Raw genomic sequence first — 288,358 nt, 5'->3', positions numbered from 1 at the left:
AGGGAAGGCGTGCTTCCTGCGCACAGGCTCTTCTTCCTGAGTCTGAGGAAGCCATTTGACACCCTGTGGTGAGGTTGAGAGTGTTTCTGGGGAAATCAAAGAATCTGTACCACCCCCTCTGTCTCTCTCTGAGCTGGGGAACCTTCAGTGATGCAGGATGGCCAGCAGGTCCAGGTGACCTTGAGGGTCTGGGTTATGAGACGTGGCCAAAGTGAGAACGAGGGTAAGTGGTGGAGGCCACCAGCCCCAGGTAAAACTCAAGCCAGTGTGTGGGGCAGATCGTTCCTTCCCACAGTCAGACTCACAATTGGAAGCTCAATGGCCTGTTCAGTAAGAGAGGGCTGTAGTGACGAAAGGAACCATGAGAACAGGGGCACATGGACAACAGAGTGATTAGAAGGAATCTTGCCAACTCTGAGCCTGAATTGGTGTCATTTTCCAATAGACCATTGTGGGAGGGGTTAAGTTAAAATGACTGACACAGAGAAAAGTAAACATTGAAGCCTGCTATTTAAGAAAGTGAAGACATGAGCTTTTGGGAAAGGACAAACTAAATTTTATTTATATCTTTCCTTATAATCATAACGTAACTGTAGGAACCAAATTTTGAGGAGAATAAAGGAGAAAGATATCACCAAAGACCTTGGTGTTGAGGTAACAGGGTGCTGTGGTACAGAGCATGGACTCTGGGCCAGTCTTCCTGGGGTCAAATCCAAGCTGCAGATCTTTCTGTGCCTCAGTTTCCTCCTCTATTAAAATAATACTGTAATAGTCCCTACTTCTTTGAGTTGTTGCAATGAATTACATGAGTTATTTCTGGAAAGCTCCTAAAACGGTTCTTGGCACAGAGTAAACACTATTTATTAGTTTTTCCTTCTACTACTTTTAATTGAACTCAAACTTGATTAGTGTCTGTGTGTGTTTCCATCAAGGCTCTTGCGTCTTATGCCTAATATTTTACAGAATTCTATTCACATCAATTTTTTATCTTTGAGATACCTGTGCTTAAAATTCTCAGCTCAGGGGAACCAACAGTTAGTAGTCCAGGGTCTTTCTCAAGCACACCAGAATCGCTACTTCCTGCCTCTGCTTAGCGTTTTACTCAAGAGGCTGCAAGTGTTGGTAAAGTGGCCTGTGATTCAGGGTCAGTCTCAGGGGATGTGAATTCTGACCAGTCGATTTATTCCCTGTTGATTTATTCCCTGTGCCTTGGGGCTTCTTTTTGCTCAGCTCTAAAACAGGGCGTAACCAAATGCCATGTAGTTGGGAGGCTGAGGAATAAGATGTGGAAATCCCAGCGGAGAGCCTGGTGCTGGGGTTACATCTCTCTCCGAGAGAGAGAGACAGAGAGAGAGATGGACCCTGCCTCCTCCCTTGAAGGCAGTGACCACAGCAGCATGGCCAGCTCTCCACTGAGGCAGGCCTCTCTGTCTTTTCTCAGAGTGTGAAGAGTGCGAAGACATCATTGAATCTGTGTTGAAGAAGGAGCTGCATTCTAATGAGGGGAATCTGGCAGAGAAGTCAACCTTAGCTCAGAAGCTCAGGTAAGGAGGGCTCTGTGTGGGGCAGCTCGTGGGAAAGAGTAGGAATCTCTGAAGTGAGGCAAGGAGGAAATCTGGGCCAGGAGAAGGGCAGAGATTTTCATGGCAGGCACATGTGCACAAATATTTATAAAACAATTAGAGAACAATAACTGGTAACTTATGGACTCTAATTATTCAGAGCCTCATTCACTTTTTTAGAAAATAAAACTTATTGAGCTGAAATTCATATAACATGAAATTCACCAAATTCAAGTGAACAATTCAGTTGCATTTAGTACATTCTCGATGCTGTACAATCACTACCTCATTTCCCTTTAATCACCATCACCTCCTCAGTGACTATGGCTTGTTATCCTTTCATTCAAAAGAATGCTGTTTTCTTGACCCTGTCATTCTCATGTTCTTTCCAATTAACACCAGCTGTACCTGTCCACATTTCTGTGTCTGGCTTTGTGTCCATTCACTACATGAGGCACTATGTGTGTTTTCACATGGAAATGGACATGGCTGAAGTGAGGAATTGAAGGGATATCTTTTTGAAGCAGGTTTAGGAAGACACTTGGTTTTGTTTATAGAAGAAAACAATGAATGGGATGTCAAGGGGTCTTACAGGAGCACTCTCTGATAGAAAGGAAGCCTTTGTTTTACCTTCTTTCTCTTTGCCACAGGCAGGTCACCACACTTGTACCAGAATTCTGCTTCAAGGGCTCTTTGGGGAAATCTTCGGAGAAATATCTTTAAAAATCTTTAGAATCTATCAGTCATCCCTTCTCGCTCTTAAATTTTGTCTACTATCCCACCTTAGGGAATACAGTGTCCTAATTCAAGAGCAGGAACAACAGCTGACCCGGTTATGGCAGAGATTTACAGGAAGAGAGAGACATCTCCGTCCTACTCAGTCAGCACCTCAAGGACCTCCTCACCCACAATGACCTTGACAACTACCAGGGGCAGGGCTTCCGAGAGCGACTGGCTGAAGGACACAGGCTGGCAGAGAGCACTGTCTGCAAGCTCAGCCCCGGTAAGGTGGCCACAGGCCCTGATTGCCCTGAGCCCCTCCAAGGTCCCCAGCTCACAAGAGACTCCACACCTCCCCTCGTAGTGTTTTTACCAGCTGTCCTGGTTTCCACATCACACTTGGGGCCATGACAAGACAAGGACTGGCTGGGTGGGAACAGAGAGGAGAAACGCACAGGGTGGAGGTCATAGTGTTCCAAGTGTCTGCTTCCTCCCTGATGGACCACGGCCTTTGGGGCGGGAGGCAGCATCCACCCAGTGTTAGAGCACAGAAAGGAGGACATGACAGGAGGCAGCTTGTTAGACTGCAAAGAACCCTAGACTAAATGTGGAAGTTTCCAGGCTCCAGCCCGAGAGCTGTGGGCGAGCAATTGATTTTTATTCCTTGATATTTTCCTCCTCATCTGTAAATGGATCCAATAATCTGTTGATGGTAGCTATAATTTGTAATATTTACCAGTACACTTCAGGGAAAAAAAAGCCCCTCACTGTGTGGGGTTGGATAGGGTACTTGACTTAGTAGAACTCTGTGGTGGAAAAGTTGTTTAGACCAGAAATTTTCCATAGAGAGAATTTCACTCAATAACATACAGAAGCCAACTTGGAGGGCCTATGAAATCCCCAGTTGGAGGCACATGGGACAGGGTTGTTCTCCTCTCCTTATAGCAAGGAGGAGGTTCGATGTGAGAGTGAAGGGCCATAGAGCCCATGCCTATGGCAGGATTTATGGCAGTGTGGAGGATACAGTTGTAGAAGTCGAGATGGACGCTGGACAAGTATCCAGTGATATGGGGAACAAAAGACAATTTAAATTTTTGCACAATTTCAGGCAGCGCATGCCATGATGTTAATCTGCCAGATTAGAGACACACTGCCTGATGCATCAGAAATCCATGCTAGGGCAGTTCTTTAAAGACAATGCTTTAGAACTTCAGCACAGTACTAACTCATACACAGAACTTTATGTGCCTATGGCCATTGAAGCCACTGTGTTGGCTTCCCACAGTGAAGTGGGAAATAGCTGACTAGACATTGCTGAATTTATTTGCAGAAAATCATGAAGATGAGGAGGATGAATAAGCACAAGAAACAATCACCCCCAGGTAACTGTGAATCATCAGGAGCAGTAAAGGGTGGGTAAAATATGGAGAGGGTCTCCGAAAGAACAGTAAGTGAGGCAAGAGCATCAGAGATGCCAGATGCAAGGATAAGCACAACTGCTGATCATGTGGATTGAATTCTCTCACCAACAATGAAATGGCCCTGTTAACTTGGGTGTCTGTTGTCTCCATGGGGTTGTAAGTATGACCCCGTAGGTCATTTAAGCCTTAGGCCTTAGAATTTCCTGCACACACAGAAAATATCTATTCTCTCCTGTAACTGAAAACCAGGATGAGAGGCATATCTACTTCCTACACAGTTGTCTTAGGTCCTTGTTAGGAAGGTAACTAGCAAAGGAATTAGTAAAGTAGTAACTAGCAAAATCAAACACCAAGAAAAGAAGGTAAACAAAAAAAAATTCCTTGTCATGTGACAAGTATGAGAAAGAGGCGTGGAAGGCACAACATCTCTGTGAGTCTACAATACCTCAAGAGCTGTATGTTAAATTCAACATGACTAAGGTACATGGTACTAGCACTTGGTAGGGTCTCCATTTGTGTTTTGTGTCGTGACTGTACCGTAGTGAGATGATTAAATCTCATTCATCATCAGTGGTTACATGGCCAGTGCACTGAGCACCTGCTGCTCTGTCTCTCTCCCACCCCACGGGAGCCACACTCTTCTCCTCAGATGTGAGGATAGTTACTTCTCTTTAAGGGGACTTCCCCCTTGCTTCTGTAACCCCTCCAAGTGGTTCCCATCAAAACTAGCTAGGGCACCACGGTGTCTGATCCTCCTGGTTTAATCTTCTTTCATCTTTGTCCCACCTTGCACAGCATGGAGCTGCAGGAGGTTGAAAAGAAGGAAGTCCAACAGGACTCACAGGATCAACGTGTTTTGCCTTCTTCCATTTGCCAAGAAGTTTCTGACTGTGACCAGCCTTACAGTGATGGCAAATTGTCATTTGCTGAACAGGAAGTCAGCCCAGCTCCGGATGTAGCCTGTGAATGTTCCCATTCTAAAAGGGATGAAACTCCAAATGACCTCCCAGGTAGCCTCCAGATTCTTTGTTCCCCACAACCTGTCTAGACTAAGGAAGGTCATCTCTGAAGACAGGCCCTATAGACACATGTTGGTGTAAATAAGAGACAAGGGTGGATTATGAAACACAGACATCAGGTGGGTCAGGGAGGCTTCATCCCTTCCTAGACCCAGGCTACACCTCAATCATCTTGGCCTCAGTTGTCAGGCCATTGGCCCCGTCAGGTGTGACAAACTCACACCTACCTCAGCAGGACATCTATAGGAGGTGTCTGTCAGACCTCCTAGAGGGGATCAAATGTCTCTTGGAAACTGCAATGATCTAATTTTTCTTTTTTTAAAATGTTCCTGGAATTTTGTGCCTGTCCAAAGACATTGGCAGACTTGTCTATATATTAGGAGAAGTGGTTTCCCTGGTATCAGTGCTCTCAGCCCCAGTCTCTATCTTCTCTGTATTGACTTATCTTAGCTAAGCAGTCATCTGAAAACCAGGACATCAACACCTCTGTCATCACCTCGCTTGTATGTTTCCAGGAAGCAAGGCTGGGCTCTGGCAAACCTCAAATCATGAATAGCCTTTGTTTCTGTGTAGCACCAACAACTTTTTTTGATTTGAGGGTTCATATAATTCATCCATCAGTCTAGTTTCAAGTATAACTTCCTCTACACAATTTGCAACCACAATATCTGATGGGACAGCCCAATATTGCAGCAACACTTCTAGAAAATAGGTAGGCTAATTCCCCAGGTTCTCTGTACAAAATGTATTATCAACTATTTCCACAAACACAGAACACAGGATATTGGGAGAAAGTTCTGTTAGATCAGGGACAGAGTTTCCCCACGGGGTGTGGAAGCAGTCCTGTCTACTTCTCACAAGACTTAACCTTAGGTGTCCTGGAATATCCCTGCCAGAATATTTTGTCTTGCACTGAGAATATTAATGTCCTTGTGGTCTGAGTGCTCACTGAGTTGGTCACATGTGAAGTGTGATTTTCTTAGTGTGACCTCCTTCTCTGAATTTATTTACAGAAAATCAAAATGATCAGGAGGAAGAGGATGGACAACAGCCAATGTCCCCCAGGTAGCTGTGAAGATTTGTGGGCTGTGAATTTATAGGTTGACTTCTGGAGACCTCACATCCAGGGAAAAATAGAAAGTGCTGAAGATAACTATTTCAGCCAGTCAGCCAACAGTAAAATACCTCTTCTCACCATCTTGTCTATTTTCATTGAGATAGTCCTGTAGGTTTCCGTTTCTTAATCCCTCACAAGGTTAGTAACCTAGAGTCAGTTGACCCAGGTGAACTCACAAACTCAGGGGTTCCTGCAATCAGCTGTGCTCTCCTGTGTGGTTAAAACCAGGGGGAGATGCATATCTGCTTTGTGCCTGTTTGGCATCAGCATGTTCCCAACATTTGAATATATGTTTCAAAATATTGAGAAAATGTTTCTTGAAAGCAGAGTATCTGAGAGTCTACGACATCTCAAGGGCCATATTTACTTGGACACTGCATATAAAATCCAACGCAATGTATGCAAAAGGGCTGAAGCCACTGTTTGAGTCCTCTGTGTGTGCTGGGAGTCATGGCTGTAGCACACAGGGAGAGTATAGCCTCCTCCATCATTAGTTGGTTATGTGGCCAGTACACAGAGCATCTGCTGCTCTCTCTCTCTCCCACTCTCCTTCTCTCTTTGTTAAACCATGGCAGCCACACTTTGCTCCTCATATAGGAGGATAGGTTTTCCTTTCAAGGCGATGCCACTTTGCTTCTGTGACCACTTTCTTCACCTGCCATCAAAACCAGTGAGGATGCCATGGTGTCTGATCCTCTTAGTTTAATCTTCTGTCACCCTCTTCCTTCTGGCACAGCATGGAGCTTCAGAAATTTCAAAAGAAAGAAATCCTGCAGGACTCACAGGATGAATGTGCTTTGCCCTCTTCAATCTGCCAAGAAGAGTCTGACTGTGACCAGCCTTACAGTGAGGGCAAACTGACATTTGATGAGCAGGAAGTTGGCTCTGCTCTGGATGTAGGCAGTGAACGCTACCATTCTAGCGGTGATGAAATTCCAACTCATCTCCCAGGTAGCCTCCATAGTCTTTGTTCCCCACAACCTGTCTAGACTATGAGATTTAATCCCCATAGGCAGATCCTATATTTAATACTGGTTTGAAAGTCTCTAGGATTGAGTTTGAAATAAGACAGTCCATGAATCAGTGAAATTTGCTCAAATCCTAGTCTAGACCACACCTCTCATGTTTGTCCCACTGGCCAATCACTGGACCCAAGGTGGTCCTGTCAGACACATGTATGTACCTCTACAGCTTCAGCATAGAAGGTGACTTTCAGACCTCCTAATTTTGAATAAATCTCTTATCTCGCATGCAATGCTCTAATTTTTTTCCTGAGCAATGTCCCTTGAGTTTCTATGCCTGACTAAGGCTGTTGGCAGCCTTAGCTATATCTTTGGAGATTTCACTACCCTGAATCAGTTCTCTTGACCCGGAGTCTATCTCCTTTGATTTGTCTTATCTTATCTCATCTCAGGAGTCAACTGAGTAGCAGAACATAAGCACCACTGTCACACTTCCTATGTCTCCCTGAACAAGGCAGGGCCCTGGAACTTCCCTACCCCATGAATGGCCACTCTTTCTCTATAGCGTTCAAGATTCTTTTGATTGGATAGTGTATAGATTCCACTCATCAGTCTAATCTCAGTGTATAATTCCTCTAAACCATGAACAGCATTTTAGATAGACAAAGCATGACTATACAGCAAACTTCTAGGAAGCAGCTAGGTAGTTCCCTAGGATCTCTGAATAAAAGGATATGTTGAAGTATTTGCACAGACGCAGGACATAGGGTACTATGAGGATGACCTATCATGTCAGGGAGATTTGTCCAATGGCTCAAGAGAGCCAACCGGTCACTTCTTACAAGGCCCTACCTAATACTTCCTGGAATAGTTCTCTCACAATAGCCTGTTATTACACTGCATATATTTATGTCCCTGTGCTAGGACTGGACACTGGATTGGGCATTTGTGAAGGAGAGTCTGCTTAATGTAACCATCCTTCTCTGAATTTATTTGCAGAAAACCAAAATGATCATGAGGAGGTGAAAGGACAAGGGCCAATTGCCCCCAGGTACTTCTGAATAATTGTGGGCTGTTCATTCAATGGTCATATCTGCAGACCTCAGGTCCAGGGAAAAGCAGAAAGTGCTGAACATAACTATATCATCCATTCTGCCAACCATTAATTACCCTTTTTCATAATGTTTTCTGTTTCACCGTGGTACTTGTGTTGTTCCCATTTATGACTAACTTCTCAAGTTTAGTAACCCACAGTCAGTTGAACTAATAAGTCACAGGGATTTTCTGCACTCACGTGTTCTCTCCTGTGTGGTTTACAGAGTGAGATGTGTTAGCATGTTGCATGTATGTCATAGCAAGTAATGTAAGTGGACAAAAATATTATTATATCATGCCACAATATATAGAGAGAGGCCTTGCTGGCATGAGATTTCTGGGATACTAGAGTGCCCCCAAAGCTGTATACACTTGGCCACTACATCTATAATTCAATGCAATTTAAATGAAAGAGTGAAAGCCACTGTTCCGTGACTCTGTATGTCATGAGTCATGACTGAACTGTACAGAAATAATTCAGTCTCTTTCCTCATCAGCTTGTTATTTGGCCAGTGTACTGAACACCTAGTGTCCTTTCTATATCCTACCCTTGTGACAAACACACCGTGTCCCACAAAAAAGGAGAGGAGAGTTTTTCCCTCTCTAATGGGTCAGCCTCTTTGCTTTCTTGAGTACTCCCTATGCCTTTCATCAAAACCAAATAAGACTCTATGATATCCGATCCCTCTTGGGTTAATCATTAGTCCTCCCTATGCCACCAGGCTCTGCAGGGAGCTGCCACAGGAGGTAGAGGATGACCTACCATGGGACCCACTGGATGAATATTACTTGAATTCTTCAGATCTTCCCAGCCTGTCCAACTCCTACTGTCCTTATAGGAGCGCCGTGACATTCTCATTTGAGGAATTGGCAGTCTATCCTGCTCTAGATAGAACTAGTGAGTACTCTATTGTCAATGTGATAATGCCAACTGTACTCTGAGGTAGACCCCATATATTTGTAATCCATACCTCTGGCTTTGCTGAGAGCTGTCATCCCTGTGTGCAAGCCCTATAGAGACATAGTGACGTGACTCAGCCTCTGGGATTGAGTTTTCAACACAGACAATAGGTGAGTCAGCAAGCTTTGCTTACTTCCTAGTCCCAGGACATGCCCATGTCACCTTGGCCCCACTTGCAGGTCACTGGACCCAAGGGAGGCATGACAACCTCAATTCACCTCTGCAGCACGAGCACAGAAGATGTCTGTCAGACCTCCTAATTTGGATGAAATGTCTCTTCTCACCTTCAGTGCTCTAAGTTTCACGCCTGAACCACGTCCCTTAAGATTCTATGCCTGCCAGGCAGTTGGCATCCTTGTCTACATATTCGTCAAAAATGTAATCCAGGCTTCACTATTCTTAGCCCCATTCTCTATCTCCTTTAGGTTGGCTTGTCTTCCTAAGCAGTCACCTGAAAACCAACCATAAACACCTCTACCATTACCTCGCTTGCATGTTTTCCTGAAGCAAAGCTGTGCCTTGGCCTTCCCACACCTCATGAATGGTCAAGGTTTCTGTGTGACAGCAAAGATTCATTTTCATTTGAGGGTTTGTAGATGCATTCCATCTGTCCAACCTCAGTGTATAAATTCCTCTAAACCATCAACAACCAGGGTATCTGATGAGAGAAGGCTGGATATTGCAGTAATTCTTTTAGAATGCAGGTAGGCTGGTTCCCAGAATCTGTAAGAGAATGATATGTTTAAGTGTTTGCACAGACTCAATACAGAGAATATTGTGATGCTGATCTCCCAGACAAGGTAAATTTTGCCCAATGGCTCAGGACAGAAAACCAAGCCAGTCATCAGAATACAATATCTGAGGCCTCCTGAAATATTCTTCTCACTAAACCTATTCTCACACTGAGGACATTTGTGTCCATGTGCTGGGGTTGGACCCTGGATTATTAATTTACAAAGGGGGATGTGCTCAATGCGACTAACCCTGTCTGGATTTATTTGTAGAAAAACATACTGTTCTTGATGAGGAGGAAGACCAAGTCTGCATATGTTCCAGGTAACTCTGAAGAATTGTGGGTCTTCATTCAATGGTGACATCTGGTGATCTCATATCTACGGAAATCAGAAAGGGCTGAATATACCTATTTCACGCACTCAGACATTGTTGAAGTGTCCCTTCAACAATGATGTCTGTTTTCACTGTGGTACATGTCCAGGCCCCTTTATTGATCCCTCTCCAATGTAGCAACCTGCAGTTGATGCAGGTGAACGAATCACTAACAAGATTTCTGTCCTTTCTATTACAACTGCATATGACACACATCTGCCTCTGCCGGTTTCGTGTTACCACGTTGGCAGGTATTTCATGGCAAAGAAAGTGACTAGAAAAAAAATTCCTATTATGTCTCAGTTTTTGGAGAACTAGGCCTTCAAAATACAGAGTTCCTAGAAGTCTACAATGTTGCCAGAGAACTGTGTCCACTTGGCTGCTACATGTATATTTCAACAAAATTTATGCAAAAGTATTGAAGCCACCTTTATGGTTTTCTGAGTGCACTGTGTGCCCTGACTGTTCTGTATGGGGGAGTTCAGTCTTCTTCCTCAGAAGCTCATTTTCTGGTCAGAGCTCTGAGCACCTCCTGCTCTCTCTCTCTCTCTCACTCTCGCTCTCTTTCTCTCTCTCTCTCTCTTTCTCTTTCTCTTGCTCTTGCTCTCTCTCTCTCACTCTCTCTCTCTCTTTCTCTCTCTCCTCTTCCCATGGCACCACACTCTGGCCCCAGATAGAGGAGGATTGTTTTATCTCCCTTGACGGGGACTTCCCACTTGTTTTCTGTGACCAGACCCTTATCCCTCCCATCCAAACCAGCCCTAGGACTCTGTGTTTACTAATCCCTCTTGTTTAATCATCAGTCCTCCCAACCCCATCAGGCTCCGCAAGGAGCTTACAGTGGTAGAAGAGAATGAGGTCCCACAGGACTTGCTGGATGAATGTTATTTGACTCATTCAATTGGCCAGGACCTGTCAGCCTCCTGTAGGCTGTACAGAAGGGCCTCATTATTAACTGATGAACAGGAAGTCTTCTCAGCTCTGGATGTACACAGTGAGTGCTCTCCTTATAAAGGGCATAGAGCTCCTAGTGGGTCCCAGGTGGCCTCTATGTTCCTTGTCTCCAAGAACTTATATAGGCTGAAAGATGCAAAGGCCCTGTAGACTCATCTTGGTGTGAATTGCACTCTTGGATTTAATTTTAAAAAGGCATCATGTGGCTCAGACAGCTTTCTTCTTATCCCAGGCTACCTTCCTGTCACCGGGTCCCTGTTACAAGTGTAGGCTGCTGGTATCAAGTCAGGCTAGAGAGAAGAAATGGATGGATAATGGCAACATCTCAGCCATCGCTATCTCACCTGGACAACAGGCCTGTGTCACAGGCCTCTTGTCACCAAGATAAGACTTCTCATACTCATGAAATGGTGTTGTTACTTGTATTTCCTGAGTAGTTTTTTACAAACTCTCTGGTTTTCCTCACAAGTTTGCAGTCTACTCCATATTTGCAACATCTGTTATGCTGGTTCCGAGCTCAAGGTTTTTCACCTGAGTGCCCACCCCCCCTCTGAAACATTTAGATACCAGATCCTGAGCTCCGAATCCTGCCTGTGCCCATGGTTTCAATGAAGCCAAAGCTCTGGCTCTGGTTTCCCATCCTCCACAAATGGCCCCGGTTTTCGCCCTCTGTGCAGCACCAGTGATTTCTTCCATGTGTGGGTTATAGTTTCAACCATGTGTCTAGTCGCATTGGTGTCATCTCATGTAAACTATCAACAGCCTGTGCACCTGTTGGGGGTGTTGTCCTAATTGATGAGCAAGGCACAGCGGTTGTTCTCTCCATAAATCCAGAAAAGTCGTCTCTGGTGAGTGAGAGCCCCTTGGGGCAGCAGTTTCATGGGGTGTGCAAATTAAAACCCAATTTTCACTTCTTCTCACTCAGGCTAGTCTTTGGACTTCTCTTGTGAGAGAAGCAGTTGGATTGTTAGGAGGCTTTACTCATCTAATCATCTTGTAGGAAGATCAAGAAATTCTATGATGTATCTTTGTATATATGACTATTTTATACTGAAATTGGCCATGAACAATTTTGTCCCTCAACCTTTTTTGGTCAATAAGTGCCTTTTCCTGCTGGGACCATCCTCTTTCCTGTTTCCCATTCGTCGCCAGGGTACAAAGAAACAGAGGCTTCCTCAGGATCCCAGCAATTCACAAAACAGAAATGAAACGCAGTTCTTTTGCGTCTGTTGTCTGCCATTCCTGTACCGAGTGAGCTCTGTGTATGCTATACCCCGTTCAGTCCTCACAGAGCACTCCCAAGTAGGTGTGCTTCTCAGTTAGCGCCAAGGGTGCTGAGGCTCAGCAAGGTCACTTCACTTGCCAAGGACACCTGGTCAGTGCACAGTCGGGCCTTGGGCCCCTCATCGGCCTGACTCCCTGGCTCAAGCTCTGTACTGCTTTCTATACTTAGAGTGTCATGGACTCAGCAGGTGTGGTGCTCACTCTTTCCTCTTTGCTTTGTTCTAAATTATTTGGAACCATTTTAAACGTAAACAGAAAAGTCATATGACTGGTCTAAAGAATTCCTATGGCCCCTCGCACAGATCCACCAACTCTAACCTCTCAGGGAACTTTGTTGTGTGAGCAGAGCCTCGGCTCATCCTGCCCTTCCAGGTGGAGCCACAGCTTCACGAGGCTCTCTCTGCATGGAAAATCAGTCAGGGGCTGGGGTTCTGTGTCTCCACCACCCCTGCCCCCAGGGGTTTCCTGCTGTCACTCAGGGTTGTCCTTGTAAACCTGTACAGCTTTGTCTCAGATACACCGACGGCCAGGACTAGGTTCCCATGAGGAGAATGAGAAATGCTCAGACACACGTCTCAGAAGTGAGATGTGAGTGATATGGCCCGGCCTTCCTAGGCCATCATTCAAAATAGGCCAGGGTAAGCCAAATTTCCCCACACAGATGGGCTGACATGAATGAGTGGAACGTCTAAAATAATGAAACCATCCTGTGCGTGGGTTTGCAGACCATGATGTGTGAACAGTGTGTATGGGACCAGCCAGCGGGGCCACAGAGAGTCTGCTCCACCCCATCATGTCTGTGCAGGGAAAAACCCTGTAGAAACAGTACAAATACAACCTAAGTCATAACTTGATCTTTTATTGAGGGATTTCCCCACCTGCCAGACTAATAACATGGGATGGCACTTCAGAAGTTTGATAAAATGTTTTCCCTTTTCTCCTGCAAATGCAAAGAGTATTCAAAGCATAGATTTAATAAAGCCCAGTAGTTGGGAAAAAAGGGATATAACAACACAATGAAATTAAGCAGTGATAATTAAAAACTTGATTCAAAGACCTTGATTCAAAATAACATTTGAGAATGGGGAGACTGGGTTTTGACAATTCTTTTGTCAACCAGATTTGTTAATTTAAGGGGTTACACTTTAGCCCAATGTGAATTATCATAAAATCTTATTAAATGTCCCAAACCATGATGATCAATGAATAATAAACTGTGCCTCAAGGAAATATGGAACACAGCAGCATGAGAGAAGAGCTTGTGGAAAAGACCTGGAAGCTAGAAGGGCACCTGGTGCAGGGCTGGGGTCAGGGAGGGGCAGCCTGACTCTGGAGGATCTGTATAACGGGGCTGTGGGGAGTGATGGTGGAGAAGCAAGAGGGGCCAGAGGACAGAAGTCCTGGAAAGGAAGGTGAGGAGTGGAGAGTGTGTGAAGTGAGGGGGGACAGAAAGTTCTCATAGCAGAGTAGGCATGTTTTGAAATAGGATTTGGGGTAATAAGGTGGGTGGGACATTTGATAGTGCGGAGAGGACAGAAGTAGAGACAGCAGTAAGAAGGGAGTTGGATAAATCAATGATAAGAGTCAGATATAGTATGCGACTTGCAAGACTAAATGGTGACAGAAACATGAAAGATATTTTTAAGAAACAGTTAAACAAACCTTGGTGAGAATGAGGATGTGTAGAGGGGAGGAGAGAGGGGAGCCCACAGCAGTGTGGAGCAGGCCCTGAGGGCCACGACCCTGCCTGAGCCCGACCTGGACTGGCATGAGGCATCTGAAGTCTTTGGTTAGCCCACTTGCGCATGAGATGTTTTCATCTCACAGTAGAAATATAAACATGTTTGATTAGGGAGTACTGCCCAGACCCCAGACTGCTGTGTAGTATAAGGATTGTGCACTGCATTTCCTCCCTAAAGAACCACAAAGTGTGGTTCTGTAGCACTTCTGGCCCCTAAGTTTCCAATAATAGACTTGGACCTCTACTAGATTATCTACAGTTGCTAGTCACTCCCCACCCCTACACTGTCCCAAGTGGGGATAGAATATATATGTGTGGGTGGGTGGAGGGGCAGTCAAATGTTACAGACAACAGGAAGGTCACAGTAAAATCATGAATAACAGTGGCTGTGGTTTTATTTTCAGAGCTGGGTTTGGAAGCATACATTGGAATGAAGAACCCTCCCAAGTTGGAGGGTGATGCTGTTGAGGGCTCAGCTACCAGCACTGACCACACTAATGCCCTAAGTGCCCTGAAGCAGAGGATTCTCAGAAGAAAACTACGGCTAGGCAAGTGGAGACTAGCATGCAGATTCCCTTGCCTTCAAGCTTAGGGTCCAGAGGTAATCACATCTGTGTCTCTTAGGTGCACATATTCCTTATTGCTCTCTGTCTAAGATTAGAGCTCAGTCTCCCACTCATTTTTCTCTTCCTCATTTGTTCACTTCAACAGCTGATGCTACTTCTGTCTGGTCTTACCTCTGTTTTCCATGAGGGGCTGCCAGCCTGCTGGGCCCTTCCATCTCCATCTCCTGTTTGCACTCTGGACTCTGTTATGTTCCTGCTGCTGCTGTCCTGATAATCCCTCTCACCTTTCCTTGTAGGCAAGAGGAAGCCTGGCCCCACGGTACTCCTCATCACAAGAGGATCATTTAAGCCACTGAACACATGGCACTTTGCCTGAAATCACACACTTGCTTGGCTTCTCTGCCTTCCCTTCCCAGCTTCCCCAACACCGCTGCCTCTTTCTACTGGGCGCATTGTCCTAATGATTCAGTTGCACATGGATCCTCCTCCTGGGTCTTTTAGGGAACCTGACCTAGGACAACCCTTAACCCTGGATTTCTCAATGTGAATACTCAATGTGAATATCACTGAGGAGACAGAGCCCAGATTACAAAAACTAAATGAGAACCTGGGTCACAGGTGGGAGTGCTGGACTGGCCTGGAGTCAGGATTTTCCTTAGCCCCAGATGTGCAGGCCTGTGCTCATCTGCATGGGGCTTCCAGGGACTCAGTGTCCCCACCTCTGGGACTCATTGGAGCTGGCCCTATGTGGAGGACAGTAGAAGGCACCCTGAAGGGACATTGGCCGAAAGTAGATGCAGAGGCCAGGTTTCCAAAATGCAAAGAGCATGAGGTGCTTTGGCACCTCTCCCCCTTTCACTCCATTACCACTTCTACATGTTCAGTGAAGAATCTGGAGAAATGAACTGAGTTGAATCTGAGGTCAGAGCATCTAGGAGAGCACTGTAGCAAAACAACTTTCAGCCAGCTTTGTGAAGACCCAGGGAGATACGCAAGAATACAAGACAAGTCCAACTGAGAAGGACAGTGATTTCTCTGAGATTGTCAGAAGGAAGACCACAATCTTTAGGGCCAGTGGGAAAGAAGCTCACGGTGGAAGAGACAAGGAGAAGCAAAAAGAGTGGTGTGAAATAGAGGAGGTCTAGTGAGTAGTTCTAATCATGCTCTCATTAAATAAACACGGAGTGAGCTCTGAACTGACAGGAATGCCTTGACCTGATGCCTGGAAATTCTGATGTAAATGTTCTGGGGTGGGGTTTGGGTATCAGTATTTTTAAAAAGCTCCGCCAAGATGCATCTAAAAATTAGAAGGACTATGAATCTATAGTAGGATCTCAGTCACCAGTGTAGAGGTGTCCCATGTGTGTGGTTACTTCATAGAAAAGCTGAATATCAGCCATGGAATGAATTAGCATTCCTCTCTCAACGGAACTGTTTGTACAGCCTGAAGAAAACAGAAGAGAAAAAAAGATAGATGGATGGGTTAGACGTGTGCTCTCTCTATTTGGATCAAAGTTTCTCACAATTTTTATGGGAAAAGATACAGTGAAGACACAAATATTATATAGAAACCCAGTGTACAAAAAATAATGCCTCCTCTTATTAAAAGTAATGGAAGTGAGTTCTTTCTCTTCTACTTTAAAATGAAAACTGCAGTTCACTATTTACTAAATAGATTTCACAGTGCACTAGTTGGTTCAGACTGCAGATTGAAAAATTTTTTATCAAATTTTGTCCTTTGCAATATCCCAGTAAAGGATCTTAGGTCTCATTCTCCTATGTTTGTCCTTTTTCATGCCCTTCTTTACCCTAGCGTACAATATGAAGAGAGATCATTTCCTTAGGGGGATATTTGGGGAAAAAGTGACGAGAATCTGGTGTGACTAAAACTAATGGTTTCCCACTTTCACTTCAGAGTTTGGGGGTCACCTATTGAAACTATTCCTGGAAATGCCCTGAGGTGTGTCCTGGCCTGAAATCGCCTTCAGAGAATGTTGGTGTCCATGGGATGAAAATAAGTGGGGTCATGGTTACACTCCCTGCTCTCTTTTTGCTAATTCCATTTTGAGTTTCTTCTTTTGTGGGTCTTTCTTCAGCCCCTTTGGAGCAGGATTTCTCTATAAAGCATTATTCCTCTCCAGCCAGGGTGACCCAACAGCCTCTACTGCCTGATGACACCTCCAGATGGGAGCCTCTCCTCTTCCTTCCCCCAAATGTACACAAGTGGCCTGGGTTCTAGTTCCAGGGTTGTCAATAACTAAATCCTGTGAGTTAGTCCTTAGCCCCTTGGCACCACAACTCCTCATCTGTAAAAGGGGGAACTGGATTGGATATATTCTGAGGTCCCTGTAGCTCTCACATTCTAGGACTCTTCCCATAGCCTACCCCACCTCCTCAGAGAACTGGGACATAGTGTTAAAGAGGGTGTGTTTCTCTGCCAAGGGTCCTCTCCTTCGGAGAGCAGTGTGTTTCAGAATGTGTAAATGGATGCTAAGGACATCCCTCCCAGGGAGGTGTGAGAAAGCCATCACTTTGCTCCAGATGAAGGGGATTCAGGAGTGAAATGGCTGCTGAGGAAATGGTGGTGGGGATCTGGCTATGTCTCTGTTGCAACTTTGAGCTGGGCTATCACGAGGCTCCTGGTGGGTAGAAGACAGAGGTCCCTAGATCCTGCACCACAGACTGGATGGAAGTTTAGGGAGGTTTTCTTCTAACTTGTGGATCTCACTTTCCCCTTCAGCCAGCCTGAGGCTCCCCGCTTCAGCTCCTCCTCTCAATAGGAGCTCAGCTTGCTCCGGGCCTGTCACCACAGAGCCATCCCTCCAGGCTCAGCTATCAGCAGGACCTGAGAAACTCTCACATTGGATTTTTTTTTCTCTCTCTCTTAAACACCAAGTACTTCTTGAACTAAGAGAAAATGTTGCTGATTTGAAAGAAACCACCTCATAAAAAATAGCTTTTCCACTTGATGAAAAAATCTAAAACAGCAAATCAAGGTAAAGCCCAAACAGAACACTGGAGGATCCTTTGCAGAGAATCAACATCACACCACAAACCACTCTCCACAACTTTTACTCCAAAAGCCTAGTTTGATGGGAGAAATCCCAGCCCTTCTGCCTCCAACTGTGATAAATCACTAAGGAGACCAATGCCTAGATCCACACAATCTTGAGAGACCTTAACCCTTGCTCCTCTCAGTTCCCATCCTATATATCACCACAATCAGGAGCAACTAGATAAAGACAACATGTCAAACCAGACATTCTTTGTCACCAGCAGGACTGTGCCAGGAGTAGACAGCACTAACTCTGCAGTGTTCTTGTTGAGAACGTTTAGCGTGAATTTAATCATGACGTCTTTATCAGACAACTGCAGAATTTAGACCATTGAACAAGACAACTGGCCTCTCTTTCTTCGAACGGTCAGTGTCATCACAAATAAGACAACAAAAAGCAGAAGAGATAGTTTGGGTTCCAAAGGACTAAAACGATTATGTTACTATATTTCTTTAGTCCTTTTGAACCAAAAACATCTCCTACCTTTTTGTGGTTGTCTGTGGTGGTGGTGACGTTGCCTTGTTTGCAGAGGGACAGGTCAGTCTTCTGGCTCAACGGTCTACATTTTGAAGTTGTCTGATCATTTCCTCATGATTAAATTCAGGCTTGTCCTTTTGCCAAGAATACTATACAGTTAATGCTGTGTACTTCCTAGAGCAGCCCACCTGGAGACCTAGACTGTCCAATTTACCCAACACCATTACTGTGAGAAGAGCACTGGTCACTTTGTTATGGAGATGCCTTCAAGATCGGTGCATGTAAAAACACATTTTTTTCTTTCTATACTTAGTAATTTGGTGATTGGACTTTGAGAGTGTATGAATATCCTGTAATGATTTTCTTTTACCATCCATTCATGATCCCTGTTGTGTATTAATTATCATATTCATGTCTGAACATTGGGAATTTTCTAATTTTATCATTCCAATATACTTGTAGTTGCTGGAATGGTGCTGTGGAAAGGAACATTCCCTCCCCCTACCATATCGTTAAAATTTCTGTGTTGACTATCACTGGGGACTTGTGAATTTTTTACACTCAATGCTATAATCCATTATACTCATGATTGGCTTGGGGGAATATGGATACAAATTAACATATATATTCTTGTTTCTCCTGTTCATATTTATGTGCTAAAAATTCTCATGTAAATAAAATTTCCTCAGTCATCTCTTATTGGGTGGAGTTCATCCTTAAATGACTCCTCATGATGGAATCAGGACTCCCTGAGTGTTGCAAATTTAATACTCTTATTCTGCTGCCTTGATACATGGATGGCTTGGCTGAATGTAAAGTACTTGCCCACAATGACTTTTACTGAGTTTTGAAAAAATATTGTCTTGCTTGTATGTTCTGTTGAGACGTAGAATGTAAATTGATTTTCTCCCCATTGTAGGTGAATTGACGTTTTGTGGGGGTGGGGGCAGGTCTGGAGCTTCCAAGGAATTTGTGTTTCTTTTCCTTTAAAATCTATTAGTTATAGGAGGATAGGTCTTAGAGTTGACCATTCCACTTCTCTTCCTCCCTGATCCTTTCCAATTATCTTTTATTCATTTGTTCTGTTTGATGCCTTCATTTCTGTATCAGTGTCTCTTATAATTTTAGACAAATATGTTTCCCTTATGAATGCCCTTGTCATTTACCCTCTTTTTCAGAGAATTTTCTTTTTCTTCAATTTTTCCCTAGGTTCTGCCAATTCTAACTTCTCATTTCCTGTTTCTTGTCCACTTCTCTTTTGAGTTGCATATTTCTTATGTGAAGTTTTGTTTTTTTGCGTGTCTACAAATGCTTTGTTAGGAACATTTAATTTGGAGAAGAATGCCATTTTACAGTTTTCCTATGTTTCCTGATTGATTTTGAGGGGATACCGTTTCATGAGCTGAAATCTTTGACTCTGTTTCTGCCTTTTTCTTCTGTCATCTTGGAAGACACGTCTGCTATGTGATTTTCACATTAACACGCCCAGGTTTACCTGAATAAGAAACACAAGTTCTATGTAGGAATGGATGAGTGCTTTGAGAGGCTCAGTCGGTTTCTTAGGTCTGTATCTCTCTCGTTGGTGCAATTCCTCTAATAGATGTAAGGTTTGGGGATAGGCACAGGGATTCTATTTTCTTCCAACAGGATCTTTAACTTCTACCAGTTGCTTCATTCTTTTCTTCACCACAAGCCTCCAAAGACACTACCTTCATCCAACTCTCCCCCTGTCCCCTGCAATTTTGCCACCCCAAGATTGTCATCTCTGGTCCTCTTCACTCTGGAACCCCTTCCTTTCAGTTCCCCAGCAGCCAGAGCTGCGGTCGCCAACCTCTCAGGCCTGCTCTGAGTTTATCGTATTTTCTATTGTGGAGAATTTTGCTGTGTTCCCTCCTGAGCGGGCCCTCCCTGCTGTCCTCTCCTCTACGTGCATGGTCTTTCCTGATCCCTCTACTGCTGTGTGGCTCCCAGACCTGGCTCAACAGAAACCAATGGGAGTCCAGAGTGTTCTCTGGCTCCTGGTGTTTTGGGGACAGGGTTACGAGTCTTGCTTTGACTCTTGTGAGATAATAGATAATATGATCAGCCCCTGATTCCTGGTGCAGAGCTCCTGATACCCTTGTAGTTTCCTAAGTGATAAGAACAGTAGGAGCATCCATCTCTTGTTCTAATAGTTGTTCTTTGACTCAGGGCTCATAAGACCCTTGTGAATTCTTAAGTGATAAGAGCAATAGGAGCAGCTTTTGCTCTATTGAGGTGACTCTGGTTGGGGCCCTAATGGTTCCCCCCGATGGGGGCTGGTCACCAGATAGACCAAGCCATGATTAGAAGCTTGGATTTTTAGCCCCACGCCCTACCCTCCAGAGAGGGCAGAGGGGCTGGAAATGGACTTAATAATTGATGATGGCTACATGAAGAAGCTTCTATAAAATCCCAGTAGTAGGGGGTTCAAAGAGCTTCCACGTTGATGTACACATCCACACTGGGAAGGTGACGCACCTCAACTCCACAAAGACAGAAGCTCCTGCACTAGGGACCCTTCCAGACCTCACCCTATGTATGTCTTCATTGGGCCATTCACTGATTAATTGAACCTATGGAGGGAGCATTTCGAAACTTCCGATTGGTAGCCAAGTTGGAGAGAAGGTTTGGGTAACCTGGGACCTAGTATTTGCAAATGGCATCTGAAGCGGACGGGAACATTCTTGTGGGAATGAGCCCTTAACCTGTGGGATCTGACACTACCTCCAGGTAGATAGTTTCAGAATTGAGTTAAATTGTAGGACACATAGCTAGTGTCGTGGAGAACTGCTGGTGTGGGGCAAAACCCCACATATTTGGTGACCAGAAATGTCAGAAGTGAAGTATTTTCTATGAGGAATCAAGGAGACACACAGGAAAGAAAAATACAGCAGGAAAGAACTGGGTTTTTGCTTTTACAACACTCTAGGTTAATTCCCAGCCCTTTGAAATATATGTTGAATAATTCAGCTGCCATTTTCCTAGGTGGACCTATATGCTCTATCATTCTTTTTCAATGCAGAATTTCAATAGTACACAAAAACAGAATTATATAACAGAACATCCTCATCTTCATAGAGCAGCTTCAACAATTGTCAGCTTAAGGCTGAACTTGTTTTAACACAATCCCATGTATTTAATTTTTCCTATATTATTAAAGCAAATCCCAGACATCACATTTCTTCTGTAATTATAACCATATGTTTCCAGAAATGATAACACTTCTTGAAAGTATTATCATAATAACAGAACAATTATTTATTAAGTTAAAAGCTTTAATATTATGAAATAGACAGTGTTCAAATTTCCCATTGTTGTTTTCTATTTGGTTTCTTTGAATTGGGATCCAAATAAAAACCACAAACTATGATCAGTCAGATATATCTTTAAGTCTCTTGATATAGAGGTTCTTCCTCAGTTTCTTTCTCTCTCTCTCTCCAGCTCTCTTTCTCTCACTCTTGTTCTCTTCTCTTTTGTCAATTATTTGTGATGAAACTGATTTGTCTGTTCTGCAGCATTCCCACAGCCTGATTTGGCTGATTTTGTAGCCAGGTATACTGTAACACCTTCCTCTGTCCTCCATACTTGCTCTCAGCGGGTGGTAGAATCTAGAGCAGTGCCGGCTAATGGAAAGAAAATGCAAGCCACATATGCAACTTAAAAAATTTAGTAACCACATTGGAAACTAAAATGTATAAGCACACAACAATACAAAATACTAATCTTATGCATTGCTACTGTTAAGGGAAATACAATTCTACCAAAGTTATACGGTTGTGTTTAACAGACAAATATTTTACATTTCTTCAGTTTTTAAGTTTACATTTAAATGAGTTATAAATTAAATAAAATTAAAATCCACTTCCTCCGTACCACTAGCCACATTCCAAATATTCCATAGCCACATGTTTTTAGTGGCTACTGTATTGGACCTGGTAGATGTAGAGACTGATCAGATTCATGTTTGATGTGTTGGCAAGACTTCCTCAAAAGTGGTGTGTGCTCTTCCCTCGGGAGGCACATCATGTCCTGTTTCTCTTCTAATGATGTTAACAACAGCTTTATGTTCAAGGTTTAGATCCACTAATTGATTATGTGGAGCAAAATGGTAATATTCTATCATCATGTATTATTACCTGGAACATTCGTATGAAGAGAAACTTCCCCTAAATACTATTGAGTTACTGAGTGGTATAGTCTGTAAAGAAAACTGCAGCTCAATGAGCTGGTCCCCTAGCATCCTCTGTGGTCACCAATTAGTCTCTTTTTCTTTTTCTCTTTGTTTCCTGTGTGAATATGAACTCAAGGATTCCAAAACATTGTAGTATTTCAATCCATTGCAATATGGTCCTTACTGATGCTCCAATTATCCTCCCTTTCAGCATTGAAGGTGAGTTCACATTGGCTTCTTGATCCTTTCGATAGGATGCTAACAATCTCTGAGACCTTTCCTGATATCAGTATGACAAAGTGTTTCTGTCTCATCTTGAATATTTACTGCCCCTGACCTGGACTCAGCCATTTCTCTAACAATCTCTGGTTTATTTTTGTGCAAAATTATATTCCCAGATCAAAATGTGTCACCTAGGGGTACTCATTGCTATGGCTTTATTTCCCATGGACAGAGCTAGGAAATGCTTTTCCATAGTCATACATATTCATGTATACACATATATTCACAAACACTGCCAATTCAAATTCAGAAGTATAGGGTTTGCGTTGAACATCTATGTTTCATCTGAATCTCCTTTCTCTAACAGCAAGCATTTTTGTCTTTACAAACATGAGGAGTAATAGAATTAGAATGTCCCACGATGTCTCATTTGCTTTTCCGCACATTATATGAACAAAATAATAAAGATAATAGCAACAATACCACTAACAACACGATTGAGGAAATTGGTTTTTTAATTTGTTATTGTCTTGGTATATAGATAAATTATCGTATTTTAAAGTCTCTGGAATAGTTCTTACGTAGGGTTATTCAACAAAAGGGACACAGAGTTAGGTTTATTTGTTACATTGTGTTTTCAATTTCTAGAGGAGAAATGTTTAAAAATTTCATTTAGTTTTATAATTATGTAAAAATGAATACGGTATCGACTCAAATATAAGCAAACAAGAAGAAAGTGAGACAAAAGGATGGTTGATTGGACAGTAGATCAGGGAATGTGTTATCCTGAGGCCAGCACACTCTCAGGTCAAGCAGGGTCGGGTCAATGTTCCAGAGCCAGGAGGAAGGAAAGAAACTTAACCACAAGAGTTAGATTAACAACCATTTTGTTCTAATTGGTCAGTGGATTCAAGTAGTTCAGCTAATCATGTATGAGGCAAAGCATGGGAATGGGGGAGGTCTTTTTCTGGCCTTCTCATAAATAAATAGAGAAAGTGTCCATGAGTCTTGTCTATATCATATGGGAAAGGGTAGGTAGTGCTTTATAGTCAGCCATTTTCCAGGAGAAAAGCGGGGTGGTATTTCTTAACCTGCCCAATTTTCCAGGAATCACAAGTGTCAGGTAAAATTTGACATTATCAGAGCCCAATGCCCAGAGCCAGTGCCCAGTGCCCATAGTAAATATTCAATACACACGAGCTCTTGTCAGTCCATCACATAGCATTTTCATTATCTCCCTTGTTCTTTTCAATTACTACATACTCCTTTATGGTGTGGACAGACTATCATGTATTGAAATATTTCCTAGCTGATGGACATGAAATTGGTTTCAATGTTTATGGTTACAAATAATGCTGGAGGGGACACCCTTACACATATATCCCTGCTCATTTGTATATTTCTGTAGGATAGATTCCTGGTAATGGATTTGCCTGCTCAAAGTACTTGTGCATTTCTAATTTTGCTAACTCATTCCTCAGTGCCCTGCCAAGAAGTGGTGCTAAGTCACAGTCTCACCATTTATGAGAATATTCTTTTCTCGAACCTCTTGCCAACACGCATGGCACCAGAACTTGCCATTTATTTTTGCTAACAATTAACCCCTGATTAGGAGATTTGCCCAAAGGGTTACCATTTAATTGGAATCGGGACAATTTTCATAACTAACTGGCATGCTGGAAAGCTGAATCCAGGATTTTTCCTCTGTTCTATTTCTGTCTTCTCTGTTCTCTCAGATAAGACGGCAGCCAATAGCAGGGCAAACTCATCACTCTTGCTGGGGATGCTACTGCTTGTTGGCTTCATATGTTCTGGATTTTGTGAGCAGGGGGTTGATTCACAGGAGAGACCTCAGATTTGGTTAACCTGACCTCACAGAGAACCCAGTGAATTGAGAACCACCCACCCTGTGAAGTGAGGCCCCCAGGACTGGGCACAAGAAAAATAAAAATTCGAAAGCAAGGCCTTCAAGTTGAAAGTTTTGTTAGCTTGGGACTCTCAACAAAGGATCTTTCCTTATTTTTCATGACAACAAGAGGAGGCATTGCGTTGTTTAGACACTCATTTATTTGGGGATATTTAATAACACTAGTGGTTTCTGTTGTTATGGAAAAATTTTGTATGTGCCAGTAAATGGTACATGCTTTAAAATCTTGTCAGGTGAGCTCCAGAGTACAAAGAGATGGAATAAATTTGACATAGGAAATAGAAATAGATGATGGGGCCGGCCCCGTGGCTTGGCGGTTAAGTGCGTGCGCTCCGCTGCTGGCGGCCCGGGTTCGGATCCCGGGTGCGCGCCGACGCGCCGCTTCTCCAGCCATGCTGGGGCCAGGTCCCACATACAGCAGCTAGAAGGATGTGCAGCTATGACATACAACTATCTACTGGGGCTTTGGGGGGAAAATAAATAAACAAAATCTTTAAAAAAAAAAAAAAAAAAGAAATAGATGATGAGAAGAAAAAAATCCAGGTCTCTTTGGAAGATGGCAGCATAGGAGGATCCTGAGGTCGCCTCCTCCCACAGACACAACAAACCTACAACTACCTGTGCAACAATTCCCTCTGAGAGAGATCTGGAAACTGGATGAAAAGAACCTCCACAACAAGGGTCAAGAAGAGAGAGGTGGAAGAGGCAGAGATACAGTGCTACTGAGGAAAAAGGCACACCCTAGCCGCAGTGCTCCATGGTCAGGAGCAACCTCAAAGGTACATAGCTTTTCCAGGAGGAGCAGGGGAATTGAGCTCCACATTAGGCACACCAGCCCTGAGACCCAGCACAGGAGAGATGAAGTCCCAAAACCTGGCTTGAAAATCAATAGAGAATATGCCTAGAAAACTACAGAACTTCACAGAATGGAAAACTTGCTCTTAAAGGCACATACACAGACTCACTCGATCCAGAAACCAGCACAAAAACACCAGATAGAAAAGTGCATAATCCATTGGTAAAAGAGACTCACTTACCAATCTTGGAGCATATCCTGGAGACGCAGTAAGTGGGCTTGGGCTCCCCCATACCCCAGGGACTAAAACACTGGTGGAAGCCATTTTTTTTTACCTAGTTCAGCCATGCTGACAGAGACACTGGCAGGAATCCTCCATCTAGCTTGCTAGCGCAGGGGCCTGTCCTGCCCAATAGCCCACCTGAGGAAATTGTGCACTGTCTGGCCACATAGCCTGCTTGCACGAGAGGTCTGCCCCACCTAACAGCCAGCTAGCAACAGCCACGCAACCAGGCCAAAAACCCACTGTACCAGGGACCAACCCAGCCTAACGGCACACCTGCAGCTATAGAGGCCCTGCCACAAGAGAAGAGCACACACAGTCTCTGTAGAGGACACCCACGGAGCTGAGATGGGAGCATGCTGATGGGCCCCGAAAGACATATCCTACATAAGACCACATTTCAAAGAATGGAGACATAGCTGATCTACTTAATACATAGATATAAGCACAGAGAAGTAAGCAAAATGAGACAAAAGAATATGTTCCAAATAAAAGAACAGGACAAATCCACAGAAATAGAACTCAACAAAACAGAGATAAACAACCTACCTGATAAAGAGTACAAACTCATGGTCATAAGGATCCTCACTGAATTTGGGAGAAGGATAGATGAACACAGTGAGAACTTCAATAAAGAACTGGAAAATAGAAAGAAGACCCAGTTAGAGCTGAAGAATACAATAATTGAAATGAAAAATTCACTAGAGGGGATCAACAGCAGAGGAGATGATGTAGAATAACGGATCAGCAGTCTGGATGACAGAACAGAGGAAATCACCAAAGATGAACAGAAAAAACAGTTTAAGGGACCTCTGGGACAATATCAAATGTACTGACATTGGCATTATAGGTGTCCCAGAAGGAGAAGAGAGAGACAAAGGGGCAGAGAACTTCTTTGAAGAAATAACAGCTGAAAACTTCCCTAATCTGAGGAAGGAAACAGATATCCAGGTACAGAAAGTACAGAGAGTACCAAACAAGATGAATGCCAAGTGGCCCACATCAAGACACATTATAATTAAAACGTCAAGAATTAAAGAGAGATTCTTAAAAGCTGCAAGAGAAAAGCAACAAGTTATGCACAAGGGAAGCCCCATAAGCCTATCAGCTGACTTTTCAGCAGAAACCTCACAGGCTAGAAGAGAGTGGCACAATATATTCAAAGTATATAATATACTTTGAAAGGAAAGGAAAAGAAAGGAAAAAACCAAGACCCAGCAAGTTTATCATTCCGAATGGAAGGAGAGACAAAGAGTTTTCCATACAAGCAAAATCTAAAGGAGTTCATCACCACTAAACTGGCCTTACAAGAAATGTTAAAGGGACTTCTTTAACTGGAAGAGAAAAGGCCACAAATAGAAATAAGAAAATTATCAAGAAAAGTATCACTGGAAGGAGTGACATCAGCATCATGGCGGAGCGAGCTTCCCCCATTGAACTCTCCTCCTCTAAGACACAAAAAAAAGGACATTCATATTCCAACAGAAGATATTCACACAACACCAGGGATGTCTGAGGCACCAGGAAGCCGTACACCCGAGGACTGAGGTGCTGGAATCCCCAGAGTAAGTGGAAGGAGATAAGAGGAGCTCCCTTCCTTCTCCAAGTACTGCGACCCAGAGACTGAGACTACACGGCTCTCGGCGGTGGGGCGGGGGGCGGGGGTGGTGGTGAGGAGGGTGGTACGTGGCGTGAAAACCAATGCTCTCTAAGACCCTGCACAGCCCGTGGGGATCCCCCTACAGAGGGAGCAGAACTGCTGTGAGGGTACTTTCAACAAGCTAACCCCTCAGGAGAGCAGAGAGCGACAGCGAGGTGAGAAACCTCTGAGATCAGGGAGGCGAAAGCAAGCACCCCTCCCCCACCCAGCCTGCCTGACCAGCGCTTCAGCACAGCAGGAATTCAGCTCAGCCCCACCCCCAGAGGCAGCGGCCCCCAGGTGCCCAGGCCCCACCAGCAGCAGGGCGAGCCTGTGCCCCTGCACCAGAGGCAGTGGAAGCTCAGGCCCCACCACAGACCCAGCTGCTCTGGCTGGACCAAACCACAGCCTCAGCTGCCCCAGCTCCACCACACCATGGCCCCAGCTCCTTTGGCTCGATTGTGCCCTGGCCCCAGCTACATCAGCTCAACCATGCCCTACCCCCAGATCCTTTGGCTTGACTGGCTCATCCCACCCCCCCAGCTCCAGCTGCTTCAGCTTGGCCAGTGATCAGACTCCAGCTGACTTGGCGCCAGCAACTTTGCCCGCCACTTCCAGCTTCTTTGGCTCAGAGGTGCCCCAGCTCCTGCTTCTTCAGCCCAGCTGCACTTCAGGTGCAGCTACTTCAACCCACCTGCACCAGAGCTCCAGCTGCTTTGGCCTAGCTGTGCTCCAGTCCCAGCTGTTGCCATGCTCCAGCTCCAGCTGTTCCCATGCTTCACCCCCAGCAGCCTCTGCTCAGTCACGCTTCAGATCAGCAGAGCTTCAGCTCAGCCACACCTCAGCTCAGCCAGGGGCCACCTAGAGTGCCTGCAGATTGAGATGGGCGAAAATACACAGCCCTTGACTCCCATCCAGGGGCGGCAAGAGAGAACTGCAACCATATATTTTCACTATGAGGAAAAGTAAGCCAACACTGACTCGCGCTATGCAAAAATATATTAAATCTCCAGACCAAAAGGAAAATGACATGCAGCCAGAGGTCAAGCTGGAAAGCACAGAAATGTATAACCTTAATGACAGGGAATTCAAAATAGCCATCATAAAAAAGCTGAATGAAATACAAGAAAACAGAGATAGACAATTCAATGAAATCAGGAGTTTCTTCACAAAAGAGATTGAAATTATGAAGCAAAACCAATCAGAAATCTTAGAGATGAAAAACACAATAGAAGAGATAAAGACAAATCTGGAAGCCTTAAGCATCAGGGCTGAAAATATGGAGGAAAGAATTAGCAATATTGAGGACAGCAATGCAGAAATGCTCCAGATGGAGGAGGAAAAAGAACTAAGACTAAAAAGAAATGAAGAAACTCTCCGAGAAATATCCAACTAAATTAGGAAATCCAACATAAGGATTATAGGTATTCCAGAAGGAGAAGAGAGGGGAAAAGGAGCAGAGAACTTGTTCAAAGAAATAATAGCTGAGGGCCGGCCCTGTGGCTTAGTGGTTAAGTGCACGCGCTCCACTACTGGCAGCCCGAGTTCGGATCTCAGGCGCACACCGACGCACCGCTTTTCTGGCCATGCTGAGGCTGCGTCCCACATACAGCAACTAGAAGGATGTGCAACTACGACATACAACTATCTACTGGGGCTTTGGGTAAAAAAAGGAGGAGGATTGGCAGTAGATGTTAGCTCAGAGCCAATCTTCCTCAGCAACAAGAGGAGAATTAGCATGGATGTTAGCTCAGGGCTGATCTTCCTCACAAAAAAAAAAAAGAAAGAAAGAAATAATAGCTGAGAAATTCCCAAACCTGGGGAAGGAGCTGGAAATACCAGTGAATGAAATAAATAGATTTCCTAAATATATCAACAAGAAAAGACCCTCTCCAAGGCATATAGTAGTAAAGCTGGCAAAAGTCAATGATAAAGAAAAAATATTAACGGCAGCTAGACAAAAAACAATAACATACAAAGGATTTCCTATCAGGCTCTCAGCCGATTTTTCAACAGAAACTTTACAGGCTAGGAGAGAGTGCAACGATATATTCAAAATTCTAAGGACAAAAACTTTCAGCCCACACTACTCTATCCAGGGGCCTGCCCGGTGGTGCAGCGGTTAAGTGCGCACACTCTGCTTCGGTGGCCCGGGGTTTGCAGGTTCGGATCCTGGGCGTGCACCAACACACTGCTTGTCAAGCCATGCTGTGGCAGCGTCCCATATAAAGTAGAGAAAGATGGGCACGTATGTTAGCCGAGGGCCAATCTTCCTCAGCAAAAAAAAGAGGAGGATTGGCATCAGATATTAGCTCAGGGCTAGTCCTCCTCACAAAAAAAAAAAAATACTCTATCCCATGAAAATATCCTTCAGATGTGATGGAGAAATAATAACTATCCCAGATAAACAAAAGCTAAGGGAGTTCATTGCCACAAGACCCCCACTACAAAATGTGCTCAAGAAGGCCCTTATCTCTGAGAAAAAAAAAGAGAAAGGGGATTCAAAGTTTTGAACAAGGAGGAAAAGAGATTGACAAAACCAGAAAAATTGCAGTCCTCTATCAAAATATATTAGCAAACACTTAATTATAAAACCAAAGATCAAAGGAAGAAAACACCAAAAATAAATATAACCTCATCATGTTAAACACAAACTCACAACACAAGAAGGAATAAGATGTGACAACAATAACTTAGAAGGAGAAGAGAAAAGGGATCAATCAACTTAGTGTAAGGGAATAAGAGGCCATCAAAAAATGGACAATCACATCCACGAGATTTTTTATACAAACCTCATGGTAACCACTAACCAAATAATCAGAACAGAATCACACACGACAAAGAAAGAGAAAACTAAGAGAACCCCCATACAGAACTACCAAACTACATTGGTAGTCTGAAACACATGGGACGAGAAACAAAAGAAATGCAAAAGAACAGGAAAAAGAGTGATAAAACAGCAACAATAAGCCCCCATATATCAATAATTACCCTAAATGTAAATAGACTGAACTCTCCAGTCAAAAGACACAGAGTAGTGGGATGGATTAAAAAACAAGACCCAACAATATGCTGCCTCCAGGAAACACATCTCAGCTCTAAAGACAAACACAGGCTCAGAATGAAAGAATGGGAGACAATACTCCAACCTCATGGCAAACAAAAGAAAGCAGGTGTTGGCCATACTCATATACTTATAGACAAAGTTATCTATAAGTTGTCTGTAAGACTTATGGCCAACACATAAGTCTATAAGTATACATACTTATAGACAAAGTTGACTTCAAGATAAAACAGCTAATGAGAGACAAAGAGGAGCAATATATAATGATAAAAGGGACACTCCACCAAGAACACATATCACTTTTAAATATATATGCACCCAATACAGGAGCACCAAGGTACATAAAGCAACTATTAACAAACCTAAAAGGACATATTAACAACAACACAATAATAGTAGGGGATCTTAACACCCCACTTTCATCAATGGACAGATCATCCAGACAGAAAATAAATAAGGAAATAATGGACTTAAACAAAAAACTTGATGAGATGGACATAACAGATATATATAGAGCAGTCCATCCAAACACAGCAGATTACACATTCTTCTCAAGCACACATGGAACATTTTCAAGAATAGACCATATGTTGGGAAACAAGGCACGCTTATATAAATTTAAGAAGATTGAAATCATAACAAGCATCTTTTCTGACCATAACACCATGAAACTAGAAATCAACGACAAGAAAAAAATGGGGAAAGTGACAAAGCTGTGGAGTCTCAACAACATGCTACTAAACAACCAACAGATCATTTATGAAATTAAAGGAGAAATCAAATCATATCTGGAGACAAACGAAAATGAAAATACACTGTACCAACTCATATGAGAGGGACTCATATACTCATATACTCGTGAGAGGGAAACTCATAGCAATACAGGCCCACCTTAACAAACAAGAAAAAGCCCAAATAAGCAACCTCAAACTACACCTAACAATTAGAAAAAGAAGAACAAACAAAGCCCAAAGTCAGCAGAAGGAGGGAAATAATAAAAATCAGAGCAGAAATAAATGAACTTGAAATAAAAAAAACAGTAGAAAGGATCAGTGAAACAAAGAGCTGGTTCTTTGAGAAGATATACAAAATTGACAAACCCTTAGCCAGACTCACCAAGAAAAAAAGAGAAGGCTCCAACAAATAAAATTAGAAATGAAAAAGGAGAAATTACAACCGATACCACAGAAATACAAAGGATTATAAGAGAATACTATGAAAAACTATATTCCAACAAATTGGACAATCTAGAAGAAATGGATAAATTCCTAGACTCACACAACCTCCCAAAACTGAATCAATAAGAAATAGAGAATCTGAATAGACCAATCACAAGTAAAGAGATTGAAACAGTAATCAAAAACCTCCCAAAAAATAAAAGTCCAGGACCAGATGGCTTTTCTGGAGAATTTTACCAAACATTCAAAGAAGATTTAATACCTATCCTTCTCAAACTATTCCAAAAAATAGAGGAAGATGGAACACTTTCCAACACATTCTACGAGGCCAACATCACCCTGATACCAAAGCCAGGCAAAGACAATACTAAGAAGGAAAACTACAGACCAATATCCCTGATGAACATAGATGCAAAAATTCTCAACAAAATATTGGCAAACGGAATACAACAATACATTAAAAAGATCATACACCATGATCAAGTGGGATTTATTCCAGGGGCACAGGGATGGTTCAACATCCACAAATCAATCAATATGATACACCACATTAACAAAACAAGGAATAAAATCCACATGATCATCTCAATGGATGCTGAGAAGGTTTTTGACAAGATCCAACATCCATTTATGATAAAAACTCTCAACAAAATGGGCAAAGAAGGAAAGTACCTTAACATAATAAAGGCCATATATGACAAACCCACAGCCAACATCATACTCAATCGGGAAAAACGGAAAGCCCTCCCTCTGAAAACAGGGACAAGACAAGGGTGCCCACTCTCTCCAGTCTTACTCAACACAGTACTGGAGGTTCTGGCCAGAGCAATTAGGCAAGAAAAAGGAATAAAAGGAATCCAAATAGGCAATGAAGAAGGGAAACTCTTGCTATTTACAGATAACATGATCTTATATATAGAAAACCCTAAAGAATCCATTGGAGAACTATTAGAAATAATGAACAACTACAGAAGAGTTGCAGGGTACAAAATCAACTTACAAAAATCAGTTGCATTTCTATATGCCAACAACGAACTAACAGAAAGAGAACTCAAGAAGACAACCCCATTTACAATCGCAACAAAAAGAATAAAATATCTAGGAATAAATTTAACCAAGGAGGGCCGGCCCCATGGCTTAGTGGTTAAGTGCGCGCACTCCGCTGCTGACGGCCCGAGTTCAGATCCCGGGCGCGCACCGACGCACTGCTTCTCCAGCCGTGCTGAGGCCGCGTCCCACATACAGCAACTAGAAGGACGTGCAGCTATGACATACAACTATCTACTGGGGCTTTGGGGGAATAAAAAATAAATAAAATTTAAAAAAAATTTAACCAAGGAAGTGAAAGACCTATACAATGAAAACTATAAGACATTACTGAGCGAAATCAATGATGACATAAAGAAATGGAAAAATATTCCATGCACTTGGATTGGAAGAATAAACATAGTTAAAATGTCCATACTACCTAAAGCAATCTACAGATTCAATGCAATCCCAATAGAATCCCAAGGACATTCTTCACAGAAGTAGAAGAAAGAATACTAAAATTCATATGGGGCAACAAAAGACCCTGAACAGCTAAAGCAGTCCTGAGAAAAAAGAACAAAACTGGCGGCATCACAATCTCTGACTTCAAAACATACTACAAAGTGATAGTAATTAAAACAGCATGGTACTGGTACAAAAACAGACACACAGATCAATGGAACAGAACTGAAAGTCCAGAAACAAAACCTCACATCTAGGGGCAGCTAATCTTTGACAAAGGAGCTAAGAACATACAATGGAGAAAGGAAAGTCTCTTCAATAAATGGTGCTGGGAAAACTGGACAGCCACTTGCAAAAGAATGAAAGTAGACCATCTTCTTTCGCCATACACAAAAATTAACTCAAAATGGATCAAAGACCTGAAGGTGAGACCTGAAACTATAAAACTCCTGGAGGAAAATATAGGTAGCACACTACTTGTCATTGGCTATAAAGGGATCTTTTCGAATTCCATGTCTACTCAGACAAGAGAAACAAAAGAAAAAATAAACAAGTGGGACTTCATCAGATTAAAGAGCTTCTACAAGGCAAATGAAACCAGGATCAAAATGAATAGGGAACCCACCAGCTGGGAAAAAATATTTGCAAACCATATATCCAACAAGGGATTACTCTCCATAATATATAAAGAACTCATGCAACTGAACACAAAAAACAAACAACCCGATGAAAAAATGGGCAGAGGTAATGAACAGAGACTACTCCAAAGAAGATATACAGATGGCCAATAGGCACATGAAAAGATGCTTAATATCATTAATCATCAGGGAAATGTAAATTGAAACCACACTAAGATACCATCTTACACTGTTAGAATGGCTATAATCACCAAGACAAAAAACAACAAATGCTGGAGAGGCTGTGGAGAAATGGGAACCCTAATTCACTGCTAGTGGGAATGCAAACTAGTGCAGCCTCTATGGAAAACAATATAGAGATCCCTCAAAAACTTAAAAATAGAAATACCTTATGATCCAGCTATCCCACTACTGGGTATCTACCCAACGAACCTGAAATCAACAATCCAACGAGGCTTATGCATCCCTATGTTCATCACAGCATTATTCACTAAAGCCAAAACATGGAAGCAACCCAAATGTCCCTTGACTGATGATTGGATAAAGAAGATGTGGTACATATATACCATGGAATACTACTCAGCCATAAAAAAGACAAAATCATCCCATTTGCAACAACATGGATGGACCTGGAGGGTATTATGTTAAGCAAAACAAGCCAGAAAGAGAAAGACAAACAGTGCATGATTTCACTCATATGTGAAAGATAAACCAACACACGGAGACATAGAACTGTTTGGTGGTTACTAGAGGCTGGGGGGTGGGGGGTGGGCACAAGGAGTAGAGGGATGCATTTATATGGTGACTGACAAACAATAATATACAACAAAAATTTCACAATAAAAAAAAGAAGAAGAAATATATCACTGGTAAAGGCAAATATATAGTAAAGGTAGTGAATCAACCACCTATAAAGCTAGCATGAAGGTCAAAAGACAAAAGTGCTAAATTATCTATATCTACAATAAGAGTGTAAGGGATACACAAAATCAAAAGGGGTAAATAAGATGCCAAAAACATAAAATGTGGGTGGAGTGAGTAAAACGGTAAGGTTTTAGTAAGAGGCCAAACTGAAGAGACCATCAAACTAATATAGATTGCTCTACACACAGGATATTTATATTAACCTCATGGCAACCACAAAACAAAAACCTATGATAAATACACAAAAAGTAAAGAGAAAGGAACCCAAACATAACACTAAACCAAGTCATCAAATCACGAGGGAAGAGTGCACGTGAAGGAGAAAGGAACAGAGAAGAACTACAAAAACATCCAGAAAGACAGTAACAAATGGCAAGAATACATACTTATCGATAGCTACTTTCAATGTCAACAGACTAAATGCTCCAATCAAAAGACATAAGGTGGCTGAATGGACAAAAACAAGACCCATAGAAATGCTGCATACAAGAGACACACTTCAGACCTAAAGAAACTCACAAACTGAAAGTGAAATGATAGAAAAAGATATTCCAGGCAAATGGAAATGAAAAGAAAGCTAGGGTAGCAACACTTATATCAAAATATTAGCAAATGAAATACAACAATACATTAAAAGGATCATATGGGCCGGCCCCGTGGCTTAGCGATTAAGTGCATGCGCTCCGCTACTGGCGGCCTGGGTTCAGATCCCGGGCGCCCGACACACCGCTTCTCCGGCCATGCTGGGGCCGCGTCCCACATACAGCAACTAGAAGGATGTGCAGCTATGACATACAACTATCCACTGGGGCTTTGGGGGAAAAATAAATAAATAAATAAAATTATTAAAAAAAAATCTTTAAAAAAAATAAAATAAAATAAAAAAATAAATAAAATAAAAGGATCATATATCACAATCAGGTGGGATTTATCCCAGGGACACAAGGATGGTTCAACATCCACAAATCAATCAATGTGGTACACCACATTAACAAATTGTGCTCTTATGCAATTCCCTGACCTTTCTTAAAATAGTCACTGTTGGCCAAAGTCAGCCCGGGATACTCAGTGTACAATGTGACTGGCGGATCACAGATGAAACATTCAGTGGCCTTTACGGCCAAATATGTTGCTAAAGTGTATTCCAAAATCATGTATTGTTATTTTGCATGTGCCCATCTGCAACTCCTAAACCCAAAGCCATATCTTCCTGCTACCTTCTGGTCATTGTCATCAACTTCAGTCACCTTTAGCCTGTAAATTGAAGGTCTCTGTATCATGACATGATCTTAGAGGCAGAGACATACACACAGCTTGTTTAAGTACATGAAGAGACTCCTGTTTTCTCTATGGACCAATGGAGTTGAGCAGCACTCTTTGTTCTCAGTAAGTCAGCCCAGATTTTTTCTAGAGAACAGGTATTTTTTCTATTCATGGTAACATTTTTATACAGAATATAGACTATCTTAATTTAGTCCTATTGAGAAAATTCTTCCTATTGGACAAGTAACTCAGGAATAAATCATCACTCTGAAAACTAGCTTTTTCCCACTGAGCACCTTCTGGCTAGGACTTCAGAGGTTTGTAATAAGCTTGGTACACAACTGCTCAATCTGTGGCATATGGTTATTTTTAAAAGCACTTCACATAAATTATTGCAAGAGGACTTTAGGCAAGTCATTTAACTTTTATTAGGTTTCAATTACGTCAGATTAAGAAGCATTTGGACAACTCTTTTTTTGTGTTTCATTTTCATTTGTCTCCATGTATTTTTGGATGTCTCCTTTGATTTCTTCAATGATCCAACAGTTAATCAGTAGCACGTTGTTTAGTCTCCACACATTTGTGACTTTTTCAGCTTTTTTCTTGTACTTGATTTCCAGCTTCATATCACTGTGGTCAGAAAAGATGCCTGATATGATTTCAAGTTCTCAAATTTATTGAGACTTGCTTTTATTGTTGTTTTTTCCTTCCAAAGAGTGTACTTTTGAGCTATCTCACACAGAAATATCATCCCTCAGTTTGTATGGGGGATGTGATGGAGGTGGGACCCCAACTTTGAAAAGTAATCTGCCCAGACCTTCCTTCACTTAGTCATGAATGCTCAGTGGAACACTTGGAGGTTGTGGCCATTGTCAACCTTGTGAAACCACCACCCTAGCCAATATATCTTTTCTGCTCTTGTCATGGCCTATATTTTCCCGTATACATCAGAGAAACACGACCACAGGTCAGTGGTAGGTGCCAACCCAGGCAGATCCAGCCACAGTGTTCCATAGAAACTGCCCTTGCATCCACTCCTGTTGAATATATTGGTAGTCTGAATGCAGATAAAATTAATATCATCAGATTTACTACATGTATTCAAGGAGATATATGTGAAGTTTTTAAATGCCTTTGATAAGTAGGAAAGAGATCCTATGAAATTGTAATGAAATTCATAAGTTACATATACAGAGTTTAATTTTTACATAAAATAAAAGTCAAAACAAACTACACATATCAACAGAGGATGAAGTAGGGAGATAGGAATGTCAATAGTGATTTCAAGTCATATGAAACCCAATATGTTACCTGGAGGGAAACTGACTCAACATTATAATGGGACACATATGTTAAGAATAATACTAATAGGCAGTTGGGATAAACAGCCTTTGCTAAATTAACTAGTCATAAGCTAAGTAGAGTATTATTCTCAGACTGACTCACAGTCTCAAAAGGTATGAAAGATGGGTAGAGACTCAAAGAAGGCTGTGTAAAATTATACATTTTCTTTTTGGAAAACACTAAGGACAAGTCAAATTGAAACAGATTGAAGAATGACCTCAATAGCGTCCTCACCAAAAGAAAGCTGCTGAGAGATATTGCTGCCTTGATGTTTTTCTTGGCACATGCGAGACTGAACAAGGAGAAATTCTCAGATTTGAGAAAGAGTGTTTGGAAGGATCAGCAGAGGGAAGCCAACAACTGAAAGGGGCTGCTGAGAAGGACGGTCTCCTTCAGTGGGGACCTTCAGACAAGAGCTAACAGCCTTGGAGCTCTGGCATAGGGAGCATTGTTCTTTGTGGCAGCAACTCTAAGGTGATGTGGGGCCTGATGAAGCTTCCTGACTTACAAGGTGTGTCTCAGGGGAATTTATTTCAGCCAGAAGATAAGAATCACAGCCTCCTCACTTCGAGCATAATTTAAAAAACATCTTTGTTTTCAATAGATTGATTCATTGTTTGTTTGTTTTCTCACACACTTGGGGACCCTCCACTTCCTCCTCATGGCTGTATCTCTCCTTGTCTCCCACCCACAGTCGCTCCGGGGCCCATATAGCTGAGGAGGCAGTTATCTGGATGCCATGCAATAGTCCCAACTCTTCACTTACCAGCTGTCTTGTGCTGCCATGTTCGGATGGGACCTCTTTAGTGACCTGACCTCTTTAAACCATTATCTCACTTCAGCTCATCCATATGGATTTGGAGAAAATTGGGTCATTGATAAGTAGCCTAGTGCATCTCCTCCTCATCTCTTCCCATAGAAGAGGCAATAACCGTGGTCTTCAAGAACACATGGTTCCTCTGAGCCCCGAGAACTTCCAGCATTACAGGAAAGGAGATAAATCAAAGCTGGACTGAAAGAGCTAAAGGTTCAGATGGAGGAATCTATTCTGGGCTCTCCAGGTAGGACCCCTTCTCTGGCGGAGGGAAAGTTCTTGCCAAAGGACAAAGGACTTGCACTACAACTTGCTGAGTTCTTCTCTCATGTTTGGTTTGCTGTATAGGTCTTTACTTTCAGGTAAAATACATGACAAATGCACGTGAAGTACACAATTCACATTATGACTTTCGTGGGCCCTAGGTACTTTTGCCTTCATGGACCCCTTCATCCATAAAATATTCAAAAGTATATCTCACCACCTTGTTGGTGCAAAGAAAGTGTTTTATTATTACATGTTAAAACATTTTATTTGACCTAAAAGAAAAGTACTTTTCTTCTGATTTTACAATAAATTAAAACGTTTTCATTTGCCTACTGTGCAGATTCCTATGGCCCCCTGTATGCCATCATTAGATGGAGGAGGAAGGGGAGCAGGATGGAGAGGCAGGATATGGGAGGAGTAGGAAGGGCAGAGGAGGAGGAGGAGGAAGAGGAGGAGGAGGAACGTGGAGAGCTGAACACCAAGGTAGTTCTATTCCCTGGCCCCAGAATGGCAGCCCCTCTCTCTGGAACTCCCCTTTACCTGATCCTGCACACACACACTCTACCCTGGTCTCTCATCCTCCAGCTTCCTTTTTTCCCCACAAGAATAGCCTCTCATTCCTCCTCCCATGCCCTGATTCTGGGCATCCTTTCCTTTACCTCTGGGTCTCCCCAAGCTTAGGCCCAAGTCCTTTACCTGGAGCAGGAATGTCCCCTCCCAACCCTTGCCTCCCAAGGCCTTCATTTGCCAAACCCTTGTCTTGTAGTTCTGGAGAGTCCAAAGCTTAAAAGCTCCCAAGACAGAAAGAAGTGCAGGCCAAGTCTCCTAACCGAGTCATGGGGTCCCTCTGCTGAATTGAATCCAGCCATCCCAGGTCATTCTAGTTGAATTTGTGAAGATGTCAAACTCGAATGGAGTGGGGAGGATGTACCCAGAAAACACACTGATTAGTACTTTAACATGTAACCTTGAATCTATAGATCCAATACATCACAAGTATTCAGTTGGTTTTACTCTGTTTATATGAATTATATAATCCGCATTCTTTGCTTTATAGACTTTTTTTTTACTTCAGAAAGGCTTGGATAGGCATAATACAGGACCCCAAATTTTACTCCTTGTTGTGTAATCCACTGTGCCCAGGACATCTGCACAAGAAGGCTCATAGCCTCATTGTGTGAAAGAACCACAAACCAGAAACAACCCAAATGTCCATCATCAATAGAATGGATAACTAAATTGTGGTATATTTCATTAGCAGCAGAAATGGAGGAATCACTGATGACTACTAAACCTATAATTTTTAGTGAAGAAAGCCCGGCATAAGAGAATATATACTGTATGATTACAGGTTAAAACCCAGACCCGTGAGGAGTGCATAATAAACAAAAGTATAAAGTATGTAAACAAAGAATGGCACATCATAAAAATAAGACTGTGGTTACTGCTAAGGGCCGGGAGGGAGATGTGATCAGGAAGGGGCATGTTGGAAGCTTCTGGAAGCTACAAATGTTCTAGGTATAGATCTAGGTGGGGGTTATGTTAATTTATATAAATTCATTAAGCTGTACATTTATGTTTTATGTACCCTTCTGCAGATTGCGTTTCACAATTAAAGAAAAAATATCATTCTATCAATGTCTACCATATCAGGAAGCCAAACTGTGCTAAATTAGCAGCTGAGTTATCTCAATCCACACAGCACTATGAGGTGTGGGGCACTATTACATCCATATGACCCACAGGGAAAGCATAGGAGGTGGTCCCTGGTCCCAACGAGATGAGTGGTGGCACTGGGACTGGAGGAGGCCCCGTGTGACAGAGAGGGTGCTGGCAAACACAGCTCAGACCTATTGTCCCTGGGCCAACAGCAGTTTCTCTGAGGAGCTTGGAATCCAGTGCATTCTAGAGCCGTGGATTGAGGTAGCAAGCTTTTCTTCTGGGGAGAGAGCAAGAATTGTCCTAACTCGTGGGCCTTCCACAGTAGGAAGTATGTGTGATAACCATGACAGAGAAGTGGACTTCTCAGTTACTCCCAGGTATTTTGTAGGCTCATAGGGCAGAGCTCCTCGAAGGCTGGGTTGCCAGAGCATTCCAAGTATCTCAGAGGCCTGTAGACAGGAAATGACCAAATGCAGAGGTGAGGGGACAGTGACCTCCAACAGAGGTCCACAACCTGGAAGAGAAGAGGCAGAACCTACTACAGAAGATGGCCTGAGGTTCCCAGCACCTACTTTCTCATATGTCCCCAAATACTCATCCTCAATGTAAACAAGTGGGAAAAGATACAAACACATTCACTCACAGAGCAACAACAAAAGGAAAACCAATAGTTGACAGCAACAGTAGCAAAGTAACAGACAGTAAGGACACTGGACCTGGCCAAGGTTCTTTCTCCTCTAGAGTCTGCGGCGGGCTTTATGAAATAAGCAGGAGAGAACCTCACTGCCCACAGCACTAGATCAGCGGAGGAGCTAGAATGGTGAATTTGGAAGGAAGGAAAGATGAAGAGACCCAAAAACTGGAAAGCAGAGCCAGTAGCCAGGATTAAGCCAGCTCTCATGAAATCCTGAACAGGATCAAGCCCAGACACCAAGACTCACTGTCACATACTACACAGTAAATTCTGCATAGTTATGAAAATAGCAGGGATAAGAAAATAAGAAGTACACTGAGCAAACTTACCCTGAAGGAAGTATGTCCATTTGGGGGGTACTGCAGCACCACACAGGAACAACTGTTCCCTGCAGCCCTGGCTTGGCCTTAGATTCCTTACACTGTTCACACACCATCTCCAGGATCTTCCACTCCCCCACCTCTTACCACAGACCCCACCCCCTCTACCCAGAACTTGCGCTCAAATTCGGGCAACAGTCCTGGACTCAGTCCCTGTGGCTCCAGAGGTCATACAGGGTGTGAGCAACAGATGCCTGAACAGCAGCCCCTGCAGCTGACTCATCCACCTAAGGCACGCCCCTTGCCTGACCTTCTTTGAGACCCTCGCTCCGCCCTCTGCTCTCACGTTTCCCCTCCCACCCCGCCCTCCAGGCAAAGGCAAATGGCGGGACAGCAGTTGGAGGGGGAAGTGACGTCATCACCCTCCAGGTTGAGGCGGCCTGTGGACTTATAGGCCTTGTCCCTGTCGATGGTCCTTCATCCAGAGACCAACTTAGAAAAAGAGCTCTTGAAAATGAAAACGTAAGGTAGGAATAAGAACAACAACAAAAAAGCGTTTCCAAGATCGTCGTAAAGACATATTCTAGAAATCAGAGCAAACATTTTAAGGGAATAAATGGAGAAGAAAGATAAACTCAAAAGGCATCACAGGTAAGTCCAGACACAAGGAACAAGATTTCCAGGAAAAAAAGAGCTGTTATGAGTCTGATGCTCACCAGGAAGAAGGAGTTCTCCGGGAGCAGCGTCCCGCAGTTGAGCGGGAAGAGGAAGGGAGGGAAGGGCCCTGCTCTCTTGAGGGAGGAGACCCTGCAGAGACTGCCAAGTCCTCCGGGCATTTGACCAAGGCGGCCAAGACCCAAAACCGGGTAGAACAGCCTTTGCTACTCGATCCAGTGAATGCACTCCCAAACACCATTCGTTTAAGTTGGTTCCGATAATGACATCTTTATTTTGACTCATCTCTTAAAGAAATACAGCATTTCCTTTTGAATGTGGACACGTGGGAATCCTGTAACTTTGTCGCCAACAGAAATTTCAGATTCTTAACGATATCACATCATGGTAGCTGTAGATATCTCCATAGGATTCTTGGTTTCCGTGTCCTCTGGAGGTGGCGGAGTTAGACAAGGCAGAAAAGCCTAGTGTGCAGCAGCCTGGGGCTAGAGATGCCAGGCATAGAGGACCAGTGGTGCCTTTCCTTGGGTAATAGGTGAGCTCATTCATCTGTTAACTGAGGGGTTGGTGGTTCAAGCCCAGCTAGGGATACTGGGTTTTGACTGATCCCAGGTCCTTTCTTCTCTGTTTGTGCTGCACCTCCTCTCTTCACCTGCTTCCCTCTTAACCTTATCCTCAATCTCTCTGCTTTAAATCAGACATGGCAAACTCCTGCCTGAACTCGTAAGCTTCATGTTCGTTACTAAAGAAGTCTGGCAGAAAGAATCATTTTTCTTTTTTTTCTAAGAATAAAAACAAGTGCTGGAGTTCCAGAGCCTAAGTATCTCACAGACAGTAAAACCTTTCTTCCTGAGGCTAGGTTTTTATGCTGCTCATTCCTGGAAAGCTGGTATCAATTCCTTTAAACCAAATCACCAGGAACACAACTTGTCTTAAACAAGTTGGGTTTTTTATTCCTTGTAGCCAAAAAGACACACCCCATGGTCTAAGTAAGAGGGTATTAGAAAGAACCGATGATAGGATTTGGGCTTTGGCTGGGTGATTTGGTGGGGATGGAAGGAAGCAGGGTTTGTTCTCTATTGACTATACCGTTAGTCAGCTTGGGCAATTATATGATGGGACTGAAAAAGTAACAGTCATTTCCTTCTGAAAAAAGGAGGGTGTTTGGGATTTTGTAGGTTGCACAGTGACGTTATTTTTGTCTGTGCCTGGACAAAATTATGAGGTAGCTTTGTTTCGTCTCCTTTTATCAAGGTCTCAGAGTAATCTTGTCTGAGTTGATTGTCTGTATCTGAGATTGTTTATTTCCAACATGAGAACAAAACAGTCAGGCTGTGAGTGCCAGATCAGTTCAGGGCATCAGAGACTGGTATTTTTCTTTCCCATTGGAAATCCCTAAAAGAAAGAACAAGGAAAGAGAGCACCCTGGTCTCACAAGCTGTAGGCACACCTTGACTGGTGACTTGACTAAGTGTTTTGATTTTTTGTGGCTAAATTCCTCATTTAAAAATGGATTAAATAGGAGTTCTTCCTACATGGGTTGCCCTAGGTTTTAAATGAGATGTGCAGGTAAAGCATTGAGCCCAGTGCCTGGCACAGAGTAAATACTCAATACACATTAGCTCTTACTAGTCTACCTCCATCTGCATTTTTATTATCTGCCTTGTTCTTTTAAACAACTGCAGACCCTTTTAGAACGGATGGACCATCTAAATAAATGTTCTCCAATTGATGGACATGAAATTGTTTCCAATGTTTATTTTTACAACAATGCTACAGGGGACATCTATATACCTATATCTGTATATCTCCATCTTTGCTTGTGAAAGTATTTCTCTAGTATCTCTTCCTGTAAAGGGAATTGCACGGTTTAGAAATATATTTGTACATATCTAATTCTGCTAATTCTTGCCTGATTGCCTTGCAAAGAAGCTTTACCAATTCATATTATAAATCATTTATGAGAATATTCTTTTCCTCACCCTCTTGCCAACACTGGGTATCATCTGTACCTACCATTTATTTTTGCCAACTATTAACCCCTTATGGAGAGATTTCCTCAAATGAGTTTACACTCCTTGTCCCAACTTAACTGACGTCCTGGGAAGCTGAAATCAATACAGTTTTTCTCTGTTCTCTCGTATTTGATGACTTCTCTGTTCTGTCCAATAATCTTGGCCAAGAGCTGTGCAAAGGTATCACTCTTACTTGTTGGATACTACTGCATGTTGGGTTCACAGATTGTCCTGGATTTTGAGGGTGAGGGGCTAGTTCTCAGAAGAGATTTGAGATTGGGTTCCCATGACTTGCATTGACAGAGAGCCCAGGCTGCAGTGAACGGGGAACTCACTCACCCTGAAGAGTGAGGTGTCCATGATTAGGTCAAGCAGAATACAAATTGGAAAATAAAGACATTGAAATTTAAGTCTTCATTAGAATAGGACTTTAAAAAATATATCTTTTCTTTTTTTTCAGTCAAAAGAGGAGGTGAGATTGCATTCAAAGGACTTTTTTGGGGAAACTTAATATAGTGGCTGTTCTATTGCTCTCCTTGAGTTGGTTCACCTATGCTGGGAACTGGTACCTGCTATAAAAACTTGTCTGGTGAGCTCAGCAGAAGAAAGAGCTAAAAAAATCTTCCATAGGAAATAGAGATAGACAATGGATTCATAGATAATGTCACGTAGAGTTAAGTATTGTGACCTCTTTATTCTTTTAGAGGTTTGGTTGGTAACATTAAAGAGATATTCCTCCAGTGCCTACAATGCCCTTCATAATGTTCTTCACATTAGAAGCACTTGAGAATAGTCATGTGAAGGTAAGTATAAGATTTTTACTCTGGTTCTTTGATTTTTTTTTCCTCTTACAGGGATTATCATACATTTTTCTGAAAACTAAGAAAAGGGGAGAGTAGAGTTAAGCATCTGAATTAGTCCCCTATTGTTGCATATTAAAAGATTACAAAGACAGTAGTTTAGTGACGTCAGCATCATGGCAGAGTGAACTTTCTCCCTGAGAGTCTCCCCCACTAAGATACAACAAAAAAGACATTCAAATACCAACAGAGGACATTCACACAACACAAAAGATGTCTGAGAGACCCACGTAGCCCTACATCTGCAGGTAGAGGTGCTGGTACCCCCAAAGGAAGTGGAAGGAGGTAAGGAGAACTCCTCTCCTTCCCCAACGATAGCAGCCCTGGGACCAGGACCACTTGGTTCTCTGAGAGAGAGGGGGGAGGGGCGGCCCTCCACAGGAAAACCGTTGCTCCCCAAGTTCTCTCACAACCTGTGGGAAATTCCCATACAGAGGGGACTGAACTTTTGCGGAGGTGCCTTCATCAAGCTAGCACCCCAGAAGAGCAGATAGCAAGAGAAGAATGAGAAGTCTCCAGGATTGGGTAGGTGAAAGAAGACCCCTCCTCCCCCCCAGAACACCAACACAGCCGGTCAGCCAGAGCATCTGTGGACCACAGTGGGCTCAGAATACACAGCTCCTAACCCCCAGTCAGTGGCGGCAGGTGGAAGGTGCAATGAGATATACTCAGAATGAGGAAAAATAAGCCCACGTGGAAGGTGCAATGAGATATATTCAGAATGAGGAAAAATAAGCCCATGCCCTCAAGCACTATGAAAAAGTATATTAAATCTCCAGACCAGAAGGAAAATGACAAGCACCCAGAAATCAATCTGGAAAGCCACAGAAATTTATAACCTAAATGACAGAGAATTCAAAATAGCTATCAAAAAAATCTCAATGAACTAAAAGAAAACACAGATAGACAATTCAATGAAATCAGGAACTTTTTCACAAAAGAGATTGAAACTATAAAGAAAAAACAATCAGAAATGTTGGAGATGAAAAACACAATGGAGGACATAAAGAAAAATCTGGAATATTTAAAGAACAGAGCTGACAATATGGAGGAAAGAATTAGTAATATTGAGGATAGGAATGCAGAAATGCTCCAGATGGAGGAAGAGAGAGAATTAAGACTAAAAAGAAATGAAGAAATTCTCTGAGAACTATCCAACTCAACTAGGAAATGCAACATAAGGATTATAGGTATTCCAGAGGGAAAAAGGAGCAGAGAGCTTGTTCAAAGAAATAATAGCTGAGAACTTCCCAAACCTGGGGAAGGAGCTGGAAATACAAGTGAGTGAAGTCAATAGATTTGCTAAATATATCAACATGAAAAGACCCTTTCCAAGGCATATAGTAGTAAAGCTGGCAAAATTCAATGATAAAGAAAAAATATTACAGGCAGCAAGAACAACAACAACAAAAAAACATATAAAGGAATTCCTATCAGGCTTTCAGCTGATTTCTCAGCAGAAACTTTACAGGCTAGGAGAGAGTGGAATGATATATTCAAAATTCTGAGAGACAAAAACTTGCACCCAAGAATAGTCTATCCAGTGAAAATATCCTTCAGATATGATGGGGAAATAATAACTATCCCAGATAAACGAAAGCTAAGGGAGTCCACTGCCACAAGATCCCCACTACAAGAAATGCTCAAGAAGGCCCTCATGCCTGAAAAAAAGAGAAAGGGGATACAAAGCTTTAAGCAAGGAGAAAAATAGGTACACAAAAATCAGAAAAGTTGCATCTCTCTATCAGAATACATTAGCAAACAATTATAACACCAAAGGTTAAGGGAAGAAAACACCAAAAATAAATATAACCTCATCACTTTAAACACAAACTCACAACACAAGGTGGAATAAGTTGTGACAATTATAACTTAGAAGGGGAAGAGGAAAGGGATGGAATTGACTTAGTCTAAGCAAATAAGAGGCCATGAGAAAGTGGACTATCTCATCTATGAGATTTTTTATACAAACCTCATGGTAACCACTAAACAAATAATCAAAACAGAGATACATATCATAAATAAAAAGAAAACCATCATACAGAACTACCAAACTGAATGGGTAGTCCAAAACACATGGGACAAGAAACAAAGGAAATGCAAAAGAACCAGAAAATGAGCAATAAAATAGCAACATTAAGCCTTCATATATCAATAATCACTCTAAATGTAAATGGATTGAATTCTCCAATCAAAAGACACAGAGTGGCAGGATGGATGAAAAAACAAGATCCAACAATTTGCTGCCTCTAGGAAACACATCTCAGCTCTACAGACAAACACAGGCTCATCCTGAAAGGATGGAAGACAATACTCCAAGCTAATGGCAAACAAAAGAAAGCAGGTGTTGCCATACTTATATCAGACAAAGTAGACTTCAAGATAAAACAGGTAATGAGAGACAAAGAGGGGCAATATATAATGACAAAAGGGACACTCCACCAAGAAGACATAACAGTTATAAATGTATATGCACCCAACACAGGAGCACCAAAGTACATAAAGCAACTATTAACAAACCTAAAAGGAGATATTAACAACAACACAATAGTAGTAGGAGATCTTAATACTCCACTTACATCAATGGATAGATCATCCAGACAGAAACTCAATAAGGAAATAGTGGACTTAATGAAAAACCAGACAAGATGGATTTAATAGATATATATAGAGCACTCCATCCAAACGCAGCAGATTCCACACTCTTCTCAAGTGCGCATGGAATGTTCTCAAGGATAGACCATATGTTGGGAAAGAAGGCAAACCTCTATAAATTTAAGATTGAAATTATAACAAGCATCTTTTCTGACCATAATGCTATGAAAGTAGAAATCAACTACAAGAAAAAAACTGAGAAAGTGACAAAGATGTGGAGACTAAGTGACATGCTACTAAACAACCAATGGATCACTGAAGAAATTAAAGGAGAAATCAAAAAATATATGGAGACAAATGAAAATGAAAATACACCATACCAACTCATATGGGATGCAGCAAAAGCGGTCATGTGAGGAAACTCATAGCAATACAGGCCCACCTTAACAAACAAGAAAAAGCCCAAATAAGTAACCTTAAACTACACATAACAGAATTAGAAAAAGATGAACAAACAAAGCCCAAAGTCAGCAGAAGGAGGGAAATAATAAAAATTAGAGCAGAAATAAATGAAATTGAAACAAACAAACAACAGTAGAAAGGATCAATGAAACAAAAAGCTGGTTCTTTGAGAAGACAAACAAAATTGACAAACCCTTAGCCAGACTCACCAAGAAAAATGAGAGAAGGCTCAAATAAATAAAATTAGAAATGAAAGAGGAGAAATTACAACAGATACCACAGAAATACAAAGAAGTATAAGAGAATACTATGAAAAACTATATGCCAACAAAGTGGACAATCTAGAAGAAATGGATAAATTCTTAGACTCACACAACCTCCCAAAACTGAATCAAGAAGAAACAGAGAATCTAAATAGACCAATCACAAGTAAAGAGATTGAAACAGTAATCAAAAACCTCCCCAAAAATAAAAGTCCAGGACCAGGTGGCTTTTCTGGAGAATTTTACCAAACATTCAAAGAAGATTTAATACCTATCCTTCTCAAACTATTCCAAAAAATAGAGGAAGATGGAACACTTCCCAACACATTCTACGAGGCCAACATCACCCTGATACCAAAGTCAGACAAGGACAATAAAAAGAAGGAAAATTATAGGCCCATATCGCTGATGAACATAGATGCAAAAATCCTCAACAAAATATTGGCAAATGGAATACAGCAATACATTAAAAAGATCATACACCATGATCAAGTGGAATTTATACCAGGGGAACAGGGATGGTTCAACATCCGCAAATCAATCAATGTGATACACCACATTAACAGAACGAGGAACAAAAACCACACGATCATCTCAATAGATGCAGAGAAAGCATTTGACAAGATCCAACATCAATTTATGATAAAAACTCTCAACAAAATGGGCAAAGAAGGAAAGTACCTTAACATAATAAAGGCCATATATGACAAACCCACAGCCAACATTATACTCAACAGGGAAAAACTGAAAGCCATTCCTCTGAGAACAGGAACAAGATAAAGGTGCCCACTCTCACCACTCTTATTCAACATAGTACTGGAGGTTTCGGCCAGAGCAATTAGGCAAGAAAAAGGAATAAAAGGAATCCAAATAGGCAATGAAGAAGTGCAACTGTCACTGTTTTCAGATGACATGATCTTATATATAGAAAACCCTAAAGAATACATTGGAAAACTGTTAGAAGTAATCAACAACTACAGCAAAGTTGCAGGATACAAAATCAACTTACAAAAATCAGTTGCATTTCTATGTGCCAACAACGAACTAACAGAAAGAGAACTCAAGAAGAGAATCACGTTTACAATCGCAACAAAAAGAATAAAATATCTAGGAATAAATTTACCCAAGGAGGTGAAACATCTATACAACTATAGGACTATAATGACTATAAGACTTTATTGAAAGAAATTGATGATGACATAAAGAAATGGAAAGATATCCCATGAACATGGATTGGAAGAATAAACATAGTTAAAAGGTCCATACTACCTAAAGCAATCTACAGATTCAATGCAATCCCAATCAGAATCCTAAGGACATTCTTCACAAAAATAGAACAAAGAATCCTAAAATTCATATGGGGCAACAAAAGACCCCAAATAGCTAAAGCAATCCTGAGAAGAAAGAACAAAGCTTGAGGCATCACAATCCCTGACTTCAAAATATACTACAAGCTATAATAATTAAAACAGCGTGATACTGGTACAAAAACTGACACAGATAAATGGAACAGAACTGAAATCCCAAATATAAAGCCACACATCTGCCAACAGCTAATCTTCAACAAAGGAGCTAAGAACATACGATGGAGAAAGGAAAGTCTCTCCAATAAATGGTGCTGGGAAAACTGGACAGTCACATGCAAAAGAATGAAAGTAGACTATGTTCGCCATACACAAAAATTAACTCAAAATGGATCAAAGACTTGAAAGTAAGACCTAAAACTATAAAACTCCTGGGAGAAAACATAGGCAGTACACTCTTTGACATCGATCATACAGGGATATTTTCGAATTCCATATCTACTCAGACAAGGGAAACAAAAGAAAAAATAAACAAGTGGGACTTCATCAGTTTAAAGAGCTTCTACAAGGCAAATGAAACCAGGATCAAAATGAAAAGATAATCCACCATCTGGGATAAAATATTTGCAAATCATATATCCAACAAGGGGTTAATCTCCATAATACATATAGAACTCACACCACTGAACAACAAAAAAACAAAAAACTCGATCAAAAAATGGGCAGAGGATACGAGCAGACATTTTTCCAAGGAAGATATACAGATGGCCAATAGGCACATGAAAAGATGTTCAACATTACTAATCATAAAGGAAATGCAAATCGAAACCACACTAAGATATCATCTTACACCCGTTAGAATGGCTATAATCACCAAGACAAAAAATAACATATGTCGGAGAGGTTGTGGAGAAACAGGAACCCTAATTCACTGCTGGTGGGAATGCAAACTTGTGCAGCCTCTATGGAAAATAGTATGGAGATTCCTCAAAAAATTAAAAATAGAAATATCTTATGATCCAGCTATCCCACTACTGGGTATTTATCCAAAGATCCTGAAATCAACAATCCAAAGAAGCATATGCTCCTCTATGTTCACTGAAGCATTATTCACTATAGCCAAGAAGTGGAAGCAACTCAAGTGTCCCTTGACTGATGATTGGATAAAGAACATGTGGTATACATATACAATGGACTAATAAAAGACAAAAGCGTCCCATATGCAACAACATGGATGGACCTGGAGGGTATTATGTTAAGCGAAATAAGCCAGACAAAGACAAACACCACATGATTTCACTCATATGTGGAAGATAAACTAACACACGGACAGAGAGAATAGTTTGGTGGTTACCAGGGGGAAGGGGGTGGGAGGGGGCATAAGGGGTGAAGGGACACATTTATATGGTGACTGACAAACAAAAACGTACAAGTAAAATTTCACAATGTTATAAACTATGATGACATCAATAAAAAAAAAAGGTACAAACTTCCAGTTATAAGATAAAAGGTACTGGGGATGTAATGTACAACATGATGACTATAGTTAACACTGCTTTATGGTATATTTGAAAGTTGCTAAGAGAGTAGATCCTAAAAGTTCTCATCACAAGGAAAAAAATATTTTTTTACTCTTTTTTTGTATCTATGACATGGATGTTAAGTAAATAACTGTGGTAATCATTTTGCAATATATGTAAGTCAAGTCATTATGCTGCACACCTTGAACTTACACGGTGCTGTATGCAAATTATATCTCAATAAAACTGAAAGAAAAAAATTTTTTTAAAAAGTGGCCAGGCAATACCATGTCAGCAAACTAAAGCCTATATATCCTGTGATACACTGGGACTATAGTAGCACAACTATAGGAATAGGATCCATAGTTCAGGCAAAAAGAAAGAGGAAAACGTTCCTCCTTACTCTTGCCCAGAGCTAGGAGGAGCCAACAGGTTTTTTAAAAAAGCCGTCTTTAGTATCCTCACTCCATCCATTTTGCATCACTTTTTAACTCTCCACAGTAGTACCTCACTTAGGCCTGTGAACTTCCTTTCTTTTACACAATACTGATTACTAGGCTTTTTTCAGGGAGGGAGGGTAGAAATAGGAAAGGAGACACTGGAAAATAAATACATTTTGAATGTTTTTCCTGAAGAAACTTTAAAGGGCAGGGGAGATAGAATGGGATATTTCTTTGAAGACTAACTGCTATGGAAGAAAAAAATGAAAAATTCTGCTTATAAATATTTTTTTCTCTTAGAATGACTAAAATGTTTTTTTTCTTTTTTTTTTTTTTGCAGTAACATTGGTTTATTGCAGTAACATTGGTTTATAACATTGTAAAAATTTCAGGTGTACATCACTGTACTTCTATTTCTGCATAGATTACATCATGTTCACCACCAAAATACTAATTACAACCCATCACCACACACATGTACCGAATTATCCCTTTCACCCTCCTCTCTCCCCCCTTCCCCTCTGGTAACCACCAATCCAATCTCTGTCCCTATGTGTTTGTTTATTGTTGTTATTATCTACTACTTAATGAAGGAAATCATGCGGTATTTGACCTTCTCCCTCTGACTTATTTCACTTTGCATTATACCCTCAGTGTCCATCCATGTTGTCACAAATGGCTGGATTTCATCGTTTCTTAAGGCTGAGTAGTATTCCATTGTATATATATACCACAGCTTCTTTATCCATTTGTCCCTTGATGGGCACTTAGGTTGCTTCCAAGTCTTGGCTATTGTGAATAACGCTGCAATGAACACATGGGTGCATGTACCTGTACAAATTGGTGTTTTCAAGTTCTTTGGATAAATACCCAGCAGTGGGATGGCTGGATCATATGGTAGTTCTATCCTTGATTTTTTGAGGAATCTCCATACTGTTTTCCATAGTGGCTGCACCAGTTTGCACTCCCACCAGCAGTGTATGAGAGTTCCCTTCTCTCCACATCCTCTCCAACACATGTTGTTTCCTGAGAATGACTAAAATGTTTTAGATAAAGTACCTGCCTTTACTGCCCTAAAACAATTCCTTAAAGGAAAGCAACTGGAAGATTTATATGTGAAACTATGCTAATTTCAAAAACTAAGGACAAACAGAACAGCATAATCTAAAAGAAAATGTGTTTCTCACTCCAGAGCCAGTGCCGTTCCCAGCAAACCTACTTCCATCCTGTCATGATTTTTGGAGCAAAACAAGTTACACACAGTTCATAAAGCCAATTTCAGTGTTATAAACAGGTACTCAATCTTTACCATCAATTTAACTAACATCTCCTCCAAAATATATAAACACATACAAATATTGTGCCAAACACAAAGGACAAATAGAAATAAAAGGCTTAAAAGATAAATTTCTTGGGGCCAGCCCGGTGCTGTAGTGGTTAAGTTCAAGTGTTCTCTATTGGTGGCCCGGGGTTTGCAGGTACAGATCCCAGGTGCAGGCCTTTGCACCACTCATCAAGCCATGCTGTGGTGGCGTCCCACATACAAAATAGAGGAAGATGGGCACAGATGTTAGCTCAGGGCTAATGTTCCTCAGCAAAAAGAGCAGGACTGGCAATGGATGTTAGCGCTCAGAGCCAGTCTTCCTCACACACACACAAAAAAACAGATAAATTTCTTTTTCCTTCCTGGTCTCAGAATTATGAAGTCATTGTCAGTCTTCCATCTTCAAATTCTATTTTAACCTGGTGTGACTTAGAACAGGAAAAAGTCTTACAAGAGACAAAAGGTAGTAATTGAGGTAGAAAAGACAAAGAAAACAAAATGTCATTTATCTCCACATGAATCTTATACTTTATTATTTTTTTACTGTAATAAAATAGACATAACATAAAATTTACTATCTTAAAGGTAAATCGTCTTACCAGAATTTCTTGTTTTGCTTTAATGGTTTTGATGACACATTCAAGGATCTTTCTGGCATACTGCTTATGTTTGTGGCTATATCTACTATGATTTCATCAAACTGATCTTCAAGTACTTTGAGATCAGAATCTATTTCAAGAAAAAATTATCAAAATTTCCTTAAAACACATTGTTTATATTCTTTTGTTTGTTTGTTTCTTTTTTGTTTGTTTTTTTGAGGAAGATTGGCCCTGAGCTAACATCAGTTGCCCATCTTCCTTGCCCTTTCCTTTTTTTCTCCCCAAAGCCCCAGCAGATAGCTGTACGTCATAGTTGTACATCCTTCTAGTTGCTCTATGTGGGACGCCGCTTCAGCATGGCTTGATGAGTGGTGCGTAGTTCTGTGCCCAGGATCTGAACTGGCAAACCCCGGGCCGCTGAAGCAGAGCACATGAACTTAACCACTACACCACCAGGCTGGCCCCACATTGTTTATATTCTATATGGAAATGTAATGTAGGTAAACTAAATTTAGATAACACAAAATAATTAAGGAAAACAAACATGGCAAGTTCATGGATGCCCCCACTTTGGTGATTGATTCATTTACTGATTGAACAATCAATTATTGAGCACCTATGGGAAGCCAGGCCTAAATCAGAGAAATACAAAGATGAATATAACATGATTGCTGCTTTCTAAGAGCTCCCAGTTCACTGGAAGAAACAGACAGATAATTGTAAAGCAACTTGATAAATGCAATAGAGGTTATGAACAAAATGCTGTCAGGACATGGAACAGTGGAACACTAACTCTGCCTGAGGCATTTAAGACTTGAAAGATAAAGTAACATTTGAGTTGGGCCTTGAAATGTAAGTGTAAATCCACTGGATAAAAAAAGGTAGGGAAAAGAATGCTAAAAGCATTTTAGGCAGAAGAAACAGTACTCGCAAGATCACAGAGTCTTTGGGAAAGAGAAAAATTTCTAAATGGCTGCAGGATAAAGTATAAGGAAAGAGGGATGATAAAATATAAAAGAATTAACTGTAAAGCGCATTTAATATCAGGGATGCTATAAAGTTTTGACTTTATTATGTGCTGAACCAAAGCTGTGACAGTAGCAGTAAGTGGAGTAGCTAGATCTGAAATAGGACTCAACTGGACAGATGGTAGGAAAAAGTGCAAGATATGGTGACTTGAGAGTTTCTTTGATTTAGCTAAAACTATTTAATCAGATACTTTCCTGTGTTTTAAAATAGTGATTCTCAAACTTAAGCAGAATGAATACTCTCCTGGGGAGCTTGTCAGAAGTGCAGAAACAGAGTCAGTAGGTCTCCAGGATGGGGCCCAGAAATTAAGCACCCCAGATAAGATGAACGCAGGTGACACACCAACCTTATTTTGAAAATCATTTTAAAGAGTAACAAATATTAAGTGGTTAACACTAAAGAGCTAGATCCTCAGCTTAACTGGTCTACATCATGTGTGTTCTGCTATGCCAAATCTATGCTGGAAATGGGTCAGCTCTATTTATTTTATTGGGTAGAAGCTCTATTAGGGAGAAGTCTGAAACATGATACATATTTTTGGAAACATTTTGAGAATTGCTGATATATATCAGCATATGTGTACATATCAGGTAAAGATTAATAAGGTATATCAGGTATGGTCTTTCATTCATGTAACAAATATTCATTAAGTCCAACTAAATTATTTCTTTTGAGAGTATTATGAAAGACACCGTCATCTGTTATTTTGAATACTCACTTAAACAAGCAGTGCTCCCTAAATTTTAATTTATCCATTAAAAAAGTTAAATCACTAACCTGAAAGGAACAATGTACTATTTCACAGTTAAAAAAAACGTCTTCCAGCTAAATCTTCTATGTAGGAAGGAAAATGGTTTCTTAGCGCCACCTAATGATAAAGCTACAAAACTGAAATGTAGAAACAATTTGAGCAGCGAAGAATGTCATTAATTTCACAAATATTTAGTGAGTGCCTACCATGTGCCAAGCTAAGTGTTGAAAATATAGTGATGAGAAAAACAAATATAATCCCTGCTCTCAAGGAGCTTACCTTTTCATTCTTAAAGGTGCCTTGTCAAGCCTCCTGAAATCAAGTCCTTTTAGAGTAGTTATAGGGGCAGGGAGGAAGTTGATTTCACTTGTATTTTTGTTCATTCATTCACTCATTTATAAATGATCTCAGTGAACAAAACAGACAAAAACTTCTGCCCTTGTAAAGCTTACTTATTGCTTCTACGTATTACATCAGATGCAAATCCTATTAATTCTATCTGCTTGACTCTGTCTTTTTCTCTCCTTTCCCACGGTCTCAGTATGTCTTCACCATCTTTTCCTGTACTATTGCAATTACCTCTCTAAGGTCTGCCTGCCTTGAATTTCTCCCTTCTCCAATCCATCCCCCACACAGCCAGCACTTAGCATTCTAAAACACAAACCTTTCCATGCAATTCTACTTTAAAAACCTTCACTGGTTCCCCATTGCCTACGGGATAAAGTGCCAATTCCTTAGCATATCCTACAAAGCTCTTTGTGATCTGGCCCCAACTTATCTTTCTGGCCACGTCTGCCATTAGTTTTCCCACTTCACTTCTGATATTTCCTAAACATATCACTGCTTTGTGCCTTTGCACATGCTGGGTTTTTTGCTTCAAAAACTACCTTCTTTCTGCCTAGCACACTCTCATTTATTAAGTGCATTTAACAACGTACTCTGTTATATCTTCTCCCACTTCCCAAAGTATATTGTGATTTCTTGTCCATTTTCTTCCATGAACGATGAGTTCCGAAATGGTAAGGACCATGTCTTTTCATCTATTTCCCCACATTTGGCATAGTGCCTGGCATTTATCAGGTGCCCATGAAAGAAGGTAATAGTTTAGTATTCTCAACTATTTCTCCTCACAGTTAAAAGGGAAAAAAGGGACACAGAATAGCCATACTCCACCCAAGTTGCCAACCTGTCAGAAAATACGTATCTTAGTCTCTAAATTGATGAATCATATTGCTGACAGCAGTGACCAAACAATAAGGCAATTCCTTGTGACTTCACGGAACAAGTCAGATAAAGACACAGTGAAAGGCTGTGGTGTTTGAAAATACTCCTGAGTGATTCTGATACACTCCCTCTCCCCTACTAATTGGCAATCAGTCTGATAATATTTGGGAAACCTGATGTTATCATTTTTACGGTTTTTTTTTTTTCCCCCTCAAAGCCCCAGTAGATAGTTGTATGTCATAGCTGCACATCCTTCTAGTTGCTATATGTGGGACGCAGCCTCAGCATGGCCGGAGAAGCAGTGCCTCGGTGCGCGCCCGGGATCCGAACCCGGGCCGCCAGCAGCGGAGCGCGCGCACTTAACCGCTAAGCCACGGGGCCAGCCCTACGGTTTTAATATATAAACCAGAAGGTGAATTTTGTGACTTTGAAGAGATAACTATAATAATCCCAGGATCAGACAGTGAAGTTTTCTGGGCAAAGTATTATCTTAATTTTGAGAAGAAAAAGTATAACCACAGAGGGTTACTTGACAGGCTTGGAATCAGCTCAAGTGTATACTTGGATAATCTGAACAGCTATCAGTGACATCAAGCTATGCTGATGTAGAGCATCCCTGACAGGACATTTGGGACAGGAATGTAGTGAGATAATTGGAGGTTTGCAACAACTTTTATTTGATCAGTGAACAAACGTCACTGAGAGCCTCCTCAGGGCTTGGCTCAGTGCTAGGAACCATAAATGCAGAGATGAATAAAATATTCCAACTTGCACAGAGCTGTCAGTCTAGTAACCAAGAAGTGATGAGAAGTGTAGTGGTAGGGGGTCATTGGAGGGAGTGGCCAGTGCTGCCTAGGGATGACCTCAGTGGTTGTCCTTGTCCCTCTTTAGGTTTTTTCCAAGAGCTGGATGACCTGCCCTGGCCCAACGACCCCAGACCTCAGCCAGAAATCAGCCTCGCAGGGTACAACCAATACCTGGGCTCCATGTTGGTCAAAGTAGTCAACAGAAATTTAATCTCACACAGTTCTGGAGCCTAGAAGTCTGAAATCAAGATGTTGGCAGGGCCATGCTCCTTCTAAAGGCTCTTAGGTAGAAGTTTTCTTTGCCTCTTCCTAGATTCTGGTGGCTCTACATGTAGGAACTAGAACTCTCATACACTGATGATGGGAATGTGAAACTGTATAACCACTTTAGAATGCAGCTTGACAATTTCTCAGAAAGTTAAACATATACCCATCATATGATACAGCCATTCCACCCAAATGCAAAGAAAGGATATGTCTATTAAAATCTGCTCAGAGAAGCTTTATTTTTAATACCCTAAAAAAACCTCAAATCCATCCAGAATTGAATGAATAAAAGGAATTTTAGTATATCCATAGCATGGAACACTGCTCAGCAATAAAAAGGAATGAATTATCGATACACACAACAATATGGATGAATCTCAAGTAATTATGCTTAGTGAAAAAAGACAAACCAAAATAATGTAAATACTATATAAGTCCATTTATATTAAGCCTTAGAAAATGCAAATTAATCTATTGTGACAGAAATCAAATTAGTGGTTGCCTGGAGTGGGAAAAGGTTGCAAAGGAGGGATTACAAGAGACACAAAGAAACTTTTGGAGGTAGTAAATCCACTATCTCTATTAGAATGTACATAAATATATGTCAAAATTAATTAAATTGTATTTTTTAATTACTCACAATCTATTGCATGTAAATTACACCTCAATATAGTAGTTAAAATAGTTTAAATGAAAATTACCTTTCATAACCTAAAATTCAGAAAATATTTATTTGATGTTTGCATATATTGCGAAATCATCACAATAACTCTAACATCTGTCACCATATGCAGTTACAAAATTATTTTTCTTCTGATAAGACCTTTTTCTTTTGAGGTAACATTTGTTTATAACATTATATAAATTTCAGATGTACACTATATTTTGGCTTCTGTATACACTACATCGTGTTCACCACCAAAAGTCTAGTTTCCATCTGTCACCGTAAAAATGTGTCCCTTTACCCCTTTTGCCCTCCCCTCATCCCCTTGCCCCTCTGGTATCCACCAATCTTTTCTCTGTATCTACATGTTTTGTTTGTTGCTGCTGTTTTTATCTTCCGCATATGAGTGAAATCATATATGTCTTTCTCATTTCGCTTAGCATAATACCCTCAAGGTCCATCCATGTTGTCACAAATGGCAAGATCTCATCTTTTTTATGGCTGAGTAGTATTCCATCATATATATATATACACATACCACATCTTCTTTATCCATTCATCTGTTGATGGGCACTTAGGCTGTTTCCAAATCTTGGATGCTGTAAATAATGCTGCAATGAACGTAGGGGTGCATATATCTTTTTGAATTAGTGTTTTTGTGTTCTTTGAATAAATACCCATAAGTAGAATAGCTGGATCATATGGTAGTTCTATTTTTAATTTTTTGAGGACTCTCCATACTGTTTTCCATAGTGGCTGTATCAATTTTAATTTTTAATTTTTTTTTATTTTTATTTATTTTTTCCCCCAAAGCCCCAGTAGATAGTTGTATGACATAGTTGCACATCCCTCCAGTTGCTGTATGCGGGACGCGGCCTCAGCATGGCCGGAGAAGCTGTGTGCAGGTGCTCGCCTGGGATCCGAACCCGGGCCGCCAACAGCGGAGTGCACGCACTTAACCGCTAAGCCACGGGGCCGGCCCCTGTATCAATTTTAATTTCCACCAGCAGTGTATGAGGGTTCCCTTTTCTCCACATCCTCTCCAACACTTACTATTTCTTCTCTTTTTTATGATAGCCACTCTGATGGGTGTGAGGTGATATCTCATTGTGGTTTTGATTTGCATTTCTCTAATAATTAGTGATGTTAAACATCTTTTTATGTTCCTGTTGGCCAGCTGTATATCTTCTTTGGAAAAATGTCTGTTCAGATCCTCTGCCCATTTCTTAATTGGGTTGTTAGCTTTTTGTTGTTGAGTTATATGAGTTCTTTATATATTTTGGATATTAAGCCCTTATTGGATACATGATTTGCAAATATCTTCTCCCAATTGGTAGGTTGTCTTTTCGTTTTGTTGATGGTTTCCTTTGCTTTGCAGAAGGTTTTTAGTTTGCTGTAGTCCCATTTGTTTATTTTTCTTTTGTTTCCCTTGCCTGAGGAGACATATCCAAATATATATTGGTAAGACTGATGTCAAAGTGTACCACCTAGAAGAAGTGTTTTCTTCTAGCAGTTATATGGTTTCAGGTCTTACATTCAAGTCTTTAATTCATGTTGAGTTAATTTTTGTGTATGGTGTAGGATAGTGGTCTACTTTCATTCTTTTGCATGTGGCTGTCCAGTTTTCCCAACACCATTTACTTACTTACTTACTTACTTACTTACTTACTTACTTACTTATTTATTTATTTATTTATTTATTTATTTATTTATTTATTTATTTATTTATTTATTTATTTATTTTGTGAGGAAGATCAGCCCTGAGCTAACATCCATGCTAATCCTCCTCTTTTTGCTGAGGGAGACCGGCTCTGAGCTAACATCTATTGCCAATCCTCCTCCCCTTTTTTTTTTCCCCAAAGCCCCAGTCGATAGTTGTATGCCATAGTTGCACATCCTTCTAGTTGCTGTATGTGGGACATGGCCTCAGCATGGCCGGAGAAGTGGTGCATCCGTGCACGCCCGGGATCTGAACCCAGGCCGCCAGTAGCGGAGCACGCGCACTTAACCGCTAAGCCACGGGGCCGGCCCAACACCATTTATTGAAGCAACTTTCCTTTCTCCATTGCATGTTCTTTGTCAAAAATTAGCTGTCCATAAATGTGTGCATTTATTTCTGGGCTCTCAATTCTATTCTATTAATCTGTGTGTCTGTTTTTTTGCCACTACCATGCTGTTTTGATTACTATATCTTTGTAGTATATTTTGAAATCAGGGAGTGATTTCAAACCTCCAGCTTTGTTCTTTTTTCTCAGGTTTGCTTTGGTTATTCAGAGTCTTTTGCTGTTCCATATAAATTTTAGGATTCTTTGTTCTATTTCTGTGAAAAATGTCATTGGGATTTTGATAGAGATTGCACTGAATCTGCAGATTGCTTTAGGTAATGTGGACATTTTAACTATGTCACTTCCTCCAATCCATTAGCATGGAGTATCTTTCCATTTCTTTGTATCTTCTTCAATTTCTTTCAGCAATGTCTTATAGTTTTCAGCATACAGGTCTTTCACCTCCTGGGTTAAATTTATTCCTAGGTATTTTATTCTTTTTGTTGCAATTGTAAATGGGATTGTATTCTTGATTTCCTTTTCTGCTAGTTCATTGTTAGTGCATGCAACTGATTAACGTATGTTGATTTTGTACCCTGCAACTTTACTGTATTTGTTTATTATTTCTAGTAGTTTTTTGGTGGATTGTTCTGGGTTTTCTACATATAAAACCATGTCATCTGCAAATAGTGACAATTTCACTTCTTCCTTTGCAATTATTTATTTTTCTTGCCTAATTGCTCTAGCTAGGACTTCCAATACTATGTCGAATAAGAGTGATGAGAGTGGGCATCCTTGTCTTGTTCCTGTTCTTAGAAAGGTAACTTTCAGTTTTTCACCATTGAGTATGATGTTAGCTGTGAGTTTGTCAGGAATGGCCTTTATTATGTTGACGTACTTTTCTTCTACAGCCATTTGATTCAGGTTTTTTTTTTATCATAAATGGATCTGAATCTTGTCAAATGCTTTCTCTGCATTTATTGAGATGATCATGTGGTTTTTATTCTTCATTTTGTTAATGTGGTGTATCATGTTGATTGATTTGTGTATGTTGAACCACCCTTGCATCCCTGGAATAAATCCCACTTGATCGTGGTTTATGATCCTTTTAATGTACTGTTGTATTTGGTTTGCTAATATTTTGTTGAGGATTTTTGCAGCTATGTTCATCAGTGATATTGGCCTGTAATTTTCCTTTTTTGTGTTGTCCTTGTCTGGTTTTGGTACCAGGGTAATTTTCGCCTCATAAAATGAGTTAGGAAGCATACCATCCTCTTTAATTTTGGGGAAGAGTTTGAGAAGGATAAGTATTAAATCTTCTTTAAATGTTTGGTAGAACTCACCAGAGAAGCCATCTGGTCTTGGACTTTTGGTTTTTTGGAGGTTTTGCCAGCGTTTCAATCTCCTTACTAGTGATCTGTCTATTCAGATTCTCTATTTCTTCTTCAGTTTAGAAGGTTGTATAATGCAAGAATTTATCCATTTCTTCTCGGTTATCCAATTTGTTGGCCTATAGCTTTTCATAGTATTCCCTTATAATCCTTTATATTTCTGTGGTATCTGTTGTAATTTCTCCTCTTTCATTTCTATTTATTTGAGCCTTCTCTCTCTTTTTCCTAGTGAATCTAGCTAAAGGTTTGTCAATTTTGTTTATCTTTTCAATGAACCAGCTCTTAGTTTCATTGATATTTTCTATTGTTTTTTTAGTCTCTATTTCATTTATTTCCACTCTGATTTTTATTATTTCCTTCCTTCTACTGACTTTCGGCTTTGTTGGGTCTTTTTCTAGTTCCTTTAAGTGTACTGTTAGATTGTTTGAGATTTTTTATTTCTTCAGGTAGGCCTGTATTGCTATAAACATCCTTCTTAGTACCACTTTTGTTGCATCCCATAGATTTTGGTATGTTGTGTTTTCATTTTCATTTGTCTCCAGGTATTTTTTGATATCTCCTTGGATTTCGTCATTCATCCAATAGTTGTTCAGTAGCACGTTGTTTAGTCTCCACATATTTGTGACTTTTCCAGCTTTCTTCTTGTTGTTGATTTCTAGTTTCATACCATTGTGGTCAGAAAAAATACTTGATATGATTCCAATCTTCTTAAATTTATTGAGATTTGTTTTGTTTCTCAACATATGGTCTATCTTTGAGAATGTTCCATGTGCTCTTGAGAAGAACATGTATTCTGCTACTTTTGGATGGAATGTTCTATATATATCTATTAAGTCCATCTGGTCTAATGTTTCATTTAAGGCCGATGTTTCCTTGTTGACTTTCTGACTGGACGATCTATCCATTGATGTAAGTAGGGTATTAAAGTCCCTTACTATTATTGTCTTGTTGTCAGTTTCTCCCTTTAGGTCTGTAATAATTGCTTTTTATATTTTGGTACTCTTATGTTAGGTGCATATATATTAATAAATGTTATGTCTTCTGGATGGATTGTCCCCTTTATCATTATATAATGTCTATCTTTGTCTCTTGTTACCTTTTTTGGCTTGAAGTCTGTTTTGTCTGATATAAGTATAGCTATGCCCACTTTCTTTTGATTGTCATTTGCTTAGAGTATCATCTTCCATCCCTTCACTTTGAGCCTATGTTTGTTTTTAGAGCTGAGATAGGTTTCCTGGAGGCAGCATATTGTTGAGTATTGTTTTCTAATCCACCCAGCCACTGTGTCTTTTGATTGGTGAATTCAATCCATTTACATTTAGGGTGATTTTTGATATATGAGAACTTAATATTGCCATTTTATCTTTTGTTTTCTGGTTGCTCTATATTTCCACTGTTTCTTTTTTCTTGTGTTTCTGTCTGCCATTTCAGTTTGGTGGTTTTCTGTGAAGTTTATCTCAGTTTCCTCTTTTTTTATGTTTCATGTCTCTGCTCTGAATTTTTGTTCTTTGGTTACCATAAAGCTTATATAAAAGGCTCATAGACAAAATAGCCCTTTTTCTGCTGATAACGTCTTATCTTCATTTACCTATGCAGGTTCCATCCTTTTCCTTTTCCCTTTCTCTGTTTTTGTTGTCACAAATTATCCCTTTTTGTATTGTGAGTTCATTACCAAATTGAAGTGGTTATAGTCATTTTTAATGCTTCCTTCCCTTTAACCTTTATGTTATAATTGTTTACTAATCTATTCTGGTATCAGAGGTGCAATTTTCTGATTCTGTGTATTTATCACCTTGCTCAAAGTTTTGTATACATTTGCATTTTCATTTCAGGTAGGAGAGCTCCTTTCAACATTTCTTGTAATGCAGGTCTAGTGGCGATGAACTCTCTCAGCCTTTGTTTGTCTGAAAAAGCCTTTATTTCTCCTTCATATCTGAAAAATAACTTTGCTAGATAGAGTATTCTTGGCTGACAGTTTTTATCTTTCCATATTTTGAATATAGCATTCCACTCTCTCCTGGCCTGTAGAGTTTCTGCTGAGAAATCTGGTGACAGCCTAATGGGGGTTCCCTTGTAGGTTGTTTTTTTTTCCCCCCTAGCTGCCTTTAATATTATTTCCTTGTCATTGACTTTTGGCAGTTTTATTATCATCTGTCTTGGAGATCTTTTTGTGTTGAGATAATTGGGTGTTCTATTAACTTCATGGATTTGTATATCCAGTTCTTTCCCCAGGTTTAGGAAGTTCTCAGCTATTTGTTCTTTAAATAAGCTCTCTGTTTCCTTCTCTCTCTCTTCTCCTTCTGAGATACCCATTATCCTTATGTTGCCCTTTCTAATGGAGTCAGATAATGCTTGTGGAATTTCCACATTTTTAAAAAATCTTAGTTCTCTCTCCTCTTCTACCTGCTTCATTTTTAGGTTTCTATCTTTGAGCTTGCTAATTCTCTCTTCCATATGGTCTGCTCTATTTTCAATGCTTTCTCATGCATTCTTCCACTCATTTATTAGTTTTTAAGCTCCAGAATTTCTGTTTGGTGCTTTTTTAGAGTTTCAATTTCTTTGGGAGAGTATTCCTTCTGTTCATTGATTTTATTCCTGAGCTCATTGAACTGCTTCTCTGAGTTTTCTTGTAGCTCACTGAGTTTCTTCATGACAGCTATTTCAAATTTTTTATCAGTTAGATCACAGTCTTCCATGACTTTATGCTTGGTTTCTGGAGAATCATTATTTTCTTTTTGTGATGCCTTGTTACTGTGGCTTTTCATGGTGCTAGCTGAGTTACTCCTCTGTGAGCACATCTGTCATAGCAAGCACTTTTCTTATTTAGGTATAGCTTTGTTTGTTTTGATTCAAACTTTTTAAGTGGTTGGAGATTAGAGGCCTTTCTTTTGTTTTTTAATAGGTAGCACTATAGTGCTAGTTTTTGGTTTCTCTTACCTGAGCTGCCTCTGGCTATATTTGAGGACCTGCACATTCCACCCTCCACTGCCTCTATTCAGGGTATTGCTGGTACTCTCATCATCACTGCCTGCATCTCTGGGGGGGTGGGGTCACTGATGCCTTGCTGTTGCCGGTGTTGCTGCAGTTGCTGATTTCACTGCCAGGAGTACAGGGATGGCTGATGCTTCCACTGCATCTGGAATCACCTGGGTCGCAAGCTCCACCACTGCGATGAGGGGAGGCAGAAGAAGTGAGTGGGGTGGGAGCTGGATTCGCAGGGTACCGCCTCTGCTATTGCCTGTTACTTTGTGGCCACAGTGGCCACTGCAGTTGGGATGTCAGAATCCTGTGTGCACCTCCACTGCTGCTACCAGCCTCTGAGCTGCAGCCAGGGGCCCAGGATCATGGGAATCTGCCTCCACTACTACTCCACTCCCCATGACTGCAGGTGCCACCATGACCGGCTGGCTGGAGTTGCACATGCATCTCCACTGCTGCCCACTGGGTTCTCTGGGGGTAGGGGGTGGGCGGCTGGGGGTCCAGGGTCCTGGGCAATGCCTCTGCTGTTCCTGTTTTCCTCCTTTATGTGGTTCCAATCCACCCACCTTCATATGTACGAATGCATGATCTCTCTAGCATCCTAGCCTTTGTTGGGTTATGGATATTTTACTTGCTGTAGATTGAAGAGAGACAAAGGGATCCTCTCATGCCACCATGATGATGACTAAATATTCTTTTTTGTGAGGAAGATCAGCCCTGAGCTAACATTCATGCTAATCCTCCTTTTTTTGCTGAGGAAGACTAGCTCTGAGCTAACATCTATTGCCAATCCTCCTCCTTTTTTCCCCCAAAGCCCCAGTAGATAGTTGTATGTCATAGTTGCACATCCTTCTAGTTGCTGTATGTGGGATGTGGCCTCAGCATGACTGGAGAAGCGGTGCATCAGTGCGCACCCGGGATCTGAACCCAGGCCGCCAGTAGCGGAGCGCACACACTTAACTGCTAAGCCACGGGGCCGGCCCTAAATATTCTTTTATATTTAAAAAATCAACGATATAATTCTTAATGTTAGCAGGATAAAGGAGAAACACCATATCATCATCTCAATATACGCAGAAAAAGCATTTGACAAAGACCTTTTCATGATGGAAAAAAAAGACACAAAACTCCCTACTAAGAAATAGAAGGTAACTTTCTTAAACTAACACAGGGCATATATGAAAAATCTACAGGTAATATAATACTCAGTGGTCAAATATTGAATGCTTTTCTATTAAGATAGGGAAAAAGACAAGGAAGTCTGCTTATGCTCCTTCAATTCAACATTATATTGGAAATCTTAACCAGTGAAATAAGACAATACAAAAAATAAATACAAACAGATTGGAAAAGAAGAATTTAAACCATTTTTATTCACAGAATATTTGATCATGTATTTTTAAAAGCTGAAGAAATCTACAAAAAAAAATCCACTAAAACTAATAAGTGAGTTTGGCAAGATTTGATTATAAGATCAATATAAAAAAAATCTAATGTATTTCCATATTGTAGCAATGAACATTTGGAAAGCAAAATAAAATACAATTTCATTTAAAATAGCATCTAAAAACTGATATGAAAGAACAAATTTAACAAAATGTGTCTAAGAACTCTGAAAGCCACAGAACATTATTTTCAGAAATTAAAGAACTAAATAAATGGAGAAATAAAACTTGTTGTGGATTGAAAGACTCAATATGGCTTAGATGCCAATTCTCCCCAAATTGATCAACAGATCTAATACAACCCCAATCAAAATTCCAGCAGAAATGGTAAACATTTACAAGCTGATTCTAAAATCTATATGGAAATGCAAATGATCTTGAATTATCAAAGCAATTTTAGAAAAGAATAATAAAGGTGGATGAACTACATTGCCCATATCCAGAATTACTATAAAAGTGGAAAAATCAAGATAGTGTGGTATTGATGAAAAAAATAGTATATAATCAATGGAACAGAGGGACAGTCCATAAATAGAACCATATCGATGTGGTCAATTGATTTTCAACAAAGCTGCCACGGCAATTCAAAGGATAAAGTTAATTATTTTCAGCAAATAGTGATAGAAAAACTACACATTCATATTAAAAAATAGCAACCCTTATCTTACATCATACACAAATATTACTAAAAATGGATCAAAGACATAAATGTAAAAGCTATAACTATAAAACTCCTCAAAAGAAAATATAGGAAAATAATTTTTGCAACCTTAAGTTAGGCAATGATTTCTTAGAGAAAATATCAAATATATTTATATATGTATATAATATATAATAATTAAATATATTTATAAATAATTATCATATATATTTATATACACATATACATATATATCCCAAAAGATGCTATTAAGAGAACATAAAAGGAAGCCACAGAATAGGAGAAATTATATTTATCTCCAACAAAGGACTTGTCTCTAGAATATATCACGAAGTCTCATAAGACAATGCAATAAGAGAATTGGTCAAAAGACTTGAAGAAATATTTCACAAAAGAAGATATATAAATGGCCAAAAAGCACATGAAAAGACGTTCTACTCAGTCATCAGGGAAATAAATTAATACTACAATGAGTCAATGATGCCTTTAAAGTCTGTGTTGACTTGGTCACTGAATGTAATAGCAACAAAATTTATGCAAAAATGTTGAAGCCACTTTTATGATTCTTCACTGTGTGCTGTAAGTCATGATTTCCATTCAACAACAGTTCATGCTCATAAGCTAGTTATATGGCCAAAGCACTGAGCACCTTGTACTCTCTCTCTCTCTCTGTCTCCTTTTCTCTATTTCCCCAAGGTAGCCACACTATGCTCCTGAAATAAGAGGACAGTTTTTCTCTCATTAATGGGTCTGCTCTTGCTGTGACTACATCTCTATGCCTCCCATCAAAACCAGCTAGGATGCTGTGGTGTCTGTCCTTCGTGTTGTGATCTTAGTACTCCCTACCCCACCAGGCTCAGCAGGAGCTGCCAGAGGTGGTAGAGAATGATGTCCCATGGGACTCACTGGATGAATATTGTTTGACTTCTTCAGTTCTTCCTGGCCTGTCCAACTCCTACTGTCCTTATAGGACTGCCACCATCTTATTTGAGGAAATGGAAGTCTGTTCTGCTCTGAATGTAGCCAGTGAGTACTCCGCTGTCAAGGTGATAAAACTCGAACTGGTCTCCCAGATAGACCCTGAGGTCTATTTGTACCCAAGGCAGACATGACAACCTCAACTTACCTCTGCAGCACGAGATCAGAAGGTGTCTGTCAGACGTCCTAATTTGGATGAAATGTCTCTTCTCACCTTCAGTGCTCTAAGTTTCACGCCTGAACCACGTCCCTTAAGATTCTATGCCTGCCAAAGGCAACTGGCACCCTTGTCTACATATTCGTCAAAGACGTAACCCAGGGTTCACTATTCTTAGCCCCATTCTCTATCTCCTTTAGGTTGGCTTGTCTTCCTAAGCAGTCACCTGAAAACCAACCATAAACACCTCTACCATTACCTTGCTTACATGTTTTTCTGAAGCAAAGCTGTGCCTTGGCCTTCCCACACCTCATGAATGGCCAAGGTTTCTGTGTAGCAGCAAAGATTCATTTTCATTTGAGGGTTTGTAGATGCATTCCATCTGTCTAGTCTCAGTGTATAAATTCCTCTAACATCAACAACCAGGGTATCTGATGAAAGAAGGCTGGATATTGCAGTAATTCTTTTAGAATGCAGGTAGGCTGGTTCCCTGGAGTCTGTAAGGAAAAGATACATTTATGTGTTTGCACAGACTCAAGACAGAGAATACTATAATGATGATCTTCTATAAGGTAAATTTTGCCCAATATCTCAGGACAGAAAACCAAGCCAGTCATCACAATACAATATATGAGGCCTCCTGAAGTATTCTTCTCACTAAACCTATTCTCATACTGAGGACATTTGTGTCCCTGTGCTGGTAAGGGATCTGGGATTCACCCTCTAACAGGATTAATTAGGATTTTCCAAACAAGGTTGGACTCCATCATTGTTTTACAAGATCTCAGGACTGGATACTTACCCATAGTAGCTGCCTTCTTAACGTAGCTATATCTAGATTTTGGGTTTGAGTCTCAGAAGCAGCACTGAAACCTATTAGTCCTTCCAGGGTAGTCTGACCTGGTGAACTAAGGTTCACCTTAGTTGAATAAGAGATTCAAGCATAAAGAGTAAGTCAGTTGTTCAAAACGGAATTTCTATCTTACAAAATAATTAGAGCCAATCTTCTATTTTCTATTCTATTCTAAAAAAACAAATGATCATAAATTGGTTTTGGACTAGGAACAGGAATTACGTAGCTAAAGGGCCATTTTCATTCATCATTATCTATCGCTAGGGCTGAAACTTCAGTTTCTACTAAGTAGGCTTCAGACCTCTAACATTAGAAGGTCCTTATAATGATGTAAAAATAAAAATTAAAAAAAAAAAAAAAAAAAGAAGGTCCCTCAGAGATAATTCTAGGCCAACCTCCTTTCATACTAGAGCTAGCTATTGACAATTTAAGGATTTCAACAAATGATTTTACGACGTACTCCCATAATATACAAAACAAAAAAAATTTATAAAATACCATCCAACTTGTGTTAAATAGTTTATGCAAGGTAAGGGGCAGAATAGAAATTTAAAACCATGTCTGTCTGACCTCAAATAATTAGCCTTTTCCCACAATAATAAACCACTTTCCTCATTTCACTACTGATATGCTTATAGGCAAATACCATCTTTGGAATCTAATCTTTGCATTATCTTATCTATCCTTTGTATTATCTTGCACAATCAGTGTTGTAAGGCTGTAGAAACAGAGTATACCCTCTCATACGCAATGTGGGGTAAACTTTCCCCCTTTGTTTATGTCTTTTCGGCCCTCAATATAGCACCCTCGCAAACTATTCCTTTCCCCCTAGCCCACACACCCTTCACTCGTACAGTTCAAATACTGTACTCCTAATTATTACTGAAAAATAAGGCCAGAGTTTTTTCACTATCACTTGCTTCTCTTGCCACTCTGGCCACAACAATTTACATGCCTCTCCCAAAAGCCTCATCTCACTACATCATTGGCTCAAAGTCCATTGTCATCTGCACGTATGCATGTGAATGAGGATCCTTGGGTATAGCTCCTCTCAATGTGGAGACCTATAAATAAGAAATTAAGTTATTTGTCTCCCCTCCTCTAGACACTCAATATATGAGAAAGGGATAGAAGAATTATAACAGAACTCCCATGCAAAAAAGGAGGGAGGGATGGAGGCATACAAGAGTCACTGGTCCATAGTAATAAAATTATGGTCAGGAACTATGCAAATGATTGCCTCTGCAATGTTCCAAAGCACCACGGTCATTGGTGGGCACTCATTACATGTGTTACATACTACTTACCAACTAAGACAGACATTAGACGGCCATTTTCCTAAGGGCACAGTATCAACTACCCTCATGATTTTAAAGATGAGCATCTACTTATATCACATCATCAAACCATATATCTGCAGAGGCTAGAGAGAGCTCCTAGGGAGAAGGGATATCGAATAATTAACTTCACAGTGTACTTAAGTTTTAGTCATTTTGCTCATAAATTAGTAAGGCCAGGCTACAGTTAAGGGAAATCACTTCTTCATTGAGATCATTTTTAAAATTACACTTTTCAAAAGCAACAGTTTCTTATTTTTCTATACCCCTTACATTACAGAAAAGCAATCAAGTTGGACTTAATCTAAAAGCTCCAACAGATGGAATCACTTTAGTAACATTTATTCAATGGCTAAGTCATACCTAATTTTCTTTAGGTCAACATTTCAATTATAGTCTTTAATTAAAAAAAAAAGTCAAATTACTAAAATTTCTACCACTTACATCCTGTTCCCTTGTAACACTTTAAATTGGCAGCACTTTACACTTCGATTTTATTTCTTTTAGTACCTAATTGAACATTCACAGTTTAACCAACCAAGTCAAAATATGGAAAAAGCAATTCTGAAGTTGTTCCGATCCATCTACTTCCAGTCTCTGGGGATCTACGGTCCAGATCAGTCATTCTCAACTGGGGGTGATTTTAACCCCCAGGGCACCTTTGGCAATGTCTGGAGACATTTTCAGGTGTCAGAACTAGGGGTTCTATTGGCATCTAGTGGGTATAGGCCAGAGATGCTGCTAACAATCGTCCTACAGTGCACAGGAAAACCCACGACAACAAAGAATTATCTGGCCCCAAATGTCAACAGTGCCACTTTTGAGAAACCCTAGTCTAGATGGAACTCCATCTATTATTTTCTGTATAGTTGCTACAATATAATAAAACACACTTGAAACACCAATCCCATCAGAATTTAATTACTTAACAGCTATTCATTCAATAAATATTTACTGAGTAACCACTATGTGGCAGGCACTGTGGAGAGAGAAGAAAGACAATCACTGTCCTTAGAAATTGTCCAGTGGAAACAACCAACTCACAAAACCCAAGCCCTTGCCAGAAAATTCAATGCTGTCTGTTATCTACTTCTATTAACAGCCTAGTTGAGGGGCCGACCCAGTGGCATAGTGGTTAAGTTCATGCACTCCTCTTTGGTGGTCCAGGGTTTGCAGGTTCGGATCCTGGGTGCGGACCTATGCACCGCTTGTCAAGCCATGCTGTGGCGGCGTCCCATATACAAAATAGAGGAAGATGAGCACAGATGTTAGCTCAGGGCTGATCTTTCTCAGCAAAAAGAGGAAGACTGGCAATGGATGTTAGCTCAGGACTGATCCTCCTCACACACACACACACAAAAACAACAACAAAAAGAGCCTAGTTGAGAGAAGTGATGGGTGAAGATTATTTGAAGGATACGCAGTCCATCTATGTATCCAGCTAGTAGAAGTCCTTGAATTCAGCTGGATGATATTTGGATCATGTTATCTTAAGCCCTTGAAGAAATGCCCTCACTAAGCTCCATGTTAAAGTTATGCTCTCTGCTTGCATTGAAGAACACTACAAAAGAGTCATGTGAAACTTTACTAACTTCCCACAGGAATCTTGTACATATCACTCAGTGCCACCTATGTGAAACTATGTGTAAATTTCTTTTAGAAATTAGAATTGGAATGTTTCTTCCACTCTGATGACAACTATACAACCATTTCTCTTTTCTCTGACTGCCAGATCACTTACAGAGCTAAATCTGAGGCTCAGCTTCATCAACTATGTAGGCCGTTATGGCCTGAACATTTGGGTACTTCCCTATCCCTTAACTCAGCTGGTCTTAACTGGTATTTTCATTTTCCATGTTCTGGATTCTCTAGTTATTTATACTTCACCATCATTTTATTACATCTGCTCTTGCCATAAGTTGTCTCAATTAACATAAAATGTGGTCAGTTATGAATAAAATTAAAAGTAAGAGTGACAAGAAAACAATTACAATAGTACTGCTAGACATATGCACTGACTGCTGTGACAGCTTGAACGAGACTCTTAATGAAGGCAGTGAGGGTCACAGAAAGCTTCCTGAAAGGGCCCATGACTGAGCTGCAAACTGGAAGATAGACTAGGTATTACTTAAACAAAGAAGATATAAGGGTGAGGAAATGTTCTAGGCAAGAAACAGAAACAGGTGCCAAAGCACAGAGGTGAGAGAGAGCCTAGTGCATTCAGAAAACTGCAAGTGGTTTGCTTTCGCCAGCAGAGAGGGTGTTTTGGGGAGTGGGGAGACATGACACTGAAGAGGTACTTTAGATGCCATACTAAGGACTTTGAACTCGGGCCTAAAAAAACCATGATTACAAATAAAAGAACAGTCAGCAATTTATTACAATAATCCAAAGAAGAAAAGATGACTCCCACAAATGATGACTCCATCAGGTTCCACACACATCAGGCATCTTTAATTAGTGAAACAATCCCTCAAACTGATTAGAAAAAAATCCAAATCCTATCCTTACCCCATTCCCATCCCCTTACCAACAACATTAACCTTTACAACATCACCTGGAAAAATGGGGTTATTCACCAATAGGTAAGAGAGGAATAAGTCAATGGCCTTTGGACAAAAACACAAGAGGATTCTTAGATTTCCTATTCTCCTTTGCATTTGATATTATCTGGACTTACAAGCAGCTCTAATAAGAAAAACTAAGGATCTCATAGCTATTCACCTCATTTAGGAAAGGCAGCAAGAATCTGTTATGATTTTATTTCTCCAATTGTTCCAATCACAGTTTCTAACACAGAAATAAAACTGTTCAGTGTTTCACTCCTAGCCTCATTTTGTTTCACAGAGATCTGCATTTCCAAGTTCTCGGGCTCCAACAGCAGTTCTGTTAGGAACAGACAGCCAGTATCATCCTGAGCACTGAGGTAGGCTTTCCATGGCTGAGCCCCCGCCCTGCTCATTGCGATGGTCTGGATGTTCACTACTTGCAGGGCCATCTGGAGGGTGTCAGGATGGACTGCTCCCTGCCAAGGGAGTACCTGCTGATGAGCAACTTTGAGGCGAAGCCAAGTTTTCTCAAAATATTCAGCAGTAAGCTGGCAATTGGGGACTAACATGAGGGCTCCAGAATCAGGGAGTTCTTGTACCATCTCCTTGTTCTCTTCAGGAATCAGGGGTCCTAAAAGAGTCAGGAAGCTTGTGTAAGAGATGTTCTTAATCTATAGGAACTACATTTTTCACCTAGATTTCCAAAAGTACATAATGTGACTTTTATCTTTGGATAAATGGCTTAAATAACCAATGATGAACTTCTTTCTTTCTCACCAAGACTTCCAACTCAGGCAACAGTCTGAGATTTAGCTAGGGTACTCTACTTTCTACCAGTCATTGCAAAAAATAAAGATTTTTCATGACAAGATATAAAGTAAAGACTTTTTTTACCTGATGTGGCAAAGGATGCTGTGTTAGGAAGCTCTGGGACACGACGCTCTGTCCGCTGGCATTTAGAGATGGTTGCCCAGCAGGCTTTGCCATATACTGGCACCAGTGTGTTGAAGTCTGAGGCCCAGCTATTCACAGGTCTTTCTGCCTGATCCTCCAAAAGTCCAAGAGAAGGGTCAGATTTAGGGCTACACAGGATCCGCTTAACTTCATCAATGCCAGCTAAGAGGAGGCGATAATAGAAGAGACCTCGGTCCCGTACTGCCATATCCTTTTCTTCCTCTGAGGTAAGACAACAAACTGAGTTAATTAAAAAAACAAAAGCAAAAACACTCTTTTTTTTATCCCTGTGCCAATCAAAATAGGAGAAAAAAATGAAGGAGAGTGGAAAACCTAGAAAACATTAACATTTTCTTCCTTTTTTTTTCTTTTTTTGTGAGGAAGATCAGTCCTGAGCTAACATCCGTGCTAATCCTCCTCTTTTTGCTGAGGAAGACCGGCTCTGAGCTAACATCTATTGCCAATCCTCCTCCTTTTTTTTTCCCCAAAGCCCCAGTAGATAGCTGTATGTCATAGCTGCACATCCTTCTAGTTGCTGTGTGTGGGATGCCGCCTCAGCACGGCCGGAGAAGCGATGTGTCGGTGCACGCCCAGGATCCGAACCCAGGCCGCCAGTAGCGGAGCAAGCGCACTTAACCGCTAAGCCACGGGGCTGGCCCCACGTTAACATTTTCTTGTTGGATCCCAGACATAACTCACCAAACAATGAAAGTTCTGAGAATTTTTACTATTGGTTATGGAAAGTGATATTTCCTTCTGAAGAACCTACCTATGCAGTAATATAACAAACGCCCCAGCATGTCCTGGCACTCAGCAGGTCGTGAGAGGAAAAGGCGGAGCAGTGCAGTGAGTAGTTCCATCTTAACAGCTGGAAATGTCTCTGACTTCACATTCTCTACAAAGTCTTCTAACACATAAGGAGCATTGGGAATTCTTTCCCCATGGACACCAAGTAGCCAGATAAGTGCCTGCTTCCCCTAGGAAATGAAGGAATAAGAACAGGTGCTCAACATTTGGCTGTCAAAAACATAGAAGACAGTAGACAGTTGTAGGTTTTGCTTTTCCCCTAGTGTCAGCAGAAAAGGTAAAATCTTTTATTTACTTCAACTTGGATTGTATCAGTCCCACCCACCACACTCTCTACAACAAATAGGAATGAAATTCTACCACACAAAAGGAGACTCAAGACTCTCATAGTATATGTTGATTAAGCAATAAGGCTTCCTCAGCTTTGGGGCCTCTGCCCCAATTTGGAGTTTAATGTTTCAGTGGAAGCTACTGAACGATTTCTCTAAATTACTTCATGAAGTGGTGATTAACCTAGAGTGTACATCAGAGTCATCTATGAAGCTTCTTAAATATATATATCTCTAGGTCTACCACTCCTGAATATTTAAGCCAATAGACCCGGGGTGAAGCCCAAATATTTGAAAATTCCACAAATGATTCTGATTTTCATATCAGCTGAAAACTCCATGGCCTAAATTTCTAACTCAAAACTGTTTGTTCAAGAAAACAATGGTATCAAAATGTTTGTAATAAAAACCATAGATAAATCCTAATGTTTTTATAATTTATATTCCATCTACACCCAAAAGAGAACCTGAGGTGGCAATTAATTCTAAGGATTTCTACTTCAGACACTATGTAGAAAGAATAATTAGATTCCATTTCACAGAGCAGAGTCCCAAGCATTCCCCCCTTGCCTAGAAGTAAAGGAGAATTACAGTCTACCTCACTATCTTGAATGTTCTCCTCACAGCCGGGCAGGGCCTGACACACAGCTTCCGTACACTGAGGACACAACCAAACCAGGTCTCGGAAAGTTTGCACCACTGCTACAACACAGCTCAGCACAAAAAAGCACAGGATTAGAGCCTCCACACAGGAAGGAATCTTAAGGAAAGTCATTTATTCAGACTAGATTGCCGGATGAATTTCTGTAAAATGGGTGTTGGAGGGGTGGTCAATGATTATCTGAGAAATGTCTGACATGGGCAATAATTTCTTAAAAGAATGTTGCTCTTAGCAGATTGTCATGAGGATAAATGAGCCAATGTATGCAAAAGCACTTGTAAAATGCAAAGCTGTATGCAAACGTGAGGGAGTGTTGTTGTTGAATGATACTCCAAAGACGGTATAAATAGAGCCACCAGAGCTGGGACTATGGTGAGGCAGGCAAGGTGCCGAGGGTGTAAAATGTAAGAAGACATGCAGGGTTAGCACTTGCATGAACCTGAGAGTGAGTGCCTCTAAACTTTTGCATCCTAGGCACCTTGCCCGCCTCACCCTAGTGGGCAGTGCTTCCAGGGCTGGGACTACCCTCCATTATCTATAGAACAGCCTTGTATACTCATGGCAACCTGAAGACTCTCTACCGTGTTAGATCTATAGATCCTATGCTTCTCTGATGGCAAGAGATGATGATGCAAAGAAAAGTTTAAGCCTCTTTGTTATTCAACAATATTTTCTGAGCAACTACTATAGGCCAGGAAATTGACAAAAAAAAAAACCTGGAAAGGCAGCCATTACCTGTGGTAATGTGCTCTTGTCGAAGCCCCAGCAACTCTGTTAGAATCTGCACACAATGATCTGTGTAGGTCCTGGCAATGCCACCTACAGAGGAAAGGAAAGCAGAGAAAAGTGTTCAGTCAAATCTAGCATCTCATTCTAAAATAATTTCCCACCAGCCAAAGATAAAGAGGACCAGAGATACCTAAAAAAATCACCCCTTGATTGATGACACAAGAATCTAAGTTTGCTATTAGGGGAACTTTGGTAACAATGAACTTCCCATTGAACAAGGTTGAAAACTTTCAGTAACAAAGGTATTTATGTGGCAGCAAGATATGAGGCACTGTTTGCTGCAGCACACCTGCACAGGAATATTCCTGCTGGGAACACTTGACAGCAGTCTCCTGACCGTAGCTTTTCTTTTTTTTGTGTGTGAGGAAGAGCAGCCCTGAGCTAACATCCATGCTAATCCTCCTCTTTTTTTTGCTGAGGAAGACCGGCTCTGAGCTAACATCTATTACCAATCCTCCTCCTTTTTTTTCCCCAAAGCCCCAGTAGATAGTTGTATGTCATAGCTGCACATTCTTCTAGTTGCTGTATGTGGGACATGGCCTCAGCACGGCCAGAGAAGCGGTGCGTCGGTGCACGCCCGGGATCCGAACCCGGGCTGCCAGTAGCGGAGCGCGCGCACTTAACCGCTAAGCCACGGGGCTGGCCCCTGACTGTAGCGTTTCTATTCTCCTGTTTGTTCCCTCTTCTCTACCCCTAAAAATAATCATCCTTTATTCTACACACGAAGGTTCCTTCTCCTCCACTTGAAGCTCTCCAAAACTTAGCTCCCCACCTGCTTTCATTTTGAGTCACTCTAGCCTTTTAAATTCCAGACAGAGTAGTATAAATAAGTCTGTAAGACTCAGGATTTATTCTGTGTTGGTCTGTACTCAGCACAATACATAGTCCACAGTAGAAACTCAATAAACAACTGGTGAACTGACACAGGACTTTTGACTCAGGAACAGTCAAAGGGTTCCAGGCCCAGTTCAGGAACTATATGACGTTTTGGCAATTTAATCACCTTTTTGTGTCTGAGTTTCTTCATCTTTAAAACAAAGTTAATAACACTTGTCCACTTTCCCTGACTGCCTCGTCTCACAAGACTGTGGTAAGACGATATACAGGAAAGCATTTTGGATAGTAGACAACAAAGGCAATATAAATTTTAAGTGTTTTAGTTTGAGTTACCTGTATTCTCTATCCTGGAAGATATGGCAACACAGTGTTGACAAAAAAACTTTTTTTGTCCCTCTCCCCCTTGTTTGTACTCACTGACCCAATTCTTTGGGGCATAGTACTTTGTCTCTGAAGCAAGATTCCTTCCCTTTTGCTCTCTATGGTTCCATAGCTTTCTAGCTGGTTGGTCTAGGCTCTCAAAAAGAAAAAGCAGCAGACACCTACCTATGGCAAAGATGGCAGCCTGTGCAAAGTCAGCAGACACATCAGTACAGTACCCTCGAAGCTCCTCTAGCACCTGCTGCACGTTCTCATCGTTCACCAGCTCACATAGCACCTCCACCTTCTGTAGCTTGATGTAGTGGGGCTCTGAGTAGGAGCAAAAAAACTTTTTGTAGTGGCTGCTAAAGTGACCTGGCAAACTACGCAAGATCTGGCGCACATGACAGAGGGCAGCAAAACAGAGCTCGCGGCTCTCTGAAGAACAGGCAGCCAGCAAAGGTCCCTTGACTTGCACAAGCACGTCAGTTTGTACATGGGGGAATTTTTTTGCCAAGATCAGAAAGAGTTTGGTGGCTCCCATCACCACGCCTGGGCTACTGCTCTTGAGAAAGCTGTCCAACAGATTGAGAATGTCAAACAGCTCCTCCTCACTGCGGGGTTGGTAGCGTAGCAGAAAGTTCAGTACTTCAGCCTGGCCCCACTGGTCCAGTTTTGACATTCTATCCAAAAAAGAAAATAAAAGTGCTATTTTAGCAACAAAATTAGGATCATCTCCATGCTACTGCCATGTCACCAGTCACCTGTTCATCATAACAAGGGGAGAATTCTTGAAAACAGGCTGTGCCATAATCAAATTATTCTTTTTATGTACTATTTAAAGTTTACACAGAATAGGCTTTAAGTTCCAAGATGAGTTTACAATACAAATGCACACTCATCTAAGGCAAAGACATGATCACTATACCCTAGATCCAGATTCTCTACATTTTAAGACAGCATAAATGGCTTAGTTTGGGGGACATAATGACTCAAGGAGGAGAGACCCTATCCCCACAGGACGTTCCTGCCATCTCTCTCTGTCACCAAAAGAAACTAAGACAAATAAAAGAAATCTTCTCAAAGAAATATGAGGAAGTTAACAGTTATGGTTAACTTTCTTTACTACTCTACAGAAGTTGTTCAAGACCTCTCCTTAATTCAACACATCAATAAGATCCCCCTAGGATGCAGATCTCATCATAATAGAAAGAGCAAAGAGGCATGCAAACCGATTTAAGAGATGGTGGGCGATGGGCTTATTGATGACAACACCTCCTTCCTGTTTCAGAATTTCCTCTAGAGACCTCAGGCAGTTCACAACCACAATTGGATCCTGGTCACGCAGCAAACTGTATAATTCATTTACCAGGGCACCATCTATAAAAGAGAACAAACATCTCAGGTAAAGAAGAAAAGCTTCAGAGTCACAGGAAAAAAGCCAGAGTAATAGCTCCAGGCAGACAAAGCTGAACTCTGCTACAAAAATAACAAAGGCAATAACAAAGTGCAAGCCAAAAAAACAGCCATCTCCAGGCTGTGTTCTAACTAGCTAATGCAAAGGATCTCACCTGGGCCCCAAAGAAAGGACTTCTCTAATCTCAGAAAATACCAAGCCCTGCATCCTACTTAAAGAGACATGTACAGAAAGAAGTAGGGCCACATTATTATTTTCTACCAAAGCTACATAATCTTTTACAAAGGCATACATATAATGGAGGCAAAAATAAATATTGATCATGATGGATTACACTGAAACTTACCCACTTCAGAGTCTCCATGAAGATTATGCATCTTGGCACAACCAAGGACTGCCACCCTCCTGACATATGAAGCCTTATCACGCAGACCATTGAGAACAGGCTGTTGGATATATTCCTGCACACCAGGCATCCTGAACAACACATCTTGGAGTCAGCCAAATCCTGAAATACTCGTTTTGACATAATTCAGCCTCTATTCACTTAATAGAGGGTTTAATAGATGTTTGAATGTGCATCTATCAGATCATAAAGAACTGGAGAATTAAAAAGCCATCCTTGACTTTTCATTTGGAATAATACTGCATGGGCAGCAAAAAACACATATATGTAATTGTTTAGAAATCTTTAACCAAAACCAAGAACTATTTCATGAAGAGTGAGGATGGAAAACTCCCTATAATGAACCATACAATACAGTTTTTTAAACCATAGCAATGGCTGAAAACCTGAGTTCAAGTTACAACAGTATTTTCCCCAATATTAAGGAGCTTAAATAAATTGTCATCATTAAAAACCTGCCCCATGACCTCCTGAAGTCATCAGCCACTGAGAAACAGGCAGGGAAGAGGGTGCTCACCTGAGGCTACACATGCTCCGTAGTGCCAGCCCTCGCACCATCGGATTGGGGTCCGAACAGTCTTTGCACAGTGTATTGATGGCCAGCAGAGCCAGATCTGGTTTCAGGGGGGCATACGTGCACATGTACAGGTAAACCAACTTCTTCTGAACAATATCTACAGTGGCACTGGCCTTCACCATTTCCATGAAAACACCAGACATGTCCAAGCCCTGAGTCATGTGCCTGAAACCAACACACATAGCAGGAAGATGTAAAATACATAATCCCCAACCTACAATGGAAGGCATTTTACTTACGCATGTCCTGGTTATCTAACTAGATCGAGATCTCTTAGAAGGAAGCAACCAGGACTGTCTTGTCTACTATATCACACAATACTTCACACCATGGGCCTGCAATAAACGTTCTTCTGTTCACTCAACAAACATTTATTGAATTCCTAGTACATTCCAGTGAAATTCAGTTCTTACATTCCAGGGATATACTCTGGGGACATACTCTTGAATAAAGCATGGTCTCAGATCTCTAGGAACTCAAGGAACCAGACAAGAACACCACTAATTACAGTACGATAGATAAGTGTCATAACAGAACTAACAGAGAAGGTGCAGTGGGGATCTAGGGGGCTATTACTGCCAGGAAGTCATAAAATGTTTCCACAGAGGAAGTAATACTTTAGCTGAATGAGCAGGCGCTCACCGGGCAAGTGTAGTAGACAGGTAATGATACATGCTATGAGGCACATAGATGTGAGCAAGAATGGTACATTCTTTTGAGAGTCTGCAGGTAGTTGAGTTAGCCAGGCGTTCCTTGGGTGCTATAAGAATTTTGGACTTTACTCCGTAGATCACTGTTTCTCAAACTGTGATCTCCTACAGGAATCAGATGGGATATTTGTTTAATATGCAGATTCCTGGGTTCCATCCCACCCCACTGAAATCAGAATTACTGGATCGGATGAAAGAATTACATATTTTTTAAAAGCACCCCAAGGGACTTTTGGGCATACTAAAGTTTGCGATCCACAGCTGTAGGCAAGAGTTATATGTTCAAATACATATGTTGGAAAACTCATTCTGACTGAAATGAGGCAAGGTGACCTATTAGTAAGCTACTCAATTTTTTGGTAATGAAATCAGAACAACAGGAGTGCTGATAAAAAATAAGTAAATAAGAGAATGGATATTTAGAACTCCGAATTCATACCACCTGACTTAACAAGTGAAGATCAAGAGTTATTGAGGTTGACTCCCACGCTTGGTCAGCTGGGTGTTGACATTCAACACAAATATAAGTGGAAGAGCAGGTTTGGGAGGGGGAAAGGATGTGGGTGTTATTTTGCATGTCTTCGAAGAACTATCCACCTAGAAATGCCAAGCAGGCGGTAGGATATGCGGGCCTGAAGATAAAAAAGCAGGTCTGTACCAGATACAGTATTATAGATCTGGGAGTCAGCAGTGTAAGTTCAAGATACGGAGGAAACCAACCGAGTAAACGAAGTAAAAGAAGTAATACAAGGGAGACTGAGATGGCACTCCAGAGAAGCAGGAAGACGGAACCATGCAACTGCCATGTATTAAGTTCATTTCCTCTCTCAGAGCGGCCAGGGGTAGAGAGCCTGACGGGGACTGCAGTGGGGGAGTTAGGGCGTTAGGTGATACCTAATCACTCGCTGGATGACATTCCGGTAGCGCAGCCTATCAGCTTGAACGTGAGGGTTACACAGAGCCTTCTTCAGCTCCTTCACCATGTCCTCGGAGCCGAGGTACGGCATCTTCCCGACGAGTCCCGGGGCGGTTCCCACAGATCCCTAGGTAATTCGCGGGCTCCTTCAAGCCCTGATGTGGGAACCTGGGTAAAGGAAACGTCAGTCGGTTAAGTGACTAAGGGCGTGATCTCGCCCAGCCGTGGCTTGCCCAGGGCCGGCGCCCAGGCCCCAGCACGCTCAGACTTCCACCCTCTCCGCTCTCCAGCCACCCCCGGCTTGGCTCTTAGGTTCCCTCCCGGGACCTGCAGGCTGGCTCGCTCCGCCCATAAATCTCTCCCGCTACCTCTAGGCCCTCGGCCGGATTTCCAGCCCGGCAGCCGACAGTCCGCAGACCCCTCCCTCTCCAGTTCCAGCCTTTCTTGCGCCTCCACGCGATTGTCGTCACAGATGGGCCCAATCACCCTTTCTGCGGAAGTCCCGCCTCCCCTTCGAGCGGAGCAGCTGCCACTCACCCTCTCCCGCGAGCGCCGAGCGCAGCCGGGACCCCGACCTCAGGGTGCCCTTCCCCCAACCTCTCACCTCCCGGCGCAGCCGCACGGCTCCCGCAGGGCTCCCTCTGATGGAGCTGCGGCAGACAGTCGGAGATCGGCTACTTGGGCCTGTCTCCGCCCAGCAGCGGGCACTTTGAGTGCCGGGCCTCGGCCCCGGCTCCCGCGGATGGAAGCGCGCTTTTCGATTCCACCCCCGGACTGCCGCGAGCACTGTCACTTCCTTCTTTTTGCCACTCTAGTAACTTACTCCTCTACTGGGCTGGCTTTCCCTTAGGGTGTCTGGCCCTGGTCTTGCCCCGGCATGACTCTCTTCAGGGCGCCGTTGTGGGAGCCTCACGCAGGCGGTCTGTTCTCATGAAGATCCCACTGGTGACTCTCCAACCTTGCCACCATGAACGGGGTCCTGATCCCCCATACGCCCATTGCCGTGGACTTTTGGAGCCTGCGACGGGCTGGTTCCGCACGGCTCTTCTTCTTGTCCCACATGCACTCGGACCACACCGTGGGTCTGACTAGCACCTGGGCCCGGCCCCTCTACTGCTCCCCAATCACCGCTTACCTCTTGCATCGTCACCTACAGGTATGGGGGACTACAGTCGGCCTCCGAGAACTAGTCCAGGCATGTGAGTGGGGACTTCCAATCTGTCACAGCCGTGCAGTCATAGAGTAGGGGCCACGAGGACTGATTTTTACAGTGCGGGAGTTGTTTGAAACCAGAAATAGATCTTTAGCCCAGAATAGGAGTGTGACTTCCATCTGGCGGACTTGGGATGTTTCAGCAATAAGTTGGGGAGATCTTTTAGTCCAGCCAAGAACTATTCCTGCCTTTTCACCTAAGGTAGGCCAATGTTTCCCAAACTTGCCTCATCATAAGAATCCACCTAGTGTGCTGGGTAAATATACAGATTCTCCAGCGCTTCCCCTCTTCCCCCATATGATTCGGTAGCTATAGCTGGTGCAGGTCCTGGAAATCTAGTTGAAATTTTTTTAACAGGTGCTACCAAGGGATTATGATGATCAGGGAAGTTGGAGAATCGCTGACTAGCCTGTTTTCTGAATCTTAATTTAAAATTGTTCAAAGGGTGGGGTGGAGAGTGGGAGGAGGAAGAGGGGATTGTTTGGGAATTCCCATTACAGCTTCTGCTCCAGGGCAACTCAGGATTTGGTCAGCTTTCCCTAACTCAGGAAAGGGATAGTTCCTGATCCAGGGAGGTATCAGGGATGGGAGTCTGTTCACCAGGTTGACTGTTTCCTCAGGTATCCAAGCATTGGATCCGAGCCCTGGAGGTTGGTGAGAGCCATGTCCTGCCTCTAGATGAAATTGGGCGAGAGACCATGACTGTAACCCTCATCGATGCCAATCACTGCCCTGGCTCTGTCATGTTTCTCTTTGAAGGCTACTTTGGAACCATCCTCTACACAGGTGGGCCTTCCGAAGTGTCCCTCTCACCCTCCCAGCCTAGACACTACTTTTCCTGAGCAGCCTTAACTCATAATAGAAGTCTGAGTTATTCCATATGAGCACAGTGACCCTTTCTCAACTGATTTCTCTTTAAGAGTCCAAACCTTGTAAAGAGTAATCCAAAAACAGGAACAGGATGGAGACATTTCCACACAGAATATTAGTTCAGGGCCAGACTCCATGATAGTTTTTCCACAGGCCAGTAAGCAAATGCCCCTCTGTTGTTGGAGGTGGGAGAGGCTTGTCTTCTATTCTTTTGTCTCTGACTCTGTACCCCCCTATATTCTTCTTCCAGGTGATTTTCGGTATACACCGTCCATGCTAAAGGAGCCAGCCCTGAGATTGGGTAAACAGATCCATACCTTATACCTAGACAACACCAATTGCAACCCAGCCCTGGTTCTTCCCTCCCAACAAGAAGCTGCCCGCCAGATTGTCAAGCTCATTCGAAAGCACCCACAACATAACATAAAGATTGGTGAGTGGTTTCCTTTCCTTTTTCTCTCACCGATAGCTAATGAATCTAGGTTCTTTGGGTGTTTCTCACATCTTTCAAGTCTTTGTGCAGATCTCCCCTTCTCCATGAAACCTACCCCGACCACCTTATTTAAAATCACTCTCTTCCCACCATCCCTACTCCCACATTCCCAACTCCTGATACCTATACCAATTCAACTTTTTCATTTTTTCATGGTACTCATCACCTTCCAACACACTCTATACATGTTTTAATATGCTGTTGCTTATTGCTTATTATCCATCCCCCACTTCCACTGCCACACACACACACAGAAACATAAACTCCTCGAAAGCATGGATAGAAGTGCGAAGAAGTCTTGCGTGTTTGTGGCACAGAGAAGCAGCAGCCACTATGGCAGGAGCACAGTGGGTGAGGAGGCTAGAAAGGCAGAAAGGGCTGAGGTACTCGTAAGCCATTTGAACTTGATCCTAAATGCAACCATAGCTCTTAGGATAAAGAGCTATTGAAGAGTTTTAAGTAGGAGAGGGACAGTATTGCACTCGTCATCTTACAGCGTATTCTATAATTTACCTATTTGTTGTATTTAGTTTTTATGTCTCCCCTGCTAGAATGTAAATTCCACAATGGCATGGCTCTTTGTTTTACTTATGGATATATCCCAGATGCCTAGATTATTGCCTGATGAGGCATTCAATAAATATTTGTTATATGAGTGAATGAAATTTATCAGTATATAGATATTCAAGTGAGTGTTGTGCTTAAAATTAGATACATTGAAAAACTAACTATATGCTTGTTCTAGTGATTCCACAATAGTACAAAACATTTTGGAGTCTCTTCTTTTGGAATTGCCTTTTGAGATAGTTTATGAAAACTAATTTTTGTTTTTGAAAATGTAATAGATTTAGTTCTAAATGACTTTTTGATTGTTTCCAAAATTATAATAAATCCACAAAAGGAAAAAGATTTGCCACCATGACGAATATTTTAAAAAAGATATGCCCCAATTCTGAAAGGAGTTTCAAAGTAGGGTTAAACAAAAGCATTGAAAAAAATTATATACTTTCTAGCGTGACTACCAAATTGATTGAGAAATATCCCCTACTCAGGATTGCTTGGCTGCTTATGAAGAAATACCAGTCCTAACTATTCTTGGAGTTTTCAGTGCAGAGTTTTCCCAGACAAGCACAGCTGGCTAGTTGTTGAAGGGCTTAATTTTGCAAATATATAATAAGCTTCTACTGTGTGCCAAGTATTCTGATAGGCAGTGGGAATAGAAAGATGAATAAAATATGAGGGCTTACAGACTAGTAGTAAAGGACCTAGAAGAAGTAAAAAAAAAAAGTGGGGGAAGTGGAGGGGGGAATAGGGAAAGGGAAAAGAAAATCAGCTACATTTGTGCCCAAAGAGTGAGGTTTTAAACCATGATAAGGAGTAAGGTGGATATGAAAAAACGGTAAGTTCTTTAAAGGACTTCACTATCTGGTTGTGGACTTGAAATACACCTTCAGAAAAGGCCCGAGAACAACTATTAAACAACATCTCCCATATCTGTTACCATAACCATTACTCAAATTTAGGCCCCCATTTCTTTCTGTATAAGTACTGTTTGGGCCTTTTAACTGGTGCATCTACTTTCAGCGTCTTCTCCTCCAGGCCGTTGAATGACACTGCTGCCGCATTTTTTTTTCCTAAAGCCCTGCTCTGATCATATTAATCCTATGATTAGAATTAGCCATGTTCCTGCTGCACACTCTTCAGTGGCTCCCCTTCACTTACAGAATTAAGTCCAGGCTCCGCAGCAGTACATACAAGGCCCTCTACTTGGTGGCCCTTGCTTACCTCTCTAGTGTCATTTCTGTCCAGTTTCTCCTTTATACTTTAGTAATGCCAAACTGACCCCTCTTAAGATGCTCTCTACCATCCCCTTCTCTTGCTACGTTAACTCGGAGTTATCCTTTAAGACTTACCTTAGTTGTTATTTTCAGGAAACTTTCCCTAACTCCATCAACTGGTGGATACTTTTCTGTGCCCTCATAATACTGTGTGCTTGTCTCTAACATGGCCCTTAACCACCTTGTTTCTGGGTCCCCATGCAGATTACACTCCTTGAGGACTGAGACTTTCTGTTTGTTTTCACAGGGCCTAACACTTGGTAGATGCTTTCCTTTGTTGAACTGAATGAATGAGTGGATTCTGCGTTAACCCGTCTGCACTCCATTCTCCATACATCTCAGCTCAAATGCCACCTCCTCCCTGATATAATTCCTGATTGCCCCATTAGTTTTGTGTATTTTTGTTAAACATTTGGTTCATTTATTAGGATTCCCCAATAGCTTCCTTCTTTTCCTTCTCTTACTTTCCCCAATCCCTTTAACGTGATTCAGGACTCTACAGCCTGGGAAAAGAGTCACTGCTGGAACATCTGGCTCTGGAGTTTCAGACCTGGGTGGTATTGAGTCCTCGGCGCCTGGAGTTGGTGCAGCTGCTGGGCCTGGCAGATGTGTTCACAGTGGAGGAGAAGGCTGGCCGCATCCATGCTGTGGACCACATGGAGATCTGCCATTCTGCCATGCTGCACTGGAACCAGACCCATCCTACCATCGCCATCCTTCCCACAAGCCGGAAAATCCGCAGCTCCCACCCTGATATCCACATCATCCCCTACTCTGACCATTCCTCCTACTCTGAGCTCCGTGCCTTTGTCGCAGCACTAAAGCCTTGCCAGGTGGTGCCCATTGTCAGTCGACAGCCCTATAAGGGCTACTTTCAGGATACCCTGAGCCCCAGGCTCTCTGTGCCCCTGATTCCAGACTCTGTGCAGCAATACATGAGTTCCTCCTCTAGAAAACCAAGCTTTCTCTGGCTGTTGTTAGAAAAGAGGCTAAAGAGGCCGAGAACCCAGGGTGTCGTGTTTGAATCCCTTGAGGAAAATGCTGATCAATCTCAAACTGACAGGGACTCAAAGAAGGCCAAGAAGGAGAACCTTTCCGGAGACCTTGAGAAGCAACCCTCCCTCCATCCTTTGCAGATCAAGAAGCAGCTGTTCCCAGACCTCTGCAGCAAAGCACGGGGTGGGGCCGTCTCCCTCTCTGAGTCCCAGAAGATGGTGACTGTACCGACTGCCCCCTTGGGTTTTTCAGTGCACTTAAGGTCTACTGATGAGGAATTTCTCTCTCCAGAAACTGGGGAGGAAATTGTTGTAGGGCCCCACTTGGTACCCAGGGGAGACAAGGATGGCTCAGCAGCCACAGGGAAGCAGAGCGCGTGGATGGGCCAGGATTCTCCCCTGTCTAACAGCAGCCAGGCTGCCCCTCTTCTGGCTCCTGAGTTCAGGGGCCTGGCACTAAAATACCTTCTGACTCCAATGAACTTGTTCCAGGCAAGGTTCTCTTCCAGGGGCTTTGACCAGCAAGTGGAAAAATACCATAAACCCTTGCTAAAGGACAGAGAGGAGAGTACAGAATGACAACCTTGCTTGATCCAACACTGCAGTTTTGAAGATACTGGCTAGTGGGGAGAGTTTGTTTTGGGCCTTACTTTTCTGTCTTCACAGGATCCTTACAGGCTCAACCTAGAAGCGACACTTCTCAACGTGTGTTCATTGGAATCCCAGTGCCTATGGAATCCTTAGTTTTATAGTTGACTGTGTTTAAGAAACACTTTTCATTATAACCCCTTCACAATAGACGTGAGCATATTAAAGGTTCTCAGAAGCCCTGCAGTAACTTAATCTGTTTAACTTTGTTTAACCCAGTATTTCCCTAACTTTTTTGAACATAGAATCCTCTTATGTAGCTGCAGAAAGAGAGAAAGAGTCTGAATCAAAAAGGACCAAGTTATTCCCATTGTTACTTTGAGTCTCATGTGCCATTCTCCCTGTCCCCTTTTCCCTCTTCCTAGGTAAAAGTCGCTAGGTCTGTTTTTTAAGTTAGGAACTGTGGTGCTGGAGGAAAGTGGTGATCCAGGCAGCACGTTCCAATCCTGAATGTCACTGACTTGCTGTGACCTCATTCAAGTGACTTCCTGTCTCTACCTCTGGGAGGGAACAGGAAGTGATGAAGAGCCTTGGAACAGAGGAGAAAAATTCCACGTCTGCCTCCATAAGAGTTGCAGTTAGTGTCACTGGGGACCTATCTGGAACAGAGCCAGCTGGGGGATTGGGCACCCCTCACCAGGGCAGTACCTGGAACCCAGGTGAACATTAGGCTTAGGGTATGACAGGCTTCCCAGCTGCCTGGTGGCCCTGACTGTTTGGCTGAAATAAAGTTACAAAAGATCAAATGTGCTGCCAGATATTCCTGATTGTTCACATAGCTGGGATATTTGCTGCTCCCCCCTCCCCGCCGTGTTGAATTGAGTAAGGAGCCAGACCATACAGCCTGTTTGTTTTAGTATCCAGGGCAGAGACCAAAGAGCCAGCTGGTCAAGGGGCGGGGGTGGTGTTCAGTTCTGCCCTGTCCTTCTGCTCACAGCCTGACAAAATGCCAAACCAATAAGCAGGACAGCAGATACCACAGGCTCAGAGAGAGGGCACAGGCACGTGGAGCTGGGCGCATGGATTAAAAACTGCTTCAGAATGGAGCCTCGAGCCTTTGCAATGAAGCCTCTGTTTCTTGTTCAGGAAAAAAAGTTTTCTACTTTTGGAGGAAGATAGGAAGAGTTTAGAAAGCAAAATAAGGCTGTGTTCTTGGGCAACCATACACAGCTCTGTTTTGTCAATGGCCTTCACTGTAAGCCTCCCATGAGCCCACTAGGAGCTGCAGCAGGTGAGGTATGTGGGGCAGCAGGGAACATGGCCATTGTCCTGGGCCCAAGTCCAGGGCACCCTGGGCAAACAGAGATAGCATGCTTAACTAGCAGAGCCTCAGTTCCTTGTCTGTAAAACAGGGACTGAGATCCTACCTCTCCTGACTGTCGTGGAGGTTAGATAATGGGTCAAGTTCCTAGCTCAGTGCTTAACACATGATGGGTAATTCAAATATTGGTTCTCTTAGCCTCTGGTTCTTTAAAAACAATTATTCTTTATATAAAATAAGAAACTGGAAATTATATAAAAATATAAAGAAGACAAAATCAATTATAATTCCTCCATGTAGATCAATTGTTTTCTTCTAGTTTTTTTCTGTGCATGTAAATATTAAATATGTAAATTTTTTCAAAATTGGGGTGATACTGTATATAATTTTATATTCTGCATTTTACTTTCTTAACAGTATCTTAATCATTTCTTTGTATCATTAAATAATATTCGAATGTCATTTTTAATAGTTGTATAATACCCTAAAATAGTATACCTTAATTAAAACATTTCTATATTATTCAACATTTTGTGTGCCGTTTTTTTTCACAATTCTACATATTACAATGAACATCCTTATGCATACATCATGGCATTTTGTTTATTTCCTTAGAGTAAATTACTGGAAGTGGGATTACAGTTTTAAGTTCTTGATGCAAATTGTGCAAATTGCCCTTCAGAAAGGTTTCCTTACCAACCTTTCTGAAGAAGAGGCTAGCATTCAAATACCTTGAAAACTCATTAAGTTCAAAGGATGTCATTAGAATGGTACATGTAAACACATGGAAAATCATCTTGTGTGTTAATATTTACTAAGCTGTGTGGGCAAGGCTTAGCCTGACTTCCTGTAGGAGCCTCTAGCTGCCTCACTTCTGTACTACCCAAGGTGTCTGGGAGAGATAAGGTAGTCTTCAGTACAAGGGCCTCCAGATTGGCGTTATCTTCTAGCAGCAAGGGAACCTGTCCTTTCTTGGCACATGCTGTGTCACACGTATTCCTTGAAGTAGGATCTATGTGAATTTAGATGGGGCAGCAGAAGCAAAGGGCTCTGTGGAATTTAGTTGTTGGTGGCATGTTTTGTGTTTTAATAATAGAAAAATTCTGTACTATTCTCCTAAAGTAAATTTGTCTGGCTTCTTGTAATAGAGATTAGCAGTTGCCTTATTTGTTTGATTTCTTAACACTCTCTCATATAAAAAGGCTGCATTAGCTATTCCACTGTTGGGTATTTATCCAAAGAACTTGAAAACACCAATTTGCAAAGGTACATGCACCCCTGTGTTCATTGCAGCCTTATTCACAATAGCCAAGACTTGGAAGCAACCTAAGTGCCCATCAAGGGACGAATGGATAAAGAAGCTGTGGTATATATACACAATGGAATACTACTCAGCCATAAGAAATGACGAAATCCAGCCATTTGTGACAACATGGATGGACATTGAGGGTATAATGCAAAGTGAAATAAGTCAGAGGGAGAAGGCCAAATACCGTATGATTTCCTTCATTAAGTAGTAGATAATAACAACAATAAACAAACACATAGGGACAGAGATTGGATTGGTGGTTACCAGAGGGGAAGGGGGGAGGGGGGAGGGTGAAAGGGATAATTCGGTACATGTGTGTGGTGATGGGTTGTAATTAGTATTTTGGTGGTGAACATGATGTAGTCCATGCAGAAATAGAAGTACAATGATGTACACCTGAAATTTTTGCAATGTTATAAACCAATATTACTGCAATAAAAAAAAAAAATAATAAAAAAAAAAATAAAAAGGCTGCATTGCATATATCTTTAAGTAGCCAATTTAACTTATTTTTAGAATCTAAGGATGATCCCATAGACCTAAGATCTTGCAATTAGGCTTGAAGATACTGGGAGAAAAGAAGTTCCCTAGAGATCAATTAGTTATTTGTTTCATGATCTGTGGGAAAACTTGTACTTTTCCACATGGAGACTGACAGTGACTTAAGTCCCCTTAGAGAAGAAAATCTGCCTGGCTGGCTTTGGGGGACCATCTCTCACTTCTGACCCACACTGCCCTTTGTGGTAGGAAATGGGAGATAATGGGAGTCTGCTTTGGACCTGGGTTCTCTATCTCAAGTCCATTCCCAGGGAGACAGTTCTCTGCATTCTTGGAATGGTTCTCAAGCAGGAGAAATTCCATTTGGAGGTCCGTGTGCACATATTTTTGATGCTACCATTAGTGAGTAGCTGTCAGTCTTAATCTTCCAACCCCTCACCCTTCCTAACTACCACCACAACAAGTTGTTTTGCCTTGGGTTCATGGTGCGTCCCTCTTTCTGCGTCCGTCTTTCTCTTCCCCACGACGCCCCATCCACATCGGTACAGAATGATTCTGCTTACCCTTATAATTATCTGAATCTACAACTGCCTGTGGGGGATTCTTAGAATGGTTAAGCTTGTCTTTATTTTGACCACAATGCTTTTATTTAACTATGCTCTTCCCTTGACTATGTCATTCCTGGGTAACTTTCTCTTCTTTGAACACATCCTAGACCAACCAGATCACAGAAAGCTCCCAGAATCTTGGGTTTGGTTCTTTTCCTGGACAGATAGCTTACTGAATCATCTTTCAATCATACAAAACTTCTGGCTAGCCTTGGGTTAGTCTTTCCCTTACCATAGTCACATATTTAAAACACTATTGCATTATGGCTAGTTTACCAATCCTGAATCCTCTCATCAATTTACAATAAGTTTAGGGAGAGGAGGATGAATATTTGTGCCCAGTGCGACAATCCTATTCTTTTTTTTTGCTGAAGAAGAGTCGCCCTGAGCTCACATCTGTTGCCAATCTTCCTCCTTTTTTGCTTGAGGAAGATTATCCCTGAGCTCACATCTGTTGCCAGTCTTCCTCCTTTTTGGCTTGAGGAAGATTAGCACTGTGCCCACATCTGTGCCAATCTTCCTCTACTTTATACGTGGGTCGCCACCACAGCATGGCTTGATGAGTTGTGTAGGTTTGCGCCTGGGATATGAACCTGTGAACCCCAGGCCGCCGAAGCAGAGCGGGCCAAACTTAACCACTAGGCCATGGGGCTGGCCTCCAACTACAAACAATCATATCTTAATGTGCTCATTGAAATGTTCCTTTGAGGAACCAAGAAAATTGGGTCAAGTTCACTTACACTACTAATCAGGCTATGTAGAAACAAAGCCTCAGCGTGGGACCAGACTCCTGGTGTGTAGGGAGTCAGGGATATAAAGTTTGGAGAAAACCTGCTAAAAGGTTCTGAGCACCCAATTCCTAAATTGGTTGGGGGGGTCCCCCGCCGACCAACAATTCTCTGACACCAGCTGGGTGTCCTATAATTCAACTTAGTTCTGACACTATCTACCTGGACATAGCATCAGATCCCACAGGCTAAGGGCTCAGTCCTACAGGACTGCCCTCCACCCTCCACTTCAGATGCCAATTGTAAGTCCAGGCTGTCACCTGTGCTTCTGACTGACCAGCTATAGATTGGAGGTTCCAACAACCCCCTCCTTGTATTCAAATAATTTGCTAGAGCAGCTCACAGAACTCAGAGAAACATTTTACTTACTAGATCACTAGTTTATTATAAAAGGATATAACTCAAATGAAAGAGATACATAAGGCAAAGTATGGGGAAAGGGCAAGGAGCTTCCACGCTCTCCCCACATCTCCACGTGTTCACTTCCTCCTTTGGAACTCTGTCTTCACTCTGGATGACTTCGACATCTGGCCTCTCAGTTTCCTTGACCTCCTCCATCTTCAAAGACCTTATTTCCCTCTACCTTACCACCCAGTCATTACCAGAAATTGTACTACATCTGAAATCTCAATTTTAAACCTTCTTTTTTCCCAGCTTACTTGCTCAAGTACCTCCACTGCCAATGTTTTACTATTCATAAGCCCTCTCCAAACTCCACTTCCCACCTTCATCTGACTGCATCCCATGATCCATCAATATAATATAACTCCCTTTTTTTCTCTCACTCAGACAAACTTGCCTTGAAAAACTCCAACTGTGGATAAATCATACTATCTATCCACTCTTTGCCTTCACTGGAACAGCTAGATGTTGTTGGAGAAATCACTCAACCAGGCTGACTTGTTTCATTTTAATTTCATGATCTCATACATCACATGGCCTTCCACACTGCTGAGCAATCCTATTAGGTTTCTCTAGTGGGCTTGGTTTCCTGTTCTCCCTTTCTCTTTGCTTTCCCCTCCCACCCACACTACCATCTGTCAATAAATCCTGTTGACTCCACCTTGAAACATATCCCGAATCTTATTTCTTTTCACCATGTTCACCTCTACCACCTTTGTCCAAGTAACCTTTGTCTCATGTCTGAGTTACTGCAATAGCCTCTTAAATGTGCTCCCTGCTTCCAACACTGCCCTTCTCCCCCACCAAATACACTGTCTAGTACCCACAGCAAGCGAGATATAAATGATACCTTGTTATTTCTCTGCTCAAATCCTCCAATGTCTTTCCAGCTCGCTCAGAATAAAAACCAAAGTTCTCATAGTGGTCTGCATGGCCCACATGATCTGCCACCTTCTCTCCTACTACTCCCCACCCTACACTTACTCTACTCCAGGCACGCGGACCTCCCTGCAGTTACTCCAGTGTGCCAGGTAAGTGCTCACCCCACTTGTTCCCTCTCCTTAGAATGTTTTCTACTCAGATACCTACATGGCTCCCTCACCTCCTTCAAGTTTTTGCTCAACAAGACTATTCTCGGTCATCTTATTTAAAATTGCAAACATTTGCCTGCCACACCCTCTCCCCCTTCTTTGCTTTTTCTCCATAGAGCACTTACCACTTTATAACACACTATATCATGTACTTATTGAGGTTAGTACGTGCTCACTGTACTAGAATGTGAACTCTAGGACTTTTTTTTTTATCTGTATTGTTCACTGTTGTATCCCTAGTGTCTAGAATACATGGCAGTTCTTAATAATAAACACTGATTGAATGAATAAATTAATCTGGAGGAATGGGTGGATTGCACACCCTTTAGGCAATCCTCCCTCAATAAATACTATTTTCCTCAAACAGGGAATAAAGCAGAGTTCTTAGCCCTCAAGGGGCAAACAACTATTGAAAGCTTAGCTTGGCAGACACTTTATAAATATTATCTCTAAATCTTGCAACTGTCCTATGAGAAAACTAGTGTCCATAAATTCATTCATTCGTTCCTTCAACAAATATTTATTGAATTCCTACTATGTGCCAGGCATGTGTTCTAGACTTTGGAGATATAAAATAGTGAGCAAGACAGAACATGTCCTGCACACATGAAACTTACACTCTAAAGGAGAGAGACTGGCAGTATACATAAATAAAAATCAGATTGTGATAAGTGCTAAGAAGAAAATAAAACTGGCTAATGGGAGTGAGGAGTAGTTCAGATACAGGTCAAGGAAGGTGTCTCTGTGGGAATGACACTTAAGTTGTGACCTGAGTGATGAAAAGGAGCTGGCCAGGTAAAGACCTGGGATAGCATCAGCGCAAAGACTGTGATAGGAATGAGCTTTGTGCCCAAGGAATGTCAAGAAAAGCAAGTGTCAGAGAGGGAAAAGAAGAGGAGATAGGCTCAGAGAGGGAGGCAGAAGTTGGATCAGAAGTGACTTATAGGTTAAAGTAAGAAGGTTGGGTTTTAGTCTAAGTGTAATGGGAAGCTACTGGAGTGCTTTAATGCAGGGAGTGATACGATCTGATATATATTTTTAAAAGCAACGGATGGAGAATGAGGCAAGAGTGAAAGCAGGAATACCAATTACGAAGTTTCTGCTGCAGTGAGATTGGTGAGCTGAACTGGGTTTTTGGAAGAAGGGGACTTTGCATTGTGTTTGGATACAAATCTATTAGCATTACCTCTTTAGCACCAGCAGCTAAAGGGAGAAAGACATAGCTTTTTCTCTACCAAAGCTTTCACAAAGGAGAAGTGTATATATAAACATATATATATACCCAAAGATATTATATAGATACACATATTGGGGGGGAATGAAGAAAGGAAGAAAAAATGCGTGAGTTTATTTACAATACAAGTAAATAACTTGAATATTTTATGAATTAACACTATTTTCTATAATAGACATGTTTTATAACTATGTACTGAAGAGAAAAAAACATGTTTTACTTGCTTTGGAGTCAACATGAGCCTTGGCGTTAGAGGTTACATTTCCTGAGAGACTAGGATTCATCAGTAAAAAAATTCATTTATCAAAGAATTCTTACTTTTTAAATTATTTAAATTATTATGAAGTTTTAACAATAAAATTTTATAGAGAATAACATTAGTCCTGATCTTTGAATATCTGCATCTATGAGGAGAGATCTGTAAGATATAATGGAGAACACAGCATAGTCAAATTCAGTCTGAATTGAGTCTTTTTGTTTAATTCACCAAGTTTTAATACAGTAGTCCCCCCTTATCCTCAGGGGCATATGTTCCAAGACCCCCAGTGGATGCCTGAAACCATGGATAGTACCGAACCCTATATATACTATGTTTTTTCCTATACATACATACCTATGATAAAGTTTAACTTATAAATTAGGCACATCAAGAGATTAACAATAACTAATAATAAAATAGAACAATTATAACAATATACTGTAGTAAAAGTTACCGTAGATCTTAGCAAACTCAGCATACGATTTTTTCTCTTTCCTTATTAAGTCGAGAACTTAATAAGGAAATATAGAGGAGGACCTTTTCACTTAAAGGAAGCACTTTACAGCTTCTCTTTGGCATGGCCAAATTGCCAGCATCACTACTTTTGTGCTTTGGGACCATTATTAAGTAAAATAAGAGTTACTTGAACTCAAGCACTGAGATACCATGAGAGTCGATCTGATAACCCAGTGAATGATGGACAGGCAGCATATACAGCATTGATATGCTGGACAAAGGGATGATTCACATCCCGGGTGGGATGGAGCAAGATGGCACAAGATTTCATCACGTTACTCAGAACGGCGGCAATTCAAAACTTAGGAGTTGTTTATTTCTGGATTTTTCCATATAATATTTTCAGACTACAGTTGACCATGGAAAGTGAAACTGTGGATAAGGGGGGACTACTGTATTCTACATCCTTACAGAAGATCACCTGAATGAACAAGGTAATTTTTGGCTCATGAGAGTACATCTTCTCTTTGCAAGGCTCCTAGTCAACATATACATAAATAAAACCTGCACTCTCTTAATCAAGAAAGGACTGAAAAATCCATATTTATTAGTATTCTATATTTCACTTCTCATAGACTTCTGATTCCACAGACAGTATCAGTGGGGATGAATAGTAGTGGATTCAGGATATTTTTTGGAAGTGACATTGAAGAAATTCTCTGATGGATGGAATGAGGGAGGTATGGAAAAGGTATTACCATCTCCATTTTAAGGATGAGGAAAGTGAGGCTCATGAGCATGCCCACTATCACAACCTAGTAACTAGAAGAATCAGGATTCCTACTAACACTAGGCTCCAAAGCCCATGTTTTTACTCTATACTGGACATCCTGGGAGCACTGAGGTTGGTCAGACAGAAGCCTATTTTCACATCAGAGAATCTACCCTCTAGGGTTTTGAGAGGGCACCTCCTTCTACCCCACCCCAATGGAGAGAAATTTAACTGAGGACATGTGGTTGGTACTAATAACTATTTTGCTGAATAAATTACTCAGGGTTTATTCACAGTGCTCAAAGCATCAGAATTCAGTTAACTATAGAAGAGAGTTTAAGAAATCTCAAAATAACAATCTTCATCTTTGGCTCGGAATTTAACTTAAGTTTTTTATTATTACTTTTGGAAGCTCACTTTTATAAAATTTGTAAGCTGTCAACAAGTGGTTAGCAAGTGGTTCTCTCCATTGGGGTGGGGTAGAAGGAGGTGCCCTCTCAAAACCCTAGAGGGTAGATTCTCTGATGTGAAAATAGGCTTCTGTCTGACCAACCTCAGTGCTCCCAGGATGTCCAGTATAGAGTAAAAACATGGGCTTTGGAGCCTAGTGTTAGTAGGAATTGTGTTACGCAAGGCACACTTCATTAGGGCCTTTTTGATTTCTGAGTTTGTAGGAAGTGCAAAATGACTTAGCACAAATATTCAATTATTAAATTTCGAGTTCCTGTCCTGATGTATTGCTCTCTTCCCTGTGGGTCTCTGTGTGCCTTCCCACAGCATTTGTTTTGGCTTTGGATTTTGCTTAGAATTGATGATAGGGAAAGACATATGAAAAGCAGGCGCTAAAAGCTTGTGTAACAGTTGGTCAAAGAAAAGGTGAGAAGCTACAGAATGGCGGAGGCATGATAATGAGAAACTATGATGATCCAGGCAAAGGGAGAGATCTGTTGGTTTTGATGAATAATGGGTTGGCATATGAAGAAAATGAGAGTAAGATGGTTATGTGTAGATAAGGGAGGAAATATAACTGATTATGGGGGGAGGAGGGTCTGAGGAGGAGTAAACATGGGTTGTACGAGTATTCGAGACATTTGCTCTTCCCCCAGAAGAGTCTCTGGGTTGACCCAAGAAAATTAGGAAAATTAGAGGTAAAGTCTCTTGCCCATTATCTCTAAATCCTGCAAACCTCCCATCCTCTCCTTTTTTTTAACTGAGGTGAAATTCACATAACATACAATTAGCCATTTTAAAAGTATACAATTCAGTGGCATTTAGTGCATTCACAAGGTTGTGCAGCCACCACCCCTCTAGTTTCACCTTCTTTCTTCTAATTACTTGTATTTGACTCTTCCTCTTCAATCCCACAGGCATGGCCTTCATCCAAACTCCTATTCCACCAAAGCCATCATTTCTGCTGGGACTCAGTCCCTAAAATGTCCTATTCTGATGCAAAAAGGAAACAAGACTAACAAAATTTAGACTTGAGAGCAGGCAAGTCAGATTTCTACTTGCAATCACACTATTCAGCCCCAGCAACCATCCCAGCTTTGGTGGGGAGATGCTGGGGAAGGAGGGAAGTGTGGAGGCAGGGAGGAGACAAAGCCTTCTCACAACATAGAGGAGGACCTTCCTGATGAAATGGAGAGTACTCACTCACCTGATTATCCTGGGCAGTTTCCTATGCAGGTAAGAGCTTCACTTCTCAGCTTTGTATACCACACTCATCGCTGCCCTGGTTTTAGCATCTAACCCCACAGTTCTCTGGCAGCCTACCACAGACCAATGACCTCTTCTTCTCAAGAGAGTACCTGTCACACCTAAGAGCTCATGTCCCCCTTGTATGATAATATAACGGCACATTTATTTTTCTATTCACATTTTGCATGAAAAATGTACTTAAGATAGTTACTAAACACAAATAGTATCTCACTTATGCCCTAGCAGAAGTAGTTTCATCTTCCTTAAGTCCCGGCTCAGTCAATGGCAATACTTCTAGAAGCTTCCACAGTGACCTCCAGACAGTTAACTGTTACATCCCTCAGCATTTGTAATACCACTTTGAGGAACAATCTCACAGACTTGTCATAATTGTTCCTAATTTGTCTTCTTAACTAGATTGTGAGGCCCTTGAGGGCACGGAATGTGCTTTAGTCATCTTTTTATTCTGTCTAACTCAGTGCCTGGGATTTATTATATAGTCAAAATAAATCTTGGAAGACACACAATTTTAAAAAGTCTTAATCTAACCCCCTTCGCGCATGCCAGATTTGCCCTTCATGAAACCAGTTAAGGGGCCAGAACAACTTTTCCTGGCTTATTCCTGTGAGAAGTGATAGAGCAGTCAAAATGATTCAGTTCATGATTTCCCAGATGTAGCTGAAGTGGACTACACAGACCCAAGAAGCTTCCTTGGATATTGAGAGCTGAATATGGGAACTGACCAGAACAGATTCTATCACCCAGTCGGACCAAACCACCCATACTATGAAAAATGTCAATCACCACTCATACTATGAAAAATCCCACGTAGGAACCACATTGCTTCTGCCCCCACTTTGTTGTTAGTGCCAACGAGTCGATTCCGAGTCCTAGCGACCCTGTGTACGGCAGAGCAGAACCCTCCCTGGTCTTTTTGCACCATCCTCTCTCCTTCCAGTGTTGTCTTAGACAATGCTCCACTGTTATTCATAGGGTTTTCAGGGCCATTTTTTTTCAGAAGTGGGTAGCCAGGTTCTTCTCCTAGCCTGTCTTAGTCTGGAAGCTCTGCTGAAACCTGTCCACCATGGGTGACCCTGCTGGTACTTAGCTTTCAGCATCACAGCAACATGCAGCTGCCGCAGTATGACAACTGACAGAAGGGTGGTGTGGTTCCCGACTGGGAAACGTACCCAGGCTGCAGCAGTGAGAGTGCTGAATCTTATCCACTAGACCACCAGGGCTGGCTTCTGCCCCGACTATGCCAGTAAAATTGCTTTTACCAAGATCAACAGCAACCTTCTAATTGCCAAATCCACTGGCCACTCTTCAATTTTTATTCTCCTTTACTTCTCAGAACATTTGGACACCAAAGATTAGCTGCTGCTTCTAGAAAATCTCCCCTAGTTCTCTCCTATATCAGTTAAGACTGATTTTGGCTGCAAATAACAGAAAACACTGTTCTTAAAACATAGAACATTTATTTGCTTAAAAGAAGTCCAGGGCCAGCTCCGTGGCATAGTGGTTAAGTTCAGTACACTCCGCTTCAGTGGGCCAGGTTCGTGGGCCTGGATACCAGGTAGGGACCTATACTACTTGTCAGCCATGCTGTGGTGGCAAACCACATACAAAATAGAGGAAGAATGGCATAGATGTTAGCTCAGGCCAAATCTTCCTCAGCAAAAAAAAAAAAGAAGTCCAGAAGTGGGAAGTTCCAGGTTCAATCAGAAGCTCAACTATGTCATCAAGGACCCATTCTTTCTATCTGTCTCCTCTGTTGTCCTCAGCATGTTGCTGTCTTCATCTTTGCTGTCGCATTTATGGTCACAAGATGGCCATGGTAGCTCTAGGCCTCGTCTTCATTCCTTTGTCTCAGCAAAAAGACAGAGGCAGGAGCAAAAGACTTTCTTCTCTTAATGTTCTGTCTTTTTTATGCAAGAGAAAAATTTCCCTGGGAGCCTCCCAGCAGATTTCCTTTCATACTTCATCGACCAGAACTGAGTCCTATACCTACTCCTAGACCAATCGTTGGCAAAGAGAAATGGAATTACCAGGATTGGTTTAGACCAACTGTGCTTTACCCCCTGATTTGGGGGGAGGAACTTGCCTTCCCTGAAATCAAAGGATCTTCATTCAATCTGAACAAAACTGGGAATCTATTAACAGGGAAGAAGTAATATAGGGAATGGCTTTTGGATAAGTGTGGCAGAGACTGGCTTATGTTTTACTAAATCATATCTCTTTTCCTCTTAGGAACACAGCTAGATTACATCATCTCCTAACCTCTCTGCAGTTAGCAGCATCCATGTTCCTGAGTTCCCACCAACATAATGTGTGCAGAAGAGATGTATGTGTTTGCTACCTCCAGGCCTGGCCTATAAAAACTTCCCACACCCATCATCCATATTTCTTCTTTCCTTTATTTCTGGCCAGATGCAAAGCATCCAGTGGAGAAATCCAAGGCTCTAAGGAATGGTGAAGCTGCAAGAATCTAGATGGAAGATGCCTGAATCCCTGAATGACCTCATTGAGCAGAGCAACCCTCTCATCCCTGGTACTTAGCTCTAGCACCTACAATAGTCTGACAATGTGGACAAGCAATAAAACTTAATTGTGTTAAGCCATTGAGATGTGGGGGTTGTTTGCCATAGCAGTTAGCTAATCCTTACTAGTCATTGAACAGGCAATGAACAATGTCTGCCACAGTCTCCTACCCAAGCTTTCTTTGCTAAAGATACCCTAAAGGAGTCTTGGAAAGAAAAATCCTAGGGACACCTCAGTCTTGCAACCTTGGGGGAAGGGACGAGAAGGGAAATTGTCCATTCGGGGTTGGCATTCACAGCCAAGGCCACAAGCATCCTATAAGAAATCATTGTGGGCCTGGTTCTCAGATCTTGTTTTCTAATATAATTCCTCATAAAAGGAACCAGGACTCCTCAGAGAAATGGCTATTCTAGGACTGGGGGAGGGAAACTACAAAATGAGTCTGAAACATCTTATTACGGGGACATGCCAAAAAAAAAAGAGGAACTTGAAAAGGCACCCACTGACTAAACCTGGAAAATTTCAGCACCCAAATAATTAAAGAAAGTAAGGAATTATAAACCACTGAAAAACATAGTAATCCATGAGTCTGTATCATTAATAACTAGATAACTAAATTAATTTATTAATTAATAAGAGATAAGGGAGGATTGGTACAGGCAAGAATCATCAATAGATGCTAAATCTAGGGGAACATGTCTAATGAGAAGCAGGATATTTGCATGGTCTAAGGTGTCTCCAAACAGATTGCTTATTACAAGGAAAAAAATAATAAAATATACTGTGGAGAAGTCAGACGCCTCAACAAGGTGTTCAAAATTATTATCACCCAGTGAGAGACACACACATCATCTGACTTTGGGTATGATATCCTGAGAAGGACACAACATCACTTTTGTAGTATTCTGGCTAGAAATGGATAACCTGAATCTAATAATGAATAAACATGAGACAAACATAAATGACAAACATCAAATGATGAACATTCTATTATTTAAAAAAAAAAAGGGCCTGTACAGTCATGCCCTCATTTAACAGGGATACATACTGAGAAATGCATCTTTAGGAGATTTCGTTGTTGTATGAACACCATAGAGGATACTTACACAAACCTAGATGGTATAGCCTACTACACACCTAGGCTATACGGTACTAATCTTACAGGACCACCGTCATATATGCCGTCTGTTGTTGACCAAAATGTTATGTTGTACATGACTGTATTTTTAAAAATAGCAAAGACAGTATTCTTAAAAATATCCAGAAAAGCTAAAGAACTGTTTCAGATTAAATGAGACTAAAGAGATATGACAATTAAGTGCAAAATATGATCCTAAACTGGATCTTGTACTGGAAGGGAAAAAAACGGTAAGAAGAACATTATTGGATTAATTGACAAAATTTGGAATATAGATGGTAGATCAAAGTATTATATCAATGTTAAGTTTCCTGGAATTGATAATTGTGTATATTGTGTATGTAACAGAAGGTACTTATTCTTAACACATTCAAATATTAAGGGATAAGGGTCATGATGTATGCAATTTACTTTCAAATGGCCAGAAAAAAATGTGTGTGTATGTATGTGTTATCTGTCTACCTATATGAGAATGCAAATATTAAAACAAAAGGGGCAAAATGTTAATAAGTGAATCTGAGTGAAGGGTATATGGGTGCCCTTTTTATTATTCTTGCAACTTTTCTATACATTTGAAATTATTTCCAAATAAAAAGTTTCTTGGAGTCTAGATTAAAAGAATCATTGAGGAGTCCTTCTTATAGGTTCAAAGGATTTTTCCATGTTCTGCGTCCTATCTTTTACTTCAAATCTTCACTCTCATGTGGTTTTCCCAGTTTTACAACTGTTGGCTTCTACCTGAATTCTCTTTTTCCTCCTGGCCCCTTGGATTCACTGCTTGTTTGGATGGTTTGCCTAGGTTTGTGACTCAGCCTCTCTCAAGACGCAGCCTTTGGTGAGCTTCTCCTCCTTGGCCTTAAGTACTGCAGCTCCTGAGCAAGTCACTTCTTGTCTGCAACAATGAATCCAGGCTCTAGGCCCTAGGGGGATGTCATACCCTATGCTTCCAACTAGCAACAGCTCCATCCCCCTCTCCAGCTGCTCTGACTTTGTCTGGGAGGAGATAGTTCACATATCTGCCTCCCTCTCTCCGTGTTCCCTGCTGGATCAAACCCTCATCATAGTTTCCTAGTTAGGCTCTCTTTCTCTAGTCTTCACCCACTCTAGCCAGCTATCCACCTCCCTGCTGCCACCAGATCTCTCTTTAAGCATAGATTCCCTCATAATACCTGTCGGATCAAACCTCTAATAGCTTTTCATTGCCTTTCAAAAATCTAACTCAATCTACTTTATGAATTCCATATCCTGCCACTTCTCTGCTGAACTGTAAGCTCTTTCAGGGGATGGACCATGCCTTTTCTTCTTTGTATCTTTAACTTCTAATATAGTGCCTGGCACACAGAAGATACTCAATAGATATTTGCTGAATGGACAAATGAACTCCAGCTACATTAAACTCTGAAACTTCTTTGACCATACCACGCTCAAATAGTGCCTTCTCTGAATGTGTTCCCTGACTCCGTCATTCAAATCTTATATATGTCCCCATGCTTTTTACTCCTCACTAGACTGTAAGCTCTCTGAGCGAAAAGACCAAGTCTTTTTCATCTTGCATCTCACCCAGTGTCTAGGAGAGTGCCTGGTGTAGAGCAGGCACACAAGTAGTTTGTTGGATGACAAATGAATGATATCAGAGAGAGGAAACTACTGGATTTTAAGAAGTCTTGTGGTGAGATAGACTGAGGAAATGACCTAAGAACAATGAAAACAGAGATCAACAAGTATAAATAAATAAGGTACAAATAAGTAAATTAAGTAGTCAGATGGTGATGCAGAACTGAACAATTACAGTAAAGTGGGGGTCAATCAGGAAAGGCTCCCTAAAGGTGAATTTTGAGATGTATTTGAAAAGAGGAAAGAAAGATAATTTGGACAAGTAGAAGCTTAGAAGCATGTCATGGAGTTAGGTTGAACTAAGGCATGGGAAGCGATGTGTGTGTTTCAAGTCTGCTTTTGGAGCAGGATCTGTTCTACCCCAGAACTCAAGTTCTGCCTTTTTCCTGGCTCCCCACACAGGCCTACTGACCCACTCTATATGTCTTGATGTTTCCCAGGTCACCCCGATGTAGGTCTCTGTGTTCGCTAAGTTTTTGTGAAAATAAACAAAACTACCCTGTGGGATTGAACACTTTTGCTAACCCTAGTCCTCTAGAGAAATAAACTTCCCTGTGCCCAATAAAATAGAACTGCTCCCAGTGTTGCTAAGCCAGGCGAGAAACCCAAAGGTAGTACAACCACTTTAGCACATCTTTACAAAAATTACCTTTTTGTGAGGAGATGGGGATCCAGAGGTCAAGGATGTATAATGAATGAGATCTGAGAAATACAGTTTGATATCAAAATCTTGTCTCAGCGACATCTGCCCCCCCTCCTCAAAGAGTACATGCAAAAACCTATGGTGCTGGACAGTCACTTTTAGGGCTCAGATCATTGCTGCCTCCAGCACTTGTGGGATAGAAAAAATAGATAGATTATACCACCTGTCTCCCTAAAAATGTCCCCCACTTTAGGAATTAGAACATTTTACACCGCAGGAGGTATATCTGAAGTCCTACAGAATCTCTTGACCTTGGGAGATGGCAACTGTCCTTTTATTAGGGTAATCTAGTTGTCACGCAGTGTCCACTTTTTTTTAGAATGTTATGTGCCCAATGCATTCCATTTCCTGAATATCCAGCCTTACTATCTCCTGGTGGAGTCAAGAAAATTATGGTAGCATTCGCTCACTGCATGTTTTGAGGGGTTGGGTTCAGAGCACAGCTATTCTTTCTCACCTCTTAATGCAAACACAGGTTTCCAAGGCAGCAATGGGTGAGCCACTAAGGGGCACTTATGTTCTTGGAGGCTTACAGATCCCATACACGGATGTCACTCTGCTAGAACGTCTCGACACGGCAACGAAACATTAAAGCCTAAACTGAGGTAATTCCTCAACCAGTAGGGGGGCTTCCCAGGTAGGCACTGCCTCCTCGCGCGCTGCCCAATCTCTGGGGGTGTCACACCAGACTGTGGTGATGTCACACTGGCTGGACCCCCTACCGCCACCAAGCACCTTTAAATCACCGCGGAGTCTGCCGCGCGGAGGGGTCGGGGAATCCCGCCCCCGCACTCGGTCCAGGCTGGCTCCCCACGGAGGGACCCCCATCCCCACCCCCACGCTCACCCCCACTCCCACTCCCACTCCCACTCCCACCAGTACTATGCGGTAGTTCTCATCCGTCCGCTCCTCGGCACTTCCGCCTCAGTAGGTGTCATGGCGCGGGGCGGGTGAAGAGTTCCCGCGAGGCGGGGCCGGCCGGATGGGGGCGGCCGCTCGGCGCTCAGCTCATCGAGTCTGGCGACAACGGCGGCTGCGGAGCGAGGGGCCCGGAGGTGGCCCCGGACGGCAGCGGGAGGCCGAGGCGGGAGCGCGCGGGGCTGAGGCGGCGGCGGCGGCAAGGGGCCGGGCGGCGGAGCGGGCGGGAGGCTGAGGGGGCTCCCCCCGCGGGACGGGCGCGGGGACGGCTCCGGGGGGCGGGGGCCGGGGCCCGGGCCGGCTCGTGCGGGGGGTATGATGACCCGGCGGCGGGGCCCCGGATCTCGTCTCCTCCGCCGCCTCCTCACGGCAGCCCCAGCTCGCGGCTGAGAACCAGACACACCGGCGGTGAGTGGGGACGGGCGGGAAGGGGTCTCGGCAGGGAGCGACCTCCTATCCGGTCCCCGAGGCGGGGCCGGACCGGCCCGGGCTCTCCCGGGGGCCCGGCCTGCGGGGGGCGCTTCCCTCAGCGGGCCCCCATCCGGACCCGGCGCCGCCTCCTGCGGCCCGGCCCCTCACGGCCGCCGAGGGGATTGCGTTCCCAGGAAAACCAGGGAGGCTCCGGGCTCGTTTTCGGGGCAACACCCCCTGTCTCCTGCCACTTCTCTCCTGGGCGTGTTGTTGTCCTCAAATGACAGGGGGCCGCCTTGCGTCTCCTCATCCGGCCGGTTTTTTTCCCGGCTGTCGTGGCAGGGTCTCAGTGTGTGGCTTGTGCGTGTGTATTTCACAGCTCTGCTTATCACCATGGTTTTGGGTGATCTGTGCTGTTTGGGACCAGGAAGCGGTGTCTGGAAAGGACGGAGGTGGTGGGGTGGGTGTGGGAGCTTTCCTATCCTCTCCGCGAACGCTCTGTAATCGTGGTTTGTAATTGGTAATGGTGGAGACTCCATGGGACCAGCCCACCTAATGTATATCTGTGCAAGGCACATCTAGAGGTCTGGCTTGGGGGGAAACTTTTGCTGTCTGTCGCCACTTTCCCAAAGCTTTCGTTAAAAAAAAAAGAAAAAAGGTGAGGAAACAACCAAAACTCTTGGGTAAGGCCTGCACTGTTCACGGACCTGTGAGAAAGAGGCCCTTTTTGTGCCTAGCAACCAAGACCTCGGAGCTCTGGTTTAACCTCCCGTTTGTTGTGGTGACAAACCGTGAGCATTGGCCTGTGTTTATGCTGGGCGCGCTTTCTTTCCTGTTTAGGTGGGGGAAGGGAGGAGGGGCTAGAGAAGGGGAAAAAACAACCCCAAGCTCCAATATGTCTTTCCTCCACTTAAACCACTGACTCAGTTGTAGAGAAACTCCTTTTGAGGCAGCCCTAGATGCTTTTTCTTAGTGACACTTTGGGAATTTTCAGTAATTGCATCAAACTGTTCATTTCAACCATAGACTCTTCTGCCCAGTCTATCCTTTATCTTGTTTCCTAGTAACTCGGATGAAAACAGCTGCGTGGCTTCCTGCTCCTGATGAAGTGGGGTTAAATTAAGTTGCTGATGCCCTCAGCAAAACCTACAATTTTGCTCTTGTTTGTGTAAAGCTATTTTTGATTCCTGGTCTGTAGTGTTGTTGTTTTTTTTAAAGATTATAGAGAATGCAAATTATTACCAGCTTTTTTTCATATATAGGTTTAAAGCCTTCTGTAAAACATTTAAAAAATCTAACAAGTCCTTTTACCTAATAGTTGTTATTCAGCTGGTGATTTTGGATCTTTACATGTAATTATCTCAGGGTTCTGTGTTATAATACTGGTATGATGAAGTCTATCATTGACTTTAAGATACTGTGCCTGGCTTGAAGGATATTTTGGTAAAGTACTTGTGGTTGGAACTGGAGGCAGCCAAGCCAGTAAAGCATCTGAGAGGTAAAATGGTGAATGAGATTTTGTAAACATACTGGCTCTGGTTGGTAAGTAGGACTTTTGCTGGTGATATGTTTATGAATACTTTATATATCTTTGGATGTTGTAGTTTTATGGTTTGTAGAGCAAATTGATTGGTAGATTGTAGAGCAAATTGATTTTTTTCCTAAAAGAAAAAGAAGATAATCTCAAAATTCTCTGGAAAATAGAATTCTTTCATTCTGTGGTTTTGTTTTCATCTGCACAGCTCAGTCAGTGGTTGTTGTTGGTAGAAATCAGTGAGCCTGCCTTGTAAACTTCTTACACTTAGAGCTTGTGCAACTTGTTGTTAGTTGTATATTGTAACTGGTCCTTTTGTAATTCGAAGTAATTTTGCAAACATGAACTTCCTGATCTACTCTTTTATTTTCATTTTCATAACTATATAAAGCAATCCGTACTTTTTTTAGGATTTTTTTTTTTTTTTTTGAGTTACAGTTATTAATTCCTCCAAGTTGCTTCCCTTAGATTTCAGGCCATTCTGAACACAAGCCATGAAAATCATTTTTCCTTCAGGTACCACTTCAGCAATTACTGATTTGCTCTTTGGTTCCTTTTTTGGTTTTTGTTTCTAATCTCTCAGCTCCCTAAATGCCTTATGTATTTTTGTAGAGCATAATTTGGCACTAAAAAAAAAATTTACATCCTGTTTTTATATTTTTTTCTTGCGTGTCATATCACTTGAGCAACATTGTAAGCTCTCTGAAGATAGGGAAACTTATGCCTATTTCTTTTGGGTTCTTTAAGGGCACCTGGTATAGTGCTGTCCCCAGAGAGCTTAACGGAAGAGAATCAGAAGACCTGAATTCTTTGCCAGCATCGCCACTGATTAGCTCTGTATAAAACTTGTTTGGCTTTCTTGGGTCTCCTTTTTCTCATCTTGGAATTAGGGAGTTTTAGAGAGTCTTTTAAGGTCCGTTTTAGCTATAACAATCCCTGTACTTTTTTGCCAGTGTCTTCTGCTCCAAGCAAATACATCTTCTTAATCTGAACAGTTTTTCATTTTTCCATTTCCCCTGGCATGCTGGGAAAAGTTATCTCACTCATCTGAAAGAACTTCTTCCACCTTCCATATGCCTAACTGTTGTTACCTTACTTAAGTCTTGTTTTCCTTAGTCCTTTGCTGGCTGATCTAAACAGAGGTCTCTCTCAGTGTTTATGTTTTATATTGATTTGTGTGTTGTTAATGTGACATTTTTTTTGTGCTAGAACTCCTCAGGGTATGGTTTTCTTTATTCTAAACTTTTTAGACCTCATAGACTGTCGTGTGCACATACTAAGATAGTACCTTTTTACCAAACACAAAAAGCACCTCCTTTTCTCTTGTTTTGTTGCTATGGATTTGTCATTCCAAATAAATCTGAGAGAGCTATTGAAATTTAGGGGAAAATATCCTGCTTGGAAGGAAAGCACCCCTCTGCCAGTTTACCAGAATATTACAAAATTGGTTTAAATGGCTAGAAATTACATAGAATTGTAGAGTTACTCCTTTGTCAGCTAACACCACCTATTCCACACCCTATTTTTGCATACTAGTTGGGGAACTGGCTTGTTTCACATAGTTCTTTATGAAGGAAGTGCTTACAGGAAAGGGGTAGGGAACTTTGATTCAAATGGTGTCATTAGAGTTTCAAGCTTATTTTTTCCTTCTGTATTACTATACTTTGAAAAGTAACGTATATATTCTCTTGTAGACAAGAGACTGTAATTTCTGTCTCATCATGTGAATATTTCTGTAATTTAGTCAGAATGACTTCTGAGATCTTCTTATGTTTATATATGGAGAAGTAATGTGATCTCTTTGTGGTCATTCATTCTAGCAAACATTTGATGCATACTATATGCCAGCCATTGTGATAGACGCTGGTGATACAAAAAAAAAAGACACCTACTCTGCTATTGAGAATTGCTCTCATGGAACTTGCAGCTTAGAAGAGAAGTCAACTTTTAAATAAATAATTACAAATAGTCATACTTAGAGTAAAATCCAGAGTGGCCCACAAGTCAGTATGTGATTTGGTCCTTGTCTGCCTCTTTGGGTCCTGCTTCTCTATTTTCTCCCTTGTTCCATTCCATCCATACTGGTCTGTTCTTCAAATAGGCCAAGAATGCGTCTTGACACTAACTGTTCTCTTTGACTGGAATGGCTCCTTCTTGTCAATTAGGTCTCTACTTAAATGCCACCACCTTACAAGGCCTTCCCTGACCACCATCTCTCCCCATCCCACCATCTTTATCATATCATTGTGTTAAGTTTTCATCATAGCTTTTATCACTAGCTGCTGTTTTCTTGGGATGTGTGTGTGTTTGTCTCCTCAGTAGAATGTAGACTCCAGGAGATAAGAGATCTTGTACATCTGGAACACCACTATTATCCCTAGTGTCTAGAACACTGCTAGGCCGATATGCTAGGTACTCAATGCATATTTGTTAAATGAATAAATGAAATAAGTAAGTACAAGTGTGGTAAGTGCTAAGAAGTAGTAGAGGATGCTGTGGGAGCCTTTACCAGGAAAACTAAGAAGTGGCCCGGGGAAGGCTTTCCTGAGTGTATTTGTTAGCATAAGGCTGACTAAACAATAATCTAGCTGAAGAAAAATAGTTTTTCTCTTATGTAACAGTCTGAAGTAAATGTTCCAGGTTGAAGTGAGCATTCCTGGTGGGCAGGCGGCTCTGCTGTACATGATCATTCTGGGACCCATGTTCTTTCCATTTTGTTGCTCTGCCATCCCTTGGGTGTTGTCTCATAGTGGGGAAGCTGGGTCTCCATGGGTTCCTGTTGGTGGAAAGGGAAAGGAACATGAAAGGCTTACCCACACATCACTTTCCACTGGAGAGAGGGACTGGTAAACATAGTCTAGCCGTGTGCCTGGGATGAAGGAGAGAGTAGATTTTGATCCAAACCAACAGCCGGTGCCACACTGAAAAAGTGAGCTTTAAGCAGAGATTAAAAAGATAAGTAGAAGTTAGTAAAAGAGAAGCCTAAGAGGGGAAAATGAAGTTCAGAGAGGGAACATTATGTGTGAAGGACCTACGGCAGGAGAAAACAAGGCCTACTCTAGGAACCCAGAGAAATTTAGTACTACTGGAAGAGCGAGGGAGGGAAAGAGTGGAGGAAACGAGGCTGCAAAAATAATCAGGGGCCAGGGCCCAGCCCCGTGGCCTAGCGGTTAGGTTCGGCACACTGCACTTCGGTGGCCTGGGTTCAGTTCCTGGGCACGGACCTACACCACTTGTCAGCGGCCATGCTGTGATGGCAACCCGCATACGAAAGAGAGGGCGATTGGCACAGATGTTAGCTCAGGGCGAATCTTCCTTAAGCTAAGTAAGTAAGTAAAAGTAAGTCAGTCATTAAGTAAGTAAAAGTAAATGAGTAAGTCAAAGTAAGTAAATAAGTAAAAGTAAGTAAGTAAGTAAGTAAATAAATAAATAAATCAATGTCCAGATCTTATGAGACCTGGCAATCCAACTTAGAGATTTTGGACTTTATCCTAAGGTTTTAAGTAGGGGACAGAGACGCATTTTTTAAAGCTTCAAGAATTGGGAGAAGGGAGCTTAAAAAGGGGGCTTTAGAGTGCGGGGGGAGACAAGTTAGGCTATTCAAGTAAGTAGTCCAGGATTGTGCAGTAGTTGGGGGGTGGAGAAAAATGGGTGGAGTAGAGAGTTATTTGGTATTCTGCTGAAAGAGTGTTCTTCCCAAACTTGTCTTGCTTTATTTTTAAAGAACATGTATTCTTGTTTACCTGCTTTAATGATATGAACACTCTTTATATATCAGTGTGCTGGACAATGTGTACATCTGTACATGTCAGCTAAGGACAAGTGCTAGAGGAAGAAATCAGTATACAGTACTGATTTTAGGTTATTTAGGTCACCAATTATTAAGTTGTATTAAAGAGGCAAAGATGACGCTAAGCAAAAGCAGTAGGAATTTATTATTGGTGTGTCAGGGAAAAGATGGAAGTTACTGAAGGCTAAGGGCAAAACATAGACAAGATTACCTTGATTGTCATATCCAACTTTTCCATTCATAGTTATAATATTTGAACTCTGTGTAATAAGATTGTCTACCTGTAGTGCCCATAGTGTGGGACACCCAGTAAATGTTGTTAAATAGATGTGACCCTGGCAGGGAGTTGGGAAGCTGTTAATTTGACTGTTTTGGAAAGCCATGGATTCTAGCAATACTCAGTCTTCTTTTTAGCAATAAGTACAAGTACCAGTAGCCTTTTGCCTATTAGTTCTAGTTTGGGATTAATGCAGTGGGCAAATTTATCATTATATTTAGATGGTTCAATCCTTGGAAAGTGGGGTTTGAAATGAAAAAACTAGTTTATTGCTGTAGTCAAGAAGTGTAACATTTTCAGGAAGTCAGAAATAGCTTTTAATTTATAAACTTTTTTTTTTTTTTTGTGAGGAAGATCAGCCCTGAGCTAACATCCATGCTAATCCTCCTCTCTTTGCTGAGGAAGACCGGCTCTGAGCTAACATCTATTGCCAATCCTCCTCCTTTTTTTTCCCCCAAAGCCCCAGTAGATAGTTGTACGTCATAGTTGCACATCCTTCCAGTTGCTGTATGTGGAATGCGGCCTCAGCATGGCCGGAGAAGCGGTGCATCGGTGTGCGCCCAGGATCCGAACCCGGGCCGCCAGTAGGGGAGCGCGCGCACTTAACCACTAAGCCACAGGGCCAGCCCAATAGCTTTTAATTTATTGGAAGCTATTCTCATGTGAATTGACAGTATTTGTGCAATTTGCTTACCAGAGTCTGATACATAGTAGGTTATTCACAGATATTAATTCTGTTCCACACTTTTGTTTGGGAGGTCTCAGCCTAGGAAGAAAATTGCCTCCCCATTTGCAAAGGCAAATTTTTTGGAACGTATTATCTTTATCTTGTGTCTAGAAATGGCTGTTTTTAGCTGAATTTCAGAGTGTTATTTAAGCATGTTGATTTTTCGAGGCAATTTTGATTCTGTATTTTCTTCTCACCCTGTGCTAGTTGAGTTTGGAATGAGTCTCAGCCACACTGTAAGAGTCCTGGTGGCATATATTGACTTCAGTACTGTATGTCCTTGCTGTGGGAAAGGCCAGTGAAATTCTGGGTGGTTCTTTCCCTATGGGTGGACTTAAGTTTGTCTTACTGAATAAGAATTATATTCATTTATATATTTAAAATTTCAGAAAAATTTCCTAGAACTTGTGCTTTTTGCAGGGCTCAATGTGAAGATTTGAAACCTGTTATTTTGTTTATTGGGTATGTCAGTAACATTACTCTGGTAAATGCAGTATTTTTAAAAAGTGTCTAGTTATGAATATACTTTTAAGTATTTGGTATTTCATGAATTCTTTTTAGTATTATTACTTTAAGCCCCCATATTCCTACACATAGCTACAACTGCAAATTTTGTATTCAAATTCTTTTATTAAATGCTTTTAGATATGTAAAATTTGTGCTCGTGTTTTTTGATAGATTGTTAAAATTAGTAGCTCAACAGATATATAATGGAAAACAAATTTCGAAAATTTACTTCCTTTCATTGTTTAAAAATGGGCTCAATTTTATGATGACAAATATTTTTGTGTGTATTTTAATAGGTAAATTTTCTAGAGGTACTACTTGGTTTCAGATTTTTCTTTTATTATACTTTGGTATTATGTCAGTGATATAGGCAGAACAAGATGATTTGTAAATTCGTAGCCTCGTTAAATTGCACGGACTTGAGCTTTTAATTTACACTTTTTTTCTCTTCAAGGTTCAAATAAATTATGGAAACTCCTGTTTAAAGTAAATCCAGACTGCATTTTAGAAATTGAAGGCTGAGGATTTGTTCTTCGTTCCAGCTGTCTAGTCCAGTGTATATGGTTTTTAGTTGCATTCAGGCACAAAGAAATTTACACGTTGCTTTTCTATGTTCTGTAACGTCCTTTGTCATGCTTCCTTCTTTTCTGGTTGTGTGTTTATTCTCTTATGACTAGTAAAATTATACTATGTGTATTGGAGTGGAGATTTCCCCCATATCTCAAGGACCACACAGATAAAAAGCAAAGGACAGAAAAAACAAACAAACAAATTAGCATTTGAAAATCCTGCAGTTTAATGTGAGCCGTAGGGAGTAGATATCAGGTTGGTAGGCAGAGGTCAAATCACCTAACAGATACTGAGTCTGCATATTGCTAGAGTCTGTGGTATGTTCTAGTGATACAACCTAAGAACAAGACAGATATGGTACTTGCCCTTATGGAACTTATACTGTAGCTGGGAATGTAACATTAAATAATTTCAAGTTATAAAGGAGGAACAGAGAGCTATGGGAGTGCATGGTGGGTAGGATGGGGTGGTGGTGGTGGTGGTGATCGTGGGGAGTGTGTGTGTGTTGTGTGTGTGTGAGGGAACAGTTTTCCCAGTAGAAAGTCTTCAACATGTTAGAGGGCTTTCCGAGAACTGAAAGAAGGGCAGTATGGCTGGAATGGAGGAATCAAGGTGAGGAGATTTTGGAAGACAGCAACCAGATTTTTGGAGAGCTTTTTAAGACAGGTTGAGGATTTTGGATTTTATCCCCAAAGCAATGGAAAACCCTGGAGGCAGGGGGAGGGGGAGGTGGTTAAAAAAGAAAGAACAGTCATCTGATTTGCATGGTTCAAAAACAAAGATCCCCTGAATGCATTCAAGATTAGTTTGGAGGCTACTGGCAGTTTGAACTAGAATGGTTCCAACCCTGGTAGAGAAGAATGGCTAAATTGAAGTATACTTAGGAGGTAGAATCCATAAGATTTCGTTATAGTTAGATACAGGGGAGTAAGGGAGAGGAATGAATCAGGATAATAATATTAAATGGGTTCCAGGCACTAAGCACTTTATGTATATTAAATCATTTAATTCTCAGAATAACTCCATGAGGTATAGGTATTGCTATCACCATTTTATAGATAAGGAAACTGAGACTCATTGCCTCCCTGATTTTTGGCTTGTGTCACTGTACAGTGGTGTCTCATAATTGAGGTAGAAGACTGGGGTAGGGTGGAGGCTCATAAGTTTGATTTTGGACATGTTGAATTTGAGATGTCTGTAAGATATCCAAGTTGCAGTGTGGAGTGGTTATTTGGAAATAAGGATTTGGAGTTCAAGAGAGAGAAGTCTGGGTTAGAGATAGAGATTTGAGAATCTTTTGCAGATGTCTAATCCTGAGAAGTAGTTATTGAAAAGGGGGAAAAATGTGGAGCCAAGAGAAGAGGGATTAGTATAGAGCTCCAAGGCATCTGAGGGTTGTATGGTTGAGAAAGGAAAAGATGTTTGAAATGGCTTGTATGCTGTGTCAAATGTTTGGACTTTATTCTGAAAGTATTAGCTTTGGGATTAGACCTTGGGTTTGTTGAGCTTGAGCTGTCTATGGGACATTCAGGGATGGAAAGCTGGGCTGTTTTTCCTAAGAAGAACATCCTGCAGTTCTTCAGGGTATCCTCTCTAGGCTTTGTGTCATCCTGATTACTTTCTTCTGGTCAGTTTATCAATGATTCTCTTATAATGTACTGGACGGAGCTAGATCCAGTTTTATGTCTGATCTGAGCAGAGTGGATAGCCTTCACTTTGTCTTCCACATTCTGGACACTATTTCTATGAATGTAGTTTAAGGTTAAATTAACTTTTGAGGGGAGGGGAACATTATTGCATAATGTTTCTCTTACCAACTGAAAGTGTTTTTCATATATACTCCTGCTAAACCTTGTATATCGTTGTGCTTTGTGCTAGTCATATTTTGGATCTAGGTGGGACTCTATATTTGTGTTAAATTTTATCTGCTAGATATTTCTTGTGGTTTCTACCCTATTGTGATCCTTTTGGACCTGTTGCTTAGCAGTATTGAGTATCCTGCCCAAATTTGGCTCATCTGTGAATTTTACAAGTATGCCATCTATGTCTAAGTTTAAATAATTGATTAAGAAGTTAATCAGGGCAGGAATGATGTCACAGCTTTGGAATGAGCTCTGGGGCCAAAGAGCCTGGGTTTGAATTCCAGTGCTGTCACTTAATAGCTGTGTTATTTTGGGCAAATTACTTTAACCACTCTGTACCTTAGTTTCCTCATCTGTAAAATGGAAATATTGATAGTATCTGTTTCAAAGGGTTGTGGTGAGAATTAAATGAGTAATGCATATAAACTGCTTAGTTTACTATTTGGCACATAGTAAGTGATCAGTCATCTAAACTATTATTATTATGGTTATTATTTTATAAACTATCGTAAATGTTTATACTCTTTTAACAATATGTCCTATTAGTGCTGAATCTCAAAGAGTGATTAAAGATGTGTAATAAGACCAAAAAGTTTATCCTTCTATAATAGGAAACATGTTTTGGAAAATGTATGAAATAAAACCCCAGCCAGATATATGTTTACTTGTAGTTTTTCTAAACCACAAGTTTTCTTATATACAAATTGAGGCGTTGTATGAAATTGAGGGTCTAATTCTTCCTCTCTCTCAATGTAGGTATGGCATCACAGCTGCAGGTGTTTTCCCCCCCATCAGTGTCGTCGAGTGCCTTCTGCAGTGCGAAGAAACTGAAAATAGAGCCCTCTAGCTGGGATGTTTCTGGACAGAGCAGCAACGACAAATATTATACCCACAGCAAAACCCTCCCAGCCACACAAGGGCAAGCCAACTCCTCTCACCAGGTAGCAAATTTCAATATCCCTGCTTACGACCAGGGCCTCCTCCTCCCAGCCCCTACAGTGGAGCATATTGTTGTAACAGCTGCTGATAGCTCAGCTAGTGCTGCTACATCAACCTTCCAAAGCAGCCAGACCCTGACTCACAGAAGCAACGTTTCTTTGCTTGAGCCATATCAAAAATGTGGATTGAAAAGGAAAAGTGAGGAAGTTGACAGCAACGGTAGTGTGCAAATCATAGAAGAACATCCCCCTCTCATGCTGCAAAACAGGACTGTGGTGGGTGCTGCTGCCACGACCACCACTGTGACCACAAAGAGTAGCAGTTCCAGCGGAGAAGGGGATTACCAGCTGGTCCAGCATGAGATCCTTTGCTCTATGACCAACAGCTATGAAGTCTTGGAATTCCTAGGCAGAGGAACATTTGGACAGGTGGCTAAGTGCTGGAAGCGGAGCACCAAGGAAATTGTGGCTATTAAAATCTTGAAGAACCACCCCTCCTATGCTAGACAAGGACAGATTGAAGTGAGCATCCTTTCCCGCCTAAGCAGTGAAAATGCTGATGAGTATAATTTTGTCCGTTCTTATGAATGCTTTCAGCATAAGAATCACACCTGCCTTGTGTTCGAGATGCTGGAGCAGAACTTATATGATTTTCTAAAGCAGAACAAGTTTAGCCCACTGCCACTCAAGTACATCAGACCAATCTTGCAGCAGGTAGCCACAGCCCTGATGAAGCTCAAGAGCCTTGGTCTGATTCACGCTGACCTTAAGCCTGAAAACATAATGCTGGTTGATCCAGTGCGCCAACCCTACCGAGTGAAGGTCATTGACTTTGGTTCTGCTAGTCACGTTTCCAAAGCTGTGTGCTCAACCTACTTACAGTCACGTTACTACAGGCAAGTGGCAAATGCTAAAAAGCATATCTTAAACTAGCTGTCTGTCTTTTTATTTAATATATTACGTAGGACTACATATAACAATGAATTTATTTACAGATTCCAAGATAAAAATAGGTTAATATGTTTAGAAAAATTAATTCAGTCTGATTCTGAAGATTATTCCTAGTTGAATTATACTAGCATCTGGTTCTTTCTTTAGTACCATTATACCTAATTTTCCCATTTTAAAGAGTCTTTAAATATATAAAGATGTTTACTTATTTGTAATGAATTTGGGCATATGCTGCTATGTTTTCCAGGTTCATATCTTGGCAGGTAAGATGCATTGGGAATAATTCCAGGTTTAACTCCAGCAACATTTTATTCTTTTACATTTTCTTTCTTGCATAATAGGGAGAATTGGATTAGATGATTGCCAAGGTTTCTTTCTGTTTTAACATTCTCCATAATACTTTGAACTTACTTGGTTATCCAAGAATGACCTTGACCTAAGTACCTTATACTTTAGTGATTTATATTTCCAGATTGATACTTCTAACAAAGCTACCTTTTTAATATATAATAATTATTGGAACAGTACTTAAATGCTTGTATTATTACAATTTTGTCTGTACTATAACCAAGGTGTATTGCTGATAGAAGAGGGGAAAGTCTTTTTAACTGAGCTTTTATTTCTCAGTGCCTCATTTATTTATCTATTTATCTAGTTATTAACTTTAACAAATCTGATATTCTAATGTTCACGCATTAAATATAAATTGTACATTCACCCAATCAAATAGTAAAACAATAAACAAAAAGATAACTCATAAAATTTATTTATCAGGAGATATGCCAAATGCCTATAATAAATTTTAAGGAAATAGAAATTCTGAACTAAGAATTTTATATTATGTTTGAAAATAATGTAAGGATATTTTAACCTGTATAAGGACTCAGAAGATATGCCATCTAAATGGTTTTTTTCTAATTGTGGTAAAATCTACCTAACGTGAAGTTTACCATTTTAACCATTTTTAAGTGTACCATTCATTGTTGTTAAGTACATTCACAATGTTGTGTAACCATCACCACTGTCTATTTCCAAAATTTTTTCATCACCCAAAAGAGAAACTCTGTAACCATTAGCAATAACTCTACCTCCCCCCACACCCCTGGTAACCTCTGTTTGACTTTCTGTCTCTATGAATTTGCCTACTCTAGATATTGCACATAAGTGGAATCATAGAATATTTGTCCATTTGTATCTGGCTTATTTCACTTAGCATGATGTTTTCAAGGTTAATCCATACTGTGGCATGTATCAGAATTTTGTTCCTTTTCATGACTGAATAATAATTCCATTGTGTGTATGTACCACATTATGTTTATCCATTCATTTGTTGATGGACATTTGGGTTGTTTCCACATTTTTGGCTATTATGAATAATGCTGTGATGAACATTGGCCTTCAAGTGTTTAAATCCCAGTTTTTAATTCTTTTGCATGTATAGCTAGAAGCAGAATTGCTGGGTCATATGATAATTCTATGTTTAAGTTTTTGAGGAACCACTGAACTGTTTTCCACAGTTGGTGCACTATTTAACATTCCTACCAGCAATGCATGAGGATTCCAGTTTCTCCACATCCTTGCCAACACTTGTTAGTTTTTGTTCTTTTGAATAATAGCCATCCTTATGTGTGTGAAGTGATCTCTCATTGTGGTTTTGATTCGCATTTCCCTAATGATTAGTAATGTTGAGCATTTTTTCATGTGTTTTTTTTGGCCATCTGTATATCTTCTTTGGAGAAATGTCTCTTTAAGTCCTTTGCCCATTTATGAATTGTGTTTGGTTTTTTTGTTGAGTAGTAGGAGTTCTTTATATATTCTAGGTATTAATCTCTTATCAGGTATATAATTTACAAATATTTTCTCCCATTTCATGGGATTGCCTTTTACCTCTGTTGATAGTGTTGTTTGCAGAAAAGTTTTAAATTTTGATGAAGTCTAATTTGTCTTTTTTATTTTGTTGCTTGTATTTTTTGATGTCATCCCTAAGAAATCATTGCCAAACCAGTGTCATAAAGCTTTTCCCCTGTGTTTTCTTCTAAGAGTTATAGTTTTAGCTCTTATATTTAGGTCTTTGAACCATTTTGCGTTAATTTTTGTATATGGTATAAGGAAAGGGTCTAGTTTTATTCTTTTGCGTGTGGATATTCAGTTTTCCCAGCACTGTTTGCTGAAAAGACTATCCTTTCTCCGTTGAATGGTCTTGACACTCTTGTCAAAATCCTTTGACCGTATATACGAAGGTTTGTAGCTGGGCTCTCTGTTCTATTCCATTGGTTTATATGTGTGCCTTTATGCCAGTACCATGCTGTTTTGATTGCTTGTAGCAAATTTTGAAATCAGAAAATGTGAGCCCTCCAGCTTTATTCTCTTTCAGGATTGTTTTGGCAATTTGGAATCTTTTGAGATTCCATATGAATTTTAGGATGGATTTTTCTATTTCTGCAAAAATACTTCGTTGATTTTTGATAGGGATTGCACTGAATCTATAAATCACTTTGGGTGTATTGACAACAACATTAAGTCTTCCGATCCCCCCTCATCTATTTTTATCTTTTCTTTTTATAGTTTTGTAAAACTATGATATTCTTACTTGAGTGAGATGGAGTAAAGAAATTCCTAGAGCCTTTGGTTTCTGGTTTCATGTTGCTCTAGGCAACTTGGCTAATTTTGAGAATCTCACCTCCATTTATTTATTCATGATTTGGAAGATTTAGATTCCAATTACTTTTGCTTCTAATAGTCTCCTTTGAGCAATCCCACCACACATACATAGATACAGCACATTCTACAGGCGCTCTGTAGAGTTCAGTTCTGCTTCTCATTTTGAGCACTGGGGAGGTAAAAGGGAGAGCACAGCTGAGGGATGAGGGCTGATCAGCTCTTGCTTTCTTGATCTTTTCTCTAGTCAATGCCTGAAGGTGTTCTTTAACTATTTGTCTACTCTGTCAAAGACAAAAGTACATTCTCTTGTGGAAACAGAAGCAATTTTAAGATTGAAAAAGACAGTGATAGAGATAAGAATTATTTTGTGAAATAATTTTTGATGGAATTTTCTCTTAAAAGGTAAATGAGATTTGAGGGATAAATAGTTCTGTTTGCTCAGCTTTTTCTAATATGTAATTTATTTGAATAATTTTCAGTGTTAGGTTGCTAGTCTTTGCCCCTTTCCTTATCCTTTTAATTTAATTTAAGCTGTCATCTGAGTAATTTAGTTCTGTTCTGTTTTTATAGAAAATATGATTTTCAAACTTTTAAATCCACTAGTAATTACTCTTCAACAAAGCGTCCTGTAAATTCATTGCATTTAGTTGTTGACTATAGGAGTAATTTTAAATGGAGCTAAGTTTAACCCTTAAAAATAGGAGTTCCTTCTGTGTATTACTGAGTAATTACTATGCATACTGAGGTTCAATATCCAGGGCTTGAGTATGTTTAGGATTTAACATGAGTGTTCTGTCATGTCACAGTAATACTTGATAATGAGCCCAAGGCAAATAGAATAGCAGCTCAGGCATTCCTTCTTTATCATTAGTTTTATCCATAGTGGTCCTCTTCATATTGCTTTGTTACCTTATTAGAGTCCATTAAGTCCTCACCCTCTTGTCTTTCAGAAAACCTCTGTAAAATCCTTTTGGCCAGTGAAGCATTCTGGCTCCGAAGGCTGCCTTCCTCTTACCCTTCTTTTTAGTGTACATTGCTTCATCTTGTTGATAATGTGCCGAAATATTATCAGTTGATGTAAATTTTTGCCACCATGCTGTCTCTGTTGGCCGTGGGCATGGCTAAATGACTCAGGCAGTGGAAATAATATACTTTATTTCCTGGCCCACTGTAAATGTAAGAGTAAACTAATTCCAAGAAAAGTTGCTGCCTTTGGAGCTTGAGTTTTAGGCACAAAGATTTGCCGTGCTTACAAGCTCAGTGCTTTTCCATTCTGAACAGACTAGCTGGCCTTTATCTAAAGGTGAGATCACTTTATTTGTATGGAAGGACAAGGTCTAGAGAAGCAAAGCATATTTTCACCTTATCCTAGACAAACAAACAATCCAGTTTCATCTGAAACTACAGTTTCACCTAAGGCACAGATGCAGGAAATTAGACTTTATTTAACCTCTCTCATCTGGTAAGTAAGTTTGATGCCTCTGAGATGAGCAGGAAGAAATAAGAGTGTTCATGAAAATTCGCAGAGAAAGATTTGTGCTGTTAAGTGATCTTAACCTCAGCTTGCTTTGGGTTCCAGTGAAATAAAGCTTTATGACTTTGGAGGCATTTTTCAATTTAAAGAAGTTTGAAGTCGGGAAATCGAAAGGCAGGGATTGCTATTTCTACCACCTGGTTATAGTAATTAAAGCCTGTCTAGTATTTGTTCTTTAAGGTAGGTTGTATCTTCGAAGAGGAGACCCACCATGTCCAAGTACAATTAATGCCCTTTTCCTACTGAAGTGAATACTGCCAGTTTTGGTTTTTTTCCTTCCTTCCTGTGCTTCAGTAGGTAATCTTTTTACTGCCCAGTTGTTAGAATGTCAGAGCTGGAAGGGGACTAGAAGAGTAATTATCTAACTCAGCCTTCTTATTATACAGATGAAGTAGAACCAGAATTTCAGTGTCTAGAGTTTATATTGAGGGATTGAGAAATAATGGAGGCCAAGGGGAAAGATGATAAAGTAATGAACATATTACCAAGAATTATAAACTGAATTCAGTTTAAAACATTCAGTCTTTAGAGATGAACCTGCTCTAAATGATTTCTTTCTGTTCAATAAGAGAAAATAACTTCAGTGTTTTCATTTCCTAGAGTTTGGATAAGTCTAAGATTTCTAGGCACTAAGAAGCCCTCAATAAACTGAGCAGACTTATTTTATTTTATTTTTACTGCTTTCATTTTTTTTTCTTTTGATACTCACCTTTTTGTGTGGTAGATGTGGTAGAGTTACTGTTTTGAGTGAGCTTTTGCTGGAAATCCTCAGCTGCTTTTGTAACTCCAGAAGCAGGATGAGACCAAATGGGAAAACTGATTCTAGCCAATCTTCAGGAGGTTTTTGTTTAATGGGGGATTTTGTTTAATGGGGATTGGGAGCTGGAATTAGTGTTTTTCTGAAACTTGAAGCTTTAGAAGCCTAACAATTATCTCATATTATTGCTGCCTTTTTAAAGAAGTAAGTTATTGGGTGGCCTGGCCCCTCCCTGTGACCTACCTTTTGGATTTTAAAATGTCTTCCTGGTATAGTGGGATTGGCAAAATCAATCTGCTGCTCTTCAATTGATGCTTAGGAATGTTCTAAGCCCAGTTTTTATTTTGGCACAAAGCCATTTGCATTCTCCCTGCCAGCTATTTTTGGCATTGACATGAACATGGAAATTAATGATTCTGCTCACAAAGTAAAAATTTTGTTGTTTTTCAATTTTGGAAAACCTTTTATGTTTTTGGGTACTCTTATCCTCCAGTTGTTAGTGCTGTCAAACTTGTGCTGTCCTAAAAACATGCCACAATGGTTGAGATTTAATTGAATCTGAAATTCCATCAGTATTATGTGGTTCTAGCAGCCTACAACAGGATTCTCACTTTTGAAGGTTGTTTCTTTGGCTGACAAAACCACAGTTCACATCAAGTAGTACAAAGACTGTTGATATTGGTGGTTCCACCCATAGCTGTCAAATAGTGTAAGTCTCAGCAGGCCTGGATCTTCTCCTATTTCTCTGCAAGGATCAGGAAAGCTTCTAGACTCTGTGAAGTCTAATTTGCCCTATTTTCTAAGGTCTATTTACTTAGGAAATTACTGAGGGAGGATATTCTTATTTAGGGAAATATCTTTATACCCTCCCTGCTCAGTCTCCTCCCTTACACACACACACACACACACAATAACAACAACAACAACAAGCACATATTACTTGAAAGAAAAGTTTGAGAAACCTAGGCACTCCATGAGGAGACCCAGCCTGTTAGATGTTTCCTAATAGAGAGATCTGCTTTTCCATTTATCTCCTGTTAAATGAGAGTTCTGGATCTAGAGTGTCCTTACAGGTTCAAATTCTATGACTTGTAAGAAGGAAAGGAAATTATTTGGAAAAGATGATAAAATGTTGAAGAGCTCAGACTTTGGATCCAGACTGCCTGGGCTCCATCTTTTAGTAATTGTGTGGCCTTGGGCAAGTTACTTAACTTCTCAGCGCTCAGTTTCTTGATCTGTAAAATGGAAATGATACCTTATTACATAGAATCTAAGATACCATTGATTATAAGAGGAAACATTATATATGTGCCAATAAGAAAGTAAAGGCACTGTCATTAAACTAAAATATACCATCATTTGCAAGAATCTTCTTAATTTCAGAGATGTTAAAATACGCATCTTAGAATTGAGGACTTAACGGTAATAATACCTACTTTCGTAGGATTGTTGTAAGGATTTAGTGACTCCACATTTATAAAGAACTTAAAACAGTGCCTGGCACATGGTAAGCACTATGTAAATGTTATCTATTATTATTATCGATATTAGTGTTATCTATTATTATCATCCTTTTTTTGAACTCATTTATCTCTTAATTTTAGTCACAGTTTGAAAAATGCCATGTATACTACCATGCCAAATAGATATACTTAACTTTTGCTTATTTAGAGATAGTATGATATGCTCAACTCCAGAGCCAGATTGACAGGATTCAAATTCTGGCTCTGTCAGTTGTTAACTACGTGATTTGGGGCAAATTACTTAATTTATTTGCCTTAGTTTCCTCCTCTGTAAATGGGGATAGTAATTTTGCCTTGGATGTATTCATATATATAAAGCTCTTAGTTTATTTTATTACCTTAGTCTTCTCTTTAAGGTTCTCTAGGGTTAGGTTTCTTACTTGGAATATTAATGGAAATGACTATTTCTGAAAGCACACAAAGAGTTTAAAGTTTTAAAATAATGATAATATAGTAATAATGTTGTTATATCTAACACTTATATAGTGCTTACCATGTGCCAGGCACTGGTTAAGATCTTTAATATTTAAACATTATTATTATTTATTTATTTAAACCTTACAACAATCCTTTACAGTAGGTACTCTTATCTCCACTTTATGAATGAGGAACCTGAGGCACAGAGAGATTAAGTAATTTCCTACAGCTGTTAAATAATAGAACTAGGATTTGAACCCTGATAGGCTGGCTCTAGAGTCTGTGCTGTCAGCCACTACATCTCTACAGAAGGCATTTCTGTCACAAAGAGGTATTTATTGATCAGGCCATTTAATTGATTTTTTCATAATTAAAAAGGTGCTAAGACTAAAAAGAATAAATCTGTGGTCCTTATTACTGATGTCAAAATTCAGAAAGCTTTCAAAACTAAAAATCTTTTTCTAAGTTTGGTATAAACTCATTTATTGGCAAGACCTGACTCGAACCAATGTAAGGCTATTTAAAATCTTTATTTAGCCAACTTGACCGCTCATATGTTTTGTTATAGAAATATTAGTGTGTTTGATTATGGGGTACTTCCATAAACTCCGTTGGGATTATTATACAATATGTAGTTTATGCACAGTAGTATCTTTCTGAAATTCAAAAAATTCTGAATTCCAAAACAATCTGTCCCCGAGAGTTTCAGATGATGGATTTTATACTGAAGATCATTTTCAATTTCATTAAATCAATGTACCTTTAGCTGATACTAAAACAAGATTTAGTTGACATAGTTAATTTCCCCAAATAATGTTTTTGTTTTTGTTTTTTATCTGCTGTGTTTTGTTTTTGCTAGAGCCCCTGAAATTATTCTTGGGTTACCATTTTGTGAAGCTATTGATATGTGGTCATTGGGCTGTGTGATAGCTGAGCTGTTCCTGGGATGGCCTCTTTATCCTGGTGCTTCAGAATATGATCAGGTAAGAGTGTTTATTTGGATGGAAATAGAAAGCAAGTAGTTACTAATGAAATAGATTCTAGGGAAAGAGAAGTACTAGTGAAGTCTTTAGATTGTAGGGAAAGAGTAGTCCAATTAGAAAGAATTTTTTTAAAGAATAGTATTTTCTCTACCTGCTTCTTAGTCTGAAGTTATGTTTGCAGTTCTACAATTAAAAAAGGATTTTATTTTATATTACTTTAGATTGGTACTTTTCCAGACCTCTAATGATTTATTAGAGACTTAACTTTGGTTAACTAATGTGTCTTGTGAGTTAAGATATGAAAGTAAAGATGCAGAATTTGAATTTTAGGAGTGAACTTTGGCTCATTCAGAGCTATTATTTCCTTTTATACATGACACACACTGAAATAAGTACTCTGTGTAGTGAAACAAGTTGGACCCGAGAAGCTGTGATGTATATTGAGTGTCTGTAAAATAGGATTTAGGAGGGAAATCATATGAGTTGAAAAGTATTGTAATAAATGATCTATATGTCAAAACAGAGGAGGTTTAGACATGCTATAATTTCTTAAGGAGCTGGTCTTGATGGAACAAGTTTTGCCGTGGAAGTAAATTGTGAATTCTCATTTCTTGTTCTTTAAAAAAATGGTTGTAAACACTATGCTGTAAGCTCTTTGAGGGCAGAGACTGTTTGATTCCACCAGTGCACCCTCAGTTCCTGACATTGTGACGTTTGTTTATTTATTTATTTAGAGAAGTAAATGGTTATCTGGAATTATTAAAAGGGAAAAAGAGCGAAACAATGTTTTTTCTATTCAACTTAGAATTTTGACTCCTCGATCCATTTTAGAGTGATATAACATTTACCGACTTCCAAAAATTTGCCTCTTTGGACATATTTTTGAAGAAAACATAAAAAATGAGTTGCTCATGTGATTAGTAACCAGTTACATTGAGCTTTGTGATTTTTTAGTCTTTCTTCTGCCTCATGAGAAACAAGCCAGCTTCCTTATTTTACAACAACAGCAGAGAAGTGTGAGGGAGCTTAAATGATGCAAAACTACAGTTGGTTGAATCAAGCCATTGATTTTTCTTTTCGGGTCTTAGACCCTTTTGAGAATCTGGTGAAGCTATGGATCTTCTCAGAAAAATATGTGCACAGTGTTTTGTGTACAAATTTAGGGGATTCGTGGACCCCTGATTAAGAAACTTTGCTCTGAGCAATTACAGCCTCCAAAATGCCATTCCTAGGCCAAGTGTTTTATGGCATCTTTTCAACCCTAGTAAACAGATTGGTATTGTAAATTGCTACGAAGTGGAACCAAATGAAATTAGATTTAGAAGCTAAGGTACAACTGGGGCTTTCCTTGTAAAGCAATAATCTGGTAGTTCTGAGAATTTTTGCCTGGTGCGTAGATGTAAAACTGTGGGTGGTAGGAAGAAGTCATTTTTCCCATGCTTAATAAATAGGATGCTGCTGTTGCAGAGCAGGATTGGGGATAGTTTATCTTGATGCATCTCTGGTTATACAAAAAGATTCCTATGGCAGGATCCCTGTTCTCACAGCTGAGTTTTTTTTTAAGCAACTTCATTGAGATATAATTTGTATACCATATAATTCAGCCATTTAAAGTGTACAACTCAGTGGTTTTTAGTATGTTCACAGGGTTGTAAACCATCATCATAATCGGTTTTAGAACATTTCCATCACTCTCAAATGAAACCCTGTATCTATTAGCAGTCAGTACCCATTGTCCCTTAACCCCCACCCTAGGCAGCCCCTAATCTACTTTCTGTCTCTGTAGATTTGCCTTTTCTAGCATATCATATTCATCACATACAATATGTGGTCTTTTGTGATGGGCTTCTTGTACTGAGCATAACATTTTTCATCCATGCTGTAGCATATATCAGAACTTCATTTCTTTTTTGGCTGAATAACGGTCCATTGTGTATGTATACATATATTTATATATATATACCACATTTTGTTTATCCATTCATCTGATGATTGACATTTGGGCTGTTACCCCTTTTGGCTATTGTGAATAATAGTGCTATGGACATCGGCATACAAGTGTTTAAGTCTCTGTTTTCAATTCTTTTGGGTATATGGCTAGAAGTAGAATTGCTGGGTCATGTGGTAATTCTATATTTAACTTTTTGAGGAACCAACAAATTGTTTTCCACGGTGGTTACACCATTTTACATTCCTACCAGCAATGCACAAGAGTTCCAATTTCTTCACATCCTTGTCAACACTGGATATTTTCTGTTATTGTTGTTTTTTTAATAATAGCGATCTTTATGGATATGAAGTGATATCTCACTGTGGTTTTGATTTGCATTTCTCTAATGATTAGTGATGTTGAGCATTGTTTCATGTGCTTATTGGACTTCTGTATGTCTTCTTTGGAGAAATCTATTCAAGTCCATTGCCCATTTTTGAATTAGGTTTTTTTTTTTTTTTTGTGAGGAAGATCAGCCCTGAGCTAACATCCATGCCAATCCTCCTCTTTTTTTTTTTGCTGAGGAAGATCGGCCCTGGGCTAACATCTGTGCCCATCTTCCTCCACTTTATATGGGACGCCGCCACAGCATGGGCTGACAAGTGGTGCATTGGTGCACGTCCAGGATCCGAACCCAGGCCGCCAGCAGCGGAGGGCGCACACTTAACTGCTACGCCATGGGGCCAGCCCCAAGAATTAGGTTTTTGTTGTTGTTGAGTTGTTGAAGTCCAGTTTGTCTGTTTCTTCTTTTGTTGCTTTTACTTTTGGTATCGTATCCAAGAAATCATTGCCAAATCCAATGTCACGAAGCTTTTCTCCTATGTTTTCCTCTAAGAGTTTTATAGTATTAGCTCTTACGTTTAGGTCTTTGAGCCAGTTTAAATTAATTTTTTGAAGATGCTGTAAGGAAAGGGTCCAATTTTATTCTTTTATGTGTGGATATTCAGTTTTCCCAACACCGTTTGCTAAAACACTGTTCTTTCCCCATTGAATTGTCTTGACATCCTTGTCAAATATCAGTTGATCATAAATATAATGATTTATCTCTGGAATGTCAATTCTGCTCCATTGATCTATATCCTATATCTATCATTATGCCAGTACCACACTGTTTTGAGTATTGTAACTTCATAGTAGTTTTGAAACCAGGAAATGTGAGTCGTCTTTGTTCTTTTTAAAGATTGTTTTGGCTATTCGAGTTCCCTTGAGATTCCAAGTGAATTTTAGGGTGGATTTTTCTATTTCTGTAAAAAAAAAATCATTGGTTTTTTTTAATAGGGATTGCATTGAATCTGTAGATCACTTTGGGAAGTATTCCCATCTTGACAATATTATCTTCTGATCCATAAACATGATTAGATTTATTTAGGTTTTCTTTAGCAGTGTTTTGTAATTTTCATAGTACAAGATTTACATTTCGTTTAATTTATTTCTAAGTAGTCTGTTCTTTTTGATGCTATAGTGAAGGGAATTATTTTCTTAATTTCATTTTCAGATTGTTCATTGCTAGTGTATAGAAATACGAGTTTTGTAATTGATCTTGTATTCTGTAACCTTGTTTTTCTAATAGTTTTCTTATAGAACTCTAGTTTTAATAGTTTTTTGATGTATTCCTTACAGTTTTCTAACTACAAGATCATGTCATCTACAAATAAAGATTGTTTTACATCTTCCTTTCCAATCTGGATTCCTTTTTTTTCCTTGCCTAATTGCTTTGCATTGAACCACTAGTACAATGTTGAATAGAAATAGCAAGATTGGACATCCTTATCTTGTTCCTGATTTTAGAGTGAAAGCATTCAGTCTTTCACTATTAAGTATGATATCAGCTGTGGATTTTTCATAAATGCTGCAGCTGAGATTTTATAGCAGACGTTTATGAGTCTTAAAGTCAAATGTGTGTAGCCTCTCTAGATATTAGCTAATGACTTCAAATTTGTTGGGGATATCTTAATTGTTTAAAGTAACAAATGACAGTAATACTTTTTCTTTGCATAAATGTGGGACTTTTGTTGCTTCATTTTAAGCTGTGTGAAAAGCAATATCTGGATGATAGCTTCCCATTCTTTCACAACGAAACTCTTTCATTCTATAATATTAAAATTTTTAAGTATTTTAATTTTATAAGTGCATCATTGTAGAAAAATTAGAAAAGATGCAATGAGCCAAGAGACAAAAATTTCAGCCTCCATTAGTTCCACCGCTCAGAGGTAACCTGTTATGTTGTGGTATATTTTGTATTTATTTATATGTATAATTTTTTAATTTTCATCATGTGCTTATTCATACCTACTTTGTGTCAGGTACTCTGGTCACTGGGGATACAGTGCTGAATAAAACATTGTCCTTGCCCTCATGGAGGTTATAGTTTGGTGATGGGAAACAGACATTAAGTAAATAATCATACAAATAATTATATAATGCAATTGAGATAAATTGTATGAGGGAAAAATTGTAGTTTGCTGGATGTTTGTGCATGCATGTATGTATCTCCTGACCATTATGTCCTAATGCCTCTTGATTATACTCATTTTTTTTCATTGCTACTAACCTAGTCCAGGCTGTCTTCATCACTTACCTAGGCTACTAGACAGTCTCCCTTTATCTACTCTGTCCTCCCTCCAGTCTTTTTCCAGAGTAATTTCTTGAAAACACAAATTTGATTATGCCACTCCCCTGCTATTTAGTGGTTTCCCATCACTTTTAGAATAAAGTGCTAAATCCTTATAGGGCCTCTGAGCCCCTGCAAGGGTTGTCCTTCCCCTTCCCTTCTCTCGAGTCTCTAGATTGATCTTAGACCATTTCTTTTTACTTTTCATGCTCTAGCCCCATTGGCATCATTTCAGCACTGGTTAAGAATATGCTTCCTTCCAATGCAGGCCCTTGCACATACTATCCTCAGAGTCTGGAATGCTTCTCCACCACCCATTCATTTCATTTAGTCAATGCCTACTCATTTATTAGCTAAAGTGTCACTTCCTCAAGGAGCTTTTCTTCATCAGTCCCCAGTTTAGGTCAGGTTCCTTTGTTATGTATGCATTTTTATAGAAGCCTATTTACTTTCTTCAGAATATCAACTCAGTTTGAACGAAGTGTCTGTCTCACTTGACTGCAACGTCTGTGAGAGCAGGAACCACGTCTATTTTTAAAGTTACCACTCCCTGGCTCAATTAGTACTTATTGGAAGAATGAATGAATATGTGCTATATATAGTTATGTTCCAAATATAACTTATGGATATAGAGGAGCATATATACTGTATTTCATAAAATCTAAGACACCATTTATTGAAAGATGTACCATTTTTCTGTACCTCTAAGAAAGAATGCTGCGAATTAAACCATGGTAGCTATCAATTGTAAGATACATCCTGATTTCAAAGATGTTAATGTAGGGGCTGGCCCCGTGGCGTAGCGGTTAAGTGCGCGCGCTCCACTGCTGGCGGCCCTGGTTCAGATCCTGGGCGCGCACCAATGCACCGCTTGTCATGCCATGCTGTGGCGGCGTCCCACATAAAGTGGAGGAAGATCGGCACGGATGTTAGCTCAGGGCCAGTCTTCCTCAACAAAAAGAGGAGGATTGGCATGGATGTTAGCTCAGGGCTGATCTTCCTCACAAAAAAAAAAAAAAAGATGTTAATGTGAAAAAATGTGCCTCTTAGAATCAGAGAAATGTAGTAATTTTTTTAAAAGTGGGATTATATTTCATTTGTAATCTGCTTTTCCTACTTAGTATATTGTGAAATATCTTTACATGTCAAATAATATACTTCTATCATTTTAAATTTCTGCAGAGTATTTCATTATACAGATTTTATCTTGGATTTTAAAAAACATTTCACCCTTTTTGTATGCAGAAGAAGTTCACATTTAAAATGTTCTTATTCACATTTAAAAAATTTTTTCTATTTTGCTAATATTGTATTTTGGTTTCCAGTTATGTAGCTCCCACAGATTCAGAGTAATATCCTGCTGTTGTCTAAAATTGTCTTGTGATAGCAGGCCAAATTTGGCCTGTCAGCCATAGTTTGCTGACCTCTGCTTTACACTCTTAAAAAATTGTTGAGGACCCCAGAGAGCTCTGTTTATATAGCTTATACCTATTAATATATACTGTATTAGAGATTAAAACTGAAGATTTTGGGGGGGAGAGATGGGAAGTAAGATTTATTTCATTATATATTTCTTTCTCTCTGATTTCCTCATAAGTATAGCCATTCATATATGTAGGGGGTGGTAAAAAAATTGCTCTCATTGGTGGGGAGAGAATCAAATTGCCTTTTCTATTGCTTTCCTGGGTGGGGAGAATTGCAGAGGCAAACAGAAGTGTGAACAGTAAAACTGGGAAATTTTTAAAACACAAGAGTATACAAGCACATCTTTCATTAGCCATCAGAGCAATGACATCATCACATATCACCCCTGGAAATCTCTACTGTACACCCATGAGAAGAGAATGGGCAAATAGCTTCTTAGTAATATTACGAAAATAGTGTTTACTTCATAGACTGCCTGAAAGGGTCTTGGAGACTCCCAGGGATCCCCATACCATACTTTGAGAACTGCTGGCCTAGTTCATAGTGGATATTCAATAAATGTTGAATGAATGAGTACCTGCTCTCTACTGATGTGGGGATAGAGAAGCTAAATTAAGTGCTTAATTTTATGGTTTGGGAGATAAGCACTGTAGCACTTTAGAGTAGGAGCAATTGACAGGAACTAGAGTAGCCAAGGAAGAAAAGTTTATGGAAATTTTTTCCTAATCTTTTAAATTTGATAATGTATCAACAAACAAAACAAAAAAACCTTGGTTATCCATGAAATAGTTTGTTAGAAACTGTTCTGCTCTGTCCTAGAAATCTCCTAAAGTTTTCTAAACTTTGTATCAGAGGTCTACAAAAAAAGCAAAAAAGGTTACACACAATATTTTCAAAACCAAGTTTTCCCTGTAAATAACAGATATAGCAAGAAGGAAGTTACTGAATAAATATTTGGGAATTACTTGTGAGTGGGTTAGCGTTTATATGTATTTATAGATAAACTTCATCTGTGTTGATCAAAGTTAATTTCTTTGCAGTACATTTTTATTGCAGGGCTAACAATGTTTTAGTGTAAAAGTTTTTAATAATTTCCCTTTTTACTTCAAATCAATGTTTTGGTGATTTTGACGTTTCAGATTCGTTATATTTCACAAACACAAGGCCTGCCAGCTGAATATCTTCTCAGTGCCGGGACAAAAACAACCAGGTTTTTCAACAGAGATCCTAATTTGGGGTACCCACTGTGGAGGCTTAAGGTCTGTCTCCCCTACTATACTACCCATTCCTCTACTGCTTACTCCTAACTTTGAATTCAAAGTTTAGTTATTAAATTCTTGAGGCGGAGGAGGGAAAAGTGGGGGATGTATGTTTACAGGAGGAAATACTTTGAAAAATTGTTTCAGTACCCATTTGGCCTTATCCTTAGTTAAAAACAAAATATTAAATACCAGTTCAGTTGGCTGTGGTTATTTGTATATTTGAATCTGAGAAGGAGGTGTAGAGAGTAGTGCTCACCATTAAGTGACAGGAAGAACTAGAGTAATTTAGTAATGACTGTTTTTTAGAGAATTCTCAAGAAATATGACAAAACATCATAATTTTCTAACTGCCCACGTTAAGGCCTTATATATTTTCTTGAAACAAATATCTGCTTTTTACCTCTTAGCCTACTCCTTTTACTTGAGAGATCTCTGAGTAATTTGGTTAACCTTGTACCTCTGCCTCTGAGCCTGTTGAATAATTAGCATTTGAAATATTTCACTTTCAAGTAGTTTTAAGAGAAAAATGGTAATGTCCCTTTTTACCTGACGTTCTTCGGGAACTGTGCTACATTGTTGCTTGCACGTTTACTTTATCACTATTGAAAGGGTAGCCAGATATTGAGGTCCCATCTCTCCACCGGAAGATTTTCTGGTTGTAAATTACTTTCATGTTTGCCATCTCTGGTTGGCAAGGTGATGACACTTCTTTCTTTGTATTCTGGCTTTAATTTAGAATAAAATGTGAAAATAATATACAAATGGAATTTTTTTCAAAATCTATACTTTATAGACACCTGAAGAACATGAATTGGAGACTGGAATCAAATCAAAAGAAGCCCGAAAGTACATTTTTAATTGTTTAGATGACATGGCTCAGGTGAGTATAGAAAGTTTCAGAAAGCCAGGCATTTATGTATTTCTTTAATCAGAGACACACTTACATTGATTATATTAAAGATAGATTCAATCTGTTATCTTCTAGTATATGTTTTCATTTTTTACAGAAAAAAGTGTGCTAATATTCTGCCATGTATTAAAAAGAATGTTTGAATCCTAACAAAGGATACTTTTAGAATTAAATATTTCTCCCTTGCTTTTGCTTAAATGGTCTTGCTTTAACAATATTTTGAAATATTGTTTATGAAGGTTTCTTTCTTGCCCATTTTCTCTACTAACTCATACTTACATAGGAGCTAACGTTTATTGAGTGCTTATTGTGTTCCAAACTCTGTTTAAATACTTTATACTTACTATGTCATCTAATCTTTTCAACAATAGAAACTTTTACATTTAAGTCATAATAGTCAGTTTTGCTTAACTTGTTTGATCCAAATTTTGAATGAAAAGAATTTATTCACCTTCATTCTACCAACAAACTCTACAAAATTGAAGATTTTAATTAGACAGCATAAGAAGAGCTTCCACTTGTGAAAATGATTATACTATAATAAAAAGAATTTCCTCAGGTTTTTTTCTTCAGCAATATATATATACATATATATATATGTATACATATATATAGTGCAGATGTTTAGTGTCAGCGTTAAAGGTTAAGTGATAAAGTATGATATTTCTGAATTTTCCTCGGAAGGTGAATATGTCCACAGACTTAGAGGGAACAGACATGTTGGCAGAGAAGGCAGATCGAAGAGAATACATTGATCTGTTAAAAAAAATGCTAACAATTGATGCGGATAAGAGAATTACTCCTCTGAAAACTCTTAACCATCAGTTTGTGACAATGACTCACCTCCTGGATTTTCCACATAGCAATCAGTGAGTATGGTATGGTCACGTCTGGGGCATTTTGCCATGATGTGGTTCTCTGTTAAGTTACCATCTTGTAGCTAAATGGAACTATCACGTGAGTCGCAGCTTTGGTACTTGCATATTTGGCTCACTGATGCTTTCCTTTCTCATTGAAAAATCATGAGATTAAAAATTAGATGTGTAATTTTCCTCTTTATGATTATAAAAACTCTTGATTCATTTTATCTGAAAGTACCCCGGGAAAAAAAAATTGATTCGTATTCATCTTAATTGCTACCTGTTTAAATCTCAGCATTCATTTCAGTGTATCTTTAATCTCTTATTTTTTTTAGCGTTAAGTCTTGTTTTCAGAACATGGAGATCTGCAAGCGGAGGGTTCACATGTATGATACAGTGAGTCAGATCAAGAGTCCCTTCACTACGCATGTTGCCCCAAATACAAGCACAAATCTAACCATGAGCTTCAGCAACCAGCTCAATACAGTGCACAATCAGGTATTCAGTAAATAATTTTGGAAACTCAAACCTAAGTGGGATAGAAACTAGTGAGAGGACAGGGTAAAGCAAAGAAACCAGTCTATGTTTTGGTGGTCTTGGTTGCTTCTTAAGAATTTTCTGTTTGGCAAAGTGATGGAAGACAAGGTAGACTGGTAACACCTATCAGTCATGTGCTGACAAAAATTAAATACGAATGCCTAATCCAAGCCCTCATAGTCTTAGCATAGTCAAATAAATGGAACCTGGCTATTGTACTAGTTACTGCTGTTAGCTGTGCTGGCTTTAGCCAAATGACTCTCCATCTGTTAGAAGGACTTTATATGTCTCGTTACATGTATTAAAGGGCATTTCCAATAATTTTTTTTCCATGCTGTACATTAGCTCCTCAGAACTTATTCATCTAATAGCTAGAAGTTTGTACCGTTAGACCACCTTCACCCATTCTCTAACTAACCCCCCCCCACCACCACTCTCCCCTAAGCAACCACCAATCTACTCTTTGTTTCTATGAGTTCCGTGGGTGTTTCCAATAATTAACTTTAAGAGTGGTTTTGCATTTGTTTGCTAAACAGTGATATTTATGTTTAGGTTTGTTTCCGAAGACATAAGTTTCCTGATTTCTTAGCTAGGTCTGCTTTTTAAGTGGAAGAACATAGATGATTTGGTAGAATTTCACATCCAGCAACTTTTTGCACTGAAAGAAGGGGCGGGGGTGTGTATAGCCTCAACCCACACAGGGCCATTTTTTATTCTTTGTTTTCTTATTCAACCTTATAATATGCTTTAAGTTTAGAGATTAAGAAAATTTCTTAAGCAGAGTTATTTCAAAGACAATTAACATTACACTTAAAAACTTTGTTCTGAGTTTTTCTGGATAGATTCTATGTGTATAAAAATATTATCTCCACTTTATACCAGTATACAGCTATAATCCTTTTGTTTTTAGGCCAGTGTTCTAGCTTCCAGTTCTACTGCAGCAGCTGCTACTCTTTCTCTGGCTAGTTCAGATGTCTCACTGCTGAACTACCAGTCGGCTTTGTACCCATCATCTGCAGCACCAGTTCCTGGAGTTGCCCAGCAGGGTGTTTCGTTGCAGCCTGGAACCACCCAGATATGTACTCAGACAGATCCATTCCAACAAACATTTATAGTATGTCCACCTGCTTTTCAAAGTAAGTGGGGAAACTCCTGTATCATATGGTATTATATCAGAATTACCTGCTTTAGGCAGATCCTTATTAGGTATCTCGTTGTTTAGTTTTGATTTTTGACAAGTTTAAACTCTATCTCTGATTATGAAGGTAACTAAGATTAACAGAGTGGATTTACCCTTTTTACATTGGTTATTTATCTAATTATGATACTACCAGACACATGGGAGTTCAATTAACATTTCCTTATTTGAACTGCCTGATATCAGTTTTCTTACCCATTGAGACCTTGTACCAATGTCACATATCTAGTATAAGCATGTCTTTCAATATGCAGAATCTTGAAAAAATTTGTTGTAAATAGAATTGCTATATATTAAATCTTATTTCCTATATCATTTCATTGTAAAATAAAACTAGTGTTCCAAATAAAAAGTAATTTTATTCTAAAATGTAAAAATCATATTTAAGAATGTAGAAACCTCTTAAGTTACATTCAGAAGTAAAGATCATTATTGAACTGAAAAATCCTACAAGCTGAGGTACTTGTGTGGGGAAGTGATTAAGGTTATCTGCTCCAGCTTATGAATCATATTGTTCCTACAAATTCCTATCAACAGAGGAACAGAGTAGCTGAAGAAGGAGGATCTGACCTGATGTGTTGCTGTACGATTTTAATTTTCACATTCCCATCGTTCCCCATTTTCTCATTGTTCTGTAATCCAGTCTGTCTAGTTCCTTTTTTTCTGAAACATGGGAAATTTGTACGTGTTTATTGATCTGGTGAGCCATTTAAAAGGTTAAATCATTTTAAGGATATTTTCTGGTGACACACTTGACTTTCCCAATAGAAAGTCAGTGTCAGTATTCTGAGAATAAACCAGGATTCAGGCTCCTCATAGCACTTTACATACAAGCAGGTACCATTTTTATCTTTTTACTTAGTTACTTATTGACTGTGACTCTTTTGTTTGTTTGGTTTCTGACAGACTCGGAGCAAGCAGAAGGAAAAGAGGGGCTAGGGGAGACTGAGAGATTACCGGGAGGACAGGAGAGCGATAGCGATGTAAACCAGGGAGAAACCACAGGGAGAGCGGAGGAGCAGATTCAAAACCTGTAAATGCAAATTTAGCCTAACTTACCAAATTATTTTCTGCATATACTTCATAATAGTAAATTCTGTACTTTGGTTTATCTTACGTTGAGTGATCTTCTACTGAACTTAGGAAATAGCCACCCCACTTCCCCTCACCTCTTCCAAAGTGAGTTACATTGGAACAGTTTTCATATGTGGGACTCTGAAATTTTGTGCTTCTTCTCAGGTGATATTTAGGAGATGAGGCAGAACTTTTTAGTTCCTTTAACAAAACAAAATGTAAACTGAAAAGATGGGGGGAAAGTGGTATACCCCTTTTGGTATAATTAGGTAAGTATAAGCTTTGGAAATTTTTTTTCCTATTTAGGAAGTCTAAATAACATGAGGAGCTAGGTAGAGCAAATTTTAAAATTTCCAAATGAATGGAAGTTTTTAAATTAAGGTGATGATGATGATGAAAGATGATATGTATTACTACATCCCAGATAATGTTCTCAGTGCTTGTACATGTATTCATTCATTCTCACAGACAACCCTAGGAAGTGGGTAATGTCATCATGCCCAATTTTTGGATGAGAAAATTGATCATGATTCCCTCATCTGCCCAGAGTCTTTATAACTCGTTAATGGTGGCACCACGATTTGAACCCAGTGGGGTTCATAGCTTATCTATTTTGAAGTATTATTCTGTACTACCTCTCAGTATTTAAACTTGAATAGCTATAAAGAGTTGTCACTTGATCTGCCAGCCATAGTCATATGCTGGTTTCTGCCCAACAGTCCTCTATCCCAGGTTGCCTACTTTTCTTTCACCATCTACTCTTCTACAAGATGCCTTTACTTAGAGGAAAACAGACCCTCATCAATTAGATTTACTCTTCTTTCTGTACTCCCATCGTTTTTTATTTAAAGGGCTATGTTCAACAAAAACGACAAAACAAATCTTTAATCCTTCTTAGTTTAGGGTTCAAGGAGAACCTTCCAAAAGTCTTGCTTTTTGTTAATTCTTTATTTCCACTTGGGGTTCCCTGAAAAAGCTAGTTTTAAACTAGCTTGACTGCTGTGGCTTAGCCTAAATTACTATAGCAATCTAATAGTTACTTAGAGTCACATTTGTGGGTCAGTACTATAAATGCCACTTTCTATACTATTCCAATTGAGCAAAATAGATATGCATTTTGCTTAGTGGAAACTATGATTCTGGAATTTTGTCCCCTTTTACTTCATCACCCTGGAACGCATAGATGAGCTTCTATGGTAAATATTTCTTCCTGAATTTTGCTTCCTCAGTTCCTACCAGTTTGTAGGAGGCTATTACAGTAACATTGTCTTATAGTTAGCTGTGTGTCCTGGGAATATAGAAAACAATTTTGATGTTGTTTAGCTTTCTTATTAGATAGCATTGCCTTAGGAAGAAAGGCTGGCAAATTTTTTTATCCAGATATCTGGATTTGTTACCTTTTATTTTTATATAAGTAGCATTTTTTTTTAAAACAGTTATTATTAGAGTGTTTTAATTCTTATTTTACTAGTCTCTTGTACTTGGTACATTTCTGCATTGTGTTTTCCTATATGACAACTTGTTACTAAATTACTTGCAAATTACTGAAATGGAAAATTGGAAGACTTAACTTGCTGAAAACAGCAGTATTAGAGTTTATGAGTTTTTCTCATTTGATACCTCCATAGTAATATTGAGGGAAATTAATGAGTGATAGCTTAGAAAGTGTCACTGAAGGAGTATTCTAATTAAAATTTTTGTATCTTCACTTAAAACTGCACGCATTAGTGAATTAGAGGCGAAATAGAAACTTAAATTCTCTACATTGAAAGTTTTGATAGGGTAGGTTTAAAAGAAAGCTTTGAAGGCTCTCTTCTCAATTCTTGGCAAAAGGGAGAACTATCTTGAGTCTCTCTTTTCCCCAGAATGGGATATTCCTATTTGTAGGAAACATTTATTCAGCATTTGTGCCCAGTGCATAATGAATAAAAAGATAAATGAGACATGGTCACTGTTTTAAAGGCAGCAAAACGTTCTTGATTTTCCTAGCTGTCCATTAGCTACAAAAGAGCCTTATTAGAAAGCTGTCAATGACCAGCAGATTTCTAAAATAAGTAGAAAAAAGTGTTTCTGTAAACCAAAATGTCTACTTTTTAAATATTTTTATCCTAGGCATAATTTATTCAGTTCATATACTGGTTAAAGATAAAATATGTACCTAGTTTGTGAACTAAGTTATATTGTTTTAGGAGTGGTATAAAATATCCCCTTAAAATATTCTTAAAAAAAGGGTAACTTACGTGATAAATTGTTGAGCTTTTCATAATTTTTTCTTATCTAATTAACTGAAAGTTGTAATTACATTTAAGTCTTTGCTTTTAATAAATTACATTGAAAAAACACTTAAGTTTTTTTCCCCTACTGGATTAAAAGGTGAATGTAACTTACTAAGTGAAGGTTTTCTGTTTGTTTCTGCCTATACTGTTAATGGGAGTGGGATGAGTGTTGTGTGTTAAGTTTTGTAGGATAAAAAAAAATTTTTGAGGGGTCAGCCTGGTGGTGTAGTGGTTAAGTTTGCACGCTCTGCTTTGGCCGCCTGGGGTTCACAGGTTTGAATCCCAGGTGCAGACCAGTGCACCACTCATCAAGACATGCTGTGGCGGCATCCCACGTACAAAATGGAGGATGATGGGCACGGATGTTAGCTCAGGGCCAATCTTCCTCACCAAAAAAAAAAAAAAAAACTGCCTGCTTCAGATAAAAGTATGGATATAAATTCTCATTGAAAAAAATTTTTTTTTGGCCGGCCCTGTGGCTTGGTGGTTAAGTGCGTGCGCTGCGATGCTGGTGGCCCGGGTTCGGATCCTGGGTGCGCATCGAGGCACCACTTCTCCGTTCATCCTGAGGCCGAGTCCCACATACAGCAACTAGAAGGATGTGCAGCTACGACACACAACTATCCCCTGGGGCTTTGGGGGGAAAAATAAAATAAATAAAATCTTAAAAAAAAAAAAAAAAATTTTTTTTTTAATTTTCTTAAGCCAGCTCTCCTTGTATCAAATATCTTTCTATTAATCTAACCTGAAGGGAACCAAGTCTCCCTTTTCTTAACTCCCTAGACTTCTATGAAATTCTTTGTTTTCAAAGTATCTAGAACTGAAATCTGAGTGATGGATTTTTGATCAGAAAAGCTAAAAACAAACAAAAAAACCCGAACAGACAATATTCCCAGACCTAACAAAGCAATTTAACTGTGATGTTGTTTTCTACAGCTGGACTACAAGCAACAACAAAGCATTCTGGATTCCCTGTGAGGATGGATAATGCTGTGCCAATTGTACCCCAGGCACCAGCTGCTCAGCCACTGCAGATACAGTCGGGTGTTCTTACACAGGTAAAAGCCAGAGCAACTTGGATACTCAATATTGCTGAAGCACTATTGAGAATCAGATATTTTGTCCTAGAAACTGGTATTTCCTTTGACTGTAAGATCTTTCTTGGTCATGATTCAGTGGACTTAAAATGAAACATCTATAATGGAACAATATACTCATTCCTAACACTCTTGCAGCTCTGCCAATGTCTTCCTTGGACTTGCAGGGATAAATATCCAGACTTTGAGAAATTGTCTTCTGAGTACATTTACTCTGATTTTATGGGATGAAGTTAATTTTTTATCTTGGTGCTCTTCAAGGTATAGTACACATCTAACAACATTTTGATTCTAAAAGTATCCCCTTTTGCTCACTCATTCAGAATTTCATCATGGTTGAGAGGCTGGATCATATCGGGATGCCTCTTCGAGTATTACATTCCTCCATTACTTGTGTTTAACTAGGCTGTAGAAAGCTTTAAAACTTTATATCGGCCATGGAACATGCAACCAAGATGGTCAGGAAAATCATGAAGTATTCATATAAGCAACAAATATTATATTTTCAATTCTATCAGTAAATGTTTGTGGCCCATGACACATAGGAAATTCTGAAACCCAAAACCCCTATTTTTTGAGTAGGAAGAGGAGAAATTCTTAATATATGCCTTTGTTAATTGAGTTTTATAGAACCGATCCTCTGAATCTGGCCCAAGAAAGATTCCTATACTTTTTTGCTTTAGGCCATTGACATTTGGCCTAGTGGGTCAATGCTGTGCAGAGTTGAAGGGGAAAGTTGTGTTTGGTTACATGCATTTTAGGTGATATGAAATTACTGCTTATTGTTGGTAATAATTGAGGGGAATGAACCCTTCTGAATCCAGATAACCTGCCTCTGTGTTTGTTTCACTCACCTGCCTAATCTACGTTTCAGGGAAGCTGTACACCACTAATGGTAGCAACTCTCCACCCTCAAGTAGCCACCATCACACCGCAGTATGCGGTGCCCTTTACTCTGAGCTGCGCAGCCGGCCGGCCGGCACTGGTTGAACAGACTGCCGCTGTACTGGTAATTCCCCTCACTTGATTGTGTTACTAACGGAGTTTCTTTGATTTCTTTCTTTTTTATTTTTTTCTGTTTGTTTTTGTTCTGTTTTCTTCTGGTTTTCTCATTTTTCAAAAAAAATTTTTAACTTAGTCTTTGCAGAGGGCATGGAAGCATGTGCCATTTTGTGGCTGTGTTCTTGCTACGTCTTTAATGTCTCATTGTTTTCCTCCCCAATTGCTGAAGCACTGTTTGATGTTCAGTGTGGCTCTGTGAGGAGCCAGATCCCTTGATTCTTCTTTGCCAGCGTAGTGTGATAAAAGCTCTTGGTGTAGCCTCAGAAGAGCTTCAACACTGTTATCTATCTGTTTTCTGCCCTGTCTTTTACCCTCTGATCCTTGAGATTGAAGGAAATGGCCTTTAGTTTGGCTGTGCTACAGGTACCCGGATGGCCAAAATTTGAACTCCTTGGCAAGTTAGCCTCCTTCTTTATTTGCTGTTTGAAGCTTCTAAAACTTTTGTATATGTAGAAATGTTAAAGATGTTCTTAATTTATTGCTTTATCAGTTGATATTAACTTTCCTTTTCTGAACACGTGAAGATAACTCTTTTTGCCACTCATGATCAGTGGCAGCTTATATCTTCCATTTAAAGATGTTCCCTTTAAAATTCTTTTAGATCATATTTCATTTGTTGGTTGAAATTAAAGGTGAACTCCTTTTTAGGGGTTTATGGAGAAATTACTTACTTTACAAATAGGTCTTTATTAAAAGTTGAAAATATTGCTGAAAAACTTTATGCAAATACAATATCTGTTACTAAAAGTCATGGGGAAAAGTTATTAAATACAGCAGCAAATATAGCAGGTATATGGGGCTTAGAGATAGGAAAAACAAATAGGACTTTGAGGTGTATTTCAGGATTTGTAACCTTCAGAGTGATTTTTGGATGTGTTTTGGCCTACTTGGAGGAGTTAGAATTGTTTATTGGACACCCACCATTTCATTATTTGAAATTTAAAATTAGGGAAGCATTTGAAAACCTGTTAATACTATTGAATCCTGATATTTCTACATCTTTCAAAGTAGCTTTAAATTTCTTTTGTTGTTTCTCGATGACTCATGTGAGTGAAAACACTTCCAGAAACATACTTTGGTTGTTGGAATTTGTTTGGTTTTCAATTTAAAAGCCTTGGTCACCTCCAGATTAATTACATCATAAGCATAAAACCTGAGTATAAGGGAGTCAGATATATTTCCAACTTGATTGATCCAAGCCACTGGTTTTAACTTGTTCACCTATACTTTTGAGGTTGGGAATGTTAGTTGACACTTCTCCTTTGCTGCTTCTCTTAAGTTTGCACTAGCCGTTTGCTAAGCTTTGCATATTTTTGTTCTTCCTCTGTCAAAACAGTTCGTCGCTTGGAACGCCAGATTTCTGCCTCACATTGGAATGTTATTTCTTGCTCTGTATTAAACTACATGCTTTGTCTTGTGCAGGTGTTGGCTTATGGAAAGACGCATGGTGTGACTTAACATACTTCTCTTATTTTTAGTTTAGTTTTGTTTTGTGTTAAATTCTGCTTATAGTAGCAGACATGTTTGCAGTTTCTCTGCTTTTAAGGCTTCTTGTTTGGAACCGGTAATTGTAACAAGTGGATCTGTTACTTGCAGAAATATTTTTAAAACAGTGTGTTGATGGCCTTGCAGTTTGAAATTCAAGAAACAGAACCATATGTACCCAAGCATTGTAGGTGTTTGTACTGTAGAATTCAAGTTTAACAAGGAAACTTTCAAATCTGTTCCCATTTTTTCAGAAAATGCCAGAATTTCTCTGAGAAGTACAGAAAACGTATTTGTTGCTGTCTGTTGCAAGTGACATGGCTTGTTAAAAACTAGAAATGATGTATTTTCTTGTAGTGATTAATTTTTATGTTGAAGTATGTTTCTATAAATGATACATAAAACAATATATTTTAGGTAACTATTAAAAACAAAATATGGTGCTCTCTGCATCTGTTTCCTAAATATTTTACTTATTGCCTTATTTTTAAATTCTTTCCTATGGCTATAAATGATGAAGTTAGCTTTCTCTTTCTGCCATAAGCTCTTTTGCCAAAAGATTTTGGCCTTTGGTCATCCACATCTGGCTCCATTTTCCAAGTAGTACCCTTTTAAAAAGGAGTAATTCTCCCCTTTGTTTTATAGATGGAATTGACCCGATGTCTTATCTGATTGGTACTCAAATTTTAAAGTTCCTATTTTTAATCTCAAGGGAGCTGTCTTAACTCCGTCTAGGGATATTTTTAGAATCTTTGCAAAAATGATACTCTAGCATTTAACCAGAGCTTACCTCTGAACTTTCAGACTCCTTTACTCTACAGTATAATAGAAACTCTTAACCACGGGGATCTTCTTTTCTTTAATACCCTGGTGGTCAGGTTATGGAGGTAGCCAAGAGAAAGCAGCGTGTTCTCTTTCTCTATTCATAAGACTTGTAGCCTTGAGCCCCTCTGACCTTTCTTTTTTAATCTCTGCAAGTTAACAATCTACAAGCAACTTCTTTTAAGATATGAATTTTTCTTTCATCTAAAAAAACAAAAGAAAAAACAAAGAATGAGTCAAGTCTGGATCTTTTTGTGTGTGTTTCCTTACAGCAGGCTTGGCCTGGAGGAACCCAACAAATTCTCCTGCCTTCCACTTGGCAACAGTTGCCTGGGGTAGCTCTACACAACTCTGTCCAGCCCACAGCAGTGATTCCAGAGGCCATGGGCGGTGGCCAGCAGCTCGCAGACTGGAGGCAAGTGTCCTGTGTTCCTCTCTGGAAGATTTGCAAGGGCAGATCCCTTGGAGTAGGAGCACTTGATAATTTATTGAGACTGAGAAAAAAATAAAGGAAAGGAGAGATTTATCTCTGTTTGAAATTCTTTAAGAAAACAACCCATATCAGGCTTGGAGATGGAGTTATAAGAAAACTTTGAATACAGGAAAACAATAGGTTCTAAGATAGGAATCATTTACTTCAGATTTAAAGAAAGTCTGTGCAATTGGAAACCATACAGTGAAAACCTAAGTCTTTGTAATCCAGGTGCCCAGCTTTAAAAATAAAACGCAGCTCTATTTGGTTGTTTTAATTGCTTGTAATACCTATTTGGTCCTGATTTCCTAGTGTTTTAGGCATTCACCCTTCTCTGTTTCTTCCTGTTGATACAGGAATGCCCACTCTCATGGCAACCAGTACAGCACTATCATGCAGCAGCCATCCTTGCTGACTAACCATGTGACATTGGCCACTGCTCAGCCCCTGAATGTTGGTGTTGCCCATGTTGTCAGACAACAACAATCCAGTTCCCTCCCTTCAAAGAAAAATAAGCAGTCTGCTCCAGTCTCTTCTAAGTAAGTCTTTGTTAGAGCTGATAGTTAAAACTGTGCCAGTTTGAGAGGTATGTTGCCCGGCACTTAGAGGGTTGTGGTATAGACACTTTTGGTATGAAGCAGCAAGTAGCTGCCAAATTGAGGAGGAGCTAACCTTTTCATCTGCACAATGCATACCAGGTATGTCCTGGTTATGCTAAACTAAACTTTTCTCCCTGCTGCCACTTTGAATCCAGGCCTTCTTTATGCTGACATTTTTATTTTTCTGCCCACTTGAGAGAGTAAAGGGCAGAGAAAAATAAAATTTATGTTGTATTTTGGTGTTCTTGTCACTGGAAACTCTGGCTAGAGTGGTTAGTTTATTATTTATTCTTTAATTACTTATTAGTTTATTATTTGTTATTTAGTTATTTTTATTGCAACTTTTATAGTTAAGTGTATTGGCTTAATGATTAGGTAAAAAGGAATCAAAAAGCAAATTGGAAAGAGTTTTGGGGAAAAGATGTATAGTTTTGGGGGCCAGGCACTGAATGGTCTTTCTTGTGACCTTTGCCTACAGGTCCTCTCTGGATGTTCTGCCTACTCAAGTCTATTCTCTGGTTGGGAGCAGTCCCCTCCGTACCACATCTTCTTATAATTCCCTAGTCCCTGTCCAAGATCAGCATCAGCCAATCATCATTCCAGATACTCCCAGCCCTCCTGTGAGTGTCATCACTATCCGCAGTGACACTGATGAGGAAGAGGACAACAAATATAAGCCCAGTAGGTAAGACAGGTGAATAGTTCCCTAGGTTGGTAGCTCCTACCCTTGGGCTTAGACTGCTGGCTTCAGGCAAGTGGCCCAGTTTTGGCTATGAACGGAACAACTGAAAGCAGGTATTTTGGAAACATGGCCTTGGATGAAGGATCCAGAACACTCAAGTTTTCTATAACTTGAACATTGTCAAGTTTTCTGTAATATTATACATGTTCTTCATTAGTCAAATCAGTCTTTCAGATACATTAGATAGAAGATGTATATTAAGTTGTCAAGCTACTCTGGCTTGGAATGCACATTATACTACAGACATGATCTCCTGCCTATGAGCAACTTTATATCTGAAAACAGATACCATAACAGAAGCATATAAGCAACAGTTAAGTGGAACGAGTCAGTAGATATGAGATTATTTGAAACTCATGTAATTTCTTAATCTGAAAAGGCCTCTTAACTTTAAGTAGGCCTACCTTCTTTTTCCTCCTCTACTATATGGTCTGAAAGCTTAAGAATTTTTTTTTTTTTTTTGTAAGGAAGATCAGCCCTGAGTTAACATCTGGCCAGTCCTGCTCTTTTTGCTGAGGAAGACTGGCCCTGGGCTAACATCCATACCCATCTTCCTCCACTTTATATGGGACGCTGCCACAGCATGGCTTGCCAAGTGGTGCATCAGTGTGCGCCCGGGATCGGAACCAGCGAACCCCAGGCCGCCGCAGCGGAGCACGTGCACTTAACTGCTTGCACCACCGGGCCGGCCCCTGAAAGCTTAAGAATTTAATACCAGATTCTTTTCTCTTATCCCAGCGCCTTAATCCAAGTCCTTAACTGGGCATTTAACTAAGAGAGAGTGGATATGTTTTAGAACTGTGATACATAGTTTTCTCTCAGTGTGAACATAGTCAATTTGGAAAGAGTTTTGGGGAAAAGATGTTCTGTGTTGTATTCTTCACTGGGCTTTTGGTATTAGGCATAGAGAAGAGTGAATACTCCTACTTTTACCTGAGGAGCTAGAAATCACACATGAAAGTAGTTTAGGAGACTTTACGTAGTCATATATAAATCAAATTTAAATAAACTTGAAACAGTAAATTTAGAATGAAGTACGTCAAAAGGGCTATTTACAATTACAAAATGGTATTTACAAATGGTAAGTAGGCTTGAAACTAAGTTTTGAAAGTGATAATTGAACTGATTTGGGGAAGAGAGAAAAGTAAACTTGCCAGTGAGGAAAAGTGGCCTAGTTGTGGCAAAAATTATGTAACCAGCAGGATTGCTTTGACTGGAACCAAGCCTGTTAAAAAATAGGGAAAAACTGAAGTTAATAAGGTGAGGATCAGTTTGTGAAGGAACTTTTCTTTGTTTTATTTACATCACAGTCAAGTTGGGTTTATTCCAGGAAGAAAAGGTTGGTTTAACATTAAAACTTAATTAGTATAAATCATCATACTAACACACAAAGGAGAAAAATTACACAATCATTTGATGAAATTTAACATCCATTTATGGCAAAAATTCTTGGTAAAGTACTAATAGAAAGATGTTTACTTAACCTGAATTAAAGCATCTACAAAAAACCTACAGCAAAATTTATACTTAATGGTGAAAAATATGAATGTTTTTTATTGATGTCATAATAGTTTATAACATTGTGAAATTTCAGTTGTCCATTATTATTTGTCAGTCACTATATAAATGTGCCCCTTTATGCCTTATGCCCACGCCCCATCCCTCTTCCCCTCTGGTAACCATTAATCTGTTCTCTTTGTCCATTTATTTGTTTATGTGAAGGAACTTTTTAAAAAGAAATGTATGATGAGAAGTTTGATTAGATATAATAAGGAATCATGTATAGTCTAGCAGGGTGATATGGAAAAAAAGTGGTGTTTGAAGAATACTATTAAAATAACTGTAAATAGGAATGGCTAAGAGGCAACATGGGGTAGTTGTTAGAGGTGTGTCTTCTGGAGTCATTCTGTCCTGGGTCTGAATCCTGTCTTCTTGTGTGACCTTGATCAAGTTTCTTAATCTCCCTATGCCTCATTTTCCTCATCTGCAAAATGGGGATCATAGTACCTACTTCATAGAAGTGTTGTGAGGATTCGATAAGATGTATGTACGGTGTAGGAATAGTACCTGATGCATAATAAGCACTCAGAAGTTTGCTGCTGCTATTATTATTGCAATCATCATCATCATCATCATCATCATTCTTATCGTGAGAGGACCAGAGACCATCAAAGAAACATTGCTAAAAGGGTGTTGAATTTTCGTGTATTTTCTTTTCCTCAGCTCTGGCCTGAAGGCACGGTCTAATGTCATCAGTTATGTTACTGTCAATGATTCTCCAGACTCTGACTCTTCCTTGAGCAGCCCATATTCCACTGATACCCTGAGTGCTCTCCGGGGCAATAGTGGACCCCTTCTGGAGGGACCCAGCAGAGTCGTGGGAGATGGCACTGGCACCCGCACCATCATTGTGCCTCCACTGAAAACTCAGCTTGGTGACTGCACTGTAGCAACCCAGGCCTCAGGTGAGTATCTTCATGGCTAGAGTTGAATCCTCCTTTGGTTTGTGTATCCTTAATATTTTGCTATAATCTACTTATGTCAATGGTAGAGACCAATGGCATAGATTTTCTTAAAAATTACTTAATTCAGAAATCAGTTCCTTGTGATGTGAAATTATTTTTGGCCATCAGTTTCTCTTTCTATGTTTATTTTGCTTAGATTAATATAAAAATGAATTTGTAGTCTCAGAAATATCCTCACTGTTGATGGGAGAAGGTGGACAAAACACATGTTGTATGGCAGGGAGAATTAGCAGGCGATTTTTTTTGCCACAGGCAATTCAAATTTGACAATCCAGAAGTGAACAAGAACTGGTAATATTAAAAATGACTGCAAAAGTTTTTTTGGAAAATAATATGTACTTGAGATCTTTTCCCACCCAATGTCATAGCAGTGATGCTTTTGTGGGTTTTATTATCAACCTAATTATCTCCATCTTTTTTGCTCTGTTCGTTGCTGGGCTTGGGCTCCCTGGTTCAGTTATTGGGTAAAGCTAGCTGCAGTAACAAGCCCCAAATTACCCTGGCTTGACATAATAGAAGTTGACTTCTTACTCACATGACTTCCCAGTGCAAATATTCCTGCTTGGTGGTCCTGCAGTGAGTTAAGGATCGGAGCCTTGGAACCCTCAACATCCAATCAGAAAGAGAAAGAAAGTTTGGAGGAGGCACACACCTTTCTTAATCTCTTTAGCCCTGGAAGTAGTGAAAATGAATCACATGGCCCCACCTAGAGGCAAGGGGGCCCAGGAAATGTAGTCCTTGTCTAGGCAGCTGTTTTCCAGTGGCAACTCCATGCATCAAAGGAGAGGAGCTGAAGTTTTGGTGTCAGTATAGCCATCTCTGCCATACTTGTCTAAATTAGTATTTTACTGTGAATTATGTTACTGCCAGATACATAAACACTGTTCTCATTTGAGGGTATTGTGTTCAGCTTAATGTGCTTCTCCTCCTCAGAAGTAGACAACTGTCCCATTGCAGACAAGGCAAAACTTCCTGATGCCAGCCTACTGAACAACATTAGGAGCTCTGTCCACTGTTGGATCCAAAGACGATAGGCTACTCCACAAATCACTAAATAGATGCTCCGGTTTTCCTAGTGGGAACACAGAAGGAAGCAAAATTTTGAAAATTGATATTGCTTATGTTCAAACGCCCCGCAGTTTCTTAGAATTTGAAGGCAGCGAGTGCCCAACAAGATACGATCTTGCCTTCTTTTAAACCCTTTTGACACTTAAGTGTCCTAAGAATTGCCAATATCTTACTCTGCTTCACACTGTCATTTTTTTAACTTGTTTAATCCCTTCCTATATAGAATTCCAGGATCCTTGGGGTTAGGAACCGTGCCTTACTCATGTTTATATTTCCGGTAGTACCTTGCACGTTACAGGAGATTAGATAACATTTGCTCAAGTGAACCTTTTGAAAATCCCTTATGGAGCTTTGTGGCAAGACAGAAAAGAAATGGATAATATAGTTTTTGTAACTGTAACTTCTGGTGTAAATGTAGTTGAGGAAATAAGATACACATAAAACCTTAATTCTTGGAAACCTCATACAAACATGGATTGATTAATATGATGCCATCTGAGGTTTAGCTCAGTGATACTGAGCAGATGTCTACTCATAACTAACGAAGGCCTGATCCTTTTTTAGGTCTTCTGAGCAGTAAGACCAAGCCAGTGGCTTCAGTGAGTGGGCAGTCATCTGGTTGTTGTATCACCCCCACAGGGTATCGAGCTCAACGCGGGGGGACCAGCGCAGCACAGCCACTCAACCTTAGCCAGGTAAGCGCTAGGGGCTGCTGCCTTCTGTTTGGGCCCTCCTATATTGTTACTTTCTGGAGAACCCTGCTTCTGGCTGGACTGCTGAATAAAGCCAAATGAAGCCCCTTTTGTGTCAAACAATTTGGTGTTCTGTGGCTTGTGTCATATCTGCACGTTCTGTGTCTCTTCATTCCCTCTATAGAATTGTTCAGTGTACATTCCAGGTTTTCCATCAGACCTCCCCAGTCTATCCTGGAAGATTAATGTCTGGAATTTAGAAAGAGTTTAGGATGCTTTAGTCCATGCCTGGTTCTGCACCATCGCATGCTTGGAGACCAGATTCTCTTCCTTTATCTCCTAGGTCATAAATAACCTGAGCCTCACACTGTTTACTTGAGGCAAGAGACAGTGAAAAGCTTTCTGGCCACTTAATCAACTGGTTCTAGTCCTACATGTTGCTTGAGTCTGGGATTTGGGGCTTCCCCCCCACCCCCATCTGATCCACTGATGGGATCGGGAAGATCACTATTCTGTTTGGGTTCACTCTTTCCTTGGCTAAAATTTTGATACTTGTATGTCTACCAGTAGTGAGAAAGTGTAAATATGAGGGTGTAACTCTGTGTGTGTGTGTGTGTGTGTTTGTGTTTGTGAGAGAGACAGAGAGAGAGAGAAGCACATTTGAGTGCCAATGTAAGTTCGAGTTAGTGCATGTGTTTTAGGCTCCACATTCCAAGAGGGATATGAAGAACTTAGAGGAGAACGAACGAAAACACTGGCAAGAAAGAAAGGTTAGGAAAAATTCAAATTCACTGATGCCAGAATAGGGTGAGTTGGGTCAGCAGTTACTGACTTGCAGGAATGGGTAACCCTATGAACTCTTGATTTCCCCCCTTTCCTCTGTCATACTTAAGAGCAAACTGCTGCTCTCTGGGCTGGGTTAGGGTCTATTCTGCCAAGAGGCAGAGGGATGGATGGCTGACTTCCGATAACATTGCCAGTCTGGGAGATTCTGTGCTGTGGCAGCCTAGAAGCAGTTCAAGTTAGAACCTCAACTCTCAACTTGGCCTTTGGTGCCCTGAAACAGAGTGATCTCAAGATTCCTCACTCCCTTCTTCCTCCTTCCAGAACCAGCAGTCATCATCAGCTCCAGCCTCGCAGGAGAGAAGCAGCAATCCTGCCCCCCGCAGGCAGCAGGCGTTTGTGGCCCCACTCTCCCAAGCCCCCTACGCCTTCCAGCATGGCAGCCCACTACACTCAACGGGGCACCCACACCTGGCCCCAGCCCCTGCTCACCTGCCAAGCCAGCCTCACCTGTATACGTACGCTGCCCCCACCTCTGCTGCTGCGTTGGGCTCCACCAGCTCCATTGCTCATCTCTTCTCCCCCCAGGGCTCCTCAAGGCATGCCACAGCCTATACCACCCACCCTAGCACTCTGGTGCACCAGGTGCCTGTCAGTGTTGGGCCCAGCCTTCTCACTTCTGCCAGCGTGGCCCCTGCTCAGTACCAACACCAGTTTGCCACCCAGTCCTACATTGGGTCTTCCCGAGGCTCAACAATTTACACTGGATACCCACTGAGTCCTACTAAGATCAGCCAGTATTCCTACTTGTAGTTGGTGAGCATGAGGGAGGAGGGGTGATGGCTGCCTGTTCCTGGCCCTGAGTTCTTAATAATGGGCTATGATAAGCTCCTCCCTTACCCTCTTCTTGAAACTCCTTAGCCAGCAACTTGTTCTGCAGGGGCCCACTGAAGCAGAGGGTTTTTCTCTGGGGAACCTGTCTCAGTGTTGACTGCATTGTTGTAGTCTCCCAAAGTCTGCCCTATTTTTTAATTCTTTATTTTTGTGACAGCGTTTTTGGTATTTGGAAGAGTTCAGATGCCCATCTTCTGCAGTTACCAAGGAAGAGAAATCATTCTGAAGTTACCCTTTGAAAAATATTTTCTCTCTGACTTGATTTCTATAAATGCTTTTAAAAACAAGTGAAGCCCCTCTCTATTTAAGTTTGTTTTATTGTAATTGCTGGTCAGAGGAAAAATGCTGATAGAAGGACTTGAAATCTGGTAACAAGTAAGAAAAGAAAAATTATTACTTTTTGCTTATTTAAAAAACAAGACTTAATTGCCTATTTTAAGAGCAGCTTACACAAGTCTGTATTTTGCTATCAGGCATTTCTCCTCAAAATTTTACATTTGTTTATGGGACATTTAAACTTACAGTGTTTTAGTTTTGTTTTCATGTCACATTATACTTAATGGGCAATTGTAATTTTTGCAAAACTGGTTACATACTACTCTGTGTTACTCTTGGGATTGTCTCAGTTGCTCCTGTATTTATCATAAAGTAGTGGTAAAAAGGCAGCTCACCGTTTGCTGGTAACTTCGTGTGAAAGAATCTGTACCTACCGTGATAGCACCAGGTGTTCTTTTAAATGAAGCACCGTGCATTCTTTTTAAATTATTTTTAAAAAGTCCTTCTTTCTCTGATTCAGCTTAAATTTTATTATTGGAAAAGCCATGAAGGTGGTTATTATTGTGTGGTGGTGGTGGTTTTATTATATGCAAAATGTGTTTGTATTATGCGATACTGGCATTGATAAGCTTTGCCTCAAGGTTGTTGGCATTGATGAGCTTTGCCTGAAGATTAGTATGAATTTTCAGTAATACACCTCTCTCTCTTTGCCTCATCTCTCCCTTCTGTTCTACGTGATTTATTTGGGGAGAAAGCTAAAGAATCTGAATCCAGATAAGAACGTTGTATATAGCTTTTATACTTTCAAGTAGCTTCCTTTGTATGCCAGCAGCAAATTGAATGCTCTCTTATTAAGACTTATACAATAAGTGCATGTAGGAATTGCAAAAAATATTTTAAAAATTTATTACTGAATTTAAAAATATTTTAGAAGTTTTGTAATGGTGGTGTTTTAATATTTTGCATAATTAAATATGTACATATTGATTAGAAAAATATAACAAGCAATTTTTCCTGCTAACCCAAAATGTTATTTGTAATCAAATGTGTAGTGATTACACTTGAATTGTGTATTTAGTGTGTATCTGATCCTCCAGTGTTACCCCGGAGATGGAATTGATGTCTCCATTGTATTTAAACCAAAATGAACTGATACTTGTTGGAATGTATGTGAACTAATTGCAATTATATTAGAGCATATTACTGTAGTGCTGAATGAGCAGGGGCATTGCCCGCAAGGAGAGGAGACCCTTGGAATTGTTTTGCACAGGTGTGTCTGGTGAGGAATTGTTCAGTGTGTGTCTCTTCCTTCCCTTTCTCCTCCTTCCCTTATTGTAGTGCCTTATATGATAATGTAGTGGTTAATAGAGTTTACAGTGAGCTTGCCTTAGGACGGACCAGCAAGCCCCCGTGGACCCTAAGCTGTTCACTGGGATTTATCAGAACAGGATTAGTAGCTGTATTGTGTAAATGCATTGTTCTCAGTTTTCCTGCCGACATTGCAAAATAAAAACAGCAGCTTTTCTCCTTTACCACCACTTCTATCCCTTTCCATTTTGGTGTCTCAGCTGAGTTCTCACAGAAGCATTTTCCCCATGTGGCTCTCTCACTGTGTGTTGCTACCTTGCTTCTGTGAGAATTCAGGAAGCAGGTGAGAGGAGTCAAGCCAATATTAAATATGCATTTTTTTTGTTTTTTTTAAGTATGTGCAATCACTTTTAGAATGAAATTTTTTTTCCTTTCCCATGTGGCAGTCCTTCCTGCAAATAGTTGACATTCCTAGTAAAATATTTGCTTGTTGAAAAAAACGTGTAACAGATGTGTTTATACCAAAGAGCCTGTTGTATTGCTTACCATGTCCCCATACTATGAGGAGGAGTTTTGTGATGCCAGTGGTGACAGTGAGCTAACTCACGGAAAGGTTTCTTAGCCAGTGAAGAATATTAAGAAGGAACCAAAGCCTGTTGAGTCATTGGGCTTTTGAGGTTTCTTTTTTAACAACTTGTATATTCTTGGGGCCCTTCAGTCTGTGAAATTGTCCGTGTACTCTCAGCTCCTGCATGGATCTGGGTCAAGTAGAGGGTACTGGGGATGGGGATGTTCCTGCCCATAAAAGATTTTGGAGAAGAAGGTTAACCCTAAGATATAGATGTATTCCATCTGAATTGAAAATTGTATATTTGAGAGATAAGTCTCAGACTGGTTTTTTGTAGAGATGGTGTCAGGGAGGTGCAGGATGGAGATGGGAGATTTCATGGAGCCTGGTCAGCAAGCTCTGTACCGGGTTGAACACCGAGGAGCTGTTAAGGTATTTGGAGTTTCTTCATTGTACGGAGTAAGGGCTTCCAAGATGGGGCAGATAGTCAGTACAGCCTGCCAGGAACATGTCAGTGTTTTCTCTGTATTCTTTTATCATTATATTGAGTTGTGTTTTCAGCACTATATTGGTCAAGATGCCCAAGCAGTTTTTGTAGTTTCTGTCACTAGTGTTATACAGTTTTCTGGTCGGCTTGTGTGATCTTTGTGTCTCCTTTTTTGCCAAGCACATTCTGATTTTCTTGCTCAAAGGCAGATCTAGTTTCTAACGGAAACATTTTTTGTTCCTTATCTTTTCTCTACAAGGGATAAGATTTGTTGTTTTTGTAAGAAATGAGATGCAGGAAAAAAACACAAAACACTCCACTCCTGGCTGCCCCCCCCCCGCACCCCCCCAATTAGTAGATACATTTAAGATAGGAGTTTTAACTTCACGGGGAAAAGACAATACCAAGAGCTTGTATTGTTACCTTAATCACCTTACTAGCAGTGTGTGGCTTTAAGAATGTTAGAGATTTACAGTCTTAGTCTGCAAACTGGCATTTCAGATTTACCAAGCTAAAAATCCACCTGTGTCTACTGAATGTGTATGTGCTCAGTGTGGCTTTAGATTCTGTTCCTGGGGCTTAATATTGCCAGCCCTGACAGGATGGGGGAAGCTCCGTGAATTTAGTGAACAGCTGGCCTGGATCATGGTGGCCTGACCTCAGACCAGCTTAAAGCTTTTTAAGTCCTCTCAGAACTTGCATTTCCAGCTTCTCCCCTTCAGGGTGAGAGAGAAAGTGGGGAAGGGTCAAGTCCAGCCACTCTCATCAGCTCATCAGAGCACTTGATCACTCCAGAGTTTTTAATAGCTCCCAGGAGATGAATCTGCTGTCAGTGCTCAGCTAAAATACCAGCCCCAGGAATAAGAACTCCATTTCAAACAGTTCTGGCCATCCATCGTCCTCCACTAGAGGGGCTAAGCTTGACTGCCTTTAGCCAGGCAAGCACAGTAATGTGTGTTTTATTCAGCATTATTATGCAAAAACCCACTGATTAGGATGGTTTGTTTTAGGATAGCAAATGAAATTGCCTCTCAGTGACAGGAATGACCCAAGCCTGCTTCCTATTTTGATTTTTTTTTTTAACTGATGGATGGTGCAGCATGTCTACATGGTTGTTTGTTGCTAAACTTTATATAATGTATGGTTTTGATTCAGCTTGAAAAATAATCTCACTACATGTAGCAGTACATTATATGTACATTATATGTAATGTTAGTATTTCTGCTTTGAATCCTTGATATTGCAATGGAATTCCAACTTTATTAAATGTATTTGATATGCTAGTTATTGTGTGCGATTTAAACTTCTTTTGCTTTCTCCCTTTTCTGGTTGTGCACTTCCTTTTACAACAAGCCTCTAGAAACAGTTTCTGAGAATTACTGAGCTATGTTTGTAATGCAGATGTACTTAGGGAGTATGTAAAATAATCATTTTAACAAAAGAAATAGATATTTAAAATTTAATACTAACTACGGGAAAAGGGTCCATTGTGTAAAACATAGTTTATCTTTGGATTCAATGTTTGTCTTTGGTTTTACAAAGTAGCTTGTATTTTCAGTATTTTCTACATAATATGGTAAAATGTAGAGCAATTGCAATGCATCAATAAAATGGGTAAATTTTCTGATTCATGTGGTTGTTTTTGACTTCTGTTTTAGGGATACAAAGGGGATCAACAAATGGCATCTTTGTAGTGTTTTAATACATTGCATCTGAACATCAGTAGAGTATTAGAGACAAACTCATTCTTCACACAAACCTCCACAACAGAAATGAATAGGGGTTGGTAGGGAGCACTTCCCAAGAATGGAGTGTCCAGGGCCCTAACTTAAGATCACCTGGATCTGGCCCTTTGAAAGAGGCAGAAACTTCTGACACCAGCTGATTAAAGTTTATTTTCACCATGTTCCACCAAACATCTAACGTAGCAGAATGAAAATAGTCACAAGAAGACGCCATTTTTCCCTCCTTTCAAGCTGCACTGTTAGAAGCCTAGTCCTTTTTAGAGAAGGAGCACTTCTGATCAGATTTCTCTTGATTCTAAAGTGAATGAAATTTCTCCTGCTAAAGAATTAGAGATTTCTCTAGATTAATCTCTGAATAAATTCGGTAATTGTTTGACTTCTTTTGACACGTGTTTCAGGCCAGAACTACCCTACATTGGCCGTTAATTCATTTTGGGCTCCTGCAGTCATAGTTGGGGTACAGAAATGAGAAATATTTAGAAACACCCTTTTGGACCATAACCAAGAGAAATGATCAGTAATTTGTTCTCTCCCATTAGTAGGGGAGTCAGAATACATTTATTGATTTAGACTGCAACATATATATTTTTTAGATTTTTTGCATAAACGAATGTAAAATTAGTGTGAACTTGGTGAACACACCCCAGTTTTTGGTAAGAGAGTATACCTAGAAGCTTTCAGACAGAGGGACGCCATATAGAAAGGCTCTGCTGTCAATCTCACTGCCAGGTAATCAAGAATTTACTAACTTCTCAATAACTTGTTTTTGTTTTTTTGTTTTTAATTGTTTTTATCTCAGTTATATTTTCTTCCTTAGGCTAAATCAGAGAGAAATTTGGATAGCCCCTTACGTAATTGGGTAGTCTATGGGGAAATCTGCATTCTAATGATGAAAACCCCTGAAAATTCAATCTGGCTTGCTTGGTGGAGAATTTTCCACATGAGGTGAATAAAGTCCAAGCCTTGGTTTCCCTATTAATCCTAAAGTGACACCAGGTGCTTAGCACAAGATGGCGCTAATGAGCTATAGAAGAAAGGCGTACAGACATGGCCACTGTCGCCTTTTTTTCCCACCTCTTCCCCTCAAACCTCATCTCCACCGCTTCTAGCTTCCACTGAACAAGGCAAAAACAAACAAACAAACAAACATGCTATTATTGCTGGAAAGGCGAAGGATTAATGAAGGATATTTGCTAAGAAGTCAGCACTGGAAGCATTCTAACACATGGGAATACAGTTTGCTGAGTTTTCTCTGGGGCCTCTGCCTCCTGCTGCTAGCTCGTTTTCCTGGGTGACTGCCCAGAAGGCCTCTGTCCTAGGGTTTCCATCTCCTTCCCTCTCCTGGGGAGGCTACAGCCTAGGCAGGAGGTGGTTAAGGCTTCTGGCTGCTCTGCAATAGGGCCATCTGTGTTTGATCAATCCAGGCGGAAAGGAGGGGGTGGGGGCTGTAAAGTGACTGAAAGCATTCCAGAGTAGTGAGAGAGACCCAGAGATCCAGAAAGAGAGGAGGCACCGCCCCCACCCCGCCTCCAAAGCTAACTCACGGGCTTGAGTGGAAGAGGCCGACTGCACACTACTGCACACTCGTTCTCCTCTGGCCCCACTCTCCCGCTGCCATGGGGCCCTGCACTCCTCTTCTCATCTTGTTCCTTTTGTCGTGGTCGGGACCCCTTCAAGGACAGCAGCACCACCTTGTGGAATACATGGAACGCCGACTAGCTGCCTTAGAGGTGAGCGACTCCTTTCTCTTCTAGCCCAGGCTGGAAGGATTCCACATGTGGATTCACCCAGTTTGTCGGGGATCTAGGGATGACGAGATAGAGCTATGTAAGAACCTACAGAAAACTCCATCTTGAATAAGAGGATCCTTAAAGTTGCAAGCCCTCCTCTTTCCCCACATACATAGAGCAATTCTAAAGCGAATAGACCTTGTGCTTTACCCCTGGGAGTAGATGGGAAAAGGGGACAGCGTGGAGATGAGAGCTAGGATTGTGGGGATGTAGCTCAGGACAAGATGATAATTCTGTTAAAGTTGGAAGTTCCCAGGGAATCTGCGACTTTCTGCCTTTTTAACGGTTTGAAGTCTGTAGCATCTTAATTCCCAAGAGGGGAATTGTATAATGGAGCACAGACCCTTTCCCTCTCTCATGGACTTAGACTGCCCTAGAGCTCAGATGACCAGTGGCACTGCTCACAGAGAACACAGGCTGGAGGACAGGAAGTCGGGGTAGGGACTTAGGTGAATCTGAGCTGGGCTCCTTGCACACTTAGCATCTCTGACCATCTGGTTTCCTTTCTGTGGGGGTTGAAGGGGATGTTGATGCCTGGCTGAGTTTGTGCTTTTTCCCATTCCTGACTCCCTGGTTGGGCCTCTCCCTGCCTGGGAGTTGTAACCCAGCAGCCCTCCCTCCCACTCCCCCATCCCTTCAGGAAAGGCTGGCCCAGTGCCAGGACCAGAGCAGTCGGCACGCTGCTGAGCTCCGGGACTTCAAGAACAAGATGCTGCCGCTGCTGGAGGTGGCTGAGAAGGAGCGGGAGGCACTCAGAACTGAGGCTGACACCATCTCGGGGAGAGTGGACCGTCTGGAGCGGGAGGTGGACTATCTGGAGACCCAGAACCCAGCTCTACCCTGTGTAGAGGTTGAGGAGAAGGTGAGCGGAGGCCCTGGGACCAAAGGCAAGGGCAGAAGAAATGAGAAGTATGATATGGTGACAGGTAAGCAGTCTGAGAGCAGACCCCTAACACTCTCAGAACTTGTAGTCTTCCTCAGTTTGTTCCGTTTTTCTCCTTGTCCCAGTCCACCTTGGTTCTATCTTCTGGAATCTATTTTAGGGGAATCTCTGTCAAGACAGTTCCATTAAGGAAAGATTCTGGGGACCCAGGCCTCTGTGGTACCCTTTCTCCCAATCCTTCATTAAGAGTGGAAGCATCCACTGGGCAAATGCCCACTATTCTCCAAATGGCCCACCCGGGAGGGTCCTGAGATGGGCTCTAACTCTTGCCTGTATTTCTTTGTCCTGTGCTTTTCTCCTTCCCCACCAGACTGTGGCTACACAATCTCTCAGGTGAGATCAATGAAGATCCTGAAGCGGTTTGGTGGCCCAGCTGGTCTATGGACCAAGGATCCAATGGGGCCAACAGAGAAGATCTACGTGTTAGATGGGACACAGAATGACACAGCCTTTGTCTTCCCAAGGCTGCGTGACTTCACCCTTGCCATGGCTGCCCGGAAAGCTTCCCGAGTCCGGGTGCCTTTCCCCTGGGTGGGCACGGGGCAGCTGGTATATGGTGGCTTTCTTTATTATGCCCGGAGGCCTCCTGGAGGACCTGGAGGGGGTAGTGAGTTGGAGAACACCTTGCAGCTCATCAAATTCCACCTGGCAAACCGAACGGTGGTGGACAGTTCAGTATTCCCAGCAGAGGGTTTGATCCCCCCGTACGGGCTGACAGCAGACACGTACATTGACCTGGCAGCTGATGAGGAGGGCCTTTGGGCTGTCTATGCCACCCGGGAGGATGACAGGCACTTGTGTCTGGCCAAGTTAGACCCTCAGACACTGGACACAGAGCAACAGTGGGACACACCATGTCCCAGAGAGAATGCTGAGGCTGCCTTTGTCATCTGTGGGACCCTATACGTTGTCTATAACACCCGCCCTGCCAGTCGGGCCCGCATCCAGTGCTCCTTTGATGCCAGTGGCACCCTGACCCCTGAAAAGGCAGCACTCCCTTATTTCCCCCGCCGATATGGTGCCCATGCCAGCCTCCGCTATAACCCCCGAGAGCGCCAGCTCTATGCCTGGGATGATGGCTACCAGATTGTCTATAAGCTGGACATGAGGAAGAAAGAGGAAGAAGTTTAAGGAGCTAGCCTTGGTTTTTGTATCTCTTCCACCTCCATACATTTATATGCTCACTAAATTTCCTGTTCCTCATCCAAATGTGAGCAAGTAGTGGTTCAAATCCTGTCTTTTTAGCCAGTGGAAGCCAAATTCTCATAACCCCTTCATTTCATATGGGACTCCAGATCTTGAGTAATCCTTTTCCAGCTAAAAGAAAGAAAACCCTGACTGTTCACTCCCTCTCTCCCGCCCCACGTCAACAAATTTCAGGCCAGTCAAAGAGGACCCAGACCCAGAGCTCTGACCCTCCTATGGGGGCAACCCCAGTGAACAGGCAACAGAATATTTCTTGCCTCAGTGTGAGTTGGAGAGAGAGAGGACTAGGAGAAAGAGACTTTCAACTCTGCCTCTCTCCCTTCTCCCTTCAGCGCCCTAAAGAATGGGACTTTCTCCACATCATTTTGTATTGCAACATTTTGCATTAAAAGGAAAATCCACTGCTCCTCGCCTGTGTTTGTTTGGAGTAGCCCTCAGATCAAATTTCTCCCCATGACCCTCCATTTTCTTCCTCTACCCCATCTCCACTCCTTAGGTCACATTAAGGGACTTGGATGGGCTCTCTTTGCTGAGGGAGAGGGGACTTCTTTAGTTACCGATTTTACTGTGAGGCGCCTGCTGAGGCGCCTGGTGAGGCGGCAGAATCCCGACACTTTAGGAGGCTGGGCGAAAGGCCTCCCTCCACACCCACCGTCATCTGCAGCAGCCCTCCCAGAACCACCAATGGCACTGTGCCTCTGGCTGCGAGACTGGGGCCCAGGGGCAGAGCTTCCAATTCCAATTCTCAGAGGTTTTGAACCAGAAAATGGATTTTAGTCGCATTGAAGTCTAGTGTGGAAACCAGAGCCCTGAAGACATGTGTTTTTAGTAAGAACTTTAAGTCTCACCTCTGAAGTGGACTCTGCCCCCAATCCCGAACCCCACTCTCATCTCCAGCATCGGATTGGCCCCCAAGGCCGGCTTGCACAATAGTGCTTGGTCTGAACCGCTTTGATTTTCCTGCTGCCACAGCGTCTGCGGTTTGGGTGAGGAGGAGGGGCAAAGACCATGTCCCAGATGTTAGTCTTACCAGTTTCCCAAGACATCCCTCTCTCCACCCTCCTCACCCCAGCCTACCCACCCAGTCCTGGAACCTGGCAGAAGTCTGTCCAATAGTCCTGGAAACTTAACCCTTTCCTGCCCAGTACTCTGGCCTCTGGTTTGGAATTACAGAAAGCAGTCTGGGGAAGGGAGAAGGGACAGGAAGACGAAAACCTGGGTTTTGGACTTCAGCCTCTAGGAATCTATGAGCTCTGTACCAGGCCCCACCCCAGCCTCATCTCCATGCTCAGCACTCCCAAACAGGGCTGTCTGATGGACTAGATCCACGGCTTTTATAGGGAAGTTGACCACAGGCAGCTCTGGAAGTCCTTCTGGTTATTTGCCCCAGTGGGGGACAGGAAAGGAACATGGTCTTCTCCCCAGAATACACCCCTCCTCCCCTCCCCAGGATAGGGTGGATCAGTCAGGGCCCTGTGATCCTCCTTTTGTCTTCTTTTCTTCTCTCCTCAGGCAGAGCGGCTCCTGACGTAGGTTGGTGAGGAAGGGGAAAAGAAAGGCAGTGAGGCACCTCACAAAGGCGCTATTGTAGGGAGCCTGAGGCGGGTGGGGGCTCTCTCCCATTCAATTCTCTGCTAATGTGGGGCTGGCAACAGTAATCACTGCCTGTCAGCCCACAGCAGGGTCTGCCCACGGAACATCTGGCTCCAGCGCACGGTGCACACGGAGGGGTGTGGAGGGGGGAGGGAGCTCTCAGTGGAGGCCTGGAGAGAGGGGTCCAGGCCACGAGGGGCAGCAGTGCAGCCTTGTGTGTGCCTGCGAGCACATGGGGGACGCTTATCTCCTTCCTAGTGTGATGCTGTCAGTGTCTGACCAAAAGCTACTAGAGGGTGGGCTCTGTCTACAGAGTTATCTTGATACAGCACCAGACATCAGGAATGGCTTTTTGACGATCCTGAGGAGAATAGCTCTGAGACTGTGTTGTGTAAATGACATCAGTGCCAAGAGCAGAGTATAAGAACCGGCTCCTTCTGCCTCACGCGTGTGTGCCTATCTCTGTAGCATCTTTCTTTGACTGATTCCTTAATGAGAAAGGGAAAAGCAGCCTTGTTTTGCTGGGCTTAAAATTTCTTTGGAAAAGTTCACTCAGACTTTTCTGAAAGGGAAGAAATCTCTGGGGCCTTGTCATTTATTACTTTTTGCTTTTTTCCTTTTTGGCTCCTGTACAATAGCTAGTGCTATTTTGGAACCGTTTTGAAAGGTGAGTGGAACTGTGTGGGCAGATCCAGTGAACTGTCCAAATTCATTAAACTAAGTTATCTGCTGCTCAAGGAGAGAGCCTCGGTAGCTGAATCCTACCATCCAAACCACGCCTCCCCACTCCTTCGCATACCCTCCACAACCCATCACTTGGCAGAAACAGGTAGGACCTCTGGTTTGCGTTGAACAAAAGACAGTGGAAAGCAGAGGCCCTAATGGGAAAGAGAGCTAAAAGCCCAGAAAGAAGTTCCACATCTGCCCCAACTCCTGGCCCTAAGACAGTAAACAGCTGGGATGGAGATGCAGAATAGCATCAAGAAGCGGGAGGGGTTCACCCAGACTCCGGTCCCCGGAGTTTGGTGCTCTACCTTCCAACCTTTCCTCTTTGTTCTCAATATCCTCTCCTCCCTGGAGCTGGTCTTTGTGTCTGCCCGCCAGAGAAACCAAAGCGCTCATCTTGTCATTTTCATCAAGAAACCCAGCCAATGTTGTCCGAGCCCTGGATGGTGGAGAGGGAGAGGGCAGAGTTGTAAGGAATGAAGTTGTTGATTCAGCTGTCATTGCTTCCTCTGGGACAGGGCTCTGAGCTAAAAAGAACCAGAGCCCTTACCCTTTTCTTCCTCTTCCAGTCTCAGATTTTCTGGATCCCTTCTCAATCCCTCTCCTTGTATAGGCGCCCCTTCCACTGCTTCCCATTTCTTTACCTGGTTTAAGTCAAAACATGCTCATTTGGAGAGCTGTTGAGACCGTCTTGGTATTTCTTCCAGCCTTCAGGATAGGTCTCTTTAGGACCTGCTATCCGGCCTCTCTGTAGCTGCCTTGGCAGAGTGGTCTCTGGTCCAGGAGGGCTTTTCTGTTCCGCCAGAGGGCAGGGGCTGCCCCTCTGCCCTTAGCCCTTGTCAGCAGCTGCAGCCTCTCCTGGTCCCTCTGCCCCAGCAGGCTGGAAGCTTCCTCCTTTACTACCCCAGCCACCAAGGCTGATAAGCTCTCCTCTGCCTGCTCTTTAACTTCTGCTCTCACAATGCAGAGCTTAAAAGATTAAATCTTTATTTATGGATTTAATAACTCCATAGAAGAATGATAAATGTGGAAGCCAATGTATTAAAGGGCAGAGTGAGAAAGTAGGAAAAAGACCTGTCAGCCCCCTCTCTCCAGAACATGGGTTCTGACAATATCTAGAGTTGTACACCTCTCCAGAATACTCTGGCGTGACCTCTGGGGGTCTGCCCAGCCCAAACTCCACCTTCTCTGAGAATGGACACCCTTACTCCCTGGCCATAGCTGTTTGGCCCAAGGGGAACAAATCAGATTCTCTCTCGTGGGGATTTAGAATTGCAGATCAAAGATGTCATATCTGAGAAAGTCTTTGGAAGCATCTTGTGCCCTAGTATTGGGAGGCAGCGAAAGCCAGACTTGCAGAGGGAAAGGGACGAGGCAGACACCAGACAGAAGCAGAGGCAGGAGTGAGAGGGCAGCTGATCCTGGCCAGTGTGCATGTCCTTTCTCTGACCATCCCTTCTGTGGTCACAATACATTTCTAGTTCTTGAGTTCTACAAAATACCTGAATCCTTAAAATAAATACTCCCTTTTCTTGTTTGTTTGCTTTTCTTTCTTTTTCTTTTTGCTCAAGTTAGTATGAGTGGATTTCTGTTTCCTACAACTCAAAGATGACGATTCATCTTCACCTTACCTCCCCACCAAAAAAATCACCCCATCCCCTGGACTGCTGGGCAGATAGCCTTGACCCTTTAGAATGTTCCTCCCTGCACATGACCCCAAGGACTCACTAGAATAATGAAAGAACCTGTGCAGGCCTGTCTTGAATCATTCTACCGTGGCTCACTCAAATCACACCTCCTCCATGACACCTTCTAGATGGCCTGGTCAGTTACCCTTTCCTGGTCTGTTCATTCATGGTGTGTTGTTTCTTTCTCCATCATAGCTTGTAGCACAGTGTTCTCTGAGGCAACCTGACATATTAGAAAGAGCACCAACTTTAGACTCTGGCAAGCTTCGAGTTAGAGCTTCTGGGATTGGAGTCTGGCTCTGCCACTTACTGCTATGATACCTTGAGCAAGTTACCTTGTCTGTAAAATAATAATAATATTTGCCCAATAGTATTGTTGCTGTGAGAATTAGAAACAATATATGCAAACTCTTGAGCGGTGCAGACAATAAGTATGTAGCTCTGAAACCCCACTTCCTTTGGGAGGCTTTTCTGACCATTTCCACTCCCACCCTACAGGATCAGGCGCCTTTCCCTCGGGCTCCAATTTACCCTGTGCACATCCCAGTTGGAGCCTGTATCACAGTGTGTTGTGTCTTGCTCATCTTTGTGCCCCAGGGCCTAACACAGAGCCTGGCTCATAGATGGGGCTTAGTAAGTACTTGTATTTGTGTTCCCCCATTAGACTGTGAACCTTGGAACTCTGGGCATATGTGTCTTCTAACTCAGCTCCTAACTCAGGAGTGGCATGTTGCCAGCAAGCAGTAAATGTTCTTGGTGTCATTTTTCAATTCAATTAGACAAAGACAAGCTACAGGTAAAAACTGAAAGCATTCTCCTTTCAACTGCAGAACGTGCTGGCCTTCCCACAGTGACGATTTCTAACTCCAGCATCTAAGGGGAAAGTCTCAAACTAGGCCAGCACATCTAAGCCCTGTGGCCACAGGGGAAGAAGGCAATAAAACCACAGGAGAGGTAGTGGGAAGACCTTTGTTGTTCAGCAGCTGGCTCACAGCATGTGTTCTGGAGTAGTTACACCTGCTCCCACCCCAGCCCTGCCACTTGCTAGCAAGTAACTTCACCCCTGTGAGCCTCAGTTTCTTCATCTATACAATGTGGGTGATAGTACCGATTTCACAGATTGTTGTGAGAATTAAATGAATAATCCCTGTAAAGCAGTAAGCCCAGGACCTGGCACACAGTAGATGCTTAATAAATATTATTATTGTTATTGTTATTAATACTACCATGATTGCAGAAGTCTTTTCAGGTAGCAAAATGCTCATGCATTTTATCTCCTTTGCTCTTTACAACAATTCCATGAGATAGACAAGTCTCAGGAACCTAAGGATTATAGAGATTAAAATGATTTGTCTAAAGCCACACAGCTAATGTTTCGGAGCCTTGTCTATGTCTTGGAGGCTGTGTGGAGGAGTGGAGAGAGCTGGAGCTCTGAACTCAGGCTGAGTTCAAATCTTTGCTCTGCCACTCTCTAGCCATGTAAACCTGGGCAAATCAGTTCTCTGAGATTCACTGAATATCACCTACCCTAGAGACTTGTTGTGAGGAATAGGTGAGCTAGTGTTTATAAAATATCTATCAGAGCATCCAGAACAATAACAGTTCTCAATCAGTGCTCATTCCCAGGGCTATGACTCATGCTGTCTTATATTGGACAGTATGCTAGTGGCCATCTCTGTTTGGTGTTATAAACCATCTGTCTTGATCCAGTGGCTCTTCAGCTGCCTTGCCTCTCCATTTGTACATTGTCTGTAGGAAGACATGGCACATTTCCCACCATAGATCTCTACATTGTCAGTAACAATGGGGTTGACAGGCATCCTGCGCCAGCCATCAGGGAAGAAAGCAGAGTGTGTGGTAGCATCCACCCTTTCTCTGTGCCTGAACCAACTCTACCAGCAGTGATGTGTGTGTTTGGTTTTCCGTTTGGGAGTTTGTCTCTTTCTTTTTTTTTTTTTTTTTTAAACGTAGTGGTCCCAAGCTGCCTTTTTCCTTCTACCGCATTTTCTCTCAAACATATTTTAGTTGTTCAGCATATGTCCCTAGTAGCCATCACTATTGACTTTTTAAATTGATCTTGCAACATGTTCATTTTGACAGATCCTTCAATGCCGTTTTGGTTGCACTTGTTCTCACAGATGTTTGTTACTGTCGAATTGCACGTGATTTTTGTTTTGTAGCTGCTGAATATTGTATTCCAGACCTGTACATCCATGCAGTTGTCAAATGCACGAGTTGTTCTCCATCTATTCTGATTGCCCTTTCCGAGGAAGGAAGATAGTGTGGGAAGAGCACAGGAGTGGGAGTAAGAAGACATTTCTATTTCATTGTGATTGGTCTGTGTGGCTGAGTGTCCTGGCTCTGCTCCTCATTAAGTCTGTGACCTTGAGCCAGATGCTAACCCTTCTGAGCCTCAGTTTGCTCATTTGCAAAACAGGGTTATGTTACCTGGATTACCATCTCATAGGATTGTCGAGAGTCAAGCTTTTAGCATCTCCAGGAAGGAGTCTTAGGAATCATTGAGTTTGGCTCCCTCGTTTTACAATTGAAGAGACTGAAGTGCAGAGAGCTGTTTGAGGGCAGGGACCATGTCTTATCCATCTTTCTATCCTTGGGATCCAGAGTTAGGAGCATACTGCACGTCCAACAAATATTTTGTAAATCAGTTGAGTGACCGGCTCACAGTGACATATCTATGATTTAACCTCTCTTGATGACTCAGTTATTATCAACATCAATTACTATACTGTGCTGCTATGCCATGATGCCTTCAGAACCAATTATGCTGTGTAGAATGTGGCTATTATGCCTTTCTGCTTAGTGTTTCTTCTCTCCCCTCTCTCACTGTCACCTGTCAATTCTCCCTGTAGCCATTGGGTCCACTCTGAGAACTCTCTGTCGCTCTTTTTTTTTTTTTTTTAAAGATTTTATTTATTTATTTTTTCCCCCCAAAGCCCCAGTAGACAGCTCTATGTCACAGCTGCACATCCTTCTAGTTGCTGTATGTGGGACGCGGCTTCAGCATGGCTGGAGAAGCTGTGCATCGGTGCGCGCCCAGGATCCGAACCCGGGCCGCCAGCAACGGAGCGCACGCACTTAACCGCTAAGCCACGGGGCTGGCCCTCTGTCGCTGTTTCTAATTGGCTGTCCACTCTAGGCTAGAACAGTACAAGAGTGAAAGGGCTTTGAAAGATTTAAAGTTAGCATACATGCCAGCTACATTTATTGGAGTCATAAAGAGCATGGCAGAGTATTCTACAGACCAGAAGCATAGCCTATTTTAAGATGGAAGAGGGCTTAAAATTGTCTGGTCTAGTCCCTCAAGTCATACAAGTATTTTCTAACTCACTGGACCCGTGTCTAGGGCCTTCTGCACGTGGTGTGATCAGTGTGCTCAGTGGCTTGTGAAGCAGGTGCATGTCTTATGTTGGCAGTGGCTGAAGATGCAGTAGGTTCTACCCTCTGGAATCTCTACCCAGTGACCTGGATTCTCAAGCATTTTTCCCTGCTGGCACAGGGGAAGTAAACACATATAGATGTGGATTTCTCTGATTCCAGATTATGACCTAGCAAATTCCCTTCTTGTCATCTCTCTGTCCTTCCCAGCCCTCATTAGTCCTGATTGAGGTGAGATATTTTTTACTGTTGGATGTTGCTTAGATATCTAGAGGAAGCTTTAAAGATGTAAACTAGAAACACTAGTTTAATAATTGAGTAGGTAAGGGGAGACATAGAAGAAATGTTAGTTGTATCTCTGGATTTTAAATTGAGGTGGGAGTAATCTCATGTAAACCTAACTTCAGTATTCATTTGAAAGCCTGTGAATTGCAGACAAATTATCAGCCATAAATTGGGATATATGTTCTGTGGGTTTTTAATGAGGGCAAGTGAGGCAGCTCAACACTCTTATTGATTCATGGTCTGGAATGTATCAGCCTGGCTCACCCTCTTGCTGAAGGCAGTGCAGTGGAAGGGCTCGGAGCAGACATCCAAGGTTCAAGTTGTACTTCAGCTCCTTTCTGCCTATGTGATCTCAGTTTCCTCATCTGTAAGATAGGAACAATAGTAATATCTCCCTCACAGGTGTGGTGTGATGACTAAATGAGATAATGTATGTGAAGATAATGTATGTAATGTATAAATCATAAAGCTACACAAATGCCAGCTGCTCGCATTTCTCATCTAATACTTAGCATAGACCGTCTCGTGTCCGTGCTGGGTTTCCAGCAGCTAACGAATGGGACAGGCTGAGGAGCCGGCCTGGCAAGAAGGAGCAAAGGGATGTTGTCCAAATGAAAAGACATAATTAGAGGAGTTGATTATTACAAACAAAAGGAAACTGTAGATATCTCAGACTCAAATAGGGGATATGAAGTCTGTCTTACCTGTCCCCCATTGTGGGATTAAACCTCTGTGACTGGTCATCAGCAGGCAGAAAATACAAAGCCAAAAATGGTGTTCAGACTGCAAAGTGAGAACGCATGACAGTGTAGAGAGCCTGATGCCTAGTTCATGGAGCAGGAAGAAAATCAGGGGTGAGACACAGGTCCGAATCAGGGAAGGCCACCGAGAGACACTGAAGTCTGAATGGAGCCCATGAGAGAGGCAGAATCTGTGGGAACACTTCAATGTCAAAGCCAACTGGGACAGACAATTGATTAATTAAAAATTTAATGAATATTGATGAAGTATTTACTATGTGCTTATTCACAACAGTGAATAAGACAGACATTGACTTGTCTTCACAGCTTGTGGACTGGTGGGATAAAGAAATGAATAAATAGGCAATTACATTACAATGTGGTAGAGGTTATGTGACAGGAGGCCCTTCTACCCCAGCCTTGCCCTGGGTGGGGGATAGAGCAACTTCGGGAGGCTCCTCAGCCTGAGGTGGAGGGACGCCCGTGAGGGCTCCTCTCCACATCACTGCCACCGTTGTCATGACCTCTATGACCTCTCAACTGGACCATTGCAGGAGAATCCCAATTGACCTCCTTGTCCAAGAGTCTATCCCAGCTCCAGCACTGTGTCATTTGTCTCACTGTCTGTCATCACTTGTTAATGGACCCATCTCCCCAGACTAGACTGTGAAGGGACAGTAACTTCCTCTTTACGGCTTCAGTGCTCTGGCTCAATGCATGTTTGAAGAAAATAGGGAGATGAAAAGGCAGGAAGGCACAAAGGGAAAAAGGAGGATGTTGACTGTCCAGGGGTTGTCCTCTCCTTCCAAGCATCTTCTCCATGAGCTTGATAGGCGAGTGCCCCAGACACTAGGTTTTTCACCTAGTAAGCTCTCCCCGAAGCAGCTGCTCCTTTCCTGAGTGTAGAAATACATCTGAAGGTCAGAAGCCAGAGAGCCAGAACCCAGGCAAGGTTTTTTTCTTTTGCACACAGTTTTCTTTGCAAGTCTCCTGGGAACAGGACCTTGTTGCCAGCCTTGCATCACCTGGGGCCTAGACTCACTAGATTCACCATGAATTCACCTTTGCCTTGGGCTGCAGCTTCTGCAGGGCACTCACCTCTGGGCCCTGCCACTGCACAGAAATAATAAACAGCAGCACTGTTTACTGAGCCCTTTGCACCCACTGGACCCAGTACTTACCCCTCGGAACAACTGGTCCCACTAACAAATATTTAATGAGAGCCAGGCTTTGCGCTGGGGGTTGAGTAGGACACAGTGATGACTCCTGTGCCTCAGGGGCTGACAACTCAATTGGGCTAGGGGAAAGAGGAGGTGGTTAAGGATGGGATGATAAAGCAGGCATGCATTTCCCTCTACTGCCTAAGACTACCTGAGTAGTTTAAGGTAAGTTCCTTAAGAGAAGGGCACTTCCTGAGAATTTCAAGGAGGAAGCGGTCATACTCCAATGAGAGATTTGAAGAGGCTCCATAAAGTGGTAGTATTTGAGGTGGGCCTTAGAGGAAGGACTGGACTGAAAGGGTGTTCCAGGAGGAAGGACTAGCACAAGCAAAGCTGTGGAAGTGGTTAGGCACATGCATAGCCAGGAAATAGCTACTAGGTTAGTTTTGTGAGAATATAAATTGCCTCTAAGGGTGTATAGGGAAATAACAGCCAAGTAAACCCAATCAGGGCCATATTGCTGAGGGAGATCTTTGGAGTAAAGGTAAATATGTGGAAGCTGTGTGAACAATCACATTTATTGAGTTAACAGTAAATGCACTGTCTCATTTAATCCTTACAACAACCCTACAGATTAGGACTGTTATCTCCATTTTACAGATGAGAAAACTGAGGTTTAAATACATAATTTGTCCAATGTTACATACCTAGTGATAGGGTTCAGGGCAGGCCACCCCAAGATGTGCCACTTTGGCATGTGTAGTATTTTGAGCTAAAAGCAATTGAGACCCTGTGGGCTCAAGAGAAACTTTTACCTCTCCCTTAGGGAATTTAAATTGAGGGGCTTGGCTATAATGAGACTTATTACCAGAAATAACTTTATGACCTATCTGTATGATAGGGCAAACGTCTAATTACTGAATATCTGCTCTTCTTATCTTCCTGTGAATTACCCTCCTCCCCTCTGAAGCCCCAGCCCCTGTCCCATTCCTTGGCTCAAGATGGCATAAATACCTCATTTTGCCTTTCTGTCTCTGAACCTCTCATGTATGTGGGGTCTCTGACTCTCTCATGTATGTGGGGTTCCTGTATGTATGAAATTAAATTTGATTTTCTCCTGTTAATCTGTCTTATGTCAATGGGTAGAGGAAGGGTAGAGGAAAATTTCTTCTTTCCCCATACCTAGAAAGTAGCAGAGCCAGAAATTATACCGAAGTCTGTCTGGCTCTTGTACCAAAGGTCAGGCTCTTGACCCCTTCACTGTAGTAACTGCATGGAAGTGGGTGAGCTTGTGGAAGGAGAAAGCATAAATGTAAAAAGAGGTTTGAGGTTCAAGGAAGCATGGATGTATATTCAGGGGCTGGGGGAATGATGAGGAGCCAGTGAAGGAGAGAGACTGAGGAGAACTAGGAAGAGTTCTCATCTCTAAATCCGAGAGAGGAGAGAAGTCCAAGAAGGAGGAGGCAGCCAGGAGTCTCAAACATGCAGAGAGGTCAGGAAGATGAGGGAAAGAGCTTTAGATGTCTGGAGGGCATCTGCAGTGGAGCACACAAGTCAGTGAGGGGAGGGGAGGCAGTGCAACAACAGCTACTCCACAGGAGAAACTTGATAAACAACAGGCAGATGGGGAGGGCAGGAGTCAGGGGAGAAAGAGAATCAGAGTTGGAAGATGATTTTTTTTAATGTATTGTTAATTATGAAATATTTTGAATGTACAGAAAAAATATAATTGGCAACCATGAATCACCACTCAGACTTAAAATGTTAATATTTATGATGCTTGCTATAGATCTTTCTCTCTTTCTTTTAAAAAAAGACATCTAAGCTTACAGATACAGCTAACCCCCTCCCCACTTTAACCTCTCCTCTCTCCCCCACCACGAGTAATCACCATGTTTAAGTTAGTATTCCCACGCGTTTAAAAAATATGTTTATTGAATATATCTGTACCAATGTGGTTTGTAGAATTATTTTGTATGTTTTTAAATTCCCATAAAAGTATCTTCTATAAATACATTTATGCAATTTTTAAAAATCTCAGCATTATTTTCGAGACTGCCCATGATGATAATAGAGCTCTGGTTCATTGTTTTTTACTACCATTGTACTAAGAAGCCAAATCCTTTCCCCCACTGCTGGTTGCTTCCATTCTCGCTGTTAGAAACAGTGCTGCAGGGACACCCTTGCTCATGTCTCTTGTGCCCATGTGGGACAGTCACTGGACAGACCCCTAGAAGTGGAAGAACTGGTGCATCATGAGTGTATACAGCCTCAGTTTTATTAGGCACGGCCACAAGACTTCCCAAAGTGAGTGCCTACTCTATTCCTCAGTCTCCTCAGTGTTATCACACGCAGTGATTGTTGCCAGCTTGATGGGTGTGAAGTGGTATCTCGTTATTATGTTAATTAGCCGATGAGAGAAGGAATTTTTAGGGCAAGGGAAACATTTTTTTTTTTCCCCAGAGGGTAATAGGTATAAGCCCGGGCAGAGGTTGAAGGTGTAACTGAGAAAGAGAACAGCGAGGGGATGAGCCCGCTTAGGATGAGGACAGAAGTGGAAGGAGGAGAAGGGACAAGGCTTCTCAGAGCTTGGAGCGAGGGGACGAAGACACGGAGTGAAAATGGATAGAGTTGTCATTAAAAAGTATCCCAGTCTTGGGGCCTGCCTGGTGGCGTAGTGGTTAAGTTCGCGCGGTCTGCTTTGGCAGCCCGGGGTCCGCAGGTTCGGATCCCGGGCACAGAACTACGCACCGCTTGTCAAGCCATGCTGTGGTGGCGTCCCATATAAAGCAGAGGAAGATGGGCACAGATGTTAGCCAAGGGCCAATCTTCCTCAGCAAAAAGAGGAGGATTGGCAACAGATGTTAGCTCAGGGCTAATCTTCCTCGCACACACAAAAAAGAATCCCAGTCTTGTTGGGAAAGTAATAGGCAAGTGGCCTGTTGAGGGTGAGGGGCTGGGAAGCAGTTCAGAGCCTGGGGAGAAAGAAGAGTGGAACAGCTGCAGGAAGGACTTTGGTATGAAGCCAGCAAGAGATGATGGAGAGATGGCTGAGAGGAAGAAAGGGTCAACGGAATCTGCAGGCGATCCACAGCAAGTCTCCTCACTTCCGGCATCGCCTCCTCCTCCTGGACAATATTTGTCAACTGGTAACAGCTCACAGCTGCTTACTTTTTTTGATCTCTTACTGTGTGTACTTGACAGGCATCTTCCCATTTCACAACCACCTCTAGTTGCACGATAGGTTTAAAGCAAAAAGACCTAAGAGTTTGGTTGATGTAAGGTTTATGTAAGTAAGCAACCTGTGGTCTGGCTGCCCCAAAAGATGATACTCCTTAGGCCAAATGAGTAGAAGCATACATAGCATTAGCATGAAGGGGGGGAAACAGTCCTGTGTTTCTCTGCTGTGGTCAGGCCAGAGAAGCAATGTTCTTTCTGTCCTAGGTGAAGAGGATAATTAGAACCACTACTATTTATTAGGCTCCTACTATGTGCTAGGCTCCTGTGAGACACTTTGCACTCATTCTTTTTTTTTTTTTTTTTTTTGTGAGATCAGCCCTGTGCTAACATCTGCCAATCCTCTTCTTTTTTTGCTGAGGAAGACTGGCCCTGGGCTCACATCCGTGCCCGTCTTCCTCCACTTTATATGGGACGCCGCCACAGCATGGCTTGCCAAGCAGTGCGTCGGTGCGTGCCCGGAATCTGAACCAGTGAACCCCGGGCCGCCACAGGGGAGCGTGCGCACTTAACCGCTTGCGCCCCCGGGCCGGCCCTTGCACTCATTCTTTTTAATCCCAACGACAATCCTGAAAAGTAGATGTTATAATCCCCACTTTATAAGCAATAAAATGGAGCCTCTAAGAGTCTGTCACAGGCCAAGGTCACTGGGAAATGGAGTAGATAACACCCAAAGAGGAGAAGAGCTATTGGAAATAACAGCACCATCTTCAATTATCAGGAAGGTCATCATGAGGAAAAGGGACAATACTTGTTTTATCTGTCCCCAAAGTGTAGAATGAGGCTCTCAATAGAGATAAGTTACCCAAAGAGAGGGAGTTCCACTCAACAGAACAGTCAGCCCTGCGCCAGAATGTTTTGCATTACCTTTGGTGATAGTGAGCTCCCTGTTCCTGGAGGTGTTCAAGCAAAGGCTGGATGAATGCTGAGTGTGGATTTACAAAGGATGCAAGAGTTAGAGGAGTGCAACTAGATGCCCCTCACAATATTTTCCAACATTCAAACTTTGTTCCAGGTTTCAGCAAGATAAAAAAGAGGAAATGTCAAGAGAGAAGTTCAAAGGCCTTGGAATGCCTGGCCAAGGGCCAAAGCTCCCCATGCTGCATTTTAGGAAATGAAAGGAGTTCTTCTGGCTGTTGGGGTGAGGAGTAGAACTGGGGCCCTGCCCCATCCCTCCCCTGACCTGGTCTCAGGTGAATTCTCCTGGAGAAGTTAGAGAAGAAGTTTAGTGTGTACCTTTCTGCCTAAGCAACTCTGCATCCATTTTTCACAAGCTCTGGCTCAGGCAGCTGTCTGGCTGTGGTTTGAATCTGATTTGTTTGCATTTCTGCAGTAGGCAGCCACTGTGACTGGTTGCAAAAGGAGAGATTTGCTTTGCACATAATTTAATCCACGGGTTAGTTAATGAGTTTGCTCCCCCCGCAAACAAGGGGAATCAACACGCATCCTCCAACTTTGCCTTCACTGGGTCATCAGCAGGGATGCTGCTCTGTGCACCTTGTTAGATTCATGTGATCACAACTCAGGGGTGATTTAATGTAACTCCTGATATTAAAAACCTCTGAGTGAGACAGGTGGAATGAATAATGCTCTGGAGTGAATTTGTTAATGAATTTCCTCTCCGCTCCCAAAAAGAAGAGACTGGGGGAAAAAAAGGGTCTTGGGCCATGAAAAGACCATGGTACTGTGCAAATCAGGGTTCTTAATGATTCTGGAGAGAAAATAATCAGAAATCGATTTTTTAAAAAAATCCCACATTCTGTTCTCAGTAGGGACTGTCATTAATTTCAGGGTAAAAGATGGCTTGGCCTCTTTCTGGTATCCTTAAAATAGAATAAATAAGCAATCACCTTAAAAAAAAAAAAAAGAGAGGTTATGATCCAGGGTTTGAGCAATCTTGGCTGGCTTCTGATTTGCATATATATGATAAAGTATGCCACTGTTCCAGAGGTTGATTGCTGGGAAGCTAGACTCATGAAGAATGAAAATCTGTTCAGCAACAGGTGAGGAAGCATAGGGACCTCCTGTCAACTCCTCTGGGCGTCATGCCCGTCTGCAAACCCTCACCTGCTGGGCCAGAGTGTGCTGCTCCAGGCCAATGACCAGGGCTGGCTTTCTGGGCATGTGGCCTGTGCAGTCCCTCAGGGCCCCACACTTAGAAGGACGCCCTACTTGGTTTAACGTTCTGCTGTTGCTGTCTTAAAATTCTTAATTTTTGACAAAGGGGCCCCCATTTTTGTTTTGCACTGGACCCTGCAAATGATGTAGCCAGCCCTGCCAAGGCATCTTTCATTGGTCAACGACCTGCCATGTGTTCATCTGCCCTTTCCAACTCTGCCTTTTCTCAGGGGGCAAAGTGATAAGAAGTTTACTCTACAAGTGTGTGTAATGGGTAAAAGTATGTGTCTGTCTTTTACAGAGAGAGACAATTTATTGCTTTTTATACCCTGATTAAAGAATAATACATGTTAATTGTGGAAAAATTGAAAAATACAAAGAAGAAAAAATCATGCATACACCTACCACACAACAATGTATCTTTCCAGTCCTTTTTTTGTACATATTTTTGTTTTCCTCTGTCTTTATATCATTGGAAATATGCTGAAATAATGTTTTGGAAAATGCTTTTAAAAAATTCCCAATATAGCATGAGCTTTTCCCCGTATTTATTTTTCAAGACTATGGTATTCTACTGTACAAAGATACCATCATTTACTCTTAATGTTGGGTCATTTATGTGTATTATAAATAACACTCCAAAGAGAACACTTATAATTTAAAACAAAACAGATTATTTTCTTGGGATAGATTCCTAGAAGTCAGGCTTAGTAAGACCGTTGGCACACATCACCAAATTGCCCTCTGGAAAACTGTTCCAATTTACAGTGGGGAAGGGAGGAAGGAGGTGGGCGGAAGGAGAGGCAAAAGAAAATGACAGAAGAAAAGGGAGTTATTCTGGGGTCCTTGGGCTCTGTGGGTCAACAGTCGGGTTTCTCTTTCTTTTAAGTTCTGATCGTGGTGCACTACACTGATTTAGAACAGAGCTCGTTTTTCCACTACTTCAAAACTCTCCTGGAGGTAGCTCATGCAGCCTTTTCTGCCTCCACCATCACAGGTGATCAGACAGCTGTGGGGAAGGGGAGCCCCGAGGAGCTGTTTCACATTCGGCTGCTGTGGGACAAGGGTACTGTAGGCCCCTGGGAAGTTGCCGCTGGGAACATTTTAGGTGCTAGGCTTGGCTTAATGTCTGTACTCTTTCCACAATCTCCTGTGGGGAGGAAAATAACATTCCAAGCTTCCAATGAGAAAAAGAGAGCTTCTGAGAGGCCGCTGCCCTCTGCTGATTCATTCCGAATGTAAACGATGTCTGTTTGCATTTGCAGAATGAGTCTGCCAGTTGCTGTCATGATCATTTAGACTTTTATTTAGGTTTTTGGGAGAGGGAAATGGTGAGTGGTTGGTCTGTTTACTACGGAGGGCTCGGCCTGTCTGACTATGTGGGAGAAGCTGCCATATGCTGTTGGTGGGGAGGGAGCTCTCAAGATCTCTTTGAAACGCAAGTTGGAAAATCTCTAGATGTTTCTACTCTGGGTCTGTGGCCAGGGTGACTCCCAGAAACTGGATTCTGCCAGGAGAGAGGAGAGGTGAGGAGTGTGTTCTGGGCTGCGTGGGGTTGAGAAGTGGCATCTAGAGGCCAGCTGTGCAGCAGACCTCAAAGGATCCTCAGCCCTGAATGATCTGGGGCAGGGAAGGAGGGAGGACAAGGGTCCATCTTTGTATTTATTTGCTATAGTTCTTTTCTGCTTGGATGACCCTCTCTTGCCTTGGTGATTTTCTCATCTGCTGGAGATATAAAATTTCTCAGTTACATCGTTTTCCCTGAATATTCTGCCTCTGCCCACAGTCCAACTCCCCTTGGTCTTATGCAAGGCGCTGCTGGCTCCAGGGCTCTGGGGGGAGGTTGCTCACACCCACAGGCTGGACCCACACTAGAGCAGAGTCGCCAGGGACAAACCACTGGCCGTTTGGCTCCTCCTCCCTGGTCCCACCCCCTGGGAAGAACAAAAGGCTTCCATCTCTGCTGAACACCACGAAGAATGCCCTCTGGAGGGAAACCGTACTGCCGGCCATGGAAGTGGCCACCCGCCTCCCCCTTTTTTGGTTCTGCTCCAAGTCAACTTAGTAAACAAAGGCTCCTTAGACCGGGGTCTGTAGACACAGTCTTGGCTTCTGCAAGTTCTCCAAGAATTGCTTGAATTTTTATTTCAATTTTATGATAAGCTTTACAAAAGTTTTTACACCATTTACAGAGAAAAAACTTACTTTAGGTCAGCGTTTTTGCATGTGTGTTCTCAGGGATCTTATGAAACTTTTTCTCCTTTAAAAGAGACTGAACTTTACACAAGTTCGAGAAATACTATACAGCACCTCTAATGATCACAGCCGCCTGGGTTGAGCCCTCAATCAGTGCAAACCCTGCGCAGTTGCTCATTTAACTCCTTCAATAGTGCTCTGAAGTAGGCATCAACCATCCCAATCCCCACTCTCCAAAAAGGGAGAAAAAAGCTTAGAGGTAAAATGCCTGGACAAGGCCACACAGGCCAGGAAGCCAAGATGCAAAAGCCAGTCTGATCCCAAAGCCCATACTCTTAATTTTATAAGAATCTTCCTGTGACAGGCATCATTCTAGGGGATGTGGGGATGAGGTGGAATGTGGTTACAAAAATTAACTCCAGTGCTACTGGTCGGTTAGTTTATAACCCAGGAGGGGCTATAACACATGTGCACACAGAACTAATGAAGGTTGGACTGTGATAACTGCTAAAAATAAAACACAAGGAAGTGCTAAGGAGCAGAGGCAAGATTAATTCTAGCTTAATGGGTTGGGTTTGAAGAGGGCAGGAAAGAGATTATTCATTTTTAAACTAAAATTTAATGGAGCTACTACTACGTGCAAGGAATTGTTCAATCACTGGAGATACTAAGATGAAAAAGACACTGTCTAGTCTTTAGAATGGTCTGCTAGGGCAGGCAGATGAATGAACAGACAACGAGAAAACAGAGGGAAAAGCATTACAGTAGAGACATGCACAAGATGCAGGGCCAGCGTGGACATTCTCCTCCCCCCTCCACGGTAGTTAGGGAAGTGCTTGAGCAGTCAGGAGAGAGGGAAGGGAAGGGGAGTGATGGTGCTCAGGGCAAGCTACCCCAGGAGGCACCACTCTGGTATGCGGATTATTTCGAGCTGAAGGCAATAAGGACTCAGAGAACTCAGAAAGAATATTTGAGTTTCCCCTCTCAAACTGCCTAAAGAATTTAAAACAAAAGATCTGTTTCAAGAAAGAGTTGTTATCATGATGGCTGTAAAGATAATGTAGGATAGAGGTTACAATAGGAAAGGCACCAAGCCTCTTTTATCAAAAACTCTGTCTCTCTCTGACCACATTATCTATAGATGACCCTGAAAAGAAGTGTCTTCCTGCCCTCTGAAGTCCCAGGCCACTACCCACTCCAACACACTCCTCACCTTTAGCTGCAATACTTAAGCAAGCAGCTTAGACAGAGGGACGAGTTGCTCATTTCTGAGTTTCTCCCATGTATACATGTTAATAAACTTGGTATTATTTTCTCCTGCTAACCTGTCTTGTTGATTATTTGGCCAGCCATAAGAACCTTAAGGAAAAGGGCAGAGGGAGATTCTCCCTCTTCCCCCAACAGTTTTGGCGTAGTCGGCAGGATCCACACTGCTGGCAAGTTGCCTTCTCTGGCTGGAAGACCTGCCTTCTCCCTGGACTACTGCAGATGATGAGATACGGGAACGCCTGACGAAAGCCGGCAAAAGGTAAGCCTTCTTACCATGTCAGCCTCCCGGAATCTCTATCTGCGGGGTCCGGCGGAAGGAAGTGGTGAGAATTTTTTCTCTTTCTAAATTTAGATTGGCAGGAGAAAATATTTGGGAAACTAGTTTCTTGTGCTTTTAGTGACTCTTGGTTTAAATTTGGTAGAGTACTCTTGGTTTTGATCTTGATCCCTTTTCCTCCCAGAGTAGTCTCTGTCTTGTTCTGTGTCCTGAGAAAACTTGGCTTTGTGACCAGTGAGAATATTCTCCTTGGTCTCCACCATACAGAAGGTGCATTTACCAGAGTGCACCTTGGTGGCCAGTCGAGTAGACTGGGGTTCCGAACTGTCTCTTTGTCCGGCTGTGCCAAGCTCTCAGGGGAGTTTGTCATAAAGGGCCCAGTCCATAAGGGCTTTTGTCATCTTAACCTTTGTTGCTTGTTAGTGCTGGAAAAATCCCATTCCAGTATCACCTGCCTGGTGTCACAGATTAGCGGGTCTGTGACTAAAGGCGTCCCACACTATTGTGGGAGACCAAGATACTGTTTTCACTACACCATCCTTACCGCCTGTGCAATGAAGGTCTTTACTTTCTCTGAATATCTTTGGGAGTGAATTCTGTGGATCATGGGGGCTAAATCATCTGTGCCCTCACCAGGGACACCTCTTGTGTCCACGGTAAAGATTTATTCTAAGTGTGGAAAGTTACCTCCGGGTCTTTCCTTAAAAAGGCTTATTGGATTGAGTCACTATTGGAATAAATATACAAATGAAGATCCTAGTCGTCAATGGCCAGACGACGGATCCTTTGAATTGGGAAAACTTCTAAATTGGGGGAAAAAAAATGTTTTGAGAGCTCTCACATAATTATTTATTTGGTACCTAAGAAGAGGCCAGAAAAAGGAAGGGAAAAATTTGACTAGCCTTAAGACCTTGACTCAGCTTACAATTGAATTGAGAACATGTAAAAGTGTAAGTGTTGATAAGGTTATAAAGGTTAGAATGTTTGAGCTAATTTTATATAAAGAGGTTACATCAACTTTGCCTGAGTATGCTTTAAAATGTCTGACTGGGAATGCTTCCCTTGTCCAAAATTAGAAGACCAAGACCTATTGATAAAAGTCTTGATAAAAACTATGTCTAGAGGTATAAGAGGTGATGAAATTTACATGAAATTTTGTAGAAAAAAACTGATGTTATTTCTATTACAGAACTGGTTAACAAAAATAATAACTTAAATGATGGCTAATTTTATCTGATGTCTTATGAAGTCTTATAGGCAATCTAAATAATTATTGGGAACAAGTAAATAGTTGTGAAAAAGATGAACGTTGGATGAACTTTAAACAATAATTATGTGTTATGGTGGTTACAGCTTCCAAACTCTTTTTGGTAACTTAAAACTTTAGAGTTTTGTTAAATTTTAGGATAAAAATTCTCTATCATCATTTCCAAATAACATAAGATATTAGACATTAATTGCTAAATGTACATTTGTCTACTTTTGGCTTTTCATTACAGGAAAACACCTTTTAGGTGTTTTGGGTCTATTGGTAAACATGTCTTGTGTTTTATTAAAAGATTGTACTATAAAGTAACATATTTCTAGAAATTATGAAGTGTTTATAAATTTTCCAAGCCACAAGATACTAATGTAAAAGAAAGTTGATAATTGCTTACTTAGTTTTTACTTGCAAATTAAGGTTTCTAAGCGTTAAAATTCCTAATTAGTATATGTGATTGAAGCTACTAAAAAATTAAGAAAAATATGTCTGTGTACAAGGAAAGTAAGATGTATAAAAAAGATACAAAGAATGAAAATATTTTGTTTGATTGATTAAGAAAGATAAATTTGTCCTCAAGTACTAGGAGGGAAAAGAAAGACATGGGACAAATTCTGAATGTAAAAAGAAAGTTATAGAAGGTTTGTGGAAGAGGAATTCTGGAAAAGGAGTTTTTGCATGGTCAAGTTGGCTAAGATTGAAATAAATTTAATTAAGTAAACGAGTTTTAATATCAGAAGTAAGCTCATACAAAATTGTAATTTGGTCTTATTTCTCTTAAAAGAATAATTTGCTTAAACTTAATAAAGAGGTTACAAAAGATTTTTCTTTACCTTTGAGTAAGTCTACCTAAAAGACAGAAAATCTATGTTTTGTTAAAATAATTTCCTGTGTTCAAAAGACTGAGGTCTCGCTATTAAGGCTTTTTGGACTGTTAATGCTCTGTTTGCTTTAACTTTTTATATTTTTGACAAGCTCCCCAAAATTCATATCTAAATAAAGTCTTTTTTTTACTTTTTTTCTTTGGGAATTTTCAAAGGGCCCTGAAACTTCTCAAAGAAATTTGCTCCCTTCCTATAAGGAGGAAGATACTAAACTTGTTAGGCTTATTCAGTATGTTAAACTACATGGGAAGCATTGTCAGACAAGTGATGATAAACTTTCTTAGGTGGTATTACGTGGGCAAATGTTATTGACATAGGTGTTTTAAAATTGTATAACATTACTGAAATTCTGATCTGTCCTGGTTATCAGTCATAATTCTGGTTATTATTATTTTAAAGTGTTGTATGTCACAAAATTAACCAAATTTCTTTGTCAATTGCCATTTTGAGGTCTTGTTGTTTACAGACTTATTTCTTGGCTCTAATGCTTTTGCAAAAAATGTTTCAACTTCAGAAAAATTCATGGAAAGGACTCAGACATTTACACTGAAACACAGGTTTCTGACAAACTTTCTGATCATAAAACTGAACTTGGTAAAAAAATTACAGAAATCCGATGGAGAAACTGAGGACTTCATGAAGCCGCTAACAAAAAGAGTGGGATCAAGAATGGATTACACAAGACTGAATGAACTGATAAGGATGATTATAATTTTTATGATTTTTCATTTGAAGTATTGCTGAATTTTTAATGTTTTGTTTTTTCAGATTTAAGGAAAACTTTTTCTCTTTTCTCCTGAGCTAGCTATGACTTACAGCAATTTGGTAAATGCTACTTTTGTAAGTAAAATTGAAATATTTATCTTTTTCTCTCTACCTGATCCCTCCAGGATTTGGAAACTCTTAGTAGGTGAGTATTGTTGTTTTCATGGCAATATACTTATTTGCATAAGTTCAATAAGAATCTGTTCTCCTTATAACAGGACACAATTGGAAACACTGGTTATATTACCAAGGTTGTGACTGGAACATCATATTTGCGATATAACCATACAGCTTTTGAGGAATGAAGATTGGACTTCATGAAATAAAGCCACGTGGAAATATTGGCCTGATACCTTATGTTCCAAGCAGCACTTACCAGGATAAGTAAAGAATGTCACTTATCTGGCAGGTACAAGGAACCTCAAAATATTTTGGGGGAACCTCGGAAGAGAGGAATTCACCCAAATCTGTAGGTATTACAGGCGAAGTCTGATGACAAAATCCTTGGCTTGGCTTTCCTGGCCTTGAGAGGCCTGTGAAGTTCAATGTGAGATTCCTTATAAAAAGTTCCAGCAAAGCAGATTTAAAAGAGCCTATGTGATCAATTGCTATTCTTGCTGTACTTATGTAAATAATTGGGCCAACTCTATTGGAACTAGACTTATTTTGCGAACTAGTTAGTTTTAATTTGGCTATCTTTGATAAAAATGAGGGTTATTTTACAAAGAAAAATTATATTTCAGGAAAAACTATAGTATACATTTGTGGATATTAGATCCTAGTTTTGTTAATTGTCTTTTGAGGTTTTTGTTTTATATCTGTTGACTGGACTGGATCCTGATTTCTTCTAGTCTCCTGAAATATCTGGCTACAGATGTCCAAACTAACGTTTTTGATTTTTTCCATCATTTTCATTTGAAATCACTGAAAACTGAACCTGCCCTTTTTCCTGAAGCCTTACAAACTGAAGCTGATGGACTTGATATAAACTTAAGAGATTACCCAATGACATCATCAGAGACATTTTAAACTGCAAAAGATGCTTTGACGCTGACATCTAAAAATCTTCTTAACTGGCTGTCCTCTGAACTCAGAAACTGCTTTACAACTTGCTCCAACCATGAACCTTGTTTTTCTTTTGTTTACATAGAAATGCTTCTATTAAATACTTGATTGTTTGCTTTCACAATATAGGCATAACCTTTAGAGCCCACCTGCATCACCACCTTCTAAAATGAACTTAATTGAACTGATCTATTATCAGGACTAAGAAATGTGTTCAGTGAGATGAAACAATCTACCAACTCAGCTTCTGGACTATGAAACTTCTTTAAGTTTCAAAAGGACTGTGAAACTTCTAGGGAAGTTTCAGAGGAGGGAACTGATGGTGCTCAGGGCAAGCTACCCCAGGAGGCACCACTCTGGTATGCGGATTATTTCGAGCTGAAGGCAATAAGGACTCAGAGAACTCAGGAAGAATATTTGAGTTTCCCCTCTCAAACTGCCTAAAGAATTTAAAACAAAAGATCTGTTTCAAGAAAGAGTTGTTATCATGATGGCTGTAAAGATAATGTAGGATAGAGGTTACAATAGGAAAGGCACCAAGCCTCTTTTATCAAAAACTCTGTCTCCCTCTGACCACATTATCTATAGATGACCCTGAAAAGAAGTGTCTTCCTGCCCTCTGAAGTCCCAGGCCACTACCCACCCCCAACACGCTCCTCGCCTTTAGCTGCAATACTTAAGCAAGCAGCTTAGACAGAGGGACGAGTTGCTCATTTCTGAGTTTCTCCCATGTATACATGTTAATAAACTTGGTATTATTTTCTCCTGCTAACCTGTCTTGTTGATTATTTGGCCAGCCATAAGAACCTTAAGGAAAAGGGCAGAGGGAGATTCTCCCTCTTCCCCTGACAGGAGAAACACTGCATGCAGAGGAAGCAGCTGGAAGAAAAAAGGGGTGACAGGCGGTGGCCCACACAGGGAATTAGAATTGGTTCCGCATTATTGAGAGCAGGGGGTGCTCCTTGGATAGCGGCTATAGAAAGATTAGAGAGGTGAGTCTAAGCCCAAATCACAAAGTGTTAAAGCCTCAGTAATGAAACTGACATTTTCTGGCAGCAATGGGGACATCGTTGAAGGGTTAAGAATGGGAGCGATGTGTCCTAGAAAGCTGACTCTGGCAGCACTGGCAGGTGGGGCAGACAGGGTGAAGACTGGAATCAGGGAGGCCAGAGAGGAGGCTACTGTAGTAATGCAGGTGGAAAAGGGGGAGGTCTCAGTTAAGGCTTTCCATTTGGTCAGAGTAAAGACCAAAGCCATTTCAATGACCTCCCAGGCCCCCACAGGCTGAGCCATTACCTCTGTGACCTCATCTCCCACTCAGTCTTTCCTGGCTCAGCCACATTGACCTAATGGCTGATCCCAGGACATGCCTGTCATACTGATCTCGGGGCCTTTGCACTTTCTCTTTCCTCTCTCTGGCATGGTCTTCCTCCAATGTTCACATGGTTCACTCCCTCATCTCCTTCAAGCCTTTGCTTAAAGTCCCCCTTTTAATGAAGACTTCCTAGTCACTTTATTTGAAATAGTCTCCCCATCCTCCACTCCCTGTCCCACTTCCATGTTTTCTATCCATCCACCACAGTGTATCTTTTACTTACCTGTTTATTTTCTGTCTCCTTCCAGTAGAATAGAAGTTCCTTGAGGGCAGGGATGTGTCTGTTTCACTCACCGTCATATTTGTAGTATTTGCTGCAGTGGCTGGCACGTAGTAGGTATCAATAAATATTTGCTAAATGAGTGAATTATTGAATTCACGGATGAAAGAAAAAAACTCATGAAGGCAGGGGTTGTAGCAGTGGGGTTGAGAAAAGGGAAGAGTTGGGAAGAAGTTTAGGAGGGATTGCCAACAGGACCAGGGGGTGCTGAATGTGGGGCATAAGGGAGAGAGGAACTGAGGGCGACTCTTAGGCATTGGCTCACCACTGGGTTGGTTGAGCCATTCAGGCAGCTAGGACAGTGGTTTTAACTATGTTTGGAGGATCCCTGGGGGTGAACCCCTGGGGGTTTCCTGGAACTACTTCAGAGACCATGGAAGGGAAGAAGGGGAGAGCACCAACCAGAGAAAATCTGTATTTTCCTATTTTGTTTTTGGTTTCCTTGTTTTGGTTTGGTTTAATTTTTAAATCACTGAGATCAGAAATTATAACAGATTACAGTTACTGAGTTCTTACTATGTTCTGCATATTAGACTAAGTAAGCATTTAAAACTGGATTATCTCATTTTTTCCTCATGACAACTCAATGAGGACGACACTCGTCTTACCATCCTCTTTCTACAGACCAGGAAACTGAGTCACAAAAGAGATTAAGTGACTTGCTTAAGGTCACACAGCTATTGAAGAGCAGTGTGATTCCTGAATCCACCGTCTAAAGAGAAAACAGACAGGTGTAGACTGATTGAGAACAAAATACCACCTTTACTACAGATTAAAGCTCTCACATCTAGAGCAAAATGGGGCTGTTAACGTCGTTCCCACCAGCGCACCTGCCCCCAACAGCCGGCCGGAAGAAACCGAGGCAAACACCCGGCGCCTAGGGAGGGGAAGTGGGGGCCGAGGGGCCGGCGCCGACCAATCAGGAATGGGGGGCGGGGTCAGGCAGGAGCGTCCGCTCAGGCGGGTCCCTCCCCACCTAAGGAAATGTCCGCGATGGGAAAAAGTGCTCCTCAGGGCCAGACGGCGGTGCGCCTCCGTGTGCGCTCCCGCGTGAGAGCACAGGCGCCAGGTGGAGAGAGTTGCCAAAAATGGTGAGCAGTGGCCTGAAACCAGTAAACACCAACTGCTGGGAGAGAAACATTACCCGTTTTTGAAGATCTAAAACAAAGGACCTAAACCCCGGTCAAGAAGAAGGAATCATCAAAAAGAAATTGGTCTGGTGGGGACTGTGGGGAGCCGGCGCCCCGTCTGAAGTGCAGCTGCTGCCCCATCTAGCCACTTCTTGCCACCAGGGAATGTGGGCTCAGGGTTGCCCCATTTTCCAATTTTTAAAAAAAGCTATAAATCTGTATTTTTGTGTAAAATCATTTGACTTTTAAATGTTGCCAAAACTCCCTAAAACACTGTGCAGTTCAAACCAATACCCTGAGAGGGCCACATCTGGCCTGCAGACCATGATTTGTGTCCTCTGACAAGGATTCTTAACCTCTTTGGATCTTGAGAATGAGATGAAACTATGGTCTTTTCCTCAGGGAAAAAAAAAAGATGCTCGAACAAACACAAGAAATTGTGGATGTCCTTTGTGGGTGTCTCTGTGCCCCTGGAGTCACCCTTATCTAAAGGCATACTATGCAGAGGCAAAAGTGACAAGGGCTTCTTGTGAATAGACCTGAGGTCTGGGAAGGTACAAGCTCGCCCAGTGGTACCTGGGTGAGGCCTGTCCTAAATCTGAATGAGACGATGGAGTTTCTTGGGGTCCATACGTCTACCTCTATGCGCCCTGCTAATCACACTTCGTACCCACCTTTCCTCCTCAGTCTTGGTTAATTCCCTCCATGTCAGTAAATATGGGTCAGGAAGGTTGGTCAGGGGAGCAAGGAAGGGGCTGGGAGGCCTGGACACTGGTCTGGAGGAGGTGGAATAGCAGGTATGGAGGGAGTGAGGGAGGCTTGATAGACAGGGAGCTTTTGAACTGGACTTTGAAGGGTCGATAGAACTTTAAAAGAGGGAACGAATAGTTGTCCTGCTCTTGGGTGAGGAGGAGGGGTGTGGCTGGAAAGCTGGAATGCCCTAAATGCCAAGGCTGTCTGCACCTAGGACAGGTATTACACACAGGAGGCTCTCCTTCCAGCCACGCACGTGTCCCAGCCAGGCTCCTGAACTTTCACAGGATTGACGGTGATGGTAGATGACAGCCCATCTCCAGCTCAGCCTATTAAAGAATGTGGATCTGCCCTTCATTGGTAGCAGGGAGGAGCCCAACTCCATGTACTTGTCAGATAGCATTAACGTCGAGCTCCCTGCGGCTCAACATTTACCAAATGCTTAGTTGCAAAAAATAGCATTAATGGAGGCAAAAGACATGCATTCCCACCATTCCTCTGGATTCCCTAAGTCTTATCCGTGGATAAGTCAGACCTTCAGATATCTTCAGAGTTGAGTGCCTGAACACATAATTTTGGCCTCTGATTGGCTAGCTTTATACAACAGGGCTTCTCTACAATGCCACTCGCCTAACTATGTACTTATTATAAGAATGTTAAGGACAAGGTTCGCTTTATTAGGCAAGTTTCTATTTTTTGAATACTTGTCTGGCAGCCCCCAATGACTTGTGCCTCCTGGTAATTCATGTCTTTGTGTAGTCACCTCCCACATTGAATAGCGCTGCCCTGGGTATCCAATAGGGTATACCTGAAATGACGGAGTGTGACTTCTGAAGCTAGATCATGAAAGATACTGCACCCTCCACCATGTTCTTTCTTATACTTCCCACTCTGGGGGAAGCTGGCTGCTTGTCATGAGAACACTCAAGCAGCCCAATGGAGAGGTCCATGTGGTGAGGACTGAGGCCTCCTGCTTCCAGCCAGCCATGTGAGTGACCATCTTGGAAGCTGATCCTCCAGCCCTAACTTTTGTAAGATTTTTTTTTTTGGTACTAACTTTCATATCTGTAAATAACAAGCTTATACTGCTACTTCCTGATTTTTCTGTTTTAGGCATTGTCTATTGATTTCCCGCTTTTTCATTTTTATGGTGAAAAAAACTTAGCAGATTAAAAACATAAACGTTATTATCTCGCCTGGTCACTTTCTTCTTCTCTTCTCAATATATTATAGCATAAATTTGATCAACATTTATATTGATATTCAATGATTACATTGTTATGACCACATAAATGCTATTCCTAGCAGAGCTCTTAGTTTTTCTTTCTTGCACTATTTTATTTTTTTATACTGGGGGCAATTACTATGTTGTCTTTATGCTTAATTTCTACGTATTTATCATTATTTCATGCTGAGCTTTCCCGTAATTGTCTAAGCTCTTCAATACTTTCAAACATATCAGGTATTCTATCAGTTTCCTCTGGTGGAGACAGCTGTTTGGACACAGCTCCTGGAATGTTCTGGTGCTCTCTAGGCCTGCTGCATGGCTAATACTCTAGGATTTTCCTTTACTATCATTCTGGAGGTTTCCTTTGCCCCTCTTGTATTTTGGATTCCCTTTCTCTTGTATCTCAATACATTTGTTTTTATTTAAAACCACAGTGAATTGCATACTTCATCATGTTTCCTTTTTACATTGGCTGCCAGGAAGCTCAGAACTCAATCTATGACCATGTAAAGTAACCTATACAGAAACATATGGAATATATTTTGGCATTTTCACCTTACCCTTGGATTTATCCTATTTCTTCTAACTTTGCTTTTCTTTCTTATTCATGATCTCATTTTTTAAAAATCTTGTTATATTCAATCTATCTTTGTTAACCACCTCAAATCCCTTTACCCAAGAGAGACAGAAGCTAGAGTGTCAAAGTATTGAACACAAAGCAAAACTCTTGAAGAGGAGCCAAGAATCAGGGGCCAGAAATGAAAGAACACCAAAAGCCAAAGGAGCAGGAGTAAGTTAAAAATGGAGAGGTGGATCCAGAGTTGGGAGGCGGGCGAAGTGAGAGCAGGTTTAAACAGGACAGTTTCCCTGTAAATTAGTGAGGACTCTGAGCTTGCTTTATGGTTCAGCAGAGGCACTGAGTTGGGATTATGAGGGATGTCCACGTCTCGCTATGTCCTGTTACAGGCTGGACTCCTTGTTCCCCTCCCCGCCTCTCCTGGCTCCTGGCTCCGGGCCCTCCCTCCTGCTTCTCAGGCACCTCGGTGTTCTTGCCGTTAATAGAGGAAGTTGGGGAGAGAGGAAATGAGGGAGGGATGAAGTGGAACAAACTTCACAGTAATCTCATTAACAGATACCATCTTATTTTACAGGGAGCGAAAGCTGTGTATGCAGTATTATTTTAGGAAAGCTGGAAAACTCATTGCATCCAGGGAAGAGGTGGCCCTTCTTCTGTCCATGTGAATCCGTTCAGCTGGGCCCTGCACTGCACCCTCCTCACCTTCGCCAGGATCCCCTTCCATCAATTTTCCCTTCTCTCCCATATCTTCCATCTATTCCTCTCTCCCAGATCCTTTCCTCTGTAGATACTCAAGTTCTCATCCTTTAAAAATTGCTTCCTTGATTCCCTCTAGTCAGTTCTGTCTCCCTCCTTCCCTTCCCAGCCAGATCTCCTGAGTTTCTGCACTTGCCACCTCTACTTTCTCTCTCTGTTTCTCAATCTACTCTGGGGTGGATCTACTCCCTGTTGTGACCAGTGGCCTTTTGGTTGCTGTAGTCATCTCCGTCTTGATGTTATTTGACCTGCTTGCATTATCTGCTGACCCCGTGCTTCCTCCTCCTTGAAACCTCCCTCCTCCTCGATTTCCATGACTCACTTCATCTCTTCCTCTCTGGTCTTTTCTTCTTGCCTTCCCTCTGCAGTTCCAACTTCTCCACCCATCCCTTAAATGAATGGTCCATTCTTTGACCTTTTCTCTTTTCACATCTAAGTTCTCCCTCATGTATCATCTCCTCCAGTGGCTTTACATTTCAGTGCTGCCAAAGATAGATATTTCCAACCCAGGGCCCTCTCCTGAGTTGTGTAAGTGTGTATACAACCACCTTCTGCACTCTAAACTCAATCTCTCCAAAACTGAATTCATCACCTTGCCCAAGCCTGTCCCTTCTCCTGGATTTGCTATTCTGGAGAATGGTATTGTCAATTACCTTGGTTTCTGACAAGAAACCTGGAACATCATCCTTGACCCCCTCTCACCTCTCCTCTACCCCTACATCCAGTCAGACAACAATCAATGTAATCCCAGATTCATCTCTTACTATCTCAAGACCTTGGTTTCTTCTCTCCATGCCGTGGCCATTGCCCCCCGTGCTCCTACAACCTCCTAAATGGTCTTCCACCCTCAAGCTTCCCTACTATAACCCAGTCTCCTCATTGTGTCCAGGGTGGTTATTAAAAATGCATATCTGGGTGTGATGTGCTCCTTTGTAAAGTCACATCGGCTTCCGTGCATTTAGGGAAAATCCAAACTCTTTATCTTGGTCTCGCAGGCCCTTCAGAGCAGGGTCCTGCCTGTGTCTCCACCCTCAGCTATCCAGTCTCCTGCCTTGACACCATCTGTGCTAGCCTGTCCTGAGCTACTTGCTCCTTTAAGTCTCAGTGCCACAGAACTCTCTGGTTTCCTGTACCTAAAGTCTCGCCCCCCACCCTCTTCACCAGATTGAAGCCGGCTTGTCTTTCCAGCACAGCTCAAGCACCCCTCTTCCAGCCTTCGCTGCCCCAGCCTCCTCCCTGGGCCCAGGCTGGGTGAGGTCCCTCTTCTCTGGGCCCCCTGTCTTCCCCTCTATCAGACGCTATCACTGCACACTGTAATCATTCGTTTCCTTGTCTGTAAACAAGGGGTGTGAGGGAGGGACCTATGGTTTTAAGCTCTGTAATCCTAGTACCTGGCACAGTGTGGCCTGTTGTAGATGTTTTACAAATCTTAATTGAATGAATGAACAAATGAAACACTACATCGCAGAAGAAGGTGTTGGCAATACTCCTCTCTTACTTCACAAAGCTGATGCTTAACAATAAAACACTTTTTTTCCTTGACTTTCAGGTGCACAGGGTTGGATTAATCTACTCCTCCAGTGATATCACACTATTGGTCCATGAAAAACCCCTGCCGTTCATTCATTCATTCATTCATTCATTTTATTTCCATTCCTTAGTCCTATTACTGTTCTAATTTGTTTAATGTTGAATCTTTGACAAACGTGTATGATTGTTTTGTGAGCGTGTATTGTTAATTCATGTGAATAGTATTGTGGTTAGATAGCTCATTATGTTTCTTGCATGTTCTATTCAGGTCCATGTTTTTAGATCCAACCATGTTGCTCTGTACATCTAGCCTATTGCTTTTAACTGCTTCATTGTTCTCTTAAAAATAAACATTTAAACAGGTTTTTTTGTTCTCATTATTTTTTGGTTTGTTTTTTAATTTATCCTCATATCAACAATGTGCGGAAGTCAGGATGTATATTAACATCTTCATTTTACTGAGAAGGAAGCTGAGACTCAGAGAGGTTAAGCAACCTGCCCAAGTCACACAGCATTTTTGTGGCAGAACCCAAGTGGAGTCCCTCTAACACCAAGTTCAGGGTATGCTCAAGGATCACACCCCTTGCTCAGCATGGCTGTGGCCATTGCCATATCTAAGGACATGGGAGATCTGAGCTTGCCCTGACGTCAGGGGCAGGAGGGTCCCAGGGCAAACCTGACTGGGTGTCTTCCTCCTGCCGGCATTCCTGCCTCCTCAAAGTCAGGTTAAAATGAGTGTCCGGACAGCCAGGAGTGGAGGTAGGAAGGAGGACACTATAAAGGCAACAGCTTTGGGGGCGTTGGCGTTCATGCGGGCCAGGGTTGTGGGGTGATCGCTAATTGTGAATAATGGGCACGTGCCTCTCCCTTCTTCAGTCCCTTCCCTGAGCCACTGTTGAGTCGCCTGCAGGGAGATGGCCCTTGTCCCCACAAAGCCGAGTCCTCCTAAATTTACCCCATCTGCTCACCATCATCACTGCCTCTGTCTCAGGTGCAGGTTTCTGCTCTGCAAGTTCTCTGCGACATCTGCACTTGTTTTTCTAAATAATGAAAATAATAAAGGACAGTAAGTGAACATCCCAGAAGAAGCCAGGTGAAGCCTCTGTAGATCCTACCATGAGGGAGAGTTTCCAGGGCTCAGGCCACTGCCTTTCACCCCTGTCCTCTCCCCACTACTGGAAAAATATGTAATTACAGTCACAATTAATATTTGTGATTAATCACAAACACACTGTTTAGAGAGTATCTATTACATCATTTAGTACTCACATCTCCAACATTTGTTGTAACTACTCTCCCCTTTTTAAAGTTGAGAAAATTGAGGCTCAGAGAGGGTAAATAACTTTCTGAAGGTCACACAGCACAAAAACTAGCACATTTGGGACTCAGATCTAGATCTTCTGATCACAGATGCTATGCCTTATCCTCTACACCCTATCAAGGGCAGATGAGTTTCTCTCTAGGAGAATTCCAAGTTGATGCTCGAGACGCAGCATGAAGATGATCCTATAAAAGGAAATGGCTCATATCTATCCAGCAAGTACCTTAACTAGAGCAACAGTATCATCCATCATTTAGCAACTATGCCCCGAGCCCCTGCTGGGTGTGCAACCAGCTCGATGTAAGTGAGAAACTTTCAGATCTCCTTCTGTCTTCAGAGCAACAAAGCCATCTCCCAGTGAATCACAGATGACGAATTAAATACACGCTCTCCTGGGCTCCCTGGTTAATTCTTTCTCAAACCAGGCAGGGGTCGGGGGCGAGGGTGGAGTTGTTGGACGATGGAAAGAAAGTGGAGGAAGAACAAAAGAGAGGAATAAAAGGAATGGAAGGGGAGAAAGGGAGAAAAAAAGAAGGAAGGAAGGGAGGGAGGGAGGGAAGGAGGAAATGAGGAAGAGAGGAAGGGAGGAAGGAAGCAAAGTTTACCCATTTTCTTCAAGGAAAACAGGTAAATTTTCTAAGTCTCCATTAAAGTTAGGTTTGCTAGAATTTTACCAAGTTCTCTCAGGTGTGTGATCCTATTGAACCTCATCAAGACCTTGTGTTTCAAGTAAAATATCACTACCCAACTTTACAAATGAGGAAGCTGAGATTCTTGGAGATTAGGGATCATTGAACCTTCGAGAGAGCCTAGAAGAACTGGAAAGACCTCGAGTTTCAATGCCCAACAGATCCACCTATGAATTATCGACATGGTCTTTGTCGAGTTACTTAGCATCTCCGAGCTTTAGTTTCCTCTTCTGGAAATATGAGGATGATAATAGCACCAATTCCTTAGGGTTATTCTGAGGATTAAATATGATATTTCATGGCATATAGAAAGAGTTCAATAGATCTTGTTTCTATTGTTTCTGTATTATTATCATTACTATCACTACTATTACTAAAGTAATATTTAAGATATTTAATAAAAGTAGTATTTAAAATAACATTGGCAGTACTATTACTTATAACAGTATTCATTCAACAGATATTAATTCCTCCTACATGCCCCCACTTCCCTAAGGTGTCATAGCTAGGAATGGTTTTAACTTTAGAACCAATACTCTTCTCCACTTTCTTGTTGCCCCCTCTTTATTTAGCACCTTAAAAATGCAACTAGATTATACTGTATAGCTCCAAGACACTAATATTCTTTCCTTTTCAAACAAGACATCCAGGTATGTTAAGATCAATTCTTCAGAATATCTAATTATCCTCTGCTGTATGGGGAAGGAGCCATGAGCCATCCATATTACAGCCTAGTATCCCAGGAAATGATGTTTCTTCTAATTATTTTTGTCTGAGTAGACAATAAATTCTGTACAAACAATAAACTAGGAAGCCTGAAAATAATGGGCAGAGTTTAATGTTGAAATTAATCTTAAAGCAAAGTTAATCAACACGTAATCAACTTTGAGCTACAAAGTGATTAGGTATAAATGAAAGCTATTTGTGTAAATGAAAACAGTCAGTAATATTTTGTGTAATCAAGCCAAGCACTTGCAGGGGCATCTAGTGGAGAGCAGCAGTCCTGAACGTGGGTGGGTAATACAGTTATAGCTCCCGGTGCCTCTAACTTGCCTGAGGAAAGGATTGGCCCCTGAGTCCCTGAGATGCTTACCACAATACTGGGCAGTTCTAAGTGTTCAATACGTGTTCGCTCCTCCTCTTCCATGTCTATTTCTTCTTCTTTACCTTCCCTCTTCTTCTTCTTTTTCTTTCTCCTGAGGAAGATTTGCCCTGAGCTCACATCCACTGCCAATCCTTCTCTTGTTGTATATGAGCTGCTGCCATAGCATGGCCACTGACAGGCAAGTAGTGCAGGTCCAAACCCCAGAACCGAGCCCAGGCTGCCACAGCAGAGCGTGCTGAACTTCCACTAGGCCACCAGGGCTGGCCCTCTTCTTCTTATTATTATTATTTCTTAGCCTTCACTAAATTGTCCCAGGACCACTACCTTAGTTCTCAGTGTCTGAGAGTGAGTAATTATGAGCTAGGGGTTCGGAGACCCCTGTTCAGACATTTGTAAGGAAAACAAATCTACTCTGGAAAAAATGATTCTAGGATTCCTTACAAAATTCTAATAACACACGATACTTTCTCAGATAAGAAAAGCAATAAATAAAGAGCCAGATTATAGTCTTTTTTTTTTTTTTTAATGAGGAAGATCAGCCCTGAGCTAACATCTGCCAATCCTCCTCTTTTTGCTGAGGAAACCGGCCCTGAGCTAACATCTGTGCCCATCTTCCTCCACTTTATATGGGACGCCACCACAGCATGGCTTGACAAGCGCTGCGTCAGCACGCGCCCGGGATCCGAACCGGCGAACCCCGGGCTGCAACAGCGGAGCACGCGCACTTAACCACTTGCGCCACAGGACTGGCCCCTATAGTCATTTTTAATATTCCAAGGTTGCTGGAGTTAAGGGAACAGAACAGCAACAGTGGTAAAATGAAGAGGTGGCCCTCTGTTCACACAGGGTAACAATGTGGTGTAGGTACTTCTGGGGACTGCTGCCTAGCCCTTAGTGACTCTGTGCCTGAGAATCCTCCCTGCCTCGCCCTGTCCACTCATTGGGATGATTTCCCAATATGTACGTGTTCATTTGGCTGGGATTGGAATGGATCAGGAGTGGGTACAGGACTCGAGCTGAGCCAGTCAGGCTCTCTCCTGGGAACATGGAGCTGCGATTCAGGGACAGTGAGTTCCTGTACGTGGCTTGAACTGAGAACATATAAACTTGAGATTTGAATGATGGCTATCAGGTAGAGAGAAGCAGGAAGAGCCACTCTGCAGAGAGAGAGAAGAATGAAGTAGAAGTACAGAGAGAAGCAGAGACGAGTGTCTATGTGATCCTAGAGTGGAAGAAAAACAGAAGATGGCTGATTTGGGGCCTGAGGGTTTTCTAGCTCCTGGTGTAGATCTCTCCTGAGACCCATGTCCTCTCCCTCATCCCGGGTTCTGTGAGATACTCTTGTATCCGTATAATCCATTTTTGTATTTGGTTTAAGCTAGCTCAAATGAGCTTTTGTTATTTGCAACCAAAAGAACCATAACCAAAACACATTGCCCAGGATTGCTTTCCCAACACCTTTTACCAAAGGAAGGGGAATTTGGATAGTTTTGTTGACAGGTAATATTACTCAAAATAGACACTGCTGCTTCCTTCTTAGAGGCTAATGCCAAGCTTACTCAAGTTTCTTTAAATCACTTTCCTCCTTCTCCTTTCTGATCTGGAGTAATTAGGCCAGAGGGGGAATGGGTGAATGTTGTGACAGTGGGACCAGGACAGGATACGAGCATCTGTATTGGGGACTTTATGTCCTGTGTGATGTTGTATTCTCGGAAAATCTGTAGCTGCCCAGGACTCATCGCTGAAAGCTCAGGGTGTCCTCTCATCTGACTCTGCTTCCTGCAGACTTTTCAAGCGTCTAAAGGAACCTGCTGCCACAGGTCTTACTGCTGGACCTGGATACCCCTCATGCCAGTGGATCGGGAGTTAAGAACAGCTTTTGGAGGGGCTTTAAAGTCAATGGGACAGCAAAGAATATCAAAGGGAATGGAGAAATCAATTTCCAAGAAATGCAAGTCCACTTCCGTTTAGGACAAATAGATGCAGTGTATCCGAGAACAGCACCAAGTACGGACTTAATTAAAAAAAAAAAAATCCTTAGTTTTCTTCTACGTCCCCTGCGGCAGAAAAACTCATTTTCCTAAGCAGTTTGAGTGGAAAATGATGCAGAATGACTGGCAAGGGGCTTCAAATGTGTTCTCTGTGTTGGAAGTAATTAAAAATCCAGAAAATATTTGCATGTGTGAGCTCAGTTAGGACAGCGATGTCCCAAGTTTGGGGAAGGTCAAGCTTACATGTGTATGGAGAATGAATCTGTCTCACTGAACAGAGACTTCCTCTAGAGGAAAGGCTGAGAACAAATTTCTCAGTGTCATCTCTGCAAAGTGTGTGATGGATTTCTGAATGTGAAATCCTTGGACCACCCAGAAAATTCTATATTCAAAAAGATCAGAAATTCTAGAAAGAAAGTTTCTCTGGTCATCTAACCAGAAAGCATTTGGTGAGCACCTTCTTGAGCCACAGCACGGAACTGGGAACAGAAAAAGACATGAGAGAGTCACCAAAAGCACAGCTCCCACTTTGAGAACCTTAATGGTTCCTCCATGCATTCAGGCAGCATTTATGGAGCACCTGTTACATGCCAGACACTATTCTAGGCACTGGAATAAAGCAGTGAACCAGAGTAGATGAGGCCCCTGCTCCCACGGAGTTTACATTCTAATGGAAAGAGAGGAAAAACAAGCAAGAAAGTAAGTTAATATGAAATAAATATATATGCTAATTTTCAGAGAACAAAAGAAATAAAACAGGATAATGCGGTGGAGTGGGGTTGGAGGAAGGGACTATTTTAAATATGGTGGTCAGTGAAGACCTGTGAGGCCTGAATAAGAAGGAGGCAACTAAGTGAAGCTCTGGGGGAGAGCGTGTTAGGTGAAGAAAACAGTACAAAGCCGGGGAATATTTGAGGACCACAAAACAAGCGGCACAGCTAGAGTGATAGTCCATCAGGCTACAGAGCGGGGTAAAGGCCAGATCGCCCCAGCATCGCAGAGCGTGGGAAGACTGGAGTTTATTCTAAGTGTCATGAGAAGCCTTTGGAGGGTTTTAAGCAGGAGAGTAATATGATCTGAATTGTTTTAAAATGTGAAAGCCCACCTGGCTGCTTTGTGGAAAATGGACTCCAGGATAGCAGGAGTGGAAGCTACTGGGAAGGAGACTAGTTGGGCTAGAGTAGTAAACTCAGAAGAGCGATGTTGGTGGCTAGGACCAGGCTGATGGCAGTGGGGACAGTGAGCTGTGATTGAATTCAATATACAGCCAGAGGGGAAGGGACTTGCTGGAGGTTCCTGTGTTCGGGATGGGTGGAGGAGTTGAGGATGACTCTTAGGATTTCGGCCTGAGCAAATGCACAGAGCCACCAAATAAGACTGGGGAGAAGGGAGAAGGAGCTGTTTTAGTGGGAAATTGGAGAAGAGGTTTGGAGGGGGAAATGATGAGTACTATTCTAGACATGTTAAATTAGAGGTGCTTTATCACACAGCTTGGTTGGACAAACACATCATAAACAGGCAGAACAACTCAAGTAGTATAGAAAGCTTGGTATCCACAAGAGGCCTCGAATTTATAAAATCCTCTTAACACTTAAGACCCTTACAATAAAGGGTCCTGTACCTCAAAGCTCCAACTCCACTATTCAGCTGGATCATTTTGGGCATGTACTTAACTCCTAAAACCTTATATATTATTGTAAAACTTGGATAAAATTAGTATCAACTTCAGAAGGTTGTAGTGAAGATTAAAAGAGATTCTGCACATAGAGTACTTAGCACAGTTCTTGGTACATGGTAAACATTCAATAAATACTAGCTATTGGTAACTGTATTTGTTTCCTAGGGCTGCCCTAACAAAGTACCACCAACTGGGTAGCTTAAAACAACAGAAATTTATTGTCTCACAGTTCTGGAGGGTAGAAGTTTGAAATCAAGATATCATCAGGGCTATGCTCCCTCTGAAACCCATAGGAGAGAATCCTTTCTTGCCTCTTCTAGCTTCCAGTGTTTGCTGGCAATCCTCGGCCTTCCTTGGCTTGTAGATGCATCTCTGCAATCTCCACCTCTGTTGTCACATGGCTGTCTTCTCCCTATGTGTCTCCGTATCTTCACATGGTGTTCCCTCTGTGTGTGTCTCTCGCCTTTTCTTATGAAGACACCAATCATTGGATTGGCTCACCCTTCTCCAATATGATCGTACCTTAACTAATTACATCTGCAAGGACCTTATTTCCAAGTAAGGTTACATTCTGAGGTACTAGAGGTTGGGGAGAGGGGCACAATTCAACCCATAATGGTAGTATAATAATGTCACTGATAAGTTATTTCCATATCTTGATAGAGGGTCCTGCCAAACAGAACCACTTACAACCAGTTCTTCCAACTCCTGTAATGGTCTTTGTCTCTAATGAAGAACTTGATTTTATATGGTTGGCATTTTAACAGAAAGAGAGTTGAGATGAGCTATTTATACCTAGAATCATGGAATTTTTATAGTTTGAAGAGATCAGGAATAACTTAGTCCAATGCCTTCATTTGTGATTGAGAAAACTGAAGCCTAGAAATGTGATATGATTTGGCAGAGGGCACATATCTGGACAGCAGTTAAGCCAAGTCTAGGAAGTTTGTCTTCTCACATCTAAGATGATATTTCCCCCACTATACTTATTTGGTCCTATAGTAAAATAGCAATTGAATTTCACTACCTTCTCCCCTTCCTAATCATGTCTCCTCTTCCAATCATCTCACCTACCTAAGGTCCAAACCTATCTCTAAGAGGAAACAGCATACAAGAAGATCCAGGAGTCAGGAGAGGGAAAAGACACCTCCTTGCTTCTTCAACTGGATTCAGAACATGTATTTTTCACTTCCTATTTGTCTCTGGAGAGGTTAGGCAGCAACTGAGAGGTTTTAATGTATAAAACTCTAAATAAATGTGATGGGTTGTTATGACTTCACCTATAGGTCCTGCAATCTGGGAATGATGTTATTTCAAGGCACTCATTCTTTAAAAAGAAATTCTAGTGTAACAAAACAAGTTGGAGTTAGAATTTCTACAGTTTCAGTAAATCAAAGGCTTCAATGTCATATCAGTTTGGATGTTTTCAGCTGCAAGTAACAAAATAGCTGAATGAAAGTGGCCCAAAACGAGGCAATTCATTTCAAGGTTGCTTAACTCAGAAGTTCAACAAGTTCAGGGGGCCTGAAGTGGCTTTTTAGGAATTCTGTGGTCACAAGAGGAATGCAGCAGCTCCAACGGTAATTGTGTTAATCATGCTTTTCTATTTTCTGTATTTCTGATGCTTTGACCTCTTGGACCCTTGTTGGTCCTAGAGAAACTGCACTTCTCAGGGCTACTATCTCTAATTCCTAGAGACAGTAAACTTCTCACCTGCAAGCATGCCTTTCATATGCAAACCAACCAATCCAGAGCCCATACCCTATACCCCATCCACCTGCTTTATCAGGCTCTCACAAGGCTCTTACACTCTGGGCCACCATCTACCTGCTCTAATCACCCTGGGGCCAGGTACCAGGCAACAAGGGACAGCCCCTGGGCCCCAGAACCCACTGAAATTATTCAAACTAGCCAATCCTAAACCTGCCTACACTACCTCACCTGTTCTGTTCTGCAGAAGCTGCAATAAAGGCTCTTGTCTACATTTTCCCCTGCTCCCTCTCCCTCCCTGATGACCCTGGTGCTTCCCCATGTGGCCCTCCTACCTGTGTGGTGTGGCGTGCTCCCTTCTCTTGGGAACTGTGAGTAACAAATTATCTTTTCAATGGTAATCATTTCCTGATCTGTGGGCCTCACTATACATGAAAAATAATAAAATCTACATTTTAAAAACAGTAACATCCTCACATGACAAGTCCAAAACATGAATGGGCTGGGGAAGGAACACCTTCCTTTAGCACAGGGGGAGGGGGAATATCAGAACTAAATCTGAGTTTTGATGACAAAGGTAATGGAGGGATCTTGGCTGTTGGGTAGGCAATCCACATCGTCTGTCACAACCCCTAAAGGAATACAAATGAGAGAAAAGATCAAAATTGGGTCGATCTAATCAACAAAGGCTTTCTAGAGTGCATGAGCTTCCAGTGAGATTTAGAAGTCCTAAGTGGACTTGGTGTGTGTGGTATGAGGAAGTGAGAAGGCAGTAGAAGCAAAAGAGAAACAGAAAGCAAATGAATTGTACCTTGCTGATGATGGTAAACAGATGGGCTTGATGTGAGTAGAGAGGTAGCCTTGGCCAAGGACACTTGTTTGAATATCCTGGTCCTTCTTGATTTTAAATCACTTGCCTTTGGAATGGAAGAAGATAGACATCTCATCAAATGAACCAACTGGCTTCAAGGAACACGAATCCATCCCCACTCAGGAGTCCTGGCTAATGATGCTACAAGACATCTGTGACAAGGAACAGTGGGTCATAAGATCTATTTCTGCCTCCTGCCTATGACTCAGGGGATGACTCAAGGTGAATCTCTACCCATCTCCAAGGCCCCGGCTCCCATCCATGAAGCACAGAAGACAACCTCAGTATTTCCTTCCCGGCAAGGTTGGCTGTCTCCAAAAGGGCCCTGCAAGGACCACCAGTCTGCCCTCTCTGCCCGCCCCCAACTCTCTGTTCTCCCTTTCTTGCTCTTTCTCCCCCTCCCACTTCCCCACTTTATTTTCCTTTTTCTCCTTTTCCAAATAGCACTGCTCCAAAGCAACCCAGGCATGTGTCCTGGGGATGGCTCTGCAGGCTGCCCCTGAGCTGCGGGAGCAGGCCTGCGATCGCTTCCTATTAGCAACTCTGTTTGCAGGATAAATAATGTGAACCTGAGTGCTGGCTCCTGTGGGCTGGGGCAGATTTCCATTTTGCAGAGGGTCAGCTTCCATTCCATTAGGAGGGGTTTGAATGTTAACGGGCGTTCCTCTCCAGGTGCCCTTCTCCGTTCTTTACAGAGCACCAGTCCAGGGGTGGACCTTTCACTGGAATCCTACAGAGAGACTATTACTCTTCTCTTTGTTTTCCTTACAAATTAGTTTCTAGATTTAATGGTCCTGGTTGCTGAGCAGACTTAGAAAATTGGGGCGGAGGGTGGGGTGGGGTTAGCTGGAGCACCCATTATGGGCCCTTGGTTATTGGCAACCTCCGGGTGTGTGGGGCTTGGGATTTAGGTGGAATTAACTCTCATTGGTTTCTTGGAGACTTGGGGGATAGGGGTGGGCCTTCTCCTCCCCTGGAAGGAATTATGTCTGTTGTTATTGCATATTTAAAAAATTTGTAGAGGTTGGGGCACTAGAAAAAACTGAGAACCAGGTTCTCAATGGGATGTGGGGGAGCGTTGTTCAACTGTGGGAAGATTTGGAGTTGGAGTCAGAACTGAGGATTGAGCACTACCTCAAGATTGTTACAGTAATGCCACAGAGCACAAAAGGAAAAAATCTGGGGATGCCCTGGTTCTAGGAATGTGGGCACAAGTGTATACAGAGGGGGTAGACCAGGGCAAAGTTGAGAACCACAATTCCAGGAGGATGGGGATAGGATGGGGTGGGTGCCCAAGGAGGTCACAGGGTCTGTGAGAAAATTGGTTGGAGCTGGTAACCTAAGTGATTCATCTTTGGGTTTAGGATGTGTTAGTCACCCCTGCAGTGAGCTGGGCCCAAGAAGTGACTTTCAGGCTAGAAACTGTGGCTGAGTGGGAGTTCCCACAGGGGACTATAGCTTCAAAATAGGAAGATGGAAGTGGACAGAGGGATGAGCAGAAAGAAAAACAGCTATTATTAAAAGAGAAATTTGGGGATCAGAGAAATTATACTGTGGAGATGGTGCCATTAGTTTTCTGATTCAGGCATAAACCTTTTCAGTTAACGGGGAGATGCTTTGTAATAAAAACCAGGCCAGGAAGTGGGCGAATGGTCTGTTAGCATAATAAGGCTGGGGTAATTACTTTCCAAAGAGTAGGGTCAAAGCTGTGTTAATGGGAAGAAGATGCACTCTTTCTGTATCCTAGATGGTGATCTTTGGAAGAAAATTAATTGTTGCTGTAGCAAGGGGTGTTCACTTTTAGGTCACTCAGGGAAAAACAGGCTGTGGCATTTGCTCATGGAGAGAAGTTGAAATGGAGTTGAAACACCCATTATCTGCTCGTCATCCCTCCCCCAACACACACAGATGCACATGCGTAGTTCTCAGTGGACCCCAGCAGAGCCCCTGGTAGAAGGACATCACACTGACATCAGCCTGAGGGAATGGTGGCCAAGAAGAGAATGGGCTGAGTCTGTCATCGTCCTGTGGGAGGGGAAGAATATCCCAACCAAGGAAAGGCTTAAAGGGAGGACAATAGGGGGAAGAAGTGGGACAAACAAGAGAGGGAATGAGGAACATTCCACCCAAGCCTTGCCTCTCCTTTTGTGCAAATAATAGTAGCTGTGATTTATTTGAGGACCTAGTCTGTTCTAAGCTCTTTTACATCCACTGTCTCATTTAACCCTCACAACAATTCTAAGAGAAGGCACTATTCTTATCTATCTGCATTTCATAGATGAGAAATCCAAGGATTAAAAAGCTCATGTGACTTGCCCCCAGGTCATTCCACTAGCGAGTGGTGGAACCAGGATCCATCTTGGGCAGTATGAATCTAGAACTCAGCTCTCAAACTTCCACTGTGCTGGTATAAGGAGACAGAAGCAAAATGGTCCGAACTCCACAGCTTGGAGTTTTTCCAGCTTTGGGTGTCTTTGGTAAAGAATTGCTTCAACTGCCATCAGAGATGTGCTGTACAGTCTGGAGAAGAGTGCCTAGGCTGTACTAGGAAAGGGAGAGTCCACACTCAGTGGTTATCTGACACGCTGGTCAACAGCTTTGATTGCCCAGGAAGAGAGGATGACCAGATGGCAGGTAATTCTCCTGCCACTTGGAGATGTGGAGGGACCTGTCACATGGATTACAAGGCAAGACCTAGTTGGTGTTGGCAGTGCCAGTCTCCCACATCACATGGCAGCTAATGAGACTCAGCTCTGACAGTGACCCAGGATGGCAAAGGTCATAGAAGAGCTGGGCTCACCTTAGTACCTGTAGGGAAGGAAGACAAATCCTCTACCCACTCTAGGTCCTTCTGGCTCGGCTACGAGTTAAATTGACATGAGACAGAATAACAGAAGAAAATAAAAAAAAGCTTTATAACATGTATACATGGGAGAGACCCAGGAAAACTGAGTAACTCATCCAGAATGGCTGAGGTTGTCATCTTTTTTTTTTTTTTGTGAGGAAGATCAGCCCTGAGCTAACATCCGATGCCAATCCTCCTCTTCTCCTTTTTTTTTTTTTTTTTTGCTGAGGAGGAGTGGCCCTGAGCTAACATCCATGCCCATCTTCCTCTACTTTATATGGGACGCCACCACAGCATGGCTCGACAAGCGGTGTGTCGGTGCGCGCCTGGGATCCAAACCTGCGAACTCCAGGCTGCTGAAGTGGAGCGTGTGCACTTGACCCCTTGTGCCACCAGCTGGGCCCCCCAAGGTTGTCATCTTAAATAGCATCTTCAGCTAAAGACAAAGGAGGATGTTGGGAGTAGTAGTTTGAGACTTGAAAGGGGAGGAAGGCAATTCACATGGAAATGAAAAAGTAAATGTTTGGTAAACAGAACTGTGATAAGAATGGGCTTAGCAAGGACCCAACCCAGAGTTATCTGTGGTGATGGCCTGTCCTGGGGACAGGGCTTCTATCTTAAATTTCTTTTCGGCAGTTAGTAGAAGGGAGGTCAAACTTTCTTTCAGAGTCTTTTGTTCTTCAAAATAATCAAGGCAGTGAGACATATTTTGAGATGGCCAATTCTGATCCCCCACATACCCATCTGTCTACTAAGCCAGCACTCTTCAGGCAGCTGCATGTGACAGAAATAGGCCAGAGCCAAGGCAGGTCTTCCAGAGAACAGAGCCACGGACGCCTGTAGCAAAGCAGTGAAGGGCCACTGTTCATTCATTCATTCAATCAGCAAATGTTCATTGAGCAAGTACTGTGAGCCAGGCACTGTGTTAGGTGGTAAAGATACAGGACCTGGTTTATGCCATCAACCCTTTGACAGTGCACATAGACAAACAAGCAAAATTCAATCGAGTGTGAAATGTGGGAGCAAGCCTGGTGTGCTAGCTTGGAGTGGGATGAGGTCAAGCATAAGCTCCTGGAAAAGGTGATATCCAAGCTGACACCTGAAAGTGAGTAAGAATGAGGCAGGCCTGGGGTGGGGGCGATGGCAGGTGAGGTGGACTTTCCAGGTGGAGCAAACAGCATGTGTAAAGTGGAGACACAGGTGGGACAGAACTTGGACAACCTAGTTCTTTCTGGTTGAAAAGTGTCAGAGAAGGTGAGCCAAAGCAATATCATGAATGGCCATGTAGACTTTGTCAAGGAGTGTGGACTTTATCCTGGGGTAATGTGGAGCCATTGAAGAGTCTCAAGAATGGAAGCAGTGAGATCAGATATGTACTTAGCAAGGTCACTCTGGCTAAGGTGTGGAGGGTAGCTTGGAGGGGGACCAGTAAGGGGGCTGTTGAAGTTTTCCAAGGAAGAGATGATGGTGCTATGACCCTCAGGTCTGTGTAGGACTCCACAGAATCAAGGGACATGTTATGGGCTGAATGTTTGTGTCTCCTCAAAGTTCATATGTTGAAGCCCCTAACTCCCACCATGATGGTATTTGGAGGTGGGGCCTTTGTGAGGTAATTAGGTCTAGATGAGGTCATGAGAGTAGGGCTCCCATGAAGGGATTAGTATCCTTATATGAAGAGACCAGAGCTCTCTGTCTCTCCATTATGTGAGGACATAGTGAAAAGGCGGCCATCTGTAAACCAGGAAGAGAGCTCTCATCAGGAACTGAATCAGCTGGCACCTTGATCTTGAACTTCTCAACCTTTAGAACTATGAGAAATAAATTTCCATTTTTTAAGCTACCCAGTCCATAGTATTTTGTTATAGCAGCCCAAGTTGACCAAGACAGGACAGGTGACTGTTTTTGGTTCAAGCAGCCTTGGCACAGGGAGGCAGGCAGGGCTATGAAGTATAAAACCTCATAGGGTTGCCTCTTCAGCAGAGTCTGATGGCAGGAAAATCCCCTTTGGAGGGGCTATGAGCTATGGGAGGGCAGGCGTCAGGTGAAAGGTTTTGGATCTTACAGCAGACAGTTTTTAGTGCATTGTATCACATCCTCTCGCCCCTCCTCTGATTTCGGTTACTGCAGTGGTGGACGTTCTGTGCACACTCAGGCTCACCACTCAGTGACAGATTCCACCTCAAGCTCACTCCACCTTCTGCCTCTGAGTATCTCTGAGACCACAGAAAGTGCTCCACTTGGGGAGGGATGAGTGGCTAATACACTCCAGGACAACCTCATGCTGTGGAGGGGCTGAAGCTGGGGGGTAAGTGTTCTAGTCTCCTGCCCTTCAGGTGGACAGTTCGGGAGTGACTCAATAAGTGTCTCAGAGGTCTTTGCAGAACTGAGCCCCATTGCCTTCAACAGTGGTGTCCCTACTGTAACCATACGTTGATTTATTCTCTTTGTCTCTCTCTTCCTGCTTCCTCACTCCTGCTTTCTGGACAATTTCATAACCTATCCACACGCAATTCTTAATCTTAGACTGCTCTCAGGGAACCCAAGTGAGATTTATTTTGAAGGCAACAGGGAGCCCTTGAAGCATATTTTTTCCTTTCTGGTAATAATCCTATAATGAACTCTAGGCACTCTGCTGAGCAGAGAGGATACAAGTACGATATGTCGCAGTCCTTGACCTTAAGGAGCACGTAACCTCCTCCCCCCCCGTAAACTTTTCGGTGTTTTTATTTCCGTGATCTCATTTGGCCCTCTCAGCAACCTTTCCAGGAAAGTAGTGCAAACATCATTATTCCCACCTCAAGAAAAAGCAAAAGGAGACATAGAAATGTTAAAGCAGTCTACAAGGTCACACAGCCAGCAAGTGGCCTTTTAAGCAATTAAATCTTTGGCTGGGTATATAAATTATTGCAGTTACTCTGAGAAAATAATGTTCAAAGCAACACATTTGCTATAATTTAATTATTCACTTGCTTTCATTATATTTTCTTTACGTTCTCTGTCTCTCCTCAACTTTCCAAGTATTGTACTGGCTTTTAATCAGTGCTATATAATTTCTTCTGTGAAACTAGGTCAATGTACAATGTGTTAACATAACTTTCCTTTTACAGTTTAAACAACATTTTAGTAAAATTGAAACTTAAAAGAAGAAAAACAACCCTTTGACTTCTATTGCATAATTTTAAGCCAATGGACAAGATTGTATTTGCATTTTAGAATGAGAGTCAGGGGGCAGTGTGGAGGACAGACTGGAAAGACACGAGTCTGTATTCCCTCCCTAGGGGGTTCCATCCCTTTCCATGGCTTTAAATAACATCTTTATGCTGATGACTCACATTTTTATCTCCAGCCCCAACCTCTCTTCCTAGCTCTAGATTGGCATCTCCAGCCCCCTAACTGACATTTCTACTTGGATTTCTCACAGGAGCTCAAACTTAACATGTCCAGAATAAACTCTTGATTTCCACTCTTCCCCCAAACTGTCTGTCTCCCAGTGTCTCCTGTCTTGGTTAGTGGCATCACCATAGCCCCAGGTCTTCAAGCTAGAAACCTGGAAGTCATTCCAGATCCCTTCTTTCTCACCTTTTGTATCCAGTCAATCAGCAACTCTGGCAATTTGTATATTTTCCAAATGTGTCTCAGATCCACTTACTTTTCCTCATCCTGGCCACCATTATCTCTTTTCTAGACTATGGTTGTAGCCTCTTAACCGTTCTCTCTCCTTCTACTCTTCTTCCTATTGAGACAGGGGTGGGGGGAAGGAGGAAATTTTCCTTCTCATTGGCTTCAGGTTTCCATGTGGAGGCACCTCCATTAGATGAACAGTCCTGGCCTCACTCAGTGATGTGAGTAATGAGTTTAGGAAATTGAATAGCATGCAGAGCTTAGTTTTATTTCAGAATGATCTGCCTGCCTTGGAGAGGCTGTATTAGTTTTCTAATGCTGTGTAACAAATTACCACAAACTTAGCAGCTTAAAACAATGCACTTGTATTATCTCACAGTTTCTGTGGGTCAGGAGTCCAGGCATGGTTTAGCTGGGTCCTCTGTGCAGGTTCTCACAAAGCTGCAATCAAAGTATCAGCCAGGTTGCATTTTCGTTTGGAGGCTCGACTAGGGAATAGTCTGCTTCTAAGTTCATTCGGGTTGTTGGCAGAATTCATTTAGTTTGAGTTGTATGACTGAAAGCCTGGCTTTTTGCTGATTGTCAGCTGGAGGCCACCCTTGGATCCTAGGGGAAGCCTGCAGTTCCTTGCCATATGGGCTTACTCAACATGGCTGCTTACTTCATCAAGCCAGCAAGGAGACTCTTTTGATCCAGGCTATCTGCTGTGATAGAGTCTTATATAAGGTAATGTAACCACAGAATGACATATTATCATCTTTGCCATATTCTGTTGGTTAGAAGCGAGTCACAGGTTCCACTTGCACTCAATGGGAAGGAGTTACCCAAAGCATGGACATCAGGAGGCAGGAAGTCATTGGGGGTCACCTTAGGGTTTGACTGCTGAGAGGCATGTGCTATGCTCTGCTTCTCTACCCAGAAGTTTACAGGAATGGCCCCCAAACGAGACCCACTGTCATAGAGAGCTGCCTGTTCCTGGAGAGCAAGGAGTTGGTAACTATAATTCTGGGATAGAGTATTAGAAATCTCATTGTTGCCACACATAAGCCACACTCTCCAATCCACCTTTTATCAGTAATGCAGATGCTATTTTGATTTCCTATTGTATGTATGACTCTAGAGTCTCTCACATAATTCAGAACCTGGCTGGAGAATAGATAAACGTTAAGTTTCTACCCCCTCAAACTCCAACATCCCCCACCTTTCTATTCTGCCCGGAGGAGATAGAGTGATCTCTTAAAAATATAATTACAGATATTAAGAGGATAACAAGGGAATGTTATGAATAACTTTATGTCAATAAATTCAACAATTTAGATTAAATGGACAAATTTCTTGGAAGGTACAAACTGTTAAAGCTCTTTCAAGAAGAAATAGACAGCCTTATATTTACTAAATAAATTGAATTTATAGTTAAAAATTTTTGTACAAAGAAAACTCCAGGCCCAAATGGTTTCACTGATGAATTATACCAAATATTTCAGAAAGAAATAATCCAATTCCATACAAACTCTTCCATAAAACTAAAGAGGTGGGAATACTTTCAAACTCATTCTTTGAGGCCAGTATTACCCTGATGCTAAAACCAGAAAAAGACATCATAAGAAAAAAAAACTACAGACCAATATCCCTCATCAACACATATATAGATTCCTAAAATTTTAGTAAATCTAATCCAACAATATGTAAAAATGATAATAAATCATGACCAAATATGTTTTATCCCAGGAGTGCAAGATTGGTTTACCATTAAAAAATCAGTCAATGTAATTGATTATATTAACAAACTGAAAAAGAAAATTATATGATCATCTCAATAGGTGTAGGTATACTCTCAAAAGCCAGGGATAGAATAAAACTTTCCCAACTTCATAATGGGCGTCTATGAAAAACCCAGAGCTAACATTATACCTAATGATGAAAACCAAATGCTTTCTCATTCAAGTCAGGATGCAGTAGACTTGGTAACACTATTAACTGACTTGACCTAATTACATTTGTAGAATATTGCACCCGCGTCCTCTCTCACCACTGCTATTCAACATTGTACTGGAAGTTCTGGCCAGTATAATCAAGTGAGAAAAAGAAATAAAAGATATACATATTGGACAGGAAGAAGTGAAAATGTCTTTATTCTCAGATGACATGACTGTCTATGTAGAAAATCCGATGGAACCTACAAAAAAGCTACTGGAACTAATAAAAGAGTTTAGCAAAGTTGTAGAATGCAAATATACAAAAATCAACTGTATTTCTATATACTAGAAATGAACAATTGGAAAATAAAATATATAAAAACAACACCACTTACAATAGCATCAAAAATATGAAATACTTAGAGATAAATCTGAGAAAAGATGTGAAAGACCTATACGCTGAAAACTGTAAAGCACTGTTGAGAGAAACTAAAGAAGACCTTGTTCGTGGATCAGAAAATTCAATATGGTTAAGATGTCAATTCTCCCCAGATTGATTCATAAATTCAATGCAATTCCAATAAAAATAAATTCCAGCAGGCCTTTTCTTTTTTTCAGAAAATAACAAATGGATCCTAAAATTCATTTGGAGATGCAAAGGATGTGGAATAGCTAAAACAACTTTGAAAAAGAAGAACAAAGTTAGAGATCTAATGCTACCTAATTTTGGCTTATTATAAATCTGCTGTAATCAAAACAATGTGATATTGATGTAAAAATAGACAAATAGATTAATGGAACAGAAAAGAGTCCAGAAATAGACCCATACATGTATGGAAAACAAATATTTGACAATTGTGCAAAGGCAATTCAGTGAAGAATGGATAGTCTTTATAGACAATGGTACTGAAGCTATTGAATATCCATACTAAAGAAAATGAACTTTGATCCATACCTCACACAATATACAAAAATTAACTCATAATGGATTATAGACTGAAATGCAAAACCTAAAACTATAAAACTTCTACAAGAAAACATAAAAGAAAATCTTTGTGAGACTATGAGTTTGACAAATATTTTTTAGATACTACACCAAAAGCACAATCCATAAAAGAAAACAATTAATAAATTACATGTCAGCAAAATTAAGGTCTTCTTTTCAAAAGACACTATTAAGAGAACAAAAAGACAAGCCACAGACTGGACGAAAATCTTTGCAAATCATATTTTTGATAAGAGATCTGTAGTCAGAATACATAAAGAATTATCAAAACTCAATAATAAGAAAACGAACAACCCAATTATAAATGAGCAAAAGGTTTGACCACTTTACCAAAGAAGACGTATAGATGGCAAATAAGCACATGAAAAGATGCTCAACATTAATAGTTATTAGGAAAATGCAAATTAAAACCACCATGAAGTACCATTACCTATCCATTAGAATGGCTAAAATTAAAGAGACTGACCACACAAAGAGTTGGCGAGGATGTGGAAGAACTGGAACTCTTATACACTGCTCTTGGGAATCTAAAATATATAACTACTCTGTAAAAGAAGCTTGGCAGTTTCTTAAGAAGTTAAACATATGCATACCATATGATCCAGCCATTCCACTCCTAGGTATTTATCCAAGAGAAAAAAGCATGTGTCTACACAAAGACTTGTACATGAATGTTGTTCATGGCGGTTTCATTTGTAAGAGTCCAAAACAGGAAACAACTCAAATGTCTGGAGATATTAAAGTCACTTTTGTAGTTTATTTTGGTTGTAGCTTTTTACAGCTTAACTAGTTTTTAACTTTATTTATAGTCAATAAGTGAGTGGATAAGCAAATGTGGCATATTCCTACAATGGAATATTATTTAGCAATAAAAAAGAATGAACTATCAATACTTAAAACACAGATGAATCTCAAAATAATTATGCTGAGTGAAAGAAGCAAAACAATGAAAGAATACGCATGTCTGATTCCACTTATATACAACTTTAGAGAACGTAAGCTAATCGATAGTGACATAAAGCAGATCAGTGGTTGCCTGGGGAGGGGTGTGGAGGGGAGTGTTTGGGGAGGGATAAAAGGGAGAAATTACAAAGAGGCATGAGGAAACTTGGGGGCAATGGATATGTTCATATCCGATTGTGGTGATGGTTTCATTGGTATATACATATCAATGAATGAAATTATATACTTTAAATATATGTACTTTATTGCATGTCAATTATTCCTCAATAAAGCTATTAAAAATAATCCTTCAATGGATTTTCATTTTACTTTGAATAAAATCCAAGATCCAGATTCTTTACCACGCCCATAAATTTCTGCCTAACTCCTGCCTTCATCTCCAGTCTCTTCTGGTTTTCTCTCCCCCTCCCTCCCTAAGCTTTAATCATCCTCACGTCCTTTCAGGTGTTCGAACACACTCTAGGGGCCCTGGCACAGGCTTTTCCTCTGCCAAGATCCTCTCCTCCTCTTTGCCTCCATCTCCTTACATGACTGTTTCATCCTCATGTTTCAGATCTTAGTTTAAGTGTCACCTCATGGAAAGACTTTGTTTACCACCCAATCTAGGTGGATCCCCCATTTTTCTCTCTCATGAACCCCTTTGGGTCTTTCATAGCACTTTAACAAGTTGCAATTTTATATTTATTTCTTTACTTTATTTTCTTCTTGTCTCCCGCAAGCCTATGAGGTCTGTGAGGGCAGGGACTGTGCCTCATGTGTAGCAGTTGCTCTGCATAGGTTAGTTAAATGAATGAAAAAAATGAAGCAAGAACATCAATTCAAAGGCTTGTAGTACTTACCCAGGTGAGAAATGATGAGGGTCTGAAACAAAACAGTAGCAGTGGCAATGGGGAGGAAGAAGTAGAATGGAGAGATGTTCTAAGAGTGAGAAACAATAGGACTGAGAGTAAAGGAAGAGACCACGATGATTTCAAGGTTTCCGAGAGGGGGTTCAGATCTGGACATTGTAGTGTATATTTATTTGCTTTCTCCAGTATCCTTTCCTCTTCTTTCTGTCAGAGCTTCAATTTTCATTTGGGAATACATCCTTCACCCATTTTATTACAAGTGACATTGGCCTAAATTGGCCAATGCTTCATAGTCCCCTGGCCACAGTGATGAACTCAAGTTGGGGTATGTGACCTCAGTTTGTCAAAACAGAATGAATATCATGAATTCTGAAGGAATACTGAAGGGAACGATTTCCGAAAGGACAAAGATTCTCTCATGTTTCTGCTGTATTTGATGGATTTGATGGTAGCATAGCTGACACCCTTCTTGTGATGAGAAATGGAAAGTCAGTATGAGAAAACATCCAACACAGAGAGGAGAGGGAGAGAGAGAGAGCACTCAGTCCTGGTGACATCATTTGAGCTCCTGGATCAAGTTGTGCATGAGCCCAAAACTACCTATGGCTGTTCCAATTAATTTCCTTTTCATTTAAAACATTTTGGACATTCTTTCACTTGTAACCAAGAGTATTCACTGATGCCAACACATTTGGGGGCCATCTTTGGTAGAAATGTTAGGTGGCAGGAGGATACCATATATGAGTCAGAAACTCAGGACAATCTGAGCTAGAGACAAAAACTTAGGAGCCAACAGTGTGTGGGTAGGAGTTGAAGCCAGTGAAGTAGATGTGCACCTAGGAAAAAGTACACACTGACAGGAGAAAAAGTGACAGAGTGAGTTTGAGGAGCACTAGGATTTATGAGGTGGGTGAGTAAGAAGATCCTGTGGAGGAGAATAAGAAAGGCCAGCTAGAGAGGTAGGAGAAAAACCTGAAGGGGGGGGCGGTGATGAGACAAGTCAAGGAAGAGAAAGCGTCAGGAAGGAGGACAAGAGCAACAGTCTCAGATGCTGCAGAGATTTCCAAGGGCATAAGAATGGAAAAGAGTCCACGTACTTAGCAGTTAGGAATTTGCAAGTGATTTTGGCAAAGACAGTTTCAGTGGAATCTGAGGGCAGAGAGTGAAGGGGAAAGAAGGCAGTGGAGGCAGTCAGTGTAGACTTACTTTGCAAGAAGTTTGGTTGTGAAATGAAGAAGAGGGATTAGTAAGAGAGGAATGCAAGAGTTGTTTCTAGTCACACACCCTTGAAGTTCGACTTTCCAGTACTCCCATAGATACTCTGAGTTACCTAATAATACTTGATAACAATTTTTTTTATAGTTAACTGCTAGAGTGGGTTCTGTTGCCTAAAATTAAGAATCCTTGATGGAACAGCAAGCTTAAGGAAAGTGATGAGGATCTGAAATAGCAATTGTGGAGAAAGGGAGAGGGCTTTGAAAAAATATTTTAACAGTGGAAGATATGTGAGCATGGCTTTTGTTGAAGGGAAAGGACCAACAGAGAGAGCAGGCTGGAGATAAAGGCTTGAGAAGGACTGATTGATGGAGCGATGTTCTTGAGGAGGAGGAGGTAGGAGAAGTGGGATCTAGGGCAGCAGTGGCAGGACTGGCTTTGGACAGGTGGAAGGACACTGCTTTTACTCACCCAGAGGGAAGGCAGTAAGACGGAAACGAAGGAAAGTGCAAGGGTTTGTTGTGGGAGGTGGAAGAAGGCAATCCTGATACCCTCTATATTCTCTGTTGAAGAGGAAATAAGGTTGTTTGCTGAATCTGAGAGAAAAGTGATGACATAGAGGGTGGAGTACACATTGGTCATGTTATGGTTCTCTGGTTCCTTTTTTTAAATTTCTTTTTTATTTTGAAACAATTTCACACAGGAAAGTTGCCAGTACAGTTCAAAGAATGTTTTCTGAATCATTAGAGTAAGTTGCCAATGTGGGAGATCAAAACTGACCACCCTGAAATATATCTCTTTACTTTGATTATTTTCTCTGATGGACATTTGACCTCCCCCACTAACTGCCTTAAGGAATTTAACTCTGAGTATGGACAGACTGGCAGGGTCCTCACTAAGCCCATTCTTTTCAAAGTTCTGTTTACCAAATATTTACCTTTGTAAAGGTATCTCCCTCTGTGTAGTGGGAAGAGAAGGGGATGACCTTACCTGTGAAAACTCTTATCAGGACTGAAGAAGAAGACTTAAATGTACATACTCTTGATTACTATAATTCCTGTCTCTCCGGCCACATCCTCTATAGGTGGCCTTGCAAAGCATTGTCTGACAAACATTTACATTTCCCTCTTCATGTAAATTGTCTTCCCCTCTGAAATCCCAAAACACCACCCACCCCCAACATCCTCCTTTGTCTTTAGCTGATGATAGTATTTAAGACGAGAATCTCTGCTATTGTGTTGAGAAACTCAGTGTCCCTGGTTTCTCCCATGTATACATGTTGTTAAACTTGGTATTATTTTCTCCTGCTAACCTGTCTTGTTAATTTGTGGCCAGCCGTAAGAACCTTAAGGGAAAGGGCAGAGGTGGATTCTCCCTCTTCTCCCACACCAAAATGGGGCCTTATCACCCTCAAATACTCTATTGTGTATTTTCTACAGAAAAGAATATTGTCCCACATAACCACAACCACAAAATAGAGAAACTCAGGTAGATACATTGCTGCTATCTAATTCTCAAATCCTATTCAAGTTTCACTGATTGTTCTGATAGTGTTCATTAGAGCAAAAGGATTCACTTTAGGATCATGTTGTGTTATTTGTCATGTCTCTTTAGTCTCTTTTAATCTGAAAGAGTTTCCTCAGTCTTTCCTTGATTTTCATGAACCTGACACTTTTGAAGATTACAGGCCAATTGTTTCGTAGAATGTTCTTCAACTTGGTTTTGTCTGCTGTTTATTCATGATTGTATTTAGGTTATGAACCTCTGGTACAAATATCACAGGAGCGAAGCTATGTTCTTCTCATTGCATCTTCTCAGGTGACACATGATTTCTATTTGTTCCACTACTGATGATGTTAAATTTAATCACTTAATTAAAGTGATGTCTACCAGCCCTTTCCACTATAAAGTTACTATTTTTGCCTGTTGTAATTAATAAATATTTTGTGAGGAGAGACTTAGAGACTATATAAATATCCCCTTCCTTAGCAAACTTTCAATTCTTTTATTTTTTTATATCAGTAGTTTTCTATTTTATTCAAAGGGTTGCGATATGCAGATTTCTTTTCATGCTCACTTTTTCCAGATTTGGTCATTAAGATCCCCTTCAATCTGGCTTTTGCGTCTTTTTTGACACATCTCCATTATTCTTTGAGCACTTCCTTATTTTTTGGCAAAACAAGGTGTTCCAGGCTCATCTTGTTGTTTCCCTGCTCCAGTTATGTGTTATGGTCTGAATTGTGTTCCATTAAATTTCATGTGCTGAAGTCCTAACCCCTAATATGACTGTATTTGGAGATAGAGTCTATGAGGAGATAATTAAGGTTAAATGAGGTCATAAAGGTGGGGTCTTGATCCAACAGAATTAGTGTCCTTATAAGAAGAGGCACCAGCGAGCTTGCTTTCTCTCTTCACCATGTGAAGACACAGTGAGAAGACAGCCATCTGCCAACCAAGAAGAGAGACTTCACCAGGAACTGAATCAGCTGGCAACTTGGTCTGGAACTTCTCAGCCTCCAGAACTGTAAGAAAATAAATTTCCATTGTTTAAGCCACCTAGTCTGTGGTATTTTATTATGGCAGCCCAGGCACTCTAAGACATCATGGAATTAGCCATCTCTCTAAGAAGCCCTAGTTCCTTTTACTTGAGAAGGGTATTTAGAAACCACCATCTAGGTGCTGTATGTGCTCATTACAATGGAGGTGCTCTGCTCTCCAAGGGGACAGAGCTAGAGAATACATGTATGAACATGCTTATATGCACATGTGTGTGTATATACACACATTTACATATGCATTTATTTCTCTGTCTATTTATAATGAAAACTATGAATTTATGCCAGTATCTCCATTTCAAGTCCCAAACCACAGTGTTCATTCTAGTTTTCTTCCTTTCCATATTTGTAACTCCCATCTCCAATAGTGAGAAACCTAGCTTCATCATGCTTAATATTAATTTACTTATTTGATCAATTTCTGTATATGTAACCAGACTTTTGTTGCTGCCCCTCCACAGCAAGGATTCCTTCCTTTCCCCTTTTGGGCTCTGATACCCACTACTGACCCTCTGCAACTATGCCTTGTCCCCTGTATAGATGCCCTCTTCAGCCTTCCTGGGCTCCAAAATTCCACATTGGGTCACCCCCTATACCAAAACCCTCCTCATTCCTCTCAAGCTCTGATACCCATGCTGGGGTGTCCCACCCCCATCTGAATATTTTTCTCACTCCTCTCAGGCTCTGATATCTGTCCCAGATCACCTTTTTATGCAAACACCCTCTTTATCCTTCTCTGATTTGGACACCCTGCAGTAGGCTGTACCCCACATGCGTGCCATCTTCCCTCTCTTGGACTCTGACACTCTCTCCTGTGTGGACACCTCCTTCTTTATCCTGCTCAGCCTCCATTATCCTGTGCTACCTGCCCTCCCTTGCTGATGCTTTCTTCATGCCACTCAGATTCTGATACTCTGCACTGACCCCCTCCTCCCCGGTGTAGACAACCTCATCTCAGTCAGGATCCGACATCCTGCTCTGCGACACCACAAATATCTCCCCTCCCCCAGTGCAGACATCAAGTTTCTTTGGCCCATCTAATGGCTTTTGGACGAAATTGTTCAGGAAGGGAAGAAGAAGAGGAGTGCAAAGAGGAAGGGGAATCCCTTAGCAACATTCAGACAGGTTTTCTATCATTAGGAAATTGAGTCCTGCCTTTCCAAGACAGAAGCCAGAAATTCAACTGCCTCTTTCAGCCTCCCTTGCAGCTCAGGCACAGACATGTGAATCTGGACCTATATGAGGCTTTAGTTCAGAAGTGAACGACAGGAGAAAGCAAAATCTACTTCTTTTTCTTTTGATGAGAGTGGTGGTGGAGGTTTCAGCTTTCCATGGACAGCAATGGTGGAGCTTCTTGCATCCAGTCTTCTGCATCACCAGTGAGAGCTGTCAAGCGGCTGGGACAGTGGCGTCTTCATGGGACCACCCTGCAGGGTGTTTGGGGTGTGTCCCCAACTGTGTGGTTTCTGAGCCCACTCTCTGGCTCTTCTAGAGATCCTTTGAATTATCTGATTTTATTTAATAACTTCCTTTTCAGTTTAAACTAGTTAGTATGAATTCTGTTATCTGCAGCTAAGAACACTGATTTTTGTCTCTTTTATATTCCTTACAATGCCATTATAAATATTTGTTGATATAGTAATTCTGCAAAAATTTCACTTTCACGAGGGCCTCTACTTCTCTAGGTAATGTAGTAAACAAATATTTACTAAGTGAAAGGAGTGTTTAATAATGGACAGGCTGTTTAGTCAAACAAATAATTTATTTAGCTGATGCATTAATGTGCCTAACATTCCAGGATTTATAGGTAGGATATAGGATGCCATAACACCGAAATGTTCTTAAAGACTATCCACGCTTCGGTGTGTAAAATCAGGAGTACCTATCAGTATCAGCGAGGAGGGTTTTGTTTTTTTGTTTTTCCCAAATGACTGAGCCTCTCCCCAGGAAATTCATGTTTGGTAGGTTTGAGTTGGGGCCTAGGAATCTACGCTTTTTGAAAGCTCTCTAATTGATTTTGATTTATCACCACGACAAGAACAGCTGAACTAATTGGTCTTAGCCTCATGGTGCTGTCTAGTTGACCGGATGGATAAAATCAACATTCCAGTAATCAGCAGAATGTGAGGTAAGCCACGGGAGTAGTGGAGAAGCAGAGTTGGGCTCAGAAGCTATGCAGTTAGGTCCAGAAGTCAGAAAAGAGAGTCTAGTGTCAGCTTAGCAGGAGTGAAAAACCCCCCTAAGAACTTGGAATTAAGGTTGCCTCAGAGATAAACTAATAAAAAACAACTTTCAATGGATGCAATTGTACGTCTGTGGGAATAAACTAAGAGATTGTCAATAACGTAGGATTGAAGAATTTGGGAACACCCAAAACTCCATTCAAGGTGTTATGGGAGGAATCTCATGTAAGTAGGACTAAAATGTTACTAGATTTACTAGATTGTAATTTAGTGAGTAGTAATCTAATGATTAGATTCTAATCATTGCACCTATTTTAAGAAAAATCTGTGTACACCAAAGGGGATTTGTCAGGTTCAAACCTGAATACCACTGGCCACTTTTAGGTGGTCTCTGCACGCAGTAAAACTTCCTAAAAATCCTCATATCTCCCTGCTTATTATGGCAGTTGTTCTTCACAAAACTCTCCTCACCCTCCTCCCAGAATCTCCCAACCCATCTGGCTCCTTCTTCACGCCTCTCTATTCCAGCCCCCTCCTCTTGCCTTCTGAGTCTCTTTTCTTCCTGGTGCCATGCCTTTGGTAACAAATCTGGTTAGCTTTTACTTTCTCAATTTCACCTATATCCTAATCAAATACTTTTTAAAAAGTAGGAGCATTTTCCTTAGAATGCAGAGGGAGGGGGAAAGACTGTGAATACATTAATATTTTTGTCCCTGTCTAAAATATAATGACATTATTAGTTAAAATTCTTTGGATACAAGTAACCAAAGCCAACTCAAGCTAGTTTAAGTGAAAAAGAGAACTTGTTATCCAAAAAGAAGTTGACTAATGAGCTGCTTGAAAGGATGAGAATAAGGGCAGCTCTTGGGGCTTGACATCAGATATTCGTGGGTCCTTCCTCCAAAGTAGAGGTCTCATGTTTTTCACTGTTACTCACTGGAGAGAAGCAAAAACCTTGAAACCTTTCAATTATTCCCAGTTTCCAGAGGATAACAGTCAGTATTACACGAATTATCACTGTACTAATAAAACTGCAAGGGGGAGTAGGCATGTATGTGTATATACAGGGACGTGGTGATGCTATTTGAAGTATAATGCTTAGTTTTAAAGGCTAATTATTGAAAAATGATAGGTCCAAAAGATCACTACACACAACAACCACAATAAACTAAACTGATAATTATAAAGCTAAATAATCAAGAAGCCAAATTTACAGTAATTTATAATCAATGTAATTTGTAATTAACGATCAATGTAATTAAGCTATTAAAACTCACAGTCAATTCAAAACAACACTTATGAAACACTGACAATAAAGTGTTATTACCCCATATTGCAGGAATTCCAGCTATCTGTGCATCCGTGCTGTGAGAGCATTACGTCATTGCCAACTTGGCCCAGCAGATAGCTTCCTCAGCAGAACATCGAATTAGAGTTCTCAGAACACTCTTCTAACGATGACTTTAGTTTGTGAAACCTAGATTCTAGTAACCCGTAATGACCCATTCAGTAGTTTATTAGAAAATAGTTCCTCATTATATATAAAAATTTATGACATTATATGGAAAAGCCATTTGCACATAAGAATGGAAGCAAGGACTTGCATTTTGGGGTGGTTTAAGGCTCACCAGGGAGCTCCCATAGTACTCTGGGAGTCATTGCTCTGGAAATCTACCATGATTTCCAGCAACTAACAGCTCATCTTCCTCAGATCAAAACCTTCAAATCCCAAGGCAGAGATTCTAATCGGCCCAGTCTGAGTCAGCTTGAGCCATGTGTCCACCCTGGACCAATCATCCATGGAGTTGGAATTGGGGGAGGAAAGGCAGCAAGACCTCTTAATGGGGAGATGTTTTGTTTGTTGGGACTGCCCTGTGGGTGTGGAGGGCAAGTCCCCCAGAAGAGGGACTCCACAGATGATACCATCCACTTAAATAACAGCAACAACAAAAAATACTGAATCAGGGTCATAAGACTTCCACTATACCTTGGACATCCAGAGGGAATTGGAATCTTTACTTTGTCTCCAGCCTCTGGAAGAAAAATCTAGATTCACTTCAACATAAGGCAAAAATGTAAACAATAACTCTAGGAAATATTCCATATCTCTGTGTAAAAATGGTCAGCCTCCCAGTTTTGGAGTCTTTTGTCTACTCACCCACATTCCCACTGCCCTCGTGGAATCACATGGTGATGTCCCTAGTTCCTGGTGTCTCCAGGGCTCTATCCCTTGTCCCTAGTTCTGGTCACTGCTTGCACTGCTAAGCCAGCAGCTAGAGGATTTGTGATTCGGTCTCTCTCAGCCTGGTCAGGGCCCTACATTACTCCCTGGCTAACTCAGCCTCTCTTTAGAGTTCCCAGCTGGGTGGAGATTCCTCTGAGTTTCTGTCATGTTCCCCACCTGGCTCGTCAACCCTGATGGTCTGCTCATAATCTTCTCTAGACCCTCATTCTGCCTGACATGGCTACCTGGTCTTCATTATCTATGCTTTGCTACATGAGGTCTCTATATCCTTAGTGCTTTTCACTTTCTGAGTGTTTCAGAAAGTTAGTCCCAACAATGGGGTGTGTGTGTGTGTGTTTGTGTGTGTTGTGGGGTTTGTGTGGAGTGTGTGTACATGTGGTGTATGTGTACGTGGGGTGTGTGGTGTGTGTGTATGTGTGTGTGGTGTGTGTGTATGGTGTGTGTGTGTGGTGTGTATGGTGTATAGTGTGTGTGTGTGTGTGTGTGTCTGTGGTGTGTGTGATGGGAAAGGGGGAAGTTTTCTCCTTTCTCTCTCTCTTTCTCACCTCCTCTCTCATAATCCCATAATGTGGCTTTCACCACATTCTCTACGTCCTATCCCCCATCTACCACAGAGAGAACTTCATGACTTCATTGGCCCTCTAAGAGCTGATTCTTGATACACTAAAGAGGAAGGTAAAGAAATTTTGAAAATGATAGGCTATGTTTATTGACTATTTATTATATTCCAGACACTTTCTAACTACTTCTAAGTGTTAACAATGCTTGCTATCTAGAAGGAATCCAATTTGTTGAATGCATGTTTTATGTGTATTAGCTTGTTAAATTCTTATAACAATCCTCTGAGGTAGGTACTATTATTACTCCCATTTTACAGATAAGGAGACTAAGTCATAGAGAAATTCAGTAACTTTCTCAAGGTCACACAACTGGTAAATCACAGAACTTGGATTTGAGCCCAGATAGTGTGCCTCCAAGTCTGTCGTTTTAGCCAATTGGTAATTCTAACTCTCTCAAGACAATAGCCTGGATCTAAAGATTAGTGTCTTGCTGAGAAATCTCATTTTAAATGTCAATAGCAGAATATTAATTCTTTATTTCTTTTTGCATTCTTCTGTAGTAATTTAATCTCTCCCTAGGCAGATGGATGCTTGGGGCTAACTAAGGGGAAGGTCATATCCTCTGAAAGGCAAAGAGAAAAACACGTTAATAATTTTTCAAAATATTGCCTTCTTTATAGTAATAATTAAAAACAATAATAATGATATAGAAGCATAAAATAGGAATGTAACAGGGGCAAATATGGATGGTGCCCATCTAAACACTGTTTTGGAAAAGAAGCTCTTGGCCAAGCAGACTTACTGCTAAGATCTTCTTGACAAGGCTACTTCCGATGCTTTGAGAGGTCCTCAAGCTACTTAGCTGAGAGATATGTTCCAAGATGATGAGATCTCCTAGAACTGCTAAGGGATTCACTGCTCACCAAGGGACTTTCTAGCCACGTGGCCTCTCAAGTTTCTCACCTACAGGGAGAAGATGCACTGGTTAGGCGCCCGCAAGTCTCTGGCCTGTTTGACAGTTATATTTCATACGATAATTAGATGGGTGTCCTATCCTGGTGAGCTTGGGTAACATAAGCTGCCCCTGGGAGGGGTCCGCTATTTGATTCTGAAAAAATTAAGTTTCTCAACCAACAAGGCTGAGGACCAGACATGGAGACTGGTGGATTAACCAAGACCAATGTCCTCTCATGGGACCCACCTGGGCAGCCAGGCATTCCTAGGGGTCACCCTCTCTGTCTCTGTCTGAGTCTGGGTTCCCCAAAAAGAAGAGCCTGAGACAAAGGCTTAAATGTGAGATTTTACTGGAGAGTGGGAACCAGAGAACATGAGTAAGAGTCAGAGGGAGAGAAGCAGGGATGGAGAGAGCTAATTCAAAGACACATTTTCAATTGGACTACTACCTGGTTGCCTGATTGTGTGGGACTGTCTGAGAAGCCATTTGAAAGACATCTCAGAACTGTCTATCTGGAGGAAAGAAAGAGAAAGCATTTATCCATCACTTCCCATTCCTCTCTTTTCAGAGGTTCATCCATCCACCAACTGGCCAAATGTTAACTCCCCTGCGCTTTCAGGCTCCTCTGCATATAGGCAGAGAAGTCCTGGCTGGGAAGCAAGCAGGGCTGCAGTGATGGCTATCAGGTTTAACAGCATGAAGATGGCCTTAGCCCACAGAGGACTGATTATGGCATGAAGAGAGAGAGGCAAGGCCAAGAGTGTCTGAAGAGGTGGGTATGCAGTACCCGCCTTCTTCAAATTGCCACAACCAGCAGTGTAAGCTCAGGCAGGTCATTTCAGCCCTCAGGGCTTTAGTTTCCTCATGCATAAAGGTGGGGGGGCCAGAGAAAAGGGGCAGTAAACTGAGCCATTAAGGCCTCTTTTGATTCTGATATTCTGCATAGAATGAAACTTTCAAATGTGATCTGAGGAAAGAGGATGAGTCAGATACTAAACTAGCAGGAAGGACCAGGCTTCCAGGGAAAGATGTGTCTTGGGAGTCAAGTGGAAGATGTGCGGCTGCGGTAGAAGATGTGGAAAGGCTCCTGGGAAATGGCGGCAAGGAAAACTCAGTTTGTGTAGAACAGTAGGTGATTTGAGGATTGAGCGGAGATGACAGCCTTTAAAGGTAGAGGCTTTGAAGACTTGTGGTGTGATGGAAAGAGTGGACGGGGGTCCACACTCAGATTCCAGCTCTACCTCTGACCAGCAAGTCAAGTGCCAGGTCCCAGTTCTTCCTCTGTAACGTGAAGGAGGTATTTCAGGGATCTTGGAGGCTTGGATGTTTACTCACAACAGGATGGGTTGGAGCGGAGGGGCCTCACTAAGTGGAAGTAGCACTTGGCAGCTGACCCCGTTGTGGGGATAGATGTGGCCTTTTTATCCCCACAGAACAAGAAGTGGACATCTTTACTGAGATGGCAGGCAGACATTCACTTCTGAGACCCCTGATGGAATAGCAGGGTTTCTATGGACAGTAGAGAACCCAAAGGAGAAGCTGGACTAAGTAACAGCTGGCACCGGGGAAGTGAGTCTGGGATTAGTTGGGCCCGGATATCTGGCTAGGGTCATCATCTGGGCTCTATTCTGCTGAGGAAATGACTTATTTATGCAAGCAAGACAGGCTTCAGTTAGTCCTTCCAGGCGGCTACTGTGACAGCAATGCTAACCGACCACCAAAGATTCAAGCTCTCCTTCCACAGAGTAGAAGTATTGTTAGGACGCAGCTATTTATCCAGACACCATAGTTCTCAGTCCACTTGTCTCTAGCTGGGCCCATAGGACTGGCTCTGGCTAAAAGAATGCAAGTAGAAATGATGTGTGTCATTTCCAAGCTGCGGTGATTGATTATCAGCTGTGCCTTCCCCTACTCCCTCCCCTTCCACAGCAGTCTTGGAGTCTGCATGTTCAAGACGGCAGTGTCACAACAGGGAAAGGGCCTGGATCCCTGAGTCACTGCTTGGAGGAGAGCTGCCCAGGAACATTCTCATTGGACTTTTCATGAGCAAGAAATAAACTTGTGTTAATCCGATCATATTTTAGGATTATTGTTGTGGCAGTTAGCCTACCCTATCTAGTATAGCTATCCTAGAAATTTCCAATAAGCTTCAAAGCAGAAGCTCAGTTATTTGGGGATTTGTAACATGGGGAACCTAAGGATAAGCCCACTGATGAGTCTTAATGATATTAATTTTTAAAATATTTATGGAGTGCCTACTACATGCCAGACCCTCTTCTCCATTCTGGGGATACACTGTTAGGATGACAGTCTACAGTCTTGTGAGGCTTACATGCCGGTGGAGGGAAACAGATAACAAGCTGACATGCTAAGTGCATGACTTGTAGCATCAAAGCATAACTCACTTTTTGTCTCCCACTGCCCATGTGAAGAAACTTCAGTGGTGGTGATCTTTTCCTGCAATGGAAATGTGGGCAGATCCCATGATTGTTCTGCCCACTCCTGGGTTATAGACAATCCTTTGGTCACTGTAAAAAGTTGTAAAAAGAGCCTCAATTTAAAAACTGGGGGGCCGGCCCGGTGGCGCAAGTGGTTAAGTGTGCGAGCTCCACTGCTTGCAGCCTGGGTTCGGATCCTGGGCGGCGTGCAACAATGCACTGCTTGGCAAGCCATGCTGTGGTGGCGTCCCATATAAAATAGAGGAAGATGGGCACAGATGTTAGCCCCGGGCCAGTCTTCCTCAGCAAAAAAAAAAAAAAAAAAAAGAGGAGGATTGGCAGATGTTAGCTCAGGGCCGATCTTCCTCAAAAAAAAAAACTGGAATGTCTGGTGCAAGATAATGATCAAATGCTTCAATTTCACTCAAAGGTTGAATTAAAACCTCCGCGTTTTGGTCTGTTGATGGCTTCCTGACTCCAGGGAGAGGGATGTAGCCAGCTTCTGCTTTCTCTTACTTCATCTTCTTCCCCATCTCACTTTCTCAACTCTTCTTGGCTAGTCTTTTGCTCCTTTCAGGGTGAGGATTGTGTGTGTGTGTTAGGGGGAGAGGGGTGGGTAAGGAGATGGGGTGGGGCAGTTCTTACTAGGCTGGGAGAGTTTGCCTTCTTTGGGCCTGGCAGATGCTGAAAGCTGACTCTTTCTTTAGAGATTCCAATCACTGCAGCTCCTTTGGCCCGGGGAGATGCATCTTAACTGTGAGGGGTATTTGCTATTCTTCCTTCACCCCTAAACTGGCCTTCTCTTTTGGCTTCTTGTTGCTGGGATTGCTACATCCTCTAGGAGCCCCCATTGGGCAGAACCCAAGATAACTCCTCTCTGATTTCTCTCTCATGGTTCACATTGGTCCACAGGAAATACTCAAACATTTCTTATCCCAACAGGCTCTGGAAGTGCAAACTGAACCCAATTCAGCACCCTCTACCCTGTTTTCCCAGGCTAACCACTTTAGTTTTCTGAGGTGAGAGTCAGGCATAAGTCCACTATCAAACACCCCTTCTCCTCTTTCGCCGTCCCAAGAGAAGATATAGCAAGCTCTCTACGTGGCCCTCTAAATCCCTCTCTCTGGGCTTGAAGGAGGTAGCACTCCCCATCTCACCCCTTCGCTTGGGTGGAAGGAGTTGATTCTCAAAGGACAGCAACAACTCCTTTCCAAGAAATCCTTTATAAATCCCTCCTTCTTCATTTTCTTACCTCTTTTTTGTATACTTGATCTGGCTGAGGGGACCAACAATCGTGAAAATGTTCTTGACCGTTTCCTTTGTAGATTTTGTATGTGGTTATTTAGCTTTGAAATTTCCCATCTATTGTCTCTTGGTGTTCTATTTTAATGCCCTGTTACACAGGTAAACAAACAAATTAAAGTGAATGTAATTCCTGATAGTAATAAGCTCCACGAAGAAACAAAATGGTGTGATGTGATAGAGAGTGGCCCAGGGAAAGAAGAGCTCATTTAGAAGGTGTAATCTGGGAAGGCATTTGTCTCTGAGGAGGCGACATTTGAGCTGTGACCTAAAGGACAAGGATCCAGTTCTGCAAAACCTGGGTATGTATGTGCTGGGGGAGGATAAAGCATTTCAGGCAGTGGGAACAGCAAGTGCAGATCACAGGTGGCAACAGGTTTGGTGTGTTCAAGGAAGCCCACTGGGGCTGGATTGAATTGACAAGTGATGAGAGAACATGGAGAGGTAGGCAGGGCCTTGGGCCTGGTAAGGTTTTGGGTTTATTCTAACTGCAAGGGGAAGCTGTTGGAGGGTTTTGTTCAGGGAATGACCTCATCTGATTTATATTTTAAAGAGATCAATCAATGGCATGGAAAGAAAGGAGGAGGGGAGACTATTACAGAATAAAAAACCCTTAAAGGACGTAACAAAACACAACCTATAGGCCTAGTTTGGATCCTTATTCAAACAAACTAATTGTGAAAAGGGATCTTTGAGACAACCTAGGAAATTTGAATATAGATTTGACATTAGATGTTGCTAAATAATTATTGTTAATTTTGTTAAGTGTGATAATAGCATGATTCTTAGGTTAAAATAAAGTCTGAACTAGTTTGAGATGCATGATGCACAAGTGTTTATGGGTGATATGCCATGATGTCTAAGATTTGCTTTAACATATTCCACACACACGCACACATACAAACACACACATGCATACACACACACACACTAATAACCAGGGCTCCATTATACTGTGCTTTCACTTAGGTATGTTTTTTAAAATGAATATTAAAAGTTACAGAGAAAAGAATTTGGCCGTTGTGCGGAGAATGGATTGCAGGGGGCAAGAGTGGAAGCAAAGGAGCAGTTAGGAGGTCTGTTCAGTAATCCCAAGAGAAGATTGGAGGTTTAGGGTGGGGAGGGAGGGGATGGGGTGGAGATGGAAATAAAGGTAGAGAGATTTTAGAGATAGAGCTGACAGAGCTTGCAGATGGGATGTGAGGCATATGGTAGTCGCCTGGGTAAGACTAACATGAAAGCGACTTTAGGGACAAAGAGGTAGACCATTTTTCCGCACCAGGGCTTGCACTCTCAAATTAATCTCCACCAGACTGGGGATGGGAAAATGGGGAACTAAAGCTCTCAAATTATTTATGTCTCAGGTCAAATTTATGTTCTTGGAATTGGGGCTGGGCTGAGCCCAAGTTAGCAACTCTGTGGGGAGCTAGCAAAGAGGCAGGGGGACCTGGAGGACTGGTGAAAAAGTTTGATATAGCTGGAATTTCTGTAATTTTACAAGGTGGGCAACTGGAGGAAATCACTTCCCATTAGGAGTTGTAGTTCTCAACCCTCAGGTAACACCCTTGCTTTATCAGCTCCTGGAATAAATTGTTTTTTCCACACTAGGCCATACCATAATGCATTTTAGCAGTGGAGACCAGAAACACAGATCTTATATTTACTCTTGGTTGGATCAATTATGCAAACACTGTTTAGCTGCTAGAACCACCACGTCAGGATTTAGGGAGCTTTAATTCAGTACTGGTCCCTGCAAAGGAACTCCCTGCAGGCTGCCTGCAATCTGCCCAGAAGCAAAGCTGTTTGTTACTAGTTATTTGTTTTCAGTGTCACTCTTTTCTTTTCCTTTCTGTACAACTGGTAAGACAAATGGAGATGTGCATCTGTCACTGTGGATCTATCAACGGCTTGGGTTTTCTGGGGATAATCTTGTTTAATGGAGCCAGGTCTTTTTTCGCCTGAGTTTTTTCCCTATGTGTAAAGCACGTTTTTGGTTGCTAAAGTGCTCTGATGTCCTGGCACTAAAATATATTAAAAAAAAATACAAAGTGCTCTTATTGATCATCAGGAGCAGAGCCTCTGAATGGTGCTTGGAATACGGCTGGGACGGTGCTGTGCGAGATGGGCAGACCTCATCCCCCATAGGCAGCAGCTGCTTAGCCTGTTCTGTATTCTACCATCCTCCCTGATCCTTGATTTCCTCCCTCTGCTTGGCCTACCTAGTTGTTTTCCGTGGAAAATCAGGTCACCCTGTGCCTAACTCTTCCCTGGCCAATGATTTTTAGCTGCTTATTAAGCTTGTTGTGTTATATCTAATCCTTGCTCAGCCCAGCCATGTGTGCTGCCGTTAGAGAACACCAGAACTCATCACTTAAGGACCATAATATCCACTCTAATGGGTAGAACACAGTCATCCCTTGTGTCCAAGTGGCAGTTGCAAGCTTCTGGAATAGGTCCCCCATTGTCTTGTTAACAAATTCAGTGTCTGCTGAGTTAGGGTCTCAAATCTCACTACTCATAGCATATTTTTCTTTAGAACATGCTCATTCATGTGATTTCTCTGCTATTAGTGATTGGCACCTACTCCCCAGCCGTCGCTTATGGATTTCCCCAACAGGAAGCAGCCTTAACCACTTGTCATCAGGCAAGTCACTTAAGATAATTGAATCATATTTCCTTCTTAGGTAAAGAAGAGGAACGTTCCTCCTTTCCTTCTTTCTTGGCATTGTGCCAAGGCTGGGAAGCCTTTGTGGGGGATTTTCTGGGATGATCCAATGAGATATGACTTATGAATATCCTTTATAAAATATAAGACCCTGTACAAAAGCTAGCAATCATTGTAATAACAAAGAAATATCTATAGGAGGTGGGAAGTATACATACAGCAACAGGTAAATGTGTCTTTTTTATTTAACAAACTTGTGTTAAGTATGTGCCGAGCACAATGATCAATAAGACACATTGAACGCCCTGCCTTTAAGCCACTTAAAGTCTTGTGGTATATACAGATAAGAAAATAGGTGCATACAATACAAGAGCGATAAGAACTATGGTAATGCAAAGCCTCTTATGAAAGTACACAGAAAACACATTGAACCTAGACTAAGAGAGGTCAGAGAAGGCCTTCTGGAAGAAGTGTTGAGTATGTGCAAAGCTGAGCCAAAAGGGAGACTGGAAAATAGTGGCTTCTGGGAACTGTAAATTGTTCAGTATGGCTCTAAGAGTGAAGTCAAGAGGCAAGGCTGGAGAAGTAAGCAGAAGCCAGATTATGAAGGGTTTGGAATATTGGGGCACTATTGAAAGATTTTAAGAGTAACGTGATCAGATTAGTCTGAAAGCCATACGGGGAATTTTTGGAAGAAAGAAAGACTGAATGAGGAAAATCAGAAGGCTACTGGGATAAGCTAGTTGGGAGATTATAATAGCATGATATAAGATAATGCTGGAGAGTTGAAGAGAAGTGGATGGATTCAAGAGATATTTGGGAAGTAAAATCAATAAAATTTGATGGTTAATTAGACATGGGGGTTAGAATGCAAGAGACAGTGAAGTAACACCCTCATTTCTAGCTTGGAGAACTGTATGGAAGGTGGTGCCATTCATTGAGATCAGGATCATGGAAGTAGGAGAAAGACTGAGATATGTAAAGATGATAATTTCAGTTTGGGCTGTGACTCATTTTCAGGGCCTATGGATTCCATGTAGAGATATACATAGTATTTGGATATTCTAGCATTTATGTTTTATGATGGTTGGCTGCTCATAACTCCAGGAAGGGACAGAATTACAGACTACATGGTTCTCACATGACTGCTGATACTGACTAGGCATGGATTAGATATCAGACACAAAGGCAGAGAATATACTGGCTAACCAGTAACTTTTCATGTGTGATCTGGCTCAGATAAATGAGTTATGCCCACCAGATTTTGCCTCTGGAGAGTTTCAACCAAGCCACTGAGTACTGCCAGTCATTAATGGACATTGGTGTTGGAAGGTCTTATAGGGGCAGAGGCTGTGGTAGCCATTGGGGCCATATGTGAGTTGCTGAGAGGGCAGTGAACTGGTCCCCCATTGTCTTCCCAAAAGGCCTGAAAAGAGAGGAGAATGAAACAGAGACAGATTGATGAAGAACTGGGTGACCATATCACCACCCCTCAGAGAGAAAGACAGACAGAGACTGAGAAAGAAAAGATGAAAAGATGTCTAGTTTATTTTCTATTTTTCAGTTCCAATTTCCTTGAGCCTGCCTGTCCTTGTTCTCTCTCTCTCTCTCGCTATATATATATATATATATATATATATATATATATATCTTGCTATAAACATATATATATATGTTTAAATGTTAAATAAAATTATATTTACATTTTTTTACTTTAGTTCTTTTGAGTGTGTAACCAGAAAAGCATAATAAAAGGGAAATTGGTACCAGGAGTGGGGTTTCAAGTGATAGAGCCTTAAAACATGAGACTGGCTATGGCATCATTGGGATGAGATATAATAAAAAAATTTTCATTATAGGATAGAAATTTTGCAGTCTGTGATTTCTGGCAGAAAAACAACTAATCACATTGTCACCTGCTATCCCTTGAGACCCGGACCACATGCACTCCAAAGGTGAAGCTTTGGGAGGCTGGATGGCTGAATGTAAGGATAATGAAGCAGCTTATTTATTGCCTAACCTTAGATAAAGGCCAGTAGCAAAGAGACAGGTTTCTGTCGAGAATGCCTGTCTATGAGCAAATAAGAAAGCAGGATGATTATGTAATCATAACACATCCCAGGAAGCCCATTTGCCTGTAGCTGGAGCTCTGATTACTCACAACCAAGTGCAGAAACCAATGGGCCTTGCCAAACTGTGATCTGGTCCTAATTTTCTCTCTCATTGAATTTCCAGTTGCCAAAGTTAAAGTTCTGATTGACAAAGATGGATATTCAGGCCATTGGAAAATAATTATTGGGGAGAAAAATGAGTTTCTGGGAACATGACACCCACCACAAGCCCCTCCCGGGCATTTCTCACTCTGTTTTCCCAACAAAATAAGAAGAATCTTCCCATTGAGAAGCAAGTCTCATACCGAGGGTTGGAATAAGGAAAAGGAAAGACATACCTAGCGCTTTTCAGCTACATCCCTTCTGTACAATGTGTTATCAACCATTAAGAGAAGGACAGTGAGACTGAAGAAGCTAATCCAAGAAGACTTGTGGGCCTGGTCCTCAAGATTCATTTGGGCCGTTAAGAATAGGCACACTCCCAAGAACATTGGCCTTACTGTGCCAGCCAGGGGTTCCCTGTTGCTTCAGGATTTGATATATGCTTGGACTGGGAGCCGCTGTATGGTTCTTGTCCTAAAGATCTCTTTCTTTCCTCTATTTTTCTAAGTAAATGATTTTTTTTCCTGCTGTCACCCTGTTTTTGCTCCATCGTTGGATATTGGGGGAATGGCAGAGGTTACATTTTCCACTTAGTTCATAGATTGTAAGAAGGTAAGCGGTTACGTTTGGACAAGATCTCATGGAACTAGAAGAGGAATGAACAGAACCTGAATATTGTGGATTCTGAGGCAAGCAAGCGAACTTTGAGATGGCCTCGTGACACCCAGTGACTGATTGAGGAGCAGAATGTGACTTCATGTTGTTTCTGGTGGGAAGATGTATGATTTGTAGTTGTAAATGTGATCAAGTTAGATGAGAGCATCTTTGGAGATATCTGATAGGGAAAAGGTGATGTGTGCCAGGCAGGCAATCAGAAGAATGAAATTGGCAGGCTTTCATTATTTGTCCTGTCCAGTTACACTTGCTGGAAGGGATAGCTCTATACACCACACGATCCCTTCCCTCTATAGTGCCACAGCTATTTGGACCCACAATGGCCACCTAACCCACGGCAGCCAGACCTATGACTTGTGATGTCTGGGTTGAATGGAGAGACTCATCCAAGCAGACTTTTTCCCAAAACTTGAACAAGGAAACGTGGAGTCTATTGCCATTTGGAGTGGGCTCTGGAGTTGGGTCCTATACACTTGGGGGATGATGAGTGGGCAAAGGAAGGTGGTGGGGTGCGGGAGGAGAACAGGGCAGACCCTGGAGAGGGGGAGACAGTTGCTGTTTCTGTTCTTAAAAGGTTCCCCCTGGTTTCAATTCCAGATCCTTTCAGATCTGGCAGTGTTTTGTATTCTGTCCTTGGAGTTCATTAGATTTCTGCTTTCTTACTATAAATCCCAGACTGTAGCAGAAATCTAGAGTTCAGGAGAGAGATCTGGATAGAGATATGGTTTTAGGGTCCATCTACATTTCCATGGAATCAAGACCCTGGGAGTGGATGAAATCACCCAAAGAAGGTACAGATGGAAACAGAAAATGTTGCTCTTCTGATCATTAAATACTTTACATTACAAGCTTTAAGAGATACTAAGTGCTTGTGTATATTATTTTACTTACCCTTCTAAACAACTCTGCGAGGTAGCTATTATCATTATTATCCTAATTTTACAAATAAGGAAAAGTGATAAAAAGCACTAAGTCACTTTCCCCGGGCCACACAGCCTATAGCAACAGCAGTGATGGGCCTTGTCTTCCCACTGATCCATTTTCAAGCTCCCATTAGGAACAGATAGGGATTCACAGGGCCCATCTATCTGCTCTGGACTGGAATGATGGGAAACAATTCTCCCCTTGAGGCGGGTACCACCGTGTATCTCTAAGAACTGGCATTGCCTGACATTTGCAGAGAGGTTGGCAAGAGAGTAAATGATCAGGGATGTTTATCCCCAGAGCCCCTTGTTTCCCTCTGTGAGTCTCCTCCCCCTTGACCCCCATGACCAGGCGGCTGCTCTACAGCGCCTTTGGGGGAGACCACTGATGCCCCATAATCAGAGCAGGGAGGGACCTGGGCTCCAAAGTTTTCCCTCCCAAGGTCAATTCCTAGTCCCTCGGGGCTGTATTTAATGCCTCCAAATTTTACTAGTTGGGGTTGGGTATTGGGGAGGGGTGGTAAATGGTATTTTGTGGAAAAAGGGTTACACAGTCAGATGGTTTGGGAAATGCTGAGTTAAATAAACACAAAGAGATTTCTTTACCGCTGTTCTTCTGAGAGCATTTAATGTGTTAATGTGCATCTCCCTGAGGGGCATATTATGGGAAGAATTTCCCAAACTTACTTGACCACAGAATGACTTCGAAAGTGGTAGTGTTTAAAGCAGTAACAGGGAAGGGGAGAAAGATCTTGTGGAGGTGGGAGGCCGGAGGCTTACAAGAACGTCTCAAATCCACCTCAAGGGTTAGCAACCACCTACTCTGTATGTGCGAGCAACTGGCTTTCACTGGAAATCTTGACCGATAAGTGGGGGTTTGTGTGTGTGTGTGTGGTGAAGAAATGTGTGCTTGTATCCATGCAGCCATGCACGTAGGCACAATTCCCACCTATCAGCTCGAAGGCAGGAACCAGATTGATTTTCATCACTTAGCTCTTAAGGTCTCTCATCCTCTAATATTTGCTCAGGTCTCTTTGGGGACTCCTGTTACATAAGACATAGCCAGGCTCACAGGCTCTGGTTGGTTGGGGTGGGGCGGGGCGGTGTGGGGGAGCTCATTATCACTCTCAAAAGTCTAGGAAGGAGAAAAGGCAAGTGAAGAGGCTCCTTGCTACCCTTGCTGCAGGCCCTGACCCCTTTCTCTGGCCTGCCCTCACGCCTGAGGACAAGTCGAGGGAGTCTTTTCAGCCAACAAAATTGACACCCTCTGTTTATTTTTGCACCCCTAATTACCTTTTCAACTTGCCTGATTTATTTTTAGAGTCTCCCATCCACCTCATTAACAGCTCGTAAAAGCTCCTGTCTCATATTTCTACCATTTCTACCCTTAATTAAACACAGCGGCCTTTGTTATCTCCCAATACCGGCCTTGTTAGAATTTAAATGGAAGGACTGGGAGCTATTGCCTAACGGATTTTTAAGCATTCCTTCCCCTCCCTCCAGCCCTTTTGTCTGCCATGGGGTTGTCTAGAGCCCTGTCTCCCCAGGGCTCTGTCTGTTCCCTTTTGGTTATTCTTTTCCTAATCAAGGGCTGAGCATGTAGAAGAAGGTGGCTTGGGATTCTGGCTGCTCTACTTTGTTTTGATTTTTTTCGGCACCTTGGCCTCCTTCCTCTACCCCTACCCGGAGTTATGAGGGAAGAGGTTGGTTGGGATATTTTCAAGCTTTGCCATCCAATGTGTGAACAGAACAGTGATACTTAATTAAATGCACACCAGGATTCAGATCCCTGATCCTATACCTGCTGATCCGCCCAGCCCATCAGGAAAGCGCTACCTAATTACCTTTTCCTGCTGGCCCAGTTTATTTCCAAGCCTTCTTAGTGAGACGGGCCAAAATATCAAAATCACCCATCCTCGGATGCACCCAGTCCCAGGTACCACCTTGCAGAGGGAGGAAGGCTGGCTGGGGCAGAAGCAGCAGTGTCATTCTGGTGACACTCAGCAGCAGGGGCCCAGGCTTCTAGGGCAGAAAGGAAGATGTTTCCTGGGCAGTGTTAGGGGCCTGTGGAGGAAACTGCACTTTGGGCAGGGCAAGCAGCCAGCAGTCTGTCCTTCGTGGCCTGGGCCCGATCTGCCTGTGGAGCTCACAGTCTCCCTGGCAAGAGATAAACCTGTTGTCCGTGCTGATGGCTCAGGGAGAGCCAATGGGGTGCAGGCTGAGGGGGCGCCGAGCCCTCCAGAGGAGGGAGAGAGCAGTTAGGGTCAGACTCATCTAGGTTTGAATCTCGGTTCCTCCTCTTGGCCTTGGGCCTTTAGTTCTCTTACTTGTTTCATCGTCTGTATAATGAGATGAAACTAATAGTACCTGCCTCAAAGTATTGATGTCAGAACTAGTCAGGCCATGCATGTAAAGAACCTGGCATGGTGACTGGCACAGCATAATCATTTAATGGATGATAGCTGCTATTATTAATATTAGTATTATTGGAAGATAGTAGCCATTGTGGTCCTAAGTGGCCACATTAGACCGTGGAGGCAGTGGGAGCACTTAGAGAACTTTCTAAATGTGTATTGACTTTATCCTATTTCTCCCAGAAATGACCCTGTGTTCTGTGGATGGCATAGGATGTTTCTGGGTCATTGTGGTGATGTTGATTTTAGCCTGTAGGAGAAGTCCCCAACGCATTCATTCACATTTCAATTTATCTAACAAACATTTATCAAGCACTTACTTGATACTTCGCATATGCCAGGCACTATGCAAAGTACAGAGGGGACATCAGCTCTCAAGCAGCCTTTACTCTGATGGGGAAGACCCTAACTATAACGTATATCAAAGTGAAAAGTGTTCTAGAAAGGAGATACAAACATTGGACTTATAGGCATAGAGAAGAGCAAGCTGTTAATTTTGACCTGGGACATGCAGAACTCAGTGAAGACAGAGAAAGGACATTTGAGCAGGAACGTAAAGGATGAGAAAGGTTTCAAGGGGCAAAGGAGAGATGGAAAAACACTTTAGGACAAGGGAACAGTGTTAGCAGAGTCATGGAGAAGTGGAAATGCATAGGTGTTTACGAAATGTAGCCTGTGTGAGGGAGGACGTGAACTTGTAAGGCCGAATGGTGCTGGACTTGAACGCCACAGTGAGGAATCCGAGGGAGTGGGGACTGAGGGCCAAAGAGAAGGGACATTAGACCTTTGTTTCAGAGAGAGAGCCAACTGGGACTATGTGAAGATAAAGGAGGTCCTAACCTTTCACTACCAGGAAACCCCTTTCATTAACTCACCCCGTAGATCTCACAGTGTGATGTCAGCCATTTAACAAATTACATTTATTAATAGCCCGTGAGGCTGTTTTGAGGTAAATGTACAGTTTGAGGTAAATGTACAGTTTCTGGTAGTTCTCTTAAATATTGAAGATCACTAGATAAACTGAAAATGCCAGGTTGGAAACTGTGGGAGAGGAGAGAATTTCCCCTCTCTTTTCCCTTCTGGTTCTTATGGCTGGTCAAATAATTAAAATGACGTAAGGCAAGTTAACAGGAGAAAGTGAAACAAAATTTAACATGTGCACACAAGGAATTCACATAAGCATGAAGAATTCCAAAGGCAGGCAAAATGAAGTATATAAGTCTTTCTAGACTAAGGAGGAGGAGATAGAGCTCTGAGACTTCAAAGGAGGAGAACGCAATTTACAGGAAGATGAAAGGAGTTAATATTTGGTAAACAAGTATTTGCTGGGCCATCTATAGACAATGGAACCCGGAGAGAACTTTGATCAAATGGGCCTTGCTAGGTTCCTCCCTGTCTACCACACTAGTTCATATTATACTAGAGTTATCTGTGGTGATAGTTCCTTCCTGGGGGAAGGGGAGGGTGGGCTTTGATCTTAAACTCTTTTAGGCAGTTTGGGGGAGGGTCAAAGGTTCTTCCTGAGTCTTCTGAGCCGTGATTGTTTTCAGCGTGAAATAATCTGCATACCAGAGTGGCACATCTTGGGGTCCTGCCCTGAACCCCATTTGAATCAAAGAGGTAGAGAAGTCAAAGAGCAGAGATCTGCAGACCCCTTAGTAAATGCCTGTAGTTGCCTGGGCCAGAAGTGAAGGGGGCCTGAATTAATGCAGGGGTGTGGTTTCTGGAAGGTGGGGACAGTCTGTGGGTAGGATGGACAGAACTTGGTGAATGATTGGGGCCAAGGAGAGGGAGGAATAGAAAGAAGATGATTCAGAGGCCCTGGGCCTGGGGATAAGAGTATCAATTGTGCCATAAGCAATTGTAAAGTAAGGGGGCAAAGGAGGACTGGTGGCCGGGAGGGAGAAGAGTCAGTTGAATGTGGGATGTGCTGAGTTTGAGGTCCCTACAGTCATCTACATGGAGTTCTCCAGCAGAAGTTGGGAGCTTGGGAGGCATCTCAAGACATTTTCTCATGGGTGGAAAAACTGAGGCTAAGCTGATCTCCCATCCTCAGACTCAATGCATAGGACTAGTGGTTGGGACTAGCACCCTCCTAGGCCTCCACCTTCTCTCTTACCTCTGCTCCAATCAGTTCCTGATCATATAGAGTCTACTTCCTGAAATTCTCCTGTATCTGTCCCTTAGGGCCTGGGCAATGCTTGCTGACTGTAAGAAGGAAAAGATTGGGTTAGGGAGTGCGGTGGGTGGAGAGCGTCTGGAAGAGGTGCACAGGCCAGAGCAGCACTCCGCCACTGCCTCCTGTCCCTGCCTGTGTCCAGCCCGCGGCCAGCCTGGTTAGAGCAGGTGCTCTCAGTGATGAGCAACCTGTCTGCCTCTGCTTTTGCTCTGTGGTGACAGAGCAAGGGTGTAGGAATGGGAAGCAGATGGCTTGCCCTGCTGTAGTGGGGACTGAATTGCAATATCATCGGTGGGGGGTGACCTTCAGGGCACTGGGCAGAGCTTCCAGAGGGGGTGTCTTTGCTGCTAACACCCTGTCCCATTCAGGCCGACAGTGTGCTGCTCATGGGGCTGCCATACAGATACCCAGGGGGGAATAATCCCACCCCAAGACTGTCCATGAACACAGCCCTCTGTGGCTGCCTGCCATGTGGAATTCAGAACACAATCACCCTGCGAGCTGGGTCTGGGTCAGGGTCTTCTTGATTAGGAACAACTGTCCCGCTCCGGGTAAAGCCAAACCTCTAATTCTGGGACCAAATGTTCCTCAGTGTGTGGTCCTGGACTTTACTGACACCAGAATCATCAGCTAGCTTGTTGAAATACAGATTCCTAGGCTCCAACCCAGGTCTAGTGCGTCAGAATCTCTGTGGTAGCAATTTACGTTTTTAACAAGCTTTCCAAGTGGTTCAAATGCACAGTAAAGTTTGAGAGCCACTGCTGGAGACCGTCCTCAGTTATCCTTATGCTTGGTTTTCTGGAAACTTTTCTGAACCACACACTTGGTATTCTGAATCTGGGTGCTTGACTCTGGTCTTGGCTCATGTGTCCTCCCCTCCCTGACAGTAGGTGCTTCCTCTCAGGCAGGCTCACCATGTTGGGGCACCTGGATATGCAGGGCAGTGGGAGCAAGCCAGACAAGAAAAGGCTCCAATCTTGGCCACTGGTGGAGGACAGGTGTGTATGCATGAAAAGAACTAACCAGACAAGGCAACGCACCCTGGCATCTAATAAGGGAGTGTGTGTCAGCAACTGCTTCGGGAGGATGGGAGGGCGGGCCACTCTCCCCTGCAGGGGTCTGGGAAGGCTTTTCCAGGAGGAGGGCCTTGAGTTAGACCTTAAAGAGTGAATGGGTTTAGGTTTCCCAGGGGAGGGGAGGGCATCCTGACCATTCGGCATAAGTAAAACACGATGAGAGGAGGGGTTGTATTTGCCTATGGAAATGGTGGTGGAGACCCAGAAGTGTCCTGAATGCCAGATTAATCCATTGCCAGTTTTGTATAAGGCCAAGTCCTTGACAATTTTTAAAACTTTATGCAAACATTAATCATTCCTTTTCCTTCTGTGGGCAAAAGGAGAGTCAGTAAAAGTTTTTGAGTAATGGTGGAGCTCAGACCAAAGGTATTAGGGTGATGAAACTACCAGGGAAGAGGGACCAGCTTTTTAGGGCTTGAGAAGTAGTTGTCCAGGGGCCAAATCTGATTAGTTTGCCTAGTGTGTTTTCGTTTTGTTTTGTTTTTTAATTTGAATTTGAATGTCTTTAGATGGAGCTTGCACACTCCAGTTCCCACATCCTGCCACTTTACCTTTGTTTTACAACCTCAAATATTTATACCATCCACTTAGCCCCTGAGGTCTTGGAGTTTTCAATCCCTGGATCAGCACAGAGAAGGGTGAGAGGTAGAATTCCCAGGTAGAGGAGACTACAGCAGTAATCCAGGAGGGAAATAATGAGAGTCTAGAGAAAGGGTGGGGCAGTGAGACAACACAGAACAAGGATAAATAAATATGACTTATTGGCTGATGGAGAGAGGGAAGGCAGTCAAGGATTAAACCAATGGGACAATGCTACTGAAGGTCACAGGCAGCCAGGGAGCTGGCTCAGAGAAAAGTTTGCTTTTGGAAATATTGGGTTTAGGCTGCAGCAGGATGTCTAAGGACCTCACCTATGGCAGGTAGCAGTTTGGGCCTGGTGTTCGGGAGAGTCATGGCGGCTGGGGAGGTGGATCAGCATCACCACAGACGCAGGAGGTGATATGGAGGTAGTAGTGGGCGAAATTGTCCAGGGAGAGGGTAGACAGTTGGGGAGAGGTCAAGGATTGGGCCTGGGGGCCTTCTCACTTCTAGGGGTGTGTGTATAATTTGGAGTGGCTGCAAAGCTGGATCCCATGATGGAAACCTGAGTCAGGAGAAAATCTCAAGGAGCGGGGGCTGATCATGCAGGAGGTACTCTGGGAACCACAAAGAGATGAACTGGAAACACTTTACTAAGCCACAGGCTTTGTGTGCTGGTGAGAAGGCAGTAGGGGTGAGTGTGCACATGGTTTGGCTCTGCCCTAAATGAGGGTACACTTGGCTGGTGGAGCTCCTGTGTATTTGGCTTCACCTGGGGGGCTGGCATGGACTCTCTGTACAACCTGGCTATGAACTGGACAATGGAGGGTGGCCTCTCCTCTGACATGTCACTGTGTACTACTTGCACAGCTGGGCTTGGCCAAGGCTGAGCTGTTACCATTTGTCCTGAGCTGGCTCACTCTGCCCTGTTCCCCAGGCAGCCTAGAACACCATGGCCCTTCTCTGCTCCTCAAGCCAGAAGCTGCAGTCTGCTAAATGAGCTGGAGTCGCTGGAACTTTTAAGCCCGTCTAGGCCACTTAAACTTCCAGGTTGGTTGAACACCAGCCAGTTTTCTGTTTGGGTTTTAGCTGCACTTTGGGGCCCTGTAAGGTGGATGAGACTGGCCGCTCAGCCGTGGCTGAAAGTGGGGAAGCTCACTTTGGCGGGTAGGGATGGAGTTGGGGATGAAAACTGTTCAGTGCTACTTGGCTTCATGTTTTTCCCAAAAGTGAAAATTCAGCTGGTTTATTCCCCCAGTTTGTCACTGAAGCAGTTTCTGGTAAGTATTTATAGACGACGGAACCAAGGGCCAATCAGCTCGGAATGGAAATTCCTGAGCCTGGAGTTCTCTGGAGCAACTGGCTCTTGGCTTTCTCTCTCCCTGGCTTTCTCTGTCTTAGTTCAGCTAAGGTTTTCTCTTGAAAACTTTCAAGCTCTGAGAAGTTTCAAGAAGCACAATGGGGGAATCTATGTGAAAACACACTGACTTTCTCTTGGCATGGACACTTGTGTGTTTTTTTATAGTTAATGGCAAGAAGGTGGGTGAAGGGCAAGGAGAATGGATCAGTGGGGGGCACCGAGGAGCAGCTGCAGCACCTGGCTCTCTGGGGGTCATGGGGATCGTCTCCCGTTCCTGCAGCCTCTGGGACCTCCTGCTTCCGAAATTGTGTGCTTGTGCTAACCTACTGGGCAGAAACCAGAATTGGCTGTTGTTGTTGTTAGCACAAACCTTCCAGCGGCAAGAAAAGGAATTCTGAGATATCTGACATTTAAAAAGACAGCTGGAATAAGTGAGATATCGACTGACACATTTATTAAATGTCACCGCTTTTGTTTCTCTTCAACGTTCATGCTTAAGTTATTCTAAATTAATTACACAGCCACCTGATTTATTCCGTACATTCCCCTTCCCTGCACCCTCCCACCCTCTCCAGGCTTAAGAGGAGCACAGTGGCTTATTCCCTTTGTTCTCCAGTTACCGGGTCGTGAAAGGTGAACAGGCCTTCAAGGAAAGAGGAGATGGTCCAGGCAGCTATGCTGCAATATGCTCTCAGCGTGCAGATCAGAAGCTGAGCCTGACCACTGCCTGCAGAGCAACTACACCCCTGTTTTACTGACGAGGGGAATGAGGCTCAGAGAGGTTATGTGATCTGCCCAGCATAGACTGGGGAAGCTGGAGGAGCCAGGACTTAACCCACATCTTCTGGCTCTAGGCTCTTGAGTTTTCCAAATGTATTGGTATAGAAGAGATGAATCCATCCTCACATGGCAAATCTGAGGGAAACAGCATTCCATGTCAGGTAGCCACTGGGATTAAAAACCTGGAGAATACATTTCTACCCCTGGCGTCATTGCCAGGAGGGAGCGAGCCGGGAGCATCAGGGCAGCTACAGATTTGAGACCAGGAGGCACAGGAAGAGCCTCTCTGCATATTAAGTCGGGCATATTTGGACCATCTGGGAAAGAAAGTTACTGGTAATTTAAGGAAGACAGTGTCTGAAGCTTGTCTGGTTCTTTGATTTCACAATCTATTTTAACTGTGATGTGTCATTGTCAGCAATTTCTCCAGGGAGATGAAAGATCATGGTACAAAGGGCCATAGCCCTTTCAACTGTGATTAGCAAGACCTCTGTCATCTCAGGGACTCACATTTCCAAAACACTTAGAATTTCTAGCCTCGGGTTTTCATTCCTCATTGCTCCAGCCCACAAGGTCCCCACAAACCTGGCTCAGGCACAGACTGCAAGGCGAAGCCACAGAGAAAAGAAGAAATGCTACATGTCTCAGGAAAGCCTGAGGCACCTGCCCACATCAGCGCTCTGTGTCTCTCTGGATAATCCCTGATGTGTCACCAAACTTCCCCAATCTGTGTGGAAAAAAGAGCCACCTCAGGGAACAGAGTCACATATCTCCCCACTCCTCCCCCCAGCACTCATTTACTGCGTTAGTCGTCCTCAGCTGAGATCCCTGCAGGAGGAGACTCGCCACTCTGGTGCTGAAAGGAGAGAGATGCAAGAAGGCAGGAAAGCTGATCTGGCCTGTGTGAGTGTCTGAGTTTGCAGGGTTCCTCTGAACCCTCCAAATCCTTCTGTCTGCCCTCTCCCACGGCAGCTCATCATCCATCCCCCTTTTCATTGAGTCTAACGGCACCGGCTATATTTGGAGCTGCATATTGCGGAGTGGTGAGCCCACCTGCCTTTTCTGAGCTTAACACTACTTTCTGGCAGAGCTGCTAAGTTTCAGCCAGACTTCAATCTTCCTTGCATTGTCCAACACAGAACATGTTTATGGGCTGACTGGCTGGGGTTGGGAGTGATAAGTGGACTCCACAGCTTTTTAGCTGTTCGTGGAGGAGAAACTGATGTATGGGATCAAATTAGCATGCATGCCCAATAGTTCACAAAGAGGCCATTGCAGGCATCTCTCCAGAAAGGGATGGGCTAGGGTCTCAGAGGGTACATTTAGGGCTGCACCATAAGGAGTATATGCATAGATGGCTGGGTTAGGCAATCCTTCTCCAGGATGCCTTAAATCTTGGGTATATCTCTAGCATTGTCCTTACCACACTATAGAATAATTTTCTATTTATATGTCTGTCTCCTCCTCTGAATTTTGAACTCCTTGAAGAGCCAAGTTTTGTTAGAAGGTGGCTTAGCATCATGCTTAAGCATGTGAGGTCTGGGATTTAATTATCTGAATTCAGTTGTGTGACCTTGGGCAAGTTTCTTAACCTCTTAGGGTTAGAGGGAGAATTAAATGAGATAATGGATGTAAAGCACTTAGAATAGTGCCCAGCATATAGGAAGTGCTTAGTGTACATTAGTTATTTTTATTATTAATTTGTGTGCCCTCAGCCCTAGCATGTTACCTGATATATACTAGATGCTCAACATGTTTGTTGAGTGAATACCTATGTGCATGTGGAAAAAGAGATGAGCCTGCATTCGTGGGAGTAAGTCTAGCTGAAGTTCTTGAGTGTCCTGGGGCCAGGTAGGGCTGGAGAGAGAAGTTGGGCTGGAGAGTTGTTTGGTTGGCAGGTTGGGAGTTAGGCCAGGACATTTGCAGTTGTGGGAGATGACTTCCACAGGAAGTTGGCAAGAGTTGAGTTTAGTGTGAAAGGTCTGTTTAGCTGGTTTGATTTCTGTGACTGTGCTGGGTTCTGCAGCAAGGATCACAACACGTGTTTATCAGTAAGAACCCCAGAGATAAGGATGGGTTGTGGACAGAAAGTCGGCAAATGGCCCCTTGTGGATGATTACAGTGTCCTCGAGAGTTGGGTCCCTGTCAATACAACCCAAAGCGATCTATAGATTCAATGTAATCTCTACCAAAATCTCAATGATTTTTTTTTTGCAGAAATAGATTCATCCTAAGATTCTTATGGAATCTCAAGGGACTCCAAATAGACAAAACAATTTTGAAAAAGAGCGCAGTTGGAGGATTCGCACTTCCTGATTTCAAAACTTACTACAAAGCTACAGTAATCAAAAGAGTGTGGTACTGGCATAAAGACAGACATATAGAACAATGGAACAGAATACAGCCCAGAAACAAACCTTCACATATATGGTCAAATAATTTTCAATAAGGGTGTCAAGACCATTCAATGAGGAAAAGACAGTCTCTGCAACAAATGATGTAGGAAAAACTAGATATCCACATGCAAAAGAAGGAAGCTGGACCCTTACCTTACAGCCTATGCAAAAATTAACTCAAAGTGGACCAAAGACCTAAGTATAAGAGCTAAAACTATAAAACTCTTACAAGAAAACATAGGGGGAAAGCATCATGGCATTGAATTTGGCAATGATTTCTTGGCTATGACACCAAAAGCACAAGTAACAAAAGAAAAAATAGACAAATTGAACTTAAAATTAAAAACTTTTGTGCATCAAAGGGCACGATAGACAAAGTAAAAAGGCAACCCATAGAATGGGAGATAATATTTGCAAATCATAAATCTGATAAGGTATTAATATCTAGAATATATAGAGAACTCCTAAAACTCAACAACAACAACAAAAATATCTAATTCAAAAATGAGCAAAGGACTTGAACAGACATATTTCCAAATAAAATATACAAATGGCAAATAAGCACATGAAAAGATACTCAATCACTAATCATTAGGAAAATGCAAATCAAAACCACAATGAGATACTACTTCACACACATTATGATGCCTTACCATCAAAAAAATAGAAAATAAGTATTGGTGAAGATGTGGAGAAATTGGAAATGCACACTGCTTGTGGGAATGTAAAATGCTGCAGCTGCTATGGAAAACAGTATGATAGTTCCTCAAAATATTAAAAATAGAGTTACCATATGATCCAGCAATTCCACTTCTGGGTATACACCCAAAGAACTGAAAACAGAGACATGGAGAGATATTTGTATACCCATGTTCATAGCAGCATTATTCACAACAGCCCAAGGTGGAAGCAACCCAAATGTCCATTGATGGATGAATGGAAAACAAAATGTAGCATATACATACAATGGAATACTATTCAGCCTTAAAAAGGAAGGAAATTCTGACACATATTATAACATGGATGAACCTTGAGGACACTATGCCAAGTGAAATAAACCAGACACAAAAGGACAAATACCATATGATTTCACTTATCTGAAGTACCTATAGTAGTCAAATTTATAGAGACAGAAAGTAGAGTGATGGTTGCCAGGGGCTGTGGGGGAGGAGGGAATGAGTAGCTGCTGTTTAATGGATATAGAGTTTCAGTTTTGCAAGATGAGAAAAGTTCTGTGGATGCATGGTGGTGATGATTGCACAACAATGTGAATATATTTAAAGCCACTGAACAGTACACTTAAAAATGGTTAAAATGGTACATTTTATGATATATATACTTTACCACAATTTTTTTTAAAGGCAAGAGCATAACTGAGGAGGGGGTAAAAAAAGGTGGGCCCTGCAAATGTGGGTGCAAATAGACTTGTGAATCAAGTTATGTTTAAGTGCTTTGGATTAACTTATGAAGAATCATTTATGAAGCCCTTGATTGATCTGTTTTTGTTCATCAGCATTTTCATCGATCAGTTTTGCTTGAGCACACCTCCATTATTATTCACACCACTTTCTTTTTCCTTGACCTCTAGATGTTGATGGTTCTGAAGAACCTCTCTTCGAGACTCTCCTTGTCTACTTGTACCTGCGTGGCAGTGTCAACCTCCTGTCTTCACATCTCATTTTGGTGTGTAAGCCTTCTCTAAATTAACATCTCACGCCTGACCTCTCTGCCAGGCTGCATCTTGAACTGCAGCTGTCTGCTAGACATGCCTTCAGCATCTCAAACTCAGTTTGGCCCAAAATGGACTCATTGTTTTTCTCTCGTTCTGCTGAGTTTCTGGTTTTTATGGAAGGCACCATCATTGTTCTAGTGCCTCAAGTATAAAAACATACAACACTTTTGAGCCCCCTTCCCTCTCCCTGTCTTCCAGATCTGCTCAGCTCTCAGCCCTGTTGCAGTTCCCACCTGTGATGACCACATCCTGCACAGGCACCCTTGTTTCCCCGTGCAGTGCCCATGCCCAGCCCAGCCCTTCGTCCCCTCTTGAGTGGGCTGCTGTGACTGCCTGCTGGTCTCTTTGTCTCCGGCCTCTCCTTGTGGGTTTGCCACAGCCATCCTGAGATTGCAGCTGTGAACTAGGCAGAGGAGAGCCAGGGAGAGGCCAGTCCTGTTCCCTGTACTAGGAAATTAGACATCTGGATAGGGCTCACCTCAAAGAGGAGTGGGACACAGCACAAATCATGATGTCCTGAGATGCTTCTGGCTGAGAAATAGCCCAAGGGGGCGGGGCTGGGTAAGCGGAGGAGGTGTGGCAGCTGGACTGATCAGGCAAGTCTTGCAGTTCCAGGTGATCAGCCCATTTGGGAGCAGAAGCCAAGCCAGCAATGGAAGGAGGAGGGGTAGCAGGCTCAGTTCCCAGTAGAGGCAGCTGGCAAGAACCAAGTAGGGCCAGGTCTATAGCCTGGTGTCATGGGGTTCAGGGCAGGGAGAAGGAGGGCTCCTCAGGCAGAAGTCCAGCATTCTGCCTGCGCTGACCAAACAAGGAAGGTGGCAGTTGTGCTTGGGGGTTCGTTGTCTCTCTGAATCCAGGGTGCTTGGCAGCCTTGGGAATTCCTCTGCTCTAGACCTTCACCTGTCTGGACCCCTCAGCCTGGAATATGCTCCCTCCTCACAACTTCCATATCGTTAAATCCTTCCCATCCTTAAAAAATCTGATCAGATGCCCCTTCTTTCTTGAAACTGTCACTCATTCTGCCAAGCTGTAATATTCTTTCTTGGACTTCTATAGTCTTTTATTTCACCTCCCTTCCTGCACTTACTACTTTCTACCTTGGACTATAGGTACTTATGTTGCCAACTCACTAGACTAAAAGCTTTTTATGGGCAAGATTCAAGTCTGAGGCTAGCACAGTTGGATGGCTCAATATATAGTCGTGTGGCTCAATAGATAGTCCTTGATTTCATTCAACAATGAATAGACTACAGTTTCCCTTTACTAGTTTCTCTGAATCAGCCATTCAGTAGCTGTCACCCTCCACAGGCCTGCTAAGTTACTGTAGTCTTCTCAAGTGCTGCTAACCAAATATTTCCAATTCTTCTTCCCCTGGGCACTTGAATCCTTTGTGTTTTGGAGGCCACATGAGTCATTCTGGGCAATGAACTGTGAAGGAAAGTGACATGTGTTCCTTTCACGCCAGAGCATTGGGGCCACTATGAGACTCTTCTGAGTGCTCTTTTCCCTTGGGCATGGCAACTGGCAACAGTTGAGGTGTTGGCTGCTCTGTCATCTTGAGTCACCCTGAATAAATCCATGAGCAGAGCCCCCGTTGCTGACCTGTGATGGACACCTAGCATGAATAAGAAATAAGTCTTTGTTGTTTTCAGCCGCTGAAATATGAAGGTTGTCATTGCTGCATACCCCAGCCCAGCCAGACAGACACCTTTTCCCTGTCGGTTGATCAGCTCTAGATATGACTAGCACATCACCAAATCCTGCTGGCTGATGGGTGACCTGATGGGAAGGCAGACGCAAGAGGAAGCTACATCTTTAGGCAGCAGAGTGCATCTCTCAGCAGTTCAGTTCCCTCGGTGGTGTCTCACTGTGGAGTCCAGTAATTTAGATGCAGATGTGCAAGAACGGTTGCTACCTTCCACTCTCCTCTCTATGTGCTGCCTTCTAAATTAATTAAAAGCTAGGGGTGAGCAGAGAGGATACTCTATTAAGTTAGAATGTTCTTTTTAAGTTTTTTGAGTCTACAATAGGATTTTCTCATCCTTCAGCCAAGCTATGTTTTACGAGAGTTAGCAGCATTCCTCTCCTGGTGGGCAAAAGCATCGCACTTTCTAGATACGAGTGTGTGACCTGCTTCCCTAGAGGAGCTTCAGCATCTGCAGAGGCTGCTTGTTGAGCTGAACAGCTGAGGAAAAAGCCGAGACCTGTGCACCAAATGCTCTCTGAGCCACAAGCCTGACAAAACACAGGTGAAGCCCAGCCTTATGCCGTATGCAGGTCTTCCTTGGGCAGAATAAAAAACCAACAAGCCCTTCTGCTGTACCTCTGACTGAAGGGAAGTGGTTATCTACGTGAAACAAAGATTACAAATAAAAGCTTTGCAGTGTCCTGTGTGTGTGCTGACTGCGAAACCTCAGGGATATACAATGACAAGAGAAATGAGCAAGAGACAGAGATTTAATTGAATAAAAACTCCAGGCTGTGACAGGGGCGGGAAGACATGAAGCAGAAATTAACAACATAATTTTTTAAATGATGATGCAATTAATTAACATCCTGAGTATGTGAGGGGTGGAGAGGGGAGAGGCATCTTGCAGCCCAGAAACACTGCTAAATAAACGAGAAGGGAACTCTGCATTTTAACAAACCAACAAAAAAAAAAATCTATGGGCAAAAGGCCCGGGTTATCGTGACTTCAGCAAAGCTCCCAACAGCAACCCAAAAGGTTTCTTGTGGCAGAGGAAGCTAACAAATGAATCAACCTTGTATTTCATTTTATTCTGAAACTTGTAATTCATTTTATTCTCATCTGTAGGGGAGAGATATTGGGCTAGATAATGAAGTTGGCAGGCATTCAGGTTTCATTCATGCTTCAGGTTGAGGACTAGTCTCCCCTGAGAATGCTAGGGGTGGGCTCTGGAGCCTGTAGAAATTTACCAAGACTGCTGGAGCAGGAGTGGTAGCAGGTGATTAGGGCGAGGTGGGGGCTGAACATCATCTCCTCAGGAAATGATTTTCCGAAACCATCGGGAGGCTCACTGTGTGAGATGGCTGCTTGGACGTAAGAGGAATATCTGAGAGCAATAACTTCCATGATTCGTGCCCACCACACTCCCTTCTCCAAAAGGTTAGAGTGGTCATCTTCCCCTGCCTACAGGTTTAAGGATGACAGCTGGACATTCATTTTGAGCTCACCTCTGGAAGGACCCCCTCGCACTAATTTCTGGGCTCCTTATGACCCAGGAAACTCAACCGTCCCCTTCATAATTGCAGAACTCACAGTATCTGCTCAATGAGATGGCCATCTTGATGGGGTCAGTCCAGAGTCAAGAAACAGAATGAAGTTTATGGCCTGCCAGGAGTCTTGTCGTGACCTTGGGATTTTTCTTACTCTAGAGAGAACATCCAGCTGCAGGCCTGCCTGACTTGGAAGGCCTATCAATCACAAGACATTGGGGGAGAAAACTTATCTTTTTACCAATGACACGTTAGCCCCTAGCCTCAGGCTCAGTACAGGGTAGAGATTGGGTTCATCTACATTTATTTTTCTAAGCTGAAAACTTCTTTTGCCACAATATCCTGTTACCTCATGCCCAGTCTGGTCATTTTTAGGACTAGAAGATACTACCCAAAGTTATATCAGCAGAGAAACCTGATATCTTGGCTTAAAATGAAGGTTACTTTATTGAGTTGCTGCTTCTAAAGCATGTGCCATATATAAAGAATAAGACACAAGGTGTGTGAATAGCTTTCACGTTCTTGACCTTCCATTGTTGAAAGAAGGGCTCTTCAGCAGACTTACCTCTGGCAAGTCACACACACACAGCTCTGGAAATTGACATTATGTAGTCACAAGTTTAAACGGAAACTCACCTCCACACATTTACCAGGGCTATACAAACTGATTTGAGCAAATCAACCTAGTTATAGGGGGTTGGTGGGAAGGCCACTATTAACTGAACAGAAACGTACTATTACAATACAGAACAGTTTAAACATTTTTTTTCTAAACTGAATTTGGCCTAAGGTAGAGATATAAAGGAAAGAAACCCATCACTACCACTGAAACAAACACACACTGAAGTACTTAGTAACTTATAGAACTAAAGTTTAAGATCAATATCATCCCAGAGCCAAGGGGGCTGAAATAGGATTAAGCTGACTTGGTTTCAATCAAGAAGATACTCTTCGTAGAAAGATGGACTCCAACTATTACTTGGATTTCAAAACTCTCTATTGAGAAAAAAACATTTTATCTAGGCTTTTCTTTGATCTGTTTAGGCATTTTCTGCTGCTTGATACTTCATGGAATTATAAAGCTATGTATAACACAAAAATCATTCCCGAACAAATGTGCCCCCTTTTCTTTACAATGAAGGTTATTTTTGAGAACAAAGATCCCATTTTCAAACAAATGTGGTCATTAACTGTGGTGCGCCAGAAAACATATGGCATGTTTAGTTTCAGCAGAATCAATCCTAAAGAAAGTGACTAAGTTTCCATGAGGAATTAAGACATTTTCAGTTCACGAGGAATGGCAGAGAGGAGCCCGGCATGACCAGCGGAAGGTTCACAGACACCACAGAGCACTTGTGATTTCAACATGGGACCAGGAGTCCACATCTCGGAGAATATCACAACCGCGAAGAGCTTCAAAGAGTCATAATCAGCCTGGTAAAGGCTCTTCGACCCATTTGCGCCATTCCTGTAGGCCACTGAAAAAGCAGCCACCGCTCCATCTCCCTTCCTTCTTCTCCAGGTTATGGAGCTTGGTGGAGACACAAAATTTCAGAAACTCAAACCACCTCCCCTGAAAAGACGACTATTTTACATTGTATTTTATAGAACCAACTCCTGGGCTCTCTACTCTTCGTTTTTTTCCTACTTCTTTTCCCTTCTTTTCTTGACAGCAGATCCACAAAAAGTGAAAACCACAAAACACATCACCTTGGGAGACAGACAAGACTAAGACAGATCTGACCACACGACAAGTGTCTCGGCCTTGACCTACACAGGAGCAGTTAAGACTCTGGAGTGAGAGATGCGCTGCCGCTGCCGCTGCCACTGCACAATACTGTGTTTAGACGGTTGAACAAGTGCAAAAAGAACGTTGCTGAGTCCTGTTCGTGTCACTTGGCCGTGCAGCTCATGGTGTCGGAGGTGGTTTCGGAGATGGGCAGGAGCTCTCGCTGTCGAAGCTGGCAGCTCGGCCCTGCCACTGCGGAGGGGAGAAAAAGCCAGTTATTGATTGCCAAGGGAATTTACATCTCCACTTCCAAAATTTATCTGGCCCGTGCACTGAATTCACCTTTCCCAGCTTTTGTAAGCTTTCTTGAATTTTGCTCTCAGCCATGCAAAAACATAAGGAAAACAGCATTATAGCTTCTAGTTTGGAATACCTGAGTTTTAAAACAGACATACTGCAGAGATAATTAAAGCTTTCTTCACTGTGTGGATTCTGCGTGTGTGTGTGTGTGTATTTTAATGAGGTGCTATGACTGGACCATTTCCGAGTGGCTTCAGCCATTTTTCACACTGAAAATCAGATTATGTTAGCAGTGAAAGAGGCAGTCTGCAGAGTATGCCCTTACTGCCAAGAACCCACGATCATGAATTATTAGCAGTTTGTCTGGGAGCTGTTAGTACAGCTAAAACCTGATATTGCTTTAGCTTTGGGCTCTTTTCTTCAGTCTTAATGCTTCCCATGGGCATTCACAACCAACTTGTGAGGAGGTAGGAGGTGCAAGGAGATAGCCACCCCTTCCCCTTTGGGGCATCTCCACCTTTGTTTTCCTCAGTGCTCTTCTCTCACAGGTTGCCTTCCTCTCAACCTGACTCTAACCCTCTGTGAAAGTGGGTGATGTCATGAGGCATAATGGAGTGAGGAGAGGGCTGAGGATGGATGGACCCATGCTCAAGCCATTCCACCCTTCTTTAAATTGAACAGCCAGTCATAGCTAGGCCAATGTTTTCTGGGCAAAGATCTGACCCTGTGAATATTCTCGACCTGTCTGGAGCTGTATGACTTCAAAGTGAGTCAGTGTCCATTGCTCACTCCCTTCTTTTTGTGAGCTGAGGAGACCCAATACTCTCCTAGGTGCCCGCAGGACAAGGCCCCAGAGAGACTTTACATAGGGGTCAAGACGGTCTTTCTGAACCTGAAGTGCAGCCCCTCTGCTTTTCATGAGCTTCAGGGGACTGATAGGGCTGTGGAGTGATGGGGCTGAGTAGGAGTTGCACTATGCATTTGTGCACGTATGGGGGTGGGATGGGGAAGCACACAGTTCCCCCCTCAACACAGCCATTTCTAGACAGAGCTGAGCCACCTAAGGAACAGACCATTTGCCATCCAGCATCTCCTATGGAATAGACGGGAAACCCATGTCACTGAGGAGATACCCAGACCTACCGAACACCTTCAGGCTGCTAGTCCTAAGGAAAGCATCTGTTATCCTTCCCCAGGCTCAGTTCTTCATGGCCGCTTAGTACTCTCTGTAAGGCCAACTTGCACATCTTGACAACTAACCAAAGGCTGGACAATCAGGTATTGATGACCTATTATGGGACCTAGACCTGAGCAACCTTAGTGTGCCAGAGCTGGAGGCAGGCCTGGGAGAACATCCAGTCTAACTCTCTCGTTCTTGCAGATAAGAAAACAAAGACACAGAGAAGTCAAGACACAGCTAGCTAGGGGCAGAGCCAGGATCCAAAACCAGGTCTCCTGACTCCCAACTCAGTGCTATTTACTCCGTCCTGCTGCCATCTTAGCATCTGGCAACAATAGGGGAAGAAGGAGACACAAATGTAATAAGCAGCCTAACCTCTTTGGGTCCATACCAGGTACTTACTCCTAACTCCGGGTGGCAGTCTCTCTGCTTGCAGCATCCACGTGAATGAAATCACAACCGAGGGTTTCCCTGGTGAAATATTTTAGATAAATAAATGCCTGGTTGTCAAGCCCATTGTGCCTTCTGACTCAAGTGTTTCTTAACCAGGAGGTGACATAAGATGATTACTAATGCTTTCATTTAACAGACCTTTATTTTAGAAGTTCTACGTGTTCTGTTACAACCTTTAATGTTGGCAAAAGGTACATTGTAATTACTGGCTTCTCTCCTGGGTAAGTATGCCACTTAATCTGATTGATGGGCCAGTCTAGAGGAGAAAAAACAAAATGGCTAAACAGAGTATGGCTTTTTCTTTATATAATTGCCCAAAGTCACACAGAGCATAATTGTTTATCCAGGACAAATGAAGAAGGCACACTGATTCCTCTGCTAGCTCCTGATTTTTCCTATGAAGATAAACAAAGGGACGAGACAGGGTTCATGGACAATGGGAAGGTGAATGATTCCAGGAAGCTTATCCTAGTGGCTCTGAAATAGCAGAGACCTGGTCCCCGGCACACAGGAAGATGATTGTTCCAGGGTGGCTGTGTTCCAGTAAGATCTTATTGTACTGAAATGGGTCACATTCCAACAGAGATCTAAAATCTCTGGCAGATGATCTGAACTTGACCCTTCAAAATAAAACACCTTGGAGAAGGTCGCTGATAAACCTGGGCTCTGTGTGTGGCGACAGCAATGACACGCAGCACTGGGCAGGAGTGCTGAGAGGGAAGGGGCCACAGCCGCTGCCAGGGAAGGATGCTCGCTATGGCTTAATCAATTTTCATTCATGAAAAAATCCCAGCAGGGAAAAAGACCTTTTCAGTTAATTTGTTCCCCTCAACCTTATTTTAAAACCCCAAACAAGTGAGCAAGTATGGTGCCCTCTGTTCTCATTAATAAAAAAGGAATGATCACAGCACTTAAAACTCCTCTAAGAAAGGTGCAATATAAATGCAGAGTACTTTACGGATATGATGCCATTTATCTTCTGGGGAGCTGGAGAATGAGATTTCTTTACATATTATATACATAGGAGAAACAAGTTCCAGGAGCAAATCCTTGCTCAATGTCCAGAACAGGACCAAAAAGAAGGCAGGATGTGAGCTCCGAGGATGATTGAGATGACCAGTGTCCAAGTCCAGTGCATCACGCGACCACAACGAGGGCTTACTTAATATTAGCCTCGTGGGGTTTCAGATGCATTTTTATAAAGGTCCTTAAACTGTGGGTGCTAAAAGTGTAGGTACAAATTCTTACAAATTTGTACTGATGAAATCCTAAGTGGCCAGGATGAATGTCATTTTCAGCTTCTTCATACAGAGAAATGATCAGCTGAGCAGAAAACGGTAGGGCAGTGAGTGGGGGAGGGGGCACGTCCGGGAGCTTGGTACACGAGGTCAAGAAAAAAGTAAACCCAAAGGATAGGAATCAATTTATTCTCTTTTCGTTTTCCATATACTGTTACTTTCCCTTTACTATCTCATCAAATATTCATTTTCAAGGGCTTGATTCTACTTTTTCTTTCTTTTGTAGTCTAGACTAGTGAGTTGGAGTTCTCAAAGAAACAAGACTCGGAATCAATTATTTGGCTTAATTAGGTTGTATTCTTCACGGAGAGTAATGCTGGGGCTGAGTCCCAGCACCTCCGTGCTACATGGCACCCTGCCCCAAATTCCAGCCGAGGCTGGTCAGTCACTCCCAGTTTGCATGGACAGGCCCAGCCCAGTAACTGAGATGGGTTATTGCAGCTCTAAGATTAAAAAGCTGATGCAAGACGCAGGCTCATTGGCCCAGTCATCTATCATTTAGGGTCAGAGTTTCGTAGAAAAGTAGACCTGGGAGGAGCCCACTCCCTCATTTTACCAACCAGGAAACTGAAGACCAGAGTGGGGCAGTGAGTTGCCTGAGGCTGCACAGCCCATCAGAAGTCTCTTAGCTCCCATTCCATGCCCCTGCCCCTAAACCATCCTGAACGTTTTCGTATACTTATTCGATGCTTGGATATCTCCAAAGGATTTGAAAAAGGAGAGGGGGCAGGGCACCCTCCCTGGGATGAATCAACCCTGCATTCGTGAGGTGCCAAATGTTGTCACCAGGTTGGCTAGAGTTCTGCTCAGTAGCTGCCTCCTGTGTAGGTGGAGAGTGGTCATGGGTACCTCACCGACACCCTGCAGAGAAGGCCTTCTGGAAAAGACGGGGCAGAGGGTCCCCTGGAGAGAGGAGCAGAGAGTTGAGGGACTGGCCTCACTCATAAGAGCTCCACAGCTGTGGTCAAATCAAGGCCACCACGAGAGAAACGTGAGGCCTCAGATGGGCAGGAACCATGTCTTTGCCTAACTCCTCCATGCTGGCCTCAAAGGCCGCAGGGCAGGGGCTTTGCAAAGTACATGCCTACTTGGGGAGGTAAATCCACTAGCCTGGCTCCCCAGAGGCCTCTATCTCCCACAAGATTCCACGTGTCCAATCCCCTCAGCTCTCAGTCTCTCTTGAGACCCCTCACACTGCTGGAAACAGGTGGAAACAGGCTTGCCCACCCTGAGAAGGGAAGGAACCAGTAGGTCCTCCAGGTTTGCTGCCCACATGTTTTCTGTGTCACACAGTGTGGAGAGGCAATTACTCTGTTTAAGGTGACTCTGCTTTTAAGCCGAGGGGCCATGTGGTATAAGGGTTAAAGCTATATTTTTTATTAGTAGATTTCCCAATTTTATCCAGTTCTCTAAACTTACTGGGCTTGAAGCCTGTTAAGATGAGCGAATGATCACCCAGCTTTCTAGGATGCAGATTGGGGTATGAGATACTCAAAATGAAGTTTAAAGCTCGTCTGGTCACCCCCACTCCCCAACCCATTTGAGAATAAGCAGGCCTGGGGTGATAAATCACAGGATCTTAAATTGGTGGGCCCCGTGGAGGTGGGGCAGACTGTAAATATCATTGGAAGGGACATTTTCCTTGCAGCTGAGAGAGAAATGACTGGCTCAAGATTATACAGCAGTTGGGAGGGGCCAAGGTTGGAGCCCAAGTCTCTGGACTCCCAGGCAGTGCTCTGTCCATCACATCTCGGTTAGGACTCGGCCAGAAAGTGTGACACCCGAAGCTGTACTCTCTTCTCCAACAAGGAGGAGTAACCATGCTCCTGAGAGCAGGATCTGGTCTCTGGCGATACCCAACTGCTCAGAGAAAACTGCCATGGGACGGCCTGGTTAGAGCCTCAGGGAACTTACTGCTTTGATAGGAGTAGAATTTCTTGCTAAGTTCTGATCTCACCCCCATGGGGCTTTCTCCTAAAGGACTGGGTTGGCCCAGGGCCCTTATGAAAGCATTCTGGGCCTGGTACGGTGGAGCTGCTGGGAAGGCTTCCTCCAAGTTTTTATTTTCTATTTAGAACTCAGTGTCGCTTTCGATATGCTCAACATCAGAGACTTTTTGTCAGGCAGCTTCCCACCATCTTCCTCCATTTCCTTCCTGCCTGTTACACAGTGGGGGAGAAGCACATGGTCCCCACACCCCCCCGGGAAGGACTCATGAAGGCGAGGTCTTGCAGCAGCCGACTGCCATTCTCCAGCCCGAGCTGCCATGCAGCAAACATGCCAATGGCCAAGCGCAACCTCACCCACCTCTTTGAAGGATTTCTTTACCTCCACCAAGGAGTGCCAGTGTGCGATGGGCTTCCGCGGGTATGCCAGCATCTCGTTCCAGTGGTCCCTGCCCAGGCCCTCGGCGCTGATCCCCACACGACAGACACCAATGATCTCATTGTGGCCCACTCTGAGGGAGAAACAAAGGGCCCAGCGTTGGAGACCAGACATGCTCTCAGAAAGAGAGGCCCCAAGGTCTGGGACTCTGCCCAGCAGGTCTAACTCAGAACGCTGAGCTCTGAAAATAGATGCTTGGCAGGGCCAGAAGGTGCCAGAGGCAGTGACACTTTGCACAGCCTCCTTGGGTGGACATTGGACACAGACAGATAAGCAAAAGGTTGTAAACTTGTTTGGAATCTCAGGAAATGGTGGGCAGACGGTCTGACTTTGGGGAGTGGGAGAGTTCAAGTCTCTTCCATTATCTGATTCGGCTAGCACAGCACACTCTCCCTCAAGACATCAGCATTTGGCAATAAATCAACTTGCTCTGAGTACCACCTCTTCATACCCCCAGCAGCTGGGATGTGATTTATTCACTCAGCAAGAACATCAATCATCACTCAAATATGTTCACCGAGCACCTACTATGCCCGAGAACTTATGATAAAAATCTTGGATTGAGGCTTTACTGCATGGTTTCTTTCTTCTTCAGCTACGCTGACAACTGGAGAGAGGAGTCATTACAGCTAGACTAGTTGGGAAATATTTTTGAGCCAGCCTTGATGGAAGAGCAGGATATGGATAAGGAGAAGAGAAGAAATATATCCAAGGAAGGAAAAATCAAGTTGGATGGATATGCCGGGTCCATACTATAGGAGGCCTTGAGAGTCCAGGGGAAAAGCCTGGACAATAGGAGCCATTGATGGTTCCTGAGAAGGGCAGGCCCAGGAAGAAAGTGATCTTTTAGGAAGGTGTGCCTTTAGTATTCGGTTGGATTGAGCTAGGGAGTGATGCAGGCAGGGATCAGCTAGGCAGCTGCATAGCCATCCCCGAGCAGAAGTGGTAGCAGCAGCAGAAATGGAGAGGATAGAGAGGCATTTTAAAGGACAGATGATAGGACTCAGTGCCAGATGGAGGAACAGGAATAGTCAGGGATGAAGTCAGGAAACTGATGCGTGGAGCTGCCCTGATGGAAATGGGGCAGCTGGGAAGCGAAGCTTAAGCTTCCCCTTGGGGAAATCCATGCTCTTCCTCAAACTCCATACTCATTTTGGGTGTAGCCAGATTTGAGGCCACCGGGTGCCTGAGCCATGAATGACAAGCTCAAGGTCAAGGAGCCGTGTGCTGCGTTGGAGTGGGGGTAGAGGCAGGGAATCATGTCCCTCTGGGACCTACGCTTACCGATCATAATCCATAACTGAGATGAGCAAGCTGACTTGATCCATGTTCTCTGGGGGAATGTCAAAGATGATGGCTTCATTGTAGACAGGATTGAGAGTGTTCTTCTTTATGGTTGTTTTCTTCTTCTTTAGTCTCCGCCCGTCACAAAGCAGGGACACTTTGACGTATGGGTCTGTGCCAATGGGGGTGGTGGGAAGGGAAGGGAGCATGTTAAACAGATGTCCTGAAACATCATTTGCAACAGAAGGATGGAAGCCCCAGGCCTACTGTTGCTCATCAGATGGTATCAGTGGGTTGTTAAAATAATTAAACTACCTTGTATTTATGTAGCACACCTGTCTCTCAGGACACTTCACGCTTAATAAACACAGAGTCTTAGCGACCTCAGGATTCTTGAGAGAGCGCTTAATGGACTCTCACTAATGGAGAAGCTGGCCCCAAATCCGACAGGACACTTGCCCGTGAGTATGCAGTTCACAGCCCTAAATCTCAGCTCATGGTGGCCGGCTGGCTCCAAAGGGTGGTGAGGCTGAACAAAGGCACTCTATTTCTTTTTTTTTTTTTTTTGTAAGGAAGATCAGCCCTGAGTTAACATCCTTGCTAATCCTCCTCTTTTTGCTGAGGAAGACTGGCTCTGAGCTAACATCCATTGCCAATCCTCCACCTTTTTTTTTTTCCTCAAAGCCCCCCAGTAGATAGTTGTATGTCATAGTTGCACATCCTTCTAGTTGCTGTATGTGGGACGTGGCCTCAGCACGGCTGGAGAAGCGGTGCGTCGGTGCGCGCCCGGGATCCGAACCCAGGCTGCCAGTAGCGGAGCGCGTGCACTTAACCGCCAAGCCACGGGGCCGGCCCAAGGCACTCTATTTCTTTCACCTACTTGGAGTCCTTTTCTCTGGGGGGTTCTGACAGCATTATTAACCAAAGGATAAGGGAGGTAAAAATAGAACTCAATGACGCCCAAGGAGTAGCAACATGTCAGAGTAAATGAACAGCGACAATCACAATGCTGTTCGTGTCCTTCCCACCTGACAAAAGGATTATGGGTCCCATTGTCCCAACAAGCTCATTTCCACCTGGCATCAAGAAGGGGTGTAGTGACCCTGCTCTCTGCTTCCCAGGAAGCCATTTCCTGCCCACTTCTGGGCAGTGGAGGAAGAGGGGAGCTGTGGCTGGGGAAGTGAGTGAGGCAGCCTCCTGAGATTCAGGGCAGCCAGCTGATATTTCACTTCTCAGTGGGATCTTGGATTCTTTCCATCCCACGAGGAGATGTCTTTTTACTGAACATCCATGAGCCTCCCATCATTGTCTCTTCTTTAGTTTTCTGAATAGGTATTTCACGGTCATCTTTCCACCCTGAAATTTTCTACTCTTCCGAGTGAAGTGACACCTATTGTATCTCATAGCACAGGTGTCTCGGTCACCATCATAATTGTTATTTATGCTGCACAGCTCAAGAAACGAGAGGGCAACTCACAGGTAATAACAGCTTTTGAGACACTGATGTGCTGAGACACCTTCTTGCCTAGAAGCCAGGGCTCATGTGAATCTGTCAGGAGGTGTGGGCCAAGCCGTTGCACTCGGCTCCTTGATTCGCAGGCATGTGGTTCTATCTCCCGGGCACCAGAACACCCACCAGCCCCTCACGCTCCCTGGGCATCGTTCGGGTGGCAGATAAGGCACACAGCTATGGGGAAGCTAGAAAGTACTGTGACACCTGGTCAGAAACTCCAAGCCTTAAAGGCATTTCTGTAGACACCCAAATGAACCACTGACTAACCAATGTGACAGCGGTAGCTGTGCCTTAACCGTGGGGACACTTGGGTTTATGGAGGAACTGGGGAGACCATGAGGTGCTTAATCAACCAGCTGTCTCGGACTACCCATTTGAAAGGGCCCTATCTCAGGGAGATTTTCAATAAAAAGGAAGGAGGGGCTCTGAGAACCGCTATGAGACAGCTTTTTGGTTTCCACAGGCTCCATTCCCTGTGGATGTGCCTAGGACAGTGTTCAGGCGCGAGCAGACAGGTGAGAAAGCCAGCTCCAAGACCTGTCAGTAACACGGCAACTCCTAAACTCCTTAAGGGTGTACATTGCTTTGAAAAGTGTCTTCAGGCTTGAGGCTGCTCATGTGCTGCCTCATCCCCTGCCATACCTATTTCTACACACTCCCACAGCAGACCAAATTTCCATGTCACCAGGCTTGGAAAAATACGGCAGAGCCACCTGTCCCATGGGCCACTAGACAAATGCCTTGTTACTGACTGGGAGACTCTCAGCTCCCTTCCCCAACCCTATTCACTGCTACGAGACAGATCCAATTTGCAAAATTCAGTGGATGTGTTTCTCTTGAAGGAACCAACAATCTCACCAGCGTCCAAGAGGCTAAGCGAGAGATGACTGTTCCCTAGGGCAAAAATTTGTGGCTTCTAGTGGAATGCTGGCTCCAGCATAGAATATCATAGGCTGTTAGAGAAGAAAGGACCTCACCTTTGAGGTCCTTTCTTCTCTAACAGCCTATGATATTCTATGCAGCTGGAGGAGGCGGCACAAAGACCAGCAGCATATTTCAGCCTCATTGTCACAAGAGCCATCATAATTTAGCGTTTGGTGTGTGCCAGACACTGTGCTGAGAGATTTACATACATCACGTCATTTAAACTTCACATCAACCATATAAAATATTTATTGTCATCATTCCCATTTTATACATAGGGAAATTGAGGTTAGAGAGATTAAGAAACTTGCCTAAGATTTGAAGATGGGGTCTGGCTCCAAAGTTTACATTTTTAACCACTAGACTCAAAGCAGTACAGACCAGATATGCCAGAGATGGGTGAGTTCCTCACTCATCACCCTTTGTGGCATACTGATCCTTATTATTATTTTGTACCATTTTTGTTGTCATTGTTCTAGTAGATAGGCTCAGAGAATTGATTCACGACTAGTTTAGATCAAGGAGAATAGGAAGATCCTTGGTTTTAGAGGTGAATGTCATATAAATCAAGAACAGGCAATTAATAAGCTCCATTCACTCTCCAGTTTAGTTCAACATCAAAGCAGTCTGGGTGGAAGGCAACCTCAAACTCATCCTCAGAAACAGAAGATCTAGTTTGACAGGCCCCTGGCAGGCATGCCCCCACTGCATCACCCCCTGACAAGGTTCCTCATGCTGTAAATTCATCCATTCAATACATATTTATTCAGTGCTTATTGTGTTCCACACACTGTTCCAGACACTCACATCAGTGAACAAAAGAGACAGAAATCCCTGACAGAAAGAGGACCCCTGAATTTTCAGAATCAAGCTGAGATTTAACACCAGATTCCAAACCCAGGTAGAACAGACGGGCAATTGTGAGAGGGAGGTTAGGACTTAGCAAGAGAAATATCTCTCACCCCCAACGCTCTGATGTGGAACGGACTTTATGATTACCTCAGTGGCTTTGCCATACGGTCTCTCTAGCACATCAATTTAATTACACCATAGAAGATAGTGTGGGGACTTGGGCAGCAAAATCCTATTTCCCTCAGCAGCCTAAGAGTCCTCAGTGAATTTCCATCCCTGGCACTCACTTATTTTGATATTAAAATGAAATCTACGTTGGCTATATTTTGGGAGGAAGCTGACTTGATGCTGCCTAAGAGCTTTGCATGGATCAGAGGGGTTCTTTAAGCTCTCCACCGTGTCCCCATGTGTGGTGGTAGCTGCCGTGGAAGGAGAGGCATTAGGGTGGGGGCTCTCTGGGGGAGTTTTTGGCCTGGAAGGCGTGAGTGCAGCAGAGACAGTGGGAGCTGGGAGCAGAGGCTCCGAGGGATTCAAAACTGCAACAAATACACGTTACTTCAGCGCTTCCCGACCACCTTTTCCTGAAACCTCATTTTTCAAGGCCTAATACTGCATCTTCTAACTGCACCAGGTTGCACCTGGGCCCATATGTTTTCCGCTGGACCATCACCTCTTTACGGCAACTGTGATTTTTTTTTTTTTTGGTCTCATTGTCTTTATTTTATTTTTAATTTTTTGTTTATTGCAGTAACATTGGTTTATAACATTGTAAAAATTTCAGGTGTACATCATTATACTTCTATTTCTGCATAGATTACATCATGTTCACCACCCAAATACTAATTACAACCCATCACCACACACATGTGCCGAATTATCCCTTTCACCCTCCTCCCTCCCCCCTTCCCCTCTGGTAACCACCAAGCCGATCTCTATCCCTATGTGTTTGTTTATTGTTGTTATTATCTACTACTTAATGAAGGAAATCATACGGTATTTGACCTTCTCCTTGTGATTATAGTAAGGAGTTTTCCAGGAAATGATTAATGAATAAAAGGAAAAATCTTCCATATATTCCTATCCAAGTTCAGAGGCACCTCTGGAGTGGTTTTACATCTGTAATCTGAATCATCAGAAAAGCCTCTTGGGCGGGTGTCTAGAGAAACAAACCAGGCCTTTTCCTCCATTTGCTACTCTGACTGTGGCCCAGACAGTCTGTGTGCTTGCTCTTTAGGAGGCTTCAACCCATTTCACGTCTTGGGCTAATGTGAGGTGACGTGGGGAAGGAGGTTCAAGCTACTCCTCTGTTACATTGAAACTCAAATACCTTCTCCAACAACGATATGAAGAATTGTGGAAAAGGATTAAACTTCTGACACCATGTCCAGCCTGCAGTCTCTGCAACTGCCCCCAAACCAGCACTTCCGTTTTGCTGGAATAGGACTTACTTCCCCTGCTGTACCTGCAGCTCTCCAGGTGTGGAGGCTGAGGCAGGGCCCCTGCGGGACAAACTCCAAGACAAACACACTGTCCTTTTCAGGGGCTCTGCTCCTTCGCCTCAGTCTGCAGGGCTGCTGCAGGGCCGTGTGCATCTACAAACACTTACACGCTCCAATTCGACAGAATCCTTGGGACTCCCGGGGCCTCACATAAACTAGAAAGATTTTCCTTCATTTTTTTCTCCTATATATTTACCTCTTCATCTCTCCCTCCTCTAAGAGAAAGAATGATAGTAATGGCTGATATCTACTGAGTGCTCAAGATGTGTCTGGCACAATTCTAAGCATTTACATGAATTAACTCATTTATCTTTAAAGCAACCTGTGTAAGCTATTTTTTCAGATTAGGAAACCAAAGCAGTACACAGCAAGGAAGTAGCAGAACTGGAATTCGAATCCAGGCAGTTTGCCTCCAGAGCTGGGGCTTCTATTCCCAGAATACTGACAATTCTTTCCCCTTCTCTCTGAACATCTTTCCAGATCCTAATGTCTGGGCTGCTGGGAGGCCACGTGGCAGCCCACTTGGGTGAGAGAGGTACCTGAATAGCCTGTGATGTCCATCGCCTTGAGGTTCCGACATTTGATCACGGTGAGGGTGAGCCTGCCCGCTGTGGGCAGGTAGCAGAGGGAGAACATGATCTCTCCCAAATCCACGCTTTCCTGCAAAGAAGCAGACAAGAGGGCAGATGAGGGGCACACGGCTCCCCATGCTGCGAGGCCCAGGAGAAGGCTCTTTGAGGCAGAGTGCCTTGTCTTTAAGACTGGAGGGTCTGGCCTCCATGCTGGGACTAAGTGGGTATAAAAGGCAGTGGTGACAATATTGCCTCTGCAGCAGAATTTGTCCCCTTCAATGTTCCCTCTCAGCTCTGAGCAGTCTCTGGTCCTGGTCCTCACCCTCCTGCTATGGCCTGACCTGCCTCCATGCACCCCTTGGCTGTAGCCTCCGGACCACCAGCCCCTTTGGGGCCCAGCCCTGTTCTCCTCCAGCTCATCCTTCTCAGTCACTGGTCCCCCTGACTTCTGGCCCCACCTGGCCTGTGGTCATGAGTGTGTCCTGTACAAGACACACTCTGGCCATCACGTGTCCCCTCTCCCAGCAGATCTGCTTCCAGCCCTCAGCTCAGTCATTCTTCATCAGTCTCTCTGCCTTGGCAGCTTCCTTGCCTCTCCCGAAACACACCTAGCACTCCAACTTCCAGGCCTCAGCAGGGAGGCACAAGGAACCGTGACCCTGCTCAGGACATTCTTCAAAATTGACTGCAGCACAGAGCACACACTCTGCTGCCTCTCCTGCCCCTAGAAGCATCATGGCCAGGGATCCTAATCCTAGGAGGTTCCTGAGCAACAGGGCATAGGAAAATGTCAAAGATGGTAAGCACGTCCATCTGTTGAATTAAATAGCACCTTGCCAGACTGCATCCTCCTCCCGCTCCCCACCTGAAGAAAGAGGGTGCTGTCACTGTGTAACCTCCCCCTCAGGCTCTGAGGCTGGCTTAGGGCTCCAAGACATGGAGATGTTTCTCCTCTTAGGGCTCCCAGGCCCAGAGTGGAGGAGGAGGAGGTCAGGGGCTGGGGTGGCTCTGATTTCAGATGGGGCCATTCATTCATTTGTTGTCAGTCAGTCAACAAATATTAAGTGAGCACCTGCCCTGTGCTAGGAGTTCCTCTGGGTGCTGGAGATACGGAAAAGAACAAATAGACAAAAATCTCGCCTTCGTGGAGCTTACATTTTACTAGGGCAAAGGACAAGAAAAGAAGTAAATAATTTAGTAAAAAGTACCAAGCAGCAAAAAATAAGGCAGGGGAAGGGGATATGAAATACTCGTGGGGGAGGCATAGTGGTTGAAATTGTAGACAGGCTGGCCAGGGAAGGCCCCCCTGAGGAGCTGACTTCTGAGGAAGAGAGCAGTCAAGGGTGACACCAAGGTTTTTGTCCCTTTTCCTCACAAAGAACCAATCTTGACTGGGGACTCCTAGGGACCCCTGATACTTTGCCCCACCTGGAGAAAAATCCAAGACCTCCCTACCCTCCCAGAGCATGTGGTCCCAATGCTCTCCTCTAGATGGCACTGATATCCGCCCTTTCTCTAACCCAAGATTGTCTTTTTTTACCCCCTACCCCAGACCCCAGTCAAACCCAAGGAGTGGCAGAAGGTGAATCCTCCCAGCTCCGCAGGAGAGGGCCTGGCTGTGGCCAGAGCTGGACACCCTGTAGAGGCAGCCACCCACTCCAGCACACAGAACCCTGGGGCTCCACAGAGCCAGTGAGCTGAGAGCAACACCTGTGAGCTCCTGTGCTCCTGGAAGCTCTTCCTCGAACAGCATTTCCACCTTTGAGGCTCACAGCAATTCTGTGAGGCAGGGATTATTGTCATTATTCTCTCCATCTCACAGACGAAGAACTCAGTGTTTAAACTGTTTTAAAGCCCTGCCCAGGCTTACACAGCTGGCGGAAGACACATCTGGACTCCGACTCTTAGGAGAGCAGCACCCTTCCAGCTCACCTAGGGAGCATCTGAAGGTGACCTGGCTCCTCAAGACCTTGGACCACAGCTTCATCCATTTTTTCATCTGTTCATATTTACTGAGAACCTGCTAAAGGCACCACGCTTGTGGAGAGTACACAGTCCCCCCTTCAACATGCACACAGTCTAGTGGGGTGTAACCAGTTAAAAGAAGGTACCAGGACCCCCCCTCCCTCAGGTGCGTCTCCTGTCTCCCCAGTCCCCTAGTCCAGGGAGGGAGACACAGGAAACAGCCCTGCGACATGATGTTGTGGGAGTGTGACTGTCCCCTCATGCGACAGGGATCAGGTCAGCAGTACTCAGGGCTGAATGCTCCATCTCTGACAGAGGCACTGAGGTACAAGGAGATCCCCCAGCTCCCTTTATTTCCCTCATAACCTTCCAAGGTTCGATCCTGCCCAAAGTGAGAGAATAGCAGACTCAATAACAGCAATAAGAACTAACACTATCACACACTCACCATGTGCCAAGTCCTTGGCTAAATTATCTCAGTGAGTCTTACCATGGCCCTGCGAGGTAGGTGCTCTTATTATCCCCATTGCAAACAGGAGAAAATGACTGTTTCATGAAGTTAAGTAACATGTCCAAGGTTGCATGACCAGTGAGTGTGCTGGTGCCAGACTTTCACAGATCAGTTCGTCCTCTGGTGCCAGACTTTCACAGGTCAGTTCGTCCTCTGGTGCCAGACTTTCACAGGTCAGTTTCGTCCTCTGGTGCCAGACTTTCAGAGATCAGTGCGGCTGCTCAAACATCTTCAGGGGCTCCCCTAGTTCGGCCCATTTCTTAACTTGCATTCAGGATCCTCAACAACTGGGTCCTGTCTTATCTCCTCACCTGATTATTTCTCTCTGTTTCTCTATGCCAACCCTCTGCTCCACATGGCTGGTATATCTTTGGTCCCTTTTGCCAAAATGCCTCTTCTTCTTATCTTTGCTTGGACAATCCCATGCATCTTGGAGGGCCCAGGGCCACGTCCCTCGTGGGGATCCTCACCAAGGGATCCTCACGCAGAGAGCATCTCTCCCCTTAGTCCCCGCAGTGCTTTCTGCCCCTGAGCCACTCACAGGTGTTACCAAGGCCCCCTGCGCTGCAGCTATGCCTCCCACTAGGGTCTGGTGACTGGAGGCCCCTTGGGAGCAGGGGCTTGTCTTACACCTACTTGTGCTTCGGAGGTGCCCAATAGTGCAAGAGGAGCTACACAAATACCCACAGAAATGGATGGTGACATTTTAGCCAGAAGAACCCTCAAAGGAGTGGTTCTCAATATCAGTGTTACAGTCAAGTCAGGACCCTGGGAAGGAACCTGGAAGCTCCTCGGGCCACTCTGAGAGGGAGTGAACAAAGGCTGCGGTCATGGTTTCCCCACCACTGCCACCCCACAGATGCAGAGTGGAGCCTTCAAAGGCTGTCTTGTCTGGGGGAGTCTGAGTTGATTTGTTTACGGACTTGGGAGACTTGCCTGGGCATGTGGGGGTACCTCAGGGTAAAGGGAATCAGCTGGGGCTCTATGAACTGCTCTCAAGGATGGCTCCCTCCAGGCGAGCCCTTACCCAGCAGGCCCCCCCCCTTTTCTGCATGGGTGCCCTTTCTTGATAAGACTGTGGCAGCTTGGGGGCATGCAGGGTGCTGAGTCTGCAGCATGGTATGGAACCCTCCACTCCCACCCTGGTCCTTGCACTCAACAGAGAACTCCACCCTCAATCACTGGGCCCAGATGGGCAAAGGGAGTGGGCCAAGATCCCACCATAACCTGGAGGCAGAGAGGAAATAGGAGCCAAGGGGCCCAAAGCCCGGTCCCAGGATCCTCTGCTGTGGGTGAGTGGGCCTCACTGGGCCTGACAGTAAGTTGGCTGCTCTTGGCTCAATGGATCATAGGGGATATTGTTCCTCAGCACACCCAGGCAGCAAGAACTGGGTGATTTGATATAGGAAAATAAATAGGTTACTTTTGAGTAAATAGAGAGATGGGGACTAAGCAAACAGAGAGTCAACATCTCCTGGTAGCCACCTTCCTCTCTGGGAAGCTGGACCCCAGCTCAGCCCCATGGGTAGCCTCACCAGGCCCTCTCTCTGCACCACCCCATTTCTCAGGAGGTTTCAGCCCCAGATCCTGTGTGCCCTGCCAGTCTTTACCCTCATTGGGATGTTTGAGACTTTGGCTTTAATAAAACCAGGGGTGACCAGGGGCTGCAGAACAGCCAGTATGTTATTGCTTTCATCTTCACCCACTGTCACGGGAGGCAGACTTAGGGCCCCTGACTGGTAATGAGCTTCCAGGTGCTGGAGAGGTCACTGCTGTCCAGAAAGCAGCAGAAATCAACTTCACCCTCTTGACTGCTAACCTGGGTGCTAAGAGAGCGGATCTGAGCCCAGTAGCAGCTGTAAAAGTCTTGGCTAGTGCTTGGAGGGGGTGGGCCGGCTGCCAGGGGAGGGGGAACCAGGATGTTGGCTCTTGGAGAATTCTGTCCTCAAGGGCAACCTGGCCACCTGACATCGCTGCCCATTATAGTAGCGCTCTCCCCTGGCTGCAGTGCCCTGGCATCTGGGCAATAAGATTCTTAAAGTCTCATCTACTGCACCACATTGCTCTTGCTGCTTCCCAGCAGTCCATTTGCAACAGCTCTTTAAAGCACTTCTCTCTCCTTGATGCACTCACATAGCCCCAGGCACAGAAAAAATTCCTATCTGTGGGCTGCCCAGGAAAGACCAGTAAACCACAAGTCAGGAGACTTGCTTAGTCCTTCTGCCACTAACTGGCCACAAGAACTCGGACACATCATTTCACGTCTCTGGGCTTCAGTCTGTGAAAGGAGGGAGTTGAACTAGATGTTTTAGCCTTTAGGTCCCTGCCAGCCATAAAAATCAAGGATCCAAACTGGAAAATCTATCATCAGCCATCACCAGTTGAGATGGCCCAAGGAGGCCTAACTGGCCTCAAGGAATCTACCAACTTTGTTTTGAATCCAAATGCTCTCATTCCTTCAGTCCCCGCTGCCTCCAAGTGTTTTGGGCTTCTCCAGGGCTGGCCTTCTTCCTCCTAATAGGCAATGAGTGGCGTCAATGCCTCAGCATCCGTCTTGGGAATCCAGGCTGAGTGAAGCAAGAACGATGCTTCCCCGTCTCTTAGAGAACACTTCTAGTCTCTTAATCATTAAGTGGCTTGCCTGAATCTCTCATCATCAGCAGAGAAGCATCCGCTACACTTTCAGGAAAGCCACAGGAGACCTAAAAGGATCTCTGAAGCACTGGGCAGGAAGTGCTGTTAAGTTACCCTGGGCCAGAGGGGCCTGGAAGAGAGATGGGGTGGAAGCCAATTTGGCTCCAACGGGTAAAGAAACATCCAGTGAGCAACCCCTATGTGTAGGTGTGGGGCTTGGGATTGGGGGTAGAGATGCGTCAGGCATGGAAGCCGGACTCCTCTGGGATCTGCCCCCACAGCACTGCAGGCCTCCCCTTCATAGCCCACCCACCACCATAACTTTCACGTTGATTGTGGGATTATATGATGAATGCTGTGTTCTCACTAGTTGCAGGCTCTTTGAGGGCAGGGATGGGGTCTGGTTACTTATCAGTATTCCTCTTAAGTCTAGTCCAGTGCCTGTTGCTCAGTAGATACCGGCTGATGAATGAATGGTTGAGAATATGAATTTGGGGTCAGGTGGCTCTGGGTCCAAGTTCCAGCTCTGACATTTATGAGTAGTGCGACTTACTTAACATTTCATAGTCTTGGTTTCCTAATCTGTAAAATGGAGCTAATAACAGTACCTACCTTTTAGAGTTGTTGCAAAGATTAAAAGAAGTAATTTGTGCAAAGTGCTCAGCATAGCGCCTGGCACAGAGTAAGCTCTCAGTTGGTATTATCACTACTACAATGACCACAGTTAGAAAGAGCTCACAGTCTCGGGGCAGGGGCAGTGGAGAGAAAGACATATAGGTAAGTACTACTGTTTCGTTTGACCGGTGCTATGAGAGAGGAGAGGAGGGAATAATAAACTCTGCCAGGGACTTCAGGGTAGGCTTCCTAGAGGGGTGCTACGCGGTGGGATCTGGCAAGGTGAGTAAAGGAGCTTGCTAGCAGAGAAAAACAAGCAAGGACGTTCCAGGCAGAGGGATCCACAGGCGCATAAAGACACAGAGGGAGGGGGCATGAGAGGTTCCATGTGGGGCAGGGGGGCCAGAGCACCCAGACGAGGCTGGGAACAGGGCAGGGCCAGCCTTGTCTACCTCATGGCCCATACTGAGGAGTTTGCCATCCACCCTGCAGGCCATGGGAGACGGTCTCTACACTTGCTCTTCCTCCCCTATTTCCCGCTCAGTCCACAGTGTCACCTTCTACCCAGACACCCACAGCAGACCATTTTCATAAGAGTCATTCATTCATTACCCACCTACCAACTGTTCAGGAATATGGGGGGACAGTAGTGATAAGACAGACCAAGTCCCAGCCCTCCAGGAGCTTGAATTCTAGGGGAGGGAGACAAAACTAAACTATGCAAGAGAATATCCAAGGGCAGTGAGTGAACCAGTGACAAGATAGAGGGTTAATGAAGGGGGACTTTAGACAGAGTTGTCAGGAAGGCCGGTCAGACCTGAAAGAGGGAGGAGATGGCCAGCCAAGAGGACAAAGAGCACTGGGCAGAGGGACAGCAAGGAGCACGAGGGTCTGGCACATGCACAGCGGTGAGAGGCGGCTGCTGCGCTGGAGCTCGGAGGGGAAAGGGGCGAGGGAAGGATGGGAGGCAGATCTCAGGAGGCAGGGCCAGATCTCAGAGGCCATGAAAGATGTTCCCTGTGAAAAGCAGAGCCATGGGAAGCAGTTTGGAGACCTCAGCAGGCTTGTAGAGAATGGACGGCAGGAGGAGTGGAAGTCGGAAGTATCCTAGATTCCTCACCCTCTGGCAGCCTCACACCTAGTCAGCTACCCAGCCATGCGGTTCTGCCTTCTAAGTGTCCCAACTCTGAGGACCTCTCATCCCCTCCCCTCGGCACTACCATAGTTCTGACCCGCACCCTCTCTCGCCTGGACCTCCAAGTTTCTAACTCCCTCCAACCTCTCCTCCTTGCTGGAACCAGGGGGTCACTCTCCTGCTCAAAATCCTTCCATGGCTTCCCATGCCACATCTGTTTTATAGTTGGAAAAACCTCTTCATCAAATGAAATATTATCCAGAAGCCCAAATATATACAACAGATGAAAAGTGACTCAGAGACAGGGCACCCAGAGCTCCTGCCTCCAAGCCCTCAGCCTACCTCCTTGGAGCTTCCGGAAGTCAGTTTGAAATCACTGTCCACAGAACCCAATGGCACTCAGGAATCTTCAGGATGTGGGCCCTGCCTCTCTTGCCAGCCATCCTGTTCCACTGCCCTATACCAGGTATCATAATCACCATTAAGATTTATTGAGTGTTAACTATGTGCCATCCTGTCCTAAGTACTGATACATATTAAGCCATATAATCTTCACAAAAGCCTTATGAGATGAGTACTATTATTATCCCCGTTTTCTATACAGGGACACTGAAGTACAGAGATGTTATGCAACTGGCCCAAGGACACACAGCTACTAAATGGCAGAGCTGGGATGTGAACCCAGGCAACCAGGCTCGAGACTCCACAGTTTTAGCCACTGTACCATCCTGCCTTTCTGTGACTCCACTCCAAACCTTCCAGGTTCTTCTACACCTCCATGCCTTCACCCTGTTCCTTCCACTGCCTGAAATAACCTCTGCCTACTTTTGACTGTCCTGGACAACACTCACCTTTCCAGGCCAGCTCTCCTGTCCCCTCCTCTTGGGTCACCTCCCTTCACTCCCCTGGTCTAACTGGGGGGTGTGCTCCCATTGACCAGTCTAAAGGCCTAGCGACCAGTGTCACAAGTGCCCTGAAGCAAAGACAAGGCATATCTGAGACAAAATCTGCAGGATCTGGTGACCCGCCGGATGAGGGGGCTGCCGCGGAGGAGAGCAGAAACTGACATTCCGCCCGCCCCGGGCCCCCATGGCTGGCTCAGATCTCTACTGGGAGAGGGGGGCCAAGGGGTGGGCACTCCTTCCGGGGGTGCTGAGACGGCGCTCCTGCTGTGAGCACCCGCCCGGCTGCCCGGGGGTGGTTCCCTGCTCCTCCTCAGGTCTGGGCTTCCAGGGCTCCAGGGAGAAGGCTGGGGGTGGCTGAGGTGGAAGGGCGGGATGCGTCTATTGTGACACTCCGGGCTCCCTGCTGGGTGCTGGGGCAGGTTCTATTTGTTCTGACTTCCATGCCTGCTTTTTCTCTCAAGTGCTTTCAGCCCCAAGGGCTTTGCAGCATTATGAATAAATGATCCAACAGAATTGAGGCGCCTTAAACAAACTCCATACACGCCAACTGAAGCCTGTGGTATGGACACTGAGAGCTCCAGACCAGCCCATGGAGAAGAGGGAGACCCTCCACGTCCCGTGGAGCCGGGAGGTACGAGAGGAAGTGGGTGAGATGCTCAAGGCTGGGGTTGGTCCCAGGGTATCTGTTGAGCGACTAAAGCACACCAGTGGGAGGCAAATGTTTCTGGATCTGAGCATCTTCAGGGGAACAGATGGTTTTATTTAGGAAACTTTTTCTCAGCGTCGCCTTCATGAACCTGCCCTCAAAAAGAGGTTTGGCGTTTCAAACGCACCATTACTTTTGGGCAAATATCCATGAGTCAGAATCACACTGGGAGGTGCAGATCTCTTGCTAATGACTTTTAAAAAGGTGGGCGGAGAGGGAGAGGGGCTACAAGGGGGTGGAAGGAGCTTGAGGAGAGTGGAGTTTGAGGAAGTTCTAGAAGAGATGGAGGCAATGCCTGGTCAAGCGGGAAAGTCTGCACCTTGGGTACTTGTCCATGAGAGGCCAGGGCCTTGGACCTCACCTCCACTCTGGTCCTTCCCCTCTTATCTTCATTGATGACAGACGGGAATAAGTGGCACATTAATGAAGTTAACGATGAGAATCTGTCTTCATTTCTTGCCTCAAGTTGTCCTGCTGTGTGGCTGTCTAACAGCTGTCCGCTTTCCCCAGGAGAAGGTGGGCATCTCGGTGGTGAGTGATCTGGTCGAGCAGGGCTGTGGCAGCGGGGCCTCTTAGCAGGAGGGAAGATACCCTGGTCCCTGGGGAGTGGTCTCCTGGGGCAGCTGAGGAATGTTTCTGCAAACAGGTACCCTGGGGGATGCCAAAGAGGCAGGGCTTTGGTCTCAGCCAAGCACACATGCCTGAACTGCCAGTCACAGGATTTTTAGCTTCCCTGTTTCTTTGCTGACCTGAAGGGTTAGGTCTTCACCCACCTCCCGCTCCAGGCACTTCAGAATCGCTCGGTCTTGCTGTGGTGAGGCTGCTTGTGAAGAGCCTCTTTACAGCCTTTCATGGGTGAGCATCCACTTCCTTGGGTTCTCCTCCCACCTCTCCAGCTACTCCTTCCCAGTCTCTGCTGGATCCTCCTCCCATCCCTGCCTCTAAACAGCGGAGTTCTACACACTCATTCTCTCCTTGCTCATCCATAAGTTAATGCCCATCTCCATGCTCATGACTCCAGAATTTATGGCCCCTTCTCAGACATCTTTTCTAGACTCCAGACTCATATATCCAACACGACATCTCAATGTGGACATCTCACAGAAATCTAAAACTTCTCAGATGCTCAAAGGTGAACTTTGACCTTCCATTTACATTCTCCTCTTGTTTTCCCCAACTCGGGAAATGGCCCCTCCATCCACCAAGTTACTGATGCCTGCCTTCTTCTCTCCTTTGCATTTAGCTTATCACGAAGGCCTGTCAATTCTATCTCCAAATCCCACCTCGAGTCTGCCCACTTCTCTCCAACTCCAGTGCCACCCAGAGGGCAAAATCGTCTCTCATCTGCGCGCATGCAGCCACCTCCTAGCAGACCCCCCGCTTCTCTTTGTGCTCCTGCTGCATTTCCACACAGCAGCCAGTGAGTTCCTTCAAGATGGTGAGATGGATCACGCCACTCCTCTGTTTAGAACCCTCCAATGGCTTCGCCTTGCACTAGGATAAAAACCCAAACACTTCCCCAGACCTACAGGCTCTACGTGATTAGGGCCCAACTCCTCACCCTCGCCCCTGCCACGGCCCTCCTTACCACACTTCAGACTCTCAGGCTTTCCTCAACTCCCTAAGTGTCCCAGGTTCTTCCTGCTCCCAGGACTTTGCACATTCTGCTCCCTCTGTTTGATCATTCTTTCCCCAACTGTTCCCACAGCAGGCGTCCACTCATCCTTCAGGCCACTTCCTCCAGAGCCACACCCCTGCTCTAGACTGTGTGTTCCCAAAGGACACAGACTGGGTCTGTTTTCCGTGGGCCAGGACTAGGGTGAAGCAAACCAGGTGCCCAGGGTACAAAAAGGAAGGAGGCCCTCATTCTCAGGCTCATGCCTGCCTCCAAGGGGAAGAGCCTCCTTAAATCTTGCCCCTAGGTGCCTTGCATTCATTACCCTAGTCCCAGCCCTATATTTTACTCACTGCTGTGTCCCCAGGCCTGAGCACAGTGCATGGTATATGACACATGCTCAACAAATATTTGTTGAATTAATGAGCAACTCAGCTTTGTGGGGCTCGCCTGATTAAGAAGGCGGTGAAAAGGATTGGTGACAGGAGTGGGCCCTTGCTTAACCTCAGCCCCTGGTCTCTCCAGGGGTGTCCCTGTGGGTAATGAGATGGCTTCAGGGTGGAGCTTCAGAAGGTGTTCCTCAGGGTGTGGTCTGAAGATCTCCGGCACTGGACTCACTTGGGAAGGTGGGGACTTGATTCCTGAGCTGCACCCAAGATCTACTGAGTCAGAATATCTGAAGGATGTGTAAATGATAGACAAGCTTCCCAGGTGATTCTTATGTATCCTCGGTTTGTAACATAAGGAAAAGAGGAGATTCTGAGGCTGCCCTGGATCAGACTCTACTCGAATCTCTGTGACATGGAACATGTCCTCATGAAACATGACCAAAGTAAGTCACTATCAGTGCTGCCAAGCCAAAGTTATGATCATAAAAGGGTCTCTTCTCCTTTGTTAGGTGCAAATGAGGGTTCTGAGGGATCAGAGCCATGCAGGGTCCTCACAGAGAGGCTTGCTCACTACCACCCCTCACCTTTTCCCTACACACCACAGATACACTGCAGAGCTAAATTTTAGCAAGAAGGTGCCTCACCTAAATCTAGAGGGTTTAAAAAAGCTGGATAGTGTTTTAAAGATGTGTGGCACCCTTCTGTAAACGTTCCTTTTTGCAGGTTCTCCAAGTGTGTGTCCCTGACCAGCAGCATCTGCATCACTTGGAACTCGCCAGAAATGCATCTTATTGGGCCCCACCGTCACTAGGGTTGGGCCCAACCATCTGTGTTGACAAGCCCTCTAGGGAAGTCTTGGGAACTGAGAACCACTGCTTCATTGAGTTAGAAGAAGCACTTGAGCATGCACACTCTGGCCAGGATTTTGAAGTTTCTTCCACTTCTTTTAACCTACTTATTTTGGTGACCAAAGCCAAAGTCAAAAGAGGAGAAGGGACTAACAGTTATGGAGCATCTACTAGCTTGCAGAGACCATGCTTAATATATATTTAATTCATTTCATTCCTACAACATTCCTTGGAGGGACCCATAATTATTGCCATATCGAGGTTCATAGAGATTAAGTGACTTGCTTAAGGTCTCAGAGTGATTAACCAATTCCGTATTTGGACTCCTATCTGTTGACTCTAAAGGCCTTGCTCTTCTGCACCATCTCACCCAGCTCCTCCGGAATTGTGCATGCTCCGCCCTCTCCACCCTACCTTCTACCCCTGGTTATTGAGGATCAGGTGGGCTAAAAACCCATGTGGGTTTTGAAAGCAAAATTTCTTGGTGTTCTGGAAGTGAGAAGCACTAGAGAGGAAATCTCTGAGATTTAGAGTATTCACCTCTCTCTGCCTGCCCCAGCCTGCTTCCTCTTGAAAGGAGACAAATGGGTGGTGTCAGCCTGCATTACAGATTGCAAGGGGATCCATCTCCTGCTCACTTAAACCAGCTGGTGCTGGCACCCTGGCCCCAGCCTGTCATTCCTCACAAAAAGCACCTGTATGTCATCATCTCACGAAGTGCTAATTCCTCCAGTGGACACTGCCTCATGGGAGAGGATGGAAGACGAGGAAGCTGGGCCAGCAGTGGGCAGAACCCCTGGACCAGAAGCTCTTATCCCTATGCAGCCACTCAGTGGAAGGACCCTGGGCTCTTTCTGCACAGATCTTCCCACCTGAGCTTCTCTGGGGTGCAGCCCTCAGGACTGGGAGGAGGAAACCCAAATAGGAAGAAGTTGGGAAAGGTGAAGTGTTTCCCTCTGTCTCTTGCAGAGTTGGAGTTATTTTCCCCACTTTTATTTTCTTGCTTCTTTAGGTCTTGAGGTAGGTGAGAGGACGGTTTGTAGTCCCTGTGGGCTTCCTGGGAGTTTGCAGGTATCATATCTCGGGATTTATTCCCTTGGTGTGGGATCTTTGTGGATCAGAGCAAGGCGACTCCAATCACATGTCACCAGGCAGCAAGAGACCACAAGTGATTGGTCCACTCATCCAGTCCTAGCTTCCAAGAAGGACCACACTCAAATGAACAAAGGAGGCCTCTTTTTAAAACATCTCACTCACAGTTTTCCAGTGTTTCATCATCCTGGAACTCAGGAAGTTCACCTTGACGTCCAATCCAATGCCGCCCAGGGCATTTATGCCCTTCCCTCCTAGTTCCCACCTACTGTTTCATCATAACACAGACATTACACCTTCAAAGACTTGAAGACTGTATCAGTTTTTACTCTGTCTTCCCTTCTCTAAAGCTGAGATACTCAGTTTCCTTGGCCTTCCAAAATGTCCAGGCATTTTTGCCTCATCTAGACCCACAATAGTCATGAACAAAGAACTCTCAGTTGGGGGTCTGGTGGGAAGCTGGGGTCTTGGGTTTTCATACAACCAGGGGAAAGGGATCACGAGTTGATTACAAGGGAATTAGTACAAACAGCCCCAGTGGGGGATGCAGAGGGTTTGGGGCAGAACCCAAGGTTCAAATCCCTGCTCTATTGCTTTCCAGCTGTGTGACTGTGAAAGTCACTGAACTTCTCTGATCCTCTCTGACAAGGAGCATCAGCCACCTCAAGGTGGTTTCCTATCGGGCAGCTGCTCTAAGCCCCTGATTTGGAGGCATATAGGAAACCACAAGGAAGACTTTGCCAGACGCTAGTAGAAAAATCACGATTCCTATGCAGCAAGCACAAAATCTGTTTGTAAACCTCTCATTCTCCTGCCATGTGCAGGCAGATGGCGGCCCTGTACCCACTGGGTGTGCTGTCCAAAGCCCATCTAGTAGACTGAGTGACCAGATGTGCCCGTGGACATCTGAGTCAGCAAGAGGAGAAGGAAGCGGCAACTGCCTTGGGTGTGCCTCTGGGTGAAGGGTGGGAATGAGGACATCTTCTAGCCTGGGTTTCAGAGGCCAAGCTCTTGGCTTCAGGGCCTGTGGGAAGCTGTGCTGTCTCTTTCTTCCCTCCCAGCCCTGGGCTTCCCCACCCATCAGCAGCTTCTAGAAGTGGGGTTAGGGAAGGCATCTTGTGAGTCTTCTCAGGCTTCAGGCTTCAGCTCAGGTGTCCCTAGCAACAGGATAAACCTGGGGTAACATTGAACTTAGAGCCAAGAGGCCAGGGTTCAAATCCCAGCTCTGCTGCTAACCAGTGGAATGATCTAGGGCAAGTCACTGTGCTTCCCTGAGTTGTGGTTTCCTCAGCTTTAAAATGAAAGCCTTGTACTAGACGACCTCACCTTCTGATAATAAAATGGGGTTAACCGTGAGGATGAATGATGTGTGCACTTAAACACCTTGCGTGGTGTCCAGTGCAGAGCAGACTCTTCACACATTTCCTCAAACTTTCAGGTCCATTCCTGCTTTGTCCTGCTGTGGAGCTATGTCTGGCAGCTGACTGGGGTTGGCTTCAGCCATCTCCAAGCTGCATTCTGACAATGCATCACTGGAAGGAGAAGCAAGTGGTGGGAGAGGAGGACAAGGGAGGAGGGAGCATGGCTCCACAACCCCTAAAGATGCCTGAGGAGGTACAGAGCTCTGTGCTAGGAGGTTGTTCTGAACCAGGCCCCAGGCCTCCCTTCTCCCTCTGCTTACCCAGGAGCACGATGATGAAACACAAAATTAGCTCCATTATTGTAACTCCTCCAAAAATTATAAGCCGCATGTTCTGCCAGAGCCAGCTAATGTCTCCCATTGGTGAGCAGGTGACACTAATGGTTATTTCCTCCCTTCCAGGCACCAAGTGCAGAGTGGCAGAAACAGAGAGTGAGGCTCATGCTGGCAGCCCCTTGGGGCTGGGGAGGAGAGAGATTCATGGAGCCGAGGCTGCTGCCCGCCCCTATACCAGAGCCACGGCTAGTGGGTGCCTGAGCTTCATAGCAGGAGTTCTTTCAGATCCTTCCTTCTCTCTCTTAGAGGGACTGCCTCTTGGTGCTGAATGAGCCTGGAAGAGCTCCCAGGTAGAGGCCAGCCTGGTATCAAGGCAAGGCCATACCACAGGGCCACATCCCTGGCCCAGCCTAGCCTCAGCCGCTCAGGCTGGGCATCCCCAGGGTTCCTGCTACTGCTGATGTTGCTGCTGCTGAGGAGGGGCCCGCTGCTTCTCGGATCTCCCCACCCCTCGTGCTCCTTCTCCAAGTAGCTGCCCAGCTTTTCCTGCGCTCCCACACAGCAGCAGTATTTCCTCTCTCACCTCTGCCTCCCTCCCCCAACCCCATCTGCCTCTCCTCTCACATCAGACAGAGCCATCTCCTATCTGTGTCAGCTGAGGCCACTCTTCCTCAAAGGGGTAGGCCTCATACGGGAGTGGAAACAGCTCATTCCCTCGCAGACCCAGGCTCCTTCCTTTCAGGTTGGGCAATGGAAAATCAGATTCCAGGACCTGGGATGGCTCCTGCCCACCTGTGTTCACTGCCATCCACACACCCCAGAGCTCTGCCAAGCACCCAGCAACTCCGTTCTAGCCCACCCCCTTCTTAGAGACTAGAGTGGGAACTGGGTCTCTTAAAGAACTCCTAACCGAGCACCTTTCGTAGTTAGTAGTTTCAGAGTAAAGACCTCTCTGTGATCAGTGTAAGAGATCAAGAGTCCTTAGATATTATAAAGATCCCTTCTCATTTGACAGATCAGAAAACCAAGGCTTTGAAAGGTTGTGTGGCCCAGTTGATGGGGTTTTCCAACTCCTAGACCACTTTGGAATCCTTTTCTCTCACTTCACAATTCCATTCCACATGTATGAATTGAGTACCCACTAGATGAAGGCCAGGGTTAAGGGCTACAGGAGACATACAAATAAACAAGACCAATGGGTGGCAGTGGAAAGTCGAGAGCCCTGATTCCAAGGACTGCCTGCTTCTACCGCAGTAAGGATGATTACAAGGAAGAACCTTCGAGATACTGCTCATAGCCAGCATGCATCGAGCACTTGCCATGTGCAGGGCACTTGGCTAGGAGCTCTGTGTGTTTACAGAGAAGGGATTATGCTTATCCCCATTTTACAGATGAGGAAGCAAACACAGAGACATTCACAGAGATATTAACTAGCCCACTTTGCTAAAGGGAGTTGGGTGTGTGGCTCGAACTCACACAGCCAGACCCAGGACCCACCCTCTGACCACCATGCCAAATCAGCTTGGTTTTCTGACAGGTTGTCACAGGGAACCACATTCATTACCCTCAGTACCCAGTGTCTTGGTTCCCCCTGATGCTTCTGGAGCCCTGATTAAGTGTGTGTGACAGTGCTTTGCATATGTTATCTGTTTTTATAAATCTTTTTAAAAGAATCTCATTTGTCACAACAAATTTATGAACTAGATCTTGTGAGTACCCCATTTTGTAGATGAAGAAACTCAGAGGTGTTAATAAGGCTTCAGAATTCAAAGACCATGCTCTGAACTGCTTGTTCCTTATTCCCTCCTCTCCCAGGACCAGGAATAGCTTTGTTTTTCCTAAGCATCTGGTTTGTATTTATTTCACGGACACAGAACTCTGTGACTGTTTCTCTTTCTGCATAGTGGCTAGAATGCTTAAAGTGGACTGTGTGCTCACCCCGGGCGAGGTTTGGATGGCAGGGCATGCACGTTGTGCTGTGACCTCTCTGGACTCCATTTGACTTCCTTTCATCTATCCTTTTGCTACATTTGTAGGATATTTTAAACTTATTTTTAATCATGTTATAGGTCTTGTGAGCTAGCTAAATCCTTTTTGGAGCAACCCAAAATGACAGACAAAAATAAATGAATGTTTTTATTACTTGCTATGCAACCTTCAGACAAGTCACTTAGTCTGTCTTAGCTTAATTTTCTCTATCTACAGAATTAAGATTATGCCCCTACAAAGACTTGCTGGGGATTAAATGAGACAATGTGTGCAAAAAGGCTCTGTAAGCTCAAAAGTGCTATACACAAGGTCAGGTGGACTTGTTAGTAATATTGTTATTAAAAACAAGATGGAGTTCCTGCTCCTGGGGCACCTGCACCCTGAGTGGTCTGGACCCAGGGATTGGTGAGAAGGGCCTGGCTGGCTGGGATACAGTCCTAGATCTTAGAAAGACACTTAGAGCTGCTGATGGCTTTCTCAGAGTGGCCCAGTGCTGCCCTGTGGCGAGGGGTGGGAGGAACAGAGCTGTGCTAGACCTCTCATTTCCCATACCTGGTGGCTGGACCTTAGTTGAAGCTGTCCCTGCTGCTCTGCCACTGGGGAGCTGACTAGCTGAAGGGGGACAGGTGATATCCCTGGGGCCACCCCAGACCCCAGGGGAAGGTCAACGTTTACTGTGAGGTTGTAGGGCTCCCCAAAGAGTCTTCCAAGATGTCTCAACCTCATCACCTGGCAAGAGGAGACCAGTGGCACCTCCTACTCCTCACATCTCAGAGAACTCAGGGATTCACTGATAATAGACAAGCAGTGGTCATAGTCTATGGTGAGAAGGCAGGCCTGGGGTCCCCCAGATCCATAAGCCTGTCTTCACTACCCCACCTCTGAGCCGTGGCCTTGCACACCTAATAATCACCTTCCTCCTGTTCTCCACACCACATCCTTCCCTTCTTTCCACCATTCTTCCAGAATCACTTAATCCCGGAAACTTCCAGGCCTAACCTAGCCAGTGCGTCCCCCTCTCTCAGTCTCCAGCGCATCCCTGCCCCTCTCTGCATTCATGTGATTTTTCTAAGCAATAGGAAGACTTTGGATTTCATCAAAATGTTATGCTGGTTATCTCAGGATAATGGGTTTATGGTGAATTGTATTTCTTTTTTTGTGGCTTTCTGTATTTTCCAAAATATTTAAAACAAGAATATAATACTTTGCCTTGAGGGAAGGAAGGACTAAATATATTACAGTCATACAGCTTTTAAAGAAATGATTCTCTGTTCTATCGCTTTAAAACTGACTCTGGGGAATTTCCTCAGTTCGCCTTATCTATAAAATTGAAATACTGATTTCTTACTGTGTTGAGAGGGTTAAATGAGATAATGTACTTGGAAAGTGCTTTATAAACATGTGAGGTATTATTGTTGTTACAATCTGTGGCAAGAACCTCTGAAGGCCCTTTCTCACTATATTTTATTACTTTCTCACTGCAACCTTGTGAAATACTGGCTATTTTCCACATTTTACTAATGAGAAAACAGAGAGGTGATGTGATTTGTCTGAGGCCATACAACAGAGGCAGGATTCAAGCCCTAATCTCCTGCTTACCTGAAGGTTCTTGAGGGCTGGCACTGGGTCTGCCAAATGCCTTGCAGAGGCCTCACGGGTTCTAACTGACAGGCCAGAGCTGACCCTGTGGTCTGGAACAGTTTATTCCCTTATCACTGCCTCAGCTTCCCCATGAGCGAACCCAAGGTATCATCTTTATCCTCCTTTCTCAACACGTGAGAGACACAACCTGAAGTAGAAGCAGTTACGGGCTTATTATAATCACCCATATGTGTATGTAATAAGCTGCATAATCTTCAGGACACAAGGTCTTTCTGAAATTCTTTTCCAAATGCAGTTTCTTTGGGCAACCAAAAAGTGTCCCACTCTGGGCCGCTGGAGTCCTCTGGGAGGGGAAGTGACAAAAACCCAATCAAACAAGCTTGTGTCTGGGACCCAGCGTGTGTGTGTGCACGTGTGTGTGCATGTAGGGCTGCCTGGGGTCTGGCCCAGGGAGGCCCAGGCTGGGTCCAGCTGGCCAGACTGGAGGTGGGCAGGGAACTCTGCCGAGACTCTCCCTTCCTATCTCACACAAGAGGAAACCATCCCTCAGCCAGAGTCTCTCTGGTAAACATGGCCCAGATAGGGCTGGGGGAATATTTTTCCTTAGGGAACACTCACTCCCTAAAGAGAGCTGGGTGTCTGCCCAGTCTTGGATGGGATTTACTAATACAAAAAAAAGAAGCCCTGTCAGCAGGAATTGCAATTATACAGGCACTTGCTGTCTGCCTTTTTCTCTGCTCCGGCCTCTTTTTCTCCCCAAATCTGCCAAAAAGGCCCAAAGCAAGAAGGAAGTTTGGTCCTCATGTTTCCCCCCTTAAAAGCCACCTCAGAGCCCTAACCTCCATCTTCAAAATGCCTATCCAAGGTCTCCCTCCCAGGACAGCTTGGCGGCTCCAGAATTCTCCCCAATTACACGTCCCTCTCCCTCAAGACTTAGCTGTTCTGTGTGCCTCGCTTCCCGCTTTCTCACTTCCAGCCAGCTCTCAGTTCATCGATGCACTGAGCTTGGGGCATTGTGGGGAGGGCTCCTTAGTGCCACTCTGGCAGGGCCCTCGGGGAGTGACTCAGCTGGAGATGGTTTCTGACAACGTGGAGGAGGCATTTTAAACGAGCAGGTGCCTCAAGTCACCAAGCCAGCCTGTCCCCAACTTCTCAAGAAGGGAAATGCTTATCATGTTTTCATGACACACCACCAGAGCTGTTTTTCTCTTTGGAAGTTGGACTGTTCCTAGCACATAGTCCAATGTGTCACTACAGAGACGTGAGTCACTCAGCCCCTAGGGAAGGAGCCCCATACCAGTGCTGTTCTAGGGGGTATGGGAACAACCCCCCCGTCCCTCCCCACAAAGACACTGCCCCCTTGTTCCAAGTACGCTGCCTTCCTGGGGGCAGCAGAGGAGCTCTGGGGAGGGCGTGCCAGGTGGGGAGGGCGCTGAAGCAGTGGCTCCCTTCGTCCCCTCATGAGTTTCCCCTTTTATTCTTCTGAGTTTTCTCTTTGGTTCTAGCTGCCCCATCATGTTCTGCCCCTGCAGTCTCTTTAAAGCTCCAACCCAAGTGTAGACCCAAATCTGGTCTACTCCGGGTTCCCACAGTACCCATGAAATAGCCTGGTAGTGTAAACAGGAACATCTCTAAACACCAAGGTGAACAAAAGGAAGGAAGCACAGATAATACCATGGCACACAGGTGGCACACAGGTGGAATGCCTTCAGAGTCTTCAATCCCTGGGCTCCACCTCGAAGGGCTGGGACAACTTCACAGGTCCCTCCCGGGGTTTGTTCTCTGGAAGCTCTCGGCCCATCTCTGGGAGCGGCATCCTCTCTGCACTCCACATCCATCTATGGTCTCCTAACAGCCTGCATCCTTCCTGGCTGAGACCCCATCTAATCCATCTACCCATCTGGGGCATCACTCTTTGGCCTCATTTTGGTGGGAAGGGCTGTTTCATTCTCAGCCCACTGGCAGAACTGGGAGGGTTGAGATGGAAAGTGGCTTTCCCCTTCCTATCTCAGGTGGCAACCCCACCTATCCCCCTAAGGAGAGGCTTCTTCCCATATACACAGGGACAGCCCACCATGCCCCTTTATGGGCTCACAGAAAGCCAATGACCATAGCAGTTCTTAGGTAACAAGAGAAAATGAAGGCTATTTAAAACCACAGTTGCCTTCTATGGAGGGTGGAGCCTGGCAGAGGCAATATACCAGTCCCAGGGTCCCGCTGCTCCTGGAGAAGATGGCCCTGTTATTCAACTGAATACCTTTTGGGGTTCTCAATATTCGAAGATGGGGCTGGAACTAAGCCTGGGTGTAGTGGCCCAGGGCAATTTAAAGAAGGGCATTGTTTGTTTGTGTTTTGAGGCTTGGAACCTGGGGGAAGGTGGAGAGGAGCCAATAGGATGACAGGAGCCAGCACCCCATGGGAGGCACGGCGGGAGAACCCCTTGGGACAGGTGCCCACTAGCAGTCTACTGTGCCATGTGAGGCTGGTCACTGGGCAGGGTAAATATCCAATTCCCATGACAACAAACCTCCAACTGAAGCACTGCTACTCACTTTGTGTTGGTTGGGGTGGGGTGGAGCTGGGCTTGTGTCCGGTGACTGGGTCAATGAAGGAAGAGCCACCAGAGGCGGAGAGGAGGACATTTCAGAAGAGGCAGAAAATTAGAGCCCGAGGGTACCAGGAGAACATCTGCTTTCCCCATCCCAGGAAGAGGCAGGATCCTGGGGAGATCCCCTTAGCCAGCTCTGAGAGGCAGCAGAGAGGAGAGTTAGGGGCACATACAGTGGAGTCAACTCACCCGGGTTTGACTCCTAGCTCTGCCTCTCACTGGCTTTGTGACCTAGAGCAGGTTGCCTGAGTTTCTTCATCTGGAAACTGGGGATAATAACAGTACTCACCCTGCAGGGTGGTGGTGAGGACTAAATGTAAGCTACAGCACTTAGAGCCTGGCACAGGAGGCAGAGAAGCCCCAGCCGAAGCCCCGCTTACGCCTGCAGACATATTCTGCACACAGACAGTAATGAGTCTTGTTCTCTCATCCCTTCCCCATCTCACCTCAACTCCCTGCCACCCCACACATACTCAGACACGTGATTTCTGATCATAGCTAAATAAAATATCTCCTGGAGAAACCAGTCTCATAGTCAAGGATGTTGGTGCCCTCCCTGAATTCCAAGCTGTGCCAAGTCCAGATCATCAGCAGGGTAGAACTCTAAAATGACAGACATGAAGTTTTCTGAAGCAGTGGTGTTTCTCAGGCCATCAAGACGGATGGCAACGCTAGCCTGCACTGGCCAGAGAGAAGTGAATGTTTAAACACCTTGCCCCGCCCCTCCCATCCCAGGGATTGTCTCCCTACTGTAATTCCCTCATCCCAAGGCCAAGTAGACTCCATGGAAAACCCTCCATCCCAAGTTTCACTGCAGCCCTAGAGAGACCCTCAAGGTCTCAGAGACTTTGTCCAGAAAGGAAGGCATTAAGTATTCATGGAGAATGAGTAGGTGTCAATTCAGACATGAGAGGAAAATGTGGCTACAGGGGATGACTGATGAGGATGAATGAGGGCCAGATGGGCACAGGGTTGGTGGGGGAGTAGGGTGGGGGTAGGCTGTCTGCTGGAGAGACCACATTTTTCTACATTGTTGCTGACACTGAAACACCATAAAAATATGCTAGCAACTGGATAAGGTTGACCTGGACTCTGCAGCCAGCCTTGTCTCCTTTCTCCTCCAAGGTATAAATATTTATGTGCAATGGAAGGCTTTGAGGTCAGGGGTTAGTTGGCTTAGGGTCCAAGGCACTTTGATAAATGGCCTCTCTTTCCTCCTTGGTTTTCTTGCTGACATTGCTTATTGCTTTGCCTATTTCTAGTCTCAGGAGAGACTGGAAGTCTCTTGCATGGAAGAGACTAACTGTTGGCAGAGAGCATATCGTCTTTGCTCTGCGCCCTTTGACATTTCATGCACGGACTCCAGGTCTTCCCTTGGCCCTCCTCCCTACAGGATAGAGAACTCACATGCACAGAATGAAGACAGTGAGCGGGCAGTGGCCTAGGAAGGGAAAGGGGAGCAGTGAGTGAAAAAAACAGGGCAAGAGAATTCCCTATAAAAACCTAGAGAAAAGGAAGGCAGTGGGCAGAGGGTAGGGTCTGGGTCTCATGAGACCTGGGTTCAGGGTCTAGATTTGCACGGACTCACTGAGCCACCCCAGACAAGTTTTATGACTTCTCTGGTCTTAACTTGCTCGTCTGTGGCAAGAGGACATTGGGCCAGATCATCTCCAAGGCCCTTTCCAGCTCTGACCTTCCCCAAGGCCATGAGAATATGGAGTCATGACACAATGGTCCACAGGAAATTAGAACCCCCTCAAGGGCTGCCCCAATTCTCCCAAGGTGGTTGCTATTCTGCTCATAGTTCCACCCTGTGACCCCAGTCTCTTTCGATTACGGCTGATCTAGGGGACCCACTGCAATCCCTTCCTCCCGGATGAATCCTAGAGTTCCAACATCCTTGACAGTGTCTAGAGGGGATGTTTGCCTGTTGCTTCCCTTGTGACCAAATAATCTCTCTCCAGGAGAAAATGTCACTGTGGGTTATCAGGTGATAGAAGCAACAAGACAAGTGCATATGCTCTGAGCAGCAAGGTGGGGGAAGCGCATAAAGGCACCAGTGTTAGAGGAATAGATTTTTGTTGATGCATGAGCTTGTTGCTTAATGATTTCCCATTCATTCTCATGTAAGGGAAAGATTAGATATTTATTCCATTGAGATGCACAGCCTACCAATGAGGGGCACGTGGGGCCGGGGCAGGGCAGGGTCGGCTGAGGGGGGAGGCAGAGCAGGGCTGCGGTCTGGTTGCCAGTGGGAGCTGGGTTCTGCAGGAAGCTAGCCAGAGTGGGCAGTGGGGCTGCCTGGATGCCAGGAATTTATCAAGGGTGAGAGTGGAACTGTCTCCACTGTTCTGAGCCTCCGGGGGCCTCTTAAAGCCATTTCCTCTGAGGCTGCAGGGAAGGACCTATTGTGAAAGGCTGAGTTTAGACACGACTTAAACAAGAACACCCAAGGCCAGTCGAGCAGCTATTGAGCAGCTCTGCTTACAGCCAGGTCAGAGCACTGTCTGGACCAATTAGCTTTGTTTTCCAGCACCACATGGGAAACTTTTAACCTCCTGTACCCAAGAATGGCTACTGGTCCCAGTCGGCCCCAGGGAGAGGGCGTGGAAGTGTCAGTGCACACCCATCGCCCTGCTGGAGGGAGGACCGCAGACTGGGAGCTCTCACCTTGGTGCATGCCTGGTGCGTCTCCAGGAGTGTGTGCCCTGTCTCCCAAACTGACATGCTGCCTGTGGATGGAGCTCGGACCCCATACCCCACCTCTCTCCTTTTCTTGATGGATTTTCAGCACTCCTTTTCTACAGGACCCTCGGCCCCTTGGGCAGTCCCAGAAAAGTCGAGGTCCTATTGGCTTCAGAACCTGGGGCCTGGCAGGGTGAGCCGCATTCTCAGGACCTGAGCTTTGAGCATGGAGGAACCCCTCCCAATTTCCTCCTAGTCCTTATAGGATCTGAGGTCTGAGGGTGGGGCTGCTGTTCCCATTATTCTGGAGCAGGAAAAGCTGCTCCTGGCTTTGATGTTCCCATCTGACCAAAACATCCTTCCAGGGAGGCAACCAGGCCCCTCATCTCCTGCCTCTTCAGAGAAGAGAGCAAAGGAAAGATCCCACCCAGCTGCCCTCTGCATTGGCAGGGGCTGAAGGAATAAACTGGGTGGGGGCATGGACTGGACATTTCCGCCCACAGACCCGAGGGCGGGGGTGCAGGAGGAGAGCTCAGCAGCCCAGAGAATAATGAGGATAATGAGGCCAGGCCCGCGGGAGTGTGGGGGCAAATGAACATTAGCAAAGACAAGAGGCTGGGAGGCAGCTCCTGCTGAGCAGCAAGTAAACAAAGGAGCCTTGCAGCCCTGCAGCAAGCCAGGCCGCAGCACCCCAGGCGGCTTCTGACTCTGGCAGGGTCAGGCATCGAGAGGGCACAGCCAGGGCTCACTCAGGGCTGCTCACAGAGCGGGCAGGGCTGGCCGGCTTCATACATTATTCAGAGCAGCTCCGGCCAAAGGGCTTGGGGAGCAGTCTTCTTGGCTTTGGGCAGCAGTCCAGGCCCAGCCTTGCTCCCTTCACACCTCCTGGGGCTTCCCTGTGACTTTGATCTGCCCTGTGGGTCTCTTTTGGAAAGCTCTCCCTCCCTGCTTCTATCCTGGCTTGGTCCTACCTGCAAAAGTCCAGACACTCAGGAATTTAAGGCAGAATTCCAGGGATACTGAGCCTTGCTGCAAATTCCTGCTAGGATGTGTTGTGTCGGCCTGAGTTGCTCTGAGTGGCTGGGGCCGCTCACCCACTGTCCCCATCCCCACCCACCCTTTCCACAAGATTTGGCCCATGCATGGAACCAGCCTGCTGGCATGCTGCAAACCCAGCCTTCCTAGTCCTTGAAATGAGACTACCTGCTCAAGAAAGTTTCCCTAAAATGATACAGCCCATATCCTAATCTTCCACAAATGATCTCTTCCCCAGTCGGGCTCCATCAAAACAGCTCTTGTCAAGGCTGATGCTGAACGAAACGGTCAAGTCTCAGTCTGAATTGTACTTGATCCATCGCAGCATCTGATACAGTGGATCTTTCCTTCTCTCGTCCTGGAAACGCTGTCTTGGTTTCCCACAACACTGTACTTTCCTGGTTTTCCTCCTATATCACTGGCTGCTGGTCATCTGTCTCCTGTGCTGATTTTTCCTCATGATCCCCATGTCTAAGCACTAGAGTGTCCCAAGGCTCAGTCTTGGGTCTTTCCTCTTCTCTTCTCTAAACTTAGGATCTCAACTACTCTCATGGCTTTTAACACCATTTATATGCTGACATTCCTAAATTTATTTCATTAACCACGGCCTCTCTCCTGGACTCTAGACTCTGTATTCAAGTTCCTATCCAGCATCTCCACTTGGATGTCCCAAAGTTATCTCCAACATAACATGTCCAAATCTGAGCTCCTGATCTTCCTCCCCAAATAGGGTCTTCCTCCAGGATTCCCCAAGTCAATGAATGGCGATTCCCCCCTGAGTTGCTCACGCTGAAAACCTTGATTCTTCTCTTTCTCTACACCCTAGACCCTACACCCAATCTGTCAGCAAATACTACTAGGTCTACTTTCAAAATATATCCATAATCAAGCCACATCTTACATCTCTACCACCATCCTTGTCCAAGCCACTGCTGTCTCTTTTTTTATGGCAATAGCCTCCCAACTGATTTGCTTGTCTTTGCCCTGGTTGGATAGTCTATTTCCAACCTGTCAGCTCCAGTGATCCTTTAAACTTGACTGTAGAACCCCATTAACCTTTCCTGCCCCTTTACCTCTCTCGCTTCATCTCTTACTCTCTCCCTCCTTGGCTCCATTTCTGCTTCAGCCACACTGGCTCCCTTACTGTTCTTTGAACAAGCCAGGCATCCTCCCACCTTAGGGTCTCTGCACTTGCCTTTCTCTCTGCCTGGACCTTTCTTCTTCAGATATCTGCCTGGCTCTCTCCCTCTCATCTGCCGAGTCTACCCAAATGGCCCCTCTCAGGGGGAGGTCTCTCCTGACCACCCTGTTTTACCCTATGATCCTCTCTTCAAGCCGCCCTCCCCAACCCAATACTCCCCACCATACTTCCCTGCTTTATTTTCTCCATACCACTTAGCACTCTCAGACACACTATTCATCTCACTTATTCATTTGTTTCCCCCTACTGGAGCGGAAGCCCCATAAGAGCAGGGGCTTTGTTACATTTTATTACCTTTATTACTGCATCCCCAGTGCCAGGACTGTGCTTGGTACCTTGCAGATGCTCAAACAGATCACTGTTAAATGCACAGTTCCCGAACTCCCCCTCCTTTAACTTCCCCAGTTCTCTTCTCTCTTGGATCTCCTCCTGCTTGGTACCCTTTGCTGGCCCCTTGACCTCCTTCTTCTTGACTGTAGGTGTTCTCCAAAGCTCAGCCATTGTTCCCGAATTCTCCTTCCACCAGCAGCATCCCCCATCTCGCTCACTCACTCTCCCAGCTTCAATAATCACCTCTATCTGCCCCTTTTTCCTTTTAATGCAACTTAAATAATTACGTTCCTTTGATTGCATTTTACTTGCTCTGAAGCCTCCATTCAACTGTAAGCTCCTTGAAAGCAAGGACTGTTTGTCCCTTCAATATCCAGTAGTTCTTGGACCCAGATAAGTTCTGTGAGGAATTACTGAAGACATGTTGAGTGGGTGAAGATTCGTTAGGCTTCCCTCTTGTTCCTGCCCACCTCCCGGCCAGGAGAGAACTGGGAGCCTGAGACTCAAGGTGGGTACTTTGAAGGCGTTGCATCTAGCTGCTGGTCAATGAGCCTTTTGGAGGCTTCATCCCAGGGTGATTTAATGAGTCACAGTGGATCAATTCAGCCTTTTGTAGCTACCCTTGGATCTCATTTGACTTGAGTATGTGGGTGTGAGGAGAGGATGCAACTAGACTTTTTTCTGGCAACAAAGGCAATTGCACTCTGGGAGCCCAGCCTTTCCTCAGCATGCTGGGCTAGTGAGGGCCTCTGTGTCCCCCAGGACAGCAGAGCTGCTTTCCTGCCTCTCCCATTAGACTGTGAGGCTTTGAGGACAGGACTGGAGTTGAATCATTGTATTCCCAATGCTAGCCTGGTGCCTGGCACATAGTAATTACCACAAGTAGTTATTGCACAAAGAAAAGAAACCCAATCTTATGGGACAGAAGTTCCTTCTAGATTTTTCCCCCAATCCAAAGAAAATAGAGAAACACTTGCCCTTACCTCTGACCTCTGCCCCCCTTTTAGCACTCTCTACCTTCACTGCCATCAAAGCCTGACCTAAAACTTTCCTTTTCTAGAAACTTTCTCAGACCAATCTCATCTGACTGATTTCCTTTCTCCATCTCTCCTCAACACTTCTGCATGTGGTTTGTAGCACAGCAGCTTGCATAACTTTGTCGTAAGCATCTTGAACTGCTCTGTCCCTCAGTGTACGCCCGGTGTGAGGGGGTTGGGGGTTTGGGGGCCACTGGACATACTCTACAGTTCCCATTAGCCAGGCACTCTGGGGTGGACAGCGCTTTGCCATCATTTCCATAGCCCAGCTCAAGCTTCTGTATCCAACAAGTGCTCAGTGATGCAACCAACCAGCATGTAGTTGACACTCAATGAATGTTTGTTGAATGGAAGAGGAATGAACGTCAAACTCAGTGCGCACAGGAAGAATACTGGGGAAATGGCAAAGGAATCCAAGTGTCAGCATAAAAGCTGCCCCTGAACTGAGAGGAAGGAGAGAACCTAACCAGGCCACAAAGAAAAGACAAAACAAAACACTCTTCTCCATGCCTTGGCGAGCTGCACAATTTCAGGGTCCGTCTTCTGTCCCAAGGAGCAATGTGATCATGCTCCCCTCCAGCCGTGCAAGGACCGTGGGCTCTATTGAAGACCTGGATTTGGATGTTGGCTTTCTACCACTTTCTCTCTGGGTGACACTGGGTGAGTCACTTAACCTAGAACCTTCGTTTCTTTATTTACACAGAGGGGACGATAATAAGGCTTGTGGTGAGGATGAAATGTGATCAAGTTGGTGGTGCTCTTGGCTCCTGGTAGGAGCTCAAGTAATAACCTGCATATCCCAGTAAGTGGGGATCTGAAGGGAGGCAGTGGGGAGGGAGCTGAGCCCCAGTGCAGGACTGAGGGGGTGGGGGGAAGGAGGAAGACAGCTTGTTGGCGGGCCTTCTTTGTGGCAGGAACCCCCTAGAGGACATTTCTCAGGGGCTTGAAGAGAGGACTGATTCATACTGACATTTAAGGGAGGAGGGTATGTCTGGAAATTCTGCCCAGTGGCCTGTCAACCTGGGGTTTAGGCCTTTACTGTGGAGACAACGCTCCCAGGGACTGGGTAGCTCTGCTCTGAAAGCAAGAGAGCCAAGCACTTCTCTATAGGAGAAGCCAAGAATCTCAGAAGTTTGAAGCTGGTTTAATACTGAGGAAACCACAGCCCAGAGAAGGCAAGTTACTTTTCCAAAGTCACACAGAGAACACATGGCATAGCTAGGACAAGAAATAAAATAGGAAAAATAATAACCAACAACCTGTCGAACGGGTTGTCTGGACCAAAGTAGGGGGTCAGGCTAGGAGTGGTACAAATAGTGACCCACAGGCTCAGCTAGAAGGAAAGACACAATGAGAATGGGGCTCAGGAGGCTGCTCTGTGACAGTGCTGTCCTAGGCATCTCATGTATTTTATTTAATCTACAACATATAATACAACTATGAGCTATATACCATTATTATCCCTATTTTGCTGATGTGGAAAATGAGGCACGGTGTAGATAATGTCCTCAAGGTCTCAAAGCTAAAGTGCAGAAGCTGGGATGTGACACAGGTGTGTTTGGCACCAAAGCCTGAGCCCTTTCTGTACGGCTCTGCTCATTCCCAGGCCGGAGACCCTTCCACCTCTTGAGGCCTCTCTTCCTCCCTGCAGACTCCGGGTCCAGGCTCCCTGGAAGTACACAGAGCACTCCTTCACCCCCCAAACAACACACACAGGCGTGTGCACACATGCACACACACATATACACGCACACACACACTCACTCTGACCTGGTGGGGACCTGGTGAGGCAGGGAGATGGCCAAGTCCATTAATGCCAGCAAGCACAACACATATTTACGGCCCCAATTACAGCCTTCACCTCCCACCGCCATGAAGGAGCAGGAATAGCAACGGGAACAGTCATGTGCACTGGGGTCTGAGGCCTCTGCAGCAATAACTACAAGATTACAGAGATGTTAGCAAACCCCTCTGACGGTGGCTCTATTATAATGATAAATCTACAGCTTTATAGAGAAATAATGAGACTGGGGGCAGAAGAGGGGGAAGGGAAGAGCAGTGTGATCTCTACCAATCGAAGTTCTGGGTGGAGAGGAAATGGCAAGCTGCTGGGAATGCCCAGGAGATCATCAGGGACCGCAGTCAAGTCAGGCAGGACGGGGGCAGCAGGAGCACCAGGGGCAGCCCTGCCCAGGGCTGGAGTGGATTTGGTCAACTCCCTCAACTCCTTCCCGCGCCTGAGCTGCTTGATTCAGTGGAACAGTAGAGGCCTCGGACCAACCGCCCCAGCACTGCCGGTTTGCCTGCTTCTCACCCTCCAGCCCCGGAGGGGAGTGTATTAAGGAGTGTATTACTTGTTGCCACCTAGGCTTCCCTCCAGAACAGCCTGGGGGTGGGGAGAAGAGTGTCCCTTGCGGCTTAAGATTTGCAATCAACAAAGAGCTAGACTCCCTGGATGTACGCCTCCCCTTCACTAGCCTTGAAGCTCCATGTTCAGTGGTTGTGAGAAAACAACACACATGCTCCAGGCTTTGCTAGTGCAAACCAACTTGAGCACTGGGGCAGGGCTGAAACAAGGGACACCTCTGGTTCCACCTACAGGGCTGAATCTGATTCTCCAATATAAGCGCGGGAGCCACAAGGGGACAGCCTTCATGGACTCCTGGGACCTCAGAGCAGCCTCCTGTGCCCCTGTTCTCATGGTGCCTCTCCTCCTACCCAGCCTGTAGGTCACTGACCCTCTACTTCAGTCCAGACTACCTGATCTGACTGGTTAATCTCTTTGCCACTCCAGACACAAACCATCTACCTGAACCACACCTCTGAAGGAATGCACAGGCTGGGTCTCTCCCCACCAAGCCTGGCTCTATCCACTTTCAAAATACTACTTGACCTCCTCCTCCAGGAAGCCCTCCTAGGTTAACTGCACCCAACTCCTATTGCTTCTTTAACAGTCCTTTGCTTGTGCACCAACATATAGTTTTAATGAAATTAACTAAGCCATGGGTCATTCAACAAGAATGT

General features: G+C 43.0%; 5 protein-coding genes, 2 long non-coding RNA genes and 1 pseudogene across 24 annotated transcripts in view; 5 read left to right on the top strand and 3 right to left on the bottom strand.

Annotated features, from left to right (window-relative positions):
- Positions 1-14,471, top strand: part of LOC101404933 (putative NBPF family member NBPF5) — a 17,748-nt pseudogene extending 3,277 nt beyond the window's left edge. The window contains exons 3-12 of the transcript XR_015548677.1: positions 1,442-1,544; positions 2,350-2,565; positions 3,613-3,664; positions 4,499-4,713; positions 5,736-5,787; positions 6,576-6,790; positions 7,801-7,852; positions 8,619-8,794; positions 9,862-9,913; positions 14,348-14,471. The product of XR_015548677.1 is annotated as a putative NBPF family member NBPF5 (transcript). The remainder of the gene's footprint in view (positions 1-1,441; positions 1,545-2,349; positions 2,566-3,612; positions 3,665-4,498; positions 4,714-5,735; positions 5,788-6,575; positions 6,791-7,800; positions 7,853-8,618; positions 8,795-9,861; positions 9,914-14,347) is intronic.
- A 24,895-nt stretch (positions 14,472-39,366) lies between these two features.
- Positions 39,367-40,892, bottom strand: LOC147918015 (uncharacterized). Its single transcript, XR_015555584.1, has 2 exons — positions 40,770-40,892; positions 39,367-40,260 (listed from the first exon to the last, which is right to left on the bottom strand). It is a non-coding gene; the product is annotated as an uncharacterized LOC147918015 (long non-coding RNA).
- Positions 40,893-71,760: 30,868 nt separating this feature from the next.
- Positions 71,761-104,125, bottom strand: AP4B1 (adaptor related protein complex 4 subunit beta 1). Of its 8 annotated transcripts, none has more exons than XM_087445195.1 (11): positions 104,022-104,125; positions 80,695-80,884; positions 79,031-79,255; positions 78,454-78,584; positions 77,923-78,070; positions 76,877-77,373; positions 75,440-75,523; positions 74,642-74,745; positions 73,677-73,884; positions 72,848-73,129; positions 71,761-72,584 (listed from the first exon to the last, which is right to left on the bottom strand). In XM_087445195.1, exons 2-11 carry the CDS (start codon positions 80,805-80,807, stop codon positions 72,157-72,159), a joined length of 2,220 nt encoding a protein of 739 aa, XP_087301321.1. In that variant the 5' UTR covers positions 80,808-80,884; positions 104,022-104,125; the 3' UTR covers positions 71,761-72,156. The 8 variants fall into 8 exon arrangements, with proteins under 8 accessions (XP_087301321.1, XP_087301301.1, XP_087301314.1 ...); XM_087445175.1 differs by lacking the exon at positions 104,022-104,125 and adding an exon at positions 81,540-81,674; XM_087445188.1 differs by lacking the exon at positions 104,022-104,125 and adding an exon at positions 81,321-81,382.
- Positions 81,684-88,561, top strand: DCLRE1B (DNA cross-link repair 1B). Of its 2 annotated transcripts, none has more exons than XM_004421100.3 (4): positions 81,684-81,872; positions 82,550-82,715; positions 83,050-83,232; positions 85,623-88,561. In XM_004421100.3, the coding sequence occupies exons 1-4, from the start codon at positions 81,684-81,686 to the stop codon at positions 86,702-86,704; spliced, it is 1,620 nt and encodes a 539-aa protein (XP_004421157.2). In that variant the 3' UTR covers positions 86,705-88,561. The 2 variants fall into 2 exon arrangements, with proteins under 2 accessions (XP_004421157.2, XP_087301350.1); XM_087445224.1 differs by lacking the exon at positions 81,684-81,872 and adding an exon at positions 81,895-82,130.
- Positions 104,126-104,323: 198 nt separating the features above from the next.
- Positions 104,324-154,155, top strand: HIPK1 (homeodomain interacting protein kinase 1). 9 transcript variants are annotated; one of them, XM_087445134.1, is made up of 17 exons: positions 104,324-104,471; positions 114,498-115,575; positions 123,382-123,505; positions 130,671-130,790; positions 131,587-131,673; positions 132,388-132,572; positions 132,899-132,959; positions 134,011-134,236; positions 138,585-138,706; positions 139,620-139,754; positions 142,387-142,529; positions 142,943-143,125; positions 143,664-143,870; positions 146,151-146,392; positions 148,085-148,215; positions 148,914-148,982; positions 149,320-154,155. In XM_087445134.1, exons 2-17 carry the CDS (start codon positions 114,500-114,502, stop codon positions 149,806-149,808), a joined length of 3,600 nt encoding a protein of 1,199 aa, XP_087301260.1. In that variant the 5' UTR covers positions 104,324-104,471; positions 114,498-114,499; the 3' UTR covers positions 149,809-154,155. The 9 variants fall into 9 exon arrangements, with proteins under 9 accessions (XP_087301260.1, XP_014635481.1, XP_014635482.1 ...); XM_014779995.2 differs by having other exon boundaries at positions 132,899-133,061; positions 142,390-142,529; XM_014779996.2 differs by having other exon boundaries at positions 132,899-133,061; positions 148,160-148,215.
- Positions 154,156-155,041: 886 nt separating this feature from the next.
- OLFML3 (olfactomedin like 3) lies at positions 155,042-158,619 on the top strand. Its single transcript, XM_004420643.3, has 3 exons — positions 155,042-156,003; positions 156,704-156,989; positions 157,317-158,619. The coding sequence occupies exons 1-3, from the start codon at positions 155,890-155,892 to the stop codon at positions 158,135-158,137; spliced, it is 1,221 nt and encodes a 406-aa protein (XP_004420700.1). The 5' UTR covers positions 155,042-155,889; the 3' UTR covers positions 158,138-158,619.
- An 18,148-nt stretch (positions 158,620-176,767) lies between these two features.
- On the top strand, positions 176,768-179,825 carry LOC147918014 (uncharacterized). The gene is made up of 3 exons (XR_015555553.1): positions 176,768-176,879; positions 179,557-179,636; positions 179,811-179,825. It is a non-coding gene; the product is annotated as an uncharacterized LOC147918014 (long non-coding RNA).
- A 64,991-nt stretch (positions 179,826-244,816) lies between these two features.
- Positions 244,817-258,818, bottom strand: LOC101405035 (synaptotagmin-6). The gene is made up of 5 exons (XM_014779991.2): positions 258,704-258,818; positions 253,377-253,548; positions 252,015-252,165; positions 248,359-248,427; positions 244,817-246,728 (listed from the first exon to the last, which is right to left on the bottom strand). Exons 1-4 carry the CDS (start codon positions 258,798-258,800, stop codon positions 248,410-248,412), a joined length of 438 nt encoding a protein of 145 aa, XP_014635477.2. The 5' UTR covers positions 258,801-258,818; the 3' UTR covers positions 244,817-246,728; positions 248,359-248,409.
- Positions 258,819-288,358: the final 29,540 nt, after the last annotated feature.

This window comes from Ceratotherium simum, chromosome 2, assembly GCF_057802395.1.
Source record: "Ceratotherium simum simum isolate JZ-2026a chromosome 2, ASM5780239v1, whole genome shotgun sequence".
Lineage (NCBI taxonomy): Eukaryota > Metazoa > Chordata > Mammalia > Perissodactyla > Rhinocerotidae > Ceratotherium > Ceratotherium simum.
Note: the sequence above shows the minus strand (reverse complement) of the source record. Positions and strands in the feature narration are given on the sequence as shown.

Excerpts from the sequence above, each read along its gene's own strand:
- AP4B1 (XM_087445195.1), bottom strand. The coding sequence starts at position 80,807 with ATGCCGTACCTCGGCTCCGAGGACATGGTGAAGGAGCTGAAGAAGGCT. Across the intron at positions 75,524-76,876 it reads GGCTGCCATCTTTGCCATAG|GTGGCATTGCCAGGACCTAC; the intron begins GTAGGTGTCTGC and ends TTTCCTCTGTAG. Across the intron at positions 73,130-73,676 it reads TTTGTTATATTACTGCATAG|AGGAAGAAAAGGATATGGCA; the intron begins GTAGGTTCTTCA and ends GTCTTACCTCAG.
- DCLRE1B (XM_004421100.3), top strand. The coding sequence starts at position 81,684 with ATGAACGGGGTCCTGATCCCCCATACGCCCATTGCCGTGGACTTTTGG. Across the intron at positions 81,873-82,549 it reads TCTTGCATCGTCACCTACAG|GTATCCAAGCATTGGATCCG; the intron begins GTATGGGGGACT and ends CTGTTTCCTCAG. Across the intron at positions 83,233-85,622 it reads ACAACATAACATAAAGATTG|GACTCTACAGCCTGGGAAAA; the intron begins GTGAGTGGTTTC and ends AACGTGATTCAG.
- HIPK1 (XM_014779993.2), top strand. The coding sequence starts at position 114,500 with ATGGCATCACAGCTGCAGGTGTTTTCCCCCCCATCAGTGTCGTCGAGT. Across the intron at positions 123,506-130,670 it reads GTGCTTCAGAATATGATCAG|ATTCGTTATATTTCACAAAC; the intron begins GTAAGAGTGTTT and ends TTGACGTTTCAG. Across the intron at positions 143,871-146,150 it reads AACAAATATAAGCCCAGTAG|CTCTGGCCTGAAGGCACGGT; the intron begins GTAAGACAGGTG and ends TCTTTTCCTCAG.
- OLFML3 (XM_004420643.3), top strand. The coding sequence starts at position 155,890 with ATGGGGCCCTGCACTCCTCTTCTCATCTTGTTCCTTTTGTCGTGGTCG. Across the intron at positions 156,004-156,703 it reads GCCGACTAGCTGCCTTAGAG|GAAAGGCTGGCCCAGTGCCA; the intron begins GTGAGCGACTCC and ends CCATCCCTTCAG. Across the intron at positions 156,990-157,316 it reads GAAGTATGATATGGTGACAG|ACTGTGGCTACACAATCTCT; the intron begins GTAAGCAGTCTG and ends CTTCCCCACCAG.
- LOC101405035 (XM_014779991.2), bottom strand. The coding sequence starts at position 258,800 with ATGTTCTCCCTCTGCTACCTGCCCACAGCGGGCAGGCTCACCCTCACC. Across the intron at positions 253,549-258,703 it reads GGACATCACAGGCTATTCAG|ACCCATACGTCAAAGTGTCC; the intron begins GTACCTCTCTCA and ends CCATTGGCACAG. Across the intron at positions 252,166-253,376 it reads TCAGTTATGGATTATGATCG|AGTGGGCCACAATGAGATCA; the intron begins GTAAGCGTAGGT and ends TTTCTCCCTCAG.